We start from the raw sequence: 288358 nt of genomic DNA on the forward strand, positions 1-288358 counted from the left end.
CAGTGATGATGACGATGACGATGTGGATGCCGGTGACGTCATCAGTGATGATGACATCATCAATGATGATGACGTCATCAGTGACGATGTGGATGCCGGTGACGTCATCAGTGATGATGACGATGTGGATGCCGGTGACGTCATCAGTGATGATGACGATGACGATGTGGATGCCGGTGACGTCATCAGTGATGATGACGATGACGATGTGGATGCCGGTGACGTCATCAGTGATGATGACGATGACGATGTGGATGCCGGTGACGTCATCAGTGATGATGACGATGACGATGTGGATGCCGGTGACGTCATCAGTGATGATGACGATGTGGATGCCGGTGACGTTACCGACATCTGCATCGTCATCATCACTGATGACGTCATCAGTGACGTCACTGATGTCGTCACCGGCATCCGCATCGTCATCGTCATCATCACTGATGACGTCGTCAGCGACGTCACTGATGACGTCACCGACATTCGCATCGTCATCATCACTGGTGAAGTCATCAGTGACGTCACTAATGACGTCAATACCCGCATCGTCATCGTCACTGATGACATCATCGGTGACGTCAGTGATGACATCATCGGCATTGGGGGTCACGTGACCCCCCCCCCCCCACTGGTTAGTCTAACCCCCCCCCCAGCGCCCTTCCCTCCTCCTCCTCAAGAGCTGCGCTCTAATTCGGCGTTACAGGGAGTTGTAAGCGGCTTTCACTTTTTTTTATGTCCTCAAAAAACAGATGTAAAAAAATATAAAAACATGAAGCAGACATGACATATTTTGCCTTTAACAAAAGAGGCTTGAGCATCTTGCTTACATATTAAGAACAAAAGTAATGGGATTTTGGCCACAGATGGGCCATTGCATAAAGTTGATGTTCACAAATTACTAGCATATGGTCCTTTTCATTTTAGTAGTTGCTTCACCGGCAAATAGACGGTGTTGACGCACTCGGCGCCATTAGGTTGCTTCAATTTGGTTGGTTTCGGTTTCAACATGAACGCGGCTATGTTGCTGTTTTATATTGTTTCTGCTTAATTTTGTGATACGATTCATTTTCTTGTAGCACACAACCAATGAAACAGTGGTATTGAGTCACTTTGAGGACTACGAGGTGTATTTTAGCCTAAATTGCGGGCTTTTTTTTAGCTGGTTGGCCGGTTGCGAAATGCCTGACTGATGCACAGGGAAAATTACTATTGCCTACAGGCGTACCCGATGACACCAGTTTCGAGAAAACAAACTAATGAAGAGACTAACACGTGAATGTAAATAAGCATATCGACAGCTTGATTAGCAATGCGCTGAATCGGGCAGAACAGATGAACTCGCCAGTTTACTACTCATTGTTTGGTTTTCATGGGCATCCAACCTTTAGCGAACTTCGCAGACTAAAAACGTATTGTGTAATGACACAGATAATTGATATAAACAAGTAGTATTGTCTCGGCCTCTTTTTTTTTAATTCAGTACTCGAGCATGTTTTGACATGTCGAGTGAGAAATTTCTTAAATTATCAACCCTGCTAAAGTACCCATAAGCAGCGTTTCGCGATATTGGCCCTAGGAAAGAAATTATTTTTATATAAACATTTGCTTACTCAAGATATGGTATAAGTGACAGGCCCGTCAAATTAAATCTGGCATTTGTCTTCCGTAAAGTTGGCCAAATAAAATTGAAGGGCGCTGGAGGAGAAATACTTCGGAAAGTTTGGCTCAATTCTAGTGCTAGGCGCCACTTCGTGGACCTGTGTGAGTAAATATTTATTTGACCAGATTCGCTCTGTAAATTTCGGCGTCGCCAGCCACCAGAAGTAAACCTCTATTCACCATCGACAATCCTGGGCTCAAGTAGTTGTTATGCAGACTGCTTTCTTTTTTTTTTTTTTTTGGCGGAAAATGTTGTAAATTTTAGATACCCACAAAAATTAAAACAGCGTACGAAAAAAAAAAAGCTTCATTATTGCACATGCGCCAAACCCAAACCGTGTTTTGGATTCGCAAATAGAAGCAACGTTAATTCTTGGTGCACTCTATTCCAAAAATCGCTACCGTTAAATGTCTGTGGCAGTTTCTTATGTGGGAAGTCCCAACCGTTGTGTTAAAATAAATTAAGTGGACGACACTTGGTTATCTTAAGATAATCAATAAATCACTTAAATGACTGTTGAAATGGGAGTGAGCACTGTATACAATTTCTCTTCATAAGTAAACCGACCAACCGAATGTTTATGTCGCAAAAGAAGATTGAGAACCTCTTCCACATGTAGGTGTGATATTATGAACAAACAAATCGCCTGATGTTTACGTACCATTACTTCTAGCCTCAGATAAAATACAAGTTAAACATTCATTGTCTATCTCCTCTGCGAGTTTCCTCGCATAATTAAAAGAAACTGTTTTCGATATATTATGAATACAAAGAACGATACTTTCAGGAAATAAAGATAGTCTCCTTACACTGACTATTCTTGACGCCTTTCGATCCTAAATGCGCGGAATAAATATATGCGCTTCTTATTTGGAATGTTCCGCCACTATTAGTAAACAAACCTCAGTTGTCATAAGGATCTTTGAACCCTCGTGATGTCTTAGTCGTTGAGTAGACATATCGGACTACAGTTTGCGAAGTAAGGCAAGAAAGCGCGGTGAAACGCGAGGAAAAACATGAATACAAAATATCCGCCAAGGCGCAGGGGGGAGAGCAGAGCAGCAAGTTTGAAGCAACCTAATGGCTGCCGCGTCACGTGATTCCAAGATGGCAGCGCCCATGCGGAGGAGGATGAAAAGGTCTATAAATATAATAGTGTAACAATTTTGATAACTGGATTTCGATTTTTGGTAAAACTTGGCTCAAACTAGCGGTACAAGATGTGTGCCAAAAGTAATGAGAAGTAATTTATTGGGCTCTTATGCAGCCAATGTTGCATCATCTACTGCATAAGAGGAAGGGAAGAAACCTGGTACAGTTTGTTGGCGGCAGTGGAGCATGTAGGAAAACAGTGGCCGTATTGTTCTGCTTAGTGTAAACTGCTCGTCACGGTTACTGTGCAGGTGTCAATCGAGCAAAGGAATGCAATCAATTTTTGCGTGAACCAACAAAACTATCTGAAACGGTAGACATTTTATGCACCGTCTACGGGGATACCTGTTTGTCCTCCACTCGGATGTTTTGGTGGCGCCTTTCCGAAATAAAGCGCCAGAGTGTGGTAAGTTACACACCCAATTTGAGCAACGCATGCAAAGGAGAAGTTCACATTCATTGTCAGTGTAGACCACCGCAGATTGGTCTACCTGGATAAACAGTCATTGATGATATTTTTTTTTTTTTTTTATAGAGGTGTGCTTGAGACACTTTGGAAATGAATTATGTGTGTCCGACCAGGCGTCTTGGATACTGCACTTCGATCATGCACCCTGCCACTGTATGCACAAACAATATGAGTTTCTGATTGAGAAAAAAAACATTATCCTTTAATACCCAGCCTACGACTCTGACCTGGTGCCATATGATTTCTTTTTCTTAAGAGAAAGGTTTGTTAAAAGGTCATTATCATGGAACTCTCAACCAGATTTAATGCACGCACGGAGCACATTCACAGCTACAAACTTGCGGCACTGCTTCCAGGGATGGCACAATCGCTGGAAATGATGTGGACATTCCCAAGGAGTCTAACTTGAGGTAGATCCAAGGTGATCGTCGATCGGATATGTATGCGAGCCAGAATATATTCTCATTACTTTTGGGTCACATCTTGTAGGATTTTGTAGCAGCCATGTCAGAAAATTCGTAGTGCATTAGAATGAATAAATGGGCTACTTGATACATAACTGCATATGATAAAGGGCCAAAAGTTTAAAGAGAGTGACAACGCAAAGGGGGTTGTGTTGTCACTTCCCTCCGTCCTTGAAATGTTTGATCATTTATCTTATGAATTCATAGTGGCGTACAAAAAATAATGTATCGCAATATAGCTTATCCTCTGCACTAAGGGGGGCTATACAATGTAATAATCTTCACAATTATTTATACCGGCATGCTTCTCTTCCACAAAACTATATGTTCCGGACGTTTGGCAAGTTTCATTTTCATCGCAAGTTTTCGAACCTACTTTCACGGCTTCGTCTTTAGACCGCCAGGTGCTGTGAAGCTTGAGAAGGCTGGCAAGCAAACTTGCCGCCACAGCTTTGTTTTAGCCACTAGCTGTCGTCAAGTTCAATAGTCAGTAGACTACACACATTTAAAAGTTGGTACTCTATGCTGTGCAGGCAATACGAGAATTTGTTCTTAAAACTTGTTCGTTATAAGTGAAATCGTCACTGCAGATGCTGAGATCATGCTGTTTCATACTGAGCATTGGTCAGCAAGAAAGCTGAGATTTTCAGTGTGTTGCTTTTGCCCTCGATACCCCCGTGGGTTACACTCTAAACATCCACTGCTTGTGGTTTTAAAATTACTATAGGTAAATGCACAATTGTGGAGTCATTCAGGAACCACAGTTGTGATGCCTCCAATATTAAAAAAGAGTACTTAAAAGGACAAGTTGGGCGAGTTGGTATAATAACATAACGGAAAGACAGCACACAGCAAAAGACAACCCACCCCTATGTTTGGCATGATTTGCTATTTTTTTCGAAAACGCCGAAAGATGGCTTATTTTTAGTAATTGCAGGGCCCTGGCCAATGGTGACCTCAGCAGAAATGGACTTACTTAGCTACGGCAGGGGATAAGCGAACATTGCTGATTCTGAAGGGCAGTCGTTTTTGGTTCATCGCCCCTCCCTGTGATCACATGGATATTTAGCAGCTTGTCCTTTTCAACTTTGTTTTTATTGCTCGTTGAAAGTTATAACCCACTATTTATTTTCACCGAATTTGCTTTCGATTTTAGGTGGGCTATCTCTTGGGATGTTACAGTAAATATTTATTGGGAAAAACATCACTTCTGCTCTCATATAATCGACACTTTCAATCTTTTACGATAATGCATAACAAACACTATCGACACCAAAAACAAACTATCGTCATTGAGGCTTTTTTTTTAGATCTAGGGTAGGGTCTAGTAGGGACATTTGACGTCAACAGTGTTTGTTATGTAGTAACATGTATGATCGAAGGTGTCAATTACGTATATGAAAGCAAAGTGATAAGTGATGCGTTGTGTTTTTTCCGATAAACATTTAGTTGATAGTCGGTGCTGTGTATTGTCGGTTCCTGTTCTTCGTCTGTCATGTTTTTGCACTGTTTTTCCATTATAATAAAAGGAGTGTTCACACTCATTTTTCTTTTTTTTTTTTTAAGCAATACGAATTATAAGAGCAATAAGATTTATGAAAAAGAATTCAGATTTACATCCGTTTTGTTTCATTAGTGAGCATGGAATTCTATTTGTCAGAGCTAACGACTTGCTGTTTTTAGCAGGAGAAAACATGGGTGAAGTAAGCACATAGTGCAGACTACCTAAGGAGAAAACATATATTTCCAGCCCAAAACTGCCTTTACAGACTATACATTAAACGTGAACTATCTGGAAACAGTTCTGGGCAGCCATTTCATGATTTTAGCAGACATAATTCTTAAAAAAAATTGCATAAACCTTGTGACTGTTCATACAACTTTGGACATTTGTGCAATTCAGAAGTGTTAACACTACGCTCTTCTCCAGCAAAACTTGGCAAATGGCAAAAGCCACGTCCCAGCGAGTCAATCAAAATGTCAGAGGGAGGCGGCACATGACAACATATCGTCGGATTTCACTCCTCCTGCGGAGAGTTGTCGGGTGCTTCGGTCCGTCACTCTTGCCTAGTGGAGGATACAGCATTTATTCTTCGCCAAATTATGGTGAAACGGCGTACACCAAGAGTTTACTTTATTGCTTCTGAAGGATGCTAGAGTACAGTAGCAAGGTACTTTTGGTCTGGCTGGTTAGTCAAAACATGACAAAATAAACAAGCTGTGCAATTATTTGCAGAGGAAGAGCCAACCTAAGGGACACAGGACAAGAAAAGTCTGCACAGTTGAGAACAACTTCATTGGAAGGCAGGCAAGTGGCAGATAATTGGCTGTCACCTCAGATAAGAAAATATAATTAGGTTCTCTTTCTGGACAATATTGCGGTTCACCACAATCTAGCAGACAAAAATAAAACTAGAACAGTCACAGGACACTGGAAAAAGAGAAATTGGGAAAACTTAAGCACAAACTCGCTGAAGAGAGCGAGAACGAGAAAACAATTTTACTGAGTTTGACCAAAGGTCACTAACCACTAACATTTTTTTTTTAAGAACTTAATGCAGCAGGAGCTGTGTTAGATCTAGCAATTTGGCAGTTTACTCTATGGCCTCACTCTGCACTTTCTGGAATTTGTTTTCCGTCCATGAAGAGAGAATGCAAGATTCCTTCACGCTTGCTTCCGCTGCTGGATGCGGTGATGTAAGCCTGGCAGGGACCCACCTGGAAATGCATCTCGGTTCCACCTTCAACAAACTCCGACTGGAAAGAAGAGGTATGAATAGGAGTGTAAACCAAGGCAGGATAAGCTCGCAATCCGACTGACAAAAGGGTGAATGGAGGAGCTTACCACCACTTCCACCTTGGTGCCATTCACATAGACATCCAGTGTTTCTTTTTCTAAAGAAAATAATAGTTATATTCGGATGCACAACCTTTATGTTATGAAGACAAGCTTGATGCACAGGAATTGGAATATAATAAAAGAGACAAATGCTATATACAAGTTTAAATTAATTCACAGCCCATAGCACTGAAATAGATGCTCTTGTCATATATATACTGAAAGTTGGACATAATGTTTCTTTGATTAAACCGCGCTGCAAAGGGTCACAAATTATGTCTATTTTTCGAACGCACCTCATAGTCTGAAGATGGGCACATATACCTCTCAAGAAAAAAAGTTCAACTTAAGAACAAATCTTCACTAGAGAAATATACTTAATATTTTTGTCCAAACTTCAGTAGAAAATCTACCGAAGGCTTTTGTGCGATTTTAAGGTATACACAACAATGAGCTTTCTTTGAAGCGTGTAATTGCAGGCACAAACTAATTTTTCTCACCCAACACAACCCTAGTAGGCTCTTCGAGGTCTTCGATCACCCAGGTGTTCAGTATCTTCGACTGGCGCTCTCTGAACACGTCCAAGTGCTTGCCGTTCACCACAAGTGAGTATTCGTATGTGAAACCGCTCACTGCCCTGATGACGATCAGACATTTGGCATTTCCTACTTCGAACGGCTCGGAGCCCACAAGCTTGAACATCCAGTCACGCCGCACGATTTCCTGCACATGACATTACACTCAACGTGCCATCTCCACTGTACTGCATACATATCACGCATACAACATACAGCACAGCACTCGTTTCAACAAATAACAAGCACAATGCGAAGCTCGTATACATACATTTCCTGGTAAAGATTACTGTAGCGCAAGCTGCCGAAGCGACAGAAACTTGCAACATAAAAAGTGGCGTTTTTTTTTGTTTGTTTTTTAGTAGCAATTGGTTTTATTGTTGTCGCAGCACCACTATAAGTAGGCCACGCATAGTTAGGACCCCCGAGGAGCAGCGTGAATAGGGAGTGTTCACTGGCGGCCATATCCGTGTGCGCTGCTGCTGAGTGTGTGCTGACGGCGAGCTTCCGCAGTCCTTTTAGAGCGTGCATTTAGCACCATCAAGGTTGCCGGTCTTAGCAGGCTATTAATGTGAGCTCGTTCTGAGCATGCGCTCTAAACATCGCTTTCAAATATGGCGTCCAGTGAATACCTCCTATACGGGGAGCGGCAATGGGAAAAGAAACGGCAATACGACCAGCGGCGGCATATGGTATATTGCAGTGGACAATAGTTGCAGGCTTCGCTGAACCAGTGCGCTGGCCCTCACAGCGTGGATTGGACCCCCGATTTTTTTTATCGTATTTTTATTTGTTTATTGCAAAAAATGCACCGTAAACGTACCTTTCCGTCGACCTTGACCACCCGTTTACCTGTAGTTGTGCCGTGTTCAAACTCGATCTTGTGTATTTTATCACTGAGGGGCACTTCCCAGACGGCCGACACCGCAGACATCTTATAATGTCAAAGCTGTTGAAATGTGAAAGCACTTATTTCATGCAAGTATCAGAGGTAGCAAATAGCTTATCGGTGGACACATGTGTGGAGTTCAACGTCAAATCTGTTTCAAAAACAAGCCATCGAGTAACCATGGCAACAAAAACTTGCTACGCATCTCGATTGATTTCTGGATCCGGATGGAGCACTACCTTACACAAATAATTTGTGCGATGACCCTGAAATAATAGTCGTTGTTAATGCAATCTTTTTTCTATCGCACATACACATAAATTTATAATAATCAAATTGAAACACGTTAATTGAAGTTTTTTTCGTTTATTTTGACTAACGCCCTCTAGGTGTGCGGAAAGTAAAAACAAGGTGAAACCCAGCGAGGCACAGGCACAAAGAAGGCAAAACCGCGGGGCCAAATTACAGGCATAGGGCTCGAGGAGACGCGATTTCTCCACATTTTGATATTAGTCAGCTATATTTTAGTCTCGATTACCAATGCCGTGATCCTGAGAAATGCGAGACCGGCATGTTTACGTCCAGTTTCGGAATGCAATCGCATGCACCTCGTTATCGCCCTGGAAATAATGGCTAAGTGGTGACCCATTCAGAATGAGCAGCGTCTGTAGGCAAGTACAATAACAATTGTTATTCTTCCGCACGTGGTCTGTCGGTTGGCTAGTGTACTTGCATGCGCTTTTGCCGGCGTTTTAAGTAGTGTGGAATTTAGCGTGTATGAGGCGTGGAGACCACTAAATTTGTAGCGGAAAGGGCTCACAATTTTCTCAAAACAATGCGTTCATAAGCGAGAAAGCCAGTCAGCGAATCTACCAGCTTTCGCCAAGTGTGGGAGACACTTCGTAATGTGCGGTTGCCTTTCGATAGGAACGAGCTTTGCGCGGGAATGCCCGTTTTGCAAGCGCGTATTTTTTTCTTTTTATGTTCCAGAGAAAGAAAGCAAGTGAGCAGCTCCGGGAAGAAACAAGCGGCGAAAGCGTCGGCACGGCTAAAGATCGACAAACCTGCTAAGGACTGCAAGAGAAAGTTTCGGCCTGTTTGGAAAGAAACCTACACATGGCTACAGTACGAAGAAATAAAAAACACGATGCATTGTGTCCTGTGCAGAGACGCCTACTTTGGACAAGAAAAATGTGTGCCGTTTGTGGAGGGTACAAACAACTTCAAGCTGTCCGTCATCCAGAAACACGAGAAAACATCCGCGCACCGCAATCTGCTCGACAAAACCGAAGCCGAGAGGAAAGTAGTGGTTGCAAAGTCAGTCAAGTCCAGAAAGAAGTCCTTGAAAGAAGAAGACTCCCGCGCCAGGTTCGAGCTTCTCTTCAAGATTGTGTACCAGATACAAAAGAACAAGCTGTCTTTCTCGCAGTTTCCCATCCTGGTCAGTCAGCAGATACAGAATGGAGTACCACTCAAAGGAAGATACACAAATCACCACCATGTTGTGCCAGACTTCTCGAAGTACATTGCAATGTCCATGATCAACGACACTGTGGCAGATATTCACCAAGCTAAGCATTTTGGTATAATCCTGGATGATGTGTCGGATGTCCTTGGTAGCTGCAAGGATGCAGTGTTCATCACTTACATCAAAGATTGCTGCAGGCATACAAAGTACCTTGGCCTTGTGGAAAACTACAATGGCATGGGGATTGCCCTGTCCCTTGTGGAAATGTTGGCAAAGTTTGGTTTACCATCCCCCTTCGAGAAGCTGCTCTGCCTGACAATGGATGGGCAACCACTCCATCGGGTTGAAAAGGAAGGGCTCCGAATGGCACTTGGCAAAGAAGCCCCCGTTCTCTACTCTATGCACTGTCTTGCTCACAAGTTGGAGTGCTCAGTGAAGCCAATCTTGTTTGAACATCCACAAGTCAGATATTGTGTAGACACACTCTACAGGCTCTTTTGCTTTCTGAAGGACTTGCAAAAGAAGACTGGCCATAGCATTGATGTGTGGACACCGATGAGCACTATGGACCAGTTTACTCATTCCTCAAATCCAAAGTGGTTGGTGTTCAGCTTAAAGTTCCTATTAGCCACGCTAGAAAAATGGGGCACCATTACCATTTTCCTAACCGACACTTACCACAATCTTGACCGCAAAATGAGGCTAGATGCTGCCGAAATTCTGACGAGCCTCAAAAATTCCACCTTTGTTGCCTACCTGCATCTCCTAAAGGAAATCTTTGAAGCACTGCAGAATTTTCAAGACAGGGTGGCAGATGGCTGCCCTCTTCCTTGCTATGCAGTTCAAGAAGAGCTGAAGAGCACTGCCTCTGTCATAATGAACCACATTATTCTAGGCCCCTGCCTAGTACCAGTCCTCCAAGAACTGCAAGCAAGGAGCGGCTTCTTCCAGGGCATGCCAGTGACTCATGACTTCGACATCCAGTCCTTCCACAGCAGTGCTGACGAGCTGTGCCGCGCAGTCTCCCTCCAAATCTTCTTGATGGCAGAACAGAGCTCGCCATCCATCTGCAAGTTTTCAGTCCTGGATCCAAAAAACTGGCCACTGGATTCGGATACCCTTCTAGGTGCTTATGGAATCCAGAAGGTCAGGGAGCTCTCCGAGGAAATGAGGCCCCTCCTGTCACTGAAATGTCCCGCAGACGTCATTCAGGAGTGGTGTTCCTACAAGGCATTTGTGCAGTCTAGTCTTGCAGAATCTCTGAGGAAGGACTTCAACAGCCTAGCTGCTGTCATGATTTCACGATTTAGCAACATCTACCCATCCATCTGCACATTTCTAACAGCAGCCATGCTTCTGTCCCCCTCGTGCAGCGTGACGCGCAACGGTTTTCATGAACTATGCCTCATCAAGGAATCTAGAAAGAATGTCCTCACTGAGGACACCCTCTGGCAGACCATGGTCATAAACATGAATGGAGCTTCGCTCGAGGACTGGGACCCAGAGCCTGTTGTCGACCTCTGGCTGAAGACAAGTCTCCGAAGACCCAACAATAGAACTAAGCTGACAGCCGACATGGGAACCTTGTCACAGGCCCACGGTGTCAACGATGTGACCGATTGTGTGCTGCAGAACTGCGACTTGCTTGTCATAACTGGTGAACTGTGTGAAGAGCCAACGGCATGTGACAATGCAGAAGGGCTAATGTGAATAAAACAATGATCTGTAATTCCCTTTTCTTGCCTGTAAAAAAACCACCTCCAAGGGGTCTGGAATAAAGCAAGTAGGATTAGCACTTGGTTCATTGGAATAAAAAGACATTTGTTTATTCAGAAATCCTTAAGTTGGCACGAAACATAACAGGACACTAAGGCACAAAAAGCTCTGCTGTCTCACACAGACATAAAAAATTGTAACGTGTTTTTCTTTTTTTCAAGATTTGGTGACGCTTTAGTTCCCCAGGCTGGGGAAGTCTTTATCGGACAAGCTGGGAGTACGGCAGTTGGGGCAGCTCTGGTCCGTCTTGTACCACTTCTCAAGGCACTGAAAAAACAAGATGCACGCACCCTTAGAACTTGTAATTTAAAAAAATGTTTTTAAATATTTTTTTTTAAATTTTTGCGTGTTTGTTTTGTCACCCCAGAACCTACTTTCATGGATAAAAAAAAATTAAAATTAGGACGAGTGTTTAGTGAAAAGTACCTCGCAGTGGCTCAAGAAGGCACAAATTTATGTGAATGTTGGCCATTTCCGAGCGCTTGTCTCTTGCAGCCGTGTCATCGCCCGTTATTGGGACCGTTTGAGAAGGTGACCAGGAAATCCTTCCTGGCAAAACATCCATTGGTTTTGCATTTTGACCCCCAATAAGAAGAACATGCGAGGTTTACCATGTCTTTCGACTGTGCTAAGTGAACATTTAAATCCTGTGACACCATCGCGAGACTGTCATCGGTTGGGGGAACGATGTAAAATTATGTAGGTGTGGACGGTGCATGCGTCGCAGAGGCCAGACGAAGTCCTCTTATTGCCTTGGTTGCAGGTGCTGCCACCACATGACTCTTCGGTACACGGCTAGTGGCAGCCTGTCACGGGCCCGGTTTTCCATGCTTTTTTTTTTTAGAGTTGTTTTCTGGGTGTCCCACGTCATGTAGAACTTAGTACTTGCACCACGCGTTTTCACAGACACTGCTTCGTCACCAACCCTAGATTAGTGCCTCAATGGCACCAATAGCAGTTCTATGAACACTGTGAAGCTGAGAGATCTGAGCAGATGCTCGGAGCAGAAGTGCACACCCAAGTGTCACAAAACACAGAAGAGAAGATGCTAGATAAGAAAGCCTCCGAACTGTCACATAAGGCTTTCCTTTTTGACGTCGGTGCCAGTGTGAAGGCAAACCCTTACGTGCGATCCATGGCTGCACACGCACATTGCGCGATTTAGACACAAGGGGTGGGATTGCCCGCATGGAGATGTGCTCCGGTGAAAAAAAAACAACCCAGAATTGCATTTATATTAAGCATTCTTTCGGAACACCATAAAATGCTGTGTGTGCCTTATACCATTGTAATGTGATGATGCCCAGAAGATTCTAATTGAAACCATCCCTTTAAAATCATTAAGACTTAAATTACTCAAAATTAATTGATTGCCGAATTATATTGAAAGCTAATAATTTTCCTTAATGGGCCCTTTGACACAGACCACTACGGCATCTACCTTTTTTCTTTTCTGTGCGACGAGCAGTTTTTGCAGGTGCACTTTTGCCCGAGTTTCCGGAAACACCGTATACATACGGGTGTCTAAAGAAATAACCAGGCTCTATCTAAAAAGGCCGTAAAAATCGGAGCCTGGACGTAGCAAACAAAACTTTTCGTCAAAGGTGTATTTCACAGGTCGGTTTTATCTTGTAAAATTACAAGGCATAGCTCCCTTTCTGTAAAAAATAGGGCCAAAAAGCTTGCCACGGTCAACGGCGGACGGCGACACAGACGACAGAGTTGAGTGGCGGTGTGCGTTTGGCGCACATATTGATAGACCGTGGTCTACTAAATGAACATAATCTTTTCGTAATGTCCATTCAGTTTAAAAATAAATGCAAACAATAAAAACAAAAAGTAAAAAAAAAGATGCAGTCGCCTGACGACGGCACTTTTGTGGCCAACAGATTTCGTCTGCGTGTAGTCTGCTTCGTTCGCTGGCAAGCTACACCTTCCGACGCTGCTACCGACACCATCTATCAATATGTGCACCAAACGCACCCCGCACTTGAGTCGGTCATCTGCGACACCGTCTACCGTTGACCCTGGCAGGTTTTTTGGCGCCATTTTTTTACAAAAAGGGAGCTACACTTTGTAATCTTACAAGATAAAACCAACCTGTGAAAAACACCTCTGACAAAAAGTTTAGATTACTACATGCAGGTGCCAATTTTTACGGCCCATTTAAAGGGGTAGGGAAACGAAAGTTTCCCTACCCCTTTATTGAAAGATTAGTTTTCTTGCGCCTTCCGTTGAAAGGCGCAAGAAAACCAATTTTAAAGCTAAATAAACAATTTTTCAATGTGCACCTGGTGGATACATAAGGAGCCTATTTGGGAGGTAGTCTAGCAACCTTGTGGAATCTGCTACGTAGTTGTGACGTAGCAGATTCGTTCGAAGCAGCGCCGCTTTTTGGCATTTCAACATTTTCCTTCTTAGCTTTCGTCCTCAACTCACAAGTCGCGCATCGTACCAAACGGTCCAAGAAGGCGGAAAGGAAGGACTCCCCTTTTTTCGGGCCCTCGTTCGTGCAACCAGACACAGCCACTCTCCCCCTAGAAGATTAGCCCGTTGCTCAAAACTCAAACAAAAGTTGCTTTCCCCACCCCGCTCAGCCCTAAGCTGACAGTGTTGTGGAAGCTACGTGCTCCTTGGGTCAGCCACACGCTCGTCACCCCACGGGTACTTCGAACGGCTCGGTTGTAACGCGCTGACGCTATTGACACCACCACAACGCTGACAACGCCACCAAGGGCAAAGCTCGTAACCACGCCTGCCTTGCTGCTCCACGAACGCGGGAAATCTTTTCTTTCTGTTTTTGTTTGCGCCAGACATCCCATGACTGATCGCGCTCTCCGTTCGCTTCTCTTCGAGCGCACCGTTAGAAACGAAAAATATATGAAGTCGTTCAAAATACAAACGTGGGATTATCATTTACGGTTATTATCCATCATGCTTGACTCATTTCCGAACGAAATTTGAGTATTTTGATTTTTGTTTCCGTACCCCTGTAAGGTCGAGCGTGAAAAACTAGAATCACTCTTTTTCTATGCTTTTACGAGTTCACTTGGGATGTACATTACAAAAAAAAGCGCAACCTTTCCAGAGTAAGTTTCGAGAAAGACAGCGCAAACTGAAGCGAAGAACGCCAGAAGAGGAAAGCTTACCCATGCCTGCTAGGCTTAATGGCAATATCAGTGACAGTTCTGACAAGATCGACACCTCCAAACACTGCATTTACGTTCGTTAGCGTCTCGGAAAAAATCGGGTTCTTCGAAATAGATTCTGCATGTTCAGTGTTGTGTGACATCAGTGCGCTGACGACACTTTTGGGCGGCACGACCTGCTCAGCTTGTAATGAGCGCAAGCTCTCCATTCGGCAGTCAGCTGAGAAATGTGAGGGGCTCGCATCATTTCTCGAACTGCACTGCGAAAGCAGCGACTGCCCCGAGGCAATTCTCTCTTCAACATTTACGTCAAAAAAATGTCACGCCAAATGGAAACACAAGTGCAAACGGAGGCTACGACCATGGGAGCTTGCGCGACAGCTTCGCCGTCAACGTCAAAGCCATAGTGGCCGTGCATGCAGTGAGTGCGGGACATGAGCAACTTTGACACTTTTGCGCGACCCTCGGGCTGCCAACGCCTATGCACCACAAGACCTTCAATGCGATAAGCGAGAAGGTTCATGTTGCATCCATGAAAGCCATCGTCCAAAACCTCCAGACGGTCAGGGCTTTGAAAAAAGAGGTGGGTGGAGCTGATGTATATGTAATGTTTGACGGCAATATGTGGGCACAGTCGTATCTTTGGACACTGAACTCTGCTTAGATTTTGAAGTTCTGTCAAACTACAGCCTCGCATGCAGTCGGCACCAAGACTTAGGCCAAGAAAAAGAGATCTGGCAGGCGTTCCATGCCCCTGTCCGTGAGAAGAATGCCGAGTGCTCTTCTCGTGCTATGGAAACCGAGGCAGCAGTAGGTATATGGCAGAGAACCCCACCCTACAAGACGCCACCATGCTTCACCAAGTTTCTTAGTGATGGAGATAGGAAGCCTAACACGGCAGTCTTCTAGCCAGATGTGTATGGTGATGCATCGATTAGGGCCCGTCACACACTTGCAATTGAGTAGGACCAACTGAGACAAGACCGGTTTTTAAGCCTCTTGAGTGCGCCTTGGAGGAGCTTGGCATGCTTCCATCTCAAGGACTCCTCACCCTTGGCGACTCCCATGACGACGGACTGACGACAGAAGCATGAGCTCATTGTTGCAGCATGGTGAAGAAAGCTGAAGTCAGAGACTCTACTCCAAAGAACAATGAGGAAACTACGTATGGTGTGGGAAAGTTCTAGTGCCTTTGGATGCTTTTTGGATACTCCGCCTACATTACGGCCGAATTTCATTTAATTGCTGCTGCTCTTGATGAGTATACATTTTTTTAACCCTGAAAGTAATTTTCCTTTTTTTGCAATTTTGGACAATTTTCACAGTTTGTGTGCTCCCATTTTGACCATAAAATACTTGCATCATAACAAAATGTTTGCACCTATATCCCTGAATACATGTTGAGTTCTAGTATACAGTAAACTCGCAATATTTCAAACTCTGATTAATTCAAACAAATTTCAATATATTGGTTGTCCCACTATCTTTTAATGTATTGATAAGCCACTTAATATGAACGACGTTTTCGTTTTAATTCATACTCTTTGTTCTCACGGCCCCATTGAGTGCGCTTCTTTCCGAGCACCGGTGCGCTGCAGAAAGGCCACACCCGCGGAGCTTGCTTCCATGGGCGTTGCTTTTCCACACTGCATCAGTGAGAAGCGCACTCAACGGGCTCGGACTAGCACCACGCAGAAATTTCCATAACTTGCACGGATGCTCTGACGTGGCAGCAAGGCATTGGTCCTCGTCGCAGCATCCACGCAAGTTGCTATGAAAACTGCCGCACAGTGCTCCTTTTCAATGCTCAAGTGTTTGCTGCTTATTAATCCACATTAGACAACTTCTTCACTCGATGAACAAACTTAATTTTAATTCGAGTTGTCATGTGCTGTTTAAAGAGCCCACAATAAACAACATTCTTAAGAGATAAATAAACAAATGTTTCATATGTGGCATACCTGCTTATGATCAGTAGGCCTACGTAGAGGAAATTATCAAATATCTGGTTTGTATGTGCCCTAATTCATATGGCAAATAATAATTTTATCTTAGATCATATTTAGATTTTCTGATAATTCATACAAAGTTTGTGGCTTCCTGGAGCTTGAATTAATGAGTCTACTGTATTTCATTTCATGTCATGGTCATTGCTTCTGTTTTTATGACTTTCAATTGCATTTTTCTCATTTAGTCATTTTTGAGCACTCTTCACAATTTGTACACCCCCTTTTTGGTTCTTAGAATCTTCAAATCGTAACGAAATTTTGCATCTACCATAATATCCAGAGTCATCACCCAACCCACCGCTACAAATACCCCAACGCAGACTCTGCAATCCGTGAACATTCATCCTACCAGAATGACCCAGCCGCAGACCTCACAGTTAGAAAATGTCCGTGACAAAGCAAAACGAAGGAGGGAAAGACACTTCTTTTTGTTTACGCATTTCCTCCCCGATTTCTGCGACCCCGAAGTCGCAGCACATGTGTGCAAAAGGAAAGCGACAGAGATAGCAGAATGAAACTTTGTTTTGTTTACAAAACAGTTCTTTCTAACAAAAAAAACAACAAAATCGGCAAGACAACAGAAGCAATAATTCATTCAGGGATCGCGAGGTCAGCGAATACCCTATATCCTGAAGTGTAACCACAGAGTGCAAGGGTCAAAGTCAGTCTCCACCAAACTAAGGTCACCGCGAAACCGCTCCTTCTCCCGGAGCGTTGAGACCGCGGTTGGTAGGGTTGTGCAATGTTTAAAAAAGCACTGGCACCCAAAAGGTTTTTTTTTTTTTTTTGTCTAATACGATGGAAGTTACACGTATAGACACACAAAAAAATAGCACAATGCAAAAAAAAAAAAAAAAAAAATAATTCCCACGCGCACTTTTTTATTTGTTTTGCGTCCTTCTCTCCCGCTTCTCACCTCCTCACTTTGTTTTATTTGTGACGACAAAAATTATGAAATTTAGAAGCTTTGTAAGCAACATTTCTATAATATTTAATAAGGGTATTTGTAAAACATGTTTTTTAACGCAACTGCGAACGCGGTACGACCCTTCTTTTTGAAATACCGAAAATCGGAATCGGGAGTGATGTTGCCTCCTGGCTTTTTATACTCCCTCGGAAAACATGGCAGTGCTGGCGGCACTCAGCACATGTAGCACTGAGGATGATTGGTGAGTCGGGGAAACGAACCAAGTTCTCCTTTTAATGCAAAAGCATTAACTGTCCCATGGAGCGTTCTGGCGTCATCAGTCTGAAGCGCGAAAACGGCAGATAGTTTCCTTCGGTTTTATTGGCTGGTGCGCGTCAACGGGGCTCCCATCGACCGCTGCGCTCGTCAGTTTCCGCGACCGCTCACCCCATGGCGCTGCGTGTCCATCAGCACAGAGCGTCCAAGGTGGAGAGCACACGCACCGACCGCCGACGAAAAAGGGAGCGGACGAGCGGCTTGCACGCTTTTGCATTCACAACTCATGAGAAATGCTTAGGTTATTTCTATCTTTTTTAAATGCCTGATATCTCAAAACTTTGAAAAGGAAATCGTTAAATGGTCAAAACAACAGGGTTTGGTGTCTCTGTACCGTAGTTTCAGTTGTGATTCCGTTGGGCCAGGCTTATATGCAGAACTGGCACGACGTGGCCCCTCATGTCACTCACAAAATTTCACTGCGCGTTCTCTTTGACCTCGTACCGTTTCAAAGAATTTGAGATTGCTGAAAGGGCCCTAAAAGAACTTCAAACTCGAAAGTGAAGCCTTGCCTGCGATAGGGGGCAGGCACGGAGGAGAGCGTGATCGCAGGACGTGGGCGAACACGACACTTCGGGTATGGACGGTTGAGAGGCGTGAGAGAAATGAGTTGCAGGACAGCCCAATCTTTGACGTCATTGCACTGGCGCGGATCGCGCATGAACTTCAAATTCTGCTTTCGGTAATTGTTTTCTTTACTTCACAAATACCGAGTTTTGTAGCCAATGTCCAGGCATCGTTTTCAATTGTTTCGGATAAAAAAAAAAAAAAAAAAAAGAAAGAAATATGACTGACCCGACAGTGCTTTTTTAACACGCAAAAAATAGACCCAGGACTTAGTTCTTCCTCAATAAACAGGCATAAACAGCCAAACAAACATTATAAATGCATTTGATTGTAGTGCACTATTCGCGTCTCCAGCTCGACGCTCGCCCTCCCGCGGCGGAAACGGGAAGCGCTCTAGTGAGGGTCCCCAGATTCTCCTGCTCAGCGGGCGCGGCGGAACTGCTCGCGATCCCGGCTCGCGAAATATCATTTCCCAATCAAATAACACTTTTCACTGTCCCAACGTAGTGCTACAGCCGGTATGGGATTGTACGTTACTGGATAGGTTTAGTATTGCGCATACAGAAGCAAACGCAAGCGTTGTGCGTTTGTGTTAGAGTTCCGTGCGACACGTTGTGCGTGCGCCTCATCGCCATGCGCCATCCAGGACCACAATTTCGGGCTCCACGCACGCGCAGTGTGGAACACGCAAAGCTAACACAAACACACAGCGCTTGCGTTCGCTCGTGTACATAATACAAACACTCACTACTGTTTCACCGGCTTCCAACACCAACGAAACGTGCTGCAGTGAGCAGACGGGCAAGCAGGTAGGCGTTCCTTCGAACTTGAAAGGCTGAGATTGGCAAAACGACCGAGCGTAAAAATTAAAGTAATTAAATGCTATGAAAAAATTGGTACATACAAAATATGTCTTTTTTTATCTCTGCATTTGGTTTGGAAGGATATTGGCGGCGTTCTGGGATGTTTTGCCGATCGCTAAAAGTCGCGACACTGATATCAAAACATACTTTACCCATAATGCAATTTTACATGAATTTCTTACATTAGCTAGAATTTTTTATTGATTTTATACTAGTTTTATTTTATTACTTGGTAATTAAAGTTGCTGCAATTGACAGCAGCGATGATATTTAGCACACATTTGATTGTCAGAATTGTTCGCGTGTTTCAAATTCGATCATAAGCAACAAATTATATTAGAACTTGAAAAATTACGTATTAAAATATCTGAATTTTAATAATATTATTATTATTACAAATCGCAGAAATTTATGCCCCCAATTAACGCTACGATCACAACAAATACGCAGTTTAGCCGTAATAGTATTTCCAGAATGGTATCAGTTTGTTTTCTATTTAGCGCATGAAAAACTCTGACATCGTTATCAAGATAGACAAACAGTCAAACATTGGATGGAATATAAAATCCTATGTGTGACCGCGTTGCTATAAAAAGAAACTCGCACATACTTCAGCTGTCTGACTCGGATTCCGTCTTTGGATTGTTGCAGTTAGAACAGCGTTTATTAATTTATACGGTTTGGGGACATATTCTAAAAATGTGAACTATATTATTAATCTGCTGGGAATAATGTTAAACCAATGAATCATATAAACACCCAAAATCCATTAAAAGGGCCCGCATTTACATATTTCCCACGACAATTATCTGAGCGAGAAAAGGCAGCGAGAACGTACAAATATCAGCATTAATTTCATCAACAACTACAAATAGCCTGGATCGAAATGTATGTCACAAAATAATGTTTCCGCGAACAACTTCTCTAACTAAATAATTACGATGAGAGACACAGCTTGAGTTATGAAAGAGTCCCAAAATTAAGACCTATGTCGAGAAATTAAATCCAAAATAGAGGTCAGTTTCGGTTTCGCTCCAGTATTAAAACGCGCATCCTTGCATTAATTTTACGTTAAACACCGTTCTTGTTTTCAGGGGAAACAGGTGACCTGCGCTCATAACACCCTAGCTTCCTCGTATTACCACAAATAATTTGTGTCGCTCAGTGAAGCCAGCACACTAGACAGGCTGAACAGCGGCACGCATCTCCGACCCTCACTATAACCGCCATCTTGGAAAATGAGTGGCGCCACCTATAGTTAGTTGGAGTCGCGAATAATATAAAAGGTCTAAAAATATTCTCACAGGCCTGCTGCAACGACTTGGCAGGGTAACGGGATACGAGTTACTAGTCCTGGTGTGAAGAAAATGCGTGAAGAAAGACTGTTGGTGCAGACTCCTCATACTTCGGGGAAATGTGACAGGGTGAGCACCCGCTGCAAACAGCATGGCGACCAGATCATTGCACTCGGTCCAACTGCGTTGCATGCGACTTGTGCGCACGCACGTAAAAGCCGAAGTTTACTTCGAGCACATTCGTAGAATGGCACTAGTCACTGACGAGGTGAGGACAGCAGGACCTCTATATGCGCTTCTTGCTATCCGCAGTGCTTGGGTGCACGTACATGCCCGAAGCCGACGAGACGCTTCTCATCGGCTTGATGGAGTTTGCACCAAAACACCAAAGCATTGTTGAAGCTAGAAAGTTTGTGCTGGGGGCAGGACGACGGAAACTTCTCCCCGCCATTCTCACTCTGCTGGTGACCACAAAGGGTCTCCTCCGCCAATGACAAGGCGCCCCCACCCCCCAGTCAAGGTTCAGCCTCGGAGCAGTCCCTTACGTGCTCGTGGAAGCTGTGACCACAGGATGTCTGCATCTGCTTGCTGCTTCCATCCAGGTCCTCGAGGCAGATGCTGCACTGGGAGTCCTTGCCGTTCCAGCGCATGGCCTCCAGACCATTGCCAGCGGGTCCGGTCGGAGCCCAGGAACGCTGAAATTGCCCTTGCTGGACATCCACTGTCGGCCTGGCACTCTCCCGTTTCATGTCCCTCAGCGTGCCAACGACCCTCGACATCCTGACAACGGACACCTTGGCAACCGTGCCAACAGCTTGGGTTAGTCTTGGGCGGGAGTCGCGTGCCGTTAAATAGAGCGTTGGAATGCACATTGTGCAAACACATCTACGGGGTCCATTTTACGAAATTGCGCACGATCGGGGCAGATATGCTACGGGAGGCATAGGCGGTAACCAATAAAGGTGGACAGAGGGGTCCTCAAAAAGTAGCCAACAGGAGCGATGATAATTAAAGAAGATGTGAAATTCTGTTTGGACTTCGGGCCAATAAATGTGGAAACCACATTATTAATTGGGGTTCTAACTTGTTAACCTCAAAGAATGCCTACCTCTCTCGATAGCAGCCGAGGAACTGCACCTAGTCTCTGCATCGATGCAATAAAGTGGTGCAGAGGCCTACAAACCTTGTAAACAACTCACACTAAAGAGCGTTTGGCAGATAAATATGCATCACTGGATAGCACTCATTTTCTAAAATAATGCTTAAACTGGACAAAAAAAAATTATAGGTATTGTAAAGGAAATTTGAAAGCTTGGGGTATTTTTAGGAATACCTGGGTTCCTAGTAGTGGATGAGGTGAAACAGCTTAGACCCTGTTTCAGACTGTCTAGGAAATTTTGCAATCTCAGATGACGCAATTTTAGCAGTTCCGGCATTTCGGAAAGCTTCACTGCGACGTCACAGAGCATTCATCAAAAAGAGCAGATGAAGGCTGCTTCAAGAAGTAAAAACACCAAAGGAACCGAATGAAATGCTGGCACACTTACTGAGGAAGCAGCATTGGAAGCGGCCGCTGAATTGCTTTCTATCACTTTTGAAGTGGCCTTGATGATCTGTGCAATGGTCATGCCCTTGAGGCCATTGCATTCCTTGTACACCTTCTGTAGGGCAGCTTTTATGTCCTCCCTACACGCATCAGCAAAGAAACACAACTCAAAAGGTTTAACCTCTCTGAGCGAGCACCATACCCAAGGGCAAATCTTAAGAGAAGGTAGGAATCAGGCATTTACCCCGAGTGATTCGGATACTTGGAAGAAAGCTTTGCAAACAGCTTCTCACTTCTTGCCACTGGAGTCTCGGCTGCAGCGCTTGCCTCCTAAAGAAAACATCGCCATATAAATAGATGCAGAAGAAATTAAAAGCCCCATATGCACGAGAAAATTTCCATGCAAAAATCTTCACTTTCTAAAGATATGTCCAACTACAGTAGAATCTCGATGATACGATCACGGTTCATCCGAATTTCTGGATGATACGAAGTTTCAAAATCCCCGGCCAAAGTCCCTTAAGACTAATGTGTTACGTTTCGGGATAGTCCGAATGCTTCATCAGGCCGCGGCAGATCATACGAACAATGATCGACAACGTCTACACATCCTTTAGGGCGGCATCACTCGGTTCCAAAAACCGTAACCGCCATTTTTCTTTTTGCCGTTATTTCTACATATGCGCCGCAATCACAATAACCGCGGCTGTGTTCCAAAACTCGAAAACATACCGCCATCCACCGTTGCTGCACTATCTGTATTGTCACGTGATTCAAATTCGGATTGCTGGAGTAACTCGCAATCACCTACTCCAGGGTTGCTGCTTTATTTTCATTGTCACGTGATAAACGTGTTTTAGCGACTCCCAGTCACTCGAGTGAACACTAGAAATGACATTTGGAATCGGCGTTGATGACATAAACGTCAACGAGCAAGCAGCCTTTGTTTTCGGCCGCACGTGCATGTCTGTTGAGCTTCGTGCGATTTTCATCAACAAACTTTCGGGAGGATATCCCTCATCCTGCCTCGTCTGTCCAGCGTGAGTTGCGACTTGAACATGTCTCGCAAAAAAAAAATCGCTGTCCTATAAAGAGAAGCTTGAAGTTCTGAGAAAAGTGGACAAGGACCCTAAAAGAAAGCGCAAGGATTTGGCGAAAGAGCTAGGCCTGGCACCTTCGACCCTTTGCACCATCGTGGGTCAACGAGAGCAAATAATGAAAAACGTCCAGCATTTCGGCGTCAATGCGAAACAAGCGAAGACAGCACAACACGAGAAGCTTGAAAAAGTACTGTTAACGTGGTTTAAGGAAGTGTTCGCGGCGGGCGTTAACATTGATGGAAAGGTGCTAAGAGAAAAAGCCGACGACATCGGGCTCTCGCTCGGCATTGAGAACTTCCATGCATCGGGCGGTTGAGTGCACCGTTTTAAAGCTAGACATGGCTTGGCGTATGAACGAGTCTGGGACGAAGGCAAGAAAGTGGATGAATCTGTCATCAATGACTTGATGACAAACACTCTCCCGTCGCTTATTGCGAGTTACGAAGCCTGTGATATATTCAACGCTGATGAGGCGGGCATCTTCATCAATGTACAATCAGAGAGGAGCCTTTGCTTCAAGGGCCAGACTTGTAAGAGCAGACAGAAGAGCAAGCAGAGTGACCATTCTTTTTTGTTGTACTGCCGACGGCATGGAAAAGATAAAACTTAACGTCATCGGTAGATTCGAGAAGCCGAGGTGTTTTAAAGGGGCGAGCCGTTTGCCCTGCATTTATAAGGTAAGCAAGAAGTCTTGGATAACGGGAGCTTTTTTTCAAGAATTTCTCAAAAACCTTGACAACAAAATGTCATGCCAGGGCAGGAAGATCCTACTGTTCCTCGACCAATGTGCCGCCCACCCGAAACAAGTTCGCCTAAAAAATGTTAGTGTGGTGTTTCTACCGGCTAACACAACAAGCCACCTCCAGCCACTAGACGCCGGCATAATTCGGAACGTAAAGTGCCATTTCAAGGGGCTTCTCGTGAGGCGTCTGCTTGCCAAGATCGAACGGCAAGACGAGGAGCTTTAAATAAGCCTGCTGGACGCTTTGCACTACATCTCCCTGTCCTGGGACCATGTTGCTGCGAGCACCACGGCAAACTACTTTCGCAAGCGTGGATTTGTAAACCCTGCAGCGGCTGCTCCTCCGGAGCCAGAAGAAAACTTGACAATTCAGGACTGGCACCTACTTTGTACCTAAGAATCTGCCGTCGATTTCATCACCGCGGATGACAACCTCGTGATTTGCGGATTACGAACTGTCGAGGAAATCAGTGACAAAGTGAAGGCACCCCAAGGGGAGGGTAGTAGCGGAGATGATGACGACGTAACTAACGATGAGCAACCGCTGACGACTGCTGAAACACTGCATGTCCTCGACGTGCTGCAGCGCATAGTGAGCTTTATCTACGTCAGCGACGACACATGCGCACGTTTTTACACATTCCAAAACTGTCTCCTGGGTGATATTGGAAGAAAAAAAAAAAAAAAAAAGACTCGGAAGAACCTTACTCACTTTTCTTGGGCCGGGAGTGTGACCAATAAACGGCAAGTAGCCCCCCTTTGCTTTCATGTACTTATGTGACTTGTTTTTCGTTGATACGAATTTCAGATTATACGAATATTGTCCGCGATCCCTCGAGATTCGTATCATCGAGATTCTACTGTATACTCTGTCTCACTAAAACTGTGCAGTACAGCCAAAGCTACAGGGGAATGTATCCCGACCTGTTCAAGAGGAGGGAAAAGAGGAACGGGGGAATCCCAGCCCTTCTCTTGAACAGGTTGGCATACGCTCTCTCGCCTGTAGCTTTTGCTGTACTGCACGGTTTTAATGAGACTGAGTATAGTGGCATGAGCAAGATCTTAGCATTGAAATCAACCAGACTACTATGCCAACAGTCTGGCAATGTCTCAACTCTTCCCTCCGCTAGCTCCGATTTATTCTGGCGGATTATATCATCCTAGAGCACAAGTAAGACGGTGCTGACATGCACAGGCTTTGAAAACAGCGAGGTATGAAAATGTCACACTGCAGAGAGCCCAAGACCATTTAGAACACAGTATCTCACACAGAGCTGGTGCAACTTACCGCCCTGTCAAATCGGCTCGCCGACTGCGTGCCAGCAGTTACGGCTGGAAAGCCCTCCGAGCCAGGACTAGAACCCCTCGAAGAACCAACGGATGAGTGGGAGCCGCTCATGCCTGCAAACAAAGGGTTGCATCAAAGTATGTCCAAAGAAATAAGCTCATAACATAGAAACATGGGGATAAGTGCACACCCCAAAAACATTAAGAAAAATATTCGCCCAGTTTCATATAAAATATTTACCGCATTAACTCGCACGATTGACGCACTCGCGTAATGAACACACCCCCACAACGGTCTTTAATATTTTAATTATTTTCCCCCCACGTAATGAATGCATCCCCATTTTCTGGCTTCACGAGTTTTGAACTGCATTCGACTCAGCCAGCCACCAAGTCGTGTAGGCCACCAGAAGCTAGGTCAAGCCAAGCATGGCAGCATAGGTGAGCATTATGGCTGCACGTGGGAAGTTGTGGAAGTGATCAACAGTGTAACCGAGCGGCACGCACAGCCAACAAAGCTGGGGTCAAGGGATTGCCAGGACCCCGGAGATGTTGAGTCCATCGGATGCACTGATGTCAACAAATGCGTCTTCGTCTGTTGTCCGTTTTCGGGTGCCGAGTGAGCTTTGTAGGGTGCATTTTCTTTGGGAAAAAGAATGCCGAAGGCACCCTCAAAAAGGTTAGTAATTTGAAGAGCATGGTTACTGTGGTGCTGACGTACCAAAGTAATGCCCCTATTAGATAGGCAACTGAACGACAGTTACAAAAAATGTGTAAATCCACAAAAGTTTACCTCGCATAATGAACGCACCCTCCCAAATATGCGTCAATATTTCGAGAAAACAAGTGTGTTCATTATGCAGTGTTGGGAAGTACTTTAAGTACATTGTACTTAAAGTACTACTTCAAGTAGGTTTAGGAAAACGGTGCTTTACTTGAAGTACATTCTGTGAGTATGTACTTGTACTTCACTTAAAGTATTTTTTTCTGGTATTTTCCAAGGAAAGTACAATTCCTGACTTCAAAGTACATTCCCAAAATTTGGTTTTGACAAATTTGTATCACGAAATGATACCTTGTCAACTCTCAAGAAATACTGGGAGGAATATTCTACTCGCACCAGAAATGTGAACAGACGACGCATTGCTCCGTTCGTTCTGGGTGCGACTTTCCCGTAGCCTTCTGAATTCTCGCTACTTCTCAGTCGGTCAGCGCAGGCAAGGAGGCTAAAAATATTAGGTGAGCAAAACTAATCATAACGTACCACCTGAGAGTGTGGTGCGGAAAAATTAAACTTTCAAGTCGAAGAAAAATACAACAGAGGAGAACGTCACAAGGCTTTGAGACATTCTCTTTTGTCTTTTCCTTCGACTTGAAAGTTCCTTAATTTTTTTGCACCCCAATCTCAGGTGTCACATCATGAATAATTATCCCCAGCTCGCTTGCACACTCACTGTTTTTTTCATTAGTGGACACTCCTCTATGAGAGGATTGCTTGCGGAAGCTACAAGGCTGGCGTCATGCTCTCTTCTAGTACTTTAACCCCCTTGGGTGCAACAAGCCAATGATAGCAGCACCAAATTCAGAAGAGGGACTTCTGATTTTAGCTCCACTCTTGAAAATAACTAGTCTGTGGCCACGACTTTATCAAATATTCGCCGCTTTATCAAATATTCGTCGATGATCGCTGCCGAAACTGCATTGCATTAACCGGTGTTAAGGTTCAACGCCGGCTGCTATAGGGCAATGGCAGAAATTTCGGTTGCGGTGGGACTCCAGCCGGCATCTAGTCCTCCAGCGAACTGTCGAAAAAGATGCCCTACGTCTGCACAAGGCCAGCAAACAACATCAAGTCGGATAGGTGGAACACGAAGAAAGTGCGAAGAACACTTTGGACTACCCTGCAAGGTCGTTCTAGAGCCAAAAATCTGTGTGCAACTTTCAAGGGCATTTTTGTCAGAATGGATTTTTTCACTGCCTGCTTGTCCCAGGGATAGCTCGGGAACTGCTCAATGATTTTTCATACTGTCTTTTTTATACTGTTCCTACGTAACTTTGCAAGGGCATAACAAAGCCCTTAAAAAAAAAAAAACTGAAAAATTTATAATAAAAAAATAGATGAATGCAAGTTTTATTGACTACATAATATTCAAAGTTGTGTTAAAATTTTTTAACACAGAAATAATAAAAAAAAAAGGGGCTCTGTTATGCCCTGAGGAACCTAATCAGGGGTTGCCATAACGAATTTTATACTTCTACTGCCTTTTTCAAATTCTCCAGGCCTGGGATAAAAAACGGATAAGGACGATTTTGTAACAAGAGAAATAATATACATACAGTTAAACCTCGATGTAACGAAGTCGGTAAAATTCGCAATTTACTTCGTTACATTGAAATTTCGCTAAATCGAAATTTGGCTTTAGCATGCAAAAAAAATTCCGAAACATTTTACGGGTATGAAAACTCACCGAAAATGACATTTATTTTGGGGCAAAGTAGTCCGCGAGTTTTGCTTGCGCCTTGTCCGACAGTAGCAGCAGCGTCATACGGCGTTCGAGCGCCCAGAGCGCTTGCACGGCATCTTGCTGCCCATGCGACGCCGTGTACCTCCTCAGTACGTCCATTGCGTCGAGCACTTCCCGAGTGCTCGTGATCTCAGCAGTTTCTTCAGGATGGCGTCCAAAACGTTTGCTTTCTCATCCAAAGAAAGAACTTTACGTTCCCTTATGGCAGCAAGCACGTGAGTGAACCGCCCGGTTGAAAAATAAAGCTGTTTAGTTTAGGCGGTGCCAATGTTTCCAACCTACACAGCACTCTTGCCCGCACAGTTTACTTGCCCTCTTGCGCCCACAGTGTGCTTGCGCCTTTGCTTTGCATCACGGTCATCACGATCACGGTCGTAAGACGATAATCGGTCTTCTCGGTCTTCTCCTAGATGGCACTGCCCGTGCGGTCGCGCCATCACGTCGCTCCCCCGCTGAAGTTGGCTCCCGCGCTACCCGCGGTACAGTGGACTATGATGATCAGTGAATGTCAGTGGTGATGCTGTTATGGCGTGTAAACTTTTTGCTCGGCATTTTCTGGCCAGCCCCGCGGAATCCGCTTTGCCGCATGCCTCGCCGGCGCTACCGGCGCCGTATCCTCGGGCAGCCTAGGAACGTTGGAAGGCCTGTCCCCGTGAAGTAACCTATCAAGCGCTCGCGTTTGCGCATAATTTTTTTTTTAACCACAATTTTTTTGCGAAGTTGTTTTTTAGAGTCTATTTATTTATTTTCTTCTATGGCAATGGCGCTTCGTTATATTGAAATAGCAGCAAAATAGACTTCGTTAAATAGAGACTAAAAATACATGGGGTCTATGGGCAAGAAATTATGAAAAATAAAATACTTCGTTAAATCGAGGATTTCATTACATTGAAGTTCGTTATATTGAGGTTCGACCGTACACAGTTCCATGAAACTTTGCAGTTACTCCTATGTCTGTGTTATGAACACACCAAGTAAATTTCATTATGATATCTATAGAAATAAGGAAGTTCTTTTTAATTCCCCATGTCCGAAATTTGGATTTCAGAAAAAACAATGCAGGAGATGTAGGCGGGATGCTACGATCCCTACAACACTACTTGTAAGGCGATATCTCAAATGGACGGCCGTATTTTTGGAAAAAGAGGTCGAGATTAAACCAGGCCAACAAGGCGCGTGACGTGAAGATACCTGATTTCCCCCTCTCTTGACTTCGCTCCCTCAAGGCCGCGAGGTGGAGAAGACGCGAGGCCGTTACCTCTCCTTCTCAGAGAAACATGGCGTGAACATTTCTGTCAAATGCGCCTCCTTTTGTTGAAAAATAAGGTCATCCGTTCGAGATATTGCTGTACGAGTGATATTTTGGTGTTTGTAGCATCCCGTTGCACGCTTTTGCCACTTGTTTTGGGGAATCCAGATTTCGGTTCAGCATCCCTTTAAGCACGTTGATCACAGTCATACTCAAAATGTCGACACCCCTGTTAGCTATCTGCTCGTCCAGTCCGCTCATTCGTCTTGCAAGGCATTGTGAAGACTGCAGTGCAACAATGCTGTGTTCCAAATCTCACCCAAATAAATCAGAGCTACTCCGGCAGGTTGCGTCATGTGACAACACAGAGAGAGCAACACTGGACATTGGTAGGTTTTCAAATGCCGTGGTACGAAATATTTACTCTGGAGTAAGATTGAGAAAATTTTGCAATACGGCCCCGTTTCAGGGGGCATGAAAGAAATGCTACCGCATTTAAAGGAGGCAAGTAAAACACTTAAGAGAGAAAATAGAGAAATTGGCGACTTGCCAATTTAATTTGCGGGCAAATTCTGAGCAGCCAACACTGCTTTAGGACACCAAAGCTCTGAAAACTAAGAGCTCCCCTCCTTGGCCACCAAGAAGATACAGTGCCTTAAGGGGGGACGCGGGTCCTAAAAATGCAAAAAATCGCAAAAAAGTTCTTTTTTCAAAAATCCCGTATTTGGGTGCCTTACATATCCAGGCACCTCTGTCCGAAATATTATAGCGTAATTCAAACTCAAAGTATAAAAAAAACTATAATTACGTCGCGCGGAACGCGCCCAAAATCTTCCCGAAAGAGGAAACCGACGTCGAAATGCGCGCCCTCCGCGCTCCGCCGGTGCGCGCCCGTTCGCGGCAATTTTGGTCTCGTTCGAAAGCTTGCTTCTTTGTCTACATATTTGGCGCCACTAAAAATGGCGTCCACCCGGGGAAAGCACAGAATACCGCGTTTCCCCGGAGAAAGAAACCGAGCTAGCGATTGGCTAAGGAGCACGGGCCGCAGCGAGCGCTGTCGCTATTGGCCGAAACGCATGCCTCCTCTCCTGAAATATGTCATTCTCCTCTCCCTCCTCTCCTTCCTCGCGGCGCGGAAGGAGCCAAGAGGTCCAGCAACGCAGTTGAGATCGTTGTTTGTCGTCTGCTAGCGGTTGCGTTTTGGCTTCAAGCACGTTATTTTTCGGCGTCCGCCTGCTTCGTTTAGCACGACGTCTTTAGGAGACATCGGTAGTGATCGCGATGCCTAGCGTGAAGCGCTCAACGCAGCGTGCGTACGGCAAGCGGAAGCGTCGGGCGTGGAACAAGACGACTTCGCTCGCATCGCCAGCCGCGTTGCTTGAGACGGACATGCGGCAAGTTCAGCTGCCAGCAGCTACATCGTCTTCCGTGATGCCCGCCCCTGATGTGAGCAATGAAGGAGACGACGGCTTCGGCCCTGGTCCGTCACGACTCGACTCGCATTTCTACACGGCAAGCGAAACTGCCCAACGTGCGGCGCGGGCTGATGAGTTGAAGAAGGATTTGGCCGCGAAGTCTGCCACGCAACGGAAGTTCGACCTCCTCAATGTCTCGGTCGAGGATGAAGAGACAGATTCCGGCACGCAGTTCGTGATCGTCGATTTGAACGTGCTGAACATGTTCTTCGCGAGCACCAAATGTGGGCAGTGCGGATTGGCCGCGCCTACGCTCGAGAAAGCCAAGGAGAAAGAGTACGGGCTGGCTGTGAAGTTGGTGCTGACGTGCCCGTCGTGCGGCTTCTGCGAGAAGCATTTTTCGTCGCCCAGAACTCAAGGGGAGGCACGGATTACGCCTTTTGAGCTCAACATGAGAGCTGTGAAAGGGATTCAGTCCATTGGAAAAGGGTCCACTGCGCTCTCCGACTTCTGCGCGGCCTTGAACGTTTCTCACAGAGGCCTTCACCATAAGACGTTCCAGCACCACTTGCCGACAGTGATGCAAGCCTGTGAGCTGTCAGCAGCAGCTTGTGAAGCAGGAAGTGTTGAAGCTGTGAGGACCCTCTATGCAGACTTTCTGAACCTTCCGAACAACATTGACGTCATGTATGATGGCACCTGGAAGACGCGGGGTCGCACGTCTCACATTGGTGTGGGCTGCATCGTGGAGCTATACACCGGCCTGGTGATCGACCACATCGTCCTCTGCAACCTCTGCTTGGGATGTTCACTTGGCCCAAAGCCCGAAGAGGAAAGCTACAGTGCGTGGTTGGCCGAGCACAAGCCAGACTGCAAAAAGAACATAGACTGCAAGTCGGGGCGAATGGAGGTGGAGGCAGCACTCATCATGTTCAGAAGGTCCTTTGAGAAGCATGGTCTGCGCTACACAACGGTCCTCTCTGACGGAGACAGTAGGACGCATCATGCTCTTACAGATGAAGCTGTCTACGGGTTCGTGGATATTGAAAAGAAGGACTGCCTCAACCATGTCCACAAGAGGATGGGATCAGCCTTGCGGACGTTTGTTGACAAAAAGAAGGCTCAAGGCGAGGTGCTCGGAGGAAAGGGCAGGCTGACACAAGACAGGATAAAAAAGATAACCAACTACTATGGTTATGCCCTTCGGAGCCACAGCCACGACGTACCTGCGATGCAGAAAGCTGTGCAAGCCACCCTTCGCCACATGTCGTCCACCGACGAGTCTCCCGACCACGACCTCTGCCCCGAGGGAGCCAGCTCATGGTGTTTTTACAACAGAGCAGTTGCCAACAACGAGCAACCCCGTGGCCACAAGAACGCCCTCCCAGGCTTTGTTCAAGAAGCACTGGAACCAGTGTTTGCCAGGCTTAGCAACAAGGACTTGCTCCAGCGGTGCAGTGATGGCAAGACGCAGAACCCGAGTGAAAGCCTGCACTCCGTCATCTGGGCACAGGTCTCGAAGAACACCCATGCATCACTGTACAGTGTACAGAGGGCTGTTGCTGAAGCTGTGAGCGTCTTCAACCAGGGAGTGAGGAAGACAAACGAGAGCGTAGCTAGCAGCCTGGGCTACGCGGCTGGCACTGCCCTCGTCAGGAGGAGCACCGAGAAGGACAGTCGGAGGCTGCACAAGGCTAACAAAGAGTTCTCTGATGCTGACAGCATGAAGAAGAGACTCTCCACAAGGCACAGGGCAGGCACAGACCAGGATTATAGTCCTGGGCTTCTCTGAGAGTCAGGCACGCCCATCGCCCATTCACAAGCTGGTGTTTTGAAGACGCCCCCTAAAAAAGCCCTTCTCAGGGCTAACCAATTGTTGCATATCGGGCTGTTTTTCCCTACCCGTGTCTCTCCCTTAGTATGAAATTCAAACCAAGGGCATTCCACCCATCTAAAGCTTCAATGTTGTTACTTTTGCATACCCGAACTTCAAAGTCTTTTTTCTCAGCTTTGTTTTTTTCAGCATATTCTCCGGCCAGGAAGGCTTTTTGATTCACTTGCGCTCAACCGATTTTCATAAACTTGGTACTATTTTTTTTGGAATGAATTGGACTGCAAGCTAAAGCTATTTTTATTATGATATTTTTTGGTACATAGAACTGGCGGTTCATTATTAGCCATTGTTATAGCCTCTATTGTATGTCTTCTGTTCACTTTAATTTTTTTACGTGATTGTATGGTGCTATAGAAATAAAAATAGCTTTAGCTTGTATGACATTTCTTTAGGAAGCAATTGATACCTTTTTTTCATTAAAATTTTAATAAGAAGGTCATTAAAAACTTTTCCTGAAATTAGCTAATTAATATTTTATTTTGTTAATAACTTTTCACAAAAACGAGATATCTGAAATCTGATAGCAGTTATGAAATCAGCACAATAAACTGCATGCATGTGCCAAAAATCGTTGAGATAGGCCAATAAACAAAAAAAAAGTTTTGAGAACCCACTTCCTCCCTTAATAGTGGAAGCTTGAACAAAGTGGGCGCTTCAGCGGTATCTTACAGTAGAGGGAAGCGGCAGGAGCAATCACCTGGGAAACGGCCGATGCCAGGAGGGGGCCCACTGGGTGGCTGGCAGGCCTCGGCAGTCCTGGCTGTGGCTCCGTTGGGAAAGTGGACTTTTGGAATGGACAACAGAGGGGCCGCGGGGGGCACCACTCCAGGAGGAGGCCGGTGCACGGGCAACCTCGGTCTGCACAACGCAGACAGAAGGAAGCCCACAATCACCAAAGAAAACCATCAAATTTAAAGGTAAGGCAACACAAGATTGTCACACACAAAAATAAACATGTAAGAAAATTATATGTGTAAAGTCTGAAATAGGCAGAAGGCAAACTGAAAGAGTGTTAATAAGACGATATAGGGTGGTTTTGCGTGACATGCTCCCGACTTGAAATCATGCTGGACGCCAGGATGGTGAAATTTTGCGCTACGTCGTTCTACGTGAGGAGACTGTGTTTTCCAGCTCGCTCAAGTTCTTTTAAGTCAATTAAGCGCATCTGTCGGGGTACAATCGAATCCTTCTAGAGCGAAGGTTTAACCCTTCATAGAGATTAATAAAAAAAAAGTGCGAACAGTCTAGACCAGTGGTCTTAAACTCATTTGAGAGTGGCCCAGCTAGCCCACACCAGAAAGGTCGAGGGCCAACTGAAAAAGAGGAGGGGGAGAGGTTGAAAGATTTTGAAGAGAAGAGACATGCTCTATGCTTTTCGTAAACTCAGTTTTCCCAGTGACATCTTTAGATTTGATTTCTTTATATGACTACTTTAGCCCTGACCTGATCTGATAACAAGAATTAAAATGACAACACCCCGCCAACGTCCTGGCATTTTAATGGAACAAGAGAGCAAGTACATTGTCATTCCCGTCGCTCAATTCATTCAGGAATTAACCAAGCTCAACATGCCTCTAAAAGAACAATCAGTTAATTTAACAGTTCTTGCTCTCCTGACACCTTTTATTACAACATTCTCAACAAATATGTCTTTGAATGGGGATATATTTTGGAGGCGAGAATCCCGAGATTGTAGCTTTATCTTTAGCAGTTGCCACTGCTGATCCAGAGTTAGCGCAGCCGAGATGCATCCTTCGGCAAATAGCTCATGCTTGCAGGCTACTTGCGGAACTGTTGTACATTACAAAAAGCTGAGAAGCAAAAAATAAGACGAAACAAGGGGCAAATGAACAGAGATAAGTATACACTATGTGAATACGTTAAAAGAGTGTCACAGTTGCCCGGGATCGTAGACAAAGGGTCGAAGTGCCCGCAGAGAGAAGAGACACAGCCTGGTGATGACTGAGGATGAATGGACGCGAGCGGCTATGATCTTCGGCGTTTATTTTGTGCAAGTGAGCAATATTGCCCGCCGAGCCTGGCGGGCCTACGAAGGTTAAACCGGGGGGGGGGGGGGTTACATGATTGTCACAAAGAGCAGAGCTTCTTTACGAGCAAAAATAAATCAACGAAATCAGATCACTATGGGGCATGCCATTCCTAGCACTCGAGACATGGGAACGGGGGCTCATAGCATGCGGGCAATATTCCTAGAGAGTCGCGGGTCGCGTGTTTGAGACCCCTGGTCTAGGTGAACCGATTCCTGAAATTTAAGCTCGCTCATGCGCTATCACAACCAATATCTCACTTCTGTTTGCTGACTTCACAAAAACTAACTTTTCGGGTGTTCCGTCTAGTTCGTTGTAGCAGGATCCAAGCATAGTTAACGGCATGAAAAAGCATCTTCTGGTACTTGTTTTTTTATGCACAGTCTTTATTTGGACCGCACACGAGCCGGCGCTCAGGGGTCGACCCATCAGCGGCCAAATGGTACCGGGGGCCCGATTTTGGTGGCAGATGAAAGTGAGAACTTTCTTGGCTGTTGATTGAACGCAGCATCACAGAATCCTGCTGTACAGCAGCAGGATTTTAGATTTGCAAAAAAGGAGCACGAGTTGTCGATCAGTTCCACCAAAAAAACAGCAATCACAATTTCAGCTTGCAACTGGTATCACTTTGCCGAGACACTTAGTTCTTAGCAGATAATCCACTTTTTTTTCTTTTTGTTATGGTGGCAAGTTTTTTTCCAAGGATGGGGGTTAAATGTCATTTAGTTTGAGGTCGCTTACACCATGTCACGGATGTTCGCAAATTCCCTAGGCCTGCAGGGAGTCGCAGAGAATCTGCGACTGGTCTACAGAATATTCGTTGTTCCATTGGAGCGACAGGACCCCCCAGTTTGGGGAAGGACTACGGACGACAGCATAAAAATGTAAAATACCTTTTTCTCGCTTTTTTATAAACACAGAATGTGTTTTATTAGTTGTTTTCTATGAGATAACTGTAAGAATCAGTGTCATGGACAAGCGTCATGAACGATCGACACACTGGGAGCGTTAAAAACACCAAGGTTATGTATAAAGTTTGTATATAAAGTTACAGCCCCAGAGGAGCTTGAACCTGGGTCGGTGCAATGGCAGTGGGATACTGTAGGCCTTTTCACCCTCCGTCACGTGGGCGCCGATATCTTGGAATCATGGGATGCGGCCGCCATAAGGTGGCTTCAAATTGTCGCTTCTCTCTCCCCTCCGTGCCTTGGCGAAGGTGGTATATTCGTTTTCCTCATTGCGTTTTACCACAATTTTTTGTCTTGCTTTGTGAAGTGTCATCTGACACTTATTTTTACAACCCAACTGCATTCCATCATTATGTGCACAACTTCTGCATTTTATTTTAAAATGGGTTATGACTATTTGCATTGCCAGCGTATTGGATACGTGAAGAAAGGAATCAGCGTTACCAGTGGCTCACATTGAGTATGTAGATGTCTCTAAGACAGACGAGGGTTGAGAGGTCAACTATTTATGATGGCGGAAATTTGCTTAAAAGGGCCCTGCAACGACTTTTTGACTGGTTTTTAATTTGCACCGAACCTGAGCGCACTGAACATAGTAACTTTGTAAAACTTTTCTTTTCTTGAATTTCACTTTATTTTAAAAGTTATAGGGACATTAAAATAACAAAAACAAGCAAAAAATAACCTCCCTCATGACGTCCTTGGTCGTGGCTTGAGTGGCGGTGCTGCCGAGTTCGAAATATTTGCTTTTTAACCGACTGAGTTTGCTACAAAAAATTTAAAATGCATGTAATTCTTATGACAGTTCGACAACAATTCGATATAAGCCATAATTCTACATATCCGTGTTCGATATAATGAGGTTTGACTGTATGTTCTCTGCCTATATTTTAGGCCTTTCAGAAGCAGTGGGTGGGCGCTTATTGCGACATGGGCGCATGTTCGGTGTACTACGATACTCGAGCAGGGCGTCTGGCAGGCACTCGTGTTTAATTGGCGAGGAGACGAGCACTGCGCCAGCTATCGGCTGGCACAGTAGTTTTCTTCCATCACTGGAGCTCGAAACCGGAAGCGGTTAGGTGGCAGCCATGTTACAGATTTAGTATTAAAAGAATGGAGAGCAGAGAAGCACTTGCCGCGACGTGGGTCCTTGGGGAGCAAACAATGCCATTGGTGGTGGTGGATACAACAGGCCAGAAGATTCCCTCATTTGGAAGGCGGGTGGCGGCGGAGGAAGAGGAATCTGCGTGCAGACGAGACAAATCTTGGCACAGCCTCGGGGGACAAAAGCAGGAGAAGCTCGCTGCAGCCGACGTCTATTTGCACTCCATGACGAAAAGCTGGCACTCACGTGAATTTTGAAGTCCGGCCTCGAAGGAAGGTTTAGAACGGGCAGACTGGCCAGTGTCTCTCCGGCATTTATTCTCTCCACGTGGAGCTTTACTTTCCTCTACGAACAATCGCAAAAACAAATATGTATTAACACCGCGACTCAACAGACATAAAGAGCAATAATGGTGAGCCTTAGGATGCTTGTTAGTACTGATTTTTCTTTGCATGTCTTCGAAGTAACACCAGATGCAGTAATTTAAAAAAAAATCTCGTTGAAATGTTGTCAGTGCCATATGCAAGGCACTGTAATAGCTTGAAGGTGGGCTAGTCGGTGCATAAACCCAACAGGAGAAAACAGTGCAAAAAAGCAATAAAGTGGGGAAAAAAAGAGATGGGGAAAAAAAAAAAGGGAAAACAAATATCTAAGAAACTTAAAAATTGAAGGAACTAAAACCCAACTTTCTAACATTTGTTCCCATCCTATGAATGAACTCGAACTGCTCCCTGCACATCGTAACTGACCCTGCACTAACATAAATATTGGGAACTATTGTCTCCCCCCCCCCCCCCCCCCTTCATTGTAAAAGACAAATGTACAAACTAAAGATTCAAACAAATCTAAACTAGAAAAAAAAAGGCATGTTTTTTTACATGATGTGGATGAAGATATTCTCAAAGTCCAGCCTAATTAAGCTCAATATAGGCAAAGGGAATCAGTTCATATGTTGAGAAATCTTCAGAAGCAGCAAGAGTGCTACTAGAGCAGCAGGAGCAGCACCACTAGCATCTTCCTGGTTATACATAATGACAAATACACAGCGCAAAAGGACAAAAAGGGGAGACAGACCGGATAGAAAAGAGCGCCGACTCGCAACTGGATATTTTAATAGAAGAAAAAGAGAAAGAAAAATATTTTGGTCACCATAAATTGCACGTGTAACCTGTGCCATGATATGTGGTCTTTATGGCACGCGCCGGGCCTTCATAGTAAGTTTCATGAACTCTATCTCTGTGTTGGACAACGTTACGGTTCATGAAACTGACTATGAAGCCCCAGCGCGTGCCATAAAGACCACATATCATGGCACAGGTTACACGTGCAATTTATGGTGACCAAAATATTTTTCTTTCTCCTTTTCTTCTATTAATATCTAGTTGCGAGTCAGCGCTCTATTCTATCCGGTGTGTCTCTTCCCTTTTTGTCCTTTTGCGCTGCGTATTTGTCAATATGTATAACCAAAACCAACTAGCCCAACTTTCTACTTTATTATAGCATCTTAGAACAAGATCACAGCTAGGCCTTTGTGCGTTGCAACCTCGAAACTCTTAGGAGCTCCCCTTTTCCTTCTCTTGCTTTTTGGTTCGACATCAGTCATCACCCATACACTGAACTTCGCAAACGCGCTTGCCATACTGAAATGTACGCTGCAGCAATAGTGATGCGTCATTCTCGCCACGAGGTCTGCCCGAAGGAGGCTTATTTATTCGCCGAGGTCAATGACAACAAAGCCACTTAGCAGGCTTTTAGTGGGTTTGAAACTTGTTTTCGTGACTAAAGAAAGCAGTGAGATGATAAGATTTTCGCACACAAATTGACCCAGAAGGGATTCGCCGGACCATTCCTTTTAATGAGCGCTCGTTCAAGAAAGGCCAGAATTTGAATGCTACAGACAGTACCGGGGACACATGCCGTGGCATGTGGAGACCGACAAAAACTGTCCGAGAGCACAACAAAGAGCAACGCTTACGGGTAAATAAACTTTGCATAATCCCTGTGCACAATATCTTTTTTTTTTTTTTGCGTTTTCTCATGTATAAAAACATGGTGCACGTTAGGACCAAAGACACGCTAAATCATAAGTCGTGGGTGGAAAAACTAGGTGCAAGTTAGAATTGGGCAAATACGGTTTTTAACAGAAAATGCCGGTTAGCAATAAAATACCTCAAACTCCTTGCAGGCATTGCTCCATTCCATTCGGTATTTCTCTGCCAGTCCTTTTATTCTGGTGAGTTCAGCAAGATACGTGGGGTCTGATGGCCTAAAAAAGAAGTGTTTCGGAAATTCAGTTTAATCTCGCTCTCTAAAGCAAAACAGGCACACCACCATATTGGCATTTTTCCCTCTCACCCGTATCTGTTATACCAGATATCATATTTATCTACGGTAAAGGCTTAATTTTTGCAAAAACCTAATTCTAGCAAATTTCACAACCTTAAATATATTGAAAAAATTTGTCAAGCTAATCTATTAGTAAACATTCGTTAATTCGACCTCAACAGAACCTTGAATTTTGGTCAAATTATCCGAATGATCGAATTAAGAAAAGGACAGAAAAACTGCTAAAAAACTTCTTTTTATTGTGCAAAGTACTCACGGATGGTCTGCTGCCGTCTGCGCTTAAAATGCGTGTCCAAAAGCATGCTCTGGAGAGCAGCGAAACTGAACAATATGTTTCAAAACATCGCGTACAAAAGAAAAACAATGAACAAAGTAAGTTTCTTGCCGACTTTGGCGCCAAGCAGCCAAACCATCAACAAAAAAAAAAGTAACAGAAAAAAAAAAAAAAACGAAAAGAGGACCCGCGTTTTCCGACGCGCAAGATGGACCGCACACAATGCTACAGAAAAGCGGTTTGAGCACACGCTGAGAAAGCTTTACGAGCAGACTGACTTTGGTGCCAAAAAATCAAATCGTCAAACACTTAAAAAAAAAAAAAAAAAAAAGGAAAGGACGACCAGCGAAGCTGTACTATGATGGCACAACCTCAGAGACAACGCCTAGAGGATGACGTCTAGGACGACCTCAAGGACGATGTCTAGGACAACCTCGAGGACAACATCAGGGACAATGTTTAGGACGACCTTAAGGACGACGCCTAGGACAACCTCAGGGTCGACGGCTAGGACGACCTGAAGGACAACCTCAAGGATGACTTCTAGGACGACCTCGAGGACAACCTGAAGGACGAGGTTTAAAACGACCTCAAGGACGACTTCTAGGACAACCCCGAGGACAATGTCTAGAACAATCTCAAGGACGATTTCTAGGACGACCTTGAGGACAACCTCAAGGACGACCTCAAGGACGGCGTCTAGGACAACCTCAAGAACTACTTCTAGGACAACCTCGAGGACGACGCCTAGAGAAATTCAGCGTTTCCACTCTGGTGAAAACCAGAGTGGAAAGGGTGGAAAGGTTCCCGCATCCGATCGAGGCCGGCAAGCCGGTTGTGTGGTTGCCGCCGTCGCTCATAGATGGCGGTAGCTGTTCAGAGTTTTGTGTCGACTGACAAGGAAACAGCGCACCCTCAAAACAAGCACTCTAAGTTTTTATGCACACAAAAGAAAGAGCCACTTACACAGCGCTGACTGACAACTCTACGTTATATTTACAATTTTTTGTTTTCTTCTTTCTTTGGGACTAGGGTTTCTATGGCAAAAAAATTGCCTTTTTCTTCTTCCTTCTTTTTCCTGTGTTTTTGTAATAGGAAGCTAAACCATAAAATTATTGTATGGCTAAGTACTCTAATTCTTTGTTGGATAACATTATGGAAGGAGTGCTGACACATCTCTCCTTTGCCTGGCAATGTTCTGGGGGATCGGTGGCCGAGTGGTCTAGCGCACACCAGCTCGGAGCACGTGGAGCGAAAGCTCGCGCTGCAGAACCCAGGGATCCTGGGTTCGAGCCCCACCCCTGCCCGTTTCGATCTGGATGAGCATCGTACCGGCATGCGGTCGTGTATCACTACTGCGTGATGCACGTTAAAGACCCCAGGCTAGCGGCTGTACCGCACTGGCTAAATTTCTCATCTACAGCTGGGAGACTCGTCGCCCCTGTGAGGCAGACCAAGTTCTAGGCTGTATAAACATCCAAACAACACAATTCTTCTGGCAATGTTCTCTGCTTCCACGATTTCTCTCGTCAGCTTGTCGTAGTTCCTACCTAACACTGTGCATTTCTCCAGCTGCGCTGTGCAGCCACAGTCTCGGCAGTGTATTCCCAGGTGTCCAGAGTTTTTGTTGGTGATAGTGCAGTTGTGCTCACGAAGGCGATCGTTGACGCACCGTCCGGTCTGTCCTATGTATTCTCGTCCACAGGATAGAGGGAAGGAGTAGACCACCTTTTCGGTACACTGTACGAAGTTGTTTTTATGTTTCTTCGTGCACTTGACTGTGGTTCTTGTGGGTGTGTTTACTGTGTCCAAGCTGCACAGCGCAGCTGGAGAAATGCACAGTGTTAGGTAGGAACTACGACAAGCTGACAAGAGAAATCATGGAAGCAGAGAACATTGCCAGGCAAAAGGAGAGATGTGTCAGCACTCCTTCCATAATGTTATCCAACAAAGAATTAGAGTACTTAGCCATACAATAATTTTATGGTTCAGCTTCATATTACAAAAACACAGGAAAAAGAAGGAAGAAGAAAAGGGCAATTTTTTGCCATAGAAACCCTAGTCCCAAAGAATGAAGAAAACGAAAAATTGTAAATATAACGTAGAGTTGTCAGTCAGCGCTGTGTAAGTGGCTCTTTCTTTTGTGTGCATGAAAGCTTAGAGTGCTTGTTTTGAGGGTGCGCTGTTTCGTTGTCAGTCATGAACAACCAACTCGCCCAAACCTCTGTTTTAACAGGTTTGTGTCGACATTTGTTTGGAACCAAACACGATCCTGGGGAGCCTGGCCCTTAACAGCTCCACTGTAAAAAAAAAAAAAAAAAAAGAAAAAAAAGGAAAAGAGAACTTGCACTTTCCTTTGTGCAAGATGAACCAGACACAATGCTACAGAAAAGCACTTTGAGAGTGCGCGCTGTCTCCGCGCCCGACCACGTGCTATGTTCTCCACGCTACTCAAGGCCAGATTGGTTGCGCTGGCTCATGTCATTCGCTACGGTCCCTCTCAATGGCGTAGAGGAGCAGGCGCATATTTGTGCATGTTCAGCTTTGCAGCCAAAGATTCGAAAAGTAAACATTTCAGCAAAATCTGCCTGGTTAGGTGAGTATTAAGAAAAGAAACTGAAAGTATTCTAAGCAACTGGTTTAAATTTCCCGACGTTTCGCTTGTTTATGGGTGATTTATTTGGCTAGGTAGCTTTCTCTTCTTCTCCTTGTCGCTGCCGTTAAAATTGTCTTCTTCTCTTTGTGACTCCTCGAAGTTCGTGAATATAGCTGCTTCTGAGGGTACCAATTGACCGGTTCAGGTTGTCCTTGGTATGCTAGATAGGCTAGGACTTTCCGTCCTAGACACCGAAAGAAACTGGAAAAAACGCGTCTATTTAGAGTCCTGGCATATCCAGCATACCAAGAACAACCTGAACCGGTCGATCGGTATTCTCTCGTGCAGCTATATTCACGGACTTCGAGGAGTCACAAAGAGAAGGAGACGATTTTAACGGCAGCAACAAGGAGAAGAGAAAGACAAACACCCAGCCAAATAAGTCACCCGTGAACAAGCGACCGAGCAGGCCGCGAAACGTCAGGAAATTTAAACCAGTTGGTTAGAGTACTTCCAGTTTTTTTTCTTAGCAAAGGAATCGTGTTTCGCCGTACATTGGTGGTTTTTCTGCTGTGGTACCGTGCAATGTGAACCAGCGCGCATTCGTTCGGGACGAATTATCCGATGCGGAGTCGTCCCGAGTTCGAACTATCAAACTTCTCCTCTCATAGAAATGTATAGGCGCTCGCCGGGACTTTTAAACAGGATCACGAAAAATCAAGTTAACAGAGATCGAACTAACGAACTTACTGTACTCCGTGGTAATAAGCATAAATATGCGGAAGAATGAATCATAGTGATCAAATAAAATAAAGGTCACGAAGGTGCCAAAAGACAAAATATTTGGTGGAGTCTTTCTTCTATTTGATCAGTATGGTTCAGTCATCCACATATAAGATGATATATATGTATAAGATGATGGAAATCACCCCATGATAACAAATATATAGCACATCACTAAAAATTGCTATATTTTGTGCCCTGGAAACGTTTTCGAAACCCCCAGTCCACAAATTTCGCAAAACACCCAAGTATGCAAAAACAAAGTCGTTTACCGTATTTAGTGGTCACTGCCAAATGATGAATAAATCGAGTCATATTCACTGATCTCCTTAAAAATTATCACCGCTACTGACAATAGCGGCAAACAGTTCTGCATCAGCTCACTGAGCACATTTAGTAAAGATAAACTGCCGAACGAGACATTCAAAGTTAAAGATGTGACACCATGTTTCCGAAGCATATTGAAGTCCTCCCTCCTGCCCCTTTAAATAAATCTTTTTTTTTTTAGGTCGCATATGTGGTTAACGGAGCTCGCCGCACAAATGTTTGGCAGCTGGCCAACTCTGTGGCTCGTCGTGGCAAGCTTCACTTTAAAGGCTAAATCAAAGCTAGCTGCAATAAGAATGCAATATGGTAGCATACTTGTCAATACTGCATAAGTGCAGAGAGCAAGAACACTTCTGGAAAGAAGCGAAATCTAAATGCAAGTTTTTAGGTGCTGTCGCCACGATAATATTGATAATATTTGTTTCAGCGCAAGTCGCATGAGGGGTACCAAAAGCAGCCCTCGGAGATTTCAGCTCGCTCACAGTGAGAGCCGGTAATCCAACTCCTGAAGAGCTCTCTCCACTGGCTTTGTTGACCGGTCGTGCCTTTCCTTGGACCACTCCAGGGCTGTCTCAAGAATACGCACCTGCAGGAAAAACACAATAAAGAACTCCCTGACTACACTCTGTCATCTTCCTGAACACATCCACAACATCAGAACACAAAAGACCCTGAAGGTAGCGACTCAAGAAAACAAGAGACTGCCGCAAAAGTTTCCGTCATTTGGCGAAGGGGCACTTGTTGCAGAGTCCCTCCAACATGAAGCTGCCAAAATGGAATAATACTTTAGATGAAGTTTGTTAAAAGAGGGATTGAAAAGACGGAGAAATCGCTGAAGTTTTCTTTACCAAATATGTGGATGAAAAATGTGTGAGCATGCTGTCTGTTTTTCTGCTGGATAAGGAATTGTGTTATTTAGAGGGCTTCATATAGCACTCAATATGTTATCGGTTTATGGGCTGTTATCACTATGGTAAATGACATTCTGGCGAAGTGAATGTTCTTTCAAGAAATTGAGTTGTAAGTGGTGCCTGTCCTTGTCGTACGTGTTTGTTTCGTGCGTGTTTCAGTTCACACTTTTAATCTTTTAAAGAAACTGCCAAAATGCCAGATGCTTACATTCGAGGTTAATATGCGCCACACATACCCGTGCCTCTTCCAACCTTATTCTTCAAATGTTTGTTCTTATGCAATTTCCACGTTTAGCACCTTTATGCTAATTTAGTACTGAACAGCAATAAACTTTAGTAATAATCCTGACAAAAAAATAATAAATACAGTGAACAAATTTCTGTCTTAGAAGGTTAACTTACGCAACGTTCTGTGTGTGTTGGAGAATATTTGTCAAACATTACCTAGTGTTCTAAATTTTCGAAAGCTTTGTTAAAGGAACCACAAAACATTTTCTTTAGGGGTGTGCGAATACTCGAATATACAAATTCGAATCGAATAGAAAGTTCCCAAATAATTCGATTCGCGAATCAAATTCCTAGTATTCGGTCACTCGAATATTCAATATATTTGGCCAAAGACGCGCGGTCGGCGAGGAGCTGACAAAAAAGCCGTTTTTTCTCCCGATGTAAGCGCCGTGATGTTAGACAGACCATGCGAAAAAAAGCTCTTGGTCCTACCCATTCCACAAACACCTAACGCACAAATTAGAAAAAAAGAAAACTAACGAACGCCACAAACTTTATAGCACGCAGATTTACTCACGATCGTGACAGAATCTACCCGTGAATCACAACCGAAACATCCCGTTTGTGCCGCTTCTAGAGAAGAATTGTTGGGAGGCCGGAATCCCGCAGCACGCCTAATTCTTTTCACGAGTAAAGCCCCTCATTTCAAATTGAAGCACCGATGTAAAACACACTTGGCCGCACTCACAGAAATCAGCGACTGCACTATCACAGAAAGATAACCACTGTAACCATGCCGATGAAAGCAGCCAAGTTATCGTAGTCATTTTTTTTTAACCGCAAGCCGCAAATTCTGATTCGGAACGAAACGGAACGGAAAAATAGTGTGCTTAGATTTGAGAGGGTTTCCAACCGTTCGATAGCCGCGTTTGAATTACGAACTGCGAAAAGGTGACAAAAAGACAAAAGTGTCGATCGGGATCGGGCGGGCAGGGCAGGGACGGCAGGCGTCGTCGCCCTTCTGTTTGCTCGCCTTTTTCCACGCGACAACACAACACATACGCACGCGACCAATCTGCGTGAAAGCCGTCTCTGTGGTTTCAGTTTCGCTTGTTCCCTCTTTTAAAACAGCCTCTCTAAAATAGTAGATGGACGGAAAAATGGATGCATAGCGGCAGTTGGGCGGTGTCTTGCGCCACCTAAAGTCACTGGATCCTGGGAAAGTAGCGCCATTGCCTTCCCTACCTGCTAGCCGGACACAAACGGGTACTAACATACAGACGACCCAAACCTAGCAAGGCGATTGGCTAATCGGTCTACGTTGCCATGGAAATCGCCATCTTGGTCCATTGAAATCTTCGAAGCTTCCAGAGGGTCGTTCTAAACCAGTCGCGCCAAGATTACCATGAAGCATCATCGTACTGGAGGCGTTCCTCGCCAATATAAGAGTCTTTGGCACTCTGTATGCAATCAACTTAATATTCATGCCCATCTCCATGGATCTCTTACAATTGTATTGTTCTTCCTGCGTATTTCAATACAGTAAACTTATTTTTCAGTGCCTCCAAGCACTGACACAGCATCTGGTGGTGGTACGAAGGTGTACGCTTGTTTCGCTGGTGTGTGGTTAGCAATATCTCGGTATACACAAAACCACTCCATAAAGCTACCCATCATCAGCGAATCTAGATCAGCTCACCAAGAACAGAGGGGTCAAGGAGAAATTGCTCATTTCACGGACCAAGATGGCGACCACACAGGGAGCTTGGCGTTACTTTCCCAGGATCCAGTGACTTTAGCGCCACCTAACCACATTTTTTTTTCTTACTTCAAATTATGTTTAAGCCTGTTTACTCAGATTTAACACCTATCTGCTTATTTATGTGAAATAAAATCCCAGGTGCCGTTTTTCTTCATTAAAATGGAAACCAAATATTGCAAAATGCCCTTTTTCTGAGATATGCAAATATTTATAAAAAAAAGTCGCGGTGTTAGGTTGTGCTTTTAATAAGAAAAAAAAAGGCATGCGTGAATGTAACTTTGGTTTTTTGTGACGTTTAGGGTAGATAGATTATATTTGTGCCATAAAATTGGATCTTTAGTGCCCAACATCCAACAACTGCTTTTTAATTTTTTTTTTCACCAGAATTTTTTTACATTTTAGTTTTTGTTCCGTACAAGATGCATATTCTGCAACAGGCGCATACTCTGCACATTTAATAATCTCATTTGCAGCACACTTTGAAAAATTCCTACAAATAAAATCACTATTCGATTCAATATTCGGCTTTTTTTTCTTGATTCGATTCGGTATTCGATTCGAAAACTACTATTCGGTAGTCGCACACCCCTAATTTTCTTTAAACTCAGAAACAATCAAGATCAAATTCACAAAGCACGAAACAAGCATCGGACTGTTTACACATGCAGGTGTTCTTAAGAAAGTGCACTTATAGGACTCGCGTTTCTTCTCCTATTCAACTACAGTAATCCCTCGTTATGTATAATGAAATTGCATTTATCTAAGTTTAACATGGTCCCGACCAAAATGCATGCATTTTGGACCAAATTATTCGAAGTGTATTGGCGGCCGAAGAGACACTTGCGTTCCTTCCCCCTTCTCCACCGAGGCAAACGGCAAACTGCGAAAACGGCCAACAAGAAAACGGAACAAATGCCTGACAGAGGGCAGAGAGCGCAGCTTCCTATGCGGCCAGGGAACAGCAGAACCAGCGTCCACGTTTCGACGCTATAGAAAGCCCCCGCAGCCGATGCTGCCCGACTACTGTTGGAATCGGGTCAAGGGAGTGATGGAGCCCGGAAGAGGTCATCCTTTCGGGAGCACCCGACACGCACGTCTGCAGCGTACTACACATATGATGTGTAGTATGCTGCATATTTAAGCGTACTACACACTTAGCTCAGTGAAGTTAAGAAAAGTGGCTGGCCCAAGTCTAAAATGCCAAAGAATTCGACATTCCAGCATCGACTCTTCGACGCTGTCCACCTTTTTACAGAAAAAAAAAAGGCACACCGTATGGGTTCGAGAAGTTTCTCATGCAACAGAAAGCATACTACGAGAACCTTAGATGAAAGATCACGAACTGCTTTGCGCACGTTAGATTTTCTCTCGCGAGCATGCATGCCGAGCCGGCGCACAATTCCCAGAACAACAACAATCTCTACATCTGTGTGTGAAAACATGTTGGCAAAGCCACCGAGGATAACTGATTCGTTCGCGCTTGTCGATGCGGACGTTCCTGTTGTTGCTCCTGCAACGGATGCTGCTATCGTAGACCCTGCGTGCGGCCGGGGCAAACACAAAGCGACGTCGAAAAGGCACCTCGGGAAATGCCGACAACTGCGGAGGCGCGAAACATCCTACGGCTGCTCCGAAAACAGAGTAGAATGCAGCGGCAGCGACAGTGTTCTAGCGATGCCTGGAACGGTTCAAGGAAAACTGATGCCTGAATGAAATTATCTGCAAACTCCACTTAATTATTTTTTTACTCGGTGAAGCTGCCACTTGTCGTTTACAACCAAGGTTTGTTTGATTAAATATACAATCAGAGTGGTCCTCAGCGTTCCCATCCATCTTCAAGGCTGCTGGCGAAGTTCTTTGGCTCTATCGCGTTTATTGAATTACCGCTTATATCACGTTTTTCTGCCGTCCCGTTGACTTTGTAATAACAATGGATTACTGTATCCATTTTGCGAGCGATTGGTCATCTAAAGCCACTATATAATCTGTGCTTTAGAGTAACGATACTCCAGCCATATTGGTGCTAAAAAATCCTGGTGGCTACTTATCTGAAATCGCAGGAAACGCCCCCCCCCCCCCCCCCCCCCCCCCCAAAAAAAAAAAGAACAGTTCGCGGCAGAGCAAAACAATATCACCAAAGCTTCCAAACATTGCACCTGAAGCTGAGGAAGTCGCATTTTTGAACTGTGACGATTGACAGTTGCATTTGCTCTTTAATGAGCACCAAGATGGCAGTGCCCATTGGCAGACCGAGGAATAGAGTGCCGACACACTAAGCGTAGGTCATTTAGTGGCTTTAGAATCATCCATACTGTACATACCCATAAGTTAATAATGAACTAACATGAAAAGGATAATCTCTTGCCGATCAATGATCTATTTGGCTGGGCTTGCCAGAGCACGTTGCAAATAATGACACAAGAGATAGCGCACTAATCACTTGTTAACTCCGTCTCATATTTTGCAACACTGAACAACTCGAACATGTTTCATGCCACCCGTAGGTGCCACGTACCTGTTCCATGCCCACCTCAAACAATCTTTAGAACAGAGTAGAGGCGTCCCAAAATTTGCCCACAAAAGTTGGAAAAGAAAGATAATGTTCAACCGCTGAACATTATCTAAAAATATAAATAAATAAAACATCAACAAATATTTAGAATATTTATCAGTACTTTTAGATGCTGTAGCGGCGAGCTTCCTATAATAAAATTTTACCATCTACTTATCTAAAAAAAAAAAGATGCAGGTCGCCGCCTACCTCGGCTAGCTGCGCCCTCTCCATGGCCACGTCCGCAGCTTCTTCAAAAGATTTGCAGTTTTCCAGGAGGTCTCCATTCTCAGACCTGAATGAAAAGACAAGTCATCAGAAGGTACCAATGCTGCCTTCCAATTGTTTATCGGGATGTCCGGTGAACATAAACATTTAAAAATGTAACAATTGGATGGTTGCACCAGGTCTGCTTTTCTCTCCATTCCCCTACCCCCCTCCTCTTTTTCCCTCGTGAAAGCCATCAGAAAGCTGGGGACATGCGAATAATCGAGATTTCGAATACAAATTGATTATTTGTCTTGATCGATTTGTATTCGATTTAAGAACTGCATATTCGGAAATTCCAAATATTCGGGCAATGTACAAATATTTGAGCAAACGGCCAATAACCTGCGCGCAGGACACGCCCTGAACATTCGGAGCTTCCTTAAAAGCCGTATTTAGTTGCCTAAAATTGCTGGTATTACAGCCAGTTTCCTATAAACCCTTACCGTTTCCTATAAACCCTTACGTGCCCCGTATCTAACATGCAGGCAGATTTAGCTCACAGATATTCAAAAAGTAAATTGCTGCAGATTCTACCACGCAGGTAAAATAATGAAGCTTGAACGCATACCTCATAAAACAGTTTATGAAACGCATGCCAGCACAAAGTTAAATACCGTGCACTAGTCGCCGTTGTCTGATAATGGTTCTTCGCTGTTCACAAGAGATCATCCTTGCTGTCTTCTAAAGCATTTTAAAAGCCACACTTTTTGTGCTCGCACAAGTGCGCGACCATTGTCACTGGGAGTGTCGTCTTCCAAACAACACTGCGAGCTCGTCGGATTGTTGGCTCGCGAGGTCACTTACTGCTGCTCCGTTGTTATCTTTTCCCGCCTTTCATTTAAAAAAAAAGCTGCGCAACAATTTGAGTGCTTTGCTAAAATAATTTGGGAGTTGGTGTCTCGACCTTTCTGAAGTAAAGAACAAAAAACCGCTACTGCCTGCATGTCCTGGTTTTTATTTTAAAATGGACAAAGATTGAGGTTTTCGGCACCTCTCAACACCTTCACCATCTTCTGAGTCACTTGCGTTGCAAAGTGAAAGGGGGACGCGCAAGGTTCCGATGACACTTTCTTTAGAGCCATCAGTGAGCAGCAAGAGCTCACCCACTTGCAACCACGTGGCCACGTGCTTGCGCAGCGAGATCAATGAGGCGAAAGGAGGAAAGTGCCAACGTCTGGTCCGACCATCCCTCTCCGTTTCTGTCCCCGTCCCCCTCCTTTCGGCTTCTGGTGGCCAATTGCGATAGCAGATAGAGCTAACGGTTTTCTTGACCTCAGATAGATGGCGCCACTAAAACTCCGTAAAATAGAAGTTTTGTCAATGATACTACATTTTTAATACATTTATATTTATGTCGGAGCGACAAGATTTATAGAAAGCTTACCTTTTATCGAGCAGGTATTTCCACAACTTACTATCTATTTACAAGTTCTCCAGTGATGTCGCGCCCCGTGGCTCTCATGGCCGCTGTTCCCGGCTGCAGGTCGGGAAATTTTCTAATTTTTGCCTCGCGATTACGCGGCGGAATCGCAACATTTTGAAGGAAGGAGATGTGTTTTCTGTCCTTTGTGACAAGACAAGCAATGTCAAGAGTAAAAGATGCAAATTCTTTCAAAGTTAACATCGTTCAGGGGTGAGACAGGTGAAACAGGTTTTGGAGCAATTCTTGGAAGAGAAAAATCTGGATTTCGGAGCAGCTTAGGAGCACAAAATTCTCGTTTTGGAGCGGCAGTTTGTGCATTTTGGAGCAACTTCGAAGCACAAAAGTCTACAGTTTGGAGCAGAAAATGTTAGACCAGCTTATCAGCAATTCAAATCATAAAAAATCCTATATAAATCACATAATCAGATTTTTCTTTTTTAATCATTATTTCTGTCCACCCTTGTTCTAGTAAGTCATCAGCGCCGATACGCACCAAGATAAAATATAAAAGAAAAACAACAAAAAACGGAAAAGCCAAACGTGAGTTTCATGCGCATAGATGAGGACAGAAGACACAGGCCGGCTGCTAAGTTAGGTGGGCAGTGGCACCAGGTACCTCAAGCTTATACGAACTGGTGGCAAGGCGCAATTGTAGTGCAAAACTTTTTAAAGCGGTGATTCGAGAGCATGAACAGGGAAGCACGGTTTACTACAACCGGACAACGATCGGACCCTCATAGAAAGCACGTGCAGATAGAAAAAAACATCCCCCAAAAGTGAGTCGCAAGATAAATAGTGAATTAGTACAAAAACTACGAGCACCACATGCATGCTAAATACGGGTGTGTGACCGATTCATTCGATTGCTCACGCACTGGAAGCACGTGTGTGATAAGTACTCATGGCGACGGCGCCGTCCATTTTGACGAGATTACGGACACGAATGAACAATTACACAATGGAGGAGCTCAACAGCACTTTTAAGAAAAGGCTTACACTCAGAACGAAAGAAATACTTAGGTTTGCTCATCTTGACAGCCTGTGCGTCGTACCTCCTGCGGCCAGACAGCCAGACTGCATGACAGCGAACTGTCAGCATGCAGTCACGAATGACAGCGGATAGTAGTAGTAAAATCGGGAAAAGACCACGTATCATAGGTATATAGAAGGGTACTACAGCTGAAATCTTCGAATCCGGCAGTTCCTTGTGCCACCCTGTACCCGTGCCGCGTACTTTACTATGACTAGACAATGTTGCCAACCAAGCTCTCGCTTCCCGCTAAATCTAGCGACGCCGCAAACTTTTTTAGTTTGAGTTACTTTGGCAAAGTGTGGCGCAATTTCGACCGGTGTCGCGTTTTTGGCGCAACTAGGCGCAGAAAATTGGGTTTGTATCAAAATGGTGCAATTGGCACAGATGTCACACTCCTGATCGTTGCACAACTCCTTTAAATAAACCCTCCTCATATGCGATACGAACACCAAAATGATGAAGGTAAATGAACGGTCACGATTGCAATGGGGCTAGCCACCTTATACCGAGTACCGACTTTTTTTTTACAGCGGAGCTGTTAAGGGCTAGGTTCCCCAGGATCGTGTCCGGTATGTCGACACAAACCTACCTGGACAGCTACCGCCATCTATAAGCGACGGTGCCAAGCACACAACCAGTATGGTTTCCGCCGTCGCTCATAGATGGTGCCAACCTTTCCAGGTTCCAGCTATAATAGAAGAATGGATACTTGGGCACGTTGGTGAGAATTCATCGTAGGAAACAGGGCGAAAAACATAGACAACAAAGAAGCACACAGTGTACAGAGTACAGCTGGCCTTCCTTCTTCACGAGAGTGGAAAGGCTGAACGTTTTTTTTTTCTTTTTTTCTGTTTTTGGTTTTAGTTGTAACATGCATGTATTGATACCGATTTTGCCAAAAAGAAGTGTGCGTTAGTATTGCGCAAACATATTTATTAGCTCACGACAATGGAGCAGTTTTGGTTTTCTTTTTGCTATGCCTGCATAGCAAGCCACTTTTCTAGCAACCTTACACTTAATGCTGCAGGAGCAAGGGTATTTTCTGTTGCAGGAGCAGTTGTCCCACCAAAAAGGGAGCGCTTGTGTACTGAAAATCTGGAACAATTAATTTTCTTGCATGATAATTTGCAATAATTGCTTTAGCAGCTGATATCTAACTTGCTGGCTTGTCAAGGGCAATTTTAATTATTTTCTTAAAAAGGTTACTACCAGTTGTTTGTGCGACAACATTACAGGTTGCATAGATATTTGCCGTTTTGTATACTCTTAAGGTAGGACACTACTCAGAAAAAGTTTTCTGCAAAAAAAGTTGATTTTGAAAAATGCCATATTTACATCCACCAACACCTAGAGCAGGGGTGGCCAGGCTGGCCCGGCGTAAGAGCCTCAAACAAAACTACGAAACTTCCAAAAGCCGCAAGGGGGGGCGGGGCGGGCAAACTTTGGTCCAGAGCAGTAAGCAAAGCTCGAACTACTTTCAATCTATCAGAGTCCAAAGCAGTCCAACTGTACGTAAGGTAGCAGTAGCACAAGGCAACCAAACCGCAACCTGTCTGTCGATTTCAAACGTGTTCCATTTCTCTTTTTGGGGAAGTGCTTGTGTGACCGGCGGGAGGGAGGCAGGGGAGGGGGGGGGGGGTAGTAGGGGAAGGAGCCGCGAGCAGCACTTTAATACGCGAAGAGCTGCATGCGGCTCGCGAGCCGCAGCTTGGCCACCCCTGATCTAGAGTACCCTTACAAAGTTTCCTTTACTTTTAAGCGCATCGGTGCTAAAGAAAAGGTGGAGGTTCAAGCACTTTGAATGTGTTTTCCTCCGTTGAACTTTTTGGCATAAATTTCACTGTAATAAAACTATCGTTTCAGTATGAATCTATAGACTTAAAGGGGTACTCCACCGATTTTTTGAGCTACCTCAACTAACTATATTTTCTGACTCCCCGGCCTTTACTCCCTCCGGTATGCTATTTAGAATCGCGAAATTCATAATAGTTATTGTGAAATCGGCAAATGAAAATGATGCAAAAAGCAACATTCAAATATACGCGCGCTTTTCAGTGCCGTGACGTCAGTGGCAGGCAGGCTTGCCAGTCGAGCAAGCAGCCAAAAAATAGAATATGCCAATCATTTGTTCCGTGCTGGAGCGCGGGGACTGCAGGGAGCTTCCCAAGCATTCATTTGACACTATGAAACTGCTTCGAATCAGTTTAAAACAAAATCTACAGCCCAAAGAGTGAACCCCTGCCTTCCACTGACGTCACTTTTTCATTGTTGCCAGTAAAGACTTCGAGCTTGAAAAACACGGTGAGGACCAAAACTGTAAATTCAATAACTTCGCGAAAAAAAAATAGTTTGACCTAATATTTGGGATACTATTTTCGCGATGTTTGTTGGTTAGTTTAGCAAAATTTCAAGCAAATCGGAGACAATGAAAAAATCGGTGGAGTAGCCCTTTAATACTTGCAGCTTATATGCCAACATTCCATAGAGCCGGTTACTATGATCTTAGATTTTGCATTTTCATGTTCCTTTATTACGAAAAATTGTAAATTTAAAAATTTTCGTAAATAAAAAAAAAAAAAGAGTATTCACAATTTTTTTTTTTTCCCCCTTGAAAAATGCATATTTTTGTAACTTTTTTTTTTCGCACTAACTGGCAACAGGTATTCGAGTATGCATTCCATTACAAAAATATATGGTTATCAACATACAGTGGACTCCCATTAAACGAAACTCGCTTAAACGGAAAATTCGGATAAACGGAACTCTAAAGGTTGTTTCGGTTGGTTTCCTATGTATTTAATGATAAATTCTTCGGGTAATCGGAACCCCCCTTTTTGCTTACTTCGGTTAAACGGGACCGAAACCGAAACTACCCAAGGCGACCGCGGACATCGGAAATAGCTACAGCAGTCTCACAACCATGGAGTACGCAATAGCCAAGACTGAGGACACTTTAAAGGGAAAGGGGTTGTGTTAGAACAAAATTTATACAAATATTATTATAAAAAAAAAAAAAAGTTGACGAAATGTTAGGCTAGGTGACGCGAGGTGCCGCTCGTTACAAAGGGTACGGTACAGCCATTCATCCATCCATCCAAGCCATTATATTAAGGCAATCCAATCCAGTCTTTCTACCGCCATTAGGGTTAGCGCCTCGTCTGTTGCGCGTCACGTTTGCCATCGAGTACGCAAACCAGCGTCCGCTTGCCGTGTTGTGATGGAAGCGGTAAAAAAGCGGCCGCACCAAGCGATCTCGCTTGCTACGAAAATGAAGATCCTTCAAGAGCTGGATCGTGGTGACCTCTCGAAGACGGAGATCGCAAGGAAGTTCGATATCCCGAAGTCTACACTCTCAAGGATATCAAAGGACAAAGAAAAGATTCAAGACGCTGTAAAGCGCGGAAGCTTTGCCACCGACCAAAGGAGGATGCGAAAGACGCCTTTTGAGGAAATAGAGAACGTCCTTTTTCTCTGGTTTAAGCGCGCGCGAAGTGCTAATTTCCCGATCAGCGGCCCCATCCTCGAAGAAAAGGCTGGAGAGATTGCGTCTCAGTTGGGAATAGATAACTTCAAAATGAGCGACGGTTGGCTCAGCCGTTTTAAAAAGCGCCACGGCCTAGTCTTTAAGACTATTTCTGGGGAAGGTGCAGCAGTCAACAGAAACCTTTGTAGCAACTGGCAGCAGGGGCGGTTGCAGGAAATTCTGCAAACCTTTGAAGCACGAGATGTGTACAACGCCGACGAGCTGGGACTGTTCTACAAGGCGCTCCCGACCAAGACTCTCACCTTCAAAGGGGAAACTTGTACTGGGGGTAAGCGGAGTAAAGAGCGCATCACAGTGCTGGTTGGTGCCAATATGGACGGCAGTGATAAGTTGAGGCTGGTGGTAGTGGGAAAAGCGCAAAACCCTCGTTGTTTCAAGGGTGTGGTACTGCAAAGTCGAAGAAAGCAGCAAAGAAAAGCAGAGCGTGGAAAACTACGAGGACAAAAGAAGCAGCAGGACAACGTATCCAGTGGGCGCCACTCCTCTGTGTGTAGTAAAGGCATCCGGGAGCTGCCCGTCACTTATTATGCAAACAGAAAAGCGTGGATGACGCAAACGATTTTCGAAACCTGGCTGCGAGAACAGGATGCGAGATTTACCCGTGAGGGCAGGAAAGTCGTCTTTATTGTAGACAACTGCCCCGCCCATGGTGAAGTGGATGGGCTTAAGTCGATCATCCTTGAGTTCATGCCACCGAACGCAACTGCAGTAATCCAGCCAATGGACCAAGGCGTTATTCAGAACCTGAAAGTCTACTACCGCCGCCAGCTACTCCACCGAATGCTTCTTTGTGCAGACAGTGGGAAAGATTATAGTGTGAACTTGCTTTCGGCACTTCACATGCTGACCTATGCCTGGGAGCAAGTTAAAGTCTCAACCGTGCAAAGATGCTTTCACCACGCTGGCTTCGCAAGGCAAGAAGTCATTCCAGAGGAGGAAGGGGATACTGCTGATGCTGATGCGGCTGATGCTGACATCCTTTTCGGTCAGCTGGTATCTTCCACTTCTTTCACACGACAAGATTATGAAACGTTAGATGCAAACGTCACCACGTGTCGTGAAGAGAGCATTGAAGAGCTGGTAGCTGAAGTTCAAGGTGAGGAGGCCTCAAGCTCCAGTGAAGATGACGTGGAATGCAATGACCCCGGTCCTGCTGCAGTGCCAGACTGCACAGCGAGGGAGGCTGTTGCTCTCTTGCAGCGCTACTTTGAATCTGAAGGCTGTGCGGAATTTCTGCGCAACCTCCAAGGCATGCACACCTACTTCGTCAAAAAGCGATTACAAAATGCAAAACAAACTACCATTACCTCTTTTTTCTAGTCAGCTACATTAGCTGGACATCATGCTTGTGAAATAAAGTCATATTTCACTCATTTTATGTGCTTTGCTTTAATGAAACTTCTGATAAACGGAACAAATTTTTCTGTCCCTTCGAGTTCCGTTTAAGAGGAGTCCACTGTATCTCCACTAGAGACTCATTGAGCAGATTCCAAGCAAAGCTACGCTTTACTTCCTTCTGGAAGTAAACAGTAAACTCTCACTTGAGCAAACTTCAAGGGACCCAAGGAAATTGTTCACTTAAAGGGATGGTGAACCGAAATTTGGATTTTAGAAAAGACAATGCAGGAAATGTAGGCGGGACGCTACAATCCCTACACCACTACTCGTAAGGCGATATTTCGAATGGATGGCCGTGTTTTTGGAAAAAGGGGTCGAGATTGAACCAGGCCGACGAGGTGCGCGACGTCAATATGCCGAGTTTCCTCCTCTCTTCGCTTCGCTCCCTCAAGGCCGCGAGGCGGAGAAGACGCGAGGCCATTCACTCTCCTTCTCGGAGAAACATGACGACATCATCTCTGTCAAATGCGCCTCCTTTTCTTGAAAAATTTGCTCATCTGTTCGAGATATCGCTGTATGAGTGATGTTTTGGTGTTTGTAGCATCCCGTTGCACGCTTTTACCGCGTGTTTTGTGGAATCAAAATTTCGGTTCATCATCCCTTTGACTGAAAATCCAGTAAACTGAATACTATGCTCACTAGAATAGCGAACAGCATAGGGCACAGCATACACAGAGTCAAAAGTATGAAATGCAATTTATGGTAGTCATGTATTCATCGATATATACAAAGTGCATAACAATTACATTGCTGCCTCTCAGATTTTGAAAAAAAATTTGTAATTTTCATTTGCATCGTCCACTGGCTTGAAATATCCCATGCAGTCATATCCCGTTGGGATTAAACACAGTTTCTCCTTCAAGCTTCAACTTTTGCTTCACTAACGTTGACAACGCCGACGGTGAAATCCAATAGTCCTTCGCAACGGCCACTTGCCTTTGACCGTTGTCCAGACGCTGAAGGGTTTTGAGCTTGTATCATAGAGACAATCACTTCCGTTTCGTTATACGTATTACGAAAGTGGGCGCACAAACTCGTGTCCTCACGTTGTTACCCAAAACCAAGATGGTCGAACGGAACCGATGACAAAGAAAAACAGACACCCCACGTGGTTCATTTTCGACTACCACACCGCTGCTTTGCCTCGGCGGCACTGTAAACGCCAGCAATGATACGACGCCGCTGCCTCAGCAGCGGCGGCGGGCACTAACTACGCCAGCACTGCAGAGCACAAAACTTCATTGAAATGATTGCAAAAATAAAGCTGGGTCCACCAATCAAGTTCGCTGAACTGAAATATTCGCTATTCCAAAATTTGTTTTTCGTTTAAGGGGACACACATACTAGGGCAGTCAACTTATGAACCCTTGTCTAAAAATTAATTAAATTTACAGGGTAGGCTGGTGGCCATGCTAGAGGGTGTATAACAAAATTTAATGGGAAGGAAATTAGAGTAGCTTCTATCAGCAACAAACCTACATTGTTTAGTTAATCTGTCATCAGAAAACTGTCACAATATTCAAGATTTTTATTTTCTAGATATGTAGCAGAATGCCTAAGGGGTGCGGCTATGGAACGCTTTTTCTAAAGTCGTTTATTTCTATAAATTTTCTCTTCTGCAAAATTGGTCAACTTTTTGGTATTCTGTGTCTTCGACAAGATGTCAACACTTTTATAAAAGGCATCCTTAAAGTGACAAAAAAATTACATAGCCGCATTCTTTATTAAATTTCAGTCAGGAAAAGGGAAGAAAGAGACTTCCCTGTTTTGCCATTATCAAACGATAGATTGACTAAAATGGAATTTATGCCGAAAAGTGCAATGGAGAAAAAACATGTTCAAAGTGCTCCAAACCCTACCTTTTCTTTAGCTTTGGTGGACAGAAAATAATTGATAAAAATTAACTATGCAGTGTAAACTAATTAAAATTTTTGGGAATACTCTCCAGGGCCCGTTTGCTCGAACCACTAACCGCGGCTAAAGTTAGCCGCAGTACCTAGGAGAGGGATTTTGAGATCAGGTGACTGGGCTCGGTAGGGATGCGGGGAAACATGGCGGTGCCCCAGTGAGTGAGCGCCGCTCGCTTTGGAACTAATATGTTGTTGTAGCTGCAATATTGGGTGCGTTAGTCAGCAACGAATGGTGCAGGAGGCTTTCGCTTTGCCTTGCCTCACTTAAACCGCAAAGCATGGGCAATGACATCGTCGCAATTTTTAGATAGTGTTTCGATTCTTGGCTCTCCTAAGCCTAAATGAACGCGATAATTGTCGGCATGACAACGTCTTTGGAAAGCGGATTGTTGATAGCACACAAAAGCAGACGGCATCCCAACAAACTTTTTTCTAAATTATCCAAGCATCGCGAGGAGAGCGCTGGAAGTGTGATTCTACGGTTCACGCGCGCTGGCCTTCCTCTTATAAAAGATTTGAAGTAAAAAATCAGAATAAGGCTTTAACGAACGCGCGTGCAAGGCAAAATTTGTTTTTTATACTTTTTGCTTTAGAACGGTTACTACTGCAGACGGCAGCACGTGCGACGCGTGCAACTACAGTCCTAGCATGCACCTCGGTGCTTGGATAATTTAGAAAAAAAGGTCTGTTGGGACGCCGTCTGCTTGTGTTTGCTATCAACAATCCGCTTTCCAAAGACGTTGCTATGCCGACAATTATCGCGTTCATTTAGGCTTAGGAGTGCCCAGAATCGAAACACTATCTAAAAAATGCGGCGATGTCATTGCCCATGCTTTGCGGTTGAAGTGAGGTAAAGCAAAGCGAAAGCCTCCTGCACCATTCGTTGCTGACTAACGCGCCCAATATTGCAGCTACAACGACATATTAGTTCCAAAGCGAGCGGCGCTCACTCACTGGGGCACCGCCATGTTTCCCCGCATCCCTACTGAGCCCAGTCACCTGATCTCAAAATCCCTCTCCTAGGTACTGCGGCTAACTTTAGCCGCGGTTAGTAGTTCGAGCAAACGGGCCCAGATGTTGGTGGATGTATATATGTAATTTTTCAAAATCAATGTTTTTTGCAGGAATTTTTTTTTTTCTGTGTAGCGTCCCCCTTAACTGAATTATTTTTACATAGAATGAATAGAAAAACCGCAGCGGATTTTTTAAAAGTTCTCTATTTTGAAATATTCATTAAACCGACATTCACTCAAGTGAGTTTATTGTATGCTGTTTAGTCAGGTAGTTTCATTTACTTGAATTTGTTAACATAATTTTCGGGTTGAAGGTTATACAGAAGCTATTTGCATATTTACTTTTGTTATTTCTTAATGGTACACACATATTCAATATTCAAAGCTATTTTTTTTTTCTAATATCTGTATTTGTATTCAAAAATTTAATATTTCCACACCTCTACAGAAAACGAAAGATCACCTATCCTTAAATCAGTGAGCCTTCATAAAATGGTATGTTACCTCAACTTTGCCATTTCAGTGAAGGTCTTCTCCAAGGTACCCTTCAGGTCAGATTCATCCCTAAAGAGAAAAAGTTGGTCACGTAACAGATGTTTAAGGTAATGGCTAACAAGCTTTAAACTTTTCTGAAGTTGTGGCACTCAGCATGGGTAAAGAGACGGATGGTTTCTCTCTCTTGCCATGGTCTTCCCATCTGCAGTAGCCTTCTAAGTGGCTAAATGTTGTTTTCCTAGAAAGCTCCGGAGGGCTTAACTTACAATTTTCAGATTAAAACGAAAAAAATAAAACCGGCACCTGCTTGACTTGAGCAGCTTGAGTTCTTCCTTCAGCTTAATTTTCTCTTGCTGGTGCTTCTTCAACTCAGCCTCACTCTCAAGTCTTGTTTTCTTCAGCATTTGTTTGGTAGCCTGGACGACAAAAACTTACGGAGTGAGACACTCAAAGAAAGTAATCCAACAAAAACAAGACAGGCAACAAACGGGTGACATCGAATGGCTACACCAGTAAAGTCGAAGCTAATAACTCGGTACTTCTTTAACTCCGAGCTGCAACGTCCCCCAGGGCGTGCAGGGTAAGGTGCAAATATTGTATTTACTCGCATAATGAACACACTTTTTTTCCGAAAAATTACACACTGCACCTCGCTGCGCCCTTCTGTTATGGATTAAATAAACACAATTACCCGGAGTATGTGAAATTAGGCATAACCACTTTCACGATTTCACTGTCCTAATGCAGACCACAGACGACAGCATGTTTGTTGACATCAATGCATCTGATAGGCAAAGAATATCCGGGGCTGGGCAATTCCTCAACCCAAGCTTCGTCAAGAGTGCGCACCGTTCGGTTTCACAAATGATCACTTCTGAAACTACCGTAACTACGCACTTGCGGCCATTACGAGAGCGCCTTGGCTTAACTTGACTTGGCCTGACCGCTCGGCGGCAAAAGAAAATTGGCTTGGTCGCTAGCTAAATTGGATGCTATTCGACACCTGCGAAGCCAAAAATTGGAGGTGCTTTGATTACGCGATGAAAAAAAAGGTCCAAATATTGGTACCCGTTGTGGGGGGTGCGTTCATTATGCGAGTAAAAACGGTTATGACTGCCAGTCGCCTCCAGCTTCGAGCAAGAAAAGCGGGCAGTGGCAGAGCCGGCCTACCTGAAGCTCCTTGCTCACTTCCTCCAGTTTCTCTTTGCCCTGACTGGTCTCAAGAGTGTGCTTTTTCTGTAGTTGCACATTCTGGTCCAAGGCAGTGGCCAGCTTCTCTGCAAGGCGCTCATTCTCGAGCTTCAGGTCCTGGCACATCTTCAGGTCCACATTGTGCTCATCGGAGGCAGCTTGTATCTGCATATCAAGACACTAACGCTTCATGCCAGGCCCATTCTTTAAGCTGCGATTTTACCGTGTTCAGACTAACTATGCACCTGATTCAGTTATATTCTTACATAAATAGCCAGAAAAAAAAAAGGTGCGGCATCAATTACAAAATTACTGGTTATTACAATAAGCTATCAAAGTAATGCATCCCAGAAAGCCCTAAAACATGTAAGGCCCATTTGCCAATGGAAAAAAATATTTTCAACAGATTATGTGCACAGCCATGAGGTGCTCTCCGTCCATGAACGTTTAGGCAGTACTTTATGGCTAGGATCATGCAAGCTTTGAAACGGCCATCACTCTTCTAACTGCTGCAGGAGCAACTTCTCCACCACACGTCCATGCCATGAGGGAGGTGAGCTTGATGAAGCAAAATAGTCCACTTTACTCCAAAATTCTCGCAGGGTTGAGTATCATTTGTCTGTCGAGACCACTTATAACGAAGTCAACAGGAATCGGAAATCACTTCCCTATATCCGCTATTTCGTTATAACCTGTCAGTTATAACAAAGTGCAAAAGGGAATGGGGAATCGTGATCGCTTCGCTGTAGCCGCTATTTCGTTATAACCGACCTTGTTACAACTAGGGTTTGGAGTTTTCGGTTTAAACTGATAAAAAGTATGCCGAATCCATTTTCGGAAATTCGGTTTTAACTGAAAAAAGGTCAGTTTGTAGGTTCGGCGTGTTCAGTTTAAACCGATAAAAGTATGTCGAATCTATTTTCTAAAATTCGATGTTAACAGAAAAAGGGCATTGTACCGCAGAGCCGTGCCGAAAAAGTGGAACGACAGTGTCTATCGAAACGTGTCCGAATGAATGGGACACCCGGATGCCATCACAACGTTATTATTTAATGTGCGCATCATCGATAGGAATGTGAAGTCCGAAATGCCCCATGACTTCGCCGTGTACGAGCGTGTTTTCAAATTCGTTCTAAGGGAGACTGACTTGAGGCAAGCTCTGCAGCCAAAGTTTAATGAGTACACAAAATATGTTGTGCTTCAAACCGTGCCTCTTTTGGCGGTCAGATTTGGTTGATTGGCCGATTTTGGCTTAGGCAGCGCTTTACCTCCTCAGCCTGCCAGTATCCAGTGTTATTCTCGAAGGCCAGGGTCTTATGAACAGGAAAGAAAGAGTGCGGATCAACGAGAACCTGGGAAAGTACACGAGTGTTTACTATAATAAGATCACGTAATCCTGATGTACAGAAGGTGAAGTTCCACGTTTTCTAGGCATAGGCTTCAGTCTGATCTGTCTGCACTTCTGTTTCTTTTGTGTTTTTTTTTTTCTTGTTTCTTTTACAGTTGCACACATTTGTTAAAAGCACCCATTTCTTTTTCAATCGATCTGCGACGTTATTCTTTGAGTGATCCCAAATATCAGAGCAAAAAGGATCCTCTGATCCGGTGTCCGACGGTGTTGCTTTCACACTCACCGAATAAAGACGGTACATTTTTGTGGGCATAAATATACGCCGAAAAAAACTGAAAATTGAATTTTAAAATAAACACCGAAAAAAATATGCCGAATTTTGAAAAAATAAAAACCGAAAACGCGGAACCCTAGTTATAATGGGTCCCGACAGTACCTTGAAGAGGCTTGGATGCTTAGTCTGTGTCAGGTTGCCTAAATCCTGCCACCCCCCTTGCAAAATAATTCATAAAAAATAATCTGACGACTAACTTTCAGATTTTTAGTGTGTTTGCTTAGTATGCTACAGTATTGAAAAACATTAAGATTGAAGTCAAACCCTTCAGTTTGGAGGCTCGATAAAACTGACAGCTTGTCACATCAATATCCAAATGTCCCGAACATTCGCGCGTGTATATAAAATCCTGTCAATACCAAAAACGTCCCTGCACCGTGGAGCAGAAGAGGCGTCCACACTCACCAGGTTGACCTGGACAAAGTAGTCTCGCATGGTGGACTTGTTGGAGAGCCTGCAGAACTCCAACTTCTTGTTGACCTTGCCCAGCATCTTGGGAGTGAGGGGTCCCTTGAAGCCCTGCACCGCATCCACCAGGCATTCCGCGAGCTGCCTGGGCGCCAGTCCTGCCAGCAGCTGCCGCACCACCAGCTCCCGGCCAGCACCCTTATCACTCGGGACAACTGCCGCTGTGCCCCCCTCCTGTATCAAGGAGGTGCCACGCAGTGGAGCTTAACGGGAAGCCCCCTGACACATCATCACTAAAAATCACCCCACTCCCGCTTGACCCTTTGACTGTCCAGCTTTTATTCCCAACTCGACCACTGGAATGAAACCATGGTGGTCGGGCGTTCTATTTCTTATGAAACGGTATGAAGAAAGGGCCAATGCGCAGATTTTTTTCCTTATCTAGCGGGAGCACGCACAGTGCTTGCAAGCTGTTAGGGTTTACAAGCAACAAATTAAAATATCGAAGGCGAAAAGTTGCCACCTTTCTTCCACTCGGTTCCACTTTGGCGCGTCCGCTTCCGCAACCATCCGGCGGTACCTTGCGGAGCTTCACCATTAGATGGTAAGCTCTCGTCCTCCGAATTCGATTTTGAGAGGCATTAAAAGTCAGAATCAGAAGAGCCGGTGCTCCAACTGCCACTACTGCTGGAACGGCCGATGCACTAAGGGACCGCCTTATGGGTAGAGCGTTTAGTTTCAGAACTATAGATAGCCCCGATCAATCTAAAAACCCGCAAATATAACGCTTATGGCTTGCCAAAGACATAACAAATAGCAACACCTCCAGCGGTGCATGCGGTTGCGCTTTTAGGCGGGCAATTTGAAAATGTGCAATCGCTGCCGTACATGTCCGGCAACGAATGTCAGCGTTTGATTGTGATCGACCGCTTTGCAACCGCTTGTGACCACTTACGACGGGAAAACACACTGTCGCCACCTATCGGGTAGCCCCAGAGCATTTTATTACAGCGGAGCTATTAAGGGCCAAGTTCCCCAAAATTGTGTCCGGTATGTCGACACAAACCTGCCTGGACAGCTATTGCCATCTATAAGCAACAGCGGCAAGCACACAACCAGTCTGGTTACAGCCGTCACTCATAGATGGCGGCAACCTTTCCAGCTATCATGGAAGAATGGATAGTTGGGCGCGTTGAAAACTGATCGTAGGAAACAGCTCGAAAAACAGACGACGATGAAGAAGAAGCACACAGTGTATAAAGTACAGCTCCGCTGGTCTTCCTTCTTCACAAGTGGAAAGGCTGAACGATTTTTTTAAATTTTATTATGGAACCAGAGGCACGGTTTCAGAGTACCCACCCTGATCTAAAAGGGACTTGCTTCACCTGACTTACTTACTTACTTACTAGCATTTCTAATCTGCGCATATTTTATGCATCATTCCTTTGGGCCGTGTGTCAAACATTTCCGACATTGTTTTAAGGGGGCACCCGGGTCTTTGGAAAAAAAAATCGTAAAAAAAATGATTTTTTCAAACATTTTTTTTCTTGATTATTAAGTCCCAAGCTACATTTCAACCAATTATTACACCAGGAAAGTTCATATTTATTTAGTTACATAATTTCAAAGTCACATATCGGACTGCTCGCGCGTGAAGAACCCGGAAAAAAACGATATTTTCGGCCGAATGCTGTGCGGGGAGCAGGTTGTGGAATGCCGCCATTTTGGTATCATTTGAAAGCTGCTTTCTTCAGCTATCCGTTTTGAGCGGAATCTGTGCCCTAAGTCTGGCAACAATGAACATATTAGAAGAGAAAGGAAACTCGAATACTGCTTCGCCATTGGAGCTTTCTTGTCACATGTGGGAAATGGTGCGTTCTCATTGGAGGCTACGCGATTTCGGCTGCTAGACGCGTTCGCCATCTTGGATACGTTGCGCGACCATGGCTGGCGGTCATCGGAAGTTTAGAACTGCGCACAAGTTTGGAAAACGGCGAAAAAGACGACCCGTAGTTGATGAAGTGTCGTCCGGAACTTCAAAGCCGTCGGCGTCCGGCTCTGCCAGCGCGCCAAACTGCACCGCGCCAAGCTGCGTCGCTCCCGAGAGTGTGGCCGCTCGTCCGTCCTCCGTGACCGAAAGCGGAACGACGCGCGTCGACACGATTCTGATCTCTGAAGCCGAGCTGGTGGAAATAGAGCATCACGCCACCGAAGCACGACAAAAGCTCTCGTCCGTGTCGGCCACACATCGGAAGTCTTCTCTGCTCGACGAAAACGCAGATGTGCCGGAGGTCGGCACCGCCTTCACAGTTGTAAGCCTAACGGCTCTGAATGCGCTTCTTGAGTGCGTGAAGTGCAATGTTTGCGGCGGTACTGTAAGCATCTCAAAAGGAGACCGCGAGTATGGGGTTGCAGTCAAGCTGGTTCTAAGCTGTACTGAGTGCGGTGAACTAAAATCGGAGTGGAGTTCTCCGAGGGGGAAGGGAAACGCGACATGCAACCCCTTCGAGATCAACATTCTCGCATCGCTTGCTCTTGTGAGTACCGGAAACGGACAAACGGTGCTGAATGACCTTTTCTCTGCGATGAACATTTCTAAAAGAGGTCTGCACAAGAAGACGTTCCAAAAATGTCTAAAGGAGAAGATCAATCCGGCGGCCCAGAAGGCAGCTGGAACTGCAATGAGCGAGTGCGCGGGAGCAGTAAAGACGCTCTACGGAGACCTGAACTTCGGAAACCCTGGAAACATCGCTGTTTCGTACGATGGAACTTGGATGACCCGGGGTCACTCGTCGCACATAGGTGTTGGAAGCGTTATTGAACTGTTCTCCGGCTATGTGCTTGACTTTGTTGTCCTGTCCAATTTCTGCCTGGGCTGCGAGATTGGACCAAAGGAAAGTGATCCTGCATACCAAGAGTGGAAGGACACTCACATCTGCCAGAGGAACAGCTCAAGCAAGCCAGGGCAAATGGAAGTTGAAGCTGCAACTATCCTCTTCGAGCGTTCGCTTGCAAAGCATGGACTACGTTACACAACAATGTTGTGTGATGGCGACAGTCGGTCATACAATGCACTTCAGGATGCCAAAGTGTATGGCTTTGTGGAAGTAGAAAAAGAGGATTGTGTCAATTATGTATATAAGAGAATGGGCACTGCACTTCGTAACCTTGTGCAGAAGCAGAAGGGTGAAGGGAAGACACCTCTCGGTGGCAAAGGGAAACTGACTGCTGATCTCATAACTAAGCTCACAATGTACTATGGATGGGCGTTGAAGTCGCATGAGGGCGACATTGAAAAAATGCAAAAAGCGGTAATGGCATCGTATTATCATATCACATCGACTGATGCGAAGCCCAACCATGCACTTTGCCCCACAGGGGAAACCTCGTGGTGCAAGCAAAATGCTGCTGTTGCCAGAAATGAAACCCCGCCAAAGCATCATTATAACCTGCCAAGCTATGTCAGTGATGCCCTGCTGCCTGTCTATACACGCCTCTCTGACCAGAAGCTCTTGAAAAGGTAACGTGCAAAAACTCAGAATGCCAATGAAAGCCTCCACTCAGTAATATGGTCGCTTTCTTCAAAGGAGCAGCATGCCTCCTTGTTCAGCGTGGAATGTGCAGTTGCACAAGCTGTGCTCAGATTCAACTGCGGCAAACAGCGTGCCACCAGTGCAATCCTGAAAGAGCTCCATCTACACCAAGGCACAGCAAGTGCTCAGAGGTCAAGTGAGAAGGACCACCAGCGACTGACTGCTTCTAACAGGAAACATGCCCGTGCACAAACCTTCACACAAGCCATGAAAAGAAAGCGTGGGCAAAAGAATGACCAGGATTATATTCCTGGTGGTTTCTAGGCATTGTCCTATACATCCTTCATGTATATTTTGCTGTAAATAAACTGTGTGTATTGTTTAAAACATTTTCCCTTGTTTTCACAGTATTCATTTTTTCATCACAACACAAAGTTTTGCCCACGGTATCTTGGGATCTAGAATGTGGATAGGAATAATTCTTTTTGGGTTTGATAGCTCAGAAATCGGAGAGTGCAACAAGACTCAAACTTTAGAGGAATCTGTATCATAATTTTTTTTAATTTGTAATGCGTATAATAACATTTTTCTGTCAGTGAAAAAAATTTATTGTGTCATAACTTTTTGTTGGAGATTGCTAAAATTAAAAGTATGGTTTTGTTGCACTCCCTACTGCTTTTACAAAGTATAGACATATTTTCTGCCATATTTATTTCTAGGGCTATTATAGAAAAGTTGGGCAAAAGAATATGCCATAAATCTAAGATTTTCTTTCAAAGTATTAGAGGTAGGCAAATAAAACCCTTAGATTTGTTTTCAGCAGTGAGAGTTACACTAGGCATAGGAATTTCATCCAAATAGGATCAGAATTGACCGAGTATCTTCAAACTACAGACTGTGCCCTTAAGCAACCATTTCCCATAGATACCGTTTGATCTTGCGAATTCTGCAAAACCTTTGGTCTAGTTAGTTGAAGACTGAAAGTGTGTTCCAGGGTTGCTCGGTAGATACAGTCTAAGCTCATTATAACAGACCTTGATTTTGACCAAGATTTTGGTTTGTTGTAAAAGGAGTATGTTCTATGCAGATATGAAGTTGAGTCAATGGCGCATAGAGGAAAACCAACCGAACTTCACAAATCGGTATGTTATATCCAAATGTCTGTTGTAACCAGGTCTTATATAATGAGCTTAGACTGTAACACCAGTGTGATGTTTTGCCTCGAGTGTTTACAGGCAACCGATCGCACCAGAATGAAAATGCGGGAACACATCGAACACGTAGGAAATGGGTCGAAACTCGGTTCTATGCATTAAACAGCATTTTTCGTAGTAGAGGAGTTCGCTACAGAGGCATTTGACCATACAGTAGACACTCATTAACACGAATTTTGAGGGGGGCAATGAAGAAAAAGTGTAAATTAAATTAAATATAAACTATAAAAAAATTTGAATTAACGGGACGTAAATGTATGAGGTTTTTCCGCAATAGAGTTACGAAGGCTTCCGGCTCGTCACTAGGCGAGCCCAACTAACCAGTGCCAATTTTACCGAATTCCTATGCATTCTGAATGACAGCGAGGCCATTGTGCTACAATCGCCTTGCCTGGGGCAATGCTGCCACCGTCTGGTCCAGCCGAGGTTCGGCCCTGCTGTCACCGCTTCCCGAAAGGCCCGTCGCCAGCAGGTTCTGTACCCCGAAGTCTTGTGCGTGGGGATGGAGGTTGGGAGCGAGGGGTTGTACTGTGACAGCAGAAGCTGGCACCGTCGGTTGAGCTGGCACCGTCGGTTGAGCTGGCACCGTCGGTTGAGCCGGCACCGTCGGTTGAGCTGGCACCGTCGGATGTGATGGCACCGTCGGATGTGATGGCACCGTCAGATGTGATGGCACCGTCAGATGTGATGACACCGTCGGATGTGATGGCACCGTCGGATGTGCTGGCACCGTCGGATGTGCTGGCACCGTTGGTTGTGCTGGGGTAGAGCGCCAGCCACCGCCATCGCCATCGCCATCCCCAACCTCCTCCTCCTCCTCTCCTTCAGATTCCCACTCATCGTCATTGTAGTCTTCATCCTGAACAAAAAGATCAAAGATCTATTATGCAAGAGCACGCTAATCTGGTATAGCTATGCAGCATTCGACCCTTTCCGAGTACCGGAAGGCTAGCGCTTCTGCACCTACGTGCATAAGTTCTATAATTTCAGTGCATCAATACCAGGGGGGAAATAAATCAAGTCAGAATTATTGATCTAAATCAGACTCATTTGATTCAAATCACTGTAGCTAGAAAAGTTATTCCTTAACACCATATGTGCTTTTACACTGCAGACTGATTGATCAATTTGTTAAAACACTGAAAACAATGTGGAAGAAAGAATTACCATGTTTAATTAATACCCTTTTATAGATTTAAACCTGCCATGCTCGAACAAAAGCAGCTAACTTTTTAGTTAGTGAAAAGCAGTACAGTCACCGACTGATTTTTGGAGGCCAATAATTTGGAGTTGTTCGATACTTTGGACCTAACAGAAATACTGCATATTCACGACCGATGTTTCGGAGAGCTTGAAATCAGAAAGTTAGATTTTTAGGATGAAATCGTCGCAAGCAATCAATGGGAAACACCACCAGCCCGCAACTTGAGTACTGTAAAGTCCTACCGCTAGGGGATGCTATGCTACGGAGGCGTAACCTGAAGCAAGGCAATAATGCCGATTTTTAGAGCGCAGCTCTTAGGGGCCCGTTCCCGGCTTGAGCGGCGTCGGCGTCACCAAGGTGGTCACCCCAAGGTCACGCGACCCCCCAAGGTCATCTCACGTGACCCCCCCCCCCCCCCCCCGAAGTCACGTGACACCCCCCCCCCCCCCCCCCCGAGGTCACGTGACCACCCCCCAGGGTCACTGAACCCCCCGCCGAGGTCACGTGACCTCCCCGATGACGTCATCGTCACTGATGATGTCACCGGCGTCTGCATTGTCATCATCACTGATGATGTCATCAGTGACGTCACTGATGACCTCACTGGCATCCGCATTGTCATCGTCATCATCACTGATGACGTCACTGACATCCGCATCGTCATCGTCATCATCGCTGATGACGTCATTGGAGTCCGCATCGTCATCATCACTGATGACATCATCGGCATCGTCACGTGACCCCCCAGGTCACTTCACCCCCCCCCCCCACCCCCCCCCCCGTTACCCTTCCCTCCTCCTCCTCAAGAGCTGCGCTCTAATTTGGTGTTACAGGGAGTTGTAAACGGCTTTCACTTTTTTTAAGCCCGTTTATAGTAATAAAGCAGGTATTTTAACTGCAGATTTTTTGGACTGCTTTATTATTCGGACATGTTTTCACTCCCCGCAAAGTCCGAAAAATCGGTTGGCCGCTGTATTTACTTTTTTTTCTTTCAAGTTCTCATTTCCTTGCAATAGGACATTAGTTTTCTTGCTTTGGTTTCTTTCTTTCACATTTTTACTTGCTCGCAGTGGGACATTATGTAACTGAGAAACTAAGTGAAATGTGGAAAGAGAAGCTCAACGCTCCAATTTACAGGGAAGAGTTGTTCGTGGTAAACCTGTTATAAATCTTTCTTCTTTTTTCCCCTCAATGACTCTGATTTAAAAACAAATCAAGTGCACATAAAAACCATCAAATAACACACAAAGAGTAAAATCTTATTTTGAGAATTATTTTCATGGGAGAGGACCGATTTAAATCATAATAAAACTGGTGTTATTTCATTCGGACTTCAGACAAGCCTGCACTCAAGAAGTCGGCTCGTCGCCGGGCAAGATGGCTTGGCTGATGACGCCAGGCGGCCCTGGAGAGAAAAACCGGAGCAAGCTTAGGCTTAAGCATCTCAAATACGTCCCCGCTTGCACTTCTTAAGCTCCGTCGTCGACTGAACTGTCTGCTTGCTTCTGCATTTTGCCACCACCGCAGACAGCCCTAACAAAGAATTGCTTACCGTAAAACACTGAGGAAGTGCCCATTTGGTTCAAGTGCCTACTATTAACATTTCCCAAACTTTGGAATTCTGCATATTATATGCTAACCGCCCAATTCGACTGGACAAGAGCCCATGTCTAGATTAACCCAGTTTTCAGTTAAAGGCCGACCATCAAGCAGAGAGAAGGAAACTCCCGCAATTCCTCCGTTCCATTTGAGAAAGAGAGAGACCCTCCTTCTCTCTACCGGGAATACAAGTTAAGAGAACCGCTCCTGTGTGGAGAGGAGGGGAAAAGTTGGCGAGAGGGAATGAAGAGAAGGAAACTGGGAACCGGTTTTTTCCCCAGTAGAAGACAATTCTGAAGGTCGGACTTTAAAGTGGGGTGGGCACTGCCCCATATTTTACGGCATGTACAGTCAAACCCACTTATAACGAACGCGATAGTTCCGCGAAAAGTGGTAGTTTTATCAGTAGTTCGTTATACCTGGACTTACTTTTAAAACACATTATAGATAAGGATAATAAAGCTGGTACTTGTAGTTTTACTCTGCCAGCTCTTTATTTAAAGAAACTGTTTGCACGATTCTAACGCGCCCCCAATTCTAACGTGCAGGCAGATTTAGCTTTCCGATATTCAAAAGTAAATTGCTGCCGATTCTACCGCTTAGGTAAAATAATCAAAATCAACTACAAATCTCATTAAAGATTTTATGAACCGCACGCAGACACAAAAATAAATGCCCTATACTAGTCCGATGATGGTTCTTCACTATCCAGGGATAATTAATACTTGCTTTGGTCTAAAGTGTTCCAAGTGCCACGCTTCCTGCGCATGTACGAGTGCGCGGCCGTTGCCTCTGGCAAGGTCGTCTTTCAAACACTTTGCAAGCTCATCGGGTGGCTGGGATTGTGAGGCCATGCAGTGCTGCTCAGTTATCTTTTTCCGCGAGCATGATGTCCTTTCGTTTAAATAAAACCTGCTAATAAATTTTTTTTTTTTTTTTTTACAGCGGAGCTGTCAAGGGTTAGGTTCCCGAGGATTGTGTTCGGTACAAAACACTTGTCGACAAAAACGCCTTTGGACAGCTACCGCCGTCTATGACGGCGGCAAGCACACAACCAGTATGGTTGCCATCGTCGCTGGTAGATGGCGCCAACCTTTCCAGCTTTCTAGAGTTCCTGTATATGCTACCTACGGTAGCAGAGTTGCGCATTCAGCCTCGGCGCGTGGCCGTAGAGCCGGCTTTCCCGCACGAGATGGGTGCTTTGCTCCTCACGTGACTAAATTTGGCAAATAGCGGCGCCGCGTGCGCCGCCGCGCATGGAAAACAGGAGAGGAGGAAAAGGAGGCGGAAAGCAGGGAAACATACGCCGGGGCAAGAGAGACGTCGGCGGAGCGACCGTAGAGGTGGCTTTCTTGCACGCCACTGGATGCTTTGCTCCTCACGTGATGGATCTCGGCGAATAGCGGCGTGGCGGCGCGGGGAAAACAGATGCGCAACTCTGGCTCCCGTAGGGAGCCTATACAGGAACTCTACAGCTTTCTAGAGTTCCTGTATAGGCTCCCTACGGGAGCCTGAGTTGCGCTTTCATCCCCGTAGCGCCGGCTTTCCTGCACGGCAGTCGAAGTCTGCTTCTCACGTGACTAAACTCGGCATATAGCGGCGCCGCGCGTTCGAGGCGCGTGGCACGCTCAAAAGCAGGGGAACATACGCCGGGTCACGTGCAATGTCTACTTTCCTGCACTGGCACTTGATCCGGCTCCTCACGTGATCGGATCTCGGCGAATAGCGGCACGGCAACACGAGGAAAACAGACGTGCAACTCTGGCTCCTGTAGGGAGCCTATACAGGAACTCTACAGCTATCATAGAAGAATGGATAGTTGGGCGGCACGTTGGTGAGGAATTCATCGTAGCTAACAGCGCGAAAAACAGACGACGACAAAAAAGAAGCACATGTAACGAGCGCAGCGCTCGTCACGTGCGTTTCTTTGTCCTCGTCTGTTTCGCGCACCATCCTACGCTCTTATCAGTTTCGGTTCGGACTTGGGATGGGTCTGCCGTGTGCCCTTTCGGGGAAAGAAGACTGGCTGCGGAAGGAGCGGCAACGTACGCAACAGCGCGAATGGGTCCATAACCGCCGCAAAGCCGCTGTCGCCTTGACTTCCACTGCGTCGAGCGCTTCAGATTCCTTTGCCAAAGAAGAGCACATCGCTTGCCTGGAAAGCCACCACCGAGAACCGAACCAGCGATGTAACCAGCAGGTGGGCCAACGCCACAATTGACGATCGTGCCGCGGAGGTCAAGCGTAAGCGCGAGGCCTGGCAACGACTGCACTCCACGCCGGCTGAACAGTTCCCAGATGCGACGGCGATGTTCCAGAGGGACTTCGTGGATTGCCCGTTTGGTATCACGTGCGCAGTGTGCGACAGACTCTGGGACGCCGGAGACGTACCCACAATTGGCGGCGTGTCGGACAAAAAAAGTGGTAATTGGGCGCGTGCGCGTTGTGGCAGTGTACCGGGTACAGCTCCGCTGGTCTTCCTTCTTCACGAGAGTGGAAAAGCTGAACGTTCTGTATACCCCATTTTAGAATGACTGACACGAGTCCGTAAAATGAGAGAATGTGCGCGATACAGATACAAATGGCGAATGTAAACGAACGTTCACGATGGCGATGATGCTGGCCACCTTATACCGAGCATTGAATTTTGAGTATGCAAACATAAAACGAACGAACGCAGCACGGCGCGAGTGTCCACAATTTCCTTCTCCTCCTCTTCTTCCCGCACACGCACAATCAGCGTTTTTGCTTTCTTAGTTTTGTTTCCTTCTAGGGGAATATGCCGCGCGACCATGGAAGTGACCTTGAGCATTTCCCGGAGCGCCGTGCCCGAGATGTAGCTTTTTTTTTTTTTTTTGCTTTTTTTTTAGCGCATTTTTTTTTTTTTTTTATTCCGAAAGCGAACTTTGAGTGTTTGTTGTAACAGTATGATGCTTTGAAAAATGGTTGTTTTATCTGGACCAATTTAATGGGTAGGGTCTTGAATTCCTATATATTCTGAAAGCTGGTCGTTATAACCAATAGGTCGTTATATGTGGGATCGTTATAAGTGGGTTTGACTGTATGTGCGACTAGGGAAAGTAGTGAGAAGTGCCAACAGCAAGGCTGAAGATGGCCTGCCGACATTGAATTTTGTAGCTTTCTAATTTGCCGATCGGTAGCCCGCCAAAAATGACCTTAGGGGTCCGATTTTGGTCAAGGTGACAGATAGAGCATTCTCGAAAGCCGATTAGATGTGGCGCCACACTAGAGCATAATTAACCAATGAGAAATTTTTTTAGCCATTTGAGAGTTCTCAATCTGACAATATTTTGGGGAGACATCTCGCCAACCTCAGTGATGTGATTGGCCTGAGCCATTTAGCAGCACCTTTCAGAGCAGCCAAAACAGTGTTTTGGAGCAGCATATGTGGCCGTTGGAGCAACCAGAACAGCATTTTGGAGCAGCAAAGTGGCTTTCGGAGCAGTCAATACAGTCTTTCGGAGCAGCAAAAGTGGCTTCTGGAGCAGATATCCTTAGAAAAATAAAAATATTAGTTTTAAGTGCTGTACAAACAAAGGGCAATTTGCGTTGTGTTGTGTCTCAGCAGTCTCAGCCGCTTGTCTTTTTACTGCTGAGACATCCCACAAGTGTACAGTGCTATTGGTATGGCAGAGCAATTCCAAAAAACCGCTTGCCACCGTTTTACTGGTTCCCGCCGTGCTAGATTTTTGTCAAAAGTAAGCAAACGTTAAACAATGGATTGCAAGCGTCCCGGTAGGTGCCTCTGTCATGCAATCACGTTCGCATGCATGTGAGGGCAACTTCGGCAGGCTTGCAGTTGCGCGTGTTTCATCGCACGAGTGTAGACAACAGCTGTTCGATCGAAACCGAAACCATGCCACTCCACTTCGTTGCCAACTGGTTTCCAAAATTGTAAGCAAAATGTAATTATACGACAAAAACAGTCCAGCGGCGAGAGCTTTCCAGGCCGGCAAACAAGGTACAAGCAAAACACACACACACACAAAAAAAAGAAGAACCTGAGCGCATTGATGCAAGACACCGGGAGCCAGGGTCAAAACTTTCTTCGAGCGCTTTGTGCAATGACTGAACTCGAGGCAAACAAGCAAGCTGTGCGGGTTCAGCGTGCAGACATTGCCTTTTTTGCTTTAGCTCACTTCTCTTCACCAACTTTCTTTCGCGGCGGATTTTTCACGGACCGGGGTCCCTCTCGAAAGAAAGCCCACCGAGAGAAACCTAGGTAATAAATAGTTCGACACAGCAGTCTTTGAGTTAAAGAGGGACTCGTCATAACGTATGATTTCAACAAGAACAGGTGTGTTGATGAACATGCGGCGGTACTTATTCATTTTATAAAGCACAGTATCTGCAGCGACGTGGGGCCGGTAACACCCGACATCGCGCGACCATGGTGACTGGAAGGAAGGGACCAAATATAGTTTTCCCACGGCCGTTGCTTTCAGAAGAGAGTGCTTCAACTCACAAAGTACCGTAAAAACCTGCATATAATACAAGGTTTTTTTCCTCAAATTTTGTCATGAAAAATTTGCGGCTCGTATTATACAAGGGTCCAACAATTTTCAGCTTCGATGAGGCACGATTAACGCTGTTTGACATATTTTCGGTTTTTAAGCAATATGGCGCTCAAAACAGCTATCATCATCATTAAAATCACAATGTCCAAGGCGCCACCATCCGTCCACAGTAAGGCTCAGCAACGGCGTCGGCACGAAAACAATAATCGGCCGCCTTCAAAAGAAAAGTGCTTTTGGTTGCGGAAGACATCGGCAACAGTGCTGCCGCACGACAATTCGCCGTAAAGGGAGGCAGCATCCGCGGATGGAGACAACAAGAGCAAGTTCTGTTCGCGTGCAACGGAATGAGAAGCTTTAGGAGCCCACAGATTGGCGTCTTCACCGATGTCGAGGCAAGTCTTGGCGACTTCGTAAAAGAGCAATGTGAACAGCACCTCGCCGTAACTTTGTAAAAGAGCAACGTAAACGGGAGGAGAAGTGGGTCAAGAGTCTGATGGACGTGATGACAGTGATTTTAAGGTTAAGTTATGACGCAAATAAACGTTTTTCTTAAGACTTCCTGGGTTGTACTTTAAGCAGAATATTTTCGTTGTCCTTATATTGTTATTGTTTCGTATTATATGCGAACAAAACTTTTTCGCGGTCCTCACATCATGTTTTGTATTATACGCAGGTTTTTACGGTAACTCCCGCTGCGCAAAAACGTGGTTTTGTTTCACAGCACGACGTCATGGCTGGTACCCGGTGCGAAACGCGAGACAGCGAGAAAACCACGCAAGACCAGAAAGACAATTGATGCAGGGTACTTTGTGTCGGGCAGCCGGTAGCGCCACATAACACAAGCAAGCTCTATTACGGTTAGCCCCTTGGCGCAGTTTCGCGCAGCAATCACATCACTGCAACCTACAAATAGCTAGAGGTCTTGCGGCCTCCGATGTGCCTGTCCTTAATACCCCCTTATCTACAGGCCTATGTCGGCTTGTGTACGGCAGAATTAATCGAGAAATGCAAATGAAGCACCGGTTATCATTGGCTTCCAACAAGAAATAGGGGATGATCACGATTTCAGCCTGTGTCCTATCTTACTTTTCCACTTCCTTCGACTTGAAGCAGACGATCAACTTTTTTTCGAGTCCATTAGGAAATGACTTAGGTACTGTGTTTTCTAGCTTTGTTTTTGTTTTCGAAAGGCGCTTCAAAGCAGACGAACCACATTCATCTCTTGCATTAGCAGATGAACCATCTACAGACACCACCAAGCCCCATTCTGAGAACATTTGGTGGCCCAGAGTACAGGCACGTACCAGATAGTCAGAGCAGCCATCCTCCAGACTCATGTCTTCAGAAGCTGCCCAGGTCCCATAGGTCTGCACCGTGGTATCGTCGATGAAGAAGAAGCGCATTGAGTGCATCAGGAAGCGCTGCAGCCCCCCGGCTTCCTCGATGAGGCTCCGGGCCACGGGAGGGAAGAGTGCCACCTCGTCCTGCAACAGTTGGTCGTGCACGGACATGGGGCCGTGGCTCTGGATCAGCTCCTGCAGGTACCTGAGAACAGAAGAGGGGGAAAGGAGCTGCATCAGCCACACGCCACATCGCACACGCACAAATTGATGTCCACAATCGGGGCTGCGAGCCATTAAAGGGGCACTGAAGTCGATTTTGAGATCTTCCTTTCGTGGTGACAAGTCAATCTAGATGCTCTAATCATCCCAACAAACCCGAAATCACAATCATACATAGCTTATTTCCTCGTTAAAAGCATGTTCAAAGATGGCGACACACCCTTTTTGGGAAGAAATTTCTTCCCAGTGAAGTGGTCGACGAAGGGTGCTTGTCGGCGAGTTGCAAGCGATGGCTTCACCCACGGACAAAAAGAGGGGTCTTATCCGAATGTGTACCCATCAGACCCTCTTCGAAACGAGTTATAATAATATCATTCGGAATCTGCACCTAATACAGGGCTTTCATTGGTCTACACAATGTAGTCCAGGAGAAAAAAAGTCCCCATGTTTTTCTATTGCCCCGAGATGAATAGGCAGTTTTGTAATATAGGACTTGGTATATGCGGGAACTAACACATTTAAAACAATATAAGATCAAAAACGACCCTTTTCAGAAATGACTTCAGTGCCCCTTTAACTATACCTTGTGCTCGGATCGTGTCCCCAGCATACGTCACCAGAGAGCCTGGAAAGTACAATGCTGCACTAGTGGTCGCTTTGTGGCCTTATGGCCTTAGAAATTATTTAAAGCCTACGACCAATTAGCTTAGTCACAGAGCATTATATCCCAGCAAAACAATTGTGGCATTTTGCTCATATCTTCAAACGAATGTTTTTTTCCCTTGGCACTTTGACATGTTCTTTTTTTTCTTTTTAACAAATAAGGCTTATCTTGTAAAAAAAATAGACTTTTTGGGTTGAAAGTTGGTGTAGCCTCCCAAGTTTTCATGTTTAATATACTTTCAAAATAGCATTGATCTGGCACAAATACTTAAAAGTAGGTCTCCAAGGGAGTGCCAACAACTAATTTGCCACGAAGAACCTGGCAGAAGCACTCGGTAGGCATTCTGAATTTTCTTGGGCGATATTGAAGTGTTCAAAACACGCTTGGTACTCTTGAGACGAAGAAAACTTATTCATGGTTGCGCAATACCAAATTACAAAAAAGACTCGGAGGTACGAGCTATAAAAGCAAATTGAAAGAACTGGGCAGAAATTCTTCCAACCCTTGTCTGCTCACAATCTTTTATCATAATAAAATAACTGCAGTACTTAAAAAATGCATCATTCCGACAGGTGCGTACAGCAAAGAAAAACGTGGTTCAGATTTTAAGTATGCAAAAAATAATGAAATTATCAACATATTTGGCACTGGCAACAAACATTTATATTACGAGGTCTAGCATAGCCGCAACTAAAAGCTACCTCTCCAGCTGTTTAAATGCCTTCGTTATTCTTTTTTTAAGAATTAACCTACAAATGTCCAATCGAAGCACCAATGACTGCAATATCACGAAAAATAGATGCACAACACAGCTACCGTTTATGTGCTCCCCAAAGGTTTTCCGAGCTGCCATTGTTAGCACGCTTTCCCAGTTAAAAGCCATGCCGCCGGTGCTGCTCGCTTACTGGTAGACGTTTTCTCGGACACTTTCATTCCCCAGATCCCCGAAACCAATGCGATGCTGGAGGACGGCTTCCAAGGCAGCCTCATTGTTCCTCAGTGCCTCCGGGATGAAGAAGGGAGCCTCCGGATCCAGCTCAGGAATCCTGTTGGCAGAGGTCAACTTCAGCAACAAGCAAAACAGGTTGGTTTTCACAATCTGCTTCCCAGCCTTCTATGCGATGAATTTCAAAATATATTGAAACCCAAGGCGATAGTCGAGATGAGTTTCCCTTCCGAACAAGAGACAAAGCCTTACATTTGCTTTTTCTTTTCGCAGAAAGTCTTCCAGTCTCCATGGTCCTCTATGATGTTCTTGTACTGGGCCAGCTTTTGGATCCTTTCTTGGTACTCTGAGCTAGTGACAAAGTAGAGCATATTTTGATTAACTAAATTTTTTAAACTGCCTGAATTTATGGGCGGAGGGGAAGGGGGCAGCAAAGCAGACTTTTTGGCGAAATTCATATACTGTATTCATTTCAAAACAGGAGAAACCTTTCCAAAAATATAAGTTTGTGCAATCCCCATTCTCGTGCAGAAAGGAGAGAGTAACTCATTGTGAGTTACGGAAGAGGTGCAAATTATAATGCAAAGAAAGATAACATTTTGATCCAACAATGTAATTAATCTACAAGAGATTCTGAGCGTTGCTGACTTCAGTGCAGATATCATCCCCATCTCTTCACTTGCCAAAATTTTTGCACCCTGAGTGCATTGAGAAAACGTGGGAGTAGGATTATGTTAATATAAAATAAAAAAATTAGCAGCCCTGCATTACTCCACAGTAAAGTCAGAGTGATAGCTGGGTGTGTTCAGATAAGGACGGTAGCGAAACCTGTCCACACAACGGGACAGGCCTTACTTTTGCAAGATAGTTCCTTGTATTCGTGAAACAAATCACATTCGAGAGAAGGTTGAAACAACGATTTTCCGAACTGCGCGATGATGCGACTTTGAAGGCCGGAGGAATAAATAATGCAGCTTTCTACACCGTCACAATTTTTATGCTTAATGCACGTATATTTTGCTGCCAGAATTGGTTAAAGCGAACTTATATGAGCATATATTTCAGGCGAAATAAAATGACAAACTTGGCTTCTGAGGCAAATCTTACATAGGGAGGCATTTTTTGGCAAATTTTTAAGTTGTTTTAAATTTATATTCTAAAGTTGAAACTTTTTGTGTCAAGTGTTTCGTGCTTTGTAAACTTTTAACAAATTAATTAGCGTTCTCCTGCTGAAAGTATTTTCTGCACTGCACCCAGAAATTTTGTCAAAATAGAAAAAGTCAAAATTTTGTGAAGTTTGTGCGACAATAAAAAAAATAATCATTCTCGATTTCCTTTAGATTTTACCCCATAGGCCCTTGATGACCGATAACTAAAAATCTGCAAAAAGATGTTGCATTATGTTTTAAAAGAAAAAAAATAAATGTGTAACCAGGTCATGGTTGCATCAATTACCGCTGGGGCTTTTCTGTCTTAACGACTAGTGGTACACAAGCAACGCATGCCACAGTATCTGTACTTGGTTATATTAATGCCCAGGCGCCATGAAGCACTCTAGAAATAACCGTGAACTTGTTTTCATCGCTGATGTGGCTGATATTGCCAATAAATACAGTCAAATCTCGTTAATTCAAACTCTCTTAATTCAAACTTTTGGATAATTCAAACTAACATGCAGGTCCCATCCTATGTGCCTCTATGGGCGGAAACTCCCGGTAATTTAAACTTTGGTTTATTCAAACAAGTTTTTGGTCCCCCTTGAGTACGAACTAATGAGATTCAACTGTACCAAACTTTACGGCGTGTCTGATACTTGTTAGGGTGTTATACTTGGCTGGTTAGATGCTCATCGTGCTACCTTTTCAGATTAGTATTTTAATTAGGGGTGTGCGAATACTCGAATATACGAATTCGAATCGAATAGAAAGTTCCCGAATAATTCGATTCGCGAATCGAATTCCTAGTATTCGGTCACTCGAATATTCGATATATTCGGCCAGAGACGCGCGGTCGCCGCGGAGCTGACAAAAAAAGCCGTTTTTCCCCCCGATGTAAGCGCCGTGTTGTTAGACAAACCATGCGAAAAACAGCTCTTGGTCCTACCATTTCACAAAAATCTAACGCACAGGTTACTAAAAAGAAAAGTAACGAAATGAAAAGAAATGAAAAATGTGTGAGCATGCTGTCTGTTTTTCTGCTGGATAAGGAATTGTGTTATTTAGAGGGCTTCATATAGCACTCAATATGTTATCGGTTTATGGGCTGTTATCACTATGGTAAATGACATTCTGGCGAAGTGAATGTTCTTTCAAGAAATTGAGTAGTAAGTGGTGCCTGTCCTTGTCGTACGTGTTTGTTTCGTGCGTGTTTCAGTTCACACTTTTAATCTTTTAAAGAAACTGCCAAAATGCCAGATGCTTACATTCGAGGTTAATATGCGCCACACATACCCGTGCCTCTTCCAACCTTATTCTTCAAATGTTTGTTCTTATGCAATTTCCACGTTTAGCACCTTTATGCTAATTTAGTACTGAACAGCAATAAACTTTAGTAATAATCCTGACAAAAAAATAATAAATACAGTGAACAAATTTCTGTCTTAGAAGGTTAACTTACGCAACGTTCTGTGTGTGTTGGAGAATATTTGTCAAACATTACCTAGTGTTCTAAATTTTCGAAAGCTTTGTTAAAGGAACCACAAAACATTTTCTTTAGGGGTGTGCGAATACTCGAATATACAAATTCGAATCGAATAGAAAGTTCCCAAATAATTCGATTCGCGAATCAAATTCCTAGTATTCGGTCACTCGAATATTCAATATATTTGGCCAAAGACGCGCGGTCGGCGAGGAGCTGACAAAAAAGCCGTTTTTTCTCCCGATGTAAGCGCCGTGATGTTAGACAGACCATGCGAAAAAAAGCTCTTGGTCCTACCCATTCCACAAACACCTAACGCACAAATTAGAAAAAAAGAAAACTAACGAACGCCACAAACTTTATAGTACGCAGATTTACTCACGATCGTGATACAACCTACCCTTGAATCACAACCGAAACATCCCGTTTGCGCCGCTTCCAGAGAGGAATTGTTGGGAGGCCGAAATCCCGCGCCATGCCTAATTCTTTTCACGAGTAAAGCCCCTCGTTTCAAATTGAAGCACCGATGTAAAACACACTGGCCGCACTCACAGAAATTGGCGACTGCACGATCACAGAAAGAAAACCACGTTAAACACGCCGATGAAACCAGCCGAGTTATCGTCGTCGTTCTTTTGGAACCTGACCTGAAGCCACAAATTCTGATTCGGAACGAAACGGAACGGGAAAATAGTGTGCCTAGATTTGAGAGGGTTTCCAACCGTTCGATAGCCGCGTTTGAATTACGAACTGCGAGAAGGTGACGAAAAAACGAAAGCGTCGATCAGGATCGGGCAGGCAGGCAGGGCAGGGAGAGTAGGCGTCGTTGCCCTTCTGTTTGCTCGCCTTTTTCCTCGCGACAACACAGCACATGCGCACTTACGACCTATCTGCACTGGAGCCGTCTCCGTGGTTTCAGTTTTGCTTGCTCCCTCTTTTAAATCAAGGCTCTCTAAAACAGGATAGATAGACGGAAAAATGGATGCATAGCGGCAGTTGGACGGTGTCTTGCGCCACATAACCACGCTTTTTTCTTTCTTACTTCAGATTATATTGTTTAAGCCTGTTTACTAAGATTTAACACCTATCTGTTTATTTACGTGAAATAACATCCCGGGTGCCCTTTTTCTTCCTTAAAATGAAAACCAAATATCGCAAAATGCCCTTTTTCTGAGATACAAAAAAAAAAAAAAAAACTCGCGGTGTTAGGTTGAGCTTAAAAAAGGCATGCGTGGCTGTAACTTCGTTTTTTTTTTGTGACGTTTAGGGAAGATAGATTATATTTGTGCCATAAAATTGGATCTTTAGTGCCCAACATCCAACAGCAACTGCTTTTATTATTTTTTTTTTCACCAGAATTTTTTTACATTTTAGCTTTTGTTCTGCACAAGATGCATATTCTGAAACAGGTGCATACTCTGCACATATAATAATCTCATTCGCAGCACACTTTGAAGAATTCCTACAAATAAAATCATTATTCGATATTCGATTCGATATTCGGCTTTTTTTTCTTGATTCGATTCGGTATTCGATTCGAAAACTACTATTCGGTATTCGCACACCCCTAATTTTAATATGAGTACTTGGCGCACAAAACAATTCAATTCGTCGTTCTAGGAACCGCTAGGACCGAGCGATGTTACGGAAGCCTTTGGCCCTACTGATAAAGAGTGTGGCGTGAACGGAAAGTCAAGACGGTGGTATATTATTGCATTGTAACGCATAACGTAGCTGGACTCCAAGCCGGAGCATAATTGAAGACAGCGGAGGAAAACAAATGTTTCTTGATGCAGTCTGCCTCAAGAAACAAAATAAGTAGCAGCAAAGTAGACAGGGAGTGCCCGCTGTTGGAACGGTAGCGTGTGCTCTTTCCCCTTATCCCTAAAATAAAATAAGCAAAAAAAAAGGTCTTATAAGGGAAGTTACTGAGGTTCTTAAAAAAAAAAAAACGAGTTAAAAATAAGTTCTAGTGTATTTTTACCCCGTGAACCCGAATACCCAAACAATTTGCTGTGCAAGTATTGTTAAACGCGAGAAAACGCAAAAGACAGTCGCTGTACGTGACGTCATCGACGGATCTTTTGCCTGCCCAAGGCTAGGGAGCTGGGGCTTCAGCCCTATTTCGAAATTGTTCTAGTGGTTCTCCAGCGAGTTGCATTGAAACATAATTGTGGTATCTGTTATTCTAAAGGTCAAATGAACGTGATTCAAAAGTTTTTTCTCAAATGCAGAACTGCCCCATCTTTCCCTTAAGTTGATTACGTTGACAACGGTTGAGCAATCACACTTCTTTCTTTCGCTGTTTTTTTTCTTCTTTTTTTGCCTTCTTTTGCAGCCTGAATTTAGTGAGGTTTCTTTTTTGTTACTGCTTAACCTTAATCTATAAATAAAGATTTTTTGTTTGTTTTTCCTGCAACTCGCTTTTTTTTTGTTTTTTGTAGGCACTGTGAGGAGGTCGTGACCAGGTGTGAACGACCGCAAACACCGCGGTGTTTGTGATCTTCACCAACTAAGCTCTACTGTATTTAGGGGCTTTTAGAGGCTCTATTTGGTAAGGTCCCATTAGTCGCGGCCTTCGGTATTAACAGAGACGCTCAGAAATTTCAACTGGAGCTACAATTAACATATTTTTGTATATCAAATTACCGATATATCCAACTATTTAACAGTCCCCTTTGAATTCAATATATTCTGATTCAACTGTACTGCATTTCACGGCCAATGTTTCGGACAGCTTGAAGTCTAAAATTTTGATCGTACGTACAAAATCGTCGTGAGCGATCAGCGGGAAACACCACTGTGAAGCAACCCTTTGAGATTCTATGTTGGCTGCATATGGATTGGCTTGGTTTGGTAACGTTACTTGAGTACCAAGTCCTACCAATAGGTGACGCTATGCTACGGCTTTGTTTTTTCCCCTAGCTGCACATCATTGTCATCATCATTACCATTTCACTTCGTTCATTTGCTAGTCTGCAGTCGTGGACTTGCACCTATCATCTCTTCTCGTTGAATCGTGCTTTCAGACTATGCTGGTTTGGACGTGATGGCCCCATCTGTTCTTCCGCCGCCGCAAAGTGTCACTAAGAAGCTCGGAAAGTAGTCGACCATAACACTAGAAAAGAAGGCAGCAATTATCAAACTAATAAAAAGAGTATGAATGAAAGCGGAGGAGTGACCTGAAGCAAGCCACTATGTAGAGCTTTTTTGGGCTCACATAGACGTAATAAAGGCAAGTGTTTGAATCTGCTGATTTTTCGGACTGCTCCATTGTTTTGATGTTTTTTCGGTCCCTGCAAAGTCCGAAAAATTGGTCGGCCACTGTACAGTGTAGACCGCATATAACGTATGTCGCGGGAGTCGCAAAAATCCGCACTATAAGTGGTACCACACTATAACCGAAACATCAATTTTTCAGGCCAAAATACATGCCATCAGACAACTTACCTTTGTAAAAGAATTTATTTTATGTTAGATGAAAAATAAAGCTTAGTTTGAGGAAAGTCTTTATTTCACCAGGCTAGTACACTTCTCTCTGTGAAGACGGCGTCGCGGGTTGTGGACGGACGTTGCGAGCGTTCAGGATTGCTAACCCTAATCACTTTTCTACGGCGATGAAAACGCATGAAAATTCGCATCCTTTATACGGTATGCGCCAGTAATACCTTCAACTTGAGCACAGGCATGAAATGCTCCAAATAAGAAATCCGGGCGATGTTCGAAAACACAAATGCTTAGAAAGCACCGCTGTAGTCGAAGTAAACAAACACGACGACATGGGCGTTTCTGCCGTCTTGAGAGTGCCGCCACAACATCGCCGAACGAGTAGGTGGATCTTCCCTTCTAGTACGTGCTGAGTTATCATAGCAACACACAACGAAAATTCACAGTCAAGGATAGCGCTTTTACGCGGAACGATGAGCTTCTACCACGCCGTCTATGTCGACAATCAACACCGGTGCCATGTTTGCGGATAGAAGCAGCCGGCCCGCGACCGGCACGCAACGCGCGCGAACACTTCTCCTTGACCTGCGATTGGTCTGTCGTTGCGGTTGTTTGTTTCCAACACAGCGGAGACACGCACGCACGTGAACGACACGTGTGTGCGTCCCTCCGTCGCTATGGCAACTGAAGCCTCTCTTCGCTTCTTCGAGCAATCTCCTTGCTCCGCGAGTGCCGCTTGCAGCTTGAGCCGTTATCTAGTGTCGCACAGGGAAGCGTGCTCGCAGCGTCGGTCAGTCGGCGCGCTGTTCGAAAATCGCACTATAACCGGTATTTCCCTTTGCACGCCTGCATTTTAGGCGGTATGTAAATACATGGAGTTCTATGGGAGGCGAACCGGTGGTTTAAAAAAGCCACGTTATACCCGGTCCTGCACTATAAGCGGTTACGTTGTAAGTGGTCTATACTGTATAGAACACTAATCACCCGCAAACAAAAGAAAGCAAAACAGGTCACTTACTAAAGATGGTCATTGGAGTCCAATTCCAGGGTCAAGACATTCTTGGGTCTCCTTCTCTTCCACTTCTTGGGCCGACTGTCAACAACGTCATCCTAGAATACAACAACATCGGGAGTATGATGTACTCCCAAGATTTGTTTGCCCACGGACACAATACTGGGGAAACTAGCCCTTAAAAGTTCCACTGTGAGAAAAACTTACCTCCTCCTCCTCCTCCCGCTTGAGTAGGTATGGAGCATCTGTAACACAAAAGTAGCATTGAAGTTGTATGTGCCAATACACACTGTATGGGTAGAAATTAATCAAGAAGAAAGGAGAGTGCACGGGGACGTCTGAACACAGAGTCCCGGATGGAATGATTAGTGGGTAGAAGCAAAGCTAGCTGTCTGTGTCTCTACTCAATCTTTAAATGTGTCCAAACGTTGAATTCCGGCGTCTAGAGTTCCCATTCGAACAGGAGGTAGACACAAAGGCCACTTTGCGTCTATCCGCTAATCATTCCAACCAGGGCCGAGTGTTTCCGGACATATCTGCACGCTCACAACTCCTCCTCTCCCTCAATTTCTACCCATATATTTGATTCCTCACTATTACAAGCTTAGGGCCAAGAGAGCTTCAGTGTTAGAAAAGTTGGCGGGTCATTACATTAAATAAAAATTCCGAGGTCGCCTGAGCACTTCTTACGAGTCGTGAATGTGAAAGCATGAATGTCTTTTTTTTGCTCCCTTAGTTCGTCTGCGGTGTACTGGTGTGGACGGACACATTTCGCTACTGCCGAGGTTGTGGCCGGCGTCCGAGCGCGCGCTCTTGTGAAGCGGCCACCAACGGCTATCGTGCAGCCGTTTTGCTCAGCCAATGGGAAAATGGGCATTTCTCTCGTGTTTTTTTGCGGCTACAGATGCCGCCAGCTACGCTCTGGGGGATAGTTAATGCTTTCGCATTAGAACCCCCGCATAAAATACACTATCTTTCCCTCCCCCCCGATTTTCGCCCATAAAATATATGCTCGTGTTATATGCGGATCTGAATGATTTGAAGCTTTTACGGGATGCGTGCGAACAAGGGTTCACAGAGTTTCAATTTCCAGTCATCGGCATTATCGTCAGTGAGTAGGTGTCGTCGCAGAAGCAGTACTCAGTTGCATCTGAAACGCTGACAGCATTGGCAACAGTGCAGAGGGACAAAAATATGTGGCGAACAAGGGCTGCATCGGTGGATGAGAGAGACAAAAATGAGCCCTTTTCGCGAGCGAGGGTACAAGAAAATCAAGAAAATGTTTCAGAGGGCCAAAGAAAGGAAAGTTTGCGGAGACCAATCTGGACCCGGCTCAGTTCGTGAAGGAACACCTTGCGATAAGCACCGAGCTGCTGCAGGCAAAAGCTGGGCCTGTGTGTTCATGGATTGCATTAAACACAGGTCAAACTTCTCCTTCCCTTTTTTTTTTTTCATGGGTTTTAGATTGCATTTTGTGTTATATGCGGGTTTTCTTACGATAGTATGGTGAACTCACTGTAATTCAAATCTTTAACTGATTTGGAACGTGGGTACAATTCCAGCGATTGAGTGTACAACATTATCGAAAGAAGTTGCACATTAAATCAAAAGACACATGTCTGAACTTTGCAAATTCAATTCAAAGGTCTTTTGGTTCACCTCGAAGGCCTGGTGCCCCAAAGCCATAAAAATCCTGCGGCACAATTTAGCCGCGATGACTTCTACTACAACGCTATGCGATCGACACGGCCACCGCAGCAGTGCTTGCTTCCGTTCCACAAGAGCAAGAAGTGCAGTGCATAGCAACATGGCCAGGCCTCTCTCTCTCTCTCCACCCCCTTGAAGACAAAAGATGCCTGGTAGAAGTGCATCGACAGTTTTGTTAAATTTTGTTTAACGTTGCACTTGCCACTAAAGGCCCATTCACACTCTTGCGACCGACTTCGACCGAGAGAGATTAGGCCGGTTTTTAAGCGTTTTGCGACTTCTTAGGGTCGGATGCGAAGCAGCGGATCTGGTCCTAAGAGGTCGCAAGAGGCTTAAAAACCGGTCTGGTCTCTCTTGGTCGTACTCGGTTGCAAGAGTGTGAACGGACCTTAAGTGGTAGCGGCGCCTTAGCAATCATACCCGACGACTATGTGGATATCACCTTCTTCAGATTCTTCAAAATTTGGCTTTAAGAGCCGTCACCTCGTCATAAATTCCGCAGGACCTATTTACCAGACTAAGCGGCACATGTGCAGAGTAAGAACAGAGCTGCAAGCCAATCGTCATGCGAGGGACGGGGCCTACGAAAGCTCTCCTGCCACTCGCATCCTGTCGGCGACTAAGCCATGCTTACCTTTCACATTTCCATCAAATAGCACTATACCTAAATTATGTGAAGCGCAAGTTCATCTGCTTCTTGCACAGGGATCGTGGCGACATCAAAACGCCGTGCTCCGATTGGAAGGATTATTTTCAATGCCAGCTTCACGGCTAGCTGCATTGAGTCCTACCCACAATCTTTCCAGTCAGAGTCAATCAGAGCTCAGCGTTCTGACGTTGCCGCAATCCCAGCGCAAGAAGCAGACGAACTTGTGCTCCGCATTCAAAGATTATTCTTACATTTCTAACGAATACGGATCACATCGACTGCTCACCAGGCAAAGGCTGGACCAAAGCGCAACTGGTAGCCGCTTCGTTACTGGACTCGTCCGGTCCAGTGGAGACCGGCGCAGGGGGGGCCCTGGCCTGTGGCTTGGCCCCCTTTGCCACATCCGAGGGTGCGGCAGAGGGGACCGCGGACACCTCGTCCTGGAAGGCGCTGCTGACCGAGTCGCAGCCCGTGCTCACCACCGACGTGGCATCGTCCTCCTTTTCCAGGGACGGCTGCTTCGTGGGCACGGCCGCGTCGCCCTTCTTCTGCTTCTTCTTCATCTCCCGCAGCTCCTGCTTCTTTTCCTTCCTGCAAAGAGCGGCGGAGCACGAGCCCGGCCCTCGTCTCATTCTGGTCTTCGTCGTCTTCGTTACCAATACGAGGGCTCCGGCAAGTCCACATGTAAAAGAAACCTTGGACGGAGAGTCCAAGGCCTCTTTTACATGTGGGTTTGCCGAAGCCCTCGTATTGGTCTTGTTTTACGAGCCACTTAAACGAACGTCAAAAGGAGCACACTTTGAATATTCTATTTTATTTCTGGGCCCGTGGAAATCTGTGTCAGGTATACCGTTTGCTAGACGAAACACCCCATTGTTTGGAGCCTTTTCTCTTTTGGTCCACAGGATACTTTAGGCTCGACCCTCCACGATTACGTTGCAGCATTCAAACAATCATGCAGCTAATATTTGTGACTTTCTACATTTTTTCTGAATACAGTAATCCCTTATCATAACGAAGTCAACGGGACGGCCAAAAAATTCGATATAAGTGGTAATTCGATAAAAGCGATAGAGCAAAAAAAAAAAAAAAAAAACAGTACCAGCAGTTTTCGAGGTGGATGAGAAGACTGAGGAACGTTCTGATCATATATTTAATCAAACAAAGCTTGGTTATGAACAGGAAGCGGCAGCTTCACCGAGTAAAAAAAAAATAATTAAGAGAGGACGCTACACAGAAAAAAAAAAAATTCTGCAAAAAAAGTTAATTTTGAAAAATACCCTACTTACATCTGGCAACATCAAGAGAGTATTTCCAGAAAGTTTCATTTGTTTACAGTGCAGTTATTTTTTTATAAATTCAGTCCACCAATGCTAAAGAAAAGGTAGAATATTGAGCACTTTGAATGTGTTTTTCCCAATCCCCTTTTTGGCATAAAACCCGCCTTGATAAAACTTTTGTTCCAGTATGAACTGTCCACCAGACACTTAGTATTTGCGGCTTATTAGCCGAAATTTTATGGAGCCGGTTACTAGGAACTTGAATTTTTTTCTTTATTATAAAAAAATTGTAATTTGCCAAACTTCATAAATGTAAACATACCGTAATATCCCGAGTCATCGCCCATCCCCGAGCCATCGCCCACCCCATTTTTTGGGCCAATATGGATTTCCGAAAAAAACACCGAGTCATCGCCCACCCCTTCAAATACCCCAGCGCGGACTTTGCGATCCGCGAACACTCATCCTACCCGAATGACGCGGCCGCACAGTTGGAGGACGTCCGTGACAAAGTAAAACGAAGGAGGGAAAGACACTTCTTTTTGTTTACGCATTTCCTCCGTGAGCGACCCCAAAGTGGTCATGTATCCGTGCGAAAATAAAACGATGGAGATAACAAAATAAGAGTTTGTTAATGTAACCCCGGAGTGTTAAGTCAAAGTCTGTCTACGCCGAAGTAAGCTAGGACACCGCGACCCGTCGCGACCGTGGTTGTGCAATATTTTAGGCAAAGCCAACGCGTAAATAAAGCTTTGCTGGAACGCCCTACACAGATGTTTGCAGAGCGTCCCAACCGTGCATTGATAGCCCGCCGTGCACGGACGCACGTATGTACGCACCAAACAAGAAAGTTGCGCAAGAGCTCGCGATTGACAAGGTGCCCGACTTGGCCCGACGCCAAAGTATTTGCCAACACGACCGCCGGCTTTCCCGCTTTCCCAGGATTGCTCTTGGTCGCTTCTCTGGTCCGCTCGCTCGCTAGCTCGTTGCGCCTGTTCGGTTTTTCTATTTTCTTGTAGACTTTTCTTTCTTTTTTTTTTTTTTTTCTAACTAGGAGAACATAGCGGAGACATTCTTTCACGAAACAAACGTTCGCGCTATATGCAGATCGGCGGTGTTTCTAGCGCGTATGCAAGCAACGGACTTCGCTATAGTAAAATATTCTTTCGTGAGCATTTTTTTCTATATAATAATGAAACTAAATCGAGTTTTGAGTTTGATGTATCTCTTGTGCATCAGCGCTAGATACGCAGAGAAAAATAGGCGGTTTTTTCCGCTTTTTTTCAAGTGTTTGTGCTCACCCACCGAGACATGGCCCACCCCACTTTTTTAACGAATTTCAGGCGGTAGGGGGGTGGGCGATGACTCGGGATATTACGGTATATATATTTTTCATAATTTTTTTACCTTAAAATTTAATTTTTTTTTTTTCATTTCTTTTGATAGTATTTTGCAAGAGGTATTTCAGTATGCATTCCGCCAGAAAAATATGTGGATATGAACAACATTTCTGAACGGTAGATTCATTGAGCAGATTCCATGCAAAGCTATGCTTTACTTCGTTCCGGGGGTATAGTACTTCATAAAATTGGTTCACAGGGCTAAAACTTGGCATGCCCCCCTTCTATACGGCTACAAAAACAACCTGCAAATATCACACCGATGGTTAAAAAATGGACATTCCCAGGTAGTACCCCCCCCCCTACCCCCTTTTAAGCAGAGTTTGCCAATAATTTTATCTGGGCATCGGTTCTCCTCCATTTGCTCCAGGCATTGCAAGGACACTGTCACTGCCACTGCACTCCATTTTGTTCCGAAGCAGCCGTAGGATGTTTCGTGTCTCCGCAGTAGTCAGCATTTCCCGAAATGCCTTTCTGACGTCGCTTCATGTTTACCCTGTCTGCACACAAGGTACACGATTGCAGCATCCGTGACAGGAGCAACAACAGGAGTGCCCGTATTGACAAGCAAGAACTAACGAGTTATCTTCGGTGGCTTCGCCAACATGTATTCACACACACTTGTAGAGACCGTTGCAGCTTTGGGAATCATGCGCCAGCTCGGCAGGCATGCTAGCGAGAGAAAATACGACATGCCTAAAGCAGTTGGCGACCTTTCATCTTCGGGTCACGTGCACGCTTACTCTTGCATGGGAAACTTCTCGAACCTGTCCAGTGTACTTTGCTTGTTTCGTAAAACGGTGGACAGAGTCGAACAGTTGATGCCGGAATGTAGTATTCTTTGGCGATTTCAGACTTGGGCCGGCTGCTTTCCTCAACCTTGCAGATCTAAACTACTTTCGGTAAGCACTCCCACTTCCATACGACACACGCATGCTTGTAGCGTGTAATACGCCGCAAACGCGCCCTTGCAAGCGCGCGTGTGTCAGGGGATCCCGAAGGGATGGTGTCTCCTCCAGGCTCCACTGCTCTCTTGACCTGATTCTGACAGGAGTCGGGCAGCGTAGGCCACGGGTGCCGCGAGTAGCGTCGGAACAGACACGCTGCTACCTGCCCGCGTCGGCGCATCGGCATCGAAAGTGGCGCTCTACCCTTCGTCACCCCTTTGTTCCTTTTACTTGTTTGACGTTTTCCCAGTTTGCCGTTTGCCTTGGTAGAGAAAGGGAAGGGTACAAAAAGGTCTCCGTGCGCCTCTGTGTATGCTTGCATGCTTTCGGCACCTCGGCCTTCCTAATAAGAATGGTCGGCCGCCGACACACTTCGAATAACCCGGTTCAAATGCATGCATTTCGGTTGCGACCACATTGAACTTCGATAAAAGTGATAATTCGAAAAAAGCGATTTCGTTATAACGAGGAATTAACGTATTTACTCACAGAATGAACACACTTTTTTTCCCGAAAAATCTATGCAAAGTTCATTACGCTAAGTAAAATTTTTGCATCCGTGTTTACTTGCATAATGAACGGACCTTTTATCCTGAAAAATCGACCCAACTTCTCGTTTTGCGTGCGGCCCGCGACCCAGTAACCAAACTGGGCTGTGCAAAAAAGAAAAAAAAAGCTCCTCTTCTTTTTTTTTTTTTTTCTCTTAGTTCCTGGGTTTTTTTTGGTTTTTTTTGCCGCCATTCGCAAGCTGTTTCGTTTGCTTAGGCATTGCTTAGGCGAGGGCTTCTCCGCTTATCTTTCTTTACTCCTTGTGCAAGGCCGACCCCGTAACCAAATTGCCCTGTGCGTAAGAAAAAGAAAAAAAAGCTCCTTTGTTGTTTTTCTCTCTTAATTCAGTGTTTTTTTGCCGCGTATCGCAAGCTGTTTTGCTTAGGTGTAGCTTCTCCGCTTATCTTTCTTATCTCCTTACGCCCACCCCAAAATCCAAACTGCCCTGTGCAAAAAGAAAAAAAAAAAAAAAAAAAAAAAAAAAAAAAGCTCCTTTTTATGTTTTTTCTTGCTTCAGTTGGATCTTTTTTTTTTTTTTTACGCCTTTTGCAAGGCGTTTTGTTTTCGCCCACGCTGCCCATACATTTGCGACCTCGCTCTGCACCAGGATAGAAAAGTGTGTTCATTTCGCGTGCGTGGAGGGAGGGGGTCAAAATTTTGACATCCAAGTTGGGGGTGCATACGAGAGTGAAAAAAAAAAGCTGAAATTTTGAGAGCAGACTTGGGGGTGAGTTCATTACGCAAGTGCGTTCATTATGCGAGTAAATACGGTACTGTATTGCACTGGTCTTTGGCCAGTCCCCTTGAGTATATGTGAACAACTCCAGAACATTAAAAACAATGTAGGATGATTGTCCCATCATTTAAGGGGGCACTTGGGTTTGTAGGCTCACTTCAAAAGTACTAAAGCTAGGCTTATGAAATTTAAAGCACTTTCTTGCTTTGTTAAGAAGGTAAACTGTAGAAATTTTGGAGCCTTTCTGATCATTAGTTTGTCAAATATGTTAATATGCATATTGATGGTTTGTGCAGGCTCCACAAATCTAATAACATTCTGCATCATGATGAACGTTGGTGTCTACCACCCCAAGACATGACTCCAGGGGGTGAAACTATTGGCATATTTTTCAGGTGCATAGAAAAAAATTTTTGTCATGAAAAAAATATTAGCACTGTACTCTCGAATTTCACCAAAAGTTTGTACAACTATGGTAAAAACTAGAGGTCGTAAACTAATAATCTAATAGTTTCACCCCCTGCACATTTTATTTAGGAACAAATCACAGTAAACAGAACTAAATTCGAATCAATAGTTTTCGAGATATCCCATGCACAAGTGAACCAGGTGGCGGAAAAACGAGTTTCGAGAAAAACGACAAAGAAGACGAAAGTCTACAGTTTAGAGTCAAATCGTGTAATATTGCCTTAAAATTTATTGTGGTTGTTTAACAGTCATATTTACAGAAGGAGAGAATAGTGGAAGCTATTTAGGCACATTAAAAAATATTTTAAAAAGTTAGTTTCCGTTGAAAGTAAAAAATATATGATTTTCCGTCGAAAAAAAAAAAAAAGAGAAGACAATTGACCACAATATCAGGCTAGTTTCGTATTAGGAGAAAGGCCCTAGAAATTCTTCGCAGAAAACAATAAAATTGGACGAGCAGTGTTCAAGCTGACTAACTCCAAATTGTGGAAAAGAGTGTCTCGAGAAAACAAAATTTGAAGATCCAAGCCCCACATTTCTCACTTCCACCTCAGAAGCCTCCTGGGCAATAGTCTCGACTGTCTGCTCTGGCTGCATTCTTCCTGGTACCTGCTTGCAGCGATCTCTTTCTTTTTTGTGCGTTCTTCAGCCTTAGTCTGTCTTTCTCTTGGGCCCTTTGCATGGTAAGTTTACCTCGCTTGAGATCCAGCTCTTCAGACAGTTCCTGTGCACTTCTCGCACAACCAGTGTTGAAGCGGCAAACAGCGTCTGCGACTCCGGTTTCCACTGTGAACAGCGATGCATGTTCTTCTTTTTCGAGGAGTGACCAGATTACTGAATGAAGAGATTCTGCCGAGTTTTGGGTCTTGGCTCCCGTGCATCTTTGCAGCAGTTCAGGATCGGACAGTCTCCTGTAAACAGGGAACATAGCCGTGGTCACATGTGGAGGGAGCTTGTACTTGTGCGGCGGAGGTGCTTTTCCTTCAGCTTCAGCCCTGCGGTGTGCACACCAAGAGTCCTTGCCAGAAGGGCAAAGGTCATGCTGAGGGTCCTCGTCGGTAGATGTGACGTGGTGGAAGGTAGCCATTATTGCTTGCTGCATGTCTTCCACTTTGCTTGCATTGCTTTTCAAGGCCCAAGAATAATAGTTAGTCAGGCGCTTGATCAGGTCTTGAGTGAGACGCCCTTTTCCACCCATTGGTTGTTGAGTTTTGTTTTTTTCCACAAGCCCCCGGAGTGCTGAACCCATGCGTTTAGCAACATGGTTCACACATTCCTCTTTGGTGATTGGAAAGAACCCATACACGTTGTCCTGGCAGAGAGCCTGGTGCGTTCTGCAATCCCCATCCGAGACGATCGTCGTGTATCTCAGCTCGTGGAGACTGAGAGACCTCCGGAAGAGAAGCAGTGCGGCTTCTACCTCCATTCTTCCGGATTTCACTGTGGTGTTCTGTTGACACTCATGTTCCTCCTTCCAATCTTGATATGTAGCGTCACCAGGCTTGGGGCCAGTCTCGCACCCAAGACAGAAGTTTGAAAGCACGGCAGAGTCTAGTACGAGACCTGTGTAATACTCTATAACAGTTCCCACACCAATACGAGAAGAGTGCCCTCGCTTCTTCCACGACCCATCATAGACAACAGTAATGTTCCCAGTGAAGGTAGGATCAAGCTCCTTGTACACGTTCTTCACAATGGCAGCAGCTTCTGCACAGATGGTTGCCGACATGGCCTTTGCTGCCTGCAGAAAATACTTCTTGAGGTGCTCTTGATGGGTTTTTTGATGCAGCCCCCTATGTGAAACGTTCAGTGTGGCGAAGAAATCATTTAGAGCAGTTTGGCCTTTGCCAATTCCCTTGATCGCTTGCATGGCTCGAATGTTGACATCAAACGCTTTTGAACTTTCCAGGCGGGATGAGGACCAGAAAGCATTGCTTTCTCCACATGCAGAGCAGCTAACAATAAACTTCACAGCCAGACCGTGCTCTGTTGACGTTTCTATATTTAGGCCGGCTTCCTTGCATTGGCTACAGACAGACGCAGTCGCAAGCATGCTGCTAATTGTGTCCACATCTGTGACTACATACCGAGATGCAGTCTCATTAGTGACGGACACCTCGTCGTGTTTGGAAGTAAGTGAAAACTTGCGCTCGGTGGCCGCCGTTGTCGTCAGCTTTTCGCGGCCTTTTGCGACTCGGTCAGCAATTGCGCGCGCCTCATCTGGCTCCATGTAGCTCGTTTGCAAGTGAGCAATCACTGTTCCACCTCCCACTCTGTCGCAAGAGGTGCTACATCCACTCTCTTGAGTTGAAATCACGTCTTGCGAAGGCAGAATCGCTGAACTCTGCGCACTTTCGGTGGTTTCAGATTGGCCGCTGTTGCACAAAGAGTTTCGTTTTTGAAGATCGGCGTTCCACCATTTCCGTTTTTTCGAGCCGAATTGTTCACGCGTTTTGCGTTTCCTCTTGAAAGGTCGGTTCGGCATGGCGAGAAATCACCTGCGAGCCCACGAATGAGATCGCACAAACTTTTCACAGCCGCGGTAACGCAAACGAAAGTGTAGAACAAGCGCGCGCGTCGGCAGACGACAACAGGAGCGGCGGGTAACGGAGGAGCGCACGCGGCGCGCGCGCCGAAGCGGCGGGCGAGAGGGAGCCGGTTGCCGTGGCAACGGCCAACGGAGGCGCGTTCTTTTATCACGTGCTCGAACGAGCCAATGAGCGCGGGTGCACGGCGTCGCGCATTTCAACACTTTGTACTCTTCCCAGACAACCCAGGATCACCGGAGTGACTCCGCCGGAAAGCGAAGAATGCGCTCTTTCGAACGCGCCCAAGATGGAGGCGATCAGTCGCGCCGTTCGCGCTCGGGCGTTTTTTAAATTTGCGCATTTTCCCGTGATTTTTATGCTCACCCAGTAAGTTTATTGTTAATTTTACATTACTTAGAGACTTTGTAAAACCATGAAACTTTTGTACTGGTTTCATAACACCGAAAATGATATAAAAAAAATACTTTTACAAAATCGACAATTTGCCGATTTTTTGGTCCCCCAAACCCGCGTGCCCCCTTAAAAGCCAGTCATATATGAATGTCCGAACTGAAGTGGCTACTGAATTTCTGGTCTAAAATTTGTAAAATTAATCTGAAAGTAGTAAGTGAGCCTGAATATCATTTCCTTTGACGTGACAACAGAACGATGCAGGCTTGCATAAAACACAGATTGTGCAATTAATGCATGAAACAATTGGAACAGTCTTCCTGCATCCGATTTGTCCAACAAAGTGTATACCCCCCCCCTCCCCCTGCATTTCCGGCACTGCCATGAAATCTCAAAATGACTGCAGTCGTCCTTCGTGAAAATGGACCTTGGAGGTCTCGATGCCCAACCAAAATGAGTCATATGACACGTTCAATGCAAAAGAGCATTAGTCAAATTACAGATACATCAACCAGGATCCAAACAAGCCGACAGAACTCCTTAGGCTGACACATTGTGTCCGAGCCAATGCCACTGCAGGATGGATGAAGATGCTTACGTTGCAGGTTTACATGCATACTGTAAAATCCTGTAAGGACGCCCACCCAAAATGAAGAGATAAATGACAAAAAACATGGGGTGGGCTATCTTTGGGGATGCCACAGCAAAACTTCATCAAAAGTTAATGATAAGCGCCGGGGCACCCGGTAGAAACTACGTGGCGCGGGAACTGATACCGCAGATCGCGGACACGACAAATTCGCGTTTCACGATGCGATAAACACGCGGGAATTCGCCACAAACTCCTTTGGAAAGAACCCATACACGTTGTCCTGGCAGAGAGCCTGGTGCGTTCTGCAATCCCCATCCGAGACGATCGTCGTGTATCTCAGCTCGTGGAGACTGAGAGACCTCCGGAAGAGAAGCAGTGCGGCTTCTACCTCCATTCTTCCGGATTTCACTGTGGTGTTCTGTTGACACTCATGTTCCTCCTTCCAATCTTGATATGTAGCGTCACCAGGCTTGGGGCCAGTCTCGCACCCAAGACAGAAGTTTGAAAGCACGGCAGAGTCTAGTACGAGACCTGTGTAATACTCTATAACAGTTCCCACACCAATACGAGAAGAGTGCCCTCGCTTCTTCCACGACCCATCATAGACAACAGTAATGTTCCCAGTGAAGGTAGGATCAAGCTCCTTGTACACGTTCTTCACAATGGCAGCAGCTTCTGCACAGATGGTTGCCGACATGGCCTTTGCTGCCTGCAGAAAATACTTCTTGAGGTGCTCTTGATAGGTTTTTTGATGCAGCCCCCTATGTGAAACGTTCAGTGTGGCGAAGAAATCATTTAGAGCAGTTTGGCCTTTGCCAATTCCCTTGATCGCTTGCATGGCTCGAATGTTGACATCAAACGCTTTTGAACTTTCCAGGCGGGATGAGGACCAGAAAGCATTGCTTTCTCCACATGCAGAGCAGCTAACAATAAACTTCACAGCCAGACCGTGCTCTGTTGACGTTTCTATATTTAGGCCGGCTTCCTTGCATTGGCTACAGACAGACGCAGTCGCAAGCATGCTGCTAATTGTGTCCACATCTGTGACTACATACCGAGATGCAGTCTCATTAGTGACGGACACCTCGTCGTGTTTGGAAGTAAGTGAAAACTTGCGCTCGGTGGCCGCCGTTGTCGTCAGCTTTTCGCGGCCTTTTGCGACTCGGTCAGCAATTGCGCGCGCCTCATCTGGCTCCATGTAGCTCGTTTGCAAGTGAGCAATCACTGTTCCACCTCCCACTCTGTCGCAAGAGGTGCTACATCCACTCTCTTGAGTTGAAATCACGTCTTGCGAAGGCAGAATCGCTGAACTCTGCGCACTTTCGGTGGTTTCAGATTGGCCGCTGTTGCACAAAGAGTTTCGTTTTTGAAGATCGGCATTCCACCATTTCCGTTTTTTCGAGCCGAATTGTTCACGCGTTTTGCGTTTCCTCTTGAAAGGTCGGTTCGGCATGGCGAGAAATCACCTGCGAGCCCACGAATGAGATCGCACAAACTTTTCACAGCCGCGGTAACGCAAACGAAAGTGTAGAACAAGCGCGCGCGTCGGCAGACGACAACAGGAGCGGCGGGTAACGGAGGAGCGCACGCGGCGCGCGCGCCGAAGCGGCGGGCGAGAGGGAGCCGGTTGCCGTGGCAACGGCCAACGGAGGCGCGTTCTTTTATCACGTGCTCGAACGAGCCAATGAGCGCGGGTGCACGGCGTCGCGCATTTCAACACTTTGTACTCTTCCCAGACAACCCAGGATCACCGGAGTGACTCCGCCGGAAAGCGAAGAATGCGCTCTTTCGAACGCGCCCAAGATGGAGGCGATCAGTCGCGCCGTTCGCGCTCGGGCGTTTTTTAAATTTGCGCATTTTCCCGTGATTTTTATGCTCACCCAGTAAGTTTATTGTTAATTTTACATTACTTAGAGACTTTGTAAAACCATGAAACTTTTGTACTGGTTTCATAACACCGAAAATGATATAAAAAAAATACTTTTACAAAATCGACAATTTGCCGATTTTTTGGTCCCCCAAACCCGCGTGCCCCCTTAAAAGCCAGTCATATATGAATGTCCGAACTGAAGTGGCTACTGAATTTCTGGTCTAAAATTTGTAAAATTAATCTGAAAGTAGTAAGTGAGCCTGAATATCATTTCCTTTGACGTGACAACAGAACGATGCAGGCTTGCATAAAACACAGATTGTGCAATTAATGCATGAAACAATTGGAACAGTCTTCCTGCATCCGATTTGTCCAACAAAGTGTATACCCCCCCCCTCCCCCTGCATTTCCGGCACTGCCATGAAATCTCAAAATGACTGCAGTCGTCCTTCGTGAAAATGGACCTTGGAGGTCTCGATGCCCAACCAAAATGAGTCATATGACACGTTCAATGCAAAAGAGCATTAGTCAAATTACAGATACATCAACCAGGATCCAAACAAGCCGACAGAACTCCTTAGGCTGACACATTGTGTCCGAGCCAATGCCACTGCAGGATGGATGAAGATGCTTACGTTGCAGGTTTACATGCATACTGTAAAATCCTGTAAGGACGCCCACCCAAAATGAAGAGATAAATGACAAAAAACATGGGGTGGGCTATCTTTGGGGATGCCACAGCAAAACTTCATCAAAAGTTAATGATAAGCGCCGGGGCACCCGGTAGAAACCACGTGGCGCGGGAACTGATACCGCAGATCGCGGACACGACAAATTCGCGTTTCACGATGCGATAAACACGCGGGAATTCGCCACAAACTCCTGTATCACGGGAAAGGATACCGCAAGTGGCCGACGCAGCAGATTCGCGTTTCACGGTGCGAAGGACTTGCGGACACCCGCCGAGAACTCGCATCTCACGGGAACGGATACCGCAGATCGCGGCACAGCAGATTCAAGTTTCATGGTGCAATAAAGACGTGGGAACCGGCTACAATCTTGCCGTTCACGAAAACCGATATTGCGCGTGCAGATCGCGGACAAAAACATGGGATTACGCTACAAACTCTCATGTCACAGAAACAAATACCACAGATCGTGGATGCAACAGAATCGCATTTCACAATGCAATATACACGCGGAAACAACTCGCGCGTGTTAGTTACAACTAAAAATCGATATCGCACGTGCAGATCACGGACAAAAACAGGGGAATCCGCTACGAACTCGGGACCGGATACCGCAAATCGCGAACGCAGCAGATTCGCATTTCACAATGCAATATACACGCGGGAACAACTCGCGCGTTACGGGAGCTGATATCGTGCGCGCAGATCGCAGACAAAAACGCTGGAACCCGCTATGAACTCGCTCCTCGGACGCATCGGTACCGCAGATCGCGCCGTTGAAACGAGATTCCCATCGGACATGCTTGACATCTAACGGAAATCGAGGGGTGGGCGATGTTTCGGATTGTTATGTCAGATATTTAGCCAGAAAAACAAGATGGGCAATCTCTCAGGGGAGGGCGCCCTTACGGGATTTTACGGTAGTTAAAAGCAATTTGAAACAAAAAGTATGTTTCTGGCCACCTACTTTGTTTTCTTCTGTTTGGGAGCAGTCTCCTTCTCGAAATCCGAATGAACAAACTGAAAGGAATAAAATGAAATCACCACACATGCTCTGGACCATTTTTTAGCCTTCTCCATTGAAAGAAAGACACGAGTCACCAGAGAAAAAGGTACTAACCTTCCTTCCCACTGTTCCGTCTTTCTCAATCGTCTCCACTTTGATGATAATGTCATTGCAGTCAGGAGTTGGACACAAGGTTCCCAAGAATCCCTGGACGAATAGGGATAAACACATGTGTACATTCAACCTTCTCAATTGGACTCCAGCAAGCCTGTGGTACTTGTGGTACTTTCTTTGCTATGCCCAATAAAAAATTAATCCCTTGCGATCTATTTTTAATGCATCGAAAATTTTTGGTGGGTAGTTCAGAAACTGTGCTTTCAGCTTTTCCCAAAGTTCGATCTGTCTGCTGCAACTTTCGTCGATGAAAGAAGCAGTTAAGAATTAAGGGATCATGCATAGTTCCAGCCTTGGCTAATACAATAGAGCCCCACAGTAGAAAAGTCAAAAGTTTTCAGAACATAAACTATATCAGTAACTGATATGCCCGTTCGAGTTCCACATGCATACTTCAGTTCTGCTTCGCTATACTTACAAGCCCAGCCAGGTTACACGGAACTCCAGTATTTCTAATTATTGCATATATCGAAATGTCAAAACATCCCCTTGAAGTTAGCGGGATTCCTTTGGACAAAAACCACTATGCCCAGGTGTCTTTGAGGACAGGGGTCCTTGACTGATGCAAAGCGAGAAAGAACCACCAAAAGAGTGGCCGTTTCTGCATGTTTGAGTCAAAACACACAGCAAGGAGGATGAACATCACCCCCGTGGCCACAGTTACAACAGTCACCAAAAAAAAAAAAACAGACCAAAGGAAAAAAAAACAAATAGGAACGTTGCGCAAATGTATCAAACTCCCGTCCATCACCGGGACATTCAATATGTCTAAGCAATGGCTGTGCTGTGCTTCTATAAGAGGAGATTTTCTGTAACATTCGGTCACCACTCCTGCAACCAGCTTGTGTGCACGGAGGCTGGCAGAGGCAAGGGCGCAACTCGCATAAACTTCAGCAGTTACGGCAGCTCCAAAGCATTCATGCCTCATTCGTCATTAATGTGATAAACTTCATAAACTTCACAAGAAGCAGGTCGAGCTTAGTATTGCTTTTTCTTTTTCTGCGAGACAAAATATTTATTGCCGTGCTGCGTTTATGGCCTTGCAGACAGTTTCTCGACATGTCTTTTTGTTTTCGTGCAGCCTCCTGTTGCAAGATCCTTTCATGCAGGACGGGTGAGCTCCCGTTTATCCCAGTAATCTGGCAATTCGGCCACATGACACCGTGAGGTTATAGAGGTTCAGTCCCGGGTGTGGACGCAGAAGTACCGAGAGCCAACGCTATGAATGCCATGCATTCATATAAATAGGCCGCCAAACCTTCTCGGTGAGGCTGCGGGCGTCCCTGATCTCCTTCCAGCAGGCTGGGTGGTACTGAACCAGGCACCGGGAGTGGCAGTGCAGCTGCTGAAAACCCCTAAAGTCCGGGTCGCTGTAGTAGATGTTCCTTTGCAGGGGACACTCCTCCCTACAGCACATGGCGTCCCGCTCGGGGGGAGACCGGCACTCCGCCTGCATCTCTTCCAGGGACCTCTACCCGGGCCATGAAAGGAAGCGCATGGTTACTTGGCAGCCGGTAACAGCACTATCGTCCTGTCTCGTTAATGTGGACCCCGTTAATGGGGATACCTCGCTACGTAGGCAAGCTTTTCCGGGACGGTAAATACCTGCACTTTTGTCTCGTTATTACAGACAACTCGTATTATGGCCGACATGTGTACGAAAAATGTCCCAAGTGTACTTCAATCATTTACTTCTGCTTTGGCCTTTTCATTATAACAATATTGGGGAAAAAAAAATACTGATGGAACACAGGTGTGAATTAACTAGACATAACTGTAAAAGAAATTGCCCGTGCAAAAAAAAAGCAGATAAAGAAAACAGTTAGTTAGGCATTTCTTTTTTGCACATGCAGTAGGTGTAAAAAAAAAATGAAAGAAAAAGCACAATTATGTTTTCATTAGGGGTGAGCGAATACCGAATAGTAGTTTTCGAATCGAATACCGAATCGAATCAAGAAAAAAAAAGCCGAATATTGAATCGAATATTGAATAGTGATTTTATTTGTAGAAATTCTTCGAAGTGTGCTGTGAATGAGATTATTATATGTGCAGGGTATGCCCCTGGTGCAGAATATGCATCTTGTAAGGAACAAAAGCTAAAATGTAAAAAAATTCTGGTGAGAAAAAATTAAATAAATAAAAGCAGTTGCTGTTGGATGTTGGGTACTAAAGATCCAATTTTATGGCACAAATATAATCTATCTACCCTAAACGTCACAAAAAACCAAAGTTACAGCCACGCATGTGTGTGTGTTTCACATCGGCCCCAAGTGTGTTTTAAATCGGTGCTTCAATTTGGAACAAGGGGCTTTACTCGTGAAAAGAACTAGGCATGGCGCGGGATTCCGGCCTCCCAACAATTTCTCTCTGGAAGCAGCGCAAACGGGATGTTTTGGTTGCGATTCAAGGGTACATAGTGTCACGATCATGAGTACATCTGCGTGCAATAAAGTTTGTGGCGTTCGTTACTTTTCTTTTTTCTAACCTGTGCGTTAGATTTTCGTGGAATGGTAGGACCAAGAGCTCTTTTGCGCATGGTCTGTCTATCATCACGGTGCTTACATCGGGAGAAAAAACGGCTTTATGTCCGCTCCGCGCCGACCGCGCGTCTTTGGCAGAATATATTGAATATTCGAGTGACCTAATACTGGGAATTCGATTCGCGAATCGAATTATTCGGGAACTTTCTATTCGATTCCAATTTTTATATTCGAGTATTCGCACACCCCTAGTTTTCATGTTTCCTTCAAGACATTTTGGCATTTGTAGTCTCAAAACAAAGAAAACCAAGAAGGTATTATGATACCATGTACAGTAAAACCTCGTTAAAACAAAATGGGATATAACAAACTAATGGATATAACAAAGCAGTCATAATTCCCCTTGCTTGCTAATAATGGGAAGAAATGGACATTGGCTAAACAAACTAATGGCTATAACGAAATAATTACGAGCGCTCCTTCAACTTCGTTATAACGAGGTTTTACTGTATAATGATGTACTGCTTATAAAGATCAGTTCCTAGACTAGAAACTGATCAGTTTTTAGTCCAGATACAATGATAATCAGTTATAACAATTGAATTTTCATGTTATCCCATTATCGTTATACGTGGATTGCACTGTACAGACATAGCACAAGGCTATAGGTGCCTCACGGTATTTGAACTCAACAAGGACTGAACAGAGCACGCTGTATGAACTAGTTGCGGGGTAGCCAAATAGTTCCAATACAAAAAGGAAGCTTTTAACTTCAGGTGTTTTGTGACATAAAACTCAAAAACAAATTTTAATGAATGAAAACAGAATCGGACAACATTCAAACAGAATGTTGATTGAGTGTCAAAATAGACATTATGTCACTTCACAAGTTTGTCATAAAAATGTAAAACCATCAGTTTTTACATAGCATTTTGTGCAGTATCAGAAACAAAGAAAGAAGTGCTGCTAGCTTCACAAAAAAATAGGCCCCCAAAGGAAAATAGCAGATACCAGAAAGAGATTCTAATTTCCCGTTATCATTTGACCATTTTTAATCAGATTTATAAGAGCACTTTTAAAGCACACTCTCAAAGTGCGACCGGAGACACATCCCTGCATTCTAAGCGAATGGTTGATAATGATGTGCTTACAGTAAAGAAAAAAAAAAGAAAACATTTTTCCAGCAAAGGGGACATGGTTGGAAAGCAATACTGCATTCCCCAGAAATTTTTCAAGTTCCAAGAAGAATATTTTTAACAGTAAAAATGCATAGCAAATTTAATCAAATATTGTTAAGATTCGACTGAATATCTAAAATTCAGAACATTTGCACACCCCTGGAGATAATATGAGTAAACATATAAGGCAGCAAACCTGTAGTTTCGTCCTTTCGGCAATGTCAATTTTCGTCTTGGTCCCAGGCCAGAGCACAGTTTCATTGAAGCGAATTCCCTTGCTGAGTATGCTTAGACCTTTTTCCAGGTATGGCAAGGCATCAGAGAATCTGAACGGAGAACAAAAGAATAAATGGGTGCCACAAAAATGGGACGCTCAATCTGCCCTCCCATGGCACTGGATTCTTTCACCATAAAACAGATTGTGGCAGTAAATAGGCAGAAAGGAAAACTATCCTGCCAGGGACAAAAAGCCAATTGGTATTTTGAGCAGCTGAGAAATAGCATTGTTGGAAAGATGGCACCAATGAAATCAGGAAAAAAGTACAGCATTATGGCTAAAACCACAGCTGTGAAGTAACTGCTTAAAGTTTTAAAATTTGTCACTACTGTAACATACAACCCTATAACAATCATGAGATGGCAAAAAAAAAAAAAACGCGACAGACACTTAAGTGTAGGAATGCTTTTGCATTCCTACATGCAACGTATTCCTACAAGCAGCGTGCCACGTCTTCCTTTTGCGCATGGCACACATCACACCCCCCACTGTGCAGGCGCGGCGCCACCGCTAGCCTCACGGCTTGCGTGACAAAGCATCTGTGTTGCTGTGCTTTTCTCTGCGTTTTATTTCTGAGGCGCATCCACTTTGACCTTGAGCGGAGCGTGCTTGATGACATATTGTTGTGACCACAATGCCTACGCCTTTTCTCATGAAGGGACAAGGCGCAGTACCGCCCAGTGACGATATTTGAATGTGGTTCATAGATTGGACCTCAGCATTGCGTGAGCCCTCGATTTGGGCTCGTGATAATCAATAAGGCTTTAACCTTAAATAAATTTTATGTAAGCAGTAATCTGCTTACATAAAGGCATCAAAGGGTTAGAGTTAATATTTAAAAATTTAATTACTAAAATGCAATTACTGTATTTACTCGCATAATGAACACACTTTTTTTCCAGAAAAATTGACACATATTTGGGGGGCGTTCATTATGCGGGGTTAAAATTTTTACATTTACACACTTTGTGCAAGTGTCATATTAGGTCCCAATATGGCGTGGCAAGGTACTGTGGCACGTCTCCACTGATGGAAGTGCACCCACGTCTGGTCGGGGGCGCGCCGCAGTAACCATGCTTTATAAATTGCAAACCTTTCTGCCTTTTGCAGAAGGAAAAGCGCCCTACGAAGCTCACTCAGCACGGAAAGCAACGCAACGATTCTTAGGCGATATATTGCTAGGATCCCGCGGCACGCTCAGGTATATACCGCGACTATGAATATAAGAACTCGTACGAAGTTCAACCGCTGATCGCCGAGGCCAGCTTGCACAGATCAAGTTTCACGAAGATGGCTGTTACAAGAGGCTACCAGACACTCGACCTACGACACAGCGTGCACCTCGCTGCACCATTCTGTTACGGATTAAATAAACGCATTTACCCCAAAATATGTGAAATTAAGCCTAACCACTTTCACGATTTTACTGTCCGAAAGTGGACCACAGACGACGTGTTTGTTGACATCAATGCATCCAATAGGCAACGAATGTCCGAGGTAGGGCAATTCCTCGACCCAAGCTTCAAGTGTGCACGCTACTCAGTTTCACGGTTGATCACTTGGTTGATCACTTCCGCAACTAAGCACTTGCAGCCATTACAAGAATGGCTTGGCTTGGCTTAGCTTGGCTTGGCCAAGCCGCTTAGCAGCAAAAAAAAAATTGGCTAGGTGGTTAGCTTAGTTGGGAACAATTAGACTAGCGGAGCCGAAAATTGGAGGTGCGTTAATTATGCGAGGGAAAAAAAAAAGTCTAAATATTGGCACTCGTTGTGGGGGGTGCATTCATTATGCGAGTGTTCATTACGCGAATAAATATGGTAATTACTAAATTATACTGAATGTTAATCATTTTCCTTCATGGGCCCTCGGCACAAACCACTACGGCATCAACCTTTTTTTTGTGCAATGCAGTTTTCACAGGAGCAATTTGAACCAAGTTTCCAGAAACACCCTGTGCAGTCAAACCCGATTATATAAACCCGGTTAATTCCAACTATCCCTTGTATCGAAATATTTCTGAACAGACTAGTTGCAATGAAAGTGCATAGCAAAAAATGGAGTCACACTGAACGAAAATTGCAGCGTCTCCCGATTAATCGAACTGCCAAGAGCGCCGTGTCGCTCTGCAAGCTGGCTTTGTTTTTCTTCCGCAAAACAAAATCAACTGCCAGAAAAAAAAAATAATTCTCTTTTGCGGAGGGAGCAGAAAGAGGGTGAGCCAGTGAGGCCTTGAAAAACGAAGAAGTGGCCGCTGAATATTGCCGCGCGCGCGCAGCTGGACAAGTAGGCAGCGCGCGCGTGGCCTAACGGTTATCGCGCTTGCCTCCCACGCAGAAGGCCAGGGTTCGATTCCTGGCCGCGACTACACATTTTTGTTGACAGTGTAATTTGATGTTCTAGTGAATTCGAGAACCGTCTTGCTGATTCGAGGTTAGAATGTTCTACACACCGAACCTTCTACGCCGAACGATCCAGAAACCCACGAGGGTACATAAGGGATTCCGCCAGGCGAGCGAATTCAGTTTTTCGCCTCAACTCATTCTTGCAGGCGGTCCACGAGATCAATAATGTCTCCCGATTCTCGAACCAGTGCCTGGCCGTTCCTTCGAGCGCGAAGTAAAGGTTCTGCAGGCGCTGGTCCTCCGTCCATCGGTTGTGCTGGGCCACCCGCTCGTATTGTTGAAGCCAGTCCTCGACGTCTTCGTGGGCGTCCCCGTGGAATGGCGTCGGAGTCCGGGGTGCGACTGGTAGGTAGATGAAGGCAGGAGCGGCCGGGGTCTGTGACTGCTGGCCGTCCATCGTCGGCTTCGTTGGCTGCTTGGTCCTGGGTGGCAGAAGTCCGTATTCCGGGTGTAGACCTTGGGTGCGGCGACTGGTCCGAGTTTCAGGTTCCGCGTCGGGTGGTCTTCTCACCGGGCTCGGAATGGGGCTTGCACTGCGGGCCCTGGGAGGGGAACGCTGCACGGGCATGCGCTACCCCGCACCTCCACCAAGATGTCACGGGTGGTGACCAAAGAAATAGGAAATAAACAGGAAGAAATAAACGTTTAATGTGGCGAACTTGTGCCAAAAAAAAATAAAAGGGGTACAACGATAATAACAGAGCGTCGCGGGCGTCGAAGTCGGCGGAGCAGCACAGTCGAACGCTGAGGCGAAAAACTGAATTCGCTCGCCTGGCGGAATCCCTTATGTACCCTCGTGGGTTTCTGGATCGTTCGGCGTAGAAGGTTCGGTGTGTAGAACATTTTAACCTCGAATCAGCAAGACGGTTCTCGAATTCACTAGAACATCAAATTACACTGTCAACAAAAATGTGTAGTCGCGGCCAGGAATCGAACCCTGGCCTTCTGCGTGGGAGGCAAGCGCGATAACCGTTAGGCCACGCGCGCGCTGCCTACTTGTCCAGCTGCGCGCGCGGCAATATTCCTGTTTTAAATTGGTGCAATAAGTTATTTCTTTAAGTTATGTTGATAAATACCCTAACTTCCTTGGTCAAACGCTACTGCAACAGAGTGATAAATCAAAAGTGCAATGCGCAAATATTTCTTTCTGGACTGGAAACTGAACCATTGGCCAGCAATCACTGCACAGATAGAGCTACTTTTCGGGAGTAAAATATGTTTGTTTAAAATCTATCCGTATTTAAAATTTATACATACCGTATTTACTCGCACAATGAACGCATTCGCGTAATGAACGCACCCCCCAAGTCGGCTCTCAAAATTTCGACTTTTTTTTTCACTCGCGTAATAAACGCACCCCCAACTCCGACGTCAAAATTTTGACCCCCTCCTCCCACGCGCGCGAAATGAACGCACTTTTTTATCCTGGTGCAGCGAGGTCGCGAATGCATGGGCAGCGAGTCGAACAAAACGCCTTGCAAAGGCGTTAACAAAATTTGCGAAGATCCAACGGAAGCAAGAAAAAAAGAAACATGCCAGAGGAGCTTTTTTTTTTTTGCACAGCGCAGTCTGGACTTGGGGTTCGCGCGCCCCCGCGCGCAAGGGGGTAAGAAAGAGAAGCGCTCTAAGCGAAGGAAACAGCTTGCGAAAGGCGGCAAAAAGAAAGAGAAACCCACAGAACTAAGAGAAAACAAAAACAAAAAAAAAAGCTTTTTTTTTTTTTTTTTTTTTGCACAGGTAACGGGGGGTCGCGCGCCGCGCGCAAGGAGGTAACAAAGAGGAGCGGAGAAGCCCTCTAAGCAAACAAAACAGCTTGCGAAAGGCGGCAAAAAAAAAAAAAAAACATCCCACGGAACTGAGAAAAAAACAAAAAAAAGAGGAGCTTTTTTTTTTTTTTCTTTTTTTTTTGCACAGCGCAGTTTGGTGACGGGAGGTCGTGCGTCGCGGGCCGCGCGCAAGGAGATAAGAAAGATAAGCGGAAAGCCCTCGCCTAAGCAAACAAAACAGATTGCGAAAGGCAGCAAAAAAAAAAACAAAAACCAAGGAACTAAAAGAAAAAAAAAGGATTTTTTTTTTTTGCACAGCTTAGTTTGGTTGCGGGGTGGGCGCCGCGCGCAGAGAGATAAGTTACTTCGATTTTTCAGGATAAAAGGTCCGTTCATTATGCGAGTAAATAACCGATGCAAAAATTTTACCTCGCTTAATGAATGCCCCCCCTAACTTTGCATCATTTTTCGGAAAAAAAAGTGCGTTCATTCTGCGAGTAAATACGTATATAAAAGTATCTATATTGTGACTAAAATTTTATTTGTTAAAATATCAGTATTTGTAGCTTTTACATTTAATCTGATGTAACCATAACTACCACGTACTAATTACTTCTGACCCACTTTCGCAGCTCTGACTGAAGTTCAAACTAAAACTCATTTTTAACACATAATGTGTTCAAGGGCTGGGATCCCCGAGGAAAGTGTGGCATAACGCCAAGGAAACCATCACGAAATGTGTAGCACATACTTCAGAGGACAGTGTGCACAAAAATGTGGTAAATTGATAAGATAAACATGCGCCAACGGGAATTGTACCCATGACTAGGGATGTCGCGAACCACCCTAGGTTCGATTTCGAAAGGTTTCGATATTTGCGAAGCGAACTGAGGTTCGATTTCGAAAAATTTCGATATTTTCGTACCGACAGAGGTTCGATTTCGAAAAATTCGCAACTTTTGTCCACAGCGGAGTTTCGAATTCGAAAATTTCGAAGCTTTCACGGTTTCTAAAATTTCGAATTCGAATATTTCGAATATTTTTTTACTTCAGGTTCGATAAATTCGAAGATTTCGAAATTCTTTGTAAAAAAAATTTGAAAACTTCGAACGCTTCGAATTTTTATAGACATGAAGTTCGAACAATTCGAAGATTTCGAATTTCTTTTGGCATAAAGTTCGAAAAGTTCGAAAGTTTCGATTCTCTTTAAACGCTAAATTCAAAAAAAAAAAAAAAAAAAAACTGAAGATTTTGAATTTTTTTTTAATCCAAGTTTTCAAAGTTTGAAGTCCGATTTTCAAGTTTTTCTACAGTTTCAGTTTCAAATAACGTTTTCACGACTCACTTGTTTTCACAAAATCAAGTTTAGAAAAGTTAGGGTGTGATATCTAGATTCTGCGAAGTTGGTAAGGCAATTAAATGAGACGACGAGTGTCCCGGACGTGCTAGAATATTTGCCAGTGCAGAATAGTGACCGCCAGCCCCCGGGGGGGGGGGGGGGGGGGGTCTTTATCACGCAGTAGTGATTGCACGAACACACTGTTTTACGAGACTCATCCAGTTCGAAACGGCCAGGGGCGAGCAGGAGGTTGAGGCTCAGAGAAACCTTGAAGCGACCTGGCAAACTAGCTCGCCACCCCTTGCACGCTGGTAGTAATCCGATCCGGTGAAGTTTATAATTGTACTGGAGGTTTATTTTCTGGGACGGAGGAATCGCCTCGCAAAAAGCACAAAAGCCGACACAACTCGAGGTCGAGGAGCGTTCTACCATACAAGTGGCGTCGGAAGAGGAAAAACGGGGGGAAAGAGGGTAGCGGGGGGGGGGGGGCTTCAGCCTCATTCTCCCCCTTGCAGGTATTTCGGACTGTTAAAGAAAACAATACGGGGAAAGAGGGCGTGGTCGAGCTTATTTTAATCTGAAATTATTTATGCATATGTATAGCTACTGTCGCTCTTCACTGCATAAAAGGTTGCGTAGATGGTCATTGTTAGAAACTCGTTGTCAGAAGGCACTGCTCGTCACATGCTTAGTGGTTCGGAAGTTCAAAGCTGTCTTTTCGACCTAAACGCCAGTGCCGATAGTAACAAAAGAAAAAAAAAAAAAAAAGAATAAATGCGGGAATAAAAAGCAGGACAAAAAAAAGAAACTATCAAGAATTCGTCGGAAGTGTTCTATTCTTGCATATTCAGAGGTTCAGAACTTCGAAACAAGTTTCTTTTACCAAAATGTGTACAGGCTAAAAGAAACACGTCCCAGGAACGTGAAGCGAAAAAAAAAAAGAAAGTTTTCTTTTAATGACGTGCTGAACTTGAACACTACTAGAAATCTTCTCCCACGAGTTAATTTATTCCTTAACGTGAAAAAACAATAAATATATTATTTTGTATTCTGCAGATGGCAATGATATGTACTGTCTGTGGTGTTAATTTAAATGCGATACCTCAAACAACTTAGACGAAAATAAATATCAAGTTTAGGTCATAATTGCATGCAGATACATGTTTGGACATTTCTTCGAAACTCACGTTGAATAACAATAATCACATCTTAAGACGGCACTTACCTACGCTATACATAGATCATTCTTAAAGTATAACTTATCTACCATGAATAGCTCCGGCTGCAGCTTGCTTCAAATCTGGCACAAACGATAATCGTCAAAAACCCGTCGTCCGTCCTCGCCCCTTCGGGGATTTATTTCTTTAAACCTAAGCATGCCAGAACATTGAAATAAATGGCATTGTCTTTCGTAAGGAACGCAGCACCGCGTGTAAAAGTTCCAGAAAAAAAAATTACGAATGTAATTTTTTTTAAATGAAATGAAACCGTCCGCCGGTCTTTCGAAGTTCGACGAACGTCGAACTTTTACCCTATAAGTTCGAAGTTCGTCGAACTTCTGACTTTTCAGAATTCGAAAGTTCGAAACTTTTCGAATTTTCTTGATAAATAAGTTCGAAAGTTCGAAATGTATCGAATTTTTTGGTCAGTCAAGTTCGAAAGTTCGACAAGCATCGAACCTTGCAGCGCAATAAGTTCGAAAGTTCGAAAAAGATCGAATTTTTTAGCGTAATAAGTTCGAAGGTTCGAAAAGCGTCGAACTTCTTAGCTTAACAAGTTCGAAAATTCGACCTCCGTCGAATTTTACGATATAGACAATTCGAAAAATCGAAATCTTTCGAACCTTTCGAACCGCTTGATTCGATCATCGAAACTTCGATTCGAAAAAAGTTCGCGGCATCCCTACCCATGACCCCTTGATTGTGAGCTCAACATACTACCATAAAATACCAAGCATGCGCCCTCACTTGACTAAGCGCCCCCCCCCCCCCCCCCCCCCCCACATTTTCTGCGAATTTCCCACTTTTATACACAACCAAACAAGCCCCCCTCCCCTTCTCCCAATGCCGCCCGTCCCAAAAGCGTTCCCTTCTTTTTTTTTAGCTTTGTTTTGGGCTTTTTGGTTGTCGCAGTATACAAAGCCAATATTGAATCCCACCCAATCCAGGAGGTTGCTATGAGAATGCACCACCAGCCGTCCCCATCATTTACTAAGTGTCTGCGTTGGGAGCAGTTGTCTTTGTTCGCTTCGTTTTGGGGGCACATTGCAAAACGCCAAACCAGGGAGTACAAGGAGACATGGGATGGGCATCATTTGAGAGCAGGGAAGCGGTGAGCAAGGTAGAATTTGAGGATGGGTTGAGGCTAATGGACGGGGAGCAATGGGCACGAAAGGTTTTCAGCTATTTATACATGAGGAGTGTAGACACCAAGTGGAGACAGCGCACTAGGAAATTAAGAGGAAAGTTTTTGGGCTATAGCGAAGATACGGAAGAGCAAGTCTCAGTTAAGAAGAAAGTTAAGGCCACAGAAAGAGATCGGTGGCTAGAGGGAATGCAGACAAAGACGGCTCTGGAAAGCTATAGATTAAACAAAAGAGTTATTGCCAAAGAAAGCATTTATGACAATTCTAGGGGAAGCTCATTGCTGTTTGAGGCAAGAACGGGTGTTCTGCGAACCAGAACATACAGAGTGAAGTACCAGGAAATTGATACAGTGTGCACTGCTTGTGGAGAGGAGGACGAGACGGCTGAGCACTTGATACTCTACTGTAAAGGGCTTCACCCTATGCCTACCGAAGACAACATAGATTTAATAAAGTCATTGGGTTTTAGAGACAGCGAAGGGAGAGTGGATTTCAAGACTGTAGAGATTACCAAGCAAAGATTAAGTGAATGGTGGCAGAAATCGAGAGAAAACTAGGTATTTTCTTATTCACTGATGGCAAGGGGGTTTCATAGCCTCACTTTCTTTGCACTGCGGAGTGAATATAGATTTCACATTTAAATATTCTAAGCTTAAATGGTAAAACAAAATGGCTAGGTGGCGTAAGCTACCGCCCGATCCAAAGGGCTCAGCCGTATTCATCCATCCATCCATCCATCCATGCATTCATATATGGTGCAGAAGAAACTCGAAGTTGTGAATTGGCACCGGAAGAATGGCAAAAACGTCCACCTGACCTCTCGCCATTTCAAATTGGACCATAAGAGGGTCCCGCAGGTGGAACAAGAACTACAAAGTTTTCCTGCAACAAAACTTCGGGAGGTCAAAGGTATGACGCAGATTGAGCAATGGTGCCCCCGTCTCCAGCGAAGAAGTTGACGAAACCTTGTACGAGTTCTTAGAGTGCAAAAGGAACCCTGGACGTGCGGTGAGCAAAAGACTTGTCCGAAGAAGCTGTCTAGGTTGAGAACAACCTGCAGCTGGGGAATTTTGGAGCTTCAAGCCAGCACCTAAAAAGACCGAAGGCCTGGACCTCATTTTTAATCCAGTTCTGAGGAATTGTTTTGCAGCTTTGATAGCAACTAAAGTGAATGCTAAAATTTCCGTTTTCCAGGTTGAATATTAATTAAAGTGTCCTTAAATAAAAGTTTCCAACAATGCAAACTATAATGCTTTTTTTTTTTTTTTTCAATTTTACGTGGCTGTTATCTTGAATTTTGGGCCTGATCCGAATAAGGGCCCTTTCCATATCTCTCCCAATTGTTTTTGCTTTTTCTTTGAGGGGGGTTTGCTTGGTATTTTGCGGTACATTCCATCACTGCGCCAATCGGTGGGTAAACGCAAAGCTAGCTGGCTTTGTTTCTACCACGCTGGTCTACTCTATGCCAACCGTCTGAACGCAGACGCTAGTGTTCAGTGTTCGCATTTGAAGAGTTTATGGGAAGACTCAAGAAATTCAAAACGTGCCTTGTATCGAATAAAAAGGAACAGAGTTTGGAATAAAATAACAAGCTATGAACTAAGAAAAAAAATTGCAAGGCCCACTACAAATCTTGAAGAATGCCGCAGAAACACACTCTGTGCATACCGACTTTATCTGTAAGACAAAGACAAATCGGGCATTTTTTACTGGAAAATGGGGTGCACAGTTCCATATCACTCTAACCCCTTTGAACTTCAAAAGATGGGCCTCAACCTTCCATTTGTACATACTTTGCTCGCATTCCACGTCAAGTTTCAAGTTGCTCTAGAAGCAGAAGCACAGCAGGAGTGTCTTTTTGGCACTCGATTACGAACCCCAGCAATGCCAAATAAAGTACAGCGAACCGTTAACCAAATTCCACTCAGCTGTATACCGTGCACGACTATAACGGCCACCGTCTTCAGCTAATAACATAACAGGTCTTCAATGTAAGCAGCAATGATCACACACCAGCAAATAATGACGAGAAACAAATCTGCCTTGCTCACTTACCTGTTCATTCTCTTGTTGACTAGGGATAGACCATGGTAAGCGAGTGGGAAAATAATATCCTTGTGGTTTGCAGTGATGTCGAGGAACCATTTCTCGGCTTCGTTGAGATCCTGTAGACAACAAAAAACGATTTAAATCGGATATGAAACCGATATCGCAGTCCTGACAACACAAGCGAAAGGGGGCAGTTTCACGAGTACAGATGACAATGCCAATGTTGAAAAAAGAAAAGTCAAAAAAAAAAGAGCAATGCTACGTTTCCTGATTACGCTCCACACAAGTGAGACTCTTTTCACTACTGTCCCGGCCTCAACTGGTGCATCTGCGCACGTCTCGCTTGTTCGCATAAACACTGTTTTCTCCCTGGTTCCTCCCTTTTGCCCATTCCATTTCTGAAGTCTGCACAGCCTAGAGTAATGTCTCTGCATAAACATAACGCAACCACGAATATCAAGTGAGGGCAAGTTTGATGGCATCAAAAACAAAACAAAATATTACCGCTAAAACACAAGCTGAGGCTGCATTAAGTACTAAACCCTTCTTGAGGGCAGAATAGAGGTGAAAAGGATAAGAAAATTGGTAGAAAATCTAGTTTTTGACTCATCGCCGCTGTATGTTCCATTCCTCGGCGCTGCTCAATTCGTTCTCACTGTTTGTGAGCAGCATGTGATCATCTGTGCCATCAATATTATTGGACAGGCAACACTAGAACGCGCGCGACACAGCGTCTTGAAAGTTTGCAATCCACTGGGCGATTTGGAAAACTGACGCCTGCTTGACCCGCCCCGTCGGTGTGAGCACCTTGTTGTTGTTGGCAAGCCATTCCTCATACTTCCTTTACATGCAGCCTTTGGATGGTTCATTTATGCAGACATCTAGAGGCCGCAATTACAAAATCATACCTCCAGGTATTACCACAAGGTCACTCTTGGCCTCCTGATCGCGTTCTTCACTTCGGTAGTGAGATGTTCCCTGAAGGTGTCCAGAACGAGCATCGATGAAATCTTAAAGGGGCACCGACACCCCAAAGGTCGTATTTATTTTTATTGTCTAAAGCGATGCAAGTTGCAGTCACAGACACAAAAAAAAAATTCTCCCGCCTCTCGCCTCCTCCCTTCTTTTGATTCGTGACGTCAAGAATCATGAAATTTAGAAGCTTTGCAGGCGATCTTTATAACATTTAATAACGGCAATCCTAAAACATGTTTTTTAACGCAATTGCAAATGCACTACGGCCCTTCTTTTTGAAATACCAAAAATCGGGAGTTCGTTGTGGTGCCGTCTCCTGGATTTGTATCCTCCAACGGAAAACAGGCGACGCCGCTCAAAACCGGTCCACCGCAACGCCGCCGCTCGCTCCTTTCCTCCTCACTTTGGGTCGCCATGGCAACAGCAGGGAGTGGTGAAAGAAAGTGGAATCTCAGGACTTCGCAATATTTGACGTCAAGGCACCGGCGCCGATCGCGCGGGAACTTCGAATTCGGCATTTGAAAATTGTTTTTTTTACTTCACAAATACTGAATTCCGAAATTTCAAATTTTGAGGGTAATGTCCCGGCATAGCTTTCCATCGTTTCGGATAATAAAAAAAAATATGATTTTGATGTGTCAGTGCCCCTTTAAACATCTGCCCACACGACACGGAGCCAATAGCTCATCATCGCGGCATCCATCTACTTGTTCTCGTCATACCTTACAGGGTTTGTACAGGCCTAAAATAAAAAAAAATTCAAGTGCTTTCAAGGACTTTTAAGGGCCTGTAAATATATTTTCAAGGACCCCCCAACACTGTGTCTAGTGAAGTTACACCAAATTTTTCAAATGCATTGCGGAAATTTTTTACTACACAATACCTAAAAAAAAGCGCATTTGCCAAAGAGGTTCTTGTAAAGGGTTCAAGAGAGCTACAGCAGCTTTTCCTTGGTTTCCGGGTAGATGTTTAGAAGTTCTTGCATCTTCGTTTTCGCCGGTTTCCTTATGCTTTTCGACTTGACAATATAGGGGTGATGTCAACTGGTCCCTCTGCTTTCTTGGTGCCTGTAGTCGTCGTGACCCAGCCATGACTGCCGAAAGTTGCACTTCCCAAGCATCCCGCACAACTTAACCAACGTCCACCATGTGTAGAGTAAAACAGACATGGAACAAACAAACCAGGAGTAGCTAGACACCAACTCATGTTTACAAATAAACCGGAGCGCCCCTAGCAGACATCACCAGCGCCGCACATGCGCGATGGAGTGTGGGCAAGAAGCTCGCCGTCGCCCATAGACAAGCCATTGAAATTTGATGTTGTCGGCGTCGGTGTGAGTCCCCCTGCTCTTATTCGTGTTCGAATTGTTGATTCTACGTCTTCCTGGCAATGCCCGACTGCTTGAGCGGCCTCAGCGAAATTACCGAGGCTCGTTACACCGTAAAACTTTACGTGAATAATGTGACATGCAGCAATTTATTCCACGTGGACGCCACAGAATGTACGTTAAAGCCCGATTTGCATGATGAGATTCCGCTCGCAATTTTCAATTTGTGACGTCGCTCGGGCTGCAAAAGCATGAACGGTAGATGAGATGGTCGACGTCGATGCTGAAAATCGCAAGCAGAATCGGACCAAGTGAATCAGGCATAACAAGTCGGTGATGGCCACTGGTAACAATGATCAACATCTCCTTTTATCTACTGTTTACTGTTTACATCGAGCCTGCTCACCAACCTTCAAACTTAAGTCTTTTTAGGCCTGCACTTACTTCGTATCGCAAATACTGGGCCAACGTATGGTCTATGGGCCGGTGTCGTCTAAAAGAGCAGATGACAAGCAGAAGCGTTTGAGAGCAAAAGACAGTTCGAACGATCAGGCAGCCGTTCGCACTTGAAGACGAACTGAACGTAGTCCGCAGGTGGTCCATACAACTTGACGGTTTTCCGGCGTTCATGTTGGAACAAAACAAATCTGATGACAAGTATCCGTGAATTCAACCCAAAGTGCTTCCCGCCAAAGCAATCGTGATCTGACGGCGTCTGCTTTTCCATTTTCACGGCACATATCCACGTTCTCGGACGAACCGACCACATGAAAACTTATCTTCAAACCTTTTTCGACTCTTTTGATACAGCCCTAGTCGTGGCGTTTTTACGAGAAGGCAGGTTTTTGTCAGGTACCTTTCAAAACAACGCAGGAATACAGGTCTCACATGGGGACTTCCGCCCACAGCCCCAGACCGGAAGTGCGCTCGATGCGCCACTACCGTGCTGGGATGATGATGATTATGATTGGGGTTTTATGGCGCAAGGGCAACTACGGCCATATTGCGCCAAACAAAGGTTTTTCCAAAGGGTTTAGAGGTGTAATCTAAAAGAACTGCAAGCTACAGCTGGTGTAAAAGGCCAGTGTTATGAAGGAACTTTAAAACTCTATTGAATGGTATAAATGGTTGATCGCCAAGCAGAAAATATGGATGAAAGGGAAGGTGATCTCGAAAGAGTTCTGGAAAACATGATCGGCGCTCCTGGTTTAAAGCTTTGCAATGCCACAGGATGTGCAAAACAGTCATAGCTTTCTCACAGTTGTCGCAAAGTTTTAACATCCTCACCACAGAGCAGGGGTAAATGAGTCAAACGGGTATGACCAATTCTTAAGCGGCAAAGGAGAACCTCAACCCGACGGACTTTATGGAACAAACTCTCCCATACTCCCAGTTGGGGCTTGATATTGTGAAACTTGTTCTCTTTTTCCAAATCCCAATCCAACTGCCATGAGTTGATAATCGATTTCTGTATGATCGGTTTCAGGTCTTGGTGTGGCAGGCCAAGAGGCAGTTTGGGGCATTCCTTTGCAGAGGCAGCAAGCAAGTCTGCCTTTTCATTGCCAGAAATGCCCACGTGGCTCGGGACCCAGCAGTTTGATCTGGTGTCCTAGATGAAGTGCTCGGTTTAGTCTTCCCCGAAGACATTGCACGAGAAGGTTTCTGCTGTCTGCTAAGGACGAAACGGCTAGAAGAACACTCTGGGAGCCGACAAACAGAACTGCTTTCATAATATTGTTCTCTAATAAGTATTCAACAGCCATTAAAATACCGTACAATTCAGCAGTAAAAATATTTGCATAAGTGTGGAGTTGTCGAACTTTCCTGAAGGCAGTGGAGTAAACCGCACACCCCACGAAGGTTGATGTTTTTGATCCGTCAGTGTAAAAGTGTGAGTAGTCCTTGTATTTCTGTTCCAATTCGGCGAACTCCTGCTGAAGAACGAGTGGAGAAGTAGCTCTCTTTCTGTACTTGGCCAGTGACCAGTCACAAGAGATTGGCAGAAGGTCCCAAGGCGCAACTCTCTCATTGCTCCTCAGCAAAGCAGCTTCACTAAAGGGAAGGTGGAGCGATGTTGCCATGCTCTGCACTCTGAAACTCAGGGGCCGAACAATGCTCGGCTTGTTTTCATAGAGTCGGAACGATGTAGAAGGTTGAAGGGCGTCGAAAGTGGGATGTTGAGGATAGCTGTATATCTTGTAAGCATAACAAAGACTCAAATATTGCCTTCGTCTTTCCATGGACATTTGATGTGTATCAGCATACAAGCTAAGTACAGGTGATGTTCGAAACGCTCCCGTGGCAAGTCTGAGCTCCAAATGATGGATGGGGTCCAACGTTTTTAGGGCAGACGGACGCGCCGAACCATAAACTGCGCCATAGTCCAAGCGGGACCGCACCAAGGAGTTATAAAGTCGCAAGAGGCACCGTCTGTCAGACCCCCAGGACGTATGCGACAGGACTTTGAGGATGTTTGATGAACGTAGGCATTTATGTTTCAACTCTTTCAAGTGGGGTATAAAAGTGAGTTTTTTATCAAATATTATTCCTAAAAACTTGTGTTCTTCCTTTACAGATATAGCAACGTCATTCAAGTGCAACACTGGATCTGGAGACAGGCCACGGCGGAGTGAAAAGGGAACACAGATTGTCTTTTCGGGAGAGAACCTGAAGCCATTTTGATCAGCCCACCTGCTCATCTTATTGATAGTGAGCTGCAATTGCCGTTCACAGCTGGACAGGTTACAAGAGGAAAATGATATCTGCACATCGTCAGCATACATTGAATAGGATACAGATGGTGGTATAACCTTAGCCAGACTGGTGGTATAACCTTAGCCAGACTATTAATCTTCACGGCAAAAAGTGTAACGTTTAGTACTCCACCCTGAGGGACGCCGTTCTCCTGGAGAAAGACATCCGAAAGGATGGAGCCCAAACGCACTTGGAAGGTCCAACCCGTCAAGAAACTTTGAATGCAGCGAAGCATGCGACCTCGGACACCATACGAGTACAAGTCTCGAAGGATTCCATATCTCCAAGTCGTGTCATAAGCCTTTTGTAGGTCAAAGAAGACAGAAACACAATGCTGGCGATGGACAAATGCTTCCCGAATAGAAGTTTCCAGGCGGACGAGGTGGTCAACCGTGGAGCGGCCCGCTCGGAAGCCGCACTGATTCCTATCAAACACACCCTCTGCCTCTAAAAAGTGGCCAAGACGGCGATTAATAAGTCTCTCATAGGTTTTGCCCAGGCAGCTTGTCAGTGCAATCGGGCGATAGCTCGTCGGTAAGGAGGGGTCTTTGCTGGGTTTTAGTAGAGGAATTATGTGTGCCGTTTTCCAGCAGTCAGGAAAACAAGCAGCATCCCACAATAAATTAAAAACGGTGAGCAAACTGTTTAAAGATTCAGGCGATAGTCTCCTTAGCATCTCGTATTGAATCCTATCCGGCCCAGCTGCAGATTCTTTTTTGACACCAAGAGCCAACTCAAGCTCACACCGTGTAAATGGCTTGTTATAAGGAACACCCTGGGCACCAGAAAAAGAAATAGCTTGTTTTTCTACTGTTGCTCTAAACCTCTTAAAGGATTCACTGTAGTTGGCTGAGTTAGAGACTTCCTGGAAGTGTTCACCAAGAACATTTGCTTGCTCCTTAAGGGATGTTGCTGATGGAAAAAGGGGTATCCTGAAAGACCGATAGTCTCCCCTGATCTTCCTAAGACGATCCCACACTTCCTTTGATGAAACAAAACTACTCAGAGATGTGACATACTTTTTCCAAGAACTGCCTTTAGCTTGCCTTCGCGCCCAGCGAGCTTTGGCTCTGCTTTTCTTGAATTCAAGCAGATTCTGTGAAGTGGGATATCGTCTAAAGATGCACCACGCCTTGTTTTGCGATTTTCGTGTTGTGGTGCAGTCATTGCTCCACCACGGCTTGCACTTTTTGGGGAGTCGTCCAGAAGTCTGGGGAATGCTATGTGATGCGGAATCTATAATCGCTTCAGTAACGTACAGCGTGGCATCTTCGGGGCTCATATTTACAAGAACAGATGAATCAATAAAAGCCTCCAAACAAAAAAGAGACCAATCAGCCTTTTCCAATTTCCACCTTGGAAGTTGTGTCGGAATAGAAGGAATTGGCATCGTGCTTTCTAAAACAATAGGGAAATGATCACTCCCAAGAGGGTTATTTAAAACCTTCCATGAAAAGCATGGAAGTAAAATTGGTGATGATATAGAAAGGTCAATAGATGTAAATGATTGATGAGCTGCACTAAAAAATGTAGGTTCCCTTCCATTAAAAAGACACAACCCAGATGATAATAAAAACCGCTCTACGACACCTCCACGTGAATCTTGGCGAGCACTACCCCACAAAGGGTGGTGGGCATTAAAATCGCCTAAAATTAAAAAAGGTTGAGGTAATTGTTTTACAAGTGACTCAAGTTCACTGATATGCAGCGGAGAGTTAGGAGGCAGATAAAGAGAAACTACCGTGATCAAACGGTGAACAAGAAGGCGCACCGCTACAGCCTCTAAGGGCGTAGAAAGGGGGACCTCAGAGCAAGCAACACCATTCTGCACCACTATAGTCAGTTACAGGTCAAGAAGGTAGCGGCAAATGCCCCTCAAAGGGAATCACATATCCCTCCGCCACCTCCGCATCCAATAGCGTCCCACCGTTTCCGTGACGTCGCGGCCAACGCGCGAGGAGGGTCTTGCCTTTCGGTACATATTTGCTTTATTTTTCGAATCTGACTTAGCACTGTGGAAGCCACGAGAGGGAGATTAGAGTTCTCCCCCACCGACGGAAACAAATACGACCTTCGGGGATTAGCTTCCCCCCCGATGGATACAAAGGCTGCTTTCAGGGGCTCGGTTCCCTCTCCGATGAATACAAAGGTCGCTTTCTTAAAAAGTGGGATCGGAGACAAGTGGGAATCCATTGAAGCGGAACAAGGAGCGTTTCCAGTGAACTCTTCTTTCGACTGCGGAGAGATTTGAAACGGGCGCATCACACTTGTGGGAGGAGCTTCTCCTACCTTCTTGACTTGTAACCGACTATAGTGCCACTCCTCCAGACGAGTTTGAGGAAATTCTGTCTTTTCTAAAAACCTGGTGCTGACGTAAAATCTGCGTATTAGTGTAATTTAAATGTGTTTCTTGGAGGCAGAGTGCAATGGGTCTCAGCTCGCCCATAAAATAATTTACGTCATCAATATTTCTGATTAGGCCACGGCAGTTCCACTGCATAAAGTGGAAATTGGTCATAGTTTTAAAATTGAACTAAATTATGAATAAAAAAAAAAACGGAGAATAAATAAAAGTTTTAAAGCTGCCGCATGTGGCAAAAATTAATTCGTAATGTCATGTTGGTGGGATCACCGGTTTTTTGCTTTTGTTTTTACTCTTAGTAGTCTGCCACTCCATGTCGTCTTGGTCAGACGCAGGAGTGGAGACTTCACACTCATCCATGGCCTCAGTTTCCTGAGGCGCGGCTTTTCCTTCAGGGTTCTTTAGGTTTGGGGAACGGGGCGCCATGCGCCGTCCACGACCAGACCCAGCCAAAGGGGCAGACGAGGTGCTGGGCGAAGCGTCGCCCAAGTCTACCCGTTCCCGTCCCTTAGGCGCTGCAGGTGCGGCACGAGAGCCATGCCGCTCCTTCGATGATGCTCTCTCCAGGGAGTGTGGGCGAGAGTGTCGACCCTTCTCCCCGGAAGGAGATCGCGGAGGAGGGACGGTTGTGGCAGCCACCGGCCCCTCCTGGGTTTGGGAAACAGTCTGAGAGGACCCAGGCTGTTGCCCTATTGGAGCGCGAGGGTTCGCACTCTGGCTTGGAGGGTCCGTAGACCGCCCAGCCGAGATTGCACGCCCCCGAAGCTGAATCTTCAGCTGGGGCGTGGGGGACTGCCGTGGCTTCCCATAGTCCAGAAAGGACGTCTGGGTTGCCACTGCAACCTTCAGTGGTGCAGGTCCCCGCTGCACCACTTGGGCCTAGCCGCCTTTCTGCACGAATGCGAAGCGACGGCGTGCTTCAGGGAAAGAAAGGTTTTCCTTAACTTTCAAGGTAAGGATCTCTTTCTCGTCTTTCCATTTCTTGCATGATCTGGAATATGTTGGGTGAGGTTCTGAGCAGTTTACACAGTGTGGGTCATTAGAACATGCATCAGCTTCGTGGTCGGTTTTGCTACACTTCACACAGGTGGCCTTTCCATGGCAGCTCTGAGAGCCATGGCCAAATCTCTGGCACTTGAAGCATCTACGGGGGTTTGGCACATAAGGCCGAAACCCTGCAGCGCAGGTATCCAGCCCTCACAGCTTCAGGAAGGACGGTCGATTGGAAGGTGAGTACAACATGTTTTGTTTTCAGCTCGTTCCCGTCACGACGAATGGTAATACGCCTTGCAGCTGTGACACCTTGGTCAGAGAGGCCTTCAACAATTTCACTCTCAGGGCTGTCAAGAAGGTCATCTTCGGAGATAACTCCTTGAATGCTGTTTAACGTTCGGTGGGGACAGACAGAGACGTCATAACCGGAAATAGATGTTAAACCTAGTAGTGCAGTACTTTGCTGATTCGTTTCCACCTCAACAAGTAAATCGCCGGAGCTCATTTTCTTTGCCTTGCAGTTTTTCCCAATTGCACCTTCAAGTACTTTTGCAACTAAGAATGGGGACATCTGTGAGAGCTGTTTATCGCCTCCAGAATGAATGACTAGAAACTTGGAGAATCTTGGAGGAAGGTCAGGTGTCTTTGCAGTGATGGCTTCGGTGCGGACCCTTTTCAGGGCCCGATCAGAGGTTTTTTGACTAGAACCCATAAAGATGGGAGAGAAGTTCAGTGCCCAGGTGCACCGCCCACCACGGAGCCCAACAAGGGGGTAGGTAATGTGCCATAACAAGAAAGGCTTGGCTGACACAATTACTCTACCAGTGCTGCCCGGGCACTATAACCGAGTGTGGATGCAGGGACAGGACCTGTTCCACTCAAGGTTAGCCCTTGCCGCCTAAGAAGGTGAAAAAGGAAGGAAGAGAGTGCAGAAGAAAAGAGAAAGAGGTGGAAGGAAAAGTGAAAGAAGGAAGAAGAGGGTAAAAGAGGCGACTGACTGAATCATTCTGGTCGGGCCAAGCCAGGACACCCGTCTACGAGAAGCAGGAGTCGAAGAGGTGTATTGCCTCGCCCGGGGGGCCCCGAAGGGCCCAAGCATACCCCAGGCTCAGCTCAACCACCAGGGTCCCCTTTTCCCCGGACACGGGTACGCCACGCACAGCCAGACGTGGGTGGGCGAACCCACAAGGCTCGGGGTTCGTAGTGACGCCACTCAACAAGCACCTACTAAAGTAGGTGCCCCCTGCGTGCGGGTATGGTGGCCGACGTGGCTGGGGTCCGTGGTGACGCTACTCACCAAGCACCTAGCACCTAAGGTGCAGGCGCCCCCTGCGGGACTCGGGGTCCGTGGAGACGCCTCTCCAAACACCTGCTTTCACAGGTGCCCCCTGCGGGGGTACCGTGCTGGGACGTAACAGAAATGAGTTTGTGTAGTCAACAGTATGCGAGAGAACAAGGCGAACGAGGGGCAAGATCGCAAAATGGCGGACGCGCGAGACCAGATCCGGAACCACTGAGACTGCTACCATTGTGGGCAGAAGCTTAAAAAAACCTAAAAAGAAAAAAGTTTCTTTTTTTTTTTTTTTTTGAACAGATTAGTTTGGACACGCATGTCAAAAAATTATTTTTAAACAAAAAAAACTTTTTTTTTTTTTTTTTAGAGTAATATTGGCGGCGCGAGACGCGCAGAATTTTGAATAAATCTCTCAACGTCAATATTGATAAAAAAAATTATTTCTTCGCATAAAATTTATTTTTTGACACACGCGTCACGTGCCCCAACCAGACTGTTTAAAAAAAGACATTTTTCTTTTCGGGACCCTTTAAAAGGACACTAGGGAGTTTTAGCGAGTCGTTTTTTGAGCACACGGTTCCGAAATCACGAACAGTGCAGCTGGTCGGTTCCGTGAAACCGTACGTGAAATTTGGCATATTTTAGCGACTTGTGAAACTGGCGTGACCGTGTAAACGATGATGGTTTGTTTGACCGGTGGCTCCATCTTCTAGTCAACATGTGGAACATTCTGCAACGTGTAAATCCGTGGCGGCTCGTGGTTTCGGCGTACGACTGATGTAAACAAAACGGCCGACATAACATTTGCCGGTTGGAATTTTAAGAACTGCGAAGCTAGATAGATTAAAAGGTATCTAAACGACCGTATAGGTATGTGGTGTGTCTCCGTCATCTTCAACTTGAACGATCGTTCACGTTGTGTGCCGTCAAACCAAATCATTCCGTCTGCTCGCGGTCGCCACGGCAGCTAGTCTGCCCGCAGATCGCAAGCACTTTACTAGCATGTGCAGTTTACAGCATTCCCAATCGCTCACCATTGTGAGCAGTCCTCGAAATGATTTGGTTCAACCTCTCAAATGAAGCAGACTAAGAGGATGGCAAATCGCCTACCGCAGTCCTCAGCCGAACGCTCGGCTGGGTCGGCGAAGTCACTCGCCAAACCGACCGCCATCTTGTTTTTTACCCGAGTCGTGAACGGTGCTGGCTGCGTTGCGGTGACGACTCCAGCGGCCGGAATGGGAGAAACGAACGAGAAGAGCCTCCCAACGCGCCGAACGACTCGCGCGTGCATGCGCAGAGGCATCGCCGATGCGTTCGAGGGCAAACTGTTTGTGTGAAACAACCTGCTAAAACTTCCTACTGACAGGGTATCTATACTCGCAAAGGTTTTTATTTGTATGTGACATACGAGAGCCCAACTGCCCAGAACACAATTTGCAGCTCGAAATTCGTATTGCCACGCGCGTCGGCGGGCGACCGCGTGCGTGAGCGAGTAGTTACGCACGGAAAATCTAGGTTCGATTCCAGTCGGTGGAATGTTCTTTTATTTATTCTTTCAACATTGCGTTCTCGCAAGTTCGAGAACATTTTCGACTGATCGAGTTCCGAATGTTCTAGTAGCAGAACGTTCTAGGCCAGTTGTTCCAGAAGCCCACGCGCGTACATAAGGGCAGTACTAGCGATATGCAGTCAGTCTCGCCCCAGCGTTCGACTCTGCTTTTACGCCGACTTCGACGCCCACGACGCTCTGCTGTTATCTCCAGTTTCCTTTTTATTTTGAGCACAAGTTCGCCCCATTAAACATTTCAGTTTCTTCAGTTATTCCTTGTCTGTTGCAATGCCATTCGTAATAGTAATTTTTTTGCCCGAAAACCGCCGATCGAGAACTGGCCGGTTTGAGTCACGCTTACTCTTTTCTCTTTGGTCATGTGCTGTTTTCTATGGTTTAGACACAACCACCAAATATAATCTAAGTTGTGGATCATCGAAAGCACACAGTAAATATTAAAATAAAAAAGAAATGTAATACCCGTTTTTTGTGGCTTCTAAAAAGCCGCAAATATGTTGACTAAAGAAAAAAAAGGTTGCACATCCACGTGACTTCTGCCAACTCCCTCTTCCTCTATATTTCTTCTTCCTCCCCAGTTCAGTTCAATTTCGGTTCCGAGCAGTTGCATTTTTTTACTGTATTTAAAATATATGCGACGCTATAGTAAAATATTGATTGGGCAGACTACTGACACCTTAATTACCTGGCAAAGAAATAAAACAAATTTTGGGGGTTGTCAGTGTCCCTTTAGTAAGGTGGTTAGTTGAGCAAGTCGGTAATGATTGAACATGGTTAAAATAGCGCACAAATAGAAAGGAACAGTGAAGTGCGAGTTTGCGCTTGTTTCTTCTCTCTTCCCTCCTCTTTTTTATTTCAGTGTCCCTTTAACAAGCATCAGCTAAATGTGTCTAAATGTGCAATATAAAAAATCTTCCTCATTGAAATTTATGTTAATAAACATGTAAAAAAATTAATATATTTTATTATTGTAAAAAATATACTATTATTGCAAACGAAGAAAGAAGAAACCTGACCATCATTGGAAAATTCAAGTGTTTTCAAGCATTCCTAAAAATTCCAGGGCTTTCAAGATGCCGTATTCAAATTCCAGAGTTTTCAGGGTTCTCAAGGACCCGCGCAAGCCCCGCCTTATGTCCATGAAGGGTGAGAAAGTCTCGTTTTTCGGGATCGTCTTGCTCTTGGACGATAAAAAAACGGTGGCAATTTATGTGCACCTGCTGTGCCGGCAAGCATCACCGTCAGGAGAGTCTCCTCGTTGCCTGATGTACAGAGACGCACTTCCTTCGGATCGCGAACCTCCATGGTGTAGTTGGATGGCATGTCCAAAAAGATAGGCATCTCATCCGCATTTCCTACCTGTCCCACGAAATAGTTCTGGTGCCTCCACAGGTGAATGATATGAAGGTGGAAGGAAGGCCATCAGTTTCTCTTTGTAATCTGCTGGGAGCATCTGGCAGACTGATGTCCCACGGCGAAGTGAAAATCCGGCTCTATGCATGAACTTTTGTACCCAAGGGCGATTGGCCTCGAAAGTGTTGCAAGAGATGTTGGCTTCCTGCGCAAGCTCCTCTGCTTAGAGCTTTGTTTCAGCACTGAAGAACAAAAACTGTCCACCCCACTCCCATGCGAAATCTGCAAGTATCTTCTCAAGATCGGGGTAACAGCCATGCTAGGGTGCACGGAGGGGCTTTCGGGTAGGTGCCGCTCGAAAGATCCGGTCTTGATTTTTCCTCCATCCTCGATCATAGACTCGCTGACCCCAAGACGCCGTGCTGCACTCGAGTTTCCGACATCATTGGATAGTAATATTGCCTGCTTGTTGAACGATGCAGTGTACCATGCCCCCCTCCACTTTAAGTGGACTGGTACAACGACGTTGGTCGCAAAGCCCACAAGCATGACCGCTCAAGCAGGGAAGCCAGAGTATTTGCGCAGGCGAAATGGAAGTTCGGCGATCGACAACTTTAGCACAAATGGCACCCAGGATTTGCCTCGTCGTGTCCAGTTCCGGACTCCTAAAGGCCTGCAGTGCTTTTGCGCGTTTGTAGCGTTCAACAATCACGAAAGCAGAGCAGGGTGAAGGCACGCATGTATGCACACAGCCGAAGGCGACAGTGAATTCTCTTTTTTACGTTCTCTATTCCTCCTTTCGCATCCCTTCCCTCATATTTGTAACCATCCGACTCCCCCCAAACCCCCTTCCACCGAAGAAACGGCACTCTCGTGCCAGAGGCACCTCGCGGCTGAGATCAATTCCGAATACAATGCAAAACATGTTTTGAAGCGCATGACGTTGAAAAAAAGAATTCAATATATTTGTGCAAATACGGTATCTCATCACATACCAATACAGACGCCGACCGATTTTTTGGACGCCTGAAATTCAAACTAGTTTGCTATTTTGGACCTAAGCAAAGAACCGCAACTTACTTGACAGGAATAGTGAATATTCGCAATAAACTTTTCCAAGAGTTTGAAGTCTGGAAGTTAGATTTTTCAAACAAATAAGCAGTACTGCAACTTTATAAACTAGAAAGAAGGGTAGCCAGGAGGAAGCCGCCCTTTTTAACTCCTTGTAGGCTTCGACTGGTTTGCTTCACTACACGAGAGCTGCTAGGACAAACTGCTATGAGTATGCAACCGCCATATGAAAAGGGGACAGTCTGGCAACTAAGTAACTGGGTCTAACATGTTAAGGCTCAATAGTTTAAAAGTATATACTGTACAACGACATGCTATGTCATCGTGCAAACATCCCCACGAAAATGTGAAAACTGACCTCCAGTGAGTCGAGGCTGGCAGCAGCATGTCCCGCTGCATATTTCAAGACGACCAATTCCGATTCAGGCATGGCCGACTGCAAGGTTTTGAACCATTATGGAACACTGTAAATCACTTCTAATGTCTTGCTACAGATATGATGGAAAGCCTTAAGCACCTTTGATGCCAGAGCTTCCTTATAGCCTTGCAAAGCTGACTTGAAAAGACCAGCCAGGAGGTCCTCCGAGGCCTTTTTGATGAGTGTCGCCTGTAAGCCAGAAGAGACAGTTGCCTTCAAACAAAAATGGCTGACAGCTAATCTTTGAATGAAAATGCTTCCCAAACTTCGAGGTGCAGGCACCCACCAAAGCTTTCTGCTGCCTCAGCTTTTGGTAGCATTTACATTTGTCGCGAGACCTGTTGCACAGCACCAAATTCACTAGCCAACTGTCTTTTTTTTTTTTTTTTTAAACTGTATACTGTAAACGACTTAATTTTCGCAGGCTCAAATTTTCACGAATCGGGCCAAAGCTGAAAATTTTAAATTATTCACGGGTTCCAATTTTCGCGAATCGAGTGAAGCTTCCGTAGCGTTCACATATTGCCCGAATTGTTCGCGAGACATATTTTTCGCAAATTGTAGGCGATTCACGAAAATTAGGTCCTTGCGAAAATTTAGTCGTTTACAGTATCTGGCAATGACAAAGCAGATCAATACTCTAATCCCAGTCTGGAAGATACAGTGCCGCACATCTTAACGGCTCTGTGTGACATTAATAATTCTCTAAAATTACTTCAAGCATCAAGTGTTTCACTGAATGAAGAGATAAAATCGTATGACAGCAATTCAAGAGACTGCAAACTATGTCAGAAGTTTTGGACAAGCATTACTATGTTATTCGGTCGTGAAAGGTAGCCTGAACGGTGCCAGGATAATATATAGGAAATGATGAAAATTGAACCGTACCCGTGGAATGTTTGATTTGTAGACAGGAGTGGGCTTGGCAGGTTTCGTGTCTTCAGAGTCCGAGTCCGAGAGGAGCTCAAGTGCCTTGAAAAAGTGAGCAGAAATACAATTACGTGTTTCATGTTAATGTAGAAGTAGTATCAGCCAAACTTAAATCAGCAAACTTACCACTGGCTTCTTTTTGGATTTGATGGGCACAGCCTGCGAGCTGTAAGGGACAGCAGAAAAGATGGTAAACTTTATGGAATGAGCAAAGGGCTTGCTGCACGAGTTACTCAGTTTTAAGAGCTAACGGAAAAAATACTGAACACGAAAGTCGAGATTGGCACATTTGCAAGCCATGTGAACTGCTTTAGGAAATGAGGGTGCCAGATAGTTTGCAACAATGGCCAACTCAAAAATCTTTTTCAGAGTCACAAAATAGGCTTTGTAACGAGTAGGAAGCAATAGGCCTTCATCTTCGAATGGTCCAGCGTCATTCCTAGCTTGAACTCAGTAAAGAGAACCGGCAAATTGTGAGTCAGCCAAGTGCTGTGAAAGCTATGAATGATGCAGCGCTATTCGGTTAGAATTACTATTTGCACACCCCTACTTTGCAGGCATCTGTATTACTTTATTACTCATGTAGAACAGTACTCGAGTTCCATGTCTAGACCCTTGTTTCAGGAACTAGGAAACCAGACGGGCTTCTAACTCGAAACATATTAAGGGTGTGCGAATATTCGAGATTTCAAACACAAACAGAATATTTTTCTTATTTGATTCATATTCGATTTGAGAATTGCCTATTCGAAAATTTCCAAATATTTGGTGATGGCCCAATATTTGGGCAATGTACAAATATTTCAGGCAAACAGCGAATAATCCGTGTGCAGGACATGCACCGAACATTCAGAGCTTTTTTAAAGAACACATGCAAAGGAAAAAAACATTTTTCTAAATAGCCTAGGTAGAAAAAGAATGTTAAAAAGCAAATTTACAACAACAAAAAAATTTATAGAGCCATATTTACGGAGAAAAATTATTTTTGCAGCGGGTCACATGATAGACCTGTACGCCTTCGCGTGGCGCCCCTGCCGCCTCAAAGTCAGGTCACTACCGCACGCTAAGCATGGTGCACTATCATTTCGACAGGTTGCTCCATGCCGCCGCTGCCGCGACCGCGCAAGTTCGTCCATTCTGCGGCGCCGGCGCACAGGTCTATCACGTCTGCTTGCGCTTTTTCAGGAGCTTCCTTTGGGCTCTAAAAGTTACTTATTAATCTTCATTTTTTTGTTTCGCTTGAAACAAAGATAAATAAGTAACTTTTAGAGATCATAGGAAGCCTCCGAAAGAGCGCAAGTACCACGTGACAAATAGCGGCCAGTCACATGACAAATAGCAGCCACTTTCCTGCGGCGCCCGCGGGCGCCAACTTCAAATTTGTATAGCGCCGTAAAAATAGCTTTAAAAATTTTTGTTTCGTAGCAAGTTTGTTTTATGACTTCCTTTTCTCAACCAGGCTGCTTAAAAAAATGCATTTTTCCTTAGCATGCGTCCTTTAAGAGCCCCCTACATATTGAGGCAGGAGCGACTCTAAGTGCAATGCCATGTGTTTCTGGTTTGTTAATTATTGCATGCCTTAACTGCATACTTCAATTAAATACTACAATGAAATAATTCTAATAAGTTACGAAGTGCAGGTAAAATGATAACTCAGTACATGTGGGTTCTTATTTTTTCTAACTGAGCCAGATACAGAACCAAGACTACACCAATTTTCACTGAAACTTGGGAGTATATCTGTGTGCTTTTTTCCACAAGCAATAAAACTGAAATGGGTCATTTGATGCGAGAAAAACCATTGTACAGGTGGCTGCAGTAAGGGGTTAAAAGGCAATTTGATAAGCACACACCTTTTCTATGCTTCTCTTCACATGGATTTGCCTCATTTATACGAAAAAAGCTGAAATACTCTACTCCGAAAGGTATTCGAGCACAGTACTAAATTCAGAGAAATAATGTACTTTCAAGGTAACTCTCAAGTTCAAATTTGATCTGAAAGTCAGTCAACTAACTCTAGCGCAATAACCTTTCTTCTATTTTAAGTCGCGTTTCGTAGACTCTTCTGATCACGACACTACACGATGCGGAAAACAAAGACCTACAGTTGAACCTTGATTTAACAAAACCCGATTTTATGAATTTCCCAATTTAATGAACAAATTCAGATTTCTCGTGCAGCCTATGCGCGAGATCTCCCTTCCTCGATTTTACAAAGTTCCCGATTTAGGAAATAATTAGCCAGTCCCAATGACTTCATTAAATCGAGGTTCAACTGTATTCTTTTTCAACGTTTCGATGCGGATCACCTCTTTTCCACGAAGAGCATGGCTTTTGAACAATCCCAGCCGTGTAATCGGCCGCTGCTGCTCAAAACATTGACCAGGCATTAGCACCCATTAAATTCGCAGGTAAATTGAAGGTACGGTTTTTCATGACCTGTTCCCCGAAGCATTCGCTACTCTAACGGACAGCGTTGCGGCGGTGAACATTCACCTTAAGTTGGTAGGTTTCGCATCAGACGACACTTTAAAAGCAGACAACAGCCGGTTCCTCCGGCTCTCGCATTTGGTACAGTGACACAAACTCTCCCGTCAAGTGGTGTCACGTGCCTCGCTCCAAAGCTCCTATTAGATCATGTTGGCCATAGCCTCCACAGTTCAGCAAGTTATTGCAAAACGTATAGTGTGAATGAGCTAATTTACGAGAAATCAGTTACTTCATACCTCGCAAATTCATAATAGCAGTCCTTGCAGGGCCAATGATTTCATTTCTTACACAGAAATTCATTATAGTGGTCATAACAGATTTAAATGATAGGGAATGAGCTGGGAGTTTAGTATGCTTCATTGAATGGCCATGTTTAGGCATTCGGGTAAAGGAAGTCTGACGGTATGACCCCAACTCTACATTTACACAAATTAATTTGATGCCCAAATCTTTCACATGCTAGTTCCTCTCCTGAATGACATGCACCGGGCATCAAAAAAGTATTCAAGCAGCAATCTCACCTTTTAGGCTCAGTCTTTCCATTCTTTTTCTGTTCCACTGAATATAGAAGTGAAAGGAACAAGCTTAGAACCCAAATAATGTGAAAGTGAACCTGGTAAATTATAGACAAGAAAAATGGGAAAATCTACCTGCTTTCCCAAGCTTCTCATAGAAGTCTTTGACCTCTGCACTGACATTCACAACACGCAGGTGGCAGCGTTTGATATAGTACTCCATCACTTGTTTCGCTTGGTGGCACTGTTTCTGGCTTTCGTACACTTGAGCAGTCTTGTAATAACCCTGCGCAATTGTGAGGCGGAAGTCATATTTAGAGGCTGTCTCATTAGAGAAAAGTTAAATGGTCAACAAGTCAGCTCAATTACTTACCGTAAAATACCGGTCAAGCGCCTACTCAAAATTTAGAGATAATCGCGAAAAAATGGGGGATGGGCACTTGTTCGGTCATCAATTTTACATATCAATGTACTGTGCATATTTTCGCAGATCTTACAAAGAATGGGCACTTAGTATAGAATGGGCGGATGCGCGGTATTGACTCCACATTCCACTAAGACCCTTGGCTGGCAAAGAGGCTGCGAGGGATGTAATGATACCACAACCTCACAAATCTAATTTTATGTTCACCTTCGAGGAAAAGCACACACAAATAGACTACCTGGACATGTAAGGGTGGTTGCTGCCAAAGGGTCGCACATGCAGCGTTCTCTACCAGTGTGAACAACGGCCGCCTAGAACTCAAGACACTCCCTCAGCCTCATGCCACTGCTAGCTGAGGCATTTGCAAAGGCCTTAAGTGCTTGTGGTATGCCTCTCGACAGAGCTGTCGAGACGAGTTGTGCGTTTGGTGGTTCCGCAATTGAGGGAGTCCAGTGGAGCATTGGGTCAGGAGACAACAAAGGACACACTGGGGACCAAGCAAGAGCAGGCGAGCAACTGCACAGCTCTCTCCTTCACCCCTGCGTCACGAGGTAGACGCCGAGAGTATGAAGAAACATAGGGGATGTTTCTACGATTCGTTGAGTGCCACACACGCGATCTTGCGAGGTTTTTGCACATGGTTTATTACGCCCCCCGCATAATAAACCATGTGTACAATTGCATAATTAAGAACGAGGGCTGTGTGAAGTTCATGGACGAAGCTGACTCCGAAATGCGATGCGTGGCCTCGCTTATGCCATGTTTCGTCGTAGCTGACGCACACATCTTGCAGCTGCCCCTCATCTTCTAAACTGGTCCCTCGAGTCTACTGAACAGTCCGCGCACCCTCTGCCATCACATCGGCCAACACTCATTTAGCCGCGTAGCGCACCTTTGTCGCAATCCTCCGATACAGTTTCAGGTGTGTTGGTGGAGGGGCACCAAATTCAGTAAAGAAGTTTTGACAGATTAGAGAATCAAATGTCGTAGTTCCACGAAACCACTCTGAGGCTAGGGTGACCACCTTCCTGCTGACGAAATGCAGGACACGCGGGGCAAGGGGGGGGGGGGGGGGGGGGTAGTGGAAATTTATAAACACGCATACCACGAACCGAGGCTCTGTTAACACATTTAATATCCTGTGCTGCTTATACACATGCAAATAATATTGCAGCAATTAAGCTAAAATAGTTTTCACTCTCAGTGATGTGTATTTTTTATACCAAATATGCCATTAAAGGGGCCCTCCGGAGCGTTCTGCTATGGTCCATTTATGGCGGTAACTCAATCTACAGGCCCTAAGGATCTTAAAAATCATAAAATTACGGTCATGCGCGGCGGATTTCCCTACTAAAATTGCTATCAAAGTCCCCGGCACGCCCCCCTTTCTGAGATGACCCCGGAAAACGGGAGGGGCATCTCTTTACGCGTCAGCCAATAGCAAGCGAAGGATTCCGGCGTCACTGCGCGTCACCAACGCGGCCGACTGCCGACCCGCGGAGGAATCTCTCCGGACTTTGTGCTCGGTAGTCGTCGTTCTTCGCACCGCACCGTCGCGCTGCTACTGTAGTACATAGTCGCATTACGCATTACACGTGGAAGGATCGCAAAGCTGGCTTCGGAGTCGGGATCCACGGGAAGGAACACGTGTCCCGCAAACGCACGCCTGCAGACGCCCCGGGAACCAGACGAGCCGACGCGCCGACGCATCACCCCCTAGCAACAAGCTTGCGGGGAGAAAACATAGTTCGCTAGTTTTCTTAGCAATAATTGCGGACTATGTTTCCCGCACCACAATCAGTTTGCATTTTTCTCAAACTCTAATTTACAACAAGCTTAAAAAGTGTTGCAGTAATAACGTTCGCATTCACGGCGAGATGCAGCATTTCGATTGGTCAAGTTTTAGCGATGGGAAGGGAATGGGGGATTGTCTTCCAAGAGAAAATAGTCCCGAAGTATTTCTTCTGCCATCTGCTTAATAAACGGTTTTGTAATCTAAAACTTTGCATACATATTAACTTGCACCTACTACGCAATATAACAACATAAACAGACGATCGCAGAAAGCTCCGGAGGGCCCCTTTAACTGTGTCGAAGTTGAAAGCATAAATATCAACTGCAGCAGCAATCAATGCATCAAATGAAATTAAGAAACAGTAAATCTTTTTCGAGTTATTGTTTCTTGTCAACGCTTACTTTTATCAACAGGGTCCTACACAAATTTTTAACATTATGCTCTTTTTCTTTTTGCCTTGTGTGGCTGTCTTCACTAAAAAAAAATCCACAGCAACCCTTTCGCGTTGATACAGCGATATGAAAATAACGACAATAAACGAGCAATTTTCTATTCAAATATATTTTGTCTTCTGCAAGGACGGTCGCTTCCCGCAATGCTTGGATAGAAAATGGTGTACCATTGCGATTCACATGATTACCAGTGACCTCCGCGCTTCCCTGTGCCCCGTTGTTCGGCAGCACCATGAGTTGCAGTCAATATTACGGCAGTGTGAATTGCTGGACATTTTGAAGATTTGGGAATTTCTCGCGGGACATGGGACACGAGCCCTCAATGTGGGACAGTCCTGCGAGTCGCGGGACAAGTGGTCACCCTATTTGAGGCACGCTCCAAAAAACTCATCTTTCGCTCAAACGCCTTGAGTGTCCGTGTCACATAGCGTAGCAGCAGCGGTGGCACTTTTCGTTAACCCTAGCTCTAGGGTTCCTCTTGTGGATGGGGGAGAACAAAGAGGAGCCAGTCACCCCTAGCCTTCCCCGCTGGAGGAGGGGAGCTTGTGAGACGAAGTGGTTGACCGTGCGACAAGGAGGCCCCTTTAGGGGGAAGGCTGACAAAAGGAAGCGCCTCTCGAGTCTTCCCAAGGTGAGAAGGGCCCTCGCTTTGGGGCAGCTACTGTGTGGGAGCCGAGATAGCAAACGAATCACTGCGACCGGGCTGCGTGGTTCATGGTTGCCATGCGGTGATTGTCGGACCCGCTGTGAGGCACGCTCGTGACTTGGTAGCGGAGCCGGATGGGCGAGTCCAGTACTGAAGGGCTCTGGTAGTCACTGGCTTTTCCCGGGCCATTCCGCTGGCTGGTCCCAATTGCCGGTTTTCTTTATTTCCATTTCCTTCCCAATTAACTGTTTCAAGAAATTCCCCCTTGATCCAAGGATCCGACTAATATTACTTGAATTGACTTTAATTCTGCGGTGCATAACGGTCGGAGCGGAACGAGGCATATTATTTTTATTTTTCTCCTCTGACCTCGAATCAATAATGTCGACACTGCTGCTGCAGGCTCCGGATCAGCATGCGAAGGTGTGAGGCGCCGATGCGTTTTCATAGATGGCGGCCGCATGCTTTCCACCACTCCTCCTCGCGGATTCATGAATCGCGAGCAGCAGCCCAAGCCTTGTCGCATTTGCGGCTTCACCACAGGCACAGCCTTCACCGAAAAGTGAACTATGAAAACTGAAGATAGACGATCAAAACAAAATGAAAAACGAAATGAAAAAGCAGGCGATGCAGGCTCAGAAACAAGAACTTGTACACAATCGCGATTGGATCCCACAAGAAAGCTTCGGGTGTGCTGAAGGCTTCTTGTCGGGATTTCGCAACTGGCGAATGCCGGACAGGGACTGTAGATACTAATTTTGTAAGTTAAACTTCTTATTATTTACCTCTCAATACAGTGTCACAGAAAGCTAAAATCCATTCTTCACAGTTCGCTTTACATCCAATTAAAAATATATATACTGTAAACGACTAAATTTTCGCAAATCTCCTACGATTAGCGAATAATTCAGGCAATATGTGAACGCTATGAAAGCTACACTGGATTCGCGAAAATTAGGACCCACGAATGATTTCAAATGATCAGCTTTGGCCCGATTCACAAAACTTTGAGCCCGCAAAAATCAAGTCGTTTAAAGTATATTAAAAAACATCATAAGGTCCTTTTTTTTAAAGAATATTAAAAGAAAATTTTAAACCACTTTCTGTTCTGTTTTGAGGGAGTCTGACAAGGCATTTCTGAAGCTATAAAAGAAAATTTATAATGACGCGTCTATTTATGTTTGTTTATTCGATTAGAAACCGTCACTGATTTACAATGGCAGGGATTATTGTAAAACCAAATCTGTCATTGAACCTATAGTAAAATACCGAGCATCCGCTTATTCCACACTAAGCGCCCATTCCCAAATTTGTAAGATCTGAGAAAATATGCACAGTACATTGATATGCAAAATTGATGACCGAACGAGCGCCCATCCCCCATTTTTTTGCACATCTCTAAATTTTGAGTGGGCGCTGGCTTGGTATTTTACGATAAATTAGTTTTACAGTGTTTCCTCATGCAATATGGCCCCTGAACCCCTACAGCACCATTTAGGGCAGTACTATGAGGCTAAGCTGCAGTCTTTTATCTTCTTCCTCATTTTGCTCAAAATATGTTTTTGTTATCTGGTTTGCTTTGCAATGTCTTGAGAACTATTGCCGTATATAGCCGCATATAAGTCGAACTTTTTTTCAGGAAATGGGTATCTCAAATTAGGAAGGTCGACTTATACGCGGAGTCGACCTATACGCAGGGCCTAAAAACGCGTCTAGACGAACGACAGATCCTAGGGACTTTTTTTCCTCACAAGGGACTAGTTTCGTGGTGCTCGAGAGCCAGCTAAGCCATTACCTGCATAAACTTGTTCTAAAAACAAAAATATAATATTTTTAAATCTTAATTTTACTTTATAACACCTTTAGTCGCATGAAACTATTAAAGTTGTATCAGGAAAGCGTTTGCGGTTGAATCATAAACTTATCTAGGGACTCCGTGGAGGAAACATAGGGACTTGTACCTAGGTACACAAGCAAAAGCACGCGACCGCGGCCATGTTAGACCCTTGTTTGTCACATGTCTGTTCAGTAGCCTTCACGAAGTGGAAGAAAATGCCGCCTCAAGCTAGGCGTCAGTACAGCGCGGCGTTCAAGAGGAAGGTTATTTTGTTCGCTGAGGCGGCGAACAACGTCGCGGCGGAGCGTCACTTCGGTGTCTCAGAGAAGTGCGTGCGGGGATGGAGACAACAAAGGCAGAAACTTTTTGCTTGCGCGGGTGCGCGTCGGTCCTTTCGGGGCCCCAAACAAGGCCAGTACCCTGCGGTCGAGGAGGTTGTTCTGCGATGGGTCACGGAGCAGCGGAGCAAAAGCCTCAGCGTCTCGTACGACGACATAAAAAGCAAGGCGCGCGCTGTTGCCAACGAAATGAAAATTGGACGGAGCGAGTTCAAGATTTAAAAAAAATGGATCACGAACTTCATGAGGCGATGTGGCCTGAGTTTAAGAAGAAAAACAACAGTTTGCCAGCGGCTGCCCGACGCCTACGAAGAGAAATCGCGGGCATTTCATCGATACGTAACAGAAGTAAGAACGAAGCACTCCCTCATGCTCGGCCAGATCGGCAACGCTGACCAGACGCCGGTCTGGTTCGACATGCCGAGTAGGACGACTGTCACCGGCAAGGGAGAGCGCCAAGTTCCCCTCCTGACGACTGGGAACGAGCACAATCGTTTCACGGTCATGTTGTGCTGCACAGCAGACGGCCACAAGCTGCCTCCCTTCATCGTCTTCAAGCGGAAGACATTGCCAACTAAAGAAGTGTTTCCGCCGAAAGTTATTGTTCGAGTGAATGAGAAGGGCTTTTTTAATGAAGAGACCGTACTCGAGTGGTTTCGCCTCGTTTGGTGCAGGCGCCCGGGTGCGCTCCTGAAACCCCGGAGCATGCTCGTGTTAGACTCGTTCCGCGCCCACATTACGGATCGCGTGAAGAAGGTGGTGGCGAATGCGGGTTGCGACCTGGCAATCATTCCAGGCGGGATGACGTCGGCTCTCCAGCCCCTCAACGTGGTTTTAAACAAACCATTTAAAGATCGTGTTGGAGCATTTTACAACGAGTGGCTGAGCCGGGAGGACAACCCGACGACTCCGACAGGCCGAGTGAAGCGCGCGTCTTTAAGCACCGTGGCGACCTGGGTCAACGATGCCTGGTACGGATTACCGGATGAGATGGTTTGCGAGGCCTTTTCGAAATGCTCAATATAGACGCCGCTTCAGCCGACCGAGCGCGCTGACCCGGACTCTAGCGACAGTGACTGCATCGTAGTGTCGAGCGATGATGAGTAAACCACCGTTTACTTCTGCGTGTAAATATGCTTCCATGCCAATAAACAAATTTTTCTAATTTCCCTAACTCGTACGAGAAAATTGTTTTTTCGTATCGTAGTCTGAAGAAATCGACTTATATTCGGAGTCGACTTATAATCGGCAATATACGGTAATCTGAATTTACTCATTTGTTACAATATATTCTTAAATAACAAATACAAGGGGTGAAACTATTTCATTTTCCAGTGATATAACATTTTTTTGTGAAATTTAAGAGCAAGGTGCGAAAATCCGCCTAGCATGAAAAGTTTTTTTAATACAACTAAGAAAAAGGCCAATAGTTTCACACCCTGGAGACATGTCTTGGGGCATTATACATGAAGTTTTATCATGATACAATGAGTTAATAAATCTGAGGGGCTTGCACAAACCAGCAAAATCTTCTAACTTACAAACTAATTATCAGAAAGGCTTCAAACTTAGTATAGTTGTCTTTCTTAACAAAGAAGAAAGCCTATTTATATATCACTAGCCTAGGTTTGGTACTCATACAGATAGTCTTGAAACCAAACTTCTGCCTTAAATAATGAGGGGAATTTTCCCGACCTGCATTGGTATGGAATTTTCAGTTTCTCAATGAAATGAACTCTGCTCCTGACTGGAGTAGCCCTTTCTTTTTGACATAACTTTACAGCTTCGTAAATTTTTAATAATATCTCAGGAGCATTAAACGGCGAGCCAGGCGGTGCCATGTCTGGAGCACTGTGGCGTTATCAGCCGAGCAATGTGATCAGCACTCCGTAATATGTTGTTGACTGGTCTTGTCAGTCAATGCACCAATGATATTATTGCAAAAATGAAGGAAACATTTTGGACAACTTTGCACATACAACTCTCCCCTTGCAAGTTAATATCTTCCTGACAAAATAAACAGTTAACATGATGCAACACTGATAATTCCCCAACTTCAGACATGTTATCAAAAATTATAGCCTCTTCACATTCTGCCAGAGGACCCTTTCAGTATGTGAATCTGTTTCTGCCAAGGGATGCGCAACTGCAAACCCCCTTCTCAAGAGACATTTCAAGACCGAAAATCCTTGCCCATTATCGAGCAGATCTGCCTCGTATGCGCAGATGCTTCAAGTGGTACCCTCTGCACAGTGAAAATCGTCCACAATTGCAGCCCCACACAATTCCTAAAAGATGGCCCACCTTTTCAAAGTTGGGGCTAAGGATTATGGCCCTGCGTGCATCTAACTCCACTTCTTTGTATCGGCTCAGCTGTAGGGAGCACAGGGCACGGTTGCTGTACAGCAGATGGTTGAATCTCCTGCAGATACCAAAGGCCCACACTTGAAGGACATGCACAATGTGCAACACAGTAACCACAAGGAACAATTTCCACCGTAAATTACTAAAACCTAAGATCTGGAAACAGCCAAACTATTTTACAGTTTCCCAAACTATAAGACCTGGAAACAATACTCTGTTCAGTGCACTAAAAAAGCAAAAAGAAAAACTATCCTTTCTCCTTGGAACTGCCAAATGTAATGCGATAGCATTTGGGATTTGGGATCCTTCGCCTACAGAGTTATCTACCACTTTGGCCATTGAGTAACTTGAAAAAAAAAAAAAAATGGTTTGCTTTTTATGTTTATACAGCCTTGATGGAGATGCGCTTCAACGGGTAATCGGTCTCTTAGCTGTAGATGAGAAATTTAGCCAGTGCAGTACAACCGCTAACCTGGGGTTTTTAATGTGCATCACACAGTAGTGATAACACAAACGCGTGCCGGTACGAAACTCATCCAGATCGAAACTGGCGGGGGCGGCGGGAATCGAACCCAGGAGGTTCCCAGCGCAAGCTTTCGCTCCACGCTCCGAGCTGAGACGCGTTAGCCCACTCGGCCACTTCTTCCCACTGAGTAACTTGATGTGTACATTGTTGTATATAAAATTTGGTTAAGTTTGGCGGAGCAATGAGGCAATCCTGTGCTCTCTCCTCTATACTCAATATGCATAGGAGCGCTCTGTGCTCTACCCTTCTTCGGACTCTTATTAATCATGGCACCTCTAAATTGCTGTGGAATGCCGAATTCACGCTAGCGAAAGATGCTTTTGCTGTTGACCAAATTCCCTCTTCGGTAAAAGGCAGTGTCGTCTACATCTGTAATCATCCGCCGTGCCTGCACAACTCCAGGTTTCACAAAGCTTCGCGAATTTAATGCCACTTGTGCAGAAACCGCTCACGTCTAATTCGGCGCCAATTTTATACCGCAGCTCGTTCTTGTAGGCCCTGCTTTTGTAGACTTCTTACCGTAAAGTATTCAATATTAGGTAACTATGAGCACCCCAGCCGACTTCAAGACACCAGGGGAGCCACGGTAGGTACCATTTGCAGCTTGGACAGAATGTGAACGCCAGTAAACACAATTTCCGCCTTGTGTTCAGATTGGTTTGCAGCAAGGAGGAACATTTTTCCGTTGAAAATATAGGCCTTGGAAGAAGCCTGCTCTCCAACGGATATTCCGCAGACTTCCGACGCTAGGCATCAACCAAGATTCTCCTACAATTTCTCCCAGCGTGAATGTACTACCAAAGTGTCTTCCTGCATCAGCAGTGGTCTCAAACTCATTTGAGCACGGGGGCTAGATAACCCACACTGGGAAGACTGAGGGCCAACTTTTGGAAGGGGGGGGGGGGGGGGGGGGGGAGGGATTTTAACTAATGTAAAGAGAAGAGACCTCACACTCTATACTTTTTGTAAACTCAGTTTTGTCAGTCACATTTTTAGATTTGATTTGTTTATATGACTACTTTGGGTCCTTACCCGAAGCGATAACAAGAATTAAAATTACACCACCCCGCCGACGTGTTCGCATTTTTAATAGAACAAGAGAGCAAACACACTGTCATTCCCATTGCTCAACTGGTTCAGGAATTAACCAAGCTTAACAGGTCTCTAAAAACAATCATTAATCTGGCAGTTCTTGCTTTCCTGATGATTTCTATACTCGGTTTAATGGTGATATTTGTTTTAGGGCGATAATCCCGAGCTTGTAGCTTTATCTTTGACAGTTGCTCCTGCTGATCAAGAGTTCACGTAGCCGAGATTCATCCTTCAACAAAGAGCTCGTGCTTGTAACCTAGTAGCGCAATTGTTGTACATTACAAAAATCTGGGAGGCAAAAAAAAAGCAAAAGAAATGGCAAATGAACACAGATAAGTAAAAACTATGTGAATACATTAAGAGCGGAGCTACTTATCGAGCGAAAATGAATCGGCAAGAGATCACAATGTTGCATGCCATTTCTAGCGCTCAAGACATGTGAACCGGGATTCGTAGCCGGTTGCCTGCAGGCCGCGTTCCGGCGAGTCGCAGGCCGCATGCAGCCGGCGAGCCGCGTTTTTGAGACCCCTGATCTATAGGCACCCCAGAAGCATTATGTTTTCCGGGATCATAATCCTTTTCTTATCACGATCCCCCAAAAAACGTATCAAGACGGTTCTACCATAGTTTGGGCAGCACTGAAAGAACACCTGCAAAAAAACCAAAAAGACTTAAACAGGGGCTCGCCTGCAACTGCAGCAAAACAGACGGCACCTAGAGGGAAAACACCGCAATGGTCAGAACGAATTCCTTTCGGTATCTTTGCTCATCTCTCGCGACTTCTTCCAGTGCACACTGCTGGCATAATCGTCACCGAAGTAAAGTTGCGTCGGTCGTGTCCAGAGCAACTAAAACAGCAGCAACAACAGGGCCGCAGGAAAAACTGCGACTCATAATGGCCCAACGAATTAGGTGCTCTTTGGATTGCTTCTTGTTTTGTGTAGAGCAGACAACTGTTCATATCAGCGTGTTGCCAAGGTTGCTTTGAAACCCGGTTCAGACAGTTGCGTTGCTTGCATTCAGAGCGAACGAAATGACAATGTCACCGGGAGAAGCATTCGTTGTGCACAACGTGCCAAGCAATGCGAAACGCAGCTCAGCAAAGCAATGATGAGTGCAGTTGTCGCGTCGTTCCACTTGTTTAGGTTGCTCTAAATGGCAGAAAGATAGCGTGTAGTCCTTCCATCGCTTCCCCGAAAAAGGCCAAGCATCCGGCAGCTCACTTACACTAATACAATGCCACATGTATTTTTAAATCTACTGGATAAAAATTAAGGCAAATTATTTTGGAGCCAATGCTTGCCTGCCTAAACTAGAGCATTGCACACCAAGCTGGCACATCGGGTGGCACAAGCTCAAGAAGTCGCCGGAGCCGCGAACTCACATGTATGCGCGATTCCCAACAGCACACGCAGAAACAATTTAGTGAGAACAAACTTAACCAGAAGTGAGAAAATGTCCCGATCAGGAAGTGAGCAACAGCATTTGGGTAAAATTTGCTCGGCAAGCAAGCAGGATAGCATGAGGCAGTCTTACACTTTCGAGATGGCTTCAGTGTACAATGCATGAGCTTCCAGGTATGCACCTTCCTTGAACTTCTTATTCCCAGACACCTTTAGTTGGTTTCCTTCAGTTGCCTAGGAAACAATAGGGAAACATGGTTAAAAGAGATCCATTCCTCTGCAAGACGGAACTGGAGGCATGCTACCAGGGGGATAGCAAGACGCATACCATTTTGCATATAATTTCACAAACCAACCTAGGATTGGTGCACTGTCAGAAATATGAGGGCCAGTGGCAAATGACTCTGATCTGTCTACATTTGTTTTTTTCCGTTTTTGTTTATTGGGGGTTTGATATACACCCAGTATTCAGATACAAACTTCCTCAAAGTTGGAAATACTGTCAAGACCGGTTATAACGAAGTCAGTTATAATGAAATGGCAGCTACAGCGAAGCAATCTTTGCACTTTTTCAATGCATTTCTGTCCGTTTTTAGCGAAGGAAATTGAGTGGCTCCCGTGCATATAGCAAAAAGAAATGCTGTGATAATTTAAAAGATTAAAATTTGGAAAGTTTATTAAGTCTCAGGTTGCCGCACTTATGCTGCCGCGGCCGAGCAGCCACCCAGAACGGGCCGCAGAAGATGCTGCAAAGGCTGTTGACGGCAGCCTCTGCATCATCGTCTGCTCCCCACTCATCTGGGAAGCAGCTTTTCCGTATCACATGCAGAGAAGCCGTCGTGGCATGCCGATAGGGGCGTTCGGAGCACTAGCGACAACATACCGGCAGAGATGAGAAAGAGAGCCTAGATTTAAGAGAGGGAATAACTTCAAACATTGAGAGCGTTTGCAGTTTAATGGTAGATGCCCCCTGCGCAGATTGGCACAAGTACGCCTGCATTTGGTTGTCGCGTGGCCAGTGTGGCGAGGGAATCGGGTAGAGAGGCAAACACGTTTGCGTAAGGTGAACGCTTTTGAGTTTTGACTCCCTCCTTGCGTCCTGCAGCTCCTTTTGCAAACGTGGCCCACAAACCACTTGACCCTAATCGAGCAGTTGCCACCCTCTTAAATCTAGGCTCTCTACACCGGCGAAAGACGAGCTTGAGGGCGAACTCTGTGCCTGCGAGATTCTTTGTCTGCTTCAAGTCCCATGTCGGTGATGCTGGCCGGTGTGGTCGCTCTTGCGTAAAAGTCTAACTTTGCTCAAGCACCGATTCAGCGTATCATCGCCACTCAACGATTCAGAACCCCGGCACTGTCGACACCTCGACGGAGAAGACAAAACGTGCCGTCCTTGACAAAGTGTACATAAACATGAAGAATGACCTCCACTGCTGGCTTCCTCCGTAGGGCTGTTGCAGCTGTCGACACGGTCCGTATGTAGCTCGCAGGATCTGTTCTTGATCGAAGTTCTTTGTAGTTGGCAAGAAGCTTCTCCGATCTAGCGGAGAGCGCATGCAAGGAAGCCTCGACCGCTTTTCTGCAAGCATGATAAACACGTGCCCTCAACAGCTCGTGTTCTTTTTTTTTTTTTCTTTTTTTTTTTTTTTACAAATTAGATATAACGAAAAAGCAAATATAACAATTTCCGCTGACATCATTGTAACCGGTCTCGACAGTACAGAGAGAACTAAAAAGACAAAGGACAAGCGGAAGACGTACAAGCAGAGCTGCATGAAAATAAAGCCCACACAAACTACTGAGAATTATTGGGAGGGTTGGGAGGGAAAACATGATAGTAGATAGCAACAGAGAGATGTGATGTAACTGTCGCCTTTAGTGCAAGCAACTACGAAGAACAAATATGCCTTGCACATTTCCCTTTGTGAGGCCAACACATTGCAGGACAAGCCGGAGATAACATTCCAAAAGCAACAGCTCATTCAAGATATCCCAATTGCATTTTCTGTCGGCGAGTTGCGAGCACGAGGGCAGGAAGCCACCTTCCTGATGCTGTATTGATCTACAAAAACGTTTCGCAAAGGACTGTGCTGATGTTTCATTTACACTTGCCAGAAAGGGAAGTTCAAGAAACAATGTTTTGGTGACAAGTTCATAAGCAGCCTCCAAAACCCTTTCAAAGCGAAGTGCCCCATGGGGAAACACTACCCAGAAGAAAAAAAGAATTCTGCAAAAAAAATAGATTTTGGAAAAAAAAAAAAAAAAAATATCTACATCCACCAACATCTAGAGTATTCTCAGAAAGTTTCGTATGTTTACACTGCAGTTATTTTTTTATAAAGTATTTTTGGTCCACTTTCCCCGTTCCATATTTTGGCATAAATTTTACTTTAGGAAAACTCATTTGGTAACGGGATGAAAGGAAAGACTCACTCATTGTTTGTCTGCCTGGACTTTAATGGGCAATGCAACTCTGGCATTGTTTTTTTACTTTGTGAATGTCTTTTATAAAAACGATGTTAAGATTTTGCCGACAACGTAAAAAATGTATTTAATTTTTCACTGTGATGTTAGCTAAAAATAAATTACTTTTTGGAAATTTTGTTTTCACAGTTGCACTCTCCAGGCATTCTGCTGCGTATCTAGCAAAGGAAAACGCTGGGTATTACATTAGTTTTCTAACAATAGTTTTCCTAAACAAAGTCAGTGTGTTCCTGATAAAAAAACGCTATCATTTATTTTACAATTTGTGTATGCAGACGAATCGTTGCGCTGCATTCTGTCTTGCAACTGCCAGTATATACTCTAAATTTTATTCATATTAGGCTGAAAGTTGAAAAGTTGACCCTTCTGGGTAGTGTCCCCCCTAAATTCACAAACAGGACATCTAACTTGGCTGCTACGTTTCCCACCCAGATGCGTAACCATAAAAGCAAGTGGCTTCTTGAATATTTCACTAACCTTCCTTACATGAAACCAAAGCATTTTAGTTTTCTTTTTTATTGTTATTCTTATCCAAACGTAGTGTGCCAGAAGCATGCGGCAAAAATAATTTCCAATAGAACTGCAATTGACGGAACACAGCTTACTCAAAGATTTATAGCTTGTTCTCAGCACTCTATTCAAGTAATCCGTTACCAATAGAGGAACTACTCGTGCAAAATTAGATTTCTGTAGAAACAATACTTTCCATATTATTTCTTTGAGGAGGACTCACTAGACAATTTCATCTTACATTCAGCAGTAGGATACGTAGTATGGGCAAGTAGAGCACAAGAAAACGCTTTTAATTAACAGTGGACAGGCCCAATTACCTTGTCGTTGTCCGTGCAGTCCTTGACTATGAAGGTCAGCATGGTGTCCAAGACACCGCTACAGTGAGCCATTGCTGCAACAAGTGGGTTCCTTCATTAGCCACAGTAAAAGCTCACGAATACAAAACCCAACACTAAACAAAAAGATAAAAACTAGCATTGATAGGCCTTACTTAGGCTTGTCAGCTGAACACCAAATTAACACTCTAACCAAGTGGTTCTCAAATGGCGGTCCGCGTGATCCTTTGGATTTTGCGAAGGCATTCTAGGGGTCCGCAAAACCCTGCCTCATCAGTGAAGCCCGGCAATAAAATTGTCTTTTTTCAGATTGAGAAGAAAAAATTCAATTTTCAGGTGATTTTGCTCGTGTGCTTGTCAACGAGAGAAATCTACTTCACACCAGCCCTTAGTTATGTCCATTCATTAAATCATTATCATAATTCACCTATACCTTTCCCTCACCACGAAAGGGGTCCTCCATGATCACTGCCGATCCGCAGGGGGCCCGCGAAACAACAATGGTTGAGAACCACTGCTCTAACAGAATCTCTACACTCACACTAACACAAGAAACAAATGGGTTCTCAAAAATATCTATTCTGAGTAAAAAATAAATAGAATTTATTAATAAAAGTGTAACGTGAAAGGGGGGATTCATGTCTTTCAGTTGTGTCTATACCCGTTTTCACCTCAAGAAAACAGTAAGTTTTGCGCATTGTTCATACGCCGCGCGAAATAGTTCTCGCCAGATTTGGTTGTCGGAGGCACAGGCGATGCTTTTGGCGTTTGAAACGTGTGCTCCTTGATAAGATAACCTGTATCCACTCTAAAATGCTTATAAATATATCTTAAATCTCCACCTAAAGGTGAAAATTAGTAACCATCCGCGAGAAGCCGGACTTTTTTTCCTATGCTTCTTGAGGTGAAAACGGGTATAGAATCCTTCATTTATGGCTAGAATAAATTCTGCTATTTTGTCCTTTATGAACCGATGACTACAAGGATTACATACTCATACTCCACCTTATAAAAAAAAAGGGCAGATTTAAGTCTCATTCCAGAAAACCTTTTTCTTTGCACGAAAACTCTGACACAAATTGCACCTTTTAAAGTTACACACACTTGTGACCGTGCCTGCCACAATGTAGTGCAGGAATCTTGGCATGAATCTCGCTTCTGTCAACAATATTGTACTTTTTTCTTCTTTTTTTTTTGTGTTTAGTGATGGCTTTTGTTTTCTGACAGCATACCTCTCCACCCCACCTTTTCAAAACCAGGTTAGCACAGTCAATTACGATATTACTGAATAAAAACTGTCACCAAAACCCAGCAAAAAGTTAATACATGTCTTAAAAATAAACAACTAGTTAAAAAGAATTGTTTAAAAAGAAACGAAACCTGAAACTTACAGGCTTTTAGGGCTATCATGAAGCAACCAAGTATTTGTTCATCCTTGAGTGTAGTATGCAATTTTTTCCTAGATAAGAAAGAAAAGGAGGGAAAATAGAGTGAAGTTTTTGGAGCAGAATAAGAGTTTTTATTCAAGGAACATGCTCAAAACTAGAGGGTTGGCCCAGGTGACTCAAGAAACCATCTTTGCTATGTCACCAAATTCCTAACTAAAACCGTGAAACTTCTGTTACAAAATCAGCAATAAAACAAAAACAATTACTATTTTCAGATATAGGCTTTCTCGATTCATTAACTTAATGTTACATGTAGGGTTCCATGCTTTCAGATTTAATTTTCCCAGAGATTCAAAAAAAGGATTGTGTTTTTTAAAGTTCATGTTTTGCCGAAAATAGTTTATTGGAATTTATTTTTTGTCGAAAATTCTGGGTTTATTGGAGCCTGTTTTTGTTAGATTGCCGATTTTCAAAAATTAAGTTTATTTTGGTGTTCCCAATTTTTGCAGAATCTCAGATAAAAATAAATATCTGGCTTTGGCAGTGGCATTTGTCCTTCCTAAATTCTTACACATTTATTCGGCCAACGACAGTCACGACGCTGCAGAAAGGAGCATCCTTATTTGTTTCTTTGATGTCGGCCAGTGTGCCACCAGCAAAATTAGTAGTTGAGTAGTTGCTTCAACAAATGTCAATACGTTGGAATTACTACTCCTGGACATTGTCGCCGGAAAGCTCGTTTTCTTCCCATTTCATTCAACCTCCGAGCAGCGGTAAGTAAGAGACGCTTCAGCTTCTCTATGAGCAAACTGCATAACCAACTTCAACGACGTTAGTCATAATAGTCAACTTATTTCCTTCTCCCTATTTCTCTTTAAGTTTCAATTTTAATTGACTCTGTATGTGTAGTAAGTGTACCTTCAAACAAAACGCCAAAAAATCTGTTGCAAGAAAGGAAATTTCTCAGCCTGCAAAATAAATTTTTAAGTTGTGCGAGGAAGGATTATTAACATTAGCAAACTGCGGGTGATGTTTAACTGAAGTTAAGATGTAATTATTTTTAATCACAGGGATAATTAAACATTATGAGTTTGTTCAAGTCAATAGGACTTATACCATCTGGGTTTTTGGCGAGACCTAGTATGTCAACCAACACCCAAACTAAATTGTCACGATGACCAGATGGACAAGTATTTGCTCAGAATTGTTTTCTAAATCATGAATTAAAAATTTCATTACTCAAAATGGTACCTGAAATGCAACATTGCTGATAACTAATCTAGCTCTTTCTCTATCTTCTATAAAATCAGCTGCTCACCTGAAGGCCTTAAAAAATTCAGAAGGTTCGACAAGAGCCACAACCTTGGAGTAGACGACCTCTTTGTCAAATTCTTTCAGGAAGTTTTGGTGCTTGTTTTCCAGACCGCAACCAATGTGGCACTTATTCCCTCCAGTGCTCTGTAGAACCCGAGACAAACAAGAACTATGTCCGACAAGGGAACGTCACTGCTGACTAGCAATCAAACAGCACTCAATTCTTTCATATTTTAGGTGCGTCGTTCCATGTCCAAGCTTTTTTGCCAGTCTGAGCAAAACGTGAAGACGTGGGCAGAGAAAGGGAAAACCAAAAGAAAGCATTAAAAGAATGTTCAGCGTTCCCCTAAACAAAGCCAGCCGCATTCACCAGTCGTGAGTAACTTGCGCTGTTTTAAGGTTAGTAGTGCGTCTATGTAGTAGTGAACAGAGAAAAAATTGGTGACTAAAGAGCGACTAGTCCTGCAGTATTCACGTGCACAACGTGAGCGGGTGACGTCAGGAGTAACGAGCGGAAGCGACGTAATAAGATGGGTCACGCATGCTCGTACTTGAATGCCATTGCGTAAATGGGGTGTTCGTCATATGATAACTAATATTTAAATGTTTATCAGCAACAATAAAATGTTATTATGAAAGGTTAGTTGTCCGGGACAGATTTTCAAAGGAAAAAAAAAAAAAGAACTCAAAGGAGAAGACACAGAAACCGCGTTGCCAGCGCCTTGCCGAGGTGCTTTAGCGGTAAATCCGACCTTTTGAACCTGTCTATTCCCCCAATATTTGCTGCTCCGATTCTTTCTGGGTGTGTCCTTTCGAGGTTTAAGACAGTAAATGCTTCATTAGCGTTTGCGGTCAGCGGTGATACAAGTCATCCAAGGAGCCGAGCTGCTAGTTGCCCGCTAAACTAGCCATAACCCCCCAACGAAGATTTTTTATTTGCCTTCCAAGTTGCCTGGGGCGACTAAGCCCTAAACATGGTCGGTGAATACGAAGTGCTCACTCAGCTGTGAGTCGGCAGTGGCACAGCGAACAGAAACACTGACTGTTCTACTGTTTTGCTTCACATTCATAGGACTACGCAACGACGTCTTATCGAGCCCAGCCTTCGTCGACGCAAGAGAAGTGTGCCACATCATCACCGTCTGTGGAGCGGCTGCCTGGGACGTCATCAGCACGTGACCACCATCCGTGCTAGAAAAGCGCACCATCCACGAACTGTACTTCCAGTCGGCAGTGGCACAGCGAACAGAAACACTGACTGTTCTACTGTTTTGCTTCACATTCATAGGACTACGCAACGACGTCTTATCGAGCCCAGCCTTCGTCGACGCAAGAGAAGTGTGCCACATCATCACCGTCTGTGGAGCGGCTGCCTGGGACGTCATCAGCACGTGACCACCATCCGTGCTAGAAAAGCGCACCATCCACGAACTGTACTTCCAGTCGGCAGTGGCACAGCGAACAGAAACACTGACTGTTCTACTGTTTTGCTTCACATTCATAGGTGAGTGCGGCTGCACCTACATAAAGCCTTTCCTTTCTCTTTGCCACTGCCGACTGATTTGACTGCTTTGAGTGTTTTGTGCTTCTTGCGCGGTTCGCCTATCATGAGCTCTGATTGTGCTGAGGTTATGAAAGCCATTCAGGATTTGAAGCGCGAGATGCGTGCAGAACTACGATCAGTACATCAGAGCCTTGAATACAGCTCGAATGCTGCTGACGAATTCAAGAAAGCCTTAACGGAGCTACGCGCTCTTACATCTGAAGTGAAGAAGGCCAAGGAAGACTATGCTGAGCTAAAGAAAGAAAATAACACCCTAACAGAAAAGTTGATGAAGGCTGAAGCACGGATTTCTGAGTTGGAACAATACAGCCGGTTGAATAACGTTGAGATTAAGGGCCTGCCTGCCACTGTCAGAGAAAGAGCGCACGACATGGCTATAAAAATCGCAGAGGCTATCGAAGTCCCACTTGACCTTGCTGAAATCGACATCGCCCACAGCGTTCCAACCAAAAAAGAAAACGAAGTAAACATAATTGTCAGGTTCATGTCTAGGTCAAAGCGCAACGTGTTCCTGGCCGCTGCCAAGAAGCTGAAACTGTCTACTTCTAAAATCGGGTTCGAAGGACCAGACCAGCGTGTCTATGTTAATGAGCATCTAACGCCAGAAAACAAACGGCTACTTGGTGCTACGATTTCTAGAAAGAAACAAGTATCTTGGAAGCACGTGTGGACAAGGAATGGCGCTGTTTTCGCACGGAAGACAGACGACTCTAATGTCCTCCGGATCTATTCTCTGATTGACTTGTCCAAAATGACGTAAATGGCGCCATTGTTTCATAGATTTATTACCTGATTCTTTATACCCTCATGAATGACACCCCTCTTTTCACACCTTCTGAGTTTAATGCGTCTATAGCACTAGATGCGAATAAATATATTCAAGTTATACATCTTAACATGCAATCTGCCGTGAATAAAGCTGATGAGCTAACTGTCCTCTTAGACGATCTAACGCGTTCCTCGTGTTCTTTCGATGTCATTTTCTTGTCTGAAACTTGGTATCGGGCTGATAGTGATGTTGTACGTATTCCGGGGTATAATTCTTTTTATATCAATCGCACAGAAAAGCGTGGCGGGGGCGTAGCTATGCTGATAAAAAGTAGCTATGCCTGTGATATGTTATCTGATCACTCTTTTTCCAACTCTGATATTGAAATGCTTACCGTGAAATCTGGACGTAATATATTTTCGGTTGTCTATCGACCACCTCATGGAAACTTTGGCGAATTTTGGGAGATATTTGAACGTGAAACGTTTTTATTTAGTTCTGAAAATTATTTGTCCATCATAGCTGGCGATTTTAATATTGATATGGGTACGAATAGCCCAATGCAACAGCAAATGTTACTCACACTTCATTCAACAGGTTTTCAAAATGTTATTAACAGTCCAACGCGCATTACAGCTTCTTCTGCTTCCACTTTAGACTTAATTATTACTAATAATGACAACGCATTCTTTTCCGGTCGCATCGCTGCCGATATTAGCGATCACTTACCTGTTTTCTTGCGTATAGAAAAAGCAACTTGTTCGAACGATGTCGCTAAATTGAGACGCCAGCTAATATCTCAAGAAAGGCTCGACCTATTTAAGTACCGTATTTCCTTGGTGGATTGGAGCCCTATTTATAATGAGCCAGCTGCAGATGATGCTTTTAACAGGTTTCTAGAGCTCTTCACATCAGTATATAATGAATGTTTTCCCACTGTAGAAATAAAACCATGCAAAAGTGCGCGTAAACCATGGATGACTAGACGTTTAATTAGACTCGTTAAAAAGAAATACAAATTATTTGCTATATTTATTAAAAACAAAAATCCTACCGTGCTCGCAGAATATAAGTCCTTACGCAACCGACTAAACAGGGAAATTAAATTGGCGAGAAACATGTATTATAATAATTTCTTTGGTCGCCAGACTTCTAGCAATCTTAAGGAAAAATGGAGGCGTCTAAATTTGCTCCTGAATAGACATACTAATGCCCAAGCGATCACAAGCTTAACGGTTAATGGAACTGAGCTATCGGGTTCAGATCTCGCTGCATCATTCAATTACTTTTTTTCGACTGTAGGTGACAGTCACTATAATTCCGGCATTTTTGATTTTCTAAGTGATAGGTTAACAGAATCAATATTTTTTGAACCGACTGACGAGCTTGAGGTTTTTTCAATTTTCAAAAGTCTGAAAGATACGAATAGCCTCGACTCTCATAATATACAAAGTCGCCCAGTAAAATATGTTTTACAAATAATTACACCATGTCTAACACATATTTATAATGTAGCGCTTATGACAGGACACTTTCCAACAGCTATGCAGCTAGCCAGAGTAGCCGTAATTTATAAAAAAGGAAATAAGAACGACTTCGGTAACTATAGACCAATATCTATACTTCCGTTTTTTTCTAAAGGGTTAGAACGAATAATTCATCGCCGCCTCAATCATTTCTTCTTAAAGCATTCTGTAATATCCGATTGCCAATATGGGTTTACTAAAAATAGATCAACGGAACACGCCTTGCTTGCCCAAAAAGAATATATTTTGAACAATTTTGAATCACAACGTCTTACTCTTGGCATTTTTATTGACTTTAGTAAGGCATTCGATACTGTAAATCATAAAATACTTATCGCTAAGCTCGAGCATTACGGCGTACGAGGACACGCCCTCAACCTTATAAAATCATATTTAAGCTCACGATTACAATATGTTGTAATAAACCACTCTCGCTCCGATTCCCTTCAAATTTTTAATGGTGTCCCTCAGGGTAGCATCCTTGGACCACTCTTGTTTAATATATATATAAATGACATTTCCAATATTAGTACCCTTGCAAAGTACGTTATTTACGCTGATGATACGAGCCTTTTCTTTTCCTCCTCTGACGTTGAACAACTAACTGGCACTGCTAACCGAGTATTGGCATTATTATCACGGTGGTCATTAGTCAACTCATTGAAAATCAACAAAGAAAAAACTAAAGCTGTAATATTTCGTCCTAAAGGAAAGCTTGTAATGCACCCACCGCCTTTAGTTTTGAGTGACACCATTATCGAGTATGTAGAAACGTTTAGATCCCTCGGTGTAAGTTTTACCGCAACGATGACATGGGACGCCCACATAAACGAGGTTTGTCTTGCCCTTTCTAAGGTTGTAGGAATAACCTCGCGTAATAAGTACGTTCTACCTGAAAAAACTAAACTTACTTTGTATTACGCTTTCTTTTATTCATATTTAAGCTATTGTTTTCTTGTCTGGGGTAATACCACAACATCCAATATTCAGAAGCTTCTGATCTTGCAAAAGAAAATGCTACGTGCTATTACAAAAGCTCCATATAATTCCCCAACCGGGCAGGCTTACTCGCAGTTTAAAATTGTGCCTGTATATAATTTATTTGAATATAGATTCGCGTGTTTTTACAAAAATAGTATAGCTAAAAACGATAATTTTCTTTCACGTATTGTTTCTACTGTGCCCCACAATACGCCTTATGCAACCAGGGAAAAAGACAGCTTTGTTTTACCTAGATGTAGAACGAACTATGGCTTTACAATGTTGCGATATATCTTGCCTAAGTTTTTGAATACTCCTCTATGTGATCACTTGAATGGTATGTCTTCTTCTGTCCTTAGGAACGCTTTTCTATAATTTGTCTGTACATCTCATTTTTGTCTGTATTGTTCATTTTGTATATATATATTATTTTTTACCGCGTTTACACTGCTGACTTGTAAGGGTGGCGAGGCCCGTCAAGCAGTGGACGACACTGCTTTTTTCTTGCCACCCTCAGTTTGTATTTCAAGCTGAAATAAACGCTGATTGATTGATTACCACCTGCCAAGTGATCACTCTGATCAATGACGTAGTTAGTCAGCGGTTAAACAGGCGGTAGACAGATATGGCAAATACGGCTGAGCTTAGTTTGGTCATAAAAGTCCCACAGCTTTTCTAAAAACATTGGTGCATTCAGATGTACAGCACTATGAAAAAAAGAAACAAAAAGAATATGACAAATATAAGTTATTTTTACGAATGAAGCAGCTTGTTTTACAATACTTACGGCAACAAGGAGGAGACAAACATGATACGCCAGTGTGTCCAGAACAAGAATGACTTCGCGAATCTCTGGTGTCAGAGCATTGTCAGAAAGTCTGTTGAAAAGATTTCGTGAAAAGTTAGACAACAAAGACGTCAACAGAAAGAAGGCCCACACAAGTTTTTTTTTTATTTCTTAACTGGGGGCTACTTTGAATATAGAGAGAAATACTGAGCCGTATGAAAAGTTTTACGTAGCGAACAAGCTGTTAGGTGGCAACTTCTGCGGGCTGGATTTTCGCGCCATAGAAGCGCGGCCGAGAAGTATGCATGTTTGGTAATACTTGCAAATGCGTTTAAAAGCAGCAGCTTTATAGGGCGATTGGTGACTAGGCCCTGGAGGCTCACAACTCGCTGCACATCGTCACGGTTTTAGTGCATTGCAACACGTTATCGACCTGCGCCATGGTTACTAATAGGCCGTTTTAGCATAGCGCGTGAAGGCAGGCTACCGCGCAGTGCGACATTGCAACCAGCATCTTGAGCTGCACCTTTGAAGCATGATTTTTATCATTGTGGTACTTACAATATCCTGCGGTAGCACTATGCCAGAAATGCACATTAATAGGATCAGCATAATTGTGGGTTTAATGTATTGCTCTATAAAAAGATATATTCAAATAAAGTCCACCCCTGTACCGTGTTATTCGCAATGACACAACCTGCCTCACCAAAACTGCCCATTCTAAGTAATAGTTGCAAACTGCTGACCTACACAGAGGAGGTTAAAGGGACCATGAAATGATTTTGAAATCGAATTTCATCCACCGCACGTCGTAAAAGGTGTGAAAAGGAACACAAAAACACAAAAATAGGGAGCCAAAAAAAAATGATTTGCTATAGAACTTTTAAAAGAAAACTGGACTCTTTTGCGACTTCTTTCCTTCGAAAGCTCTGCCTTTTCACTACGATGCATCCGCAGAAACTGAGCACGTCAGCCGAATCCACGTCGCCTATTGGGTAAGAGCCTACCTCACCAGCACCGCGATCGTAAACAATAAATAGCCGGCAAATGTTTCCTAAAAGTTTTGTTAAATAATATTCAGATCCACATTTTGTAGCATAATTAGAGATGTGTGGCGAAAATTGCCAAATTTGATAATGCTGAGAGCCAAGCGTCATCTATCGTGTGGTAAATGAAGCAACTACTGCGCGTGCGCAGTAGGGCAGGGCCGACTTCAGTTAGTTGGGTCGCGACTCGCGACGAACGTTTATTTTCTTTGATTTCCTTCTTCTCAAAACTCTGACTGACTGAACGTTTATTTTTCTATGTGTTCTTCTTGCGCGTGCCGACTTCAAGCAGCAAGAAAAAAAGTACTTAAAACAGACCACGACGAACAAGAACGCTGGATCCACAAACACCCGAGAAGAGCGACAATGGCCACGAATCCAACGACTCCGACGAAGCGAGCTACTCAGAATATAGGCCTAGCAGGCACTCCGACTCGGCGCAGCGTTGCTTCGTCGCAAGACCGTCTGCCTACGACCGGCTGGCGTGCTGAATGGAATATGCCCGCGCTACCCTTGTGGACCCTTCCCGTATTATAGTTTGATCGCTGACCTCAATTTTAGATTAAGAGGTGAGGTCAATCTCTTCCCCTTGTTTTCCGAGGCAGTGTTGACAAACACTCGTCGAAAAGGGACTCTCGTCGATTCTATCTTCTTGTTTTGTGTGACATAGAGCTGAAATAAACGCCGTATGGATTACCTTCGTAACACGGTATGTACACTTTGTTATTGGTATGACATTTTTATTCTGACAGACTGCACGTCACTGTCGAGCTATAACAGTTCGTGGGAGGTATGGTATACATGCAATGCCGGTCCAACCTTTCTTTGCCGAGTGTCGCGTCAGTATCGAGTTGCAGTCGTAAAAGATCGGTCCCGAAGCGCTTACCAACAGCGCGAATACAGCACTTCCAAGAAACGCGAGCATCCGCTTCGAGTGTGAACAGGTATTTACGTGGCTCTTGCTGACACTCATAGTTCAAACGTATCTTTTTTAACGTCGGCTCGCTCCTGCATCTCCGAGGCCGCGAAAAACGCCGCAGCAATTTGTTTCCATCTACGTCGCTTTGCAAACGACTGACATGGGCCGCCTTTTGCCAACAATGGCATTTGGGTTGACTTCTGGAGTCTTCACCGGAAGACTCGCCGCAGTTCCCAACAGGCATACCGGCGTATGGGACTAGTCCCATGCTGTCGCTGTAGCGCAACATATCTCATTGAATTTCGCTCAGCTGCGATGCGGCGATGAGAGGCGCCGATTCAGAAAATACGTCGGTGACATCAGCGCAGTAAAACCTACCGGCGCACCCCAACTCGTCGCCGCTAACGCTCCCATTCTCCTACTGCCGAGAAAACTTTCGGTTCCGGAAACAGATTACGTCACGGCTTGCTTTGCGGTCAGATGGAGAGAAAGAAAATGTCGATATTTCATTAATTTTTTGTGTAGAAGTTAATAAACCGAGACGAAAACGGATGCCTGTTCGGCATTCAGTGAACATTGACGGGTCAATGTAAAAGTTATATGGAAAAAGTAAAAAAGTCATTTCATGGTCCCTTTAAGAATGCTGCCAACATTTGCCTTTATAATTCCAAAGGCAGGTATGCATAGTCTATCTTTTGGAAGTGCTTGGAGCAAACAGACATGTTCCTTGTCACGGCTTCTCAGCGAGTGAAACACCAACCCACTCACGGCGTCTGTCAATCGCTCGACGCACCATTAAGCGAGCAGCTCTCTTCTACTTTCAAGAAAGAATGTACTTTCTGAAGATCGTACGGAAGAGCTTTGCGGTACTAACGAGAGCTTTTGTCGTAACGTTGAGCACAGATTGAGCTGGTGACCGCAAGACCTGAAATCCACAGCGTATATGATCTACAAAAAGTCTCCAATTAAATGAGACATCCCAGTCCCTTTCTGCAGCACTGTTATGAAGCAGAACACAACAATTCTTATTTTAACACACTCAGATTTTTTTCGTTAAAACTGCATGATGTACGAACACGCCGACCAAAACCATGCGGTTACAGCAGCACCAAGGCTGACACTCCCTGTCACCATCTCCGCCGCAGTCCCCGCTCCTCTGGTTCTTTGTTCAACCAAGAGAGGGTGAACGGCATGCTAGAGTTGCGAATAGGAAACATACAGGAAGTTCCACAGAAAAGAGAACCATGTTTTTTGACCCGGGTAATTAAACTATGCATAGCAGAATGCCCCAACTATGTGACAATGTGACGCTAGCGGTCGGGATAGAATGCAAAAGTTTGACAACACAACACTACCTGGATCAAAATAGAGAAAGTCAAAATTTCTGCATGAACTGACATTGTGGATGCTTGTGGGATTTATATATCAGTGAAAAACACTTGTCAGCAAGAAAGAGAATGTTGTTTTCTTCCTTGCTAACAAGTTTCTTTCACTAAAATAGATTGTATAGGCACCCACAATGTCATTAATTTTTTTGAAGATATTAGGCTAGGGTAAACGTCGGCTCATAGAGAAATTTTGTTTTTTGTAAAATCTTTTGATCCAGGTATCACGTTCCCAATCTTCCGGGTTGTATCCCAACCGCTAGCGCCACATTCTCACGGATCTTGAGCTTTCTCTGCGAAAAAGGTGGTTCTCTTCTCGGGTTTGTTTAGGTGCTAGGGTTTGTTACACATCAGTTTGGCACGGCGAGGGGAAGAAATCAAGGAGGAAAACATACTTGGAAGGATGGAAGAAAATGCCAGAACTCCTTGCCCATATCTCGCAGTCCTTACTAAAATATGTTGTTGCAAGCAAGTAGGGGCCCAGGCAGGCCACTCGCACCATATGATTGTCACCATCCTCGGCACTGCCTACAAACAAATGACAAACAAAATGTGAATGTAAGGTAATTCCTTTTTTTAATTGTAGGTTTAAGAGACTGCTTAGTGGGCCTAAACCATTTATAAGAGCAGCAGGGTAGCACAAACATTGTGGCTTTTGATTGTTAAATGGCTCACTACCCAGAAAACAAAATATCTGCAAAAAGTTGATTTAAAAAAATGCCCCATTTACACCCACCAAATCAGCAGAGTATTTTTATTTCAGAAAGATTTGTTTGTTTACAGTGCATAGATTTTTTTTTTTTTTTCATAAATTATTTTTAGTTTAATAATGCTAAAGAAAATGTAGAGGTTCGAGCAGTTTGAATGAGTATTTCTCCAATCCAGTTTTTGGCATAAATCCCACCTTAATAAAACTATTGTTTCAGTATGAAACTATTCAGACTTAATTCATGCAAAACTATGCTTTACTTCGTTCTGGGGGTGTTGTACCTCAGAAAATTGGTTCATAGGGCTGAAACTTAGAAAAACAAATATAGAAGGCTCTGGCTACAAACACCACCTGCAAATATCACACCAACTCAGTGGGCCGCTCAAAAGTTGACATTCACAGGTAGTGTCCCCTCAGGGGACACTACCTGTAAAGATATTTTTAAGGACCCTTCAAATACTCTACTAAATTTATAACTTTTTTCAAATGCACTGCGAAAATTCTTTTTTGTGCAATACCTAGAAAAAGGCGCATTTGTCAAAAAGTGCCAGTAAAGTGTTCAATAAAAATACTGCAGCTTTTCCTCTGTTTTCTGGTTGATGTTTAGAAGTCCTCGCATCTTGGTTTTTGCCGTCTTTTTTAGGCTGTTCGACTTGATAATGTAGGTGATGTCACTACTTGCCTTGGCTTTCTCAGCAAAAGTGATCGGCTGACGATGCATGTATATTAATGGCTATACCCTTCGCAACGGTCAGATCAGCGACCATTGTGGCCCGGCGCTTAATAGGCATACGCTAAGTGGAATTTCGAAGTTTATGTTAACATACACGCAAAAAGAATAATTATATTATATTAATGTAAAACAAATTCATTATTGCAAAAACTTAAAACTGGCTATCATTTCAAAGTTGAAGGGTTTTCAAGGTTTTTAAGGACCCATGCGATCCCTGCCACTATTGTTTTCAGTAGTTTCGGATTAAGAACGTTTTTTTTTTAAACGACACATGGGGGTGCACTTGAGGTGGCTACTATGCTTTCGCTTGGATTTACGCCATTCTTCTCTGCCACAACTCAACCCAACCAAAAAAGTAAAAAAAAAAACAAAAAAACACAATGCTGCAGTTTTTTTACGAAGTGTTTGCTGAGCGACGGATGGTTTGTTCTGCTCAGTACTACATTGGTTGCCCGGCCGAGTAAATACATGAAGAACAACGGGGTTTTTGTAGCTTTTCTCGTATTTCTTGTACTAGGTATAAAAATGTCAAACATCCCACTTCCTTTTATGAATTCCAGGTGACAGAGGGGGGCACTGAATCGGGACTTGATAGAAGGCCTAATGCCCACATCAAAGTAGAAAATTATTTGCAGAGAACACAAGGAAGTAAAGAAAGAAAATCAAAGCAGCCTATGATAAAACAAGAAGAAACAGAGACTGTCTTTTGGACATTTTGCCTCTGCCATACGACCACATAACATGCACTGCATACAAATAACAACAATAATATATAATTAATTCATTGTGCACACAGTTAGTTAAAACTTGGCCCTTATATGGTGAACAGACTTACCCAAAGTAAATATGAGTGATTTAACATCCTGAAATAATGAAAAGAACAAGTTGAGCAGTAGTTCATGGGCATTGCAACTGGACAGAATAACTTTATAGAAGCATGAAATGATAAATCATGACACGAGAAATTACAGTATGATATCTACACTAATGTAAATGGGGAATTACACAACATCATTTCAGGTTGTCAATTGCCAAACCTCTCTATTATAAATTGTCCTTTCACAAAAAAAAAGAATTAAGGCAATTTTGTCACAGGTGAAAAATGGCAAACAAACATAAAACTGAAAATATATGTTTAATGAGGCAGACTTGTGCCTACAAACTACAACGAAAGGTACAGAGCATCCTGCGTTGGCGACGGAAGGGTGACTGAACCGAAGCAGTGCAACACAGCTGCCTTCATACACGCGGCAGGTTCAGAAATGCTCAAAACTGGAACATTTGAAGACAGAGAGAATGGGCCAAAACTTTCCATAAGTTTACAAGTTAATAAAATTAAAATTTGGGCCCAACAAGGTTTTAACTCTTTTCCCCTTTTTGGCGACAGCACCAGTGGCGCGCACACCAACTTGGTCGGATTGCTCGCGCCTCGCATTCTATCGACTGCCCGGCTTCTAGCGCTGCATGTCTGTACCTCTACGTTTTAACTCGGTTGTTCTTTTCCCTTATGCCATTAAATATGCTTGAACCTTCTACTGCTCGGAGGTATCCCCAAAACATTACACAAGACATTTGACACATGCCATGATTTTAACAGCAACCCAATCAACAAGAGCCCGAAAATAAAGGAAAATATGCCTCTGGCTGAAGGCCAGACAATATATGGAAGCGATTGGAGGACTTCAGTGGCTACTAAATAGAACAACACAAGTAGCACAAAGGGGTGGTCACTCCTTGGCTACATGCAATACTGTACAGAGATCAGGGTCAGACATCAAGGGAGATAATTGCAGCTGCACTGGTGTTCCAGGGGAAAACTTACCTCTAAAAATGATTTGGTCTCGACTTTGCTATTTAAAAGCCGAAGAGACTCTTGCGGAAACTGGCTCCAGTCGCCAGACCACATCGCACAGGCCCTCCTAGACAGTAAGACAACAAATATTCAGAGTGACAACTTTTGCTCAGCCAGACAATTTCGGTGAGTTATCAAAACTGCTCATGCAGTATGGGCTGCAACTTCACACAAAAGTATGTTACAGGTACTGCCATCGAATGGCAATTTTTTAAATTGAAGTAGGAGAAAGGCAGGTCAACTTTGAAAGGTTGAGTTGAGTTGAGTGCTTTATTTTTTTTTTTTCCAGAAAACGGACCGTTTTTGCTGGCAGGATGCCTGCATGTCACAGCCGAAACTTTGAAAGGTCACATTCAGGCATTTTTAAAGGCCGACCAACATGCAGAAAGAAGGAAACTCTCCCTCAATTCCTCCGTTCCATTTAAAAAAAGAGGGAGACCCTCCTCTCTATTCGCGACTCCAGCGACCTATAGGGGGTGCCACCACCAAACAAACATGGCGGCTGAGTCCAGGTCGCGTCGGCTCGGCCGGGCCGCCTGAATGGGTGGCGCATTCAATTTAACAAATTTTCTTTTGTTAAATGCTCAATTTTATGGGTATTAGAACTGAGACAGTTAAGTGTAGCCGGTGCGCATAAACTTGCCGAGCATAGTTTTGTTTTGCCAGTGTTTTTTGTTCTTTTCATGTCAAACTTTCGTTTCGGAGACTTCGATCAAAACCGAAACTATGGGCTCCGGAGAAACGGTAGTAGACTCTAATTAGTTTTGATCATCTAAGGGAAGCGACGAAGGCTACAAAATTGTTCCACCGAGAGTAATTTTTAGCTAACTCGCATGCCTCGACCATGCGACGTATCTGTCCGCGAAATTGAGCTTTCGTGCCTGTCCGCGTTTCAAGAAACAGCTCCAGTCGTGTACTCGGTCAAGAACACAGGCTGCAGGAAAATTACGAAAATTAAGCAAGCGCTTCTTGAGCCAAGGAGGATGTCAACTCGCTGGCGCTTCACTGAGCAGCTGATACTCGTATTTCAATTCAGGTTTTAGTAGCAATCGAGAAGTCATTTTGACGAATATGCGGATTATGTATTATATTACGTACTATGTCCCACTAAAGCGATATTAGTATATTCCTCGGGTTGAAATATGAACTTAGTTAACTAACTATTATAAAAGTATATTTGACAGACAGAGAGACACTATTTAAACTTAGCCAAATGGTTCTAGCCGGTAGAACGGAGGCGAATGCGGACAAACTGAGGAGAGTCTTCATCGGAGATTCACTCAGACCTCTCTGCATTGAACTTGACTTGGAATCCTGAACGGATAAAATGAGTATTTTTTTGTGGCCGGTCAACCTGAGCAATGTAGACGTATATTGCTGCTGGCTTCGACAGGGGTTATAATATCAATATTGGAGGCGCGATAGATCCTAATGACGTGACAGCTTCTAACTTTGCGAGACGCGTCCCCCACCTTTTGAAAGCAGATAATGTCCCTCATTAATCATATGCAGCAAGCAGGTTTTTTGAATCAAGTAATAGCGAAATTAACCCAACTCCTTCAATGTGGTCTTTTTCGGCGAAAAGCCGCCAAGATGAATAGCCAACGCACCGGCCGGCGTTAGTGGCTCAAATTAACTTGAAGCTAATCGAGCACAACCAAACTCAAGGAAAGCAGCTATCGAACCTTCCCATTCACTTGACCGCAACATTGGTGTTCCCTCCAGTGAAACACTTCGTCTGTCGACCTCAGTCCACTGTTATACATCCTTATAAAGAAACCACTTATCAGTTACCAAGCAGTAGCCACTTTGAATGTGATTAGAGACAGACGAGAAATCAAAACGTTTTCCCGTGATTCCTCCTCATCCAAAAAAATTGAAAGCACGCGACCGTGTGTTGTGGAGTAAACGGGCTTTCAAACACGTGATGGAAAGAAACAATCTACTGAGGCTTCACCACACTAATGAACACTCAGGCAAACTTAAGAAATATTCGGACCTTCGTCAAATTACATTGCTCGCCCCCGCGCCGACAGCACATGTCCGCGAAAGCCATCAGAGACGCGGCGGGGCGCGGAGCGACCTGGACCGACTGGTTCCCGGTTTTCCCGCTTGGCGGCGTCCGTTTTGCTGGAGTCGCGAATTGGGAGTAGTTCAGAGATCCGCTCCTGTGCGGAGAGGAGGGGAAAAGTGGGCGAGTGGGAATGGAGAGAAGGAAACTGGGAACCGGTTTTCCCCCGGTAGAAGACGATTCTGTAGGTCGGACTTTAAGCAAATGTCTCATCGACGGGCCCTAATGAGGGCACTTGCCTACAAGATTCATTTTCTTATCTTTTCTATAAGAACAGGAGGGTGCATAGAATCCCATAAACAGGGCAGTGGTTTTGGAATCTCCCCCAAACTACTGAAGGCTTAATTTTTGTGACCCACTTTTAGACGAATCAGATCCAGTGGGTCACCAGCCACTGACCAATGACCACCCGTGATGTATGGTTCCCACACGCCGCTGAAATTCATGTTTGACGTGCCGCAACAAGTTGCAACATTTCGTGGATAGCCAAAGAATTCCAGTTTTGGTTTTGTTTCCCGTTTTGTGCTTTCTCACAGGGTCGTGAACTACCAGAAATAAATCTCTGCACGTCAATGGCACTTGTCAAGCATGGCATGCTGCTGGCATTGGGGACTGCTACAAAGACAGGATCTGTTGTGCGATGTAACTAGGCAATAGACTTTCCGGTTTTAACCGAAAAACATCCGCCGGAGTCGAAAATAAAAAGTTGCTTAAAAGTGAAATATTGTTTTTAAAATATTTAAACAAGCGACAGTTTTCTTTTCACCCTATGTAGCTATGTAGCCGATCAATCATTCTCTTTTTTTTATAGTTGTTGTTTTAGGTTTTTTGGCGTCTCTTACTAACTGAGATGTTTTTTTTTTCTGTCAGTGCTGCATACTTTGACCTATAGTTTATGTCCCCAAAAGTTTGTCCACCTTGTGCCCTTTTGTGGATTGCCTCATTGAAGTCCTTCTTTGTGGACCCTGGTTGAGTGGTTTGAAGTGTCTTTTACACTGTTTGGGTCAAAGCGTGTCCGGAAGCTGCGTTCACCAGAATGGCCAACACTTTTCCTAGCCTCTTTAGACATTTTTGGAACTTCCCGTGTGTAGCGCAAATGTAGAGCGCACATTCTCGAAATTGCGCGTCGTCAACGGGAAGGAGCGGGTGGGAATGACACATGCGAGCTTTGGAATGTATGCATGTATATATTACAATATTGAAGTGTGAAGAACATTATGTGTCAGATGTAAATAAAAGTTGAACCATTTCTCGCCTTGACTGTTCCTTTCTATCTGAGATATTTTCTCGTCCATAAAAGCCATTTTAAGCTTCTGCACGAGACAATTCACCGAAATGCACAGGCATTTTGGAAATAAACAAACACTGAAAAACATCCGCCGATTTTGACATAAATAAACACCGGAAAGTATACAGCCGAGATATAACTGTTTGTAGCTTGTTTTTTGGATGACAGTAGCTCCGAGGACTCTAGAAGATGTTAGATCTGATTTTAGCTCCGACAGCAATGTTTAAGGCCGGGAATATCTACATATGCTTGTCAGTGAGCCTTATTCTAGCTTTCCAGGATGTCCTGAGCAGAGGCATATCTCCTACATATGCTACAAGCCTTAAAACTTCATAGGAGAACAAACCACAAGCAGTACTATGACCTACCAATGTCTAGTGAATAGTAAATGTGTTCTACAGGACATGCACCACAGCATGCAGTAGGTTCTCTAAATGGCACTGGCACCACAGAAGCTAACTTGCCGACAGACCAAAAGAAGACTATCACCATTACTTACTCGCAGAAGTGATAAAAATAAGCATGGACAGAATTCTTTTTTTTTTTTGTAAGTTTATAGCATGCTATACTTATGGCGTGGAGATTGAACTATAGGGGGCGCTTTGACCCGTTTGTTGTCCCCACACCCCGGTATTTCCTCAACACAAGGCCTGTGGACATGCCCACAGGCCATGTGGTCATGGCACACACAATAAACAAAGTGACGTTTATTGTTAGTGCCGGATTTCTCCCAAAAGCAGTCGTCGGAGAATGAGAGCTTGACCCACTTGGGGTTTTGTGATGAGCTGGGCACTGTGCATGCTGCATTGCTCGTGCAGGCCGGAGTGGTAAGCACTCCTCCCCCTTGGGGCAACCGGAGAACACCAACTCCAGCCGAACACTGAAGTGGCGTTCGGTTACGTCAGCCAAGGGCCAAGTCATTGTTATTAGTCGTCCCGATCTGTGTAGTTCAAACGTTAGCCGCTTGGGGCGGCACAGTCTGATCTCCTCCCCAATAGCTACACGCTTAACCCTTTTGGTCTTATTTTTGCATAATTTCAAATTCAACAAATAAATTTTTAGCCTTTTCAACACATTGTAACTTTTATTTCCCCTTCAAAAGAGTGCATTGACTGCGTTCTGATGTATCACAAGGAGTCATAAACTTGTTAGATCTTAAAAGCAATAATGTTTTGTCCATTCTTTGAAAGTCGCCACCTTTCCCCCCATATGAGAGCTAACCCAGTGAAAATCATACTTCTTACTTGGGAAAAACAATTTCAATATCAGGGTGTCTACCAAGTTAACATTTACAAATTCCCAGAGTTTTCCAGGTTTTCCCCGAGTCCTTTTCCAAAATTCCCCGAGTGATACAGAACTTTGTTTTAAGTCAAGATGAGCTGACACCATGTTGCCAGATGCTGTCACTCTCTAAAAGCATGTTATAAAATAAAAAAACAACATAATACATGATTAAACACAGTTAAAGGGACACTGACAGGGTATTTATGCTCGCCGAGGTTTTTAGTTGTACGTGACACATGAGAGCTCAACTACCCAGAACAGAATTTGCGGCTCGAAATTCGGTTTCTTTCCGCCCGAAAACCGCCGATCAAGAACTGGCCGGTTCGAGTCTCGCTCACTCTCTTTTTCGCGGTCACGGGCCGTTTTCTAAGGTATCGATGCGACCACCAAATTTAATCAAAGTCGTGGGTCACTGAAGGCACACACTCAATATTAAAAATAGAAAAAAATATGAAACCCATTTTTTGTGGCTTCTAAAAAGCTGTAGATACGTTGATTCAAAAAAAAAAGTTCCACAGACAACCGGAAACATTCTGTGCGTTTGTCGTTTCGCGTATCGTGGGACTCGCGGGGACGGCGATGGCAGCGGACGACGGGCGTGGGACCTCTATTTCAGAACTGTCGTTCGCGGTACCGGCGAATTCTGTCTACCGTTAAAAGAGAAATTTGGGACTGATCAAAAGATTTGGTATTCATCCCGTACGACACGCCCGGCCACCACGCCGATTTGCACGAAGACGTCGCCAAGCCGTCGCTCCCTTCTCATGGCTGAAGACATCGCTCGCGCAAACGTCAAGCACGACGTGCCTACTTCGAGGTGAATATGCACGCGTGCGATTTCTTTACTAGGTGCGAATGTCCCCAAAGCGTGGTGCTTCCCGACTTCGACCCGGGAGTGCTTTTGCTAGAGAAAAATCAACAGCAAACTTTCCAACTTACAGTTTACCGTCTGAATTATTACTAAGGAAAGGGATCCGCCAAAAAAGGGATGCCCCAGTAGCTCAGTGGGAAAGACGTCCGCTTCACACGCGGTAAGACCGGGTTCGATCCCCCGTGAAATTTTTTTTTTTTTTTTTTTTTTCAGACATTTTTTGATGTTTACATATCTTTTTTTTTTTACAATCAGCACTGAAGAAACAAACAAAAAAATAACAAACAAATGTTGTGGACGATACTTCGCTGAATTAAATGGTATGGGATTTCCGTTTTGACACCTGCGAACTCAATGTAATCACTTTCCACAAAATGCAAGGAGCATATAAATCAGGTAGCATCCGCTTTCCGAGGTGCCCGTATATGTTCTACAGGAATTGCAGCCAGCCATTGGTCCCGATCCCGTTGATCTTTCGGAAACTCTGTCGCACAATGCCACTTTTTTTCGGACGCAGGACATGTGAGCCAGCTCTTCACGCAACATCTTGGGTGTATTCTTTTTGGAGCCGATCATGGAAATTCACCACGGGCACTCACTACACATCTCCAACTCCTCAATGTACAAAACAACTCATCTTGGAGTACAGAACAACGAGCGGAACAAACATAACTGCAAAAAGAATCGCACACCGTATGCCGTGTCGTCTGCTACCGGAGAGGAGAGAAAAAAAAAAAAAAATGCACGGTTGGGTGTAGCCACGTGACTTCCGCCACTCACTCTCTTTTCTCCACTTCTCCGACCTCCGTCGGGTTTCGGTTTCGAGCAGTTGCGTCTTTTGGCTTTATTAAAGAAATACGCTACTCTGTTGCAAAATATTAATTGGGTAGTCCTCCGACACCATAATGAAGCGCCTGGCAAAAAATAAAAAAAAACTTTTGGGGGGTGTCAGTGTCCCTTTAAATGCAAAGGTGCAAGCCAGCTGGACAAGAATGACGAAAATTATCCCTGGAGAAGGGGAACAGGAGGGACAAAGGACAAACACAAATCTCCGAACACAGCTAGGTGACTGGTGCACCACCAAAAAAAATACGCCTGGTCCGGGTATCGAACTTGATACCCGGTCACGCGTATGTGACTAAAAGCATGTTACGACGGTCGATCCACGCGCGTTGCCTTCATTTGGACGCTTGCCCCCGATGGCCTTTCTTTGCGATGTGACGAGAAGAGCGCTACGGCCTTTGTTTCTAGGAGGTGTTGCGCGAACTTGTGCTTGTGCTTGCTAATTTTCACTTGTGCTTACTTGTGCTTGCTAATTTTCAGTAGTGTGCATTGAAATGCAACTAAAACTGTTGAAACTGCAGTGTGTTAGGAATGTCAGGAAAATTTGTGCAAACCCTGCTAAACAAAGAACGCCTTTTTCGGAGGTCGATATATGGGGCAGTGACGTCCGTGACGTCACTGCCGGAAACGCAAGAACAAGCAAAAATAAATCTTTCTTTTTTTATTATGTTTTGTGGAGAGTTTGTTGCGTGTTGTTTGTGTCCAGTGTTGGGCGGAGGGAGGTGGCGGTTGCAGTGTGTTATTGTTGCAGTACCATGCACTAAAGAACAGAGGCCAGATTCATGAAACAATCTTATGCCAAAAATGTATGTACGACAACAGCTCCGGAATAGTCTTTCTACCAATAAATCAACATGACCGACAACGTTGCTCAGTTACTTGGTCGCGACGACCAACGGACATTTATTTTTTGACGTGCTCTTCTCGAGGGTCCCGATTTCAAGCAGCAAGAAAAAAAAGGAAGTACTCAAAACCGGCCACGACAAACACAAACGCTGGATCCATAAAAACCTGGGAAAAGCTACAACGGCAACGATGACACTGACTGAGCAAGCTCGGCAGAATTTAGGCCTTGCCGGCACTCCGACTCGGCGCAGCGTTGCCGGAGTTGCTCCGACGGTCCTTGGCCAAGACCGTCTGCCCACGACCGGCTGGCTTGCTGAATGGAATACGCGACCGCGCAACCCTTGTGGACCCTTCCCAAATTATAGTTTGATCGCTGACCTCAATTTTAGGTTAAGAGGTCAATCTCTTCCCCTTGTCATCTCCTTGTTTTCCGAGGCAGCAGTGACGAACACTGTCGTCGAAAAGGGACTCTCATCTATTCTATCTCCTTGTTTTGTGTGATATCAAGCTCAAATAAACATTGTATGGATTACCTTTGCAACATGGTATGTACGTACACTTTGTTATTAGTGCTATTTTTATTCTGACACGACTGTACGTCATTGTCGAGTAACAGTTTGTGGGAGCTACGCAATGCTGGTCCCACCTTTCTTTGCCGAGTGTCATATCAGTATCAAGTGGTAATCGTAAAAGATCGGTCCCGAAGCACTTCAATCAAACACGCGCTCCCGCTCCGAATGCACAGGTATTTACGTGGCTCTGGTTGACACTCTCGTAATTAAAACTTTGTATGTCGGCTCACTCCTGCATCTGCATACGTCGCTTTGCAAACGGCTGGCACGGGCCGTATTTTACTAACTATGACAGTTGTGTTGACTTCGGAGGAACGAGCTGGGAGCACACTCCAGAGGGGTACGCGAAGTGAAGGGGTGAAGAGGCCAAGGTAACAAAATTGGTACAAATAGCTCTATTTTGACGAAAACCGGGCACGACGTCACACTACTACTACGCTCTTGCTCTGCCCCGTATCGACCTCCGAAAAAGGCGTCCCGTGAAACAGTGCTGCGGAGCCGGAAACCTGGATTGAATTGTGATGGCCAGACCCCACTGGATTCCCACAGTTGCCAGACAAAAACGAAAACTCTTCCAAAACCAATTCATTCGCCTTGGCACAGTTTGGCGCAATTATTCCATTTGGGCGCAGCAAGGCGCAGGCAAGTGGGAATTTACCAAAATGGCACAAAAGGCGGTACTGGACCACCCCTGTGTTACTCGAGCCAGGATTACCATGACTTTCGCTTTCTTTATAAATTACAGCTAATTTTCCCTGATAGAAGCACAAATTCCCAGAGTTTTCCCAGATTATTCAAAATCCCTGAGAATTCCCAGTTTTACCGGTTGGTAGACACCCTGAACATGTTTCATTATGAACATGAACAAAAAGCTCTTCTTTTATTTTCAATACATCAATGCACAATAAAGAAACTGGTTGTACTATCCTTCGACAAACAATTCTCAGATTCCCTTGGAATGGTAGCAGCCAAGCTACATGCTTTTCACTTCTCTTGCGCTATCTCTGGTAACTTAAAGCACAGTCCATAACAGTTGTCTCCGTTTCACGAATATGACCTTGGTTTTAAGCACCGGAGTTTTATATTTCAGTTAAATGCTAGCATCTGTAAAACGCACTTGTAACTAAACTTATGGCATACTTTGTAGTGCAAGCAATTGTTGCAGCTTGGAGCTACCATGTATTTGATTAAAATGACACTCAGTAGATGTAAACCACTGAGGCCTGGAACTATTAAGTAAAAGAAATTGTGGAATTTCATAATGTTTGGAGCTATGTGCCATATATCATGTGGTAAACTAAGCAAGAAAAAGATAAGACCGCGCCTGGACTGTTTTGCGGTTCCTGCTCTCTGCTGAAAACATGGCGTTCGTTGACGTGGTCGGCATGGTGGAAGCTCATTGTTCCGCAAAGAACATTATCCTTGACTGATTTCTCATTGCATGTCGCGATGATAACCCAGCACGTCCTAGAAGGGACGATACATTTACTTGTGTCGGCACCCTCAAGACAGCAGAAACGCTCGTGCCGTCGTCTTTGGTTACTTTGACTACAATGGTGCTTTCTTAGAATTTGTCTCCTCGAACATCGCCCAGATTTCTTATTTTGAGCATTCCATGCATGTGCTCAAGTTCAAGATATTACTGGTGCGTACTGTATTTAAAGACGTGTATGAAGGGTGCATGTTTTCATCCCCCAAGAAAAGTGATTAGTGTTAGCATTCCTTGAACGATCACAACGTCTATGTGATCACGAAATCACATTTCTACGTTGCTATATCTCTGCTAAGATTGCATTGTCTTTTGCAATCGTAGAAAAGGTGTGTGGCGAGATTGTGCTATCAGTAAACTTGAGTTTTAAAGTCGTGATCATCCAAGATGGCATACTGAATCTTTTTCTCTTCTTTTTTTTTTTTTCATCCCTTCAGCCCTGCAAGCCTATCCGGACAAAATAAAATTTAATGAAGCTTGAGCCCATAGAAAACTGCATTTTCTGCTACGCTAGTGAGTAAAAGTGCATCCCCTTCTTTTAAGAGATATCGCAGAAATGGCTGATGGCGGCGGAGACGCAGCTGTCGTGCTGACGACTTGCTGTGCTTCATACCGCTGTATGGGACCAGTCCCATGCTGTCGCTGCAGCGCGACATATCTAATTAAATTTCGCTCAGCTGCAATGTGTCCATGGCTATCGCGGTGATGAGAAGCGCCAATTCAGAAAATCTGTTGGTGGAATCGGCACTATCGGCGTAGCAAAACCCTGTGGTAAAACCTACCATAACGCCGCCAGCTTGCCTGGTGCCACAACACGTCACGATCGTCAAAATCACGCCCAGCTTGTTTTGCCGCGAGATGTAGAAGAAAAACTCAATATTTCAATCATTTTTTATGTAGAAGTTAAAGGGAAGCTACGGAGCTTCTTGAAAAAAATGAGTTAAAAGTGAATTCTAGTGTATTTTTACCTCGTGAACCCGAATACCAAAACCATTTGCCGGGCAAGTACTTTAAAACGCGAGAAAAACGCGAAAGATGGTCGCTGTTCGTGACGTCATCGACGGATCTTTTGGCTTGCCAAGGCTAGGGAGGCGGGGCTTCAGCCCTATTTTCAAATTGCTCTTATGGCTCTCCGGCGCGTCGCATTGAAATATAATTGTGACATCTGTTATTCTAAAGGCCAAATGAACGCAATTCAAGCGTTTTTTCTCAAATGTAGAAGTGCCCCATCTTCCCTTTAATAAACCAAAACGTAAACTGATGTCTGTTTGGCGTTCAGTGAACATCGAAAGTTTAATGCAAAAGTTATTTGGCAAAAGTAAAAAAGTTCATTTTACGGTCCCTTAAAATAGATCTTCGAGAGTATATGGTAGTGATGGGCTGAACCTCAACTTAGCATTCCGCGAAACAAAATTTTTGATCAGCTTTTTTAAAGATTCGGCAAAAATACATCACTTGTCAGTTGCGCAATGCAGGCACGTAGCCGGGGGGGAGCCATGGGGCCTGCTGCCCCCCCCACTTCCCCCCGAAATCTTTCATTTTGCTGGGACCTCATCTTCCCCTCATAATGCATTTTGTCATAAGCCCCCCCCCCCCCCCCCCCCCCCCCCTGAAACAAAATCCTGGCTATGTGCCTGGCGCAATGGATTGTGTCAATTCCTGGTCAATCTTGTCCTTGAGGCACAAAATATGGCAGAGAACCACACTCACAAAGGCTGACAAACACGCAGTTACTATGTCGCCTACTCTGCACCTCGTTGGTAGTACTAACGGTACTACACTGTATGGTGGTATCATGGTGACCGCCCGCATACGTTTGCCGAAGTTTTGCTGAATCCTTGCCAAAGGTGCTGAATCCAAAGTTTGTCAGATTCGGTCCATCACTACCGGGTCATTCAAGGAGACGGCAGGGACTTCAAATCGACCGGAAAATTCGGTTTCTTAACCTATCGCACTACGACTTTGTGCAGCGTTGCCCACAGATGGTGCATTTTTTTTGTAAAATTTGCAAAGAGCGAATTTACCCGAGGAAACGCGCGCCGCTTTTGAGTCGAAAAGATTGTCTGCTAAAGACGGTGGCTCTCGGCGCCGTATGCTCGTTCGTTGCGCCATCTCTTGTCTCCCGTGCGAAACGGCGCCGTGTTGTTTGAAGACCGGTGGTGTCGCTTGCGTTTCCATAGGAGCTAAGCCTTTTTCTTTCTTTACTTTTTCCTCAGGTAAGATCGCTCTTTGCAAATTTTCCAAAAAAAAAAAATGCACCATCTGTGGGGCAACGCTGCACAAAGTCGTAGCGCGATAGGTTAGGGAACCGAATTTTCCGGTCGATTTAAAGAGCCTGCCGTCTCCTTGAATCACCCCGTAGTATATGGTCATCTTTTCCTCTCCCTCTTCACACTAATCCAAAGCAGGTTTCTTTGTTCGAACTTGGGTGCAAAAGATATTTCACAATGGGCAGAAAAGCAAAGTTTGGGGAGTTGTACATCTATAACAGGGGTGGCCAGGCTGACCCGGCCTAAGAGTCGCAAACAAAACGACGGAACTTCCAAGAGCCGCAAGGGGGAAGGGAGGGGGGGGGGGGCGTAAACTTTTGTTCCGAGCAATAAACGAAACTCGAACTACTTTCAATATATCTAAGTCAAAAGCAGTCCAACTGTACGTAAGGTAGCAGTAGCACGAGACTGCCGAACCACAACCCATCTTTCAATTTAAAACATTTTATCTTTTTGGGGAAGTGCTCCTGTGAATGGAAGGGAAGCGGGGGAGTGTGTGTGTGCTGTGTGCGGGAGGGGGGGAAGGGCGGGGGGTTAGGGGAGGGAGCCGCGAGCCGCACTTCAACACGCGAAGAGCCGCAGCTTGGCCGCCCCTGATCTATAACATAAACATTTTTAAATGCACTGCAAAAATTTTCTACTGCACGTGTTGCAACAGGCCTTGGTCAAAACCACTCCTTTCCCTGCACTTTACCCTTCTTGGTTCCCTAGCAAGGTTGAGCCGTTAATGACAAGCGACATTGCCCGGAACCGTGTTGACGTCGCCACACCTAGGCACGAAGCTGAGCCGGACCCCTCTTTCTGGCTGCAATTAAGTTGGCCTGAAATGGGGTCAGTCGACACAGGAACCGGGGGATTACCGGGTGAGGATTCCGAGTGACGGCGCGCCAGCTGCGGGACTTCCGTGAGGGTGTGTTCGGTTTGGACTATCCTCAGACGCTACTTGCTGACAATCCGGCCAAACCCTTTCTTGTGCCACCAAGCCGCCTAATGGAGGGATCATCACTATCTCAGTCATCATCTTACGGGCTGACAGTGGACCCTTTGTTGTCGCCTCCTCAGTGCGGTTTTCAAGGGAAAGAGTACCTCGGCGCCGGAATGTGAAGCCCGGCCATCACTGCAGTGTGTGCGTCTGTGTGCGTGCTCGGGGGATGAGTGGGGGCGGGGCCTGGACATGACGTTTGTTGGCTGCTCGGCCACAATTGGCTGCCAAATCCTGGAGCATTGAACAGCGACCCGATAAAAAAAGCATACGAGAGGTCGCATGCGTGCTCTCGGACGATGTAGATATTTTGTATATATGTATTAAACAGTTTGTCGCGAGAGACCCTCCCTTCTCCCGATGTTCCTGCTGGGAATCGTCCTGTGGTTCCGGTCATGGCCTGGCCCTGCCTGAGGCTGCCTGGGGAACTCCTCGGTCCCAACACACGATACTTAGGAAAAGCCACATCTGCCAAACAGGTTTTAGTAAAGGGATCAGAAGAGGTACTGCAGCTTTACCTTGATTTCCTGGAGCATGTTTAGAAGTTCTTGCATGTTTGTTTGCTTAGGCTGTTAGACTTGACAATGTCAAGTCGAACAGCCTAAGGAAACAGCAAAAATGTAGGTGATGTCATTTGTTGCATATGCTTTGTCGGTGTCTGTAATCGTCGTGACCCAGACATGACCGCTAAAAGTTGCACTTCTCAGGCATCGCGCACAATTAAAACTATGCTCACCATGTGTAGCGTAAAACAAATGTGGGACAAACAAACCGGGAGTAGCTAGCAAACAGTGCGCAAGAAAACAAGGCAAACGAGGGGCAAGATCGCAAGATAACGGACAGGCGAAACCGGATCAAGAACCACCAGGACTGCTACCACTGGGGCCAGGCGCTTCACAAGTATCCACTAAATGTGTCTAAATCTGCCATATAAAAATCTTCCTCATCAATTTATGCAAACATACATGTAAAAAAAAAAGTATATTTTAATATTATAAAAAAAGTTCATCGTTGCAAAAAAATAAACTGGCAAATATTGGAAAGTTGAAGGGTTTGCAAGTACCACTCAAAATTTCAGGGCTTTCAAGATCTGGAAAATGCCGTTTTCTAATTCAGGGGGTTTTAAGGTCCAGAGCGAACCCTGTGTAAGTGAAACGCGCGTAATCTGGCTTCACTTTACGATTTCATGCGCTTACGTCCTGCGACTGTACGAAATAACTACGCGATAAACCAGTCGAAGTAATCGAGGAGCAAGGTTTTCTATGGTACACGCCACGCAATATTTTCGCCTAATGGTTGAATCCGATTCGGCACTTCAAAAAAACACAACAATTCACCGCTTTCAAAACAGAAAAAGAAGACAGAAAACAACCTATAGTTATAAACAAAAACAAAAAAACTATCGGAAAAGAACCACACTTTTAAAAAGGCACCCCTTGCCCGCCAACACAAAGACAAGGCTTAAATAAAGCAGGTGCAACGCTTGCTTCATGCTTCTAACGAAACTTGTCCGTGCGTGTAAACCACACAGTATACTGACGTTTTAAAATAGCTTACGAGACACTCTTGCCCCAGATCGGAAAGTTTCGTTGTCCGGCACGCCTGAAGTTTGAGCCAGTGTTGGCGCGACAATGAACCGAAACTATAAAATCTGAACTCGTCCGCACAAGAGCTTTTGCTACCCGCGCAGTTAAACTGCCTTTAGTTTTTCTTTCTTTCGAGGGCTCGCTAGATTGATTCGGTACTCTATTAACGGAAGCGAATCCACTTTCAGTGTTAGCGCGGTGCCAGACCATGCTACCTGTTATGACACTTGCCGACAAACCCGCGGGAGGCATGGAGTTCAACTTACTCGGGGATGGCCCGCGTTTCGTGACAACCAATGCGTTTGAGCCACCTTAAAGGTAAATTTTACGCTTAAAACGCTTCGCACGAAAGGTTTAGGATGATTGGAAAATATCACGGTGAGAAACTTGGACTTTTGGAACACTGGTGAAAAAAAGCGCACGACGACAGTTCGCTTGATGGTGATGACGATCGTTTTTCCTTGGTTTTTCCGTGCAAACTCGTGCAAGGTGCCGTGTGCCGTGGACGAGTAATATCAGACTTGATGCATTGAAGTTGGGGGGCAACTTGCGTCACGTAGTGAGCATTTTTCATTTTTACTTCAACTGCTGGTACAGTGAACTGAGCCGGAGATAGCGCGTTCACGAAGAGAAGAGCATGCCCACTCGTCCCGAAGGGTGTTACTCGAAAAAAAACATTCTTAAAAGTGTCCAGTTCACTAAAAAAAATTTAATTTGTATTTTTATTATAAATAATTTTCAACAGTTTGAACTAACTCCGAGTTTTATCAAACGCTTTTAAAGATGACTACCAAAAATAAAAATTAAAAAAAAATGCTGTGATGTTTTTTTGTTGTTTAAACTAGCGGAAAATGAAATTACGTTCGAAGCGTTCGAAGGCCCCCTGGGGTATTCACACGAGGGAGAAATCCCGGGGATTTCTCCCCGGCACGCGCGTATCACGAGATGAAAACGCGAGGCTTTTGCACATTGCGAAGCCTGACGTTTTCGTCCTGGGATGCGCGTGCCGGGGAGAAATCCCCGGGATTTCTCCCTCGTGTGAATACCCCTTATCAGGGGGGGGAAGGAGGGAAAGGGAACGCGGCGCAAAGCGGAGGCTGCCATATTAAAACCGCTTACGTTGCCAGCATAGGTTTCGCAGTGGAGAAGTCGAAGTTTTACTTTCTTTTTCGTTTTGGAAAGAATGTATTGTTGCGTTATATAAGTCCTCCTGCATACAAACAACGAAGTTTAATTATATTTGTCTTGTTTACTCGGCTTGAAACCCTAAAAACAGGTTTTGGCAACTTATTGCTTCCATCATTTTGGAGTACGCAAGGCAGTTATCTCGCTGTTCTGGTTTCGGTTACGAAAGCAAGGCAAAACGCTCGTAGTTCCCGCCCTCAGTACACTTGGACACCTTCCACACTTTGACACCGGATAACTAGATTGTGGCGACGCACAATCACCAGCATTTTGGCGCTATAAAACCTCGTCGTCGTCTGCTTCAGGGAAGCACGGCCGCCCGCTACACAGTCACGCGGGACAGAGGAACGTCCGTCGACCGACGCCGCCGAGGCAATAAAACCGCCGTTCCTTTTCTATGTTGGGATTCGCTCGTCACCACGACGATGCATCCCACAAGATGAACAAGGATTTAGATTTGCTTCAAAGGTCACTTTCGCCGCTTCCTCACCGTCGAGCAGCCGGATCAGCTGACGGCAAGCCGCGGATGAAAGGCTTCAGCATCAACAGCCTAGAGCCACTACAACAGCCCAAGTGCACTCACGATGCGGGCGACGCGGGCTTCTGTCAATCCAGGGGCAGACCCAAGGGGGAGGCGGGAGGCGACGGGGGCGGCCGCCTACCCTCCAATCGACCCCCCGCCCCCTTCTTGGAGGGCGATTTGACATGGGTGGATTCCCCGAAATAAAACCAACACCCGTCCTGCCAGGTGGTAGGAAGCTCGGTACTCAAGGACGAGGGTTCGAAATAGGGTAGGCCGCACCCTTGCAGGCGCACACACTTGGAGAACCACTCCGTCGCTTAGACTAAAGTCCGCGGCGGCGGTTTCAAAGCACGGCAGAAGTTAGAACCGAAAGTCGGCGCAGTGTGGTTCTGCGGCGGTTAAAACAAAAGGCGCAACCGGAGTCCTGTTTATCTTGCTTTAGAGTTTAGATTTTCCCTCCACTCCACCCCCCCCCCCCCCCCCCCCCCAAAAGAAAAAAAAAAACGGAGTTCTGGATCCGCCCCTGGGTCAACCGGTAGCCCAGCACAAACCGCGTGAACGTTCCAGCTCTTCGTCATGACACGCTGTTGCAGAAAGCAGGGTAAAATACAACTCCACGTACCACCGAATCAAATGCACTATTATCGTAAATATTGGCTTGTGATTGCGCCTTTGTAGATCATCTTATTCGTTTTGCTGGAGAGACGCAACCGACGGGCATAACAAAATCGTTTGCGTATTCCGCATACCTCGCAAAAGCACTTACCCAGTAACCTTGCGAAAAGCGCGAAACACAGAGTCCGCACCGCCCTGACTTACCAGTCTTTTATTTGCTTTAGAGCAGTTTGTACCTGCTAGTAGGTATGTCTAGTGAAACTGCAACTTGAAACTAGGGACAATGCCAGAGAGAAAAGTGACGAAGTTGAAAAAGCATGCTCGCTCGCTCTCTCCAATTTCCGAACTCTCAAGTGATTGTACCATAATAAATTCACCAACACCTTTTTCCAAAATAAAGAAAAAACGCAATGTTCACTACGTAAAAAATGGTCTCAGTTCATGCATCCGTAGGCAGGTAGGAAACGTTGCCCTAATTTATTCACACCGCATGACGAGCGCAACAAATTCGCACGAGATTTACAAGAAAATATCAGTGGTGACTTATGTTTCTCTGAAATTCTGTATGACCGGTCGTTTGCAGGACCGAATCATCTACTCGGGCGGTGTGCGTCGCTGTGCAAACGCCAACAACACGAATCATAACAACGGCAGGTCTAGGTCAAGAATCCGTAGTCCATTGTTCAATTAAAACGACGAAATTATGTTGAAAACGCCCGCAGCTTTTTACTCACGGTATGCGTCGAGAATCTTCCACATTTTGAAACGGAACGAAGGAAGATTTACTTTTAAAAGCGCTCGCTGCGTCCTCCCGGACCAGTTGGACCGGATCAGCTGACGACGACGACGGAACTGAACCCGTTGAATTTTAACGCCACAATAACCAATTTGCGCTTCGTGTTAGTATGGGATTCTACCTCCAAGCACCGCACGACACACCACGAACGTTTCAACTCTTTGTCGCATCGCCGTGTTGCACCAAACCTATCTCTATGCACCAAACAGAACAAGATCGCCGAAGTCAACGGAGCGCTGTCGTGAACCTTGGCTTGTGGTTGCGCACTCGTGGACCCTGTGACTCCCTTCGCTTTCTAAGCACGCACGACGATTACGAATGATACTTTCCGTCTTCCGGGACCATCACAGGGGCACTTCTCCGGTCACGTCTTCGCTACATGTGCTGGCAAACCGCGTCAAACGTGGTCAAACCGAAGCGCCGAAGCAATACCGGCGCCATGTTGAAACTTGAACGTGCGTTGTTGCTAGATTTTCTCCGACCAAACAAAAACAACGAAAGCAAACCGGCTCTAGCTTCCAGCGTACATCGGCGTTGCGCCGTGGCCAGATTTTCTCTGTCAGCTCTAACTTAAAGACGACCTACAGATGCAGCAACACTGGTCTCAAGTTTTAACATGGCGGCCCCCACAGAGCGCCGTAAATTCTGAGGAGGGTGCATTGGAAGCGGCGGCACCTTCCCCCCCCTGCCCCTTATAGCCCTAGAGCACTATATAGCTCCTACGGAGCAGAGTAGCGCAATCCTTTGAACCCCGTGTTTTGCCGACAACATGGCCGACAGAGCGGCTCGGCGCGAGTCACGTGGTACTCAGGGTTCCAGGAGGCGGCCCGCCCTATGGGAGAATACATGGAGATCGACATAACACGGCTGATTAAAAAATGAACGGCGAGTTCACATTTTTCAAAACTAGCCTGTCGTGAAGTTAGTAAAGCGCTAAACACTTTCTCTAAGTTTTAATAATATCGGATGCGTGTGCAAATTTTGAAAAGGCAATTTCCAAGGCAATGGCGTTTGAAGCAGACGATTTTTGCTCGCTGCGGAGATGGGCTTTTCGGGTTGGCCGGAGCGGGTCACGTGAACGGTGTGACGTCGCCGTGTCGTCTGCTGCATGATGCCGCTCAGGCAATTTTTAAAAAAAAAGTTACGTCCTTGTATGGCACAAAACTTATCGCATATTATTCTAAAATGTTTCATTATTATGTCAAAAATGATTTCCATTCCGCACATCCCCACAAAACTGATGAAACAACGATTTTCTCACGTTCTCCATGCATTTTTGACCGCAGTTGGAACCTCCGGGTGTTCGCCGCTAGTCGCCGAGAGACGGCGTTTTAGATTGCGCTACTCTGCTCCGAAGGAGCTATATAGTGCTCTATACACCAACTCATCTCTGTGACGTCACGGCGCGGTGGTGGCGCGTCGGTCGCACTTCCGGTCTGGGGCTGTGGGCAGAAGTCCCCATGCCAGACGTGTATTCCTGCGTTGTTTTGAAAGGAACCAGACAAAAACCTGCCTTCTCGTCAAAACGCCGCGACTGGGGCCGTACCAAAAGTGTCGAGAAAGGTTTGAAGGTCAGTTTTCATGTGCTCGATTCGTCCGAGAATCTGGATATGTGCCGTAAAATGGAAAAAGCAGACGCCTTCGGACAACGATTGCTTGGGCGGGAAGCACTTTGGGTTGAATTCACGGATACTTGTGGTCATCAGATTTATTTGTTTTGTTGCAACATGAACGCCAGAGAACCATCAAGTTGTGCGGACCACCTGCGGACTACGTTCAGTGCGTCTTCCAGTTCAAACGGTCGCCTGATCGTTCGAGCTGTCGTCTGCTCTCTCAAACGTTTCTGCTTGTCGTCTGCTCTCTTAGACGACGCCGGCCCGTATATGTTGGCCCGGTACTTGCGATAAGAAGTAAGTGCAGGCCTCAAAAGACTTACGTTTGAAGGTTGGTAAGCAGGCTCGATGTAAACAGTAAATAAAAGATGTTGATCATTGTTACCAGTGACTGTCACTGACTTGCTATGCCTAAATGACTTGGTCCGATTCTGCTTGCGATTTTCAGTATTGACGTCGATCATCTCAGCTACGGTTCACGCTTTTGCAGCCCGAGCGGCGTCGCGACTGAAAATTGCGAGCGAAATCTCATCATGCGAATCAGGTTTTAGCGTTCATACTGCGGCGTCCACGCGGAATGAATCGCCACATGTCACATTATTCGCGCGAAGTTTCGCGGTGTAACGAGCCTCGGTAATTTCGCTGATGCCGCTCAAGTAGTCGGACATCGCCAGGAAGACGTAAAATCAACAATTCGAACGCGAAAAAGAGCAGGGGGACTCACACCGACGCCGATAACATCGCGTTTCAATGGTTTGTCTATGGGCGACGGCGAGCTTTTTGCCCACACCCCCATCGCGCATGCGCGACGCCGGTGGCGTCCGCTAGGGGCGCTCCGGTTTGTTTGTTCGAGCGAGTGAGAGTAGCGAGGGAAGAAAGGAGGAAGTGTCAGTTCTAGCGGGACGAACCACCAGTCTGCAGGCTGGGGTCCCTGGTGGTCGGGAGTCCGGCCTGTTGGCAGGCGGGCTCGACGACGCTGGAGAGCTGATTGAACCTCAGCTCAATGGCGCCTTCGAGCAGCAGGCGTCGGGCAGTCAGGTGACAGGAGATAAGTCGCAGGACAAAGGCGCGCAGGCACCAGGGGGATCTAGGGTACTGGTAGTGGGGAGCTCTAACGTAGCACGGGTTAGGAGGGGTGTACATAACAGGGTGAAGGGAGACCAGAGGGTAACCGTAGAGGTCCAGCCAGGGAAGTGTATGGTGGATGCTATGACCGCAGCACGTGAGGGGGTGTGGGATAACCGGGAGGGAAGGAACCTAGTAATAGTTCACGCGGGGCTTAATGATGTGTTGAAGGGTAGGAGCCAGAACCTCGGAAAGCAGCTAAACGTGGGAATACGTAAGCTGAGGGACGTGTCTGAGAATGTGCATGTGGTTGTGTGCGCCATTCCAGAAGTTCGGGGGCAGTCCGGGTTAACGGAGAGGAGGGTTGTCGAAGCCAACGGAGTAATTAAGGGTATGAGTCGACAGCTTCGGTACGACGTAATGGAAGTAAACAGAGAAGTGTACGAGGCTGGCTCCCGCCCTTTTGCAGATGGCATTCACTACAGTGAGGCCACGGGATACAGGGTGGGGGATAGAATGGGCCGCACGGTGACTGCTTTTTTGGGGGGACCGAGGGCCCTGGGGGCACTGAAGTAACTGAAAACCCAACAAAGTCAGGAGAGGCACCCAGGGTTAAAAAGAGGAGAAAACGTAAGAACAGGTATAAAAAAACGACACAATCAGACATTGGATATATTAACATGCAGGGTGGTAGAAATAGGTTAAAATGGGAAGAGGTAGAGGAGCAACTAAGAAAGGAGGATTTAATGGTGTATGGGTTTGTGGAAACACATCTCAGAGACATGGAGCAGCCACCTTGCAACCCTGACTATGTGTGGGAAGAATGCAACAGAATGGAGGGAACGAGGAAGGGAGGTGGAATTGGAGCATTTATTAAGAAGAATATGAACTTTCAAAGGTTCAGAAAGGAGTGCGCCGAACACTTGTGGCTGAAAGGAAAAGTCGCTGGGGAATCAACAGTCCTTGGAGTGGTTTACTTATGGACAGGGACAGGTGCTAAAGAGGAAAACAGAAAAATGATTGATTGCATATCAAGAGACATTAGTGAACTAGGGGAAGGCTCCGAAATAATTATTATGGGAGACATGAATGCCCATATTGAGGGTCTGGATGGGTATACGGACTCAACTGGAAGCATATTACTAGAACTGGTGGAAAAGCATGATTTAGTTTTATGTAATACCAGTCAGAAGTGTGACGGGCACATAACTTGGGAAACTGGCAATCTACATTCAACTATAGATTACGTACTCATGTCACACAAAATATATGGTAAGTTACAAGTAATGAAAATAGATGAAGAAGGTTCCAAAAGTCTTGGTAGTGATCACAAACGTATTAAGCTGAATTTTGCCAGAGAAGTAAATGCTGAAACTAGACAACATAATTCAAAGCAAACTTTCTGCAGCGACAAAGAGTTGGAAATAGTTGTTGAAAGAATAGAGGCAGCAGTTTCAGGGCAACGGCATACAGATTGGACCTATGAGAGCCTAACTAGGCTTTTTGCTCTAGAACTAGACAAAGTTAAGAGTAAACGAAAGGGGAAGCAAGGACATAGACCAAAAAGTTGGTGGGACAAAGAAGTGAAGCAAGCGATACAAAAACGTCAGGAAGCCTCTAGAGAACACAGGTATTCCAAGCGTAGTGGGGAGTCCGAAACGGAAGTAAAAAGAAAATGGGACAATTTTATAACATGTCGCCGAGAGGCATCCAGTTTGATCAATGCGAAAATTCAGAGAAAGGGTGAGGAATGGATGAGTAATGTAAGTAAGAAAGATAGAAACGCTGCCAAGAAGTTTTGGGAGCACTTGAACTCACTCGGTGAAACGACGCAAGCTAGACAGAGGTTCATACTCTCGCATCAGGGAGATCAATTAGAGGGAGATGATGCGATACAATATATAGGAGCAGTGATGGAGGAGAAATTTCGGGAACGGGTACATGTGGAAGATAGGAGAACCGAAGGAAGTAGCAGTCCAGTTTGTGACATCGCGGATTTTGGACAAAGAGAATGGGAAAAGGCGGAACGAAGAGTCCCTAGTGGCACGTCGACAGGCACAGATGGTATCCCTATTAAGCTGGTGAAGAATTTGGGTCCTAAATCTAAGGCAAAACTAAGGGAGGTAGTGAGTACCATGATAACAAAAGGAAATATTCCAGATGAATGGAGGCTTAGTAGGATGAGTATGATATATAAGGGAAAGGGAGATAAGTCTGATATTAGGAATTATCGTCCTATAACCGTGACACCGGTTATTTACAGGTTGGTAATGCAGATTATAAAGAACAGACTGGAGGAATGGGTAGATTGCGAGGGCATACTGGGCGAGTTACAGAACGGGTTTCGAAAACAAAGAAGGTTGGAGGACAACTTATTTTCTCTAACACAGTGTATAGAAATAGCGCAAAAAGAAAACAGACAGCTCTGGCTGGCATTTCTGGATATCAAGGGTGCCTATGACAATGTGAACCAAAGAAACCTGTGGGACATAATGGAGAACTTAAACCTAGATGAAGGACTAACAGCACTATTAAGGAACATTTACAAAGATAACAAGGTGATTATAACATGGGAAGGAAAGGTGACAGGGAAAATAGAGATAAGACGAGGCCTTAGGCAGGGGTGCCCGTTATCGCCTTTGCTGTTTATGTTGTATCTGAGAGGATTGGAGGATAGACTAGAGAAGAGTGGGCTTGGGTTCAACCTTTCTTACAGTAAGCTAGGCCAAAAAATTCAGCAATCCTTACCGGGATTGATGTATGCGGATGATATTGTACTAATGGCTAACAACAGGACAGAGTTGCAGGAATTAATGAGCATCTGTGGTAGGGAAGGAGAGGAATTAGGTTTAGAATTCAGTAGCGAAAAATCGGCAGTCATGATTTTTAACGAGGATGAAGTTGAGAGGCTGAAGATACAGAATATTACAGTTGAGAGAGCTAGTAAATACAAGTATCTAGGAGTATGGATATGTGATGGTGCAGAATATCTCAGAGACCATGAAAAGTATATAATAGGTAAGGGCAACAGAAATGCAGCTGTAATGAAAAATAGAGCACTTTGGAATTACAACAGGTATGAGGTGGTGAGAGAGATTTGGAAAGGGGTCATGGTGCCTGGCTTGACTTTTGGAAACGCAGTGCTATGCATGAAATTCGAAGTGCATGCGAAACTAGAAATAAAACAGCGCGGAGTAGGTAGACTGGCTTTGGGGGCACATTGCAAAACGCCAAACCAGGGAGTACAAGGAGACATGGGATGGGCATCATTTGAGAGCAGGGAAGCGGTGAGCAAGGTAGAATTTGAGGATAGGTTGAGGCTAATGGACGGGGAGCAATGGGCACGAAAGGTTTTCAGCTATTTATACATGAGGAGTGTAGACACCAAGTGGAGACAGCGCACTAGGAAATTAAGAGGAAAGTTTTTGGGCTATAGCGAAGATACGGAAGAGCAAGTCTCAGTTAAGAAGAAAGTTAAGGCCACAGAAAGAGATCGGTGGCTAGAGGGAATGCAGACAAAGACGGCTCTGGAAAGCTATAGATTAAACAAAAGAGTTATTGCCAAAGAAAGCATTTATGACAATTCTAGGGGAAGCTCATTGCTGTTTGAGGCAAGAACGGGTGTTCTGCGAACCAGAACATACAGGGTGAAGTACCAGGAAATTGATACAGTGTGCACTGCTTGTGGAGAGGAGAACGAGACGGCTGAGCACTTGATACTCTACTGTAAAGGGCTTCACCCTATGCCTACCGAAGACAACATAGATTTAATAAAGTCATTGGGTTTTAGAGACAGCGAAGGGAGAGTGGATTTCAAGACTGTAGAGATTACCAAGCAAAGATTAAGTGAATGGTGGCAGAAATCGAGAGAAAACTAGGTATTTTCTTATTCACTGATGGCAAGGGGGTTTCATAGCCTCACTTTCTTTGCACTGCGAAGTGAATATAGATTTCACATTTAAATATTCTAAGCTTAAATGGTAAAACAAAATGGCTAGGTGGCGTAAGCTACCGCCCGATCCAAAGGGCTCAGCCGTATTCATCCATCCATCCATCCAAACATGAGTTGGTGTATATAGCCCTTTCCTGTACTTCCCAGTCCTTTTTTTCTTTTCTTTTTTTTTTTTTTTTTTTTTGGGGGGGGGGGGGGGGCAGGGTGGTGCAGAAATATTTTCAAAACGAACCGCTCTGTAGCACTTTGTAGATTAGCCGGTGCTTCGGGAATCGGAAGTACGGTACGTAAAGAATCTCAGCAAGATTGGGCTACTGTTCACTGCACGGTTAACAAAATACGTCAAAGCAGAAGTAAAGGCGCAAGTAGAAAAATAAATATGAAGACTTCACTCATTAACTCGCTGCATGTTACCACCTTACCGAGAGGAAATACTTCAGACACATTCATTCTGCAAAAAGCAGTTGGACACTGCGCCATACTGTTAGCGCGAACACGACATCAACGCTTTTTCGCATTTTACTCAAACAATATAGTCGGACACCAAAATTTACCGCAGGTTACTGCCCTAATTAAAAAATTATCCACAATTGTATTTTTTTATGGCAGCCGTTTAATTTTAAAGGACAACTCCGCATCATTTTTGTTTAAAAAAATATATATACAATGCAGTCCACCCGTCAAATGTAACGTAGTTCTGTCCGGCAAACTTTGCAACTCGCCAAGTTGTCGAAATCGGCTGACTCGAGCGGGCGAATGGACCTTTTTCCAGTAAGCGTCTGCGCACGCGCACACCCTTTTCCCTTGACCTTGACCGCCCTTTCGCCATTCTTGGGGGGCACTGTTTTCTTGCGACACTAATCTGTTTCCATGGGAGAAGGCGAGTCCGGTTGCCCTCCGTTTGTAGTAGGCGGCGAAACCGTCATGAGGCGCTCCTTACTGGAAAAAGGTCCATTCAGGCGCAACCAAGAGCGCAGTCAAGGCTACGGCGTGGGCGTAGCCAACGTTGAGCTAAACGTCATCACCATAGCCCCTTTATGCTTGTTTTTACTTCTCCGGGCAAGCGGTAACCGGTGACGTCAGCAACGTTTCCTTCCTGCGCTCAGAGGTGTCCACGTGATTGACGTAACGCGCCTGCGCAGCGCGCTTCTTGACGTCCGAGGGTGTTCGTTGAACGACGTCCGAGGGCGAGGGTTTTCGTCGCACCGGAGCGTCGGACGGGGGCTCCGTCCGGCGCCCGCATGCGTCCAACTTGCCAGATATCGCCGCACGCACGGTCCGATTTTCGGAAGGCCGCAGTGGCCGCAGCCAATGAGCACGGATGGCGAAGGTCATGTTGTCAAGTGACTTTCGGACCGATCGGGCGACGAGGCGCAATGTGGTTCGGGGAAACGGACGTGGCGGTGCGCGGTGCGTCACGCGCGGCGAGTCGTGGTTGTGAAGGAAACGGACGCCATCGAATTTTCCCGCGCGCACAAAACGAGCTGCTGATTTCGAGCGCCAAAGCAAGACTGCCTTCTGGGACCGATCGAGCCCGTTGAAACCCGAATATACTCCGTTTCACCTTCGATGGACAGCAGCGGACGCTACGAGCCATTCCAATGTCATGTGAGCTTCGGGAGAGACGCAGTTATGTGCGCGGTACGTAGTCACGTGATTTTTACGCAGTGCTCGTTTCTCTGGGATGGCTCTAAGGTCCGCTGCGGTCCTTCGCGATTAAGTGATTTTGAGCAGAAAAACAGCCTCACAGAAAATCTTCACACACGCACACTTTAATAGAAGGTAATAAAAATATTATGTTTGTTTTAAAGCCAGAAAAACCAAGGGCGAGGGAAGTATTGTAGTGTTCTAAACTAGGTGGCGCGAGCTACCGCCCGTTATAAATATAGCCATTAGCATCCATCCATCCATTTAGTAGAGGGACACCCGAAACTGGGCGGAGCTGAACGGAGCGACGCAACGACGCGTCGGAAACCATGTGTCGCGAACCGTCCTGTGCGGCGATTCGGAGCAGCCATCTTCCCGACAGTTCGCACGCCGGATCGGACAGTTTTGACGCGCATGTGTCTCGCGCGAAACACATGTACGACGAAACCGTCGGAGGCGAGGGTTTTCAACGCTCTCCGATGCTACGAAAACCCTCTCCCCCCAAGGTCATTCCGGCAGTCCGCAGGTCGGATCGGACGGTTTCGTCGTACATGTGTTTCGCGATCTACGTGCCGGTCGGCGTTCGCGCGATATTGTTAAAAAATGTGGAGGCGAAAATCCATATCTGCATTAAGATGCATTCACGCGCAATATTTTTAAACAAGTCAAAACTATTAAAACACACACACAATTCGACGTTAAAAACAAAATATTCCAAAATATGTTGTTGTTGTTGTTGCTGTTGCTGTTATTGTTTTAATTTCTTAACCTAATGAATCCAGTACCAAATTCCCCTTCGCCCCCCCCCCCCCCCCCAAAAAAAAAAAAAAAAAAAATTACAGAGTTTTGTTGTTTTTTTGCCACAAAAAAAAAAAAAAAATACTACGCGTCACCGCCGACCGTTTATTCTCGGCCCAAATGCAGACCTAGACATCCAGTCAGTCAGAATCTTGAGAGCAAGGAAATCAAAGGAAGTGTTGGTGAGCCGGAAGCTCAATACGTCACCTTTGTTTTGGGGTAGGGGAGGGGGAGTGAAAGGTAAAAATAGGAGAAGGGTGGTTGCCCCAGTGTCGCGCCGCAAAATCGCGCCGCCGCGCCACGCAAGCCGCACGAAGAAGCCCCCCCGGCCGAGCAGAGCGGCCGGTGAAGCGCATTTCTTCCTCGTAGAAGTTGAGTCAGAGTCTTCTTTAAATCTTGAGTGAGTCTTCTATCTTCCACAAAGCGGGCCACCACAAAATACACCAGTGCCAAGCACCACCAAGGAGCCCTGCTGTTCAAACCTAATGTTAAGTCGAATTCCGAACCAGCTACCAAATTTTCAGCACTTGACAATATCTTATAATTATATATATATATATATATATATATAAACGAATTTGTGCAGATGAATGAACCGTACTTAATCCAATGAATCAAAGAATCCAAGTTTTCAGGAACCCGCCGAAAGCCAAAAAACGGCGGAGCCAGGATTTGAACTCTGGGCCTCCCAATGTCCGGTCGGGTGTGCTAACCACTTTTTGTAGTAGTAGTACTACAATTTGTAGTAGGTGCTACGGGGTCAAGAAATGTCACTTTGGTACACGGCGTCAAACCGAAACTAAGCGAGAAAGAGCGCCGGTAAAGTTATCGCTCCGCTCTTCTGGGCATGCGATTCGTATCGCGGCTGCCTCCACTTGTTTAGGCGAAGCTGGCTGCGATAACGACGATCCATGGGGGCCGGAAGGGCGGAGCGATAACTTTACCGGCGCTCTTTCTCGCTTAGTTTCGGTTTGACGCCGCGTACCAAAGTGACATTTCTTGACCCCGTAGCACCTACTACAAATTGTTTTTAATCAAACTTTGATGGCAGGGCTAGACCATATTGAGGTCGAGCTTCAATCCTCTATATACATTATGTGCACTCAAGTGAAAATTAAAAAGTTAGTTAAAACATTTTAGTTAATTAGCTAACTAATTACCTAATTGCACCTTTTTTCTAGAAGCCGCCATGACCACTGACACTTCCCCAGGGCTCAAATTACTCTATCTCCCGTTCCTTTTTTTTTTAAATTTAGTACAGCTAAGAAAAACACTCTGTATACAGTATACAGGGTGTTTAACGAAAAGTGGACAAATTTGATATTGCGAAAACTACTCGTCGGTTACCCAGTGATTCCAAGCATCAATGCAGTTTGCTTTAGATTCACATTTGTTACTTTTGGTACCGTCATAATCTTTCTTCATGAAGTAGAAACTGCAGCCATACTGGTCCGGAAAGATAATCGAAACGACGTACGATGTAAGGACTAGAGTTCCTGTATATGCTACCTACGGTAGCAGAGTTGCGCATTCAGCCTCGGCGCGTGGCCGTAGCGCCGGCTTCCCCGCCCGAGCTGGATGCTTTGCTCCTCACGTGACTAAATTTGGCGAATAGCGGCGCCGCGCGCGCCGCCGCGCACGGAAAACAGGAGAGGAGGAAAAGGAGGCGGAAAGCAGGGAAACATACGCCGGGGCAAGAGAAACGTCGGCGGAGCGACCGTAAAGGTGGCTTTCTTGCACGCCAAGGGATGCTTTGCTCCTCACGTGATGGATCTCGGCGAATAGCGGCGGGGCGGCGCGGGGAAAACAAATGCGCAACTCTGGACAAAACGAGCGTGCGCTCTAACGTATGTAGACGTTAACAAAACAAAACAAAACAAAAAACAGCGCGCAAAGCGCCAGTGTAGGATATGTCAACCGTGGCGATACGTGGCAGACATGATCGAAAGACAAAATTTCTTGCATCGTGCGACACGGATGCGCCGCTGTTGCTGCCCCACAAAACAACGGCGGCGAGTTGAAAACTATGAAACTTCGTCCCCACGAGCTCATGCTGTCAGCCCAGCGCCACCGCACCGCTTCGACTTCAATGCATACTAATGTACGCGGGTTTCATTCTTCTGGGTTGACAGCATGAGCTGGTGCCTACCATCAGTAACAGCCGCGCGGCGGCGTGCCGGTCGCGTCGCACGGCACGCCGCCGCGCGACGCGACACCTCGTACTGAGTTGCGGTGAGCGGACGTGTTTCCTGGTTCTCCTCGAGCATCCGAAGCTAAGTGCCAGTTTTTCTTCTTTTCTCCCTTTTTTGAGAGTTGATTGGAAGTGACTATGCGGTAGCAGTATTAGGTTTGAACAGCAGCAGTTAACGTTAGTTTTGCAAAGTAGGCTCTGTTTGAATTTTTGGCGGGAAGGGACGGTTTGTTCCCGGTCTAGACATGGGTCTAGATTTGGGTCGGCATGACAAGGGTGGGGACGAGTTGGTGCAGTGCGAGGGGTGTGGGAGGTGGTGTTACCTGGAGGAGACGGGTTTCGGGAGCCTGGAGGTGGCGGCGGAGGTGAGTTTCGAGTGTCGGCTTTGTGTGAAGCTTCAGCAGGTAACTGGGGAATGGGAGGGTAGAGTTCGGGAGATTGAGGCCCAGCTTAAAGGCCGACCTACAAAACCATTTTCCGCGGGAGAAGAGGTTTCCTCCTTGCCTACGAGAAAGGAGGAAACCCCTTCTCCTTTCCACAGAGACTAGCTTCCGGACCCGCCCTTTTCAGGGGAGGAGGAGGAAGGAGTGCGAGAGGGGAGGGAGCGAAGGTCGTTGGGGAGCACTTTCCTACCCTGCGGAAAATGGTTTCGTAAGTCGGCCTTTAAGGCAGAAGGAGAGAAGCGGGTGGGTCTCGAGGCCCAGGTAGAGGAGCTGACTAGGCAGCTTAATCATGAGAGGGAGCAGCGGGTCGGCCTCGAGAAGCAGGCGGAAGAGCTGGGGGAAGTATGGAAGGCGGGTTTAGAGGAGCGTAAGAGGGAGTGTGAAAGTAGGGTAAAGCGCCTGGAAGGGGTAATTCGAGCGAGTGAGAGTAGCGAGGGAAGAAAGGAGGAAGTGTCAGTTCTAGCGGGACGAACCACCAGTCTGCAGGCTGGGGTCCCTGGTGGTCGGGAGTCCGGCCTGTTGGCAGGCGGGCTCGACGACGCTGGAGAGCTGATTGAACCTCAGCTCAATGGCGCCTTCGAGCAGCAGGCGTCGGGCAGTCAGGTGACAGGAGATAAGTCGCAGGACAAAGGCGCGAAGGCACCAGGGGGATCTAGGGTACTGGTAGTGGGGAGCTCTAACGTAGCACGGGTTAGGAGGGGTGTGCATAACAGGGTGAAGGGAGACCAGAGGGTAACCGTAGAGGTCCAGCCAGGGAGGTGTATGGTGGATGCTATGACCGCAGCACGTGAGGGGGTGTGGGATAACCGGGAGGGAAGGAACCTAGTAATAGTTCATGCGGGGCTTAATGATGTGCTGAAGGGTAGGAGCCAGAACCTCGGAAAGCAGCTAATCGTGGGAATACGTAAGCTGAGGGACGTGTCTGAGAATGTGCATGTGGTTGTGTGCACCATTCCAGAAGTTCGGGGGCAGTCCGGGTTAACGGAGAGGAGGGTTGTCGAAGCCAACGGAGTAATTAAGGGTATGAGTCGACAGCTTCGGTACGACGTAATGGAAGTAAATAGAGAGGTGTACGAGGCTGGCTCCCGCCCTTTTGCAGATGGCATTCACTACAGTGAGGCCACGGGTTACAGGGTGGGGGATAGGATGGGCCGCACGGTGACTGCTTTTTTGGGGGGACCGAGGGCCCTGGGGGCACTGAAGTAATTGAAAACCCAACGAAGTCAGGAGAGGCACCCAGGGTTAAAAAGAGGAGAAAACGTAAGAACAGGTATAAAAAAAACAGCACAATCAGACATTGGATATATTAACATGCAGGGTGGTAGAAATAGGTTAAAATGGGAAGAGGTAGAGGAGCAACTAAGAAAGGAGGATTTAATGGTGTATGGGTTTGTGGAAACACATCTCAGAGACATGGAGCAGCCACCTTGCAACCCTGACTATGTGTGGGAAGAATGCAACAGAATGGAGGGAACGAGGAAGGGAGGTGGAATTGGAGCATTTATTAAGAAGAATATGAACTTTCAAAGGATCAGAAAGGAGTGCGCCGAACATTTGTGGCTGAAAGGAAAAGTCGCTGGGGAATCAACAGTCCTTGGAGTGGTTTACTTATGGACAGGGACAGGTGCTAAAGAGGAAAACAGAAAAATGATTGATTGCATATCAAGAGACATTAGTGAACTAGGGGAAGGCTCCGAAATAATTATTATGGGAGACATGAATGCCCATATTGAGGGTCTGGATGGGTATACGGACTCAACTGGAAGCATATTACTAGAACTGGTGGAAAAACATGACTTAGTTTTATGTAATACCAGTCAGAAGTGTGACGGGCACATAACTTGGGAAACTGGCAATCTGCATTCAACTATAGATTACGTACTCATGTCACACAAAATATATGGTAAGTTACAAGTAATGAAAATAGATGAAGAAGGTTCCAAAAGTCTTGGTAGTGATCACAAACGTATTAAGCTGAATTTTGCCAGAGAAGTAAATGCTGAAACTAGACAACATAATTCAAAGCAAACTTTCTGCAGCGACAAAGAGTTGGAAATAGTTGTTGAAAGAATAGAGGCAGCAGTTTCAGGGCAACGGCATACAGATTGGACCTATGAGAGCCTAACTAGGCTTTTTGCTCTAGAACTAGACAAAGTTAAGAGTAAACGAAAGGGGAAGCAAGGACATAGACCAAAAAGCTGGTGGGACAAAGAAGTGAAGCAAGCGATACAAAAATGTCAGGAAGCCTCTAGGGAACACAGGTATTCCAAGCGTAGTGGGGAGTCCGAAACGGAAGTAAAAAGAAAATGGGACAATTTTATAACATGTCGCCGAGAGGCATCCAGTTTGATCAATGCGAAAATTCAGAGAAAGGGTGAGGAATGGATGAGTAATGTAAGTAAGAAAGATAGAAACGCTGCCAAGAAGTTTTGGGAGCACTTGAACTCACTCGGTGAAACAACGCAAGCTAGACAGAGGTTCATACTCTCGCATCAGGGAGATCAATTGGAGGGAGATGATGCGATACAATATATAGGAGCAGTGATGGAGGAGAAATTTCGGGAACGGTTACATGTGGAAGATAGGAGAACCGAAGGAAGTAGCAGTCCAGTTTGTGACATCGCGGATTTTGGACAAAGAGAATGGGAAAAGGCGGAACGAAGAGTCCCTAGTGGCACGTCGACAGGCACAGATGGTATCCCTATCAAGCTGGTGAAGAATTTGGGTCCTAAATCTAAGGCAAAACTAAGGGAGGTAGTGAGTACCATGATAACAAAAGGAAATATTCCAGATGAATGGAGGCTTAGTAGGATGAGTATGATATATAAGGGAAAGGGAGATAAGTCTGATATTAGGAATTATCGTCCTATAACCGTGACACCGGTTATTTACAGGTTGGTAATGCAGATTATAAAGAACAGACTGGAGGAATGGGTAGATTGCGAGGGCATACTGGGCGAATTACAGAACGGGTTTCGAAAACAAAGAAGGTTGGAGGACAATTTATTTTCTCTAACATAGTGTATAGAAATAGCGCAAAAAGAAAACAGACAGCTGTGGCTGGCATTTCTGGATATCAAGGGTGCCTATGACAATGTGAACCAAAGCAACCTGTGGGACATAATGGAGAACTTAAACCTAGATGAAGGACTAACAGCACTATTAAGGAACATTTACAAAGATAACAAGGTGATTATAACATGGGAAGGAAAGGCGACAGGGAAAATAGAGATAAGACGAGGCCTTAGGCAGGGGTGCCCGTTATCGCCTTTGCTGTTTATGTTGTATCTGAGAGGATTGGAGGATAGACTACAGAAGAGTGGGCTTGGGTTCAACCTTTCTTACAGTAAGCTAGGCCAAAAAATTCAGCAATCCTTACCGGGATTGATGTATGCGGATGATATTGTACTAATGGCTAACAACAGGACAGAGTTGCAGGAATTAATGAGCATCTGTGGTAGGGAAGGAGAGGAATTAGGTTTAGAATTCAGTAGCGAAAAATCGGCAGTCATGATTTTTAACGAGGAAGAAGTTGAGAGGCTGAAGATACAGAATATTACAGTTGAGAGAGCTAGTAAATACAAGTATCTAGGAGTATGGATATGTGATGGTGCAGAATATCTCAGAGCCCATGAAAAGTATATAATAGGTAAGGGCAACAGAAATGCAGCTGTAATGAAAAATAGAGCACTTTGGAATTACAACAGGTATGAGGTGGTGAGAGAGATTTGGAAAGGGGTCATGGTGCCTGGCTTGACTTTTGGAAACGCAGTGCTATGCATGAAATCCGAAGTGCATGCGAGACTAGAAATAAAACAGCGCGGAGTAGGTAGACTGGCTTTGGGGGCACATTGCAAAACGCCAAACCAGGGAGTACAAGGAGACATGGGATGGGCATCATTTGAGAGCAGGGAAGCGGTGAGCAAAGTAGAATTTGAGGATAGGCTGAGGCAAATGGACGGGGAGCAATGGGCACGAAAGGTTTTCAGCTATTTATACATGAGGAGTGTAGACACAAAGTGGAGACAGCGCACTAGGAAATTAAGAGGAAAGTTTTTGGGCTATAGCGAAGATACGGAAGAGCAAGTCTCAGTTAAGAAGAAAGTTAAGGCCACAGAAAGAGATTGGTGGCTAGAGGGAATGCAGACAAAGACGGCTCTGGAAAGCTATAGATTAAACAAAAGAGTTATTGCCAAAGAAAGCATTTATGACAATTCTAGGGGAAGCTCATTGCTGTTTGAGGCAAGAACGGGTGTTCTGCGAACCAGAACATACAAAGTGAAGTACCAGGAAATTGATACAGTGTGCACTGCTTGTGGAGAGGAGGACGAGACGGCTGAGCACTTGATACTCTACTGTAAAGGGCTTCACCCTATGCCTACCGAAGACAACATAGATTTAATAAAGTCATTGGGTTTTAGAGACAGCGAAGGGAGAGTGGATTTCAAGACTGTAGAGATTACCAAGCAAAGATTAAGTGAATGGTGGCAGAAATCGAGAGAAAACTAGGTATTTTCTTATCCACTGATGGCAAGGGGGTTTCATAGCCTCACTTTCTTTGCACTGCGGAGTGAATATAGATTTCACATTTAAATATTCTAAGCTTAAATGGTAAAACAAAATGGCTAGGTGGCGTAAGCTACCGCCCGATCCAAAGGGCTCAGCCGTATTCATCCATCATCCATCCATCCATCCATCCACGGAGTGAACAGTTCCCTTTGTAAATGATAAATTTTTGTCAGCGCAGTACGATTGCTAACCTGGTAGCGGGCGTAACAAGCCATCCCAGTCAATCCATCACTGTGAACGTTTCACGTGACAAAGCCCCCCCCCCCCCCCCCTCCGCGAGGGTCATGTGACCCTGATCGAGAGCTTCCAACTACTCGACCTGGGGTCACGTGATTTATGGGCCTCGCTTGTAATACGAGCTGCGAGGTGGCGAAAGCGTTGATCGTCTAAAAACGTTTCCACCTTTTCGCCTGCTTTCCAACTGGCCACGCGACAACGTAGCGCTGGCTCGCTTGCAATCAATCACCTCAGGAGGCGTCCGCCATTAAATTGCCAACGCCCCATACGAGTTGAATTGGACCCTCTCTGTAATCTAGGCTCTCTAGAGAGGCTCCGATTGCTTGTAGCGTCCGCTGCGGTCAAAAGTAAAGTGAGACGGAACATAAACATTAGCTTGCACTGATGCCACTTGGACAGACATAATGAAGGAAAGGGCGCGAGAGAGGGTAGCTTCTCAGGGCTACCGCCTTCTGTCGTCTTCAGCCGCGTGATGGCGCCACGGAACGCGGTAGGTAACGAACCGACTGAAGAGCATCTTCTTAGCAAGCAGAATGTAACCTACGTGAGGTAATTTTCATAAACGCCTACCCCCCCCCCCCCCCAAAAAAAAAAAAAACAAAAAAAAAAACCTATTGTTTTTGTGATTTCCGGAGTCTGTTGGGCATCGTGTTCCACCGGATTATACTTTGTCTCACCTTACTTAGCATGGACTAACTGCGAAGGCTGTGCAAGCCCGAGCGATTGCCTTGACTACCTTGACTGAAGCACTCGCTGCACGAGCGCTCGTGCAGCCGCCGGGGCTTCTTTCAAAGCGAATAGCACGCGCTTTTAGCTTCCGCGGCTAACAATAGTCCATGCTAAGGTGAGATGAAGTATAGTCAATTATTTTAGTTCGACTTTGTCTTTCTCAGTACATGACGATCTCCGAAGCGAAAATGTTTACTGGATGGTGTCTATAAACTATATATCTATAATATATGTATATAGGCAGATTTTAATCCTAACTTTGATCTAGTAACGTTGGTTCTACCCCTGTTCATGACAACAGTGGTTAGCAGCCGACGCTGTTGCGAGCGTCGTCGCCACGGTGGTCGTCGCTCAGTGTGCACGTTTTTCAACTGCAGATGCCGGTGTTCTGTTGATCGCCTCAGAGCCGTATATTGGGAGAGTTTGGCCAGTGGGTGTGGCGACGAAGGCGCCGGAGAGGAGAAAAGTAAATGAAAGGGAGGAGAGCGCCGAAGGAGCGAGAAAGAAAGAAGGGAGCAGAGAGGAGACGACCGCCATTTTTTAGCAACGCTGTCGGAGACTGGTCGGAGAAGAGCACTGCTGAGGCTACGCGTCGACTGCTACGGGCCGACTTCTTTTTAGAGCGCAGCTCTTAGGGGCCCGTTCCCGGCTTGAGCGGCGTCGCCGTCGGCGTCGGCGTCGGCGTCGGCGTAACCGCAACCCTCGTAACCCTCGTGAGGGTTACGAGGGTTACGAGGGTTAATCTCATGAGGGTTACCCTCACGAGGATCACGAGGGCCACGAGGGTTACTTACCCTCAGAAGGGTTACCTTCACAAGGGTTACCCTCACGAGGGTTACTTACCCTTGTAACCCTCGCGAGGGTTACGAGGGTTAGTAACCCTCGTGAGGGTAACCTTCACGAGGGTTACCCTCACGAGGGTCACGAGGGTTATGAGAGTTACCCTCACGAGGGTTACTTACCCTCGTAACCCTCACGAGGGTTACGAGGGTTAGTAACCCTCGTGAGGGTAACCTTCACGAGGGTTACCCTCACGAGGGTTATGAGAGTTACCCTCACGAGGGTCGCGAGAGTTACTCTCACGAGGGTCATGAGAGTTACCCTCACGAGGGTCACGAGAGTTGCCCTCACGAGGGTTACTAGGGTTACCCTCACGAGGGTCACGATGTTACCCAGGTCAAGTGACCCCCCCTGGGGTCACGTGACCTGGGGATACCCCCCGAGGTCACGTGACCCCCCGTTGACGTCATAGCCACTGATGACGTCATCAGTGACGTCACTGATGACGTCACCGGCATCCGCATCGTCATCGTCATCATCGCTGATGACGTCATCAGTGACGTCACTGATGACGTCACCGGCATCCGCATCGTCATCATCATCACTGATGGCGTCATCAGTGACGCTACTGATGACGTCATCGGTATCGTCACGTGACCCCCCGACGTCACGTGACGCCCCAAGGTCACGTGACTCCCACAAGGTCACGTGACCCCCAAGGTCACGTGACCCCCCGCCCCCCGAGGTCACTTGAACCCCCCCCAGTACCCTTCCCTCCTCCTCCTCAAGAGCTGCGCTCTAATTCGGCGTTACAGGGAGTTGTAAACGGCTTTCATTTTTTGCCTAAATAAAAGTTTGTGGCCATACGCCGCAAAATCTTCATTTATTAGCTTTTTAACCCACCGAGGAATAACAGAATGTCATTTTCTTGCCAGAGTCAGCGATATAAAAGGCAATAATCGAGATTTAGATGCCGATCCCACGTATTCCGCCGGGAGAATGGTCAAAGATGGCGGCCCTCCTCACTCAGGTGGGAGCAGCCGGGAGTTCACGCGCATGCGCTCATGCCTCTCGCTCTACGCCGCGTGCTGATTGGCTCACTTGTGAGGAGAGCGTTACGGCGGCGAGATCATAGACTGACCAAACTTTCCCCATATACGGCTCTGGATTGCCTGTGATCGTGAGTGGAAGCCATAATTATAAACCTTACTCTAACACATGTTTCAATCTGATATTGGTGCTGCATAAGCACTTTAACGCATGAGACAGCGAGTTGTGTCCCTTGGTGAACGCGTGACAGATGACCGGGTTCCGCACGTTTATTCTTCGAACTAGTTAGGTCTTCACTGTCAAGTGGTTCTTGTAATAAATGTAGGTGTATCACTTCTATAATCTCGTTCTATACCGTTAACCCTCTCTGTGAAGCCCTACGGATTCCCATGTGGCGGGTTCGAATCCCGGCCGAGGTGCCCGCAATCTGACGGAGGCTTATTGCGGTGAAGGCGCCGTGTAACCGAGCTTTCGGTTGCACGTCAAAAGATCCCCAGGTGGTCCAAAATCATCCTCAGTCCTCCGCTGGGGCGTGCCAGATGCCCGTCATAGGTTTGGCACGTAAAACCCCCAAATTTGATATCTGTGTAGCCTTTTTGGCGACCCCGTGCGTGCAAAAACTAATGCACCTCCTTTTTTTTTTTCATATGGCCTTGACATTACACTTTTGAACAGTGATAAGAGTGTATTAACGTAATTAGTTCGTCAACTGGCACAACACATAGACTTTGATTTCTCTTGCACCGTACCGCGACAAAAAAAAACAAAAAAACCGATGGATAAATTGTAAAATTTTAGAAATAGCACGTTCTTATTTATTATGCAGATTATACTTATTAAGGCCTGTTCACACATGCAGCGGAGCGCTACAAGCATAGCGCTTTGCTCGCGCTAAGCGCGTGCTGACGGGAGCGTTCACCTGCTTTGTATCGCACCGTCAAAACTGTTGCTCACGGCAGACGATAAGTAGCTGACGGCACGTGAGGAGCGCTACATCAGCGCTTCGCTGCATGTGAGAACCGACCTTAAAGGTAATAAAATGTTAAAAAACGTACTCATAATTATTTCTCATTGCTGTGACAAGATGATAAAGCAAATTCAAGATACGCACAGAAGCTTAACATACCAGATAATAATAACGATATAAAATAATAAAATTAGAATACATATTGTGGAGTACGTCGGAAACTTAAGTTGTCGATTTAACTAAGATGAAATGAACAAAGTATTTAGTAGGGCTGGGCGCCGATTAAAACTTTTAACCCGATTAATCGGCACCTTTTAATCGATTAATTAATCGGTTGCGCTGGTTTCTATACCTATTCGCGACTCCAGCGACCTATAGGGGGCGCCACCACCAAACAAACATGGCGGCTGGGTCCAGGTCGCGTCGGGTCGGCCGGGCCGCCTGAATGGGTGGCGGATTCAATTTAACAGATTTTCTTTTGTTTAATGCCCAATTTTATGGGTATCTGAACTGAGACGGTTAAGTGTAGCCTTTGCGCATTAACTTGCCGAGCATAGTTTTGTTTTGCCGGTGTTTTGTTGTTCTTTTCAAGTCAACTTTCGTTTCGGAGACTTCGTTCAAAACCGAAACTATGGGCTCCGGAGAAACGGTAATAGATTCTAATAGACCGATCTCACCAAGCGTTCCACGCATGCGTGACGCCGCCATAACTGTAGTTCGTAAAAGGCAGATGCCAATTCACGAGACAGCTCATGCCACCTCGTGCGCTGCTCGCGCAGAGCTCTAGCAGGGTTGTCGCGCGTGCAGAAAGACTACAGCTCCCACGATCCATGTCGGCAGCGGTGGCGTACTCAAACTAGCTGTGAGATCGGTCTATTAGTTTTGATCATCTAAGGAAAGCGGCGATGGCTACAAAATTGTTCCACCGAGAGTAATTTTTAGCTAACTCGCATGCCTCGACCATGCGACTTATCTGTCCGCGAAATTGAGCTTTTGTGCGTGTCCGCGTTTTAAGAAACAGCTCCCAGTCGTGTGCTCGGTCAAGAACACAGGCTGCAGAAAAATTACGAAAATTAAGCAAGCGCTTCTTGAGCCAAGGAGCATGTTAAACCACTGGCGCTTCACTAAGCAGCTGATACTCGTATTTAAATTCGGGTTTTATTAGCAATCGAGAAGTGATTTTGACCTATATGCGAATTGTGTATTATATTACGTACTATGTCCCACTAAAGCGATATTAGTATATTCTTCGGGTTGAAATATGAACTTAGTTGACTATTTATTAGGTAAACTGCTGAATAAAAGTATATTTGACAGACAGAGAGATACTACTTAAACTTAGCCAAATGGTTCTAGCCGGTAGAACGGAGACGAATGCGGACAAACTGAGGAGAGTCTTCATCTGAGATTCACTCAGACCTCTCCGCATTGAACTTGACTTCGAATCCTGAACGGATAAAATTAGTATTTTTTTGTGGCCGGTCAACCTGAGCAATGTAGACGTATATTGCTGCTGGCTTCGACAGGGGTTATAATATAAATATTGGAGGCGCGATAGATCCTAATGCCGTGACAGCTTCTAACTTTGCGAGACGCGTCCCCCACCTTTTGAAAGCAGAAAATTTCCCTCATTAATCATATGCAGCGAGCAGGTTTTTTGAATCAAGTAATTGCGAAATCAGCCCAACTCCTTCAGTGTGGTCGTTTTCGGCGAAAAGCAGCCAAGATGAATAGCCAACGCACCGGCCGGCGTTAGTGGCTCGAACTTGAAGCTAATCGAGCACAACCAAACTCAAGAAAAGCAGCTATCGAACCTTCCCATTCACTTGACTGCAACATTGGTGTTTCCTCCAGTGAAACACTTCGTCTGTTGACCTCAGTCCACTGTTCTACATCCTTATAAAGAAACCACTAATCAGTTACCAAGTAGTCGTCATTTTGAATGTGATTAGAGACAGACAAGAAATCAAAACGTTTTTCCGCGATTCCTCCCCATCCAAAAACTTGAAAGCACGCGACCGTGTGTTGTAGAGTAAACAGGCATTCAAACACGTGATGGAAAGAAACAATCTACTGAGGCTTCACCACACTAATGAACACTCAGGCAAACTTAAGAAATTTTCGGACCTTCGTCAAATTACATTGCTCGCCCCGCGCCGACAGCACGTGTCCGCGAAAGCCATCAGAGACGCGGCGGGGCGCGGAGCGACCTGGACCGACTGGTTCCCGGTTTTCCCGCTTGGCGGCGTCCGTTTTGCTGGAGTCGCGAATAGATTATTGAGGACAAATTTACTCTTCTTGCCTTTGGTGATTTTTCTTTTACAATGTGATAAACGACGCAATGGATATATTTTTAATCTAAACTTTGATGTGTTTCCGAGAACAGTCCAAGGAGACGTACAGCTTATTTTTCCCGCTTCTGGATGCAGAGGAGTTCGTTGATATCCTCCGGCAGGAACGATCTCATTTGGTTGTTCCCAGTATTCACTACTGCGCTGAACAGACACTCGTTTGGAGTTGAAGTGACCGTGTCAAATATAATCTTCTTGCCTTGCTGTGGGTTGTAAACATCGCCCCTGCAGCTTACATTACATTTAAATTTACCTAAAGTTTACCCTTTTTATTGGCGTACTCCTCCAGGTCTGTGAAGTGTCTAATATTGAAGCAAGTAAAAGTGGCGAAGGATACGCCGAACCTCTTCCCTCTCAAGGAACTTATCTGTTAAAATTTAACATTGCTCATGTGTCCTTGACCAAACCAACTGCAGATGAGGACTCTAGTTAAAGGAAGGTAGAAGGCGGAGCCAGCAGCCAGAAACGTTTGGTTCGATGCCATGCTTACTTCTATTTTTTTTTTCTCAAGAAATGGCTGCAGATAGCATTTAAGGCATTATTTTTGTTTCCCAATCAAAGCAGACGATGTCTGATGACAAATCTACTCTTTCTTTCTAAAGTAACTTTCCTTTTAAAACATTATCATAAAAAAACCGTGTTCGTGTTGCGAGTTATTTTAAGCAAAAACGTGGGTCACATGACGACAACGATTCAAAGCAGTCGAGCAGAAGAATTTTGTCGATGGCAGAAGACGACAGAGGTTGGCACGCTGTTTGTGTAATTTAATGACCTTCTTAACAATTACTGACGACTGCAAATTCTGTACTACTATTCCCGTGAAACCTTTTACAAATTTATTTACGATACGCTTGAAACAAGCTTCAAAAAGTTAACTTTTATGCATTCCTCCCATAGGCTGTCATGTATTGCCTGGTGCCAAGCGATGGCCACAGGTGGTGCCACCGTCGGACTTCCGATCTGAGACCCAAGACGAAGGCACAGACGCGTGAACTTCGCTCAGCAGAATGCTTATGTTTGTACGAGAACTTGTGCATGGGAGGCACTTTCCAAAGCCACACACTCGTGCACGTCCCTTTGTCTTCACGTAGATGTTTGTGAGTAGATATTACGCTATAGCACCAACATGTTCAGTTGGGCTAGTTGGTTCATGGCTGGATAAAAGCGCCGAAGGGCGTCGTCACCTCCTTTGTCCCTGTCCTTCGGCGCTTCTATCCGGTCTAGAGCTCCGGTTTGCTAGCGGGAGCTCGTAGCGTCCCTCCGAAGCAGGGATTGAGCACGCGACCGCTGGACCCGCTTTCCGTAGCGTACGACCTACTAAAACTAATAACACAATATGTCTAATGGTTAATCTGAAAGATACACTTTGGCCTGCACTGTATGAAGCGGTTTGTTGCTCTGGCAGATAAGGTTATATATATTAATGGACTCGCAATAGGTTGCGGTGGCTGCAATGGTCTACACCAGTAACAAGCTGTCGGCCTCTAACCATTTAATAGGAAATGAACGTTCAGTCTCCCGACATCTTACGTCTCTTTTCCCTTTGACGATCACGTCCATAACAAAGCTGGATGAGGAACGAAATAATTCTGTGTCACTCTGGTGCCTGAAACGCGTCTCCAACTGGTGTTTTTACCGCGTCCTAAAAAAGGGGTCTCTCCACTTCCGCTTGATGATGTCATGGAAGACTCATGCTGTCGCCGGCCGCAAGGCCTGCTCATGACGTCATCGCGATAGTGGATGCCCAACATGCCCGAAGCGGCAAACAGGCTGAAGCTTGACCAGGACAGTTGGGTCGGGTATCCAGGCCTGTTTTTTTAGGTGTTATTCTCTCGGCGGTGTCACTGTATAGTGTATGTAACGGACGCCTGTTCTACTGCAGGTCTCCCTCCAGATTGACAGTCGACGGTAGCTTCGGCAGCCGGGAGTTGGGACGCCGCGACAGCGACACTTGCGTTCTCTCGTGCTTTTCCTTCCTATAACTTCTACGCCCCACCGCCAGGACCTCGACATCCGACAGCATGACACTTCGGCTCTTTTGGGACGTCATTTGTGACCACTTCGGGACCCCTTCTGATGTATGAGCGGGATAGGATGCTAAACACACCTGTCGGAGACACGTTGGCACCATAGCGCCACTGCAGTTTGGTGTGTTTACCCCGAGCAACCGCTTATGCACGAGTAAAATATTATCCATCAGCGTTATGAATGTGAAGTCGCTCGACACCAAGAGTACTGCAAAAGTTCGAGTGCCACCGAGGATACGGCTTCTCCGGAAATAACTTGGAAGGCATCTGTGACATCTAGTTCGTGCGAGTTCCAGGATTCTCATTTTCAACAATTGAGAGAGAAAAAAAATTTTTTTTCTTTACAGTGGCTTTCGTTAAGTGAAGGCATGAAGTAGCAAATGTCGTCTGTACTGTCTTCTATGTCGCTCTTCCGTCCTCGTAGTTTAGTTACCAGCACGTTCTATTCGCAACGCTTTACTCGCACCGTTAAAAGGTGGGGTGATGTTTCTCTATAATATACAAAAAAGCCTCTGTGCCGTGCCAGTACAGCAATGAGCTGCAGGCAATATAAGCGAGGACGAGAACTACTGAGCACACATTTGCTCAATCGTGATGATATCAGTGCTCACCAAACTTACACGGAACACGCGAAGAGTTATCTTGTCTCGTGGGAGTACTATCTTGGTGGCAGCTGAGAAACTTCTCCGGGCAGGACGTAGCACACATAAAACAGGCCGAGAAGGTGAGGCCGTCCACTAAAGGTTGAAATAGATCTCTCCGGGAAATCCCACAAAGCCTCTCGTCCGCCCCAGATTGCACCGCGCGGCGAGGGGAATCGTGGGGCATTTACGAGATACGCTCGGGCCGGCTCGTACGTTCTGCGGCGCAATTTTTTCTCCTTTAGAACTTCGAGTTCAGAACGCAAAGAAAACACAGCAAACACATCACGAAGCTGATACATACTCTGTTTTGTTATCGAACGGCTCTTTTTGTGTTCTGAAATCGCGAAATACCAACCAAACATTAACTGCGCGTGCCCCACATCGGACATGCGCAGTGCGTCAAAAAGACGATGAGAGGTGCTACGTATTACCGGAATGGTCACGAGTTTGGCAGCAACCTTACACACTTTAGTGCGACGAGGGTGGCTAAAAAGCGTAGATCACCCGGCGGGCCAAACGTTACCGCCAACGCATGAACATACACGGAAGCAAAGCGTAAGATTTGCAAAGGCGCCCTTCAGAGTTTAATAGACTTTTCGAGGCCCACAGAAAACTTCAGACTTAGTGTTCACCCTTTTGTTTTTTTCAGACTTTTTTTTTTCTCCCTCTATCGTACCAGAAGCTACGTTGGGAGCTATCCGAGAGACGAAAAGCGCCCCGGTAAGTAGCCAAGTCGTCCCAAGGATCATTAGGCACGAAAAAGTGCTCTGTCATTCCTGCTGTAATAAGAAAGGTCCTCCCTATTTTTCTATGTCTAACCTTGCCGAAAACCATGAGACGTATACCATTAAAATGGAACTTTAAAAACAGGCGATGAAGACATGTTTGTCCACGCTCGTCATATATTTCTGGTCAGCAAACAGGGCGGAAAGCATCATCCATCATGCCATGGAATGCGGTCTTTTCATAGCTCCCGACATTCATTTATCCGAAACCCATTCCGCGAGAAGCAAACGCTGCACTGTCATATAGACATTTGACCCATTCCTGAACAGAAGTACACATTGATAACCACCGCGGTTTTTTTACTTTTTCTGGTGTTTAAAAAAAAAAAAAAAAAAGCAGCAGGGAACGAAAAAAAAAGTGTGTGTCTGTTTGTGGGGAAAGGGGGGGGGGAGTGATTTCCTCGCAGACGAAGCAAGCTTGTGCGATGCTAAAGCGCTCCACGAAAGAAAACTTAATGACGCGTAACCTTGTTTCATCTCTCACAGAACTCCCGTAGTGAGTCACCGAATCTCTGTTCCCATGAGCTCTGAATGGCTATTCGATAGGCCATGGTTGGGCTTCTTATTCCTTTTCTTTGCTCAAATCTCCCGATCACAACCAGCTTCCAAAGGAATAACGGAGGAAATCAATTTAGTATTAAATGAGGCGACAATAAAATTGAGGGGAACTCGTGACACAGGAATATCCGCAAGTAGCCCTACGTCACTCGTTCATCCCTCACGGCGCAAAGGAAAACCACAGCATATCGGCTCTTTCTACAGTGTTTGAAATAAGGATGACACGAACATGCGCCATTCGATTCGAATCACTCTTCGCTGACCCCTAGGCTGAATAGACTTTTCGCTAAATTCCTGTACTCCTAGGCTGACGGTGCGCAGGAAACTACGTGCTCGTTGGGCCGATCATGCGTCTACCTGGCACCATGCGATCACTCCTTCGCCCCCTACCCGCGCGTAGTGAAAAAGAGAGAGAAAGAGAGAGAGGTCTGGTGATGAAAGGGAGTCGTTTGATCGGTCCGACCGACGAGCGCCTAGCTCCCACTGCACTGTCAACTTAGGTGTGTTGTCTCTCCTTTCACACCATGCGGGTCCGAGCGCGGCCGTCGTGATCCGATGGAGCCGATCAGGCAGATCAAAATTCCGGCGCTGGTCGCGTATTGTGCGTTCGCCAACCCGCGGCTAGACCCATCGCGGCGCATGCATTCACTGTGCGCGAATGGTGGGCTAGCTGTAGATAGCAAATGCTCAGACGCTACAAGCGACGCGACGAAACACTTTTGAAACTGCTGTATTGCCTCCATCGGATCGGATGCCGTGTGAAGCGGAGTATAGCGAGTTCGTAATGCGATCCCGAGAAAAGTCTGGTGTTACTCTATACGTGTCACAGCGATAAATTTTTTTTTTTTGTTTGTTTTAGTCGCCAGAAGGTTGCGAAGAGCTTGCGGTATCGTGCTGCTCAGTCAGCCGGCTTCGAGAAAACCCTATCACATGCGCTATTCGCACGCATCAGGTATACGCCATATCACTGACGAAAGGTGTTTGCCAAGGGAGGGAGGAGTGGCGATAGCCGCCGTGCACGATAGCCCTTTCCCCTTCGCGCACTGCCTTGCTAACCAGGTTGCTATGTGGGGTAAGCATCGGCGATCTGCTCTGGATGAGCTCCTAGCTGCAGGCGGAGACCGAGAACATTCGCAAAAGACCGTCACTGTCGTACTTAATCCTAAAGCCGGGCTCACACTCATCATGCAAACGACAGTCTGCAAACACGAGTCACCGCAATATACGTGGTTCGAATGCAGCGTGCCAAGTTTTCTCCTTGAACTCATTGCCATGCGGCATTCGAAGCACGGATCTCACGTTGACTCGCGTTCGAATTTTTTTGCGGAGTGTCGTGCATGATGTATAAGCAGTGTGACCCCGGCTTGATAGAACCAGTGTTTTTTTTTTGTTTTTCAGTTATATAATTTTCAAGTTACGACGCTAGAACAGTTATGAAGTAGGGATGTTAAAATGTTTAGTGTAAGGTTAAGTACGACAACCGGATAGTTTCTATAATTGTGTGTGTGTGCCCCCCCCCCCCCCCCCCCCGACACACACACAATTATAAAAACTATCCAGTTTCTATAATTCAACCGTCGCGACCGTCGCGCGACGCCCGTAGAGGCTAGCTTGAGAACGCAACCCTTGGGGTCAACGACAACGTGAGCTATTTCGATAAAGACTGCAAGTTCTGGTTCTGATTCATACCGAGGTATTGGGGCAAAAAACACAGCATCAAAAAGTGAGGAACAGCACCCTTCAATTTTTATCCCTGTGTGTCTGTTTTTTTTTTTTTTGCGTAACACTTTTGTTTGAGTATGTTTGTGCCTCTGACGCAGCGCGAAGATGACGTAGCCTGAAGCTGTGTATGCTCTAGGCTGGGGCTCGTTTTCAATGGGTGAAGTACCAATAGAACACCAGTTCCAGCCGAAGGTTGATGCAGCACTCGTATCGAATCAGTCCTCCGTGCTCGATCGAGGAAGATGACGTAGAGATCGAACCCGGCCCACAGGCCTTGTGTTAGGTAAACACCGAGCTCCGTGGGAAACAAGCTGGACAAAGCGCTAGCTATACAGATCGATCCCCTCGCCAATAGCATTATCCGTGCAGGGAAACACGACAGAAACGTGGAACTGCTACTCACCCGTGCTTTAGTGTATCGAACGTGGCAGACGGTTAGGTTACCGTGCTATAGTGCACCGCAGTAGAATGTGTCCCTTTACGGCAGAATATTGGAGTGGTTTGACGGAACTCACGACGAGCGCTATCAGTGGTCTAAACTGATATCATATATCGAACATTAAGAGATAATTTGGCTGTTGATAGGATATATTTGCCATTCTCTGATATTGAAAGGTGAGTGCGCTCGCGAAATGAAATTTAAGTAAAACAATTCATTTCTAATATTTGAATTAGTATTTTACCTTCGCAACAAGGACGAATTCTCCGCTGGTGTTTTACTCTTGAAAAAACAACAACAACAACAACAACAAAAAACATCCCTCTCGTGTATGATGCATGGTGTGTAGTAGTGCCACTAAATAAGCTACGCTTCAGAGTAACGTCACTTGGCCATATTGTGTCTTAAAATCATGGTTGCCAGTTATCTGAAGCTTTATCTGAAATCACAGGAAATGCTTTTTCGCCCTCCACAAACGTTTAAACCGTTCGCGACAGAGCAAAGCAATATTAGATAAGTTTCCTAACACCAAATACAATACAATACACAATACAATACAATTTATTTTTCTTTTTTGAATACATTTCGCTCTGTACCCACGTAAGCCAAGAAGGCTTGTGTGTGGGACGCGGCAGGTGACTACAACCATAATTTTTACAGTTTTAACTCTTTCTACGAGTTTAAACAAACCAAACAAATTATAAGAAAAGAAGCAGCTCCTATATACACGTGCATTATAACCGGTGGAACAGGCCTCTATTAGTCACATACTGCTATTTAGTCATATATCTCAAATCATTGTTTCAATAATCCATATAATTCGTACAGTGGTTACGGTCGTATATTGGCACTTTTTATTAATTCGCACTTTGTTTAATTTTTCTGTTCATTGATCCATATTCTTGCCATTTTTTTCATTGCATGTGGATTTTTGCACTCAACTCCTCAGGTAGTTCGTTAAAAAGTTTAGGCACATAATATTTTCTTGTAGACTCTCCATACTTTGTCTTTATTAATGGCCCTAAATATTTCCTATTTGGTCGTAATGTTCTTTCTTTAACAATTTCTATTTTGTGGTTGTTGATTAAAAAGAATTTTGTGATTATGTCATACTTCAATTGATCACTAAAATAAAATACGCCTATTTTTTTATGTATGTCATCTATTAAATCGCTTCTCTTTTTGATTTGGCAACCGATTCTTCTGAATATCTGTTTTTGGAGAGTTTCAACTTTTCTTTGTAGGTATTTGGCACAGTGCCCATAAACAGTTATTCCATATTGAATTACAGATTTTCCTAACGAGTTATAAATCATTTTCAGTACAGAATGGGGGACCATATCTTGCATGTGAAACATATAAGCCATCAGTGTCCTTAATTTTTTCCAAACTTGCTCTATGTGTGAGTCTCATTTAAGATGTTGGTCTATATACATTCCAAGGTATTTTACATTTTTTACATACTCAATTGGTAGGCATGAACAGTTATTACAATTTTTATTGTGCATTTTAATGGGTAATTCAGTTAATAGTTTTTTTCTGGGATCTCTAAAGCACATTATTTGAGTTTTTGAAGTATTTACGATAATCTGATTTCTTCAGTACCACTGAAAAATATTGTGAATGTCTTCTTGTACTTCTCGAACGGCAACTTCATAATTTTTGTGGGCGTATACAATTACTGTGTCATCTGCAAACTGAAATAATTTGCTTGTTAGTTTTACTTGCGCAATTTCATTGATATATAAATTAAACAGTAGGGGGCCCAGAACTGTACCTTGCGGTACTCCTTGTTTTACTCTAATTGTTCTACTATATTTCGATCCTAGTCGCACTATTTGATATCTGTCTAGAAGATAATTTTGTAACAAGTCATGCACTTTTCCCCGAATCCCTATGCTGTACAATCGGTCTAATAAAATAGAGTGATTTATCGTTTCAAATGCCCGTGTAAAATCTATAAAAACAGCTAATACATATTTTGTACAGTCAATGTTTTCATATACGTAATCAAAAAAGTCTTCCAAAAGATCTGAAGTTCCCATTTTTTCTCTGAAGCCATATTGCGTGTCAATTAATATGTTATGTTTCGCGATAAAACTGCGAAGTATTTTATTGATGTATTTTTCCATTATATAATTAACTACCGAGAGTATACAAACGGGTCTATAATTAAGTAATTTATTTTTCTCGCCCTTCTTATATATTGGCCGCACAATAGCAGTCTTAAGTTTTATCAAATCTATCTAATGATGAAGTCGCACTTTTGGATCATGACGATCGGCAGTCGCGTCTGTTCTGCATACGAGCCAAAATGGCGGCGCCCACAACAATGTCGGGGAACGGAGTGCCGATACTCTAAGCGCAGCTTATTTAGTGGCTCTAGTGTGTAGCGTTGATTTACTTAACAGCATCTGCACCCTTCGTCGTCGGGGAAAGGTCTGTTATATCAGTGCGTTGTTTTTTCTCGTTTCGTCTGTCACCATCTTTCACCTCAATTCATTTTCATATATTGTTCCCTCAGGGCCCGAAGGCACTACAAATTGGGAGAGCAGGAAAAAAAGTTAACAATAAGAAAATACAAAATACAGTTTAGGCACAAAGTATGTGAGGGTGGCAATATACCCTTTAAAAACAAATGTCCATCGAGCAACATTGGCGGTCGCCATTGCTTGGACACGAAGCACGTGATTGGATCCGAGTCCTTACCGAACGCTGACGCAGCACTCGTTTCCAATATATGCTCAGAGTATATCTGATCAAGCAATGGCGGACAGACAGGCACTTACGCGGACTCTTTGCAAACCAGGTTGCTATGTGGGGTAAGCATCGGTGATCTGCTCGGGATGAACTTCTAGCTACTGGTGGAAACCAAAAGCATTCGCAAGAGATCATGGCTAATGAATTGATTATTAATCCTCAGAAATCGATTTTTCTTTCTTTCCGGTTATACAGTTCGATTGCGAAAATGCTGGTGCGGCTACGGAGTAGGGACGTTAGAATGCTTATTGTTAGGCTAAGTATGACAGCTGGATCGTTTTGTTTCTGTATTTGAGGGTGGAGAATTCAACCGTCAAGCACATAAGGGCTAACTTGCGAAATAAACCCATAAGGTCAATGTGAATTATTTCTATTAATACTGCAAGTTCTGGTTCGGATCCATTCTGAGATTTTGAGCCAAAAACACAGGGGCGAAAAATACGAGGTGACACTCGAATATTTGACTAATTGACTGGTGCGCGACCGAAAAGAATCCGGTTGGTTCGGGTGTCGAACCCGGGACCTCTCCATTTCCAGTGGAGCGCTCTACCAACTGTGCTAACCAGGTATTACGCGTCAGTAGAGCAGACAGGTTTTATCAACTGCCACCAGTCTAACACCAAAAAGGGTGAAAGGCTTGCATTTTAAGGTTCTGATTGTAATGCGATTAAATGCAAAGGTGCAAGCAAACTGGGCAAGAATGACTAGGACAGTGGTTCTGAACCATTGATGTTTCGCGGACCCCTTGTGGATCGGCGGAGAAGATGAAGGACTCCGTTCGTGGTGAGGAGAAGGGAAAGTTATAAGTTATTTGTGATAATGATTTAATGAGCAGATATACCCTTTTTTAAAAAAGTTTATCGAGCCACATTGGAGGTCCCCATTGCTTGGACACGAAGCATGTGATTGGATCTTGTCCAGCTTGCTTGCGCCTTTGCGTATAATTGCATTACAATGGTAACATTCCTTACTCTTTATTCACGTTTTTTTTAGTAACGCCTCAGTGTGAATTACATGTTTGTGTGTCTCTGACGCAGTGCTCAGATGTCGTAGCCTAACGCTGCGTGAGCGCTAGGTTGGGGCTTGCCTTCCAAAGTTCCAAGGTTGACGCAGCAGTCGTATCTAATCAGTCTTCCGTGCTCGATCGAGGAAAGTGACAGAAAGTATCAGTTCACAGGTTTTGTGTTAGGTAAACACCAAGCTCTGTGGAAAAAAAAAGAACACACCGAAGGCACTGAAAACTGCTTAAGTGTAGGATTGCGAAAGCATTCCTACACGAAGCGCATCTTTACATGCAGCGTGCCACGTGGTGACATGCAGCGCGCCACGTGGTGACATGCAGCGCGACACGGTGGTGACACGACGCTCCCCCACTGCGCAGGCGCGGCGTCCCCGCCGGCCCCACAGATTCCGTGACGAAGCGTCTGCGTTGCTGTGCTTTTCTTCGTGTTTTATTTCTGAGGCGGGTCCACTTTGACCTTGAGCGGCTCGTGCTTGGTGTCGCATTTTTATGGCCATCTTTCGGGCGCAACGCCGACGCCGCCTTTTCGCGTAATGGGACATATAAAGCGCAGTTCACACACTTGCAACCGAGTAGGACGGAGAGAGACAAGACCGGTTTTAAGCCTCTTGCGACGTCTTAGGACCTGCTCCGCCGCAGCGCATCCGGTCCTAAGAGGTCGCAAGAGGCTTCAAAACCGGTCTGGTCTCTCCCGGTCTTACTCGGTCGCATATGTGTGAACGGCGCTTAGAGCTTTCGCCTTAAAACAGCCTGGACAAAGCGCGCCCTACAGTTCGATCTTCTAGCCCAGTGGTTCTCAATTGGTGGTCCGCGAAGGCATTTAGGGGTCCGCGAAGCTCTGTTTCATCAGTCAGGCACGTCAAGAAAAGTATTTTTATTTTTTTTTTCACATTGAAAAGAAGCGTTCCAATTTTAGAGTGAGTTTTCTCGTATGTACGTCAATGAGAGAAGTCCACTTCAAACTAGCTGTTAGTTATATCTAATTATTAAATCATATTAGAAATAACTTATATCTTTCCCTTCCCCTCACCACGAACAGGGTCCTCCATCTTCTCCGCCGATCCACAAGGGGTCCGCGAAACATCAATGGTACAGAACCACTGTCCTAGCCAGTAGCATTATCTGCGCAAGGAAACACCGCGGCATAAATTGAGCGACAAACAAACAGAGGGCGTGGGAATGCTGCTCTCCCGCGTTTAGTGTATCGAACGTGGCAGACGGTTAGGCTATAGCACTAGTGCCTCGCAGTGGAATATATCCCTTTACGGCAGAACACCGGTGTGGTTTGACGGAACAAACGACGAGTGGTCAGGACTGATATGATCTACCGGACTTTAAGAGGTGATTTGGCTATCGATAGGTTACATTTACCTTACTCTGACATCGAAAGGTGAGTGCCCTCGCTGGAATAAAATTTCAGTACAATAAGTCATCTCTAATTACCTTTGCAACAAGGACGACTTTCACGCGGGTGTTTTAGTTTTGAGAAAAGCCGCCCTGTCGTGTTTGATGCATGGTGCGTACAGTTGACTTACTTAACTGCATTAGCGCCGATTTCATAAATACCAAGAGGTACGAGAAATATTTTATAGAGGCGGGAGGGGCGTTAATACCGTCCTTCGGCGTTGGGGAAAGGTTTGTTATATCAGTGCGCTGTTTTTCTGGAGCATCTGTCACCGCCTTTCATCTAATTTCATTTTTTATTTATTGTCTCTCCAGGGCCCGAATGCATTAAAACGGGGAAATCAGGTGAAAAATAAATTGTCAATATTAAAATACCAATTACAGGCAAGGAACTACCAGCAAGACTTTTCTTATTAATGTCAGTTCCAAACATTTCGGAGTCCCGGGAAGGTTGTTCCAGTCCTGGCATGTGCGGGAGTTGAAAGATGAGTTCAACCTTGTCGTCATCGAACTTGGGACGTCGACCTTGTTCTCGTGAGGAGTATGTCGTAACAAGGGGGGAGGGTGTGTGTGTGTGTGGGGGGGGGGGGGGGGGGATTTAATTGGTTAAGTAGGATGGAATTGTGAAAATAAATTTTATGAAATATGAGATGGCGTGCAACTTTTCGGGTGTATGGACAAAGGTGGCAATGGAAGTGTAGTTTTCATGTTGGTGACGCTTGCAGTGCGGTGGTAGTTCGTGAGAATAATAAAAAGCAGATCTGTTTTGGATGGCTTCCAATGCAAGAAAGAGTGCATTATCCGAGACCCCAGACAGACGGTGTATATTCTAACTCTGAACGAACTAAGGCCCGTTCCCACTCTTGCGACCTCTTAAAACTGAATTCCTGGAAACCTCTTACAACGAGAGGACACACCGGCGCAAGCGCCATCTATTGGGTCGCAGTGTGAACTTGGCGGTCCGGCATATTTTCTATTTATCTCGCGCATTATCCTTTCTTTCTTGGCTCGAAAAACTTTTGTCAACGTTATAAACGAGCCTTTCTTATAGGCATTACGCACATTTGACCTCGGAAATCTCGCAAAACCTTCACTCTTGTGAAATGCAGTTCCAGGGTCACCGCATAGATGGCGCCAGCGTGCCAGTGTGTTCTCTTGTTCTAAGAAATTTTAAGAGGTTTTTAAGAAGTCTCGTCTCTCTCGGTTGTACTCGGTTGCAAGAGTGTGAACGGGCTTTTAGGGTTTTATAAAGAATTAATTTGAGTGAAACAGGTGCCGAGGAAAAATTACGTTGGAGGTCACCTAACATGCGATTAGCATTAGCGGTTATGTACAATTTTTCGATGAAAACTTTCAGGTTATGCGCATCCTAGATTTTTGTACGAATCTAGCAACACTGAATGGGCTTGATTGAAAAAGTAATGATGACTGTCGTGAGACTAGCAAGATACACACATGCACTTGAGTTTCATAGACCATAGGTAGCATCACTGCGAGTCAGAGTTGATGTCGGATTGAAGCATATCTTTATCATGATCTTGCGTCTTATGGTAAATGACACAATCGTCACTGAACAGACAAATAGATGAGGAGATAGTTGTTGAAGTGTCGTTAATATAGATTCAAGATAAAAAGAACGGCCCCAAAGCAGATTTTTGGGGAACCCCAGAACTAACAGGAACAGAAAAAAAAAAGACTATTATTTACAATAATAAATTGGGACCGATGGTATAGAAAATATTGAATCCATGCAATAACGTTAGCGTCTGTGTTAAGCTGTGAAAGTTTGTGAGAAACTTCGGCAATTTTCTGATGGCGGACGTGAAAGAACAACGTGTAAACATCAAGTTCTGCTTCCTTTCTGAAAAAAAAAAAAAAAAAAAAATAGAAAAGAAGAAAGAAAGTGCAGCAGAAATTGTCACGATGCCTCGAGAGTCTTGAAAAAAAGAGAAGCCTTGAGCCAAACAAAAAATTTTTTTTTTGTTAAAGCGTGGCGAAATTTCGCTTTAAGGCTAACCTCGGTCTGTGCATCCTTCAACATGCGGAACCGACAAAAAAACACTGAAGAATTTCGCGATGGCAATATGTTTGATCATCGTGGAACAATTAAGAAATAAAAAACATTAACTTTTTTTTTTATGTCAACGGATTTTGACGGAAGAAAATTCACATGAGACGACTGGGTGCAAAGATCTTTCCTAATTTGCTCTCTGAGGATCAGAGAGCCAACCGCTTGGACGTGCGCCGTGAACTGAAGGTTCGACCGGAAATGGATGAAAAAGAGATTCCCCACCCTATTATACTCCCCCGAAATCTGCTCCTGTGAGTTCCGTCTTTTTATTTCTTTCAGTGAAAAGGACCATAAAACAAAACCTTTCAAGATATGGAGAAGGTAAAGAAGAAAACGACAGAGGCACTGATGGCTATCAATTTGAGAGGGTTCCAAATCTCTCCTCAGCAGTGGAAAATGCGATACGTCGAGAAGAAAAGACTTTGAGTGTGATGGAACGTTGAAAATGTTATAATAAATATACAAATAAAAAAAGTTTGTTTCGTTTTTTTTTAATATGGAAGTAATTAAATTTCCCTTTAAGATTATAATTATTCAAATAAGATAACGGGACAACTACGCCTTATGCGATTTGGTGATAAACTATGGTCAAATGTGAAAATTCCGCAGATTTTTTTTATTTTAACAATACATTCATAGTTATAACTTTTTTTTTCTCAAGAATGGAGCCACTTGTTTAATGTTTCTAATATCACTACGCGTAAATAATGATAAATTAAACCACTAAACTTTTCAACCCTCATGAAGGATATAAACGAACATATGCAGATGAATGAACCGTACTTCATCAAATAAATCAAAGAATTAAAGTTTTTCAGGTACCCGCTGAAAGCCAAAATAACGGCGGAGCCAGGATTTGAACTCTGGACCTCCCAATGTCCGTCGGGTGTGCTAACCGCTACACCACTCCACCTTTTTTTTTTTCTTTAAACAGATTAATTTTAGTTTACAGTAATATTTGAAAATGTTCAAGTACACAAAGCATTCACCACACTATTTACACCATCCTAATATGAACGGTGAAGTATTAAACACACGTGAGGTATGATACATGGTAGACATACACGCAGTTCTCACTCATTCCAATCAGTACATAAAGAATGCACCTCAGCGTCGTTGGCTTGTAAAGTTTAGCACGAACATGTCACTGACACATACAAAAAGTCATTTCAAAAAAGTCCCAAACAGTGATTTTTAACAACTATAGCACATATGTGACCGATTGAAGAATTACTTTTAGCAAGGTTTCATTACAATGTTATTACAGCTGCTTCATTTGAATGAGAGTATCTAGTAAAGGTGCCCACTCGGGGGTTCCCTCGGCGGGGGCATAAATACTCTTAATCTGCGTGACAAGTTCAATGAAATATACATCCACGGTGTGGGCGTTTATGTCCGCGTGTCTAACAGCCATGCGGAATTTCCAAATACTGAAAAGCCCCGGAAGCACAAATAAGTCGTAAGGGACCAACTAATGTTTTTCAACTGGAAGTAAACGAATGTAATAGGGTGTGATAATCAGATCTTTTTTCAATGTCCGCTTTAAGATGTCCCAAAATAGTACGGCGTCCCAACAATCAATGAAAACATGCTCAACACTTTTTAGTTGTTTACACAATAAATAGTGAACTGACCATGGAACAAACATTCCTCTTTGTTTCATCCATACTTTCACAGGTAGTGTTCCGGTGTGTAGTTTAAAAAGAAAGTTTTTACTGCAGGAGGGATATACATCTTTTTGACTCGACATAGTACATCCTGACCTGGGCCATCTGCGAACAAGGCGCGATAGATAGGTACTGGAAAAAGTGTGTCCAAGAGTGCCCGTGTAAGGTCTTTTCTGTTGACACTGGAAAGGTACTCCCGTGAAAATCGTGCAGATAGAAAATTAAAAGAGTCGACGACCTCTTTCAGAAAAGCTACGGCGACCATAAGTTTTGAATTCTCGGATGAAACGAAAAATGATGGGAAGTGACAAGCCAATTTTGTCTGAATCATTGCACGAAGAAATGGCTGTTTCTGATCTCGGAGGAAGAAAAACCTTGACACAAGTTGTCGAACATACAAATGTGGTAAGCCGATCCCACCAACGGAAATACGCCGGAAGAGGTTGTCTCGCCTCATCAGTTCAGATCCGGACTTCCAAACAAATAAAGCACAAATTCTATAAATGTTTTGCACGTTCTTCCTGGCACAATGCAGAACTTGCAATGCATACATAATCCTAGCAATAAGAAAATTATTGCATGCAGTCGCTCTTGCAAAAATGGACAAATCTCGATTCGGCCATTTTGACACTCTCCGTTTCAAATCATTAGTGACTTCGGACCAGTACGACGTGCTATTACGATATTCGTGGAGTGGTACACCGAGATATTTACAAGGCGTATCACTCCACCGGACGCCTTCGTATTCGATTGGCCGCGTTGCCCATGAGCCATGCCAAAACCCAGAACATTTCTCCCAGTTCACTGCAGCACACGTTTCATAGCAAAACCAAAGTTGGTTCGAGAAAGCGACTCGGTAATACTTTTTTTGTCAGCGCAAAAAAAAATGGCAATATCATCAGCGTAAGCTAAGACTTTTACCTCAACCTCCTTTAGGCTATAACCGCGAACGTTCTCGCTTTTAGCGATGCTCAAGCAGAAGGGTTCGAGGTATAAAGCAAACAATAGTGGTGATAGGGGGCACCCTTGTCGGACCGAAGACAAAACTGGGATGCTTGTAGTAAGATTATGGTTTATAATGAGTTTCGTTGTGCATCCCTTATAAGCCATTTTTACTCCATCAAAGATAACTTTACCTACTCTGACGTGTGTCAGCACTTGCGAGAGCTTCATGGCTGACGCGGTCAAATGCTTTTTGCAAGTCTATTTGGAGCGTGGCAACCTGTTTTGTTTCGTCTGTGCAACATTCCAACACGCTTCTTGCGATATGAATATTTGTTTGTATACTTCTTCCTTTAATGGTTTGGTGGTTACCAACTAGTTGGCTAATAACACTTTGAAGCCGACGTGTCAGTATTTTTGCGAATATCTTATAGTCAGTATTGCACAACGTCATCGGTTGATAGTTAGTAAAGTTTCGCAGTTTTACGGGGTCATCCGATTTGGGAATTAAAATGGTGTGAGTCTTCAGGAAGGACGGCGGCAGCATTCCCTCCGCGTACGCTTCTCGTAGCACACCCAGGAGCGCTGTGCAACTATGATTTTTAAACTTTTTGTAGAATTCCTACGAAATCTGGCCCTGGCGCTTTGTGATTGGGCAGTTCTTCTACCGCTTTCTCAATTTTGCCGAGCGTGGTTGGTCCTTCGAGCCATTCCGTTATATCATCTTGCAACTGAGGAACGTTCGCTATCAAACCGCATAGGCCTGTAGAGTTAGGTCGTAATACTTTACTCCCAAAGAGCTCGGTGTAGTATAGTACGAAGGCTTTTTCAATACTGCTGGTGTCAGTTGTAATCTGATTATTAAACTCGATTTCGTAGATATCTTTTGCTAGTGCGTATTGTTTCTCAGAAGCCAACGCTCGTTTTGTAGGCTGCTCTACAAAAAGAAATTTGTTCGTTCAAGAACGCACAACTGCATCTTCGTAACGCTCCCGATGTAAGAGATCAATCTCTGAGTTCAGGAATTGCATGTCCTTTAGCCCAGCGCCAGGATTTTCACATCCTGCCTTGTGAAGCACGTGCAAGTCCCCATTCAGTTGTCGTTCTTTAGCTCTCGCTTTTGACTTTATAGTAGTTGACCGTTCAATTGCGACTTGCTTGAGGTCCTCTTTAAAATGCTCCCACCTTTCCAGTAGGCACTGTCTATTTGTTTCTGCATACTTTTCGAATAAGTCATTTACGTGAGTAAAAAAAAATTAATCTTTGCGAAGATTTGAATTTAGCTTCCAGAGTTCCCATTTGAACTTGTTCGTCGACCGTGCTCTCTTTCCAAATGTCGCCGTTACTAAGCAGTGGTCGGTAAAAAAAGAAGGACTTCACGTTATACTCTTGAAAATTACTTATCAGGTAGCATGACACGTAGATCCTATCGAGGCGAGCATGCATGAATGCTTGGAAATGCGTGAACTGAAGCTGTCCCTTCCGTCCACCCATTTCCGTTACGTCGACCATGTTGCATTCATCGATCATATTGCTTAAAAGGTTCGCGCTGTTGTCAGTGGTATCTCTACGCACCGACCTATCTGTAACGTTGCCTACACAATTGAAATCTCCAAGAAATACAACAGTGCGGTCACATTCCAAGTACTGACGGAGATAGTTGAAGTAAACCTCTCTCTCTCTTGTCCTATTTGGAGCGTAAATACAGATAACTCGCCAAGACAGATCTGACATAGTTAAATCACATACAATGAAACGACCTTGGTCATGAGAAATTACCGACAAATTAGTAAGATTTAAGGATTTTATTTAGGAAGAGGAAGCATCATGCTGATGTACCTACGGCATGACTGACACAGACTTCGTATTTAAAAAAAAAATGGTTGTAAGGCTCGTTCAACTTGCTCATCTTCAGACATTTTGGTTTCTTGAATTGCTAAAATATCTAGTTGTTCTTGAGCTAGCAACCGCTGCAACTGGTACTGTTTACGGCTAGAATTCAGTCCCCTAACATTTAGAAATGCAAAACAACAAGGTTCTTGCATTTCGCACATTCCTTAAAGTTATGGATACAATGTATGCGAGCTAGCCGTAGAGGTTATTTTCCTTTCGTTTCCGAATTACTTGCCTTATGACCATGCTTTCCTAAGTTCGAATTGTCTGTCGTCGGGTTTCCTTCATAGGCGTACCAGGCTTCTGTCACTTTTAGCTACTGTGAGTTCTGTCGGTTGCGGTGCTTTGCATTGTAGCGTCCTTTCTTGGTGGTAACAAAATTCCACTTGGCCTCCTCTTCAAGGCCTTTGTCTTCGGTCTCCAAGCTTTTTACGTTTTCAAGGGGTCTCTTGTTTACTTGACTTACGTCAGACATTTCTTCAACGATTTCTGGTGATTCATCTTTTGTTTGTTAATCTTCAAGGTCGCATTTTTCCTCAGTTTCAGGTGCCCGCGGATCTGGAATACTCTTCACTTCAGTTGTCAGAAGCAGATTCTGTACATCAACGTTTTCCTCTTGACCAGCCGCCACTTATTTTTCTTTTGGCGGGAGATGCATTCCCACCTGTACCTGTAGTGATGAGAGCTGCCGTGCTCTCTGCCTCGTCAGCATCCATTAACAGTTCATGCATGCACTGAGTCGATTTCTTGGCGTCCAACGGCAGTCGCGTATGTCTTCATACAATCGTCTGACTCATGACCGAAGCGGTGACATTCCGAGCACAGCGGTACACGACTGTCACGACGTATATGTCCCGTGTGCTTGCATCGCAAGCACAAAGGCGCGCGCCCGGGAATCACAATCAATGAGTTCGCTCCAAACAGCCGTAACTGGTGTGGTATACCGTCTATAGTCGTTCCCTCTTTGAGCTTGATCCGCACAAGTCTTGTCGCTAGGGATGCCGCGAACTTTTGCCGTGCTCTCTGCCTCGTCAGCATCCATTAACAGTTCATGCATGCACTGAGTCGATTTCTTGGCGTCCAACGGCAGTCGCGTATGTCTTCATACAATCGTCTGACTCATGACCGAAGCGGTGACATTCCGAGCACAGCGGTACACGACTGTCACGACGTATATGTCCCGTGTGCTTGCATCGCAAGCACAAAGGCGCGCGCCCGGGAATCACAATCAATGAGTTCGCTCCAAACAGCCGTAACTGGTGTGGTATACCGTCTATAGTCGTTCCCTCTTTGAGCTTGATCCGCACAAGTCTTGTCCTAGGGATGCCGCGAACTTTTTTCGAATCGAAGTTTCGATGATCGAATCAAGCGGTTCGAAAGGTTCGAAAGATTTCGATTTTTCGAATTGTCTATATCGTAAAATTCGACGGAGGTCGAATTTTCGAACTTGTTAAGCTAAGAAGTTCGACGCTTTTCGAACCGTCGAACTTATTGCGCTGCAAGGTTCGATGCCTGTCGAACTTTCGAACTTGACTGACCAAAAAATTCGATGAATTTCGAACTTTCGAACTTATTTATCAAGAGAATTCGAAAAGTTTCGAACTTTCGAATTCTGAGAAGTCAGAAGTTCGACGAACTTCAAACTTTTAGGGTAAAAGTTCGACGTTCGTCGAACTTCGAAAGACCGGCGGACGGTTTCATTTGATTTCAAGTAGTGGGGTACATTCGTAATTTCTTTTTCTCGAACTTTTACACGCGGTGCTGCGTTCCTTACGAAAGACAATGTCGTTTATTTCAATGTTCTGGCATGCGACGGGTTTTTGACGATTATCGTTTGTGCCAGATTTGAAGCACGCTGCAGCCGGAGCTATTTATGGTAGATATGTTATACTTTTTTTAAGAATGATCTATGTATAGCCTAGGTAAGTGCCGTCCTAAGATGTGATTATTGTTATTCAACGTGAGTTTCGAAGAAATGTCCAAACATGTATTTGCATGCAATTATGACCTAAACGTGATATTTATTTTCGTCTAAGTTGTTTGAGGTATCGCATTTAAATTAATACCACAGGCAGTACATATCGTTGCCATCTGCAGAATACAAAATAATATATTTATTGTTTTTTCACGTTAAGGAATAAATTAAGTCATGGGAGAAGATTTCTAATAGTGTTCAAGTTCAGCACGTCATTAAAAGAAAACTTTTTTTTTTTCGCTTCACGTTTTTGGGACGTGTTTCTTTTAGCCTGTACACATTTTGGTAAAAGAAGCTTGTTTCGAAGTTCTGAACCTCTGAATATGCAAGAATAGAACACTTCCGACGAATTCTTGATAGTTTTTTTTTCTCCTGCTTTTTATTCCCGCATTTATTTATTTATTTATTTATTTATTTTTTTTTTTACTATCGGCACAGGTGTTTAGGTCGAAAAGACAGCTTTGAACTTCCGAACCACTAAGCATGTGACGAGCAGTGCCTTCTGAACCATCTACGCAACCTTTTATGCAGTGAAGAGCGACAGTAGCTACACATATGCATAAAAAAATTCAGAGTAAAATAAGCTCGACCACGCCCTCTTTCCCCGTATTGTTTTCTTTAACAGTCCGAAATACCTGCAAGGGGGAGAAAGAGGCTAAAGCTCCCCCCCCCCCCCCCCCCCCCCCGCTACCCTCTTTCCCCCCGTTTTTCCTCTTCCGACGCCACTTGTATGGTAGAACGCTCCTCGACCTCGAGTTGTGTCGGCTTTTGTGCTTTTTGCGAGGCGATTCCTCCGTCCCAGAAAATAAACCTCCAGGACAATTACAAACTTCACCGGATCGGATTACTACCAGCGTGCAAGGAGTGGCGACCTAGTTTGCCAGGTCGCTTCAAGGTTTTTCTGAGCCTCAACCTCCTGCTCACCCCTGGCCGTTTCGAACTGGATGAGTCTCGTAAAACAGTGTGTTCGTGCAATCACTACTGCGTGATGCAGGTTAAAGACCTGCATCACATATACACTCCGTGCGACACGACTGGCGCGCCGCCGCGCGGCCGGTACTGAAAGTAGGCAGTGAGAACCCCAGAGAAAACGAAACCGAAACCACGCCGCGTTGGTTGGTACGCATTGAAGTCGGAGCGGTGCGGTTGCGCCATTAAGTGCTCCAATAGTTATGCGTCGTATCTCGTGCGGACAAAGTTTCACAGTTTTTCACCTCGCCGATGTTTTGTGGGACAGCGACAACGATGGAGCCGTGCCGTACGACGGGAGAAATTTGGTCTCCCGATCATGTCTGCCACTGTGTCGGCACGGCTGACATATTCTACACTGCCGCTTTGCGCTCTGCGTTTGTTTTCGTACCAGTAACGCCTATATGTGTCAGCGCCTATGGGACGAACTGAAATGCCATCCCACACTCGCGGTTATGCAGTGCCAATTTCGTTGGAGGAATGCCCTCCAAAGAAGTTTCGTTCCCATCGTACGTGTCGATATTTTCGGACAAATATGGCACGCAATCTTTACTTCATGAAGAAAGATTCGAACAGTAAAAAAGTGACAGATATAAATCTAAAGAAAACAACAATGAAACTCGAAATCACTAAAGGATCGATGTTTGAGTTTGGAAGTTTATGTGGTGAGCTTTCTTTCTTGATCAGCCTCCTTTTAGATGTAGAAACGCTGACACCGCGAGTTTTGTCGACAACATTTTTTTTTTCTCGGCTTTAGAGCCACCTATTGCAAAGTCGTTCGAACTGGAAGTACCGTCCGCTGGTCCCTTCCTACCTGTAAAGTGTGCACCTCCCACGATGAGTGGTATTATCTTCACAGCCTTTGACGATCAAAGCCAGTTCCCATTTAGTTACGCCGCCCAAACTAAATTTCCACCTGGTTTCGCTATGCCAACTCTTTTTGTTACAGTAAGTGTTGTGTCAAGTGACAGTCATGTCAAAGTACCTGTGCGCCGAAAATCAGCACCTCGCACAGCGGGTTATTACACAACAGCTGACCGCAAAAGCCTTTGACGGCCAAACCGTGTGTTGGCCGACAACTTTGTTTTCTCGGCTTTGTAACCACCTTTCGTAAAGTGGTTTCAATATACAGTCTACTAGACCCTTCCTACCTCTAAAGTCTCCACCTCCCACGACCAGTGGTATTCTCTTGACAGCCTTTTCATGGTCAAAACCGGTTCCCATTGAGTTACGCCGACCAAACCGAATGTTCACCTGGTTTCCCTGTGCCCCCTTTTTTGTACAATAAGTGCTATGTCATGTTACCGTCAAGTCGAAGCACCTGCGTGCCTAAATCTGCATTTTGCACAGCCTGTTATAACACAACAATTTGGGTCCAATATTGGATATCCCGTACAGCTTTATTTCTTTATTCGTTAGAAACCTAACTTTCACACCAGCTGTCTTAATGAAACTTGGCACATTTCGTGCACAAACTTAGTGAACATCTCACTCGCCTCCAAATATAATTTTTCCAGCAGTCCTACGTTTACAGCGACGAGCGAAATAAATTTGCTACTCAGAGCAATTATGGTGGCGGCCGTCCTGCTTTTCGGAAAATTGCTCTAACTCCTTTTTCGGCCGCAACTAGAGAAATTACCCGTAAGAACGACCCAAACTCAATATATAAGAAGTGGAGAACAGCTAGATGCCCTTCTTAGGTTTGCCCCAGAACTCATGCAACGCCACCATCAACGTATCGGCTTAAAAAGCAAAAGTTTCGTCCGTGTGCGCTTCCGCCGCCACAGCTTGGCATGCGAAAAGGCGCCGCAGGCTGCTGAGCGCGCCTCACTGTCGAACGCCAGCTCCTCCGCTAGCGGCGCTGCGCGCGTTTTTCAAAGCGCCCCCTATAGTTCCCGCACGGAGTGTATATATACATACATATATATATATATATATATATATATATATATATATATATATCCGTCAATCACTCAAAGTGGCACAGACTTGAAAGCACTTTAAAGCATTTTGATAAAAAGCCAGCAGGTTGTCTGAGCAGATGAATCCTCTCCTCATTGGGCCAGAATGAGCCAGAACCGCCATACTGGTAGTGAGTCCTTGGCCTCCGAGATCCCGAAGAGCGCGCGCTTCGGAATCTCGGAGGCAATGGGTCAATCGTGCGAGGTTCACCCTGTAAAACAGAGGTGGCGCAACCTGTTCAAAGCCCCCACATTCGCGCGACACAGGTGGGGCGTTTGCTGTCAACGAAAGCGAATAAAAAAAAAAAAGAGTAAAAAGGGGATAGAAAAGAAAACATTTTAAAACACTTTAGTACAGGTAAAACATTAAAATCTTGCTTTACAAATTCTACTCCGAAGGAAGTATACATTTCAACTTACCAAGTGATGGTATAGGTTTATGATATAACCCCTCCCACTGTTTCATTGGTGGCAGATTTCCCACGCCTTTGAGCTCACCACCATTACAACGTTCTACCAGAATGTAACTCAAATTACTTATAGATTTGTGTTACTCTTGCGCTTGCACGAGAACATTACAGCATAAGAGGTTGGTGGCGTTGATGGCACTCCAATAGTTCAGGATACATCTAGATTGACTAAATAAGCGTAAGCTTTAGAGTAACGTCGGTAAGGACGCTTCAGCCACCTTGTGCTTGAGATTATTGTTGCCAGTTATCTCAGCTTTATCTGTAATTGCAGGAAACGATTTGCGAAAAATTACGAACTGAAGTTTTAGTAAAGGCAAAAGCATATAAATGTTCAGGAGTTCACCTAACTCATAACTTATCGTGGAATACACTCATGCACCCCATTATTAAAGGTGCAAATCAAATACGAGTTTTTTAAGAAAACACTCGTACATGACAATGGTGGAAACTAAACTATTTGCGCTCTCTACCTCTACCGTCTTTAGGCCAAAGTGTGAGTATGCATCTATAATTTGAAACCCGCATCATAAGTATTTAAGGTAATAACCAGTAAGTTCCGCGCAACCTGAAGTTCTCATTGAGTTATTTCGGTCAGTCACTGGTGGAATCTCGTGAGGTTGTCTTATTTCCATAAAATATTCTATACCTCGACCAAAATTTGTCGAACATACATCGTACCACTCGTTCCGGTTTTCTCGTCATCGTTAGGGGCATCCTAATGGACTTCAGATTTCTTTCGCCAAGACTAATTTGTTAAAAATTCTCCCATTTATTCTGGCCACGACAAAGTTAAATCGGTTAGCAAGTGAAATTGCTTGGACTAAAATTCATAGACTCGTTTCGTGCCGCTTACAAGTAGCGACATTCTTTGAATTGCTAATTGCATGACGGAGCAGGCTTCAGAAAGGGAATGTCGGCACACAGTTGCAGAATGAACGGAAAGGCACCATTTCTTTTTCAGCGAAATGTGGTTTGTCATGAGTGGTAATTGTTGTTATTTCTACAAGAAAGCACCAAGCGACTTTGGATCTAACTAGAAATCATGACACTTTCATGTCACTGTTGCATGACTCGCAGACGACTCACCGTTTGCAACCTATACGGCATGCAAGAGCGTCTGCTCCTTGCGCACCTTGCGCACCCACTTGCCTTTGTTTTCTACCGATCTTAGCCAATGAGGGAGCGCGCTTGGATGCATCGTCATCGCGCGTTTTCGGCGCATTCTCTTTGTTCGTTGCTGATTGGCGTTCCCATGCGCGAAATACGCTTTTTGGTACATTTGCTCTCCGTGTAGAATTTTCTAAGCAGTCGTTGCCATCTTGAGTTGTGGAACTTCCGGTATGAGGAAAACATTTTTATTTATTTATTTGGTGATACTGCCAGAATTCTGTAGAACACCCAGACAGGAGGTGTACAAAAACAATATTCAAAAATAAGCGGAAGCAGCGCAAACAAACAGACAGAGCCACTACTCAACAAAGTGCGAGAGTAGTGCTTCACTAAAAGTATCTAATAATCTCAAATTTACAACACTTTCAGGAAGCTTATTCCACTCACACGTGGTTCTAAGAAAAAAAGGATGCTTTAAACAAAGTGGTTCGACACAATGGTTCGACAAGTGTTAATTGGTGTTTGCCTCTCGTGGGCCTTGTTTCGTTAAATGAAGTGTAATCACAGAGACGCAGTCGCATATTACCTGTATCATATTATAAAGAAACTTCAGCCGTTCTGTTTTTCTCCGGGTTGCTAAATGACTCAATCCCGATCTTGGGTACAAATCTGAAACGGATGACATAAAACCATAACGGTTGTACACAAACCGCAACGCTTTTTTTTTGCACAGTCTCTAACATACCAATTGACAGCTTTGTATGAGGGTCCCATACAATACATGCATGTTCTAGCATTGGTCTTATGATGGTTTTATAAGCAGTCAGTTTAGTTTAAGGTGAACAGAGGTCAAATATTTTGTTTAAAAAACCAGAGCTTCCGCCTTGCTTTACGAGCTATAAACTTAATATGTGCACTCCATGACAAATCAGAGGTAATTAAAACTCCGAGGTATTGAAATTGTTTTGCCCTCACCACTCTACTAGAAGGCTTTCAAGATTTTTACGCGACTGTCATTCCTTCTTGTTTTGCCCTCGTCTATATTATTTTATTCAATCCTTGTTGTAATGTCTTGCTTTTTAGGGGCGAAGCTCCTTAGGGTCTAGCCTTGTCCGTCCGTCCGTCCGTCCGTGCTCACATAAAAAAAAAAAAAAATTGCGCAGTCGACAGGATTCGAACCTGTGCGGGGAGATCCCAATGGATTTCTAGTCCATCGCCCTAACCACTCGGCCACGATTGCGGGACGAGTAGGGGGCTCTGAGATGTGGTAGTAACTTAAAAGCTGGGGTTTCTGTCATGGATTAAACGTTGCATGTAGCCGCTCAACGTCTATACAGGAGAGGGCGCTGCGGTCAAATGCGTATATAATCGCGTTAAACTTTACATGCATTGGCTCAACGTTTATAGACGGGAGGGCGCTGCGGTCAAATGCTCAAATGCGTATATAACCACGTTCCATACCACACATTCTCTTTCTGACATGGACCGTCGACTTAAGCGGTGGAGATGCGTTCCCACGGCTTCTAGCGGATCCAAGCTGATCCTCTAGAAGAACCACTGGCTCTGCATTTAACCGACTATAAAGCAGTAATAATGAAGTCGAAACGCAATCCGAAACTCAGCAATACCTATGAGCAATAAATAAAAAATCAGCATTATCAGCACTACCTATCAACAATAAAATCAGTATCATCAGCACCAGCAGAGCTTCGCCCCAATCAACATCATTCACCACGTATAAATGCGATCATTTTTTTCTTTTTTCTTTTTCGTCACTTATATTGAATGTGCGAACTACGTGGCTGGAGACGAGGGTAAGGATCTCTTGGGAGTAGCATTTGTGACATTACTTCTTGATGACAATTAATTCGGTAATGTGTGTGCTTGTGCCTTTGGAACCATTTAATTGTTGTGAATTTATATTTTGATGTTTGTTTTGACATGATCCTATATGTTGATTCCAATATCTTTAAAATGCTTTATGGGTGGTTTCATTTTAAATCGGGCAGAAAAAAAAATGCAATATCTCAGAAGCGTATGAAAAAATACATAAGTTATGAAAATTCTTCCCCGGGTCCGGAGTTCTTCAATATTGACGAAGCTAGACACCGTTTTTGAGTCATATATAAGTTTTCTTGTTTTTGACTTTTAAAAGACAAATGACGAATTTTGAAATTTGTGTGATCGCCACAGGTCCGCACATGGGAGCTTCGTCAGGCTCAGTTCAGACACCTTCCGCACAAAGAGAAACTTTTTACTAACTTTTTCTAAACTACATTTAAAGCGCCAAATCTTCATAAAAATGTGTTGTTGAAATTTATATTGTGAAAAAATCTGAACCTGTCCCCTGTCTATAATTTACTTTGTTTGGTTAATGATAACTTTTGTTACATTGAAATTTTTACCATAAATTATTAATTAAATGAAAGCTTAAACAAATACTTATTCAACAAGTGCAATATTGTTATAATCAACGAAGGCTATCGAAAAACGTCTTTGAACACGAGAAGAAACTCTAAAAATACAAATTTCAACATCAATTTCTGAAACAATAAAGGAAAAAGTGTTTCGTTTTGTTTTCGTTTGAAGAGTTCTTGTAATGATCTAAAACATCCAATGAAACTCAGATGTAATAGTTGGTTTAGGAATATAAATCCGTCCATTCGAATAAATGCTATATTTGAAGTTATATTTTAAGATGCGAAACTAGGTCGGTAGTCATTTGTTTCTGCCAGATTATTAATTATTTGTTTACACTTATTCAAGGTGTAGATTGACTTCGATTTCACAATTAATAAATTGTGTTATATATACATTATGTGAACGTTTTTACACATGTCCAGTATGTTACAAAAAGAAATCCAATTAAAAAAAATTCATAATTAAGCAATTAAGCTGCCCGGTAGAAATGACGTGCTGGCTTGTCCGGACGAGAAGCGAACGTCCGCTGGGCATTTGAGTGAACGATGGTGGGGCCGAGTCGTGTTTTCGGTCTCTGTTCGGCCGTATTTCCAAAGGTGTCGTCGTTCTAGGTTTTCTGCATTTTTCCATTGGCTGCCTTCCTGTTCTCCCAGTGCGTTTTCCCCATCGCTTTTTAAAAACAGCCTTGCCATATGCGCCAGTCGATGGAAAACCAGCTGGGTACCCATTTCTTCGTAGTTTACGCCATAGTTATCCACGTTGTAGCCAGCCTGCTCCGCGTTTAGATCAACGTACACTTACTTGAATCTTTTCGCGAAATCCCTTGATCTTCGCATTTAGAAGCATCATCGCGGCTTGTGTCGCCTTGCTCTTTCTCGCGACCTTTGGCGCCGAGGAGATGGCCAAGGAAGATTTACGTGAGCTCCGCCTTTTTCGAATAGTTTTAACAACAGACGATCCGGCTGATCTCCCATCAATATGTCATTATTTCCCACAGAAAAAGTACATACGAGAAATTCTGCGGGCCTGCTCCTCGTATTCGTCAATCTTTGCATGGGCTTGCTTTACCGTCGCCTTTCTGTTGAATATTATCTAAAAACTTTGTGGGTTATTCACAGCAGACACGAAAGGTTGGGTAATGTGCCCCACTGTACTGTCCCCAACAATCAAGACTTCTCGAGTAACACCAGGCGGAGGTCTTTCCAGTCATGGAAGTTATTGTTCTTATGTTGCTAGGTTAGACCGTGGACAAGGGAAGGTTTGAGCACGTGTCCTGTCAGCCCAGCCCTCTTCAATCTATCTGAGTCATGTAGAACGTGAAGATCGTCCACGACTTTTTCTTGATCGTCCTTCACATGATCAGAGCCCTTTGATTTTTCGAACTTCAAGTCTGCATGTCTGCTTTTCCCCTCCAGATCTTTGTCCGTCAACTCTTCGGGGATTTTCTAAACTATGCTCCTTATGCGTATTTGTAAACGGTGGGTGATACGCGGCATGGCAACGTCGCTCGCGCTGGATTGGCTGCTCCTGGAAGAAGACGCTGCGTCGTCACACATAGCAGCGGGCGGTTGCTGCGCCGGTTGTCAGTCGGCGTTGCACGTATATCACCCTACCGAAACACCCAGTATAACGTTTCACTCTCTGGGTTATGTAACTTGGAATCTAACTGAAATTGTTTCCGGAAACCTGAAGTCCAGATTGCTGACTAAGGAATAATTTTTTAAAATCTAATCTCCAGATAGAATCCATATAGATTCCCAGTTCCATAATCCAGTTAGCGAAAATTTAAACTGGGTTTTTCGGTAGGGCACTGGGCGTGTTTTAACATACCCTGCTCCCCTACGCGTTCACGTCGCTTCGCGGCGACAGTCTGCGGCGGCTCATTCACGCGTTCCAGGGATACGCACGCGAAGTGGCGTGAACGGGGGGGGGGGGGGGGGGGGGGGGGTATGTTAGAACGCGTCCCCGTTATACACGCGCAACGCCTGCCGGCCGGCGCAGCAAGTTGCTGTAAGTGACGACACAGAGTCCTCTTCGAGGAGCAGCCAATCCGGCACGAACGCTGGTCGAACGCGCTAGAACGCTGAACGCCGGCGTCCGGCGTTTGACTCTCCCATTCAAACGCGTTCGACGAATGCAGCGGGGACAAAGGCAGCTAGCTAGCTTTAGGCCTACCCACTAATCGTTCCAACCTTAGCTCGGCATTCTGACGTCCTCACGAGCTCTTGTCTCCTCCTCTCTCTCAGTTTCTCGGTGCATTGCCAGATTTCTATGCCCTATGCTGTTTGAATTTCCCAGAAAATCACGTCTAGGTACGTAGCCTTATCGCTCATTTACGCATGGCCTCATCACAGAACGTATTATGCGCTCCTTTTGTTGGGCCAACGAGCGTTTGGAAGGGCCAGAGGAGAGCTTTGCGTGCCAATAATCTCGGAGGCCATGACTGGGGATCACAACCAGCCTCGGTAGCGAATTCATAAATGGCCAGAGACAGCCTTGTCCGTGTTGTTATGATGCTGTCGCGACCGATCGTTGAGATATCTGCCAGTTTGTCCGACATAGATCTCTGGTGTCTCGGGAGAGCGCCTCGATGTTGGTTAGGAGGAGAACCGAAAAAGGCGTGAAGACACAATTATAGTTGCTGTAGTATCTCCGTCACACGTTTCGTCGAGTGACGAAACCATAGAGTTATTATAATGTACGCTAGAGGTTCAAGTGGCGCTAGTTTGCTGACGCAAATTGAAGCAGACAGCAACCAGTCGAAAATTGACTTCCGGTAATGCATTTCTATGGGAAAAAGTGAGTGCATGTTCTCCCTGCACTCGATCATAAGAACAAATATCCCAAATAATTCGTACGTACTAGGTAGTTTGGAACATTTCTCAGTCAGGCCGACGAAAGAATTGGTCAGTTACGGCGTTTTTCTCTCGAATTCATCGCACTAAAAACGGTGCTAAAACGGCTTCGTACGTGTATTTATGTGCACTGTCGGACACTGTTAGCGCGAACGCGGCGTCGGCGATCTCCAGCATGGGGGATATACATGCCAAACGAACGAAGGACATCTGGAAAATCAAGAGCGGCGGCAAGAACTACGCAGCAACGTACCGGATCAGTAACTCGCAGTGCATGTACGATCAAAATAAATTGAAGGCCACGTAATCTATTCCGATTTTAAATAAGTGAGTACCGCTTTATTCTTTCTGTCCTGAGCGAAGCTGCGTGTTCTACGTTCAAAATATCACCCGCGCACTAGACATCTTTGAGAACAAGTGCGCGATAAAAGCTGCCCGGCAGAGAAAACAATACGAAGAGACACCTTTCATATCCCACGGACTTTATTCTCTACGTTGAAGGTTTTTATCCGCTCATGCACGACGGGATCATTTTCATATGGTGACAGGACTGGCATATTGTCAATATACAAGCGTCACCGGAATGCTGGCGAGCCTTGAACACACTCTATATTCGTTTCGATCGTAATTTTGCTTTGAATCGTCGCTTGTTTTTACTCACTTGCTGCGGAACACACGTTTGGGACTGAAATGCAGCGAAGTTAAACATCGCTCACTGATGAAGAAAAATGCGCTAACTAAAGCAATTACACGTTTACAATGTTAATTAAGACACATGCTATTCGGTACGACCGAAATAACCAAAGTGTTCCATGTTATTTTCCGGCGAAGAGACAAAATGCACGCGCGTTTTCCCATAGAAATGCACAGGAGCACCGCAAAAGTAGACTGGTTGCTGTCTGCTTCAATTGGCGTCACGGAAGTCGCATAGACACTAGCGCCAGTTGAACCTCTAGCGTACATTATAATAACTCTATGGACGAAACGAAAATCTGTGCCTCAAAATATGAGCTTTTCAAATGAATTTTCTGATGATATCTTAGTCATTTTGGTTTGATAATTTAGCAGTGTAATTGAAGGTACGCAAAATTGCACGCGAAGTAAAAACATGCGATCGCTATTTTTAGGCTGGATATGTCGTTTAATTACCAAAATAGTTAAATTGTCTTTCGCTTTGCAATGTCAAAATAAAAAGAAAAAGTTAAAAAAAAAACTTTTATTAGAAAAATCAAAGGAGAAAAGGTGGGAAGGGAAGATAAAGAATTCCGGTTAGCGTATCGGCTAAGAGAGCAGCGAGCCATTTTTCTTGAAGCCACTCCATTCGCGAGATAACGGAAGCCCGGCTCCGAACCTAAGTCGCTTTCCGATGCCGAGATCATCCTTTCGTCGGATCTCCACACACTTTTTCTTGCCAATCTAAACCGCTACTTGCAATTCAGGCACCCAGATTCATACACATACAAAAAAAAGAAAAAAAAAAAAAAAACAACATCAGAAATAGTTTGGCCATCCATCCGAAGAAACAAACCAAGAAGTAGGGGGAAAGAAGCGTACGAAATAAAGATAACAGAAAAGCAACTCAATGGGAAGAAAAAACAAACGCAGAAATACAGAGTAGTCATCAGCACCTAGAAGAAAGTTGAGAGTTGTCTTTTGAAGAGCGCGTAATGTTGGCCAAGGGCTCCTCGATTCACGTCGTCATTTGCGGTGGGGAACTGCGGAGGTCCAAATCTCCCCAGAGGAAACAGTTGAAAGAAAATGAAAGGGGAGCAGAAGGGAGAGCGAAAAACGTATGCGTGTGCACGCGTCGGCAACGTCGTTTCCCCCAAAGGCACCTTCGATTTTGTCATTTCCGATCGCACTCCCGCCGCCTATAGTGAGCGCACCTCCTGTAATGCGGACTTCTCCCTGAGGCGCGGAAGTGTATTCGGAGAATGGGGATATAATCTTTTTTTTTCATTATTGCGCGCGTGCGTGTGCTTTAATTTTAATTTACCAGAGCTTATGCTGGGACGTCGTTCTAATGTCGACCAACTTTGAATGTAAGCTGCCGAGTGGAAGGTGTTTGTCAAAATCTCTCCAACTTGGAAGGCCTGGCTAACCTTCCGACGATGGAAGCACACTACCAAGGTCAACTGGACAGAAGGCCGTAGTGCTGAATTTTATACGTCACCCACCGAAGGCCAACACGGAGCGGGGCGCAGGTTGGTCACAAGAGCTACGTCAGGGTTCGGCTGGAACTCGCGTCCAATCAGTGAGGACCCGAGTGCCAGCCGAGCGCTGACGCAGCACTCGTGTCTAATACGCGACCCGGGCTGGCTCTCAGTAGGCGATGTAGAGCATTTAGCACAACGGCTAAATGCTCCGCCTGGAGCGCGAGCTTTCTGCCATTGATAACAGTTATTTGCACGCGCATCCAAAAACCGGAAGAAGGCAACAAGAGCGTTCTCGAGGCGGCTCATTTAGTGTATTCTTAACATGTCACCGACTATAGTAACTTTAGGCATTAAGTTTTAGTCCCAAAGGCTGCCCTCATTACTCCGTTTCTGCAGATATGAAAGACATATAGCTATAGCGGACCGACCAGGGTGCCTTAACCTTTTACTAGTGCCGAATAAACGAAAAAAAGTGTTCTAGAAAAAAATGCAAAACAACGAAAACGAAAACAAAAGCACAAAAACTAAGAAGCCAATTTCGAAAGTTCGTCCCGATCGACTAGTATACTGTGTCCAACGGTAGGAAAAAAGAAAAATAACAGATGGAAAAAAAAATCAAGTCTGCAATGTCACGAGAGCACACGCATTGACACTGCACTGGCCACGGGGGAGGGAGTCAACATATTCTACAAACAAGTCCAAGTATGTTCCTAAAACACACATACACATGCACACACAAACACACACACACACACACACATACGCGCGCACACACGCACACACACAAAATCAACAACAGAGAAGCGACTTCGTAGCATTAAACTACTTTTGTGATATATCCGATATTCTAAAGAGCACCCTTATTATATGCCTCCATAGCAATACGTAAGCATGAAGTATCCAATAAACATATTGCTCAAATGCAAAATGTTTGCTTCTTTTTAAAAATTTTTGTTTTTACACCATTGGAATGGTGAGGAGGGTATACCAAATTAACGAAAACGACAACCCAGACAATCTAGTTTTCCTTTTTACACGTCAGATTACTTTGTTATAAGAAGAGCACGAGGAGGCGAGGATTTACGTTTTCTTACGCTTTGAGTGTCCACAAGCAACAAAAGTTTATCGAGCAACATTTGCGGTCGCCATTGCCTGGACACGAAACGCATGGTTGGATCCGGGTCCTCACCGAACGCGGACGCAGCCCTGGCGTCCAGTACATGCTCAAAGTATGTGACCAAGTGATAGCGCGGACTTCTAAAAAAAAACAAAAAAACAGGAAAAAAAAAACAACAAGTATTCATTAACAGTGTCCGAAGGATCCAATCAAGATACCAATAGATAACTGCGCGAAAATGCAGAATAAAACTCAAAAGATGAAGGATGACATTCTTAGTCATTCGAGCAAGGGCTTTGCTTACGCCCGTGTGCATTTTGCCTGTAGGAGAAAAGCCTGTAGCAGAGTAATGAATTTGTTTTGAAACATCTTCTTTAGGAAAGGTGTCAGTCCAAGTTGGCTTTTCAACCGGAATGCCGACGGCCTCGATAAACTCGTGGACAACGCAGCACTAAAAACGAAGCAAAAACGAACTCACTGTTCGATGCATAGACTATTCAGTATATACTCTGAATGCATAGTACAAAATACTAGGAAGGACATTTGCCACAGTAAGACGACACATTTATAGGCACTTCGTGATTATAATTCACAGGTGATAGCCAAACAACAGCGGTGGCAAACACACCAAACTGTTTACACTATATATTTCGAACGTTTTGTGCATCACAGTAGGAGACATGCGCACCAGCTCTTGTATTTCGGACGGACTTTCTTTGGCGCGATCAAAACATTTTGCAGATCTTTAAAGGGACCACGACATGATTTGTTTTCATCTTCTTTCTCCTTAGCTTTGATCCCCAACTCAAAAACGAAATGAGAAACTACGTGGTCGTGATGTGTGTGGGCACTGGATGCGATGACTTCAAACTCCCATCGTGCTTTTTAAGCACACCATGCAATTTGTCGCTCGCAATTTATGATAAGTGCCGTCCCGGCCTCACTGACCACGAACGTTAATCCAAATATTCGTCGACGGATTTCTGTTGACGAACGGATACGTCCGAGGGACGTAGCTCTTGTCGGCAGTTCCATAACAAGAAAACGAGAGAGAGAGAGAGAGAGAGAGAGAGAGAGAAATGGGGGAGAGACAAAAAGTGTAAAGAATAATGTAAAGAATAAGTAAACGCACAGAAAATGAGGAGCACTGAGATATAGCTAAGGTACATACTTGTGCGGCACGAAATATCCCAGTCCGAGCTTGATTCGCCGAGCACACCACATCACAGTTAGATGCTGTCAGACTGACGCATACAGATACTACATCAATTCGCTCTTGCAGCTGAGCTTATCAAAAGACTTAATAGATATATATAATTTCAGTGTCTGTCAAAAAGTCGCAGATGATTTTAAGTGCACATTCGCGCATTTTGCGCGTTGGCCAAAGTCCCAACAATTTCGCCAGATACATGTGTCTGCCATCAATCATATGAAGGCGAACCTCCACCATCCGTCTCTCGTGTTCAAAGTGGTCACAATTCAAGCGAATGTCCTCCCCCCCCTCCCCCCCCTCCCCCCCCCCCCTCCCCCCCCTTAAAGGAGGAGGTCACCCATTCACATCTTCGAGAACCACGTTGCTTGATTCGAAATTAAGAAAAGCTGTTGGTAAAAGTAACCTCTAATCGAAGCCAATGTATCAGTGCGTCATATTTTCTTTTCATTCTTGTATGAGGTGGAAGTTTGGGGTCTGGATGGATGTACGGTAGGAGAGTTTTCGTTGAAGTTTTATTCAAGCAGCATTGCCGGGAGCATTACTTACGCGGGTGGCGAAGTAGTGTCTTGGCGTCGCCAGGTGTAAAGGCTGTCAGTTCGATGGCGTTTCCATAGTGAGCTTCGGCTGTTAGGTGGTCAGCCTCTACGTTCGCGACAATTTGAATATGACCCGGAATCCACCATAAGCGAATGCTGTGTCCGAGAAATTTAGCTTGTGTTAGTGTAAGTTGAATACGACACAAAAGAGCGGCATACGAGTTACGAATGTGCATGCCCAGCAATAATTGTAGAGATGTCCTCGAGTCTGTTAGAATGACACAATTCGACGGTTTAAGATATTTGGCAATGAATAAGGAAGCAGCAAGTATTGCATGAAGTTCAGATGATGTTGAGCATGTATGATATGATAATCAAAAACTTTGTGATGTGTTCGTCCTCGGGATTTTGTAAGCTGAAGCCGATCCTTTTTCTGAGGTTGACCCGTCGGTCTAAACATGAATATCACCCTTAGGACATATACTTATAAATGGAAGAAGGACATCACTTTGGCGACCATGGGAGTTACTAAGGATTTGAATTCGAAACCTGGGGTCTCAGTGATGAACAGAACAGCGCACACAAAGACAAGGACAGAGAAAAGGAACATGCAGGACACACAAGCGCTGACTCGCAACTGAATTTATACACTTTTGTGTATAAATTCAGTTGCGAGTCAGCGCTTGTGTGTCCTGCATGTTCCTTTTCTCTGTCCTTGTCTTTGTGTGCGCTGTTCTGTTCATCATGTCATCATACCAACTCGCCCAACTTACTACACTTCTGGGGTCTCAGTCTGGTATATTTCGATGAGAAATTGTCCATGGCCAAAGCTCGTGATGAAGGGCTACAATGGTGAAGCTGGCAAGAAGGCGACGAAAGTGACACTCAGTCCGTCGAAGAAGTTCTTCGGACAAAGGACAGACATGAGTGTGTAAGGGCAGTCGGAGGTAACGACGGCAAGTTTCTTGATCCCACAGAACGCAAATAGGTGGTTCTCTCGCTTCGGCAATAACTGTCGCTAGACGTTACGCGAGTAAGTCCAAGACCATACCTCGACAGAACCCACTCATGAGTGCACTCGCTCACCTCACTCACCCTCACCGATCAGGCGTGTTGTGAGGGTGAGTTGAGTTCGAGCCTCAAAACAAACTCTTGAGTTTGAGGTTGAGTGAGGGGTTTGAGTTCGATGAGTTTATGAGTTTGGGGAGTTCATGAAATCGTTGAGTACACGAGATCAGTGAGTTCATGAGTTCGACGAGTTCCTGAGTTCGGTGAGGGGCGTGATTTTATGAGGTCGGTGAGTTAATGACTTTGGTGAGGGGAGTGAGTTCATGAAGTCGGTGAGTTCATGAGTTTGGCGAGGCACTAGGTCCCTGAGGGGTCATGGGTTTGATGAGGGTTTGTGGGGGTGCGTCGAGGAAGGGCGGGTGATGTGACTTCTCCGTATTTTCGGAGAAGTTGAGTTGACGCTCTCTTCGCAATGGCGCTGTTAGCTCGTACGGCTGGTTCTCTACTAGTGATGAGAAAGGAGAGAAGGTGCCTATTTATTTATCTGCCTTCTTCGTCTCCGGCTCGCTTCGCGGCGGCTTGTCGTGGTCTTTTGCCGCTGGTCGCTGCTTCGTGGCGGGGTGACAAGAGAGGGGACAGGGCTTCCCTGCTCGCCTCGGCCGCTCTCGTGTAGACTGCGAGGCACCGATATAACGCGCGACGTTTTTTTATTTCGTGAAGGAGGCAAACGGGCGCTACGCCGGTACGACTGAAGGCAGACGTTGCTATTTCGAGTGCGCTTGTGTGCAACAAGCGCACTCGAGGTGCAACAAGAAACGAGAGACACGAAAAAAATAATACACAATAATATGGTCCGCACGAAGTTCTTCAATCGTTCCTTCAAGCAGTGTTGGGTAAAGTACATCTAAAAGGTACTTCAAGTAGAGTACAAAGTAAATGAGACGTGATGTATTTTAAGTAAAGTATTAGGCACACTGGGTGCGACGTACTTAAAGTAAAGTACTGTAAATACAATTTACTTTCAAAGTAAAGTACAAGTATTTTAACACAATCTTTCACGATGCCCTTTCATTCCCCTATACAGTGATTCTTTAACTGGTATGCATTGCTCAGCGGTAATCACGGGTACATAACCTATTTTTAAAAACAGCGGCGAATATTTGATAAAGTCAAGTGGCCACAGTGTAGTTATTTTCAGTAATGAAGCCCCTTGTACTGGATTGTTGCACTCAAGGGGGTTAAATGTACTAGGAGAGAATATGACGTCAGCCCCGTAGTTTCCGCAATCTATCCTCCCATACAGGAATGTCCTCTCCTTAATGAAAAAAAAAAAAAAAAAACAAGAGTGTGCAAGCGAGCTAATTTTTTTTTTGCTATTTTTTGGTGTAGAGTGTTGTTTCATTGTATTGAAGTTTTCCCTTTTCATTATGTCCTGAACTATGTATTACACGTCCACCCCTGCCGGGGCCCTAGCGGGGCCTGCAGTATTGTTAAATAAAAAAAAAATAAAAAAAATAATTATAATGTGACACCTGAGATTGTGGTGCAAAAAAATTAAGGAACTTACAAATATAAGGAAAAGACAAAAGAGAATGCCTCAAAACATTGTGACGTTCTCCCCTGTTGTCTTTTACTTCTACTTGAAAATTTAATTTGTCCGCACTACAGTCTCAGGTACTCCATTATGATTAATTTTGCTCTCCTAATGTTTTAAACCTCCTGGCTTGCGCTGACCGACCGAGAAGTAGCGAGAGTTCAAAAAGCTACGGGAAAGCCGTCCCCAGAACAAATGGAGCGATGTGTCGTCTGCCCACGTTTCTGGCAAGAGCAGAATATTCCTCCCAGTATTTCTTCGGAGTTGACAAAACATCATTTCGGGATACAAATTTAACAAAACCAAATTTGGGGAATGTACTTTGAAGTCGGGAATTGTACTTTCCTCGCAAAGTACCAGCAAAAAATACTTTAAGGAAAGTACAAGTACATATTCAGAGAATGTACTTCAAGTAAAGTTCAAGTTTCCTAAACCTACTTGAGGTAGTACTTTAAGTACAATGTACTTAAAGTACTTCCCAACACTGCCTTCAAGAAAAATATATCCATTAGGCAGTCATTTTATGTGAAATAATTTGTGTGAACGACGATTAATATAAAGGCAGACCGTGCCGAAAAAGTTCTACTCGACGACGGATTGCCGAGCAAACCTTACTATAGTCGGTTGCAAGCTAAGAAAAAACCGGAAATGCCTCTCAGAGGAAAATGTAATCCTACGCCGAGAAACGCCAGCCAATTGTTTTCATGACGTCACGATTCTGTGGACCAATCGCGATCCTTTTGAAAAAAAAAAAAAAAAAAAAAGCTCAACATGGCTGCTGGCTTTAGCAACTCGATGCTATAGTTTCTCGTGACAATTATTCTGCTTTTTTGCACCGTGTTTTACGTGCCCGAGGTTACGCCACGAAATCTTGATGGTATCGGCTTGCGTTTGCAGAAGTTTTTGCGCGACAACGTGAGAATCCAGCGACGCTATCGCCACCGAAAATTTCGAAGCGGGCGCGAGGCTTAGCACTGCTGAGAGGTATGTTAGACGGTATGTTAGACAGTATCTTGGACAGAAAATGAATTGGGAAGACGGTACATTGGACATGAATTTCTTTCTTTCTTTACTAAACAGCTATTTCGTTGACAAAAACGTATTCTAACTTATTTAAATGTCCTGAATGAATTAAATAAATATTGTAGTAGTTTAAGACAGGTTTCCTGGAGGAAGAAAAAGCAACGTTGCTAGCGAACTACTTTCTCGACGGCGGAGGCACTTCAGATGGGCGCAATGCTCTTGTGGGTGGAGCTAAAAGATTGTTCTTAGGTTGCATCCGACTATACCATTATGGAGAAGTTCGCAGTATGCTATGAGAAACAAAATACAGATCCTTGGTGGTTCGCGTCGGAATAATAATAATTCACACCTAAATAAACAGCGATGCGGACACTCACTCCATACTTGCACGAAGTTGTCACGAATGCTTAAAAGAAACAGTTTATAAATTTATGGGTGCGGACATATAAAAACAGAACAAGTCAAGATTAGAAAATGTTCTCTTCGTACTGTACTACCACTCAAGAAAAGAAAAAGAAAGTGACATTTGTTTTTGCTTCTGTCGTTTTGTATATATCCAAGGAACGGGGGCATGCACCGTATGAAACGCAACACAAAAATCTCACACATTAAAGGCAGGAGGTGGCGGCTCCGAACGCGCAGAGACACGCGGAAAATATGTAAATCAATCAACAGCCTGAGGGAAATGGAAAGTCAAGCGTCGCGCCCTAACACCTCCCTCCCTTACTTTTTTTCTTTCTCTTTGCCCCATCCCCCCCTTCACCCTTGGGGCACCTCACTCAAACGAGAGAGAGCAACCGACTGCCAATGTTGCCGTGCGGTTGTCGGCCAATTAACCTCTGCTGAGACGTTTGCTTCCATGCCTGCTTGCTCATGCCACGTTGCCTCTCCGCGTTCGGTACACGTCCTAGCGAACACTTTGCGCGAGTGCCTGTGGGGTGCATGCAGGCAACTTCGCCATCGGAAATTCGGAACTAGTTATTAATCCGATTATTAACGGGCACCGCTCTCTCTCCCTCTCCTTCCAGTCCGACTGCGGTGCAGGGGAGGCGGCTGGCATTCGCTTGCCGTATAGCCACGTGGAGGCCCCCCACTCCGCTAGTTCGCTCGATCGACGAAAGAGGCGACAGCGTCGTTTGCGGTGCCGCCGCTCCCTCCGGAAAGTCGCGGTTGAATAAACACTGGGCGCGACGGAACTCGAAAAGCAAGGAGAGTGGTTGGGGAACTCAGTCAAAAACAAACAATAATAGTAAAACGGAGGACCTAATGACATTAACTTCGGGTAACTAACGCTCCGGTCGATAAACGAAGTAGGATAATATGAGCAAGATAGAAAGAGCTAGATGTTTCGGCGAAGAAAAAGTAATATGAGGAGGGCGCGTCTTTCCGTAACGAGCAGAGTCAACTCTTGTTTCTTTGCGGCTATACTTATTTTCGTACGACGTCCCCCACCGTATTCACTCGCGAACCACTGGAAGTGGGACGGTAAAAGTCTATTCGCAATACTTGCTCATAATAAATAATTTTTGAATGGCATCGCGCTGATATGTCAAGTACAAATTTGAAGCGAGTGCTACAAAGTTATTTTAGAAAGGTCGTTCATGGTTGACTGAAACATTTATTTCTACAGAAAAAAAAATGGCAAGAAGAAAATCATGTCAGCTTACAAAGAAATTCCACATGCGCGTACAGGCCCCGCTGACATTGTTTTGACAGTTTCCTGATTTCGTTTGCCTAGAAAGATAGAAAGAACTGCGTTTTTCTTTTAGGGGGGCATAGCGCGTAATTGGAGTCGACAAACATGTTCGTGCGGTTCATGTGTCACAGGGAGTCATATATCACCACACTGTTAACACCAATCGGTCACTGATGTCATGACATCCTTCATTCCTCTTATATACTCTAAAAAAGGGTATGTATAGTTTTCCCTTAAGGGAAAAGTGCTCTTGGAACCTACGTTCCTTTAGAGAGGGAGAATATTTCGTCCCTGCAGCAGAGGAACAAAGTTCCTCCGTTGTCTGCATCTCATTATGGAGGCCCCGAATCGAGCAAATCGAGCTCAATAAGGATGAACGAGGACGTTAGCTCTATTGTACGGGGCGAGAGGAACAGTAAATAAAAGCGTAACACGAGCTTTCCGCGAATTGCATTTATTTCCGAAGCCAGCTTCCCCAGTCGGTAAAAAACTTGCGTTTCGAAAGCAGTCACTCAATCTGCTCGTCGTCTGCGCTGGGATGTTAAACGAAGACAACCGATACACAGTTACTGCGCGCACTTTACGTCTTACATTTGCTATTTCTTGAGCCACAATTCCTTCGTCAGCACCGCAAGTCAAGGAGGAGTGGTAAACAATTCGCGAAATCAAAGGTCGCTCTCAAGAGAGGAAATTCCAAGCAGCCTACTTCGCTCACTGTTGCACGGTACCGCGCACAGTGAAATCATATCCAGTGGTTCCACTCAAGGCCACTTCACGTAATCGCTCATATATACACAGCGCCCTTCAAGCCGAATGGTGACAACTGAAGGTGTAAAGCCAAGAAAAATCAAGAACAAGGTAAAAACAATCGCAATAAAATAAAGTGACCACGTTAATGTTATTAGTTTTAGAAAACATAATAAGCTCCGTTATAATGATAAACCAATATGGGAAGGAAAACTCGAGCAGTGATCGTTAGATTTAGAAGTTCATTGCCCTAACCAAAGCCACGTTTTTAAACTTCGCCGGTCGCATTGTCGGCGCTGCTGTTCTGCGAATGTCTCTTTCCAAGTATATTTCCCTTTCGGTTAGATATTTGCTTGGCGTTTTAATGTCACGTGAGTTACCGGATCACGCTATGAACGCGTTTTAAATGGGCCTCCTCAGGCAAAAAGCCAAAAAAAACAAACTTGGAAGCACTTTGGCCGTTCGGGATTCCGCTTCAAATTCGTTACAGGTGGGTGCAAATATTTCGTAAAGTGTTCGTGCTGTCGTTCGCGTCAGGCATGGCACGATCGTCTTTTCTCCAACGCAGTCTATGTGACCCGGTTAATTTATTAGGCGTATGTACGTCGGACGTGACTTGTAAAACGGTCAAACGTAATGAATTCCTTGTTCACGCTTAATCATTTCGCCACCTCCAGGCCAGCAAAGGTTTTCACGCCACTTTACTAGAAAAATAGAAAATATCGTTGCAAATGGCGATAATCAGGAGCGAGCCTGGGGTTTGCCAATTTGTAAAAAAAAAAAAAAAGAGAAGTTAGCATCAAAGTATAAGCATATCAAAAAAAAAAAAAATATCCGCATTACTATAAAAAGTGAAGTTACCAGTCGTTATATTTGCAAACAGGCTAAGCAAGTTGACTGGGTACACCGAACGTAATTCTGAATTGACTAGTCAAACGTATGTACCTCGAAGGGAATTAAAGGGAAGGTACCTCTAAAAAAAGGGTTGCTCGAACATGCTAGTTTCTGAAACTCCTACACCAGTCTTCTCTCTCTCCTCAAGGTATTCTGTGTATATGGCAGCATCTCGCCCCTGTCGTTCTACTTGCGTATGGTCAAAAGAGTTTGGACTGGAAGGTTGCGTTGGCTGCTAGTTGCTGTAGGTAATCGTTATGGGAGATACGGATGAGATGCTTGACTTCGGTACGGTCTTGGTGGGCTTGGTTAAGATGAGTAGGATTTTTAGTTTTTTTGCGCGTTATTTAATAGCTGGTGTTTACGTCTGCTTAGGGCTGCAATCTCCTTTGTCATGATGATGATGATCATGATGATGATGGTGGTGATGGGTGGTGGCTTGCAGCTCTTCTCTTTTGAGTCGGGCTGTCCCGTAAAGTTTGGGACCTAGCCAGTGGAGATTCGGTTATCCCCGTTGGCGAACTACCATCCACCAGTTCTCTAGTCTTCGCTTCATGGTTTCCACCAGCTCACGCCGCCGAGCTCCGTTGGTCATAGGTGAAACGTCATCGTTGTTGCCGTTAGTCCCACCAAACAGAGTGTGCGACTGAGCTGGGAGCAGACCCAAAGCCGAGTGCCTCTGCCAGTGCGAGCTCCCGGGTTGCCTGTTCACACTCCGCCGGTTGAACTGGTTGCAGACCGGTGCACGACAATACAAGGTGTTCAGTTGTCTTATCGCCGGACCACACACTCGGCCTTCTGAAGATTCCACCGTCTGGTCGAAGCAACGGCGACACGTCTGCGTTCACAGCCCTCCTGCGCGTGACTCAAAGAGGAGACGGCTACCCAGGCTGTTGTCCTATAGTCTAGCCTCTGCAGAAATTTCATGCTCAAAACCGACTACATATATAGCGTCGACTTGGACTTTGCCGTTTCTGCCCACCGAGATGCCTCCTCCTCTCTCACCCTGTTTCGTATTACAGACAGTACATCACAGAGCTCAAGCGTCTCATCAAGCAACATGCATCCAGGCAGCCCAGCGGATGGTGTATGAGTAAAAGGTGGTGGGACACAGAGGTCAAAGATGCTATCCTGGCTAGACAGAGAGCCAACAGGGAACATCGACTATCGCTCCGAACTGAATCTGGGAGTGAGGTTGCTAGAAGATGGACCATATACCGCGCCTGCAAGTGCTATGCTAAACGACTAACCCAAGAGAAGATGGGAACAGCGGATCTGGAGACCGTGCGAGATATTAGATCTAGCGGAAGGGACGCGCCTAGAAAGTTCTGGAAGTACCTTGGATCGCTGGAGGGAAAGGACCAAGATATGACCATAATTGATGAGAGCACGGGGAATCCGCCAGAAGACATTGAAAACCACCTCAACTAGTACCTGACGGAAACATTTGCTCCTGAGGAGGTATCCACGCCACAAGAAGGCCGGCTTGCCTCGGACCAATCGGACTCCAACCAAGAGGGGGACATCGGCCAAGTGATGGTTGTACGTGCGCTGGCACGCTTGAAGGGGCTACCTCCCAGGGATTGGACGGGGTCTCGGCTAGCGTTCTCAAGTCCTTGGGAAAAGATGCAGCGGAGCAGCTGGCGGATATCTTTGGAGCAATCTTAAGGGGAGAGGAACTTGGAGGAATCAATGGAAGGCTGCCGCGCCTCCTGTTGGCCTTTAAGGTGAACACATTCGTGCTGAATTGCTGACATCATGCCGAGCCAGAGGTCGTAGGCCTCGTCAGCCGATGGGTGATCAAACACGATGGACCAAGGAGCGAGGTGGATGAGCTGAATGAGATGAGGAGAATCGGTTTTTGAGAACTGCTAAAACGTCTTGGCTTGATGACCTGGCTTAGGGGCTGAGCAGTGAATGTTCGTGAGGAGAGAACTGTGATCACTGCCTGGTAGGCTGGATGCGACTGTGCAGCGGTGGGATAAGGTGGGATCACTGGCGAGGGCGAGGTCGAGGAAGGTAGCGTTGCCATTCCGAGAAATGTAGGATGGAACGTCACGAGGTTGGGTGAGGCCAGCAGTTTCCAGTATGTCTAACAGCATGTCATCGAGTGGATCTGATGGGATGGAAGTTTCAGGGTCGGACAGTTAATATAACTGTTGAAGTCACCAAAGATGATAAGTGCAGGGATACTGCTGGGGTCGATGCGCTGTAGGCTCTCTTAGAGGAGGGCGCACGATTGTTCATGGAGGGTGGGTGCCCAAAAGTTAGACGACAGAAGAAGCGTTCTATGTTTGTAAAATACCTAGACGAAGATGGCTTTTAGACGTGGAGGGGTGAGGTGGTCGAGACGTCGGCAGGGCAGGTGTTTTGGTATATCAAGGAGGACGCCGGCCCCAGTTGGGTGGCGGTCTGGAATGCAGAGAATTGTGCGAGATCGATTAACTGTCCGTCGAAGACTAAAGCCTGGTTCAGACGGTTGCGTTTGACTGCGTTGCGGCTGCGAGAAACCAGGACATTCCTGCTGATATATCGCGAGCCAAGGTGATTCATTGAATTGAATTGCACGCTTCGTACGAAGCACATATGTGCCGGTGACTCGCTCTCGGTTATCGACGCAACGTAGTCAAACGCACTCAAACGCAATTGTCTGAACCGGCCTTAAAGGGGCCATGACACAAATTTTGGACAGAGATAAATGATTTTAAATTGGGTCTTTACTAATCGCATATCGTTTAGTTGGCCAAAAGAAAGAGGGTAGAACGTCTAAAGCCAGCTTTTCGGTACGAACATTTGAAAATATAAAGGACCTATTTTGTACCTTCTTTCCTCCGAAAGCTCTCCGCCTTTTCACTATGATACATCCGCGGTTCCGAAAGCGCGTCACCGGCGCCAACCTGACGTCAGCCAAGCCCAGCTCACGCGTTGGACAAGAGAACTGAGTCACTCTGACGTATGCGCTCGCCAACAATCAATCCGTGGACGAATATTTGGATTCGCGCTCGTAGCCATTGAGTGTCATGAGGGAACTTAATGTCACTGAAGAATGACAAGTTCTATGGTGTGCATAAAAGCACGGTGGAATCTAGGAGTCATCGCACCGGTGCCGAAGAATGTCACGACGACGTGATGTCACAATTCGCATTTGAGTTGAGGAATATAGCTAAGGAGGAAGAAGTAGGAAAATCGTTTCATGACCCCTTTAAGGCGTTGGGGGAAGCCGAGGAGGAAGACGGCGCGCAGGGGGCAGGTGCTGTGGCCGGCAGACCGCGGCGCTCGTGAGGTGGGCAAGTTCACCTCGAGGCGAGGCGCGAGCGAGAACGGCCGGCAACGCAGCAACGCCCGGACGACTGGGCGACCACGGGATCCACGGCCGGCAACGCAGCAACGCCCTGACGACTGGGCGACCCACGAGATCCACGACCAGGGCACGGTCAAGTGAAAGGAACAGTAAAACGTTTTCACACATCTCCTTGAACGTGTGACTTCTTGGGAGGGCGGACCAGGCAGGGACCGATTGGGCAGCAGTTTAATAGAGCGACCCACACAACTGGCGCATCCAAGGTGGGGCCCGATTGGTCTGCTGCTTGTTTCGTTCGTCCCGGGGAGTCACAGAGACCTATTGAGCGTTCAGCGTGGTGTAGAAAAGTAGACGCTACCGATGACCCCCAAGACGAGGTCGGCCCCCGATAGGGACGAGGGCGACTCGTCTGAGAGCGGAGCGCAGGGAGTGTCTGACGTTGCGGGGGCCATGGGAGAAGGCGCTAGTACGCAGACATCTCTAGGTGCTAGGATTTCACCACCAGCTCCAGCTGGAGGTGCGGCAGACATTGGCGAGTTTATGCGCGCCATGACGGCGATGATGGAGACGTTCTCGCGACAAATCGCGACGACTCCAGGAGTCGCGAGTGCCGTGCCTACGTCTCTGCCCCAACCGCGGTTGTCCTACCGACGCCGACCTATGCGGGATACTCCGCCGGAAAATCGGTTCACGATATCTTGCTGGACTTGGACGCGTATGTAGCCGCGTTGGGAGCAGACGAAACGGCCCATGGCGCAGATTGTGCCGATCGCGTTAACGGGCGACGCGTCGCGTTGGAGACGGTTGCAGCGACCGTTCCTATCGATGGCGGACTTCCGGACGCGGTTTAGGGAGGAATTTTCGCCCCCTGATTATGAGATGCGGATTAGGGACGAGCTAGCTAATCGTACTCAGCACCCCGGCGAGAGCCTCGTGGAGTACGTTCGCGCGCTCCAGGAGCTCTACTCGAGGGCCGAACCCTGCCCGTCTGACGCAGAGAGGGTAGCTATAGCGATACGGCAATGTCATCCTAGATTTAAAGCCCACTTGCGCGGACAGGTTTTCGCGGACCTGGAGGCACTTGCCAGAAAGGCGCGAACGGTTCAAGCGGGCTTGCTCGCTCAGCTGCAGTACCACCCCCCACCGAGGGCCAAGGAGTCCCTATAGCCAAGATGCGCGTGGGCAGGACGCGCCGCAGACACTCACATCGCGTCGCAGACGGCGTATTCGGCCGTTGCGGAGCGCGGTCAAGGGGCAGTCATAACACCCCGGGCTTTGGACCCCATCGCTTACGAGCAAAGGCGCGGGCGGCCAACGCAAACGTGGCCCGAGTGCAGACCCGTAGGGGTGGCGCGGCGGTTAACCACCGCGGAGTCGCGACTGGTCACGACAGTCGTGGGAATCATTACTCACCGGGGTCTGCCACAAATGAAGTGTCGCGTGAGGATAACGATAGACAGGTTGCGCGTAACGACCGGCCACGAGCCAGGTGTTACAACTGCCACCGTCTTGGGCACATCAAGCTCCATTGCACGTGGGTAGCGTCTGGTTCTCAGGGTTTCCAGGGAAAGGCCAGAGGCCGGCGCCACTAATCAGGTCCTCTGAGTCGAGGTTGCCGGCCGCTGCCGAGGCCCAGCATCAGTGTGCCGACAGGGCGGAAATTGCGGCCGGCGACTGCGTGGCGATGGCCCCGTCGGCGTGTCGGGCTCAGGGCGGTGGTAAAGAATATTCGGCATCAATTGATACCGGCTCTACTCTTTCTCTGATTGGCGATATTGTGTACAAGGACTGTCGTAACAGAACCCTTTGCGCGCGAAAACTTGTAACTCCGGTGCGTTTAGCGACAGGATAGGCCGAAGAGCAAGGTGTGATGCGCCTTCACCTTAACTTTGACGGCAGACGAAGGAGGCAACGTTTCGCTTACTTGCCCGGTATGTCAATTCCTGTTTTTTTGGAGTAGGACTTCGTCTGCCGTGAGGGTATAATCCTGGACTTGAGGAACAGCAGGTATCGCTATAGTGCGTTTTCCCCTCTTATTCCATTTGTTGCCCCATCATCTCTGGATCAATGAATGGAACGTTCGCTCGCTGCGTCACACCAGGAGCAGGTATTAGCAGCGCGAGTCGTGCCCGGGAACGTCGAAATGATAATTGCGTCTTTCGATGGGCCCGCCGACCAACGGCGGAAGCTAGCGAAAGCCTTGTTCCGACACGCAGCTATGTTTACCGAGAGACCGGGGCTTACAACTGTTTTACAGCATAGGATAGACACGGGAGAGGCTAGGCCGTGGGGGTGTAATCCTAGACCACTAAGTGTACATAAACGGGCTCTCCTAGACCAGAGCCTCCTAGATAAGTTTCACTATGCCTGTCAGCTTCTCTCCAAGAGGTGTACAGGCCCGATGCTTCACCTCACAACACGGACGTACGGCTAGGTAGCGCCGCCTGGCGGACGTTCGTTTTTTCTATTTTTCTAGAATGTTGTACTTACATTATTATTGAAGATATATCCTATATACGTTTTTTTAACAACATGTGGAGCACTTTTCTGGATGTGACCGCCCTGATTCAAACGAGTTTCGCTGAGACAAATTACGAAACTACGAATCGAGCGCGGCCAGGCTCAGCTTTTGCAGCGCGAACGCGGAGAACACTTGGCCGCTTTACCGTCTGCTTCGGCGGCAGTTTGGGGCTTTGGCGATTACCCTGAATCGCGTGCATAGTAATAGTTGGCGCCGGGTCGTGTGCGGGTGAAAGGTAGGAAAATAAGAAGTAATATTCCGTTGAAAACGGCGAGCTGATTTCGAGCTCAAAACTGTCGGTCAATGACATTTAGATTTCTTGCTGTCGGTCCTGTCGGTGCTGCTGGGGCGACAGCATTGAACCTCCTACGGAAGAGATGGTTGGCTTCACTACACGGCAGGTTTGTACGCCTAGGTGGCTCCACCGCACGGCAGCCAGAAGTACTATTTTCCCTCACCCTTCCGCTGGCCAGTGCTCGGAGCTGACAGGCACTGTGTAACTATATAGGAGGCGCTGCCTAGACACGGCTCTCGAGGAGATGCTGGATACGGGGGCGGTGCGGCAATCACAGAGTCTCTGGGCCTTTCCAGTAGTTTTGGCACCAAAGAAAGACGGCACCGCGCCTTTGCGTTGATTACCGAAGACTTAACGAGCTCACTAGAAGGGACGCGTACCCTTTTCCCTCTATTGAGTCTATAATGTATTCGCTTGGAGGCGCGAGGGGGTTTTCACCACGCTGGACTGTAGCAGGGGTTTTCTCCAGATCCAGGTGGTGCCAGACAGTGGCCAAAAGACGGCGTTCACCTGTTACAGGGGGTTATTTGAATTTACGCGTCTTCCGTTTGTGTTGTCGAACTCGCCGTCGAGTTTCTAATGGTTCATGGACATCGTGCTGGGTGATGCGAAATTTAACTTCGCTATGGCCTGCATGAACGACGTTGTGGTATTCTCCATGTCGTTCAAAGAACACCTAACAATTAACAATTGCAATTAATCCAAAAAAGGTGCAGCTGGCAGCCTCAAAGGTAAATATTTTAGGCTTTGTCGTGAACAACGGTACTTTGAAGCCGAACGATGATAAATTGAGGGCTCGATCATCCACCACCGCACGATGTAAAGAGCATTCAAGTTTCTGGGGGTGGTTGGCTTTTACCGGCAGTTCATCCCGATGTGCACGGAGCTGGCGCGGCCATTGAATCTGCTGCTCCGGAAAAGCTCAAGGTGGGTCTGGGGTCCAGAGCAGGAGGGCAGCATCACGTCGCCTTCCACTGCTGCTCATGGTGAGATCAGTTCGTGTAAAACTGCTGTTCATATCTAAGATGCAAACCTTCTTCAACACTACCGGCAGCCACAACAAGCCTTTGCGACGCGGAGGGAAGCATCACGTCGCCTTCCACTGCTGCTAATGGTGAGATCAGTTCGTGTAAAACTGCTGTTCATATCTAAGATGCAAACCTCGTTCAACAGTACCGGTAGCCACAACAAGTCTCTGCGACGCGGAGGGCAGCATCACGTCGCCTTCCACTGCTGCTCATGGTGAGATCAATTCGTGTAAAACTGCTGTTCATATCTTACATGCAAACCTCGTTCAACAGTACCGGCCGTCACAACAAGCCTTTGCAATGTGGAGGGCAGAATCATTTCGCCTTCCACTCCTGCTCATGGTAAATAAATGTCCAACACGAATTCTCTTTTTGCAAACATTCGCGTTTTACAATCAAACACTTTTCAGAACAAATGCCGGTGTCCAGCTGTCCTGATCAGCTCTTTGACCACAGTGCTCGATCTTCGTCTGGTAGCCGTCTGTGAGTCTATGACTAGGCCTCTCCACGTCATTAAGCACTGCGAAAATCTGTTCAGTACCTCTGTAGTCAGAATTCACATTGTTGCAATTCAGACGACATTAATTAATGGCTCATTTCCATGTTGTAACATCACTATTAGGCTTTAGATGGTGGCTGACGCAAGACTCAATGTGTGCCATGGTAAAATGCTTTCAAAAAGGGTGGTTTCCCGATTTTCGCTGCTTACTGCACTACTTTCGCCATCCTGTTATCTATGGTTCAAGTTTTGCGTGACCTCAGTGATTATTGTGATTGGTTCTGAGATTCTTTCACCGGCGCACGTGCGTGAAGCTTGACCGCTTTGCACTGATATCCTCGGAGAAGCCACGACTGATGGAGGGGAGTGTTCGTGTTAGGTAAGTGGGGTTAGAAGTCTTAGATGGTACGTCATTTGCATTTTTTTAGTCGCTCAAAAGTTGCGGGCGAGGCTTGCTGTGTCATGTGGCTGCAAGCTCTGTATTTTACATTAATGCCATTTATGGCGGGTTGTACTCAGTATGAATTTCGTGTAGCCTGATTTATTTTCGCACTCGGTATTGTCTTTACAGGCTGTGGCCGTTCAACACCTAGTTCCACCAAGTGCACAAGACGACCCAGGGACGTCATAAAACACCTTCAAGCCAAGGTTTTCAGTTACAGGAAGACAATTTCAAGGCTGCGGAAGGAACAGAAGGTGCAGCCTCGGTTTGTTTTAGAAGCTCTCGAAATGGTGCGTCCTTTTGTGAGTGAACAGGTGTTTTAAACTGATCTTGTCATGGGCAAAATTAAGGTGCAAAGGACGGCAAAAGCGGTACCCACTACGGCACTACACCTAAATTTTCATGGTCCCCAGGTGTACCGTTTCTTGTCGTTAGATATAACGCTTCCCACAGAGCGTTCTTTGCGAAGGTGGCTGTCAAAGATAAAAATGACTCCAGGTATCATACCTGGTGTCATGGCCTCCATCAAATCCAAAAGGCGGTCTTGGTACGCTCGGGATCGTGTGTGCACTTTGATTTTTGACGAGATAGTGCTAAAAAAGAACTTATCTTATGATGTGACACACAACATTGTTCATGGATTTACTGATGACGGCGCAGAACGAACTTCTACCATTGCAGGGAGAGCCCTGGTTGTTCTGCTCTCTGGAATTTCTAAAAAAGTGGTTGCAGCCTCTTGCATACACTATTGGACACACATGAACACCGTCGTCTGTTATACGCAATCTCCTCATTTCACTGATTTAGGAACTTAAAACCGTTGAATTCACAGTAAAGGTTGTCGTGTGCGATCAGGGAGCGTCCAACGTATGTTTGGCCAACCAGCTAGGTGTGTCTGTTCAAAAGCCATTTTTTTGAAGTTGAAAATGAACACGTTCATTTCATCTTCGACGTTCCACACCTCATCAAGACAACTAAGAATAACCTTCAAGCGCACAAGCTTTGCATTGGAAGTGAGGTCGTTGACTGGACGTATATTGTTCAGCTTTATCGTTCAAACCACCAGATGAGACTGCGTTTGTCTCCAAAACTGACTGAGCGACATGTATTCCAGATACCTTTCAGCAATATGAAGGTTAAACGTGCCACACAAGTCCTGAGCGCCTCAGTGTGTTTAGCAATTCTATCCCTTGTCTATTCCAAGGAGCTTCATGGCGCAGCCATGGCTACAGCACACTTCTGCGATCGAATGGACAAACTGTTTGATTGCCTAAATAGCCCAAAACTCGAAAGGACGGGGCAGAAGTTGCGCTATGGCATTCTGAAAGGAGAGTAGGAGCTGGTTGATTTCCTTCACCAGCAGCTTTTGTGGATTTCACCATGAAAGTTTCAGAGTAGGAGGCAACCCCAAACCATGACAGGGTGGCAAGCTACTCTGCTCTTGGAGGGCCTGGGAGGCAACCCCAAACCGTGACAGTGCAAGCTACTCTGGGAGGGCCTTTCAACCAACCACGACTTTCAGTTTTTGCTTACACGACGACTGCAGCAAGATGCACTCGAGAACATGTTCGGAACAATCAGACGAAAACAGGGATGCAACACAAATCCCAATGTATACCAGTTCACCTCAGGTCTGAAGTGGAAAAAATTCTTTAAACTCTCGAACAGTGGAAACATTGAGGATGACAAGGCTTGCCTCTTCCACCAAATGTCGATATTTTCACTCCATGAAAGTTCGGTTGCCGACCACGTACAATTTCCTCAAGATGAGAACTTCCCTCCACTAGAAGACATTTCTGGGCTGGCATCATATATAAAGTCAAACATTATTGACGATTCTGCCACTTATTACGTTTGAGGCTATCTCATTAAACTTTTATTTTAAAAGACGACACAGAGCTGTGTTTGTTATCGGCTACTAAAGGACGAGTCCGGTAACCTGACCAGGTCCCACCAATCTTTTCTGATGCTTAAAGCATATCCTGTGCCTGGTAAACTCTTTGGAAACCTAGTTGTACCCTCAGAGGCTGCTTTTATTTTCATTCAGCAGCTAAAGCATCACTTTCTTGGCATAATAGAGCGTATGGCTCATGTTCCGGGATTGTGTGCTGCCTTGTTTCACACACTTTCAGGTGTGGGTGCTTTTCGCCTTTGCTCCGAGGAATTTTACAACAGGTTTCTGAATATGCTTTGTAGGATACGCTTGTGTTGGCACGTCCGTTTTACTAACCGCAACTTAGACAAGGTTCGGTTGCACTCTTCGGTGGTGGGTAGGCAAATGGACAAACTCAACGGCTAATTCGAAATATTTTTTTGGACAGAAGTGTTTTTCTACTTAGCTGCAAGTAGTGCTTATTATTCGGGTAGCAAAGCTTGCTCTTCAAATGTTTGTCTCACATAGTGCATATTGTGTTTCAGTGAAGGCGCTCAAAAATCCCTAGAAATATGCTTTTCGGGATAAAAGAAACTATTTGCGGGCACAAACTAGCAGCCTCGGCGGACATCGGGGATTGCATAAAACATACTAATTAGCTATAATTAGCCACAAATTTACTAATTCTTTCGAATTACTGGTTTTGTTGCCCATGATGCACTTGCAAGTTTCAAGACACCCACAGGAAAAGCAAGATTAATTTACAGAACTGAAAGAGATCCAACAGGCTTGGAGATATTCATAGACAAATTTTGCCCTATCTCCACAAGGATATCGAAATTCTACGCAACAGGGCCCACACTTGAAATTCGTGTCAAGAAAAGCCAAAATTTATCGATGAAAATCTCCAAGCCGTTTGCACCTTTTTAAATTCTGTAAATTGACTTTTCTCTTTCCGGTGAGTGTCTTCAAAATTGGTAGTGAAACATGGGTAAAAAAAAAACAATATTTAAAAAGTTAATTACATGGGTAATTAGAATTTTTTTCGGCAATCCCAGACGTCCGCCGAGGCTGGGAGTTTGTTCCCGCAAAAAGTTTTTCCTTTATCTCGAACAGTAAATCTTTAGAAATTTTCGTCAGTCTTCGCTGAAACACCCGGTATAAGATCAAGATCTTGACCCGTCAAGCAGACTCTTACATTTGCATGTGTGAACTTTGTGTCGAATATTTATTGATATCTTTATTCACATATCGGGCATTACGCACAGCTCCAGTCAGATATTTAGGAGCGTGCCTTATATGAAAAAACATGGCACATGCAGCATATGCCTTCCTGTGATTTTGCATTTGTTTTGATTTTCATAATCAGAGATATTGTGTTAAGCAATGTTATCCAGGCTTTCGGTTTTTGTTGTGCCTGCTCGAAGATGTTGCACTTGTAAAGACAACATTTTTTTCTAGATCCTGATATCCATTTTGCAGCATGTCAGTTTTCATTCTTCTCACATTCCGAAAGACGTGCTCATTGTTCGGCCATGTCTCGCCCGATGCAAGTTTTAGGCTATTTGAATCGGTGTTTTGAATTGCGTAAGAATTTGTTTCTTGCTGTATGTAGTGTGCGTGGCGTTCTGTTCTGATTGGTAATCATAAACACATTCTATTTCTTGATACACTTGCCTTTCATGCGTAAACCGTCGTGATAGGAAAAGTAATTGCTCACTCTGTTCACTTCCGAAACTGTTTGGTACGGTTCGGTTAGAAATCATTACGTAAATTTTTCTATTTGCAAGAACACCTTATATTTCTTTTATATTTGATTGTAACAATGAGAGTATTAGTTTCTGGCAGAACATAATGTGCTTCATATCTTATTTGCTTGTTCATATGCGTTCATGAATGTGGTTGAAATAAATAGTTTTTGAACCAAATGCTCTTGTTGCTTCCAAATAGAGCAGACGCCATGTACACCTTGGGTGCTGTAAAACAAAAAAAAAAGGTTTACAGTAAAAAGCAAATATATTATTGCAACGACAGTTAATAAAAATATAGAGTAGGCGAGCTGCTTGATATAATTCATCCGAGGCTGGGCATCTATAAGGCATCTATAGGGCACAGGAATGGGGAGGGGGGGGGGGGGGGGGGGGGTACGACGATGCCTAAGCGCGCCCAATTCGAAACCGAAACTACCTACACCGGGATCACCTAAGCACGTCCATTCCGAAACCGAAACGTTCTATACCGGAAACCGACGCGGAAACGGAGTAACGTCTCCTAACATCCGCTAGGAGCGGTAGCTGTCAGGCGGGCTTAGAGTTTCGCGTTCATCCCCGTAGCGCCGTCTTTCCTGCACTGCATGTTGATCCCGTTCGTCACGTGACCGAATTCGGCGAATAGGGGCGCCGAGCGTTCGAGGCGCGCGGCGCGCTCTAAAGCAGGGGAATGTACGCCGGGGCGCGTGCAACGTCTACTTTCCTGCACGGCACTTGATCCGGCTCCTCACGTGATCGGATCTCGGCGAATAGCGCGCGGCGGCACGTGGAAAACAGACGCGCAACTCTGGCTCCCGTAGGGAGCCTATACAGGAACTCTAGGCGGGCTAAATGGGCCGCTGGGCCCTATGGGCGTGTCCGCCTCTTTAGGTTTACTATAATACTCTCTGGGGCTAGTTGGTAATTCATGCTTGGATGGAACAGCGCGGATATACAGCCACTCTTACAGGCACACGAGAAGCAAACAGACTCGCAGAGCTGGCTATCAACTTCGTCCTATATTTCTTCTTCCTCAAATCTTCAACTTCTTCTCCTTCGCCGTTAATGAAAACATTTTAAATTTTTACACACCAGAAACCAAATAGCCAGAAACATCGATACACATCTAATAAGTAAATAAGTAAAAGACAAATAAAGAAATAATTTTAAATAATTAACAATAAATTAAAAAATAAACTAAAATAATAAGTAAAACTAATAAAAATAAAAATTAAACGAAAAATTCTACATCCCTATTAGTGTTTTGATGTTACCTCGAGATAATCCAATTCTTTCTTTGATAAAGCCAAGAATGGGACACGAACACATTGTTTGTCCAACCTGTGTATTTTTTCAGCTCCGATGATCTCTCGTGTCAGCTTATTACCATTTCTGGCAATAACAGTGCAGTTACTCAGGTCCGCTGAACACCCGCAATCCCGGCAATGGATGCCTAGATTCGCTGTCAGCGTTAGGCTGAGGTACTCGTGTTCAATCAATAAAGCCGAAGGCGCACGCAACACTTGTGAATGCTTTCTCGACTGAGCGCGGGAAAAAATTGGGCACGAGTTGTGCCCGATCTTTGCCCCGCGCGCATTCAAGAAAGACTAAGTAACAATCCAGTGCACATGCCTTGAGTTGGTAAACTCAGCACTTTGGGAAAACAAACTGGGCATACACTCTCAGAAATAAGGGGTGTGGTACAGACACCCCTTGTCCCATATACTATACCCCCCCAAAAAAAACTGCAATTCGACGTTCAGTCCACTGTCGTTGAACCGACGATACAAACTTTCACGAGCGCCTTGATAGTCGAGTGATAAAACTTATTAAAATAGCAATGTACGCATTAAAGACTGGAGGAAAACAACTCCAAGTTTTATTGGCCCTGCTGCTAAACTTTTACAGCGGAGCTCTTAAGGGCTAGTTTCCCCAGGATCGAGTCCGGTACTAAACAAATGTCGACACCCGTGGCCGACACAACACTCTGGTTGCCGCCGTCGCTCATAGATGGCGGTAGCTGTCCAGAGTGTTGTGTTTGCCGGTTGTCTGCTTGCCGCCGTCGTTCATAGATCGTGGCAACCTTCCCAGCCTCGGCAACCAGACAACTGGTTGGTGCCGTCGCTCATAGATGGCGGCAACATTTCTTCGGAGGAAGAAGAGCGGGAGCGGAACGAGTGCCGATGTGCGCAGCAGCGAATGGTTCCGCAACCGCCGCGAGGCCGCTATCGCCTAAAGTTCCACTGCATCGAGCGCTTCAGATTCCCTTACGAAATAAGAGCAGATCGCTCGCCAAAAAAAGCCACCTCCGAGAACAGAAGCTGCAGCTCCGCTGGTCTTCCTCCTTCATTAAAGTAAAAAGGCTGAAAGTTTTTTTTTTTTTTTTTTTTTTTAGCCTTTTGATGGGTATACATTAGTTGTTTAAGTTATATCAGGCAGCTATCAAGCCGCTCGTAAAAGTTGGTATTGTCAGTTTGACGTCAGTGGACTAAACGTCGAAATGTAGCTTTTGGGGTGTTATATATAGGGCAAGGGGTGTAAGTACTACACCCCCTATTTCTGAGAGTGCAGCGCCCCCTTTAGTTTCATCTGCTCGCCAATGACCGCCAGTAAATGCCACCTATAAAAAAAAGAACAACAGAACATGTTTAGTAGTGGCCCAAAGCGCGCCGGATGATTACATCGCGATGTCATCGTAGAAAAACCCGCGGTATACCAGCAGTCGAACATACCATGTATAGGCCAACGCGATGTACACAAACGAGCCAACACGAGGTGCGCTGCCAAACGTGCAGTTCTCACACGACGTGTGGGCGTGCACTGCGCATGCGCAGGAACCTGATGAAAGTATTTGCGCATGCGCCCTGCCAATAGCAGCTCCACCGCAGCTGCGTGTCGTCAGGGCTGCGCGTTGGTGTGTACAGCTGTCCGACGTGAAGTATTCCGAGCAGAGCTTCGATCTGGGTTTCCGAATCCACGGCCCTCCGAAATCTTTTCGACGAACGGCGCCGACCCACATTTTCCTCAACTTCAAGTTTTTGGGGAACTGGTGAAAACGTACGTCTGGGCCATGCCCAGAGGGTTGTTTGCGCAGCCCGCAGCGCAGGAAGACGTGCTCAGCATTGCGCGACGTTGCCAGCTCGTTGGACTCTTTGCTCTTTGGCAAACACCACGACGCGCTTGGGCGAGTAGGGAGTCAATAATCTTCGTGAGCGATCGCTGAGAAGTATTTAGAAACGTCGGCCGCTAAAACATAACGTAACGAGCAGAGATCGTCTGCTCGGACGGCTATAAATGCAGCGGAAAAACGCGGCAAAAGAGGTGACAGTACAAACGACTAAGTAGCCTCCTTGAGTGCGAAGTTTACATCGGGGCACAATGTTGCTGACAAACAGCCAACCCGCTGAATTCCGGTTAAGAAGCTGGCTGTGGCATGTTTAATATCGGTTTTAGAGTGAATTGGTGTTTCCCATTACTGTGTATTTTGGTAGTGCTCGTGTTTAGTCTCCATAAAACGGTATCAGTCGTTTGTTTTGGTTCGACTTTGAAACGGACTCACCCTTTATGTATCTAAAAAGAAGGTCTGCTAGCACGAGCGTACTTTTGAGGGCATGTCCATTTAATAACGCCGACACGTGTAAAGGTAGAATAGCCACAATCGGCAACCCGACCCTCTCAACCCGTCTACTTATTGCGTTTACTATAAGTAGGTTTTTGGGTTTTCGGCGTTTACATTTTTTCGGGGTTGATGTTTTCCCTCATATTCGGTATTTTTTAGTGTCAATATTGGCTGTTGGACAAAAAAAAAAAAAAAAAAAGGCTTTATAGAAGTTTATGCCGATGAAAACAAGATACGAATGTGTATGGTTCTCTACAAAAAGCAACATTATTGCGTATAGTTCACTGCAGGCTGGCCGTTTGCGTCCTCAAAAAATAACACTACTTCTAAAGACTTCTTTCTGTACAACATGTGCTAAAAAAAAAAAAAAGTATTTTTTTTTGGGGGGAGGGGGGGAGGGTATTTGATTTTGATAAAGCGGGATCGGGGGTAAATTTTCGGTTTTTATTGGTACTTACCGAAAACACGGATCCCAAATTGTAACTGATGACAGGCGCAAAGTTTGTTCGAAAAATGATATAATCACCCCTTTAAAAATGAACGCGCAGTGGTTTAGACCGGTATGAGGGCACCATAACTGAGCAGGGTGTTTAGTACGGCACGGACCCTTTTTATGGTGGCAAAAGCAGTAAGAGGAAGAGTTACCTACAGTTCCTTCCATCGCAAAAAAAAAAAAAAAAGAAAACACAAAGCGAACTACTAGAGTAACAGGGGGATAGAAAGTGTCGCTTGCTACAGGCTCTGCCATTGTTAGTGCTTTGGGACGTGCCTTTTCAGTCGTCCGAGCGTAAGTTGTTGGCGTTCGGTGTGTGCGTATGAAGTGTTAGTATTGGCGTTGCTTGTTTTAGACACGCGCCTTTGCAAAGCCGCCGGGGAAAACGGCAAGCGGTAAAGAGAAGATAATCTTGAGAAGTTGAAATGAGCTTGTACGCTGCAGTTCGTACGGCGAGATTAGCGAGCATATTATTAGTGTTTTGCTTCCGGCAAGTGTTAACGACGAAGATCAGTCATAAGGAGTCGTACTGCTTCTGAGAATAAACTTTAAAAAAATATTCCAGCATGAAACACTACGCGCATTGAATTATGTGACCCCTTTGGCCATGGAGAGGATTGGCGTGGTTTTGATTTCGATTGTCTCGATGACGAAGTAGTGCATCTCAGCACTGCATGAAAATGACGTCAGCGCTTGCTTGCATTACACTCCTTCATGTTCGTGAGAGCCCACGTTGGAACACGGACGTCCATCGGTTGTGAGTACCTGCCTATACTTACCGAGGAGTAAGAGTGCGGCCGGCCGCGTTTCATACCTCTTTGGCGGCCTAACTAACACTCCAGAGTGCAGTATGACCCTACTGGCTGACTGATCATTTAAGAAGCTTAGGACATTGAGGAGACAAAGTGACAGGGTGATTGGTCGAGTCACAGCCTAATATATACTTACAAAACATGGCAGATCGCCACGAGAAGCGCCGCCGAAATGGAAAAGGTGGAGCGGTACACAACGAATGAGAGGAGAGCCACGTGACTCGCGTCCCGCTGCGGCGAGACGCCAAAACGCCCTTCTCCCGAACAAACAACTGTGTTTCGGGTCCTCGCCGCTCCAAAAGCTGTGCGCTGACGTCCACGTTTCCCGAGAAAAGGTTCCTTGACGCTCTGTGCTACCAGATCCTTGCCATCCAAATCTGCGACCGAGCACTCTCCGTCGTCGAACTGCCGGGCTTTGTGAGTATAGAGGAGGCTATGGTTTAATATACTTCTTCTAACTGCTGTCGTAATTCTCTGTTTACCTGCGTACAAACTCTGGCATGTCGGGATCCCCCAGAAAAGTGCCCCAGCATTTTATCCGATGGGTGGGCAAAACAAACACTATTAGAGTCACGTATTATAGAATGCAAGCATTGCATTTTGTAGTGACAGGATGTCGCGAAGTCGCACACTTCGTTTACAATTAAATCGGGGTGAAGTTTATAGCGTACCTAAATAACGTCAAATGTTAAGTTATTATTACCGTGTGCGAAACCGAGTAGTAATTCGCCTGACTGGACCTGTCCTGCAAACATTTTAGAATGAAAATCGTAAACTGTGGTTGGATGACGGTTGCCTGGAAAGCCACCCATTATCTGCCATGTTTCTTTTTGTCAGTATCGCTCTATTTATTTCAGTGCCTTTAGAATAAACTCCTTTAAAGAGTCGACGAATCAACTCGCTGTCTTGCCTCTGCACGTGCCCATTGGCTTGTTCTAAATAACCGTTTTTTTAAAGAGTTTGCTCAAGAGTCTTTTAAGGTGCCCATAAAACAGGGGTAATGCACCATCTTTCTAATCATATATTTATTTCATTTTTTATTCCCATTTTTCTAGATACGGCCATGAAAGGGCTGGTCAATTTTATATTCTGCTTATTTGTGAGACCACGCCGTGACACCACTCATGGCGGTCCTTCGAAGCTGGAACCCAGCGTAGCCGAAACTTTCCGTCGATCGTACGTATACACCCCGAAGACAGAGTTTCGCACCAACACAAGAGTTGTGCAGCCGATTCCCGAGAGCGATCACGACGAATACTTGGCCGCCCCGGCCCCAGTGGCAGCGAAAGAGCTCGATGTCGGAGGCATCGAGCGTCGTGGGCTCCGAAAGCGGCACGACGTGTATAATGACGCTCACCGCGATGTATAATCGGAGTCCGCGTCGCCGAAAGTGAGATCGCTGCACACAGAGAGAGAAGTACAAGAGAGAGAGAGAGAGAGAGAGAGAGAGAGAGAGAGAGAATTGGAAGGAGGTGACGGGGGTAGAGAGCCGGGAGTGATTTATGGCGAGCCGACTTTGGGCTGCGGGTCCGACGGGTCACCCTGGTGGGACTTCCAATTGAGTTGGAAATGCGCCAGAGATGACGGTAATGATGTGCCGCTCGGTGGAACGGCGGCGCTGCGATCGCTTCTTCTTGCCGCTCTTTCCGGGCCACGCAGCGGTTGAGCTGGTTCGTTCGCCGGAACCGGCTTTAAAAGTGAGATGGTCGACTCGGTTGAGACTGCAGCGGGGCTAGACTCAGTTTCAGCTTACGATGGAGCGCAGTGGACCCTACGAGTCATGTCAACCAATCCAGCGCTGCGAACAAATCACGCGACTAGTCGCCCCATGCGTTGATGCACCCCTTTTCAAGATTGCGTGACGCTGACACGTCATTGAATTGGCTTAGGTTGCTCGTGTTGTTCTCCTCGGTCCATCGTGAGGTGAAATGGAGCATAGTCGGGGCAACCGTGTTGTAGGAACCGGGGTTTTTCTTTTCTTCGTGCGTCCATTCGAACGCTGGAAACAGCCGATTGTGCGGATGAAATCGCGCCGCCGTATGATCGAATTTAAGCTTGGCATAAAGTTGTGTGGTGCGAGTTAATAAAATGTCGGGTGAATGAGTTTTAAACGAGATGGCAGTTTGGCCTCTCTTTTTCTTTTTACGTTAAAATGTACGCGGGATGTATCGAGAGCGCGACTGACGAAAAAGAGAATCGATTTATTCGCGCAGTCATTTTGTTTTAGGGTAAGAACGTTACGCAGGAGAGAACAGAAAGTAAAACATCTTGGGCAATTCATGACCTCCTTCTACTGACTTTTGGATTTTTGGATTTTGTCGCGAGGAGGCTCCGAAAGAACATTTTTGAGAGTATTTTTCTGTAGGACTTTTTTAGATACTTCTTCACATTGAATCAGATAGATGCAGATAGAAAATAAAATAAGAAAGCTGCCACGAAAGTTGTTTTTTGTTGCGTTTTTGCCTGCTTTGATGTATGTCCCGATGTTAGAGATTCATCTTTCGTAATTATGAAGCTACTGCCAGTATAACTGCATTGAAAGCTGAACTAAGCTTCTTACTTTTGAAACACGGAAAAAATATATTTCTTTTCACACTCTTACACAAGATGTATTACGACTTTTATTAAAAAAAACATGCATATTGTCCTTTGGTTTTCCACATTTCACCTCCACACAGATCACCCACTCAATATTCAACTGGTTGTGCCCAGACCTAAGCACTTGAAAGTTTTTCCAGTACAATAGGCTTCTCTCATCTTGCCGAGCCCATTTTTCACATCCAAGAGGTTTAAACTTTCCGATCTGCCCTTCCCACTCTCCATGCCGTTTAACAATATCGTTGTATGTAATAAAATCAACCCAGTGTTCACTAGTTGTTCCATACCCTTGCGAAATGCCCCCCGAAATAAAGGCATTAACTCAAATTAACTCAACTAAAAAAGGGAAGCTAGACAGTTTTCCGCGTGTCTCTCCAAAAAACAACGAAAATCTGGCGAGCTTACCATATTTAACAAAAAAAAAAAAAAAAAAAAAAAAACTAAAACGACAACCCCTAAAAAAAAATAATAAAGCCTTTAAATTCAGAGACGATGGCGCATGAAGACGTAGAAATGCCTGGAGGGAAAACTCTGCCGTTGTGGACGGAGTGTATAAATGTATGAGAAGGGCATCTCGGGGGACTCGGTGATATGTCAGAAGGTCCTCTACTTTGATAACCTTTTTTTCTTCATGCATTTCGGTTGAGCATCTACCCTTAGAAAAGTCGAATGCGCAATGGAGGTTGACTTTAGTTCTTGCTGTTTTTTTTTTTTTTTGTAGTCCCCATTCCGGTTCATAGGCATCAAAAATGTCATTTTTGTTGAGGGCATTTAACCTTCGTAACTGTCATTCAACTTCCTTCACCAAACCATGCCAAACAATATTTCGACCTTGCACTTGGGTGATGTCCATCCACAAAAGGCTTTAGAAGCAGCGACACAGCGTAACCCTTTGCATCAATAATAACGATATTATTATCTATTATGGTTCAGAAGAGCCGCGGTGCTACTGCAAGGTGTCTTCGTCCGATCTGCCGGCACAGAAACACCGTCTTAAACTTTCCTCCTTGTCCGACGAGACAACCATAGGAACAGAGGCTTCGATATTAACAAAGAGGTTTTCACCACCTAGCGTACCTATTGCCTCGGTGCGTGTGGCGCCGCGTCAAATGAAGAAATAGCAGCTTCCATATCTCCACCAAAACGAACAAAAAAACTACAAAGTGCCAGTTGACCTTCCGCTTGAGTTCACATCGGTTTTCTAAAACGCAGCACAATGCTGCATTTTTTTTAATGCAGAAATGCAATCAAGTGCTGTTGTTTCTGAGAGCTTCGAGGACTTACAGAAAGAGAACATTGGCCAAGGATTTCAATGGTTACACTCTAAAAAAAGGGGGGTGTAGGCGCTACACCCCTTGTCACATATACGACACCCCAAAACTTCAGTCGGATGTACAGCACACTGAAGTAATACCGACGCTACCAAATTTCACAAGCGGCTTGATAGCCGAGTTGTACACGTCATTAAAATAATTAATGTAAGTGTGACTGACTGCAAAAAAAGTTATCGGGGTTTTCTAGGCTCAACTGCAAAACCTGTGCGTTTTTTTCCTGTATACTTTGATACGTACTTTAGCTGTTTAATATGTTATATCGCACCGTCATCAACCCTCCCACAAAAGTTGGGGCCGTCTGTTCGACCTCAGCGCGCTGTACATCCAACTGAAGTTTTGGGGTGTCGTATATGTGACAAGGGGTGTAACGCCTACACCCCCTTTTTTTAGAGTGTAGATCACGTATTATTCATTTTTAGATCTTAGTACACCAGGCTGTAGATAATCAGTCAGATCGGTAAGAATGAACAAGTTTATCGTCTGGATTCTGCGATAAACCTGTGCGCAGCAGAAAGTTCACGGGGATTGGCCAATATGCGTTTCCCGTCAAGATGTGAAGACTTTTTTAAGGGGGAAGTAGTATTGCTTACCGAACTGCCGCCGAGCCCGACTGCGCAGCGTGAGCCATGCTCTCGAGCTTGTGAATGCGCGGTTGGCGTACCATTTGGAACTCAACTGGGCGTCACACCAGTCGTGACTAGAGTCGTGACTAAAGCCCCTCAATAGCTGAAAAGTGTCGCCTCTTGCATCGACGCACGTGAAAGGGATTTGGTCATGACAGCTCAGTTGCATTAAATATCAATCTATTTAACAAAAGGTCTCTCGGGGTCGGCGTTGCCTTTATTCTTGGCAATTTACTTATTTTTGCGGTAGTACATGTTTTCCGTGCATAGCGAGCACTGGAGGAGAGTTGTCTTGGTCTCAGCGTGCATCACAGTTTGCAGAAAAATGCGACAGGCGGCTCTGGTAGTACCGTGCGCCACACGGAGCCGCGTTTCATCTCATATTGGCAGCAGTAGCGGCAATAGTACGTTAAGGGATATACACACGAAAGAGAAATCTTGGGGATTTCTTCCCGGCGCGCGCATCCTGAGACGAAAACATTAGGATTTAGCGATGCGGCGCTATGACGTTAGACGCAGCGGAAAGGGGGGGGGGGGGGGGGGGGGTATGCTCGGGCGGCACAAACAATCTTGGTTTGGTGACTGATGAGTTTGTTTTCAATCATAATTTGTCGTTAAGCTATTTGGTGTAAAATGTGGAAACCGCTATATTCGTCTGCGGTGGTGTCAAGTGTGGAAACAACTCAGTTAAACTGCAAACGCTGGCATGCCTGTCCTCAGCCTTTAGTCGAAGTGAACGACGAAGCTATGGGAGAAATAACATCTGTTGTTGACGTCCCGCACATCCCTGTGTGGATTTCTCCCTCGTGCGTTGAATACCCTTTAAAGGCGCACGGGAACAAAATGACGTAAGCGCGAGCTCTGAACTTCTCGCTTCAAAGTCGGCCAGCGAGAAGCGTAATGCGTATCGCGCTCGTGACGTCAATAGTTCTCGCACGGTCAAGGGTACTGTAGTTGCGAGACTTGCCGCTTGGTGGCGTCAACGCGTGACAATCTAGCATAGTAGTAATCTCAGAGGACTGTACACCCTATGGCCTATATTGGTGCCACTAAATAAGCTACGCTTCATTCAGAGTAACGACACTTACCCATCTTGTGGCTCAAACTCGTGATTACCTGTTATACTTATCTGAAGCTTTATCTGAACTCACAGGAAACGCTTCTCTGTCCTCCACAAATTTTAAACGCTTCGCGACAGAGCAAAGTCCTTTTACATGAGCTTCCTAACATCAATCTAATGCTGAAGAAGTCGCACTTTTGAATGATGATGATCGGCAGTGGCGTCTGCTCTGCACAAGCACCAAGAAGACGACGCCCACAGCAATATCGGGGAACAGGGTGCCGATATTTGAAGGGTAGCTTTTTTAGTGGCTCTAGCCTATACATAGCTTGCCCGCAACATAATTTGCGGCCAAGCCGGTATTTCATGTGCCACGAGCGTTCGCTTCACCGTGCTGGTTTCGCACTGCAGAAGTAGTGACTTGAAGGAACCAGTAAGTAGAAATAACCGTCAGTACATACTACACAGCAATGGCGTATATATATATTTATTTATGGTTGGCCTTAGAGCCACTATATGAGCTGCGCTTAGAGTATCGGCATCCGTTCCCTGACATTGTTGTGGGCGCCGCCATTTTGGTTCGTATGCGGAGCAGACGCAACTGCCGATCGTCATGATTTAAAAGTGCGACTTCCTCAGCATTAGATTCGGTGTTAGGAAGGTCATGCAATATCGCTTTGCTCCGTCGTGAACTGTATAAACATTTGTAGAGGGCGGAAAAGCGTTTCCTGTTATTTCAGATAAAGCTTCAGATAACTGGCCACCATGATTTTAAGACACCACATGGCCAAGCGTCGTTACTCTGAAGTGTAGCTTATTTAGTTGCACTAACTGGTCTGACGGAGATCCCCGCATCCTCAGATCAAGCTCTTACCTAACGTCTGCAAAGGACGGCGATCTCGATGGTGTGGGAGGGGGCCTGGACTGAGGCCCCCTGCTTATATTATTTGGACCTAATTGGGTCTAATAAAATTTTATATCTCTCTCTCCCTCTCGATGGTGTGGAACGCATGATACAGAAGCTCTGTAGAGCTGAGACTGCGGCCAATGCCACAACCACGAGAGCTCAAGGTCCCTGCTTTGAAGCGTTGTTCCCATATAGTTATTACAATAAATGCTAGAGGCTCAGCTGGCGCTACTGTACACTGGACTTTCGGTGGCAAATTGAAGCAGACAGCAACCAGTATACTTTTCCAGTCTTCCTGTGTATTCCTATGGGAAAACGCGTATGGCATTTTTTTCTTTTCGCCAGGAAATAAGAGAAATAAGCGTAGTTTCTTAACTCGTAATGGATACTATGTAGCTGCATTCACATTATAAAAATGTAATTTATTTAGGTAATTTTTTTTGTACTGAGTGATGTTTAAGTTAGCAAAAATTGAGGCCCAGGTCTATGGTGTACATCATGATATGTAAATACAAGCTACCAATTCAAGCAAAAAGAATACTTAAAAAGTGCGTAGGGTTTTTTCAAGCTGTAATAGCATTCAGATGACAGAATGCATGCGCACTTTGTTACTAATCCAGTACGTGATTTTCGTTTCACAACTGCATGCTTCGTTCTTGTGGTACGTTTTGATTGTTTAATTTGGCAAATGTTAGCACCCTTTTGGTGTTTTATCAAGCTGATTCACTCTGTGTAATTTATAGCATTGACTATATGTGAAAATATGTGCGAATAGCAGTTTGCAACGTCGACACGTATTTTACGTCCGTATTGGGCTATCCTGGCGCAGTGTTCGACGATGAATTCTAAAGAAATAAACTCTAACTGATACATATGTTCGTACATCCGATTGCATGACGTTTCAAACGTTTTATTCTGTCACAACACTGAGCAATATTTGCTCTTATGATCGAGCGCGAAGAGAAAACGCATTTGCGTTTCCCAATAGGAGTGCATTACCGGAAGTCAAATTTTGAGTGGTTTCTGTCTGCTTCAAAATGCAACAGCACACTATCGCAACCTGAACCTCTAGCGTTTATTGTAATAACTCTATGCTTGTTTCGCAGAACGATCGAGCGCTCGCGCTAGAAATGCATGTCTCAAAGCCAGGAGCGCGGGCTAGCTCGCGCTTCTAGCTTTGGCTGCAGTCTCAGCTTATGAGCGTTCTACGCCAAGTCACATTCAGCACTAAGTAACTGCACGAGAGAGCCATACTGCCGCTTACGGGGGCAGCTTCTTAGGAACTCTTGAGGTGACGGCATTCCAATGGAGCTACACAAACCGCCACCAGACGCAATTTTGAAATCTGTTCATTCGTCTTAAAATTAAATTTCTTGACTTCTCTGCCCGTTGTCCAGAAACATTTTCTAGGCTAGTGTTTCTGGGCGACCGGCACAACGTAGACAACATCTAAATAAAGAAATAAAAGTAGAAACGTTTCGTTTCCGTGCCTCTTTCAACGTGCTGGTAAGACGATGGCATAAATGTAATTAGTAAGTGAACTTGATTACCCTAACACCGGGGTCACACTGCTGATACATCATACAAAAGACAGTCTACAAACACGAGTCATCGCAATATTCGCGGTTCGAATGTCGCGTGCCAAATTTCTTCTTGAATTCATTGCCATGCGGCAGTCGAAGCACGGATCTCGCGGTGACTTGCGTTCGAATCTGTATGCAGGTTGTCTTCTGTATGATGTATAACCAGTATGACGCCGACATAATGTTCTAGTCATAAAAAAACAAAAACAAATAAAAACAATGCGGCCATCACTGGTTTAAGCTCAGGCTCACGGGGCCAGCCGGATATTTCATTTGTTTTAAATAACATGTTTGCTATCCTGACCTAGAAACAATTTTGTTGGTAACTAAAGGTATCTGGGAGTTCTTTCCTTCTTTTCTTTTATCGCACGGGCAATCTCGAACCGACTTGTGCAGCATGCGAAAGATAAGTTGCCTGAAACGCGTCGTCGACCGGAGTGTTTACCGAGGGACCATTTAAAAGTGGTTCCTCGATTTTCTCCCGATGACTTTATAAAAGCGTCATCTGCCGCAGGTCGCGATCACGGCAGTGTCAGTGCAGCGGTGGAAGATATGGCAGACATTTGACAGTCCACGCAAGCTTCGGCAACCAGAAATTGGGATGTCGAAACCCTAGCTTAAAGAAAAGACCAAACTCAAACCATGGGGAGCCTTTGCAATTTAATGGCAGACGCGTCCTGCGCAGATTGGTCGCAAGTGCGCATGCGCTGCGTTTTCGCGTGGCGAGGAGGAAAGCAGCCGGAAAGGTGGAGGTGTGTGCAGACGATCGACGCTTTGGGCACTCCTTGTGGCTCGTATTGGAAACGAAACCACGTGACCTCGACCGAGCAGTTGGAAACTCACTTTAGTACAGGCTCTCTATCGGGACGCCGCGAACGACGGCGACACTCGCCTTCCCTCGTACTTTTTGCCGGGACTTTCTAGCACCAACCGCCAGAATCGCGACGGTCGACAACATGGCACGTCGCGGCTTCTGTGACGTCATTTGTTGCCCCTTCGGGACCACTTTCGATGAATGGGCAAGATGAGACGCTAAACGCACAAGTTAAACACACGTTTTAGCCATCATATTCAAAAGAACGACGCGTGAGCACTTTAAGGTCGCATGCAACTAATTCATCAGATGTAGAAATGTAGAAACAAATTCATCAAATTCTAGCAGATGTAGAAATGACGAAAGGCGAGACTGGGCAGTGGCCTGCATTTTCTTGAGTTGTTTGGCAGTACGAGGGCGAGAACGGCTTGGGTCCTGACGCCTATTGGGCGGACATTCCGCACCCTAACCTTGAACGGAAAGCCCCGGGGGCGATATCTGCGCCACGACCTTCCTGCCGGTGACTGGAATGCTCAGAGCCCAGAATTTAATTAAGTCCAGCATCCAACGGGCCTCTCTCCCTTCCTCCCTTCCGTCCTCTTTAATCACCCTTCCGTGTTTTCCCAAACGCGTGCTTAGCGAAGATCCCGATTTAATTATAAAGCACGGACCGTTCACTCTCCCTATAACTGGCTGTCTGAATTTTAAGTAATGCAGAAGAGTTTGAACTACTTCCGCGTTAAATGCGCTTGTAATGGCCGCAGATTGCGTGCTATACTTTCGTCCTTCCTTGACGACCTGAGAGTTTATTGTGAACAAAAGGATTTATGTATTCTTCCGGAGTAACGGAAAGTTGAAGGGCTGGTAAAAAAAAAAAAATAGTTCGAGATGAATGCTGTACTTGGCGTCAGCGTTTTTGCAATACGTTGTAAAGAGAGGTCACGAAACGATATCGGGTTGGAATGTTCATGACTTTGCAGAAGCGTACTGCTCCTAGTCTGGCCCAAGTATACTCGTACAAACCGCCACTGATTCAAAAGCTTCTTTGAGTAATTAAATTGCGAGGATAAAAGAAAACGCTATTTCTTTCAATCTTTCCTTCGCAAAACTTGATGACGTAATTGTGGGATCAAAACTAACCACATGAAAACAGCCGAGCGCGGCTCATGGATTGGACACGTGAACTGCGTGAGAACTCGAGTTCGGCTCGTAACCACCAATGCCTTGGCACACACTCGGGTAGTGGCCCGCGTCCAACCACTGCGGGGATAAGAACAGCCTAACTCTAACCATGCCTGGAGCTAAGCACGCGTTTCTTCGGTGCCGAGATCAGCGCGTGGCTATAATAAACGTTGTCGGCATAGGATAGGCGCCGAGCCACGTGGCCGTTTGTTCTGACTCCGAGTTGAGGGGATGAAGGATGCTCATATTTCTCGAATTTATTTTTTGGCGACTGCCATTGCTTTGAGAAAAAAAAAAAAAAATAGGCTCGCTTATTCTGTTATTAACGTTATGGAGTGCTTCTAGGCAGTATTTAGCGAAAGTAGAAAAATAGTTTTATGGCTCTTTAAAGGGGTACGGAAACGAAATGTTTGCACCTATTTCTTTGTGCCGGTGTCCAGTAACACTGCCCTAGACTCCAGTGTTTCTAAGCTGCAAGCAAAAAAGTAAAAAAACAAAAAAAATTAAAACGATTTAGCTTTTTTGAAATTTCATTTGACGGCGGTTGTGGAGCTCTGTTGTAATGCTGTCTCGTCATATGTTCCTAAGAAGCCGCGCCAGTTCGTAGCAGTATGGCTCTCTCGTGGAGTTATTTAGTTCTGCATACGACTTGGCAGAGAACTCTAATTAGTTACACGGGCGCTTTGAACTGTCGTTGAGTTCGATCACAGTTATCGGCCTCAACTGTGATTGAACTGAACTGAGATGGTACTACACGGCTCTCGAGAACCCAGTTGAAGCTAAAATGAAACTAGTTCTTTTGCCACGTAATCAGTCTAATTGTTAAAGTAATTTACTCGGAGAAACATATTTTATTTATTATAAGTATATCGTATATTATGTTCAATACCTTACTGCTTTTTAGCGGCGTTTACACGGTTTACACCAGTACGAAAGCAGATTCAGGGCTAAGTTGCGCATATTTTAGGCTAGATGGAACTAGCTACCGCCCGCTACGATGGGTGCACTCATTACTATTCGTCCAATCACACAGCTGGTCCCGCCGCCATCTTCGCTCGTTTGGTGGCCATGTTTGGTGGCTTGCCGGCTAGCCGGGATCGTTTTAGCGGCAGCTCGGACGCCTAAATCTATTCCTTCGCGGATATTTTGCTGCTACGATTCTTTTTAGACGCCTATCTCTGCATTCCGAAACAGTAAGTGCCTCGGAAACGATGGTCGGCGGCAGCGGTCCCGCGGACAGGCGCCATTTTACCTCCGTTGGGGAAGTCCGTTCAGTTGAACTGAGGTAGGGGAGCTCAGTTGAACTCAACTGTCATTAGCGGCTCGAAGACAGTTAGCGCCGCCGTGTAACTCCGGCCGATCGCGATTGAGTCAACTGTCGTTGACTCGATGGCAGTTGAAAGCGCCCGTGTAACTAGGGTATTATACTCCATTCACCCATAAGTTGAGACAGCAGTCAGAGCTACAAGCGTGAGCGAGCCTGTGTTCCTGGCTTTGAGACATGCCATAGCCTCCTCTATACTGACAAAGCCTGGCAGATCGCCACGAGATGCGGCCGCCGAAAGTGAAAAGGTGGAGCGGCAGACAACGGATGAGAGGAAAACCACGTAATAGGCGTCTCGCTGCGGCGAGCCGCCGAAACACATTTCTCCCGAGCGAATAGCGCGCTCATACAGGGAACCTAGTGAATACCTTACATATATAGCTCGCAGGCGTCACCATTGCTGGGTACTGACGGTTATTTCTACTTACTAGTTTCCTCGAGGTACATTGCTCAACGAAACGAAATGGACCAGCGCAGCGCATGGCCTCACTTGAGTAACCGGGTATAACTCGCTTGGGGAGCGTATAGACCTTTACAAAAAAAGAGCGTGTGGCCGGTGCCATTTTGAGTGTTCTTGCGCGTGGCGCGTGCTTTCCTCGCTTTCCGAAGCTATGAACACGCACATGCTGGGCTTTGAGGATCGCACGCTGGAATGTGATTGTGTAAACACGTGCGCGATCGAAAGCGTCGCTGTGGTCGGCCGTCCACGATTGGCCGAATACTGACTATGATGTAAAAAATCAAAGTCAAATTGGACGTTTTAGTGATTTATACAGCGTAAGGTTGGTCTGCCAGTAGGGGCGCCACTGGTTTGCACTGTAGATGAACAATTTTGCCAGTGCAGTACGACTGCTAACCTGGGGTCTTTAACGTGCGCACGCAGTAGTGATACACGACCGCACGCCGGTACGATGCTCATTCAGATCGAAACGGGCGGGGGTGGGGCTCGAACCCAGGATCCCTGGGTTCTGCAGCGCGAGCTTTCGCTCCACGGGCGTCGAGCTGGGTGTGCGCTTAAGCCCACTCGGCCACCGATCCCCCCGTCAGAAAAGGAATTTTCATCGACGGAAACAAGAGGAATGTAAGAACTTCAATTTTGATGGTGTTGGCAGTGTTGGCTTCAGAACGCTGTGATTTCAAGCTTCCACCATGCTGAATACAAACACCATCGAACTTGTTGTTTGTTCGCAAAGTAATGACGTCACGAGAGGAAACCATACTAGGGCGCCACCAAAGCATCTCGCCGGTGATACTGCTACTCTGACAAATACAGCCAGCAAATGCAGCTACTGTATAGCCTAGAGTAACATAGTGACTCCGCCATTTGGTTGACCGGGTAATCGCTAGAGTCACTGTATCTGTACGGGGCGACGTGTTCTACTGGTTCATTTCGTTTTGTGAAGCACTGTACTACTTCTGCGGTGGGAAACGAACACGGTGAATTGAACGCTCGTGGCACAAAAAATACCGGCATGTCCGAGAATAACGTTAAGGGCAAGCTATGGCCATAGGGCGTTCACTCCTCGGACATTACTCCTAGGTAAGATCGTCACGCGTCGACGCCACCAAGCGGCAAGGCTAGAAACTACAGCACCTTTGACATCGCGAGCGCGATACGCATTCCGCTTCTCGCTGGCCGACTTTGATGCGAGAGGTAGAGAGGTCGCGCTCATGTCATTTTGTTTCCGTATCCCTTTTAAGGCCTTTAGGCACAGTTGCGTTTGAGAACGTTTGAGTTCGTTTGGCTACGTTGCGTCGAGAAAAGAAAGTGAGTGACCGACAGACCTGTGCTTCGTTTTGACGCTTCCAGGAAGCTGTGCACGGGCGTCGCCATAACCCACCCCCACTTTTTGTTTCCTCTTGTTCCACTTGCTTCACCTCATCATTAACACAGCGGGACAAATTATTGCCACTTTAGGTGCTACTGTGTCCTTTTCTACTAGCACAGGCCTTTATAGAGGCTCGTCAACGCCCGCTTCAGTGGCTCGGCATCTCGGTGAGACAAGAGAAGGTCGGCAATGGCGGTTCAGTTTGGCGCGTGTTTAAAGAGTCTATAATGCGTCGAACCTAATTCAAGGAATAGCTTGGCGCCAGACTTAATAAGAAACAGGGATGTCCTGGCATAGCCTCCTCTGTACTCACAAAGCCTGGCAGCTCGACGACGGAGCCATAAGGGGGGCGGGGGATGTGGTGTATAAAACGGGAAAGGGGGTTTAATGGCTATGCGAAATGTTATTCTCCAGGCAGGGAAAAGACTCGCATAGCCAAAGGGGAGAGGGAGGGAAAGATGTGGATTGAGATGGGTTGAATAAAATATTTTAGCAGTTACTAGGAGAAAGCGCCAATCAAATCATTTGTAGAGCAGACGGAGGGGAGGGGCAAAGCGTTGCTAACACACGGCTAAAACATGGTTCAAAGTAAACGTTCGATAAAACGCGCAAGTGCCAACAGTCGCTCAATCGCTCCCAACATTCGGTCAATTGCACAAGTACAGCTCGTCGCCGCGGAGCGGCGACGAGCTGAACTTGTGTTTCACAGCCGCAGTTCCGCAGTTCTGCCACAACGCAGTTATGTTCACTGGAGTTTTGCATCATTGTCATGTCGCAAACGTGTGACGAGATCTTTACCGGTTTCCGAATTGCGCGCGGCAGTTAGAGGCGGTCTGAAATCTCAGTCACATGCGCAAACTCGAGCACTGCACGGAATATGACCCGCGCCTGTTGCTTGCCACCAGTAGGAGATAGCAGTTCCTTTGTTGTGGACACCTGTGCCCCTGTCGCCCTTACCGAAGCTAGTAATGTTTTCCGTGCTCTCTCGTATTCCGGGTAGTGCCATAGTATGTGATCGATGTCTTCAATGTCCCCGCACGCAGTGCAGTCAGGACTGCTTCTCTGAGACGTCCTTCCAAAGCGATGCAATGTCTTCCTCGTGAACGGGGTATTAGTTCGGAGACGATGCAAAAGCGTTGCGTCTTTCCGCGTCAATTTAGAGGTTGGGACTGGTACAGGACCTTCTCCATTGGCTGTCCCGGGATCGGGGTGTCTTTTCCTGAGATCGCGTGCGATGAGAAGGCGCGCCTCGTGGAAGCGTCGCAGGTTGTGCGTGGTAGTCGAGATGCTGTGTGCCCTTGTTGCCAGGGTATCTGCACGTTCATTTCCGAGAATTCCGCTGTGGGATGGCACCCACTGAAATACCAGTCTCCAGCCGTTGTCCTCTAGCTTTGTTGCTATGTGTGCAGCCTCCTGGGCGATAAAGGGAGCGTGCTCGGGGTTGGCGATGTGAACTAGCGCACTTCGGGAATCGGTTAGTGTCACTGCCTTACCGATTGCAGGACGTTCCTGCAGTGCCGTAAGTGCCAGAGGAATCGCAACCGTCTCCGCTGTTGTAGAGGACGTCTCGATGTTTAAGAGAACCGCACTTTCAGTTGATATTGCGGGGATCGTGTATGCTGCGGTTGCAGTTCCTCTCTTCTTGTCAACTGAGCCGTCTGTGTGGACCTCAAGATGTTCAACGTATTCATTTTCGAGAGCCACTGCGACAGCTGTGCGGGCGACAGTTGGGTGAATATCTTTTTTCCGAGGCAGGTCTGGAAGTGTTTCACGCACGTCTAGCGGTGGGCGTATGGAGTGTGGGGGACGTGAAGAATATAAAACTTCAGGGCTTACGATGTTACGCTGAAATTGTGCAGCTAGTTGACCAAGATGCGACGATGATCGTTTCAGCAGGTTGGCAAGAATGTACAGTGTTGACAGGGTCGTGTGCATTCGCACTAGGGAATGCATTGCCACTCTTTCCTCTCGTAGGATGATTGGCTCTTTTTGTGCCTCCGTGAGCGTTGCCACGTTTTTCGCGTATCGGGGAAGTCCCAAACAGAGTCGTAAAGCGACACGGTGAAAACGTTCGAGCGCGTCTAGCTGGGGTCGCCTGATATTGACGAATGGTAGTGCGTATAGGAGCTTCGATTGGAGAAGACCTTTGCAGAATGTCAGCAAATCATCCGGTGGGATACCTCTCTGACCGTATGCACGGAAACTCCGGAGAACGCCCAGGAGCTGTCGACACTTTCCTAAGAGTCGTTTCACTGCAGGCCGCCATGTCGCGAGGTCATCGATTAAAAGGCCCAGGTAGAGTTGGGACCTACTCCTTGAGATTTCTACGGTGTCGAGTGTAAGTTTGACGGTCTGTCGCCTGCTCCTATTGGTGTAGAGGAGAGCGGTCTTTGAAGCAGATAATGTCAGTCCCAGACGAGAAATTTCTTTTGCTGTTTTATCCAGAGAAAACTGAAGAATTCGCCCTGTCATGTGTGCCTGGTTGCTTAACCCAACCGTCCAAATTGCGACATCATCCGCATAAATGGCGATGCTTGTCCGTGGCGCAAGTGGATATGTCATTGGCGGAAGCACAGCAGGTAGTGACGCCATTGCCAAATTGAAAAGAAAAGGACTTATCACGCTTCCCTGCGGTACTCCTTGGGTCACATATCTTGGGGCACTTGTTGTTCCCCGGACGTTTACAATAAGGGTCCTGTTTTGAAGAAATGCACGGATGTAAGCGTAAGTTCTACCTGCGATGCCGAAGAGGGTGAGTTGGTGGAGAATGGTGGCATGAGGCAGAGCGTCGAAAGCCTTGTGGATGTCCAAGAAGGCACAGTACATGGTTTTCCCAGCAGCCCGCGCTTCTTCGAAAGTTGTTGCTACTTCTCCTATTGCGTCGACCGTAGAGCGATGTGTCCTGAAACCAGACAGTTGGTCAGGAAGTGTCTTGTTGGTGCCAAGTTGCCACGTGAGACGGCGAAGAACGAGGCGCTCAAGGAGTTTACCGACGCAACTTGTCAAGGAGATAGGCCTGTACGATGACAGCAACGCGTGAGGTTTACCAGGCTTCAGGATCGGAATCACATGGGAGACTTTCCAGACAGCCGGGAGTTCTGCGGTGCGCCACACCTTGTTTAGTTCCTCCAAGAGGGCGGAATGGTGACTCTTATCTAAGTTTCTCAGTGCCTGATATGTCACTACATCAGGTCCAGAAGCGCTGCGCTTCGTGCACTTCCGTAGCGCGTATTCTAGTTTGCCTCTGGTGAAGTTGTTATCTAGCTTCATGGGGGCGCAGGCATCAGACGGGCGAGTTTCTGGCTCTTGGTGTCATGGGGGTAGTGGAATAGCTTTTGAAAATTCATCCGCCAATAGTTCCACCGTTTCCTGCAGAGGCTTTTGAAGTGCAACGGCGAGTCCTGATATGGGGTGTTGAATCTGCTTTGCGGAAGACAACGCCTTTGCTATTTTCCATGCTTTAGAAAGGCCGCCAGCCGATCCGAAGGAGGCGCAGAGTTGTCCCCACTGCTTTCGCTGAAGACGAATTGTATGTCGACGAAATTTGGCATCAATCTTGTGGTGAGTATTCCAATCTTTTGGATCTTTTGTTCTTCGTGCCTTTCGTTGAGCTCTCCGGCGCGCGGCGCGGAGGTTCAAGTATACCAGGTCTGGCGCTGGCCTCCAGAGTGGCACCTTTATCGTCCTCGTCGAGAGCAGACATGTACAAATTACTCAAAAAAGGTAGTTAAGTTAAGTTACTGAGTATCGACGCCAAAAGTAGTTGGAGTAGAGTAGAAATTACGCATTTGTAATAGTAATTGAGTAAACTACTAACTACTCTAAAAAGTAGCGAGTTACTTTCAAGTTACTTTCGAAGTTACTTTTTTATATTTTTGTGCTGGCGAAATGAACACCAGTTTTGATCAATGAAAAACCCTGCGAGCCTAGAATAAATGCAGTCTATTTATAGCTTGCGTTTTCGCCAAAATAGTTTATTCGCTCGCAAAACTTTCAAAGTTCTTGATAGGAGAGTTTTCCCCTTTTCCTTTTAAAGACGTCCCCAGCCAAGCTAAATGGACGTTCCACCGTGGCACTGAATGGAACGGCAGCGGTGAATTTGAGAAACAGGCTGTGCAGGGTCGAATAAGCGAGTGTCGGCATCTTAGGTGTCCATGACGAAACCTGTGAGGTTCGCCTCGGGTAGAGGGTCTTTTATAAGAAACTATCCTCCTTTTTTCTTTTTTCTTCGTCAAGTTGAGATTGTTATGACTGGCTCCTCCTAATTCCGACGTCGTTCTGAGAGTACGCTGACCGAGTTCACCAGACCGTCAAGGGTTCAAGTCTCGCGCCACGACGATGAGATCCTCCGGACGACTGCGCGTCCCGTTGTAGTGCTAGTGCTACGCTACTGAAAAAAGAAATGTTTCGGTCTAACAGAAGATGAACCGAAGTATACTTCGCCGATGGCGCCGGGTCCAACAAAAGGATCTCCCAAGGGTAACTCGCAATCCTCGCCGGCGACTACGGTATCCTGAAGCGTCTGACACGCCTGAGAAGTAAATCGTTTTTAACAAAGAGGAGGTCTCCCTGGCGTAGATGGTCGGAAGGACAAGAAGGATTACGTGAACAAGCATCGTCGCTCGTATACAGTTCCAGCTGGAAGCGGGAACGTGCTTCCCTGAACGGATTATCCGTGCTAGGGTTTGTGCGCGGGGGAGTCCGGCTTTGCAAAGGCGTATGCGCTGACGACAAGCGACCATGGGAACAGGCGCCCAGCTGCGAGGTCATTCCAGTGGCCCCTCCCGTGGAACCTACCGCTTGAGTCAGAACTCATTCAAGACAGACAACAACTCTCGCAGTGTCCTCGTCTTTCACGGTTGCAGCTAGAAACGCGGCGCCTACGTGCATTACCGGATTAGGTCAATACCCGACCAAGGCTTGTTAAGCGTCTCTTCCTGCATTCGTGCGTGGGGTGTTATGTTTTGGCTGCTCGTCGCCACCTTGACCCAAGGACGCCTTCCCGAACAAGGGGGCCCCATGTTAGGGAATGCCTCTTCATCTGCCGGCGTCTTATTCATTTCTGCGCTCAAACTTTCGTGATGGGCAAAATTAGCACTATATAATTTCGAAAGTAGTTAGTAATTTGAGTAGAAGTTACCTGAAAAAAGTAGTTAAATTAAACTACTAATTACCTAAATCAAAATGTAATTGAAAGTTACCAAGTTACTCAAAAAAGTAGTTAAACTACAGTAGTTTGAGTAGAGTAGTTGAACTACGTCCAAGTCTGGTCGAGAGACTAAAAGCATTGGCGATTGCTATGATTGGGTCTTTCAGAGGACCTGCTGCTAGGGCTTTGTCAAGGTGCCGTCGGTACATGTCCCAGTTTGTGTCCCTGCATCGTCTGTACTTCGGTTTACTAGCGTTGGGAGATACAATGTTGATAGGAATATGGTCACTGCCCCATGAGTCGGGTTGTGGAGTCCAGTTTGCAGCTACGTCCGGTGGGGCAAAGGATAGATCAAGAACACTGTCGTTTACACCTCGGCGAACATATGTTTCTGTGCCGTCGTTTAATGCTTCTAGGTGAAGCGAAGACGTGACACACTCGAGCGATCTGCCTCTTGCAGTAGTTCGCCTGTCACCCCAGGCAGAGTTATGTGCGTTAAAATCACCACAGAGCATCATATGGCCAGGGAATTTAAGCGCTACCTTATTTAAATCTCCCGCGTCCCAGCTGTTAGCACGCCCAGGAGCGACATATGCAGAAATTATAGTGAAGAGCTCGCCTCGGACTTCAATCGTGGCAGCTGCAAATTCTGCTGTCTTTGTGGTGAACGATGAAAGATCAACCGGGTTGTGTGCTAGTCCTGCGGTCACAAGGAGCGCTGCTCGAGAACGACCTCCCTTTCGCGCTGGCGTACTGTGGTGAATGACGTAAGGGAAAAACCTGAAGTCGCCCGGTCGCGTCATCGGTTCTTGGATGGCCAGGACATCACCAGGAGAATGAATCAGGTGCTGTCGTAGGTCGGGAAGTCGCCTTCGAAGGCCACGTGCGTTCCATTGGAGAATGGATGGACAGGTTAGGTGGGTATTTCTTCGTCCATGACGTGCAGCACGCACAGACACTGCCGGGGTCGCTCTGCCGAGTCTTGTGCATGAGAGGACGATGGCACTAACATCCTTCAAAAAGGGGAAGCAGAGCTTGTATCATGGTGGTTAGTGTCGTTGCCCAGGATGTTTTGAGGCTTCTAAGTAGGGTGAGAGCGATATTGACTGCTGCCTTGACTATAGGAATCCATCCTGCAAAGTCCCCGGAACTTGACGGCTTCGCATCCGCCTCCCTTACTTGACGACGCTGGCGCACAGTTGATAGCTGCAAATCAGACTGAGGTGTCTCAGGGGGTGGTGCTTCCGACACAGCAGGCATTTGTATACCCTGTGATGTTGATCCTTGTCGAACTCCTTGAGATTTTGGTGCCTTGGGCTTAGTTGCCTTGAGAACCGACGCATATGGTATTGCCAAACCTGTTGGCTTTTTTGAGTGTTCGTTCTTGTTCCCTGCAATGTCCTTGAAGCCAGAAGCACCAGCCAGCTATTTCGTGACACTGCTGTCAGCAGGAGTGAACTCAAGCGCCGGAAACAAGTTCCTTGTGTTCTAAGGCTGTTTTGGCAGCGTGGAAGTCCACCGAGTTTACCTTCGAGTAGGTTTGAATCGTTTCAACCTCTCTTCCTTTCGGACAGGACCGTGCTGTGGCCTCGAGGTTTTGCCCACAGTTCACACATTTCGCCGACAATGACAGGCATGTGCTGTCCGTTTGGTCGTGATGTTGTGCGCAGTGTCTACATGTTTTCGGGCGTTTGCAAGCCACCTGTTTGTGACCAAAACTAAAGCAATTAAAGCATTGGATTGGTCGGGCCTTGAACGGAGACACCGGGTGGCGCACATGCCCTAGCAGAACGTAGGATGGGAGTCGGTTTCCACGGAACGTTACTTTTATGCCCATGTCCCACTAGAGCGACATACAGAAACAAAAGACAACGACAAGCCTCAAACCAGAGTCTTTCGCAATTTGAGAGAATTTGTAGAATAAAGGAAGGGGGATCGGTGGCCGAGTGGTCTAGCGCACGTGGAGCGAAAGCTCGCGCTGCGGAACCCAGGGATCCTGTGTTCGAGCCCCACTCCTGCCCGTTTCGATCTGGATGAGCATCGTACCGGCGTGCGGTCGTGTATCACTACTGCGTGGTGCACGTTAAAGACCCCAGGCTAGCGGTTGTACCGCACTGGCTAAATTTCTCATCTACAGCTGGGAGACTCGTCGCCCTTGTGAGGCAGACCAAGTTCTAGGCTGTATAAACATACACACAACCCAATTTTTTTTTTTAGAATAAAGGAGGCCATGCTCAAACACGAGCATCATGCACGCGAGGGTATCTTTGGCAGACTTGCAATCGCTCGTGCTTACTTCACGAGCACCGAACGACTAAACGCCTGCCAAAGGTACCATCGCGAGCATGCTGCATGGGTTTGAGGCTTGTCGCTGTCTTTTGTCTCTGTCTGTCGCTCTAGAGGGACACGGGCATTACAGAGCTGGTGTTTCCGAGCCGTCGTACGCTGCCAATCTCTGCATCCGCCCTCAAATTTGAAGTGATATCTTCAATAGAAAGTTCCTTGTCGACGCTATGAATCAGTCCGACAACAGTTGGTCCAGCCAAAGGAAAATAGGAAAGTACAGGAATGCTGCAGAGTGTTGTCATGCTCTGTAACTTCTTGGCAGCTTCTCCATTCAGCGCATCAACTGCAATGAGGTTTAGTCGATGGTTAACCCGAACCTCGCGAACGCATTTGGGGAATTCTTTATCTAGCGCATTTGATACCTTCAGGCTACTGAGATCTGTAAGCACCGTTTCAGCTTTCCTAGGAGCGAATATTACCGTGAGCCCCTCTTTGTCAGGCTTTGGCCGTATAATCGTGTCCGAACTCGAAGCAGACAGGCTGTTTGTGAGTCGCGTTCTTTTTCTGGTTCGAACTTCGTGCCATATGCCTCCAGCGTCGTTTTCGGGGTCCATGTCGTCAATTTCAGTTGAGGACGATGTCCTCGATAGATCAGAAGAACCAGGTTGTCCTTCCATCGGTGTCATTGAGGGCGCTCCGTCTGTTGCCTGCTGTGCAGGTGTTATGCTAAGCGCCATATTTTCGACGTCGGTGACGTTTCCTTGGGCCGATGTCATGCCGGGTCACATCTATGGGGAGCAGCGATGGAAGGCTGCAATTCCTTCGAGGTGCGTCTGCTTCTATACGGCGTTTGGGACACCGATATATATATATACCTGGTTCGCAAATATTTTACAGGTATCTGGAGACTACAAGGCAAAAGAATTATCGAAATTACCGGGAGCGGAATATTTGGCGTTCCTCATACAAAACACTTCGTCGTCTTCCCCGACGGAGCCATAAAGTGCCCGCGGTCGCTGATTTGGAGCGCGAGGATCTGGTAGCACAGAGCATTTCTCGGGGAACCCAGGGGGAACCCGGACGTCAGCGCACAGCTTTTGCAGCGGCGAGGACCCAAAACATGATTTTCAAACCAGACGAGAAAAGAAGCGGTAGTGCGAGGGACGCGAGGAGCACGAGCGGACATTCCATCGCTCGGGAAAAGTGTTTCGGCGTCTCGCTGTATCGGGGTGCCCGTCACGTGGCTCTCGTCTTATTCGTTGTCTGCCGCTCTATTTCGGTGGCCGCTTTTCGTGGCGATCTGCCAGGACTATGGTCCTGGTTTCTCGCAAACGCAACGCTTTCGAACACAACAGTGCATAGGGGCCTTTAGCATGGAGCGCAGGTTAGTTCTTGCTTTTAGTCCGTGGCTGGGTCGCGTTCCCACAACAAAGACATGTCACAAGCCTGTCACGCTGGGTAGCCAATTTGTGGGCGTGGTTTCTTCTTACTTTCTCTAGGAGTTTCGATATTGTATGCCATGACAGAAACCCTTACAAGCTTGATGCATATAGGTTTTTTGCGTTTTATTCTTACTGTATAATTTATTTAAATTAACAAACTACAAATTTCTAATTGTGAAATTCAGTTTAAAATAATGCATAAAAAGGTTGTAAGTGAACTTTAGTAAATTAGTACGCTAATTCGCACGCTACATTTGTGCCTCACGTTCGCTGCGGCCGACAACGAGCTACCGAAAAAAAAATTGGTTTAGGAACCTTTGATGCATTTTTTTAGTTAAAATATTTTTATGTGTGAGCCATATGCTATAATATATGGCTCACTATAACAATACACAGAAAATCGGCAAAAGGCTGGTATCGCATAAATCTATGGAGGGACAAAAACTAGCATGATATTCCAATCTTGAATTTTAATTTGAAAATCGTTATAAACCTTATAACGTAAAAAAAAAACAAACAAACAAAAAAACTGCGTTTTCTCGGTTTGTACCGGGAATTGTATTGCGAAATACGCTTCTGTTCACTTTCGCTTTATGTCCATCCTTCATGATATCCCATTCGAAGCTATCCCATGCTACGGACCTTTCTCCGCTGAATCTATAGCTGGGAAGTTTTCCCGCTAAATCTACGTGAAATATGAGAGTTCCAATCGCCTTGGCGCGTAATGTCTCGCGGAAACTCATAAACGTATTCTACGTTAAACGCAAAACGGAACTGCCGTCCTCCGCTAAATTTGGCGGGTGAGACAAAGTCCGCCAGATTTAGCGGACTTGCGTGACATAAATTGGCGCGAATGTCATGAATTGAGATGAACTTACGTGAATTCGTTACGTGAATTTAGTAGACGTAACAAAACGCAATTCCGCGTTAAAAGTGTTCAAAACAAGTTTTTTTTTGTTGTTGTTGAAAGCCATTGTGTTTGATTTTATGTACCAACAACGCGTCTCTGTGTAAACAATTTGGCGGTAAGCGTATGGACTCCGTCGAAGAAGCAGAGGCGCTAATCATCGGGCGCAGCTTGCGCGCGTCACGCATTTTATTACGCGCGTCCTCCGAACACTTTCCCGGCACTTAGGGCAACAGGCTCGTCGCACACGCCGAGCTCATCGGCTTGCAAGTACCGCCGAAGCTCGAAGCTTAATTTAGGCGCGAACCAGGGCGCCGGCGAAGAGCTATTGAGACACGGAAAGGTCAGGGGGCCCTGGAAATTTTACGGGAGGCCTCTCTCGAATAAAGCGTTCGATGCGCGTTGAGAGACTTCCGCCAGCTTCCTTTATCTCTGTTTAGTGGCGGCGTGCACGATAGAAGTCGTCGCAGTGAGATGGCTTTCACGTCCGGCCTACGAGTTTGGTTAGTAATTAATAGTCATTTTGTATATTTGTTTAGCCAACGGGAAGTTAGGCAGCCCCAGTGAGCTTCTGTGTCTCCGCTGTAGGTGCGAAATCACCGCTGCTATAGGCGACGTGCGTGACCAAAAGTGCCGATGTGATGAAGTCGCACTTTTGAATCATGACGATCGGCAGTTGTGTTGGCTCTGCACAAGACCCAAAATGGCGGCGCCCACAACAATGTTGGGGAACGGAGTGCCGATACTCTAAAGGCTCGTTCACACAGACCCATTTTCTTACGTTACGTTACGAAAAGTCACCGGGACACCTGTGCTTCATATTAAGCGTGGCTACCCGTTCAAGAAGATAGCCCGGCACGGGACATTCGAGACACGAATGTTTTGGTGGCGACGAGCTACGACGGTGAGTTACCGTGGCAACCAGGGACACAAGGCTCGTCGTAACGTAACGTAAGGAGCTGAGCTCGGTTTAACTTTTCACACAGCACTGTCTTCTTACGTTACGTCTAAGTCACCGAAACATTTCTGTCTCGAATGTCGCGCGCCAGGCGATCTCCTTGAATTGGTGGTCACGCCCAATACGAAGCACAGATTTCCCGGTGACTTTTCGTACGTAAAGAGAAAACGAGTCTGCGTAAACGAGCCTCAAGAGCAGCTCATTTAGCGGCTCTAGTTCCTGCGAACCTCCTATATATCAAATAATGAACACATTATATCACACTACGCTCGTATAAATATTTGTCTTAAATTTATTAACCTCACCCAATACTTAAACTATTCATTTGTCGATAGTAAATCTTCCAACGCATTTTCTAAATAACAAGGTAGAAAGACACGGAAATTGATGGTGATACAGACGCCAACGCCGCCCTCGAAAATTTCTTGAACATTAGAGATCAGCAGTTTTGTCTGCCATCCGGCAGGTAGCACAACAAAGCACCCACACAGTTTTTAATTGTTTTTAATATTAACTAAACTCTACACCTATCAAGAAACCAAAGCAAGATCATTGTGAAAATCGAATACGTCGCAATGTATATCTCTTCCATGCAATAAATGTTGTTAGACGCCAATAAATCTGTTTGATCTCCATAAATGATATGCGTCAAAAACAGGTAAGTTTGAAGGGCTCCTGGCGCGTTATGACTTTGAAAATGAAAAAAAAAAAAGCCATCGTCCACTTCCTGGGCAGACATTGTAGTTTTAAATGTTATAAAATATTTTATCATAGTTTAATTATTTTCTCAGCGGCATTTGAAGCACCGTGACTCCAAGCTCAAAAAAGTGCTACGTTTGATATAGAATATCTAAACAAAAACAATTTACACAACATTAAATTTTTTTCTGCATATTACCAATTTTAAGCACTACATCTGTAGCTAATTTCATTGCCCTAGCTCATGTCATTAAAACATATTTGTGCTGAAATATTACAATTTTAGGGCAATATTTGGAGAGATGAACAAAATAAAGTAGTGCAAATACCAAAAAAGTATATCGCTACATTCTGCTCCGACATCATCTTAACAAAACTGCTCTATTGGAAACGTTTTATCTTTAATAGATTCTTCATGAAACATGAAGCAGCGGAGCAAGTGAGCGTCCGCGCCATCATATTCGCAACGCTACAGATGCGCATGAGCAGCATAAACCAATACATACATAGTATCAAATGAAGGAGGATTACTTTGCCTTTCAAACGACATCAATCCTACAAAACAGTATTTAAAAGAAGATGAGTAATGACCTGCCAAAAAGTACCTAAACTGCCACGTTTTTTGGTCTAAACATATGTTTCGGCATCGTCATTCGCTGATCTGCCTCCGTAAGTTCCGGTGATTGGCTCTCCGGGTGTCGTGCGGGAAAGTAGACGCAGGGGCTTTTTTTAGAGTGTAGTTATGCACGCCGAAATCATGGCACTTTGTAGATCGATGAATAAATACACGGAAAGCGCGATGATATGATAAGTATGATTTGTCTCGGCTTCATCGCAAGCCGGCACATATGGTAATTGTCGCCTTGCTCGTTATGTACAGCATGTCGATCTCTACAATATTTTGTAGTGGACAACATTCCTCTACAAATTAGGATATTAATCAAATGACAAATTAATGATGATTTGAACCAAACACTTTTTCTCAAAGCAATACTGAAAATATTTTCTATGTACCGTTTTTCTATGAGTGTCTGCTCCCCATGGACGTTTATTTTGTATTTAGAGCAAATAATAATCAAGCAGTAAAATTAATACCAGGCAGCCATTAAAAAACATATCCAGTAGTAAAAAGTCACTCTTTTCTAGCTTAAATGATTTAAATCATGTAAGTTTCATTTAAATCAAATTAATACATTTTAAACCATAAATATTTGATTTAAATAAAATAAACCTGATTAATTTCATTTTTTTTGTCATGATTTTTCACACCTTTGGTATCACACAAGTTTGATAGCATGGCTTTATATGATCAAATTGATGGGCAGAGCACACCGCTATCACAGCATGCTTGATGCGTATTGAAGAAGCAGAAAAGCGCTGTCTACAGCGCTGTAAGAAAAGGATGGTCGGCGTGCCATGTGGTTGCTTCTGAACACGAAAGCGGTGGCGAAGAATGCGTCAGTGCAAAGCCACCAAAACGGAGGCTCCTGGCTGAGTTCCAAGACTTGCAGGACAACCCCGACACGGACCTTGATGACGATGGGCTAGGTCTTCCGTAAATAAAATATTTGTCGGAAGCTGACTTTTATTTGGCTTCTTCGTTGGTTCCTGACAATTCTGCAGAATAAGTAATAATGATAATTTTAAGTGTAAGGCCCCGGAACAAATATTCTTTATTTGTAGAAAGCTGCATGTAAACAAATTCAGTGTGAAAATATCCCTCCTGACTTTTGTTAATGCCGTTCAACTCGTCTCGTGGATGAAAAAATAAAAGGAAAATCGAGGTTGGGGTTTTGTGTGAGGTCGAGAGAGAAAGATAGAGAAGGCTTACGAAAGAGGAAATACCAACGTGTATGTCGTAACCAGTGGCCAGACGGTCATCATTAGTTATGGGATGGGAAGGAGGGGCTAATAGTTGATAGATGGAAAAATTGTGAAAGTGAAGAGGGGAAGGTTGAAGTTGTTGTTTGTTGCTTAACTTAATAGGCCGATCAATTTATCTATACCACCTTTTGTTGTTCTTTATTTATTAGGCTATTATCCCTCTTTGATATCTCAATTCGACTAGACTTCTTAAGTTTACAAGTGGTATTCGTATGTTCGTCAGGTACTGACATATGTTGCGTACCAGCAATTCACTTCCGACGGACGCATTAAGTGCACAAAAGTGCCTTGCCCAATACTTTCCTACTCCACGCGGTGAAGTTTAGACAATATGACATCGAATTCGCACCTGGGCCTGGGCCGGGCCGAGTGACAGAAATTGCTCGGGCTCGGGCAGGGCGTGTGCCTGGTTTCAAAAACCTGTGCCGGGTTTCCGACTGTTAAATTACCGTGATGCCAGGCCCGGGCCGTGTCTGGGCTAAAAAGAATGCAGCACGTGCGGTGCTGCAGTCGGCATTCGCGATTCGGCAAACGTTCAACCCCAGACATCGCACACACACCCAGGGGACATCCAAAGGACGTTTAAAATGGGACGTTAGGGATGTCCCATGGATGTCCAAATCAGGTTTAAAAAAACGTCCCGAGTGAAACGCCAAAAAACGTCCCTGGCATTTCCCACAGCGTATGTTTTCTGGACTTTATTAGGACACCACATATTATTTTTTGCGCAACTACCTCTATACACTACGGCTTTTATAGTGAACCTACCTGCGAATAAAAGGTCTTACGAGTAATATAATACAAAATGGAACCTCTTAAACTCGGCGCTGTTCGAAGTCGCAACTTCTGACGAAGAAAAAAGACAGAACCTTTTGAGGCCGGGGAGCTTTTTTTCAGCGTTATTTTTCCCAAGAGAACCAACGAAGAGGCCACTGGCCTCGAAAAGTCCCTTCTTTTTGTCTTCGTTAGAAGTCGCGATTTCAAGAAGCGGTGGGTTTGTGAGGTTCCATGTTGTATTACAGTTTTATAGTGAGAACACAAAGGCACGGAATGGTCTCGTTTAAAGCAAATAAAGCTTCATTAGGAGTATCGTTGATTAACATGCCGTTTTAAGGGTTTGTGCACTACCTTCGGTGTCAGAGAGGGATGTGTCGGCGAAGCTACCAGACAAACCTGAAGTAAAAAATATACATTCTTTGTATGAGGGTACGTGCTTCAAGAAATCACTGAGGCACTGTGGCAACAAGGGGGGGGGGGAGGGGGGAGGGGGGGGGGGCTGTGCTGTACGATGCGACGGGCCAGCTGCATGAAGGAGCTGCAAAAAGAGACAATGAAGATTGTCGCTGTTGCGTCAGTATTGTTTTTCCATTTTATGATGGCCGTTAGTGTGCTGAATGTTTACACTCCAATATAACGCACGGGTCGAGCCAACCAACCCTTTAGCTAAGCAGATCCCGGCAAAACTGCGTCGAGCATAGCTGTAAAATAGTGGCAAGTAACTGTAACATTTTTATTATAAAATTTCTCACAATACTACAGCACAGCAAAACAGGTGAATCATCTCACGATAATTTTTGAAAGCTCGCCACCACGCTGAGACCACTTGTGATCTTGCGGAAAGTACGAAGCGATCATCGGAAATATCTGAGTTTGAACCTTGGACTTAATGCCAACCCTAAACTCACAGCAGTTTGCATGCAACAGCGTACAATTGCACTCGCAAAGAACCAAATTTATCAATTGGTACTGCGGCCGTGTGTATGAAAACAGTTTTAAAACATGCCATAAATTTCCTTTAGGGGATGCTCCAGGCAAAGTCATGAAGGGTAGTATTAAAAATCAACCAAACACAGGCTTTCAGCCGTGTGCAATGTTGTAGACAGTAAAATTTTAGGAAATAAAAAAAAATCTGTAACCACTATCACGGTGAAGAAGGGCCCAAAATTCCAAACTGCTGTAAGTTCATGCACTACCGCGCGGCTTTAAATTAAGATGTTTCTCCAAGACGTTTACATGCATCTGACCTTTTAGTGTCATTTAATGCTTTGAATTTATTGCAGTGTACGTGGACACTTTAGTGTTTGGAAGAAAAAAGAATAACCGGTGATGCGGCCACATTCATGGCGACTGCACATAAGCACGCGACAGAGCGGCTTCATACATGACTAGAAAAAAGCCAAATAAATTAGTTACTATTTTAGTTCTGCCACTCGAATGTGTCGCACGAGGAACGGGCTGATGAGCTGTCGATCTTGGTAAAACAGCCGTAGTGTACTTACTTCTCGCCTACAAACCTCGCCTGGCTTTCTTTCTTTCTTGAAACTAACGACGTCTTCCATTGATGGAAGCGCCAACACACTTTCATTGCTCAACCTAAAATCATGTAGGATTATGTAACCGTTAAGTATCTTGAAGCAAAAGAAAATCGTACTTACATTCTCTAGCCATGGCTGCTTCGTCAGTTTCCGGCACAGCACGCGTTCCCCTCAAGACAGATAGACAGATATTCATTTCAGCTCAGGTGAGCTACGGTGCCACAGAATGACAAGTAAACCATACCGTGAATGCCAGCGGCGCCGCGTTCAACGGTGATGAGGTGGTGTTGTACAGTTTAATTAAAAATTAAATGTCAAACTGTGTGAATGTAAATTAAATGTGAAATGTAAAAAAAAAAGCGAATGAAAACAAAATAATGCCACCAAAAACGTACCGTACCGCCCTCAGAAATTAAAATTGAAATTGAAATTCAAGTTTATTTATTTTTCTTCAATCAAAAAGAAAGAGACGAGGGTAAAAAAAAAAAAGAAAAAAAGAAACAGCACAAAAACTGCTTGAAAGAGCCCCCTCCTCCCCCAGCAACAACAACAGCGGAATTTATTTACCGCAATACCAAAAACTACAGCAAAAAATAACAATATTTCGCGCACATAATTGATTTATTCAAATTACCTTGTGGAGACAAAAAG

General features: G+C 45.3%; 4 protein-coding genes across 7 annotated transcripts; 2 read left to right on the top strand and 2 right to left on the bottom strand.

The window, feature by feature from the left end:
- Positions 1-5346: 5346 nt before the first annotated feature.
- LOC8036092 (fas apoptotic inhibitory molecule 1) lies at positions 5347-8240 on the bottom strand. Of its 2 annotated transcripts, XM_040207702.3 has the most exons (5): positions 7980-8240; positions 7082-7304; positions 6588-6637; positions 6461-6499; positions 5347-6173 (listed from the first exon to the last, which is right to left on the bottom strand). In XM_040207702.3, the coding sequence occupies exons 1-5, from the start codon at positions 8088-8090 to the stop codon at positions 6126-6128; spliced, it is 471 nt and encodes a 156-aa protein (XP_040063636.1). In that variant the 5' UTR covers positions 8091-8240; the 3' UTR covers positions 5347-6125. The 2 variants fall into 2 exon arrangements, with proteins under 2 accessions (XP_040063636.1, XP_002411712.3); XM_002411667.5 differs by having other exon boundaries at positions 5347-6499.
- Positions 8241-8445: 205 nt separating this feature from the next.
- LOC8036090 lies at positions 8446-11349 on the top strand. The gene is made up of 2 exons (XM_002411668.5): positions 8446-8716; positions 9036-11349. Exons 1-2 carry the CDS (start codon positions 8700-8702, stop codon positions 11221-11223), a joined length of 2205 nt encoding a protein of 734 aa, XP_002411713.3. The 5' UTR covers positions 8446-8699; the 3' UTR covers positions 11224-11349.
- On the bottom strand, positions 11314-206746 carry LOC8036091 (E3 ubiquitin-protein ligase TTC3). 3 transcript variants are annotated; one of them, XM_040499934.1, is made up of 43 exons: positions 206644-206746; positions 160862-160958; positions 159875-159902; positions 157993-158125; positions 154248-154338; positions 148625-148764; positions 147310-147377; positions 145901-145974; positions 142720-142820; positions 139506-139623; positions 131845-131995; positions 131716-131752; positions 128831-128870; positions 128663-128746; positions 127874-127963; positions 127715-127792; positions 113667-113776; positions 103659-103788; positions 101063-101275; positions 99745-99837; positions 99592-99644; positions 87441-87745; positions 85006-85043; positions 84805-84896; positions 77955-78053; positions 77662-77802; positions 75835-76075; positions 67581-68048; positions 62440-62676; positions 60329-60514; positions 59462-59574; positions 59168-59227; positions 48283-48367; positions 43103-43206; positions 38464-38560; positions 36541-36639; positions 36326-36432; positions 32871-33031; positions 25092-25204; positions 22206-22291; positions 21963-22101; positions 20961-21209; positions 11314-11556 (listed from the first exon to the last, which is right to left on the bottom strand). In XM_040499934.1, the coding sequence occupies exons 2-43, from the start codon at positions 160943-160945 to the stop codon at positions 11464-11466; spliced, it is 5229 nt and encodes a 1742-aa protein (XP_040355868.1). In that variant the 5' UTR covers positions 160946-160958; positions 206644-206746; the 3' UTR covers positions 11314-11463. The 3 variants fall into 3 exon arrangements, with proteins under 3 accessions (XP_040355868.1, XP_040355867.1, XP_029843843.3); XM_040499933.1 differs by lacking the exon at positions 206644-206746 and adding an exon at positions 175260-175475; XM_029987983.4 differs by lacking the exon at positions 206644-206746 and adding an exon at positions 175260-175447 and having other exon boundaries at positions 20961-21110.
- On the top strand, positions 54227-55715 carry LOC121046123 (tigger transposable element-derived protein 4). The gene has a single exon (XM_040499939.2). It carries the CDS (start codon positions 54373-54375, stop codon positions 55660-55662), a length of 1290 nt encoding a protein of 429 aa, XP_040355873.1. The 5' UTR covers positions 54227-54372; the 3' UTR covers positions 55663-55715.
- Positions 206747-288358: the final 81612 nt, after the last annotated feature.

The sequence above is a fragment of the Ixodes scapularis genome, unplaced genomic scaffold (genome assembly GCF_016920785.2).
Source record: "Ixodes scapularis isolate PalLabHiFi unplaced genomic scaffold, ASM1692078v2 PGA_scaffold0__279_contigs__length_252992795, whole genome shotgun sequence".
Taxonomy (NCBI): domain Eukaryota; kingdom Metazoa; phylum Arthropoda; class Arachnida; order Ixodida; family Ixodidae; genus Ixodes; species Ixodes scapularis.

Coding starts and splice junctions, on each gene's coding strand:
- LOC8036092 (XM_002411667.5), bottom strand. CDS start 8,090: ATGTCTGCGGTGTCGGCCGTCTGGGAAGTGCCCCTCAGTGATAAAATA. Junction 7,305..7,979: donor TGGTCAAGGTCGACGGAAAG/GTACGTTTACGG, acceptor TGTCATGTGCAG/GAAATCGTGCGGCGTGACTG. Junction 6,500..6,587: donor GCACCAAGGTGGAAGTGGTG/GTAAGCTCCTCC, acceptor TCTTCTTTCCAG/TCGGAGTTTGTTGAAGGTGG.
- LOC121046123 (XM_040499939.2), top strand. CDS start 54,373: ATGAGCGACGGTTGGCTCAGCCGTTTTAAAAAGCGCCACGGCCTAGTC.
- LOC8036091 (XM_040499934.1), bottom strand. CDS start 160,945: ATGTGGTCTGGCGACTGGAGCCAGTTTCCGCAAGAGTCTCTTCGGCTT. Junction 103,789..113,666: donor GTCAACAAGAGAATGAACAG/GTAAGTGAGCAA, acceptor TTCTCCGTTCAG/ATTCTCTGATGCCTTGCCAT. Junction 33,032..36,325: donor CCCCAAGGACCCACGTCGCG/GCAAGTGCTTCT, acceptor TGCGTTGTGCAG/ACCGAGGTTGCCCGTGCACC.